The sequence below is a fragment of the Primulina tabacum genome, chromosome 5, assembly GCF_025594145.1.
Source record: "Primulina tabacum isolate GXHZ01 chromosome 5, ASM2559414v2, whole genome shotgun sequence".
NCBI classification, from domain to species: domain Eukaryota; kingdom Viridiplantae; phylum Streptophyta; class Magnoliopsida; order Lamiales; family Gesneriaceae; genus Primulina; species Primulina tabacum.
The window spans coordinates 5,024,144-5,238,948 of record NC_134554.1 but is presented as its reverse complement, the minus strand read 5'-3'; the positions used below and the strand labels follow the sequence as shown (position 1 = coordinate 5,238,948).

Below are 214,805 nucleotides of genomic sequence, written 5' to 3'. Positions count from 1 at the left end.
CAGAAATTTGTTGATTTTTTTAAATAAAAAACTTTTGTGAAGTTGATAAATTCAAACTATTTTTTTAGAACACAACAAATCCTGTGAGACGGTCTCACGTACCAATTTTTTGATACAAATATTCTATTTGGATTACCATAAAAATCAATATTTTTATGCCAAAAATATTGATTTATTTTATAAATATGGGCAAAGTTGACTCGTCACAAATAAATATATATGAAAATGTTTCACGAGAGACCTACCTTGGTACATATTTCTAATTATTTTTACACAATCTTGTAGATTTATTTTGCAAAGCTTTTATTAATATTTGTACAAAAATTAACATTGAATATCACTAAATTTTTTTAGAGTATATAAAAATAAAATCACCATGATATCATGTTTTGTCTTACTACACATATTTTTAATAAGTACAGAGATAGAGACCAAGGAAAACAAATTTTTTATTTATTTTAAGCCACCATTTGAAATAAAAGATAAAATAACGTAGTGATAAAAATAGAGAAATATAATTTAATTGGATTTAAATTATAAAAAAGTAGATGATAAGTAATATTGTGTGTGTTGATTATGTAAGCTTGGATTGTAATTTGTAATATCCATATAAATGAAATAACCTTGTCACCCCTTGCATAAAAAAATACATAATTATTTAGGTTTTATTATTATTTTCATCGAGAGGTGCACATATATTTCCCGGGAGGAAAGCTAAATCTTTTTTTTTTTTAATTAAAGGGAAAGCTAAATCTTTTTGAACCAATAAAAAGGAAAAAACTAGAGCTATAAACATAATTTAGATGACGTCTCTTGACAGTTTCACGAATCTTTATACGTAAGACGGGTCAATCCTACCGATATTCACAATAAAAAGTAATACCTGTAGCATAAGAAGTAATATTTTTTCATGGATGACCCAAATAAGATATATGTCTCACAAAATACGACCCGTGAGACGGTTTCATACAAGTTTTTGCGCATAATTTACTTAGAAATGTACATAAAATAATAACATCGTAGATATTCCTATGAAACTGAAAAATACAACTCAAACATTTTACATCACAAAAAAAAATAAAAATCAATCAAGCCCTTAATGTTTCCCGTTGCCAAATGTATGTAAATTAGACATTTTTTATAACAATCATTTTTTAATAGAAGTTTTTGAAGTTGAATCAGTCGATATTAAAATTAGGAAAAAAAATTTATACTGCAGTTGAAGATTTACAATTTTGGCCTTTTAGTATTCCATCTATCGATTCTGTCGCCCAATAGTGCCTTTATTTATACGTAACTCTGTTGATCACAATAGATTACAAATATAACTCGAACAAGAATCCATGTGAAAACTCAAATAGCTCTAATACATACTTTTTACCATGAAGAAACACCAAACATTCACATTATATTATATACAGAGATAGATTGTTCTTGAAAACAAAGATAAGATAAGATAAGATTGTTGTTGTTTCAGTCTTCCCCAGATCTGTCCTCGTTGATCTCCTCAAGAATCACAACAAGCGCAACGATGAAGGCGTAATCCACGTTAGGATACACAGTCACCCCGAACGTGTCTTTCCCAAGCAGGATACTTTGGGCGCTGTGTTTCCTGTGCATCTGCATCAATCCCATTTTCAAAATTTTTACTCAAAAATCACTCTCATATATACATATATGTAATCGATGTTGCATGTTGGGGCATCTTTTACCTGTGCGATGATGTTGGAGGAATTCCCAGTATATATGACGCAGGATCTCTCAAACCAGCTGCCTTCGATCCTGAAGTCACACAACTCCTCTTTGGGGTTGGAAGCCAAGAACACATCTAGCTTCGTCTTCATCTGCAAGAGCGAAGATTTCTTCACGCTGAAAAGAAGATCCTTCGAATCTGTGCTCTCTCCTCTAAAAACCACCCATCTTCTATGTGCCGATAGCATCTGAAACCATAAAACAAAAAAAAATTAGTAAAAGTTTCCCACGTACAGCACGAGAAATCAACGAGAAAGAATAAAAAAGCAACCTTTTGGTGAAAAGTGATGAGGGGGTTTCCGGCGAGATCGTACAAAACGCGGCGATCGCGGAGGCTGAAGAGTTTGCCTTTGACCCTGAACATTATGTTACCGTTTACATCGGTAACTCCGAAACTACCCTCCAACAGAGTCATCAGCTTCCGCACGATAGTCAGATCAACTGGATAGCCCGCGCAGAACTGCGGGCTGATCACCGCAATCCGCCCGTCATCATTAGTATATTTTAGTTGCTAATAAGAACAAGAATATTGGGACCGAACTTGCGGTGAGGACGGAGGTTAATATCTACCGACACACACACACACACACAATGACGATATATGTAGTGTATGTGTTCTTGATCGGTGCAAGTGACAATTTTTTTGGCTTTTAACATAATTTATAAGATTTGAAGTTAATTGGAAAATTAAACGATAAGGTTTCCATTTTTCGTTTACGTAATATAAATATAATTATTATTATAAATTAAAAAGGGATTTGATTTTTTCTTTCCTCGAATAAGGAAGGAAGGTGTCGAGATGGAAGTCGTAGGATCTGTTCCCGTGTCATCTTGATTAACAAATTGAAAAAGTCAAACTTATAAATGATGCGACTCATACTTGGACATCAACCATTATCAATAACATGTTCCACACGAAGCATAATCAAGTTTGAAACATGTTCTATTCCATGTACACATTGAAATCTTGACAAAGAAAATTCCTGTAATACTGAAATTTTAAAGAGGGATGACGCTTCCTAAGTACAAACCGCACCTTTTTCTTCAGGGTGGCAATGGTATTGCCTCCAGCATCAAGGAGGACATGGCGACTATGAAAACTCTAACAGTCTCTCTTTCACGTTAAACATAATATCACCTTTATCATTGGTGACCCCTAAAATTGCCTGCACTGATTGGCATGATCTTCTTCACAATCGTTAAATGGATCTCACCTGGAAAACAGAATATTGGGTCTAGTACCGCAGTCGAACTACCCATTTTCCTTCACAAATATTTAAAATTAAAATTCAGTTTAGGAGCTAGGCTTATGGATGTTTAATGTGCATTTTGATGGCATAACTGGAAGGTTCTTTTTTAGCATTGGAGGTTATGCTGCAAGCTTGCCTGATTTGATCAAGAAAAAGCTAACGCAAAACAGGGTCAAATAATTCTCTTTGTCATACGTAGTTGTTGATTTAGGGTAGGGCGTGGCCTATCCTTTGTCGGTTTAAAAATGGTAAATCAACATCAAATGCATATTACATACGTAATGATCTTAACCAAGTAACGTTATTCTGACCTTGATCATGTCTTTAGGGAGGGGTAAACTCTGATATTAATCAAGCCACGTCAATACTGTTTTTAGCTTGGAAGTTAAATTCAAGCCTGGTTACGTGATGTGGAAGCAAGTAATTGATTCGTTTGTACTTTACTTCATTTAGACTTAGATATAGACAGATAGCACATGTACTTTGTTTCTTGTAAACGAGTTCTCCTTCATCAATGAAAGAGTTAGCCAGGACGGGGCAGGACCATATTCAATGTTATGTTATCATCCTCAATTGGGAGGGAATAGGAGAACGTAGAAAATTATAAGTTACTCCGAAGAAGCTGTAGTCATGCTTTGTAACTCGAGGATTGTGACCGGAATGAGACATGACCATTGCTTGACATAGTCACCACCTTCAAATGCATCACTGCGTGCAAACCAACCGCAAGCAACTTGAGAATATGACATGAAATGCTCTCTCTGGACAATAACTATCTAATTTTATCACCATGAATTCATACATTACCGGCGATATTTTAAATGCTTCTTCTAATAATCTGAAATGTTAATAGTATTCATAATAAGGATTATGTCCACCAGACAAAATCGAGAAAGAACAAGACTGAAGGACCATATATTCAATTACATGGTTGCCTATAATTATTTTCTCTTAAAAGGAAAAATATGATCAACAAAACACACGTTCCTTGGGCTACTTGAAGCAAAAGCTTAACACGATATTTTTAAACGTATAGCATAATGTATTACATTATCAGATAAACCTGAATGATTTGCTCACAATACTTTCTCAATTCTGTGCAGGGGCATCATAGCGTAACTAAGACAATATAGAACTATTTTGTCACATTTCATCACTTCCCCGATGCTTCTTCAGGGGTTCTGGTAGTCATCTGATCAACAGCATGCACTGCGTCCTGAAGTTCTTCCCATATTGCTTTGTACACCATCCTCTGCCTATTCACAGCAGATTTACCCTCAAAAGCCGTAGAGATAACTTCAATGCTGCAAATATATGCCCAATCAAATTAGGGGACTCTAGCTTCCTGGCCAAAGTACGATGTACTAGCACGAGCACATGCATTCGATAGGAATAATTTGAAAAATGACCTCGGTCAAACTTATCTTTTGAAATCTGATCTCCGTCTACCAAAAATAAATTGTCCAATATGTTGAATTAGGTGTTTTTAGTTGATGAAGGTTTTTTTAAAAAAAGTTTGACTGAGTATCACCACGTCACCAGTAGCAATAGCAAGTTAACAATAAGAAGGGGAGGACAGAGATTGAAAGATCCTCACTTAGAACATGTTACCCAAGGTAATAGAGCGAAGGAAAAAACTAACCTAATATGGCGACCATCACCATAAGCATCCTTCACAATGACTGAATCTGCACTAAGCTGTTCCTTGATCTGGCAACAACCATGATAAAGACATTTTCAAACAGTATAAACATCACAGAAAGTAGATACATATAATTGTTTACCAATTACCAAGATCCAGCATGCAATTAGGACTAGAAGTGAATGCAATTTATGTATTCCTTTCCTGCTAACAATGTGCTATATCGTATTTGTGCGACATCTGACCCTGTACCATTCACAAAATCTCATCGTGCAATAAAGTTGGTTTTTCATAGAAGATAGCTATGGCTTAAAAACCCACTCCAGCTGCTCAGCAAGGCGAAACATGAAGTTTCATTATTTTCTTGAGAGGAAATGGGTAATATCTAATAGTTTTCAAACTTGTAGCCACAAAGAATCAACAAAAGAGAGAAGTTAAAGACAAAACAATCATTCTAGCGTACCTTTGCAACTGTTAACATTAATTTAATCACTTTGGCATTCACCACTCTTTCTCGAGAACTTAGACTTCATCTTTATTTGTGAAAAATTATTACATCAATGATCAATGTATCTAATAACTAGTCACCTATCTTTAACAGAAGAGAAAAGGTTATTTTTACCACACCCCCCCCCCCCCCCCCTCCCCTCTTTGTTTCATATGCTTCTTTATGGTGCACAATTAGAATAAAAAATCCACTCCTAGATATAAAAAAGGTCAAAGTAAAAAATACTCTAAAATCATTCAAACAACACATCTTCCCCTTTAACAGCTAGCGACACCATTTTCTCTTAGGTATTTGAGGAGACAACTGCATTTACAATGCTATGTATAGGCGACAGTCCACATGTTCCTAATGATTCTATTACACGTATGCTCTAACAATTACAAACAACCTGTTCAAATTGCATAAATCATCAAACCAGAAACGATTGCCTTTGTGGTCGGCTTTCATGAACCTCATCAAAGGACGAACTATCAATTAAGTTCAGAATAACAGGGAGTGGAGAACTAGGGCATCTGACTGTTATCTGTGTGCTACAAGCGAACTGCTTTTTTCTATATTTTGGTAGGTGTCTTGTTTCTGCTTTTTAAAAGTGGAAATCTTTACACGAGAATCAGGTAGATTGAAGCCAACTCTTTTGGGTAAATAATAACGCCAGTTTTTCCGACCCTCGTATCATCGGTGCAGGAAATGACGGTAAGTAACACAAAACGTAACACAGAATGCAGTGACGGACCTTCTTCTCCATTGATTCTATCAAAGGAGGCTCGATGGAAGCTGGATTGTCAGTTGCCTGGATACAGAAACTCCGACGGCAGTGCGTGATTCTGGTTGGTCTATCGAAGCACGAAAGATAAATCTCCGTCGGAAAAGATGAGCTACGGCTGGATAGATGATAGCTCCTCCTCGCTGACGAGGACGCCGTTACCCGCAGACATGAAAGTCTGCCAACCACCAGTAGAGCCGCCGAATTCGGCCGGATTAACAGCGCTCTTGTCGCCATATATATGGATATCACCGGTGGCTGAGAAGGAGGAGAATTTGATCTGCGATGTGATGACCTAATAAACGCCACTGCAGTAAACCCGACGTCGTATCTCGCTTCGATGGTGAATATTTTTTTCAAAAAGAAAAATTCATAAATGGAATTATATTATAAAGTTGATCATCTCGCTCACTGATTTATTTGATGAAAAATGCTTTGATATTATTTCATTTATTAGCAAAAATTAGTTAAGTAAATATTCACGTGATAGTATGAATTTGAAATTTATGGATTTTGATTAAAATTTTATTATTGACAATAAAATAATATATCAAAATTTAAATTTATACATTATTTATACATTAGTCACAAATAAAATGAATTTCAAATGACTTCATTATTAGGTGGGCTTGAAATCTATCATAATTAATATGAAAAATTATATAAACATGTAAATAATATATTTGAAGTTTATAGTGTTACTTATCTAAAATAATAAAAATAAATTCATCAATATAAACACAACTTAAACACAATCAATATATCAATATATATATATGACAAAAGCTAATGCGAGACGATCTCACGGATCATATTTTGTGAGACGAATATCTTATTTTTGTGATTTCATCGAGAGCTGTTGATAGTAATAATATTGCAACTCAAAATTTGTTAACAATGTATTATAAACAAAAAAATTTGTTAACTATACAACGATCTAAAATTTATGTTGTAATCAGTTTTTTTACCATAAAATTATTATTTTTCGATAAAATATATATTCTTTTGTCCAAATACAACCTGGAAATAATCTAATTAACATGAATGGGTTCAGCTGTAACATCTATACAATACGACACCTAAAACTCCCCAAAAAGGCAGCCACACAATCTTGAAATTTTTTTTTTCTCATATAAATAAAATAATCCCAATGAATCAGAAAGTTCATATGAAGAAACGGTTTTGGACTTTTGGGCTTCTTAACAACCATGTATAGAGATGGACCGCTCGGCCCAATAATATTTGTGTCCATTGATGTTTTACCTTTTGTTTTCTGCAAAGAATCTCGAGTTTTGCCATTTTTACATTTGTGAAACATATAGTATACTTTTTAATAATAATAACAAAAGTAAAAGATGTAGAATTTCCTAAAATTAAATGCCAACGCAATTTTCGAATTAGTTGAAAATCACATTACACCAACATGCGAGTATTTTAAGTTTTGACTCAAAAAAAGAAAAAAGAAGCAGAACTATGAAAAAAGCTATTTTTTAAAATAAAAAATGGAAACTCAAGGCACGTTTAATTAAATTTATGGTATACAACTTGCAGGCATAATCAAATATATTTGCCTCGGTAGGTATAATGGTAGAAAAATTAACGTGCAAATAAACAAAGCTTTAAAGTGAAGAGATCACGCGATTACAAAGTATGACCATATCAACACATTGTTATTATTAAAATAATAAACATATAATAATTTTGGTAACAAACATATATGTCCAAAAAAACAACTTTTTAGATTCGTGACATCCATATTCCTCCACAACTAGAGGACACGGGATTACAGTTTTAATGGAAACCATGTCCTTTAAACACACACATATATAATTGATTTTGATATGTTATTCATCTTTTATGTTTATCGCTGAGGTAACATTCACTAAATAAATATATAATTTTGATAAGTTTCATCACATTTACATATGAATGTGATATTCATAAAGATAAATATGGATGATGAACTATATATCAAAATTGTATGAGTAGGTCTCTTGTGAGACGGTTTCACGAATTTTTATCTGTGAGACGGGTCAATCTTACTGATATTCACAATAAAAAGTAATATTTTTCATAGATTATTCAAATAAGATATCCGTCTTACAAATACGACCCGTAAGATCGTCTCACACAAGTTTTTGCCAAATTGTATTTATATATTTTTCCTCATACCCACACTTTAGATATTATTAAATTATTGGTTATATTAGACGCTTTATACTCCAACTGTATAATAAATAGTTATATATATAAATACAAACTTATGGCTCATAACAATTTAGAAGTTGATACATTGAGAGATGATTACATAGATCTATATCAGTAAGATGAGTTAATTCGATCCATAAATAACATGAAAATTATTATTTTTAGCATAAAAATAATAATTTTCACGAGTAAGATTGAATCGGAGATCATTTTCATAAAATTGACTCGTGAGATAATTTAGATGAACGTGATAATTATTTTATATTCGACATCTACCAATACCGTTATAAATATAAAAATATTAAAAATTCCCAAAAAAACACTAAAAATCAATGATGCGTATCGAATAAAAAATTTATTATATTTTAATATAACATATTTAATTGACCTGAATCCAATGTGTTATTTTGCCAGACTGGATAGTTATTCAAAATCACAGTTGATCTCACAAGTAGGACGAAGCCTAATCCAATAATGCGAGGCCCGTGGGCCATGCCCTAATTTTTTTTTAAAAAAATCCCCAATTATTCCTCTGCATTTCCCAAAAATTCCGTCTGTATAAATAATTATAATTATAAATAATAAATAATAAAAATAATTATGTATTTAAATATAAACGATATGTATATAAGGTGAGTCAAGAGAAAGAAACTCGGCTCCCTCTCCTCTGCCATTCTCACATGCACATATCTACAAAGTGCATAAATGGTGAACAAACTGGAGTCCCTTCAATGTTTTGAATTCCGGTTAGGGTTTTAAGATAGAAAATGCCGATGACTAAGTACGAGATAAGGTCTGAGTACACTTTAGCTGATCCGCAGCTGTACGCTGCCGCCGATAAGGATGATCCGGAGGCATTGCTCGAAGGAGTGGCTATGTCTGGACTCGTAGGCCTCCTCCGCCAGCTGGGGGATCTCTCCGAGTGAGTTTTTTTTTAAATCTTAGCGTCGTGGTTTTGATGTTGTTTGGGTTTGAATTTTGCCTTTTTGTATTCAAATGTGGGGAAGCGAGAGTTCTCGAGGTTGAATTTGTGCTTGGGAGGAAGTATTTGGGTTGAGATCTATGTCAATTATCTATAGCCATGGTTTGCAACTTCGTTCTTTTTCTCTTCATTCTTTTGTTGTGGGTCCTTTTAAGTTTTGTTTCTTGGATTACAACCGATAAACTTTTCCCCCTGAATTTATTCAAATCTCTTAATGTGCTTGCAAGATTTTATGTTGGCAAATACTTTGCTAGAAATATCTTAACGAGAAAACTACTGTGTTTTTTTAATAATAATCTGGACATCCATCCTTTTTCATTTATTACAGATATGAAAGAAAAGGCGACCTTTGGGACCGACAATGGTTTCTCTACTATTATTTCAATGTGAAATTATCTTATCAGTTATACTAAAGCTAGTTGTTGTGTGTTTCCACATATCAATTCTCTCCTGCTTACATGAAACGAAGATACTTTTAGATTTTGTGTTTCCACTTACTTCAGACTGTTATCCATTTTTTTTAATAACAGTCTGCAGTCCATTTAGTGTATGTGGTAGTAGCATTTCTAACTTTCGTCATTTTTTTCCTTTCTTTTCTTTTTTATTTTTTGATGCAGATAGGAATAGGATAGAATTCTTTCTCGTGTCTTGGACCTTTTTACATTAATGGTGTTATTTCTTAATGTTAATAACCCACCATCAGTCAGACCAACTGATCTTCACCCCATAGTTCTCTTTGACATACAGTGAGAAATTCCTCTGATTTTGTTATCTCGCTTTTTTTTTTCTTCGAAGGTTTGCGGCGGTGATTTTTCAGTGACCTACATGACGAAGTGATGGCGACTTCTACAAGAGGACACAACTTATTATCTCGAGTCCAACAGATTGAGGCTGAGTTTCTGTCCATCGAGAAGGCATTTCTCTCCCACACCGATCATTCTTCATTCATGTACAATGCTGGTTAGAACAAAGTCTTATTCTGATTATATTTTGATTCATCCCTTGCCAGTAAACCTGGTTATTGGGGCTTCTTAGTTGCTTGTCAATGCCCTGATGATAATCATCACTTGGTTGTGTACTTCTGAGAAAATATAGGTTGTGTGGTTGTTCATTTGACTCTTCTTGTTGGGACTTACGCAATGAATGGATGAATCCAATGGGCGACCTGACTCGCAAGATCATTCTTTTGTTAATTATGGTTCATTGAGGTGGTGATCTCCAGAGCTGGCAGCTGAATTTCTGGCCTCATTCCATGGTTTCCCCTCTCTGAGCTCTCTGTGAGGGTGAATAAGAGAATTCCATCATCTAGCTTCTAGCTCTAGAGAGTTATATGAATTTTAGTTTTTAAAGGATTTGATTTTTTACAGACTCAGTCTTTTTCGCACCACTATCTTTTGCTCTAAGAGGCCTGAATATGCTTGTTGGATTTAACAATTATGGTTTAAATATCATGATGCAGGTGTTGATTGGCATTCTAATTTACAGATGGACCATAATATAGTGACACGGGGAAATTTACCTCGGTTTATAATGGATTCATATGAAGAATGCAGGGGTCCCCCTCGGTTATTTCTTTTAGACAGGTATGAGCTTTTGACCCTTTTAGATTGATTGACTAATGCGTCCAACCAAAATTACCATCTCATTGGTTTCAACTTTTAGATTTGATACCGGGGGAGCTGGGGCATGCCTGAAACGCTACACTGATCCATCATTTTTCAAAATAGAGACATCTTCCACTAAAATGAATGGTATAGATATTCAGAGGGAGAAGAAGCTCCGCAAAGCCAAGGTAATTCCTAAACAATCGATAGCAAGTTTTAGCATCAACACTGCTGAATTTGAACTCGGAGTTTCAACTCCCACTGACTTCTTTTGTCTTTCTAGTGGTAAATTTCATATGTTCCTTTTTTAATTAAAAATATAGCCCCCTGTAATATGTTACCTATACTCGGGTGAATTAAGCTGAAGGGCGAGGCGAGTTACTGAGTTAGTAATCAGCAAAAAATCGAAGTTTAATAAATAGTTCTTTTCTTCCAAAAAATTTTGTTTTGCCACCTCTTGTTCCAAATCATAGGTCGGTCCCTACACACTGTATTTTGACCTGGACATTCTGGAAACTCGCTATTCTTGGAAATAAAAATTTTGTCAGATTATTTTTCTTATGTTCAAAAGCCATACTTTCTTGTAGCTCATTAAAAGGTAGAGCTGTTCTATTCCTTCATTGGATTCAGGAATAGCAGATCGGAGCTCTTAGCTCGTAAGGTAGACCCTTACACTTATGCAGACACCTAATAGTATGGTAATCATCTACGGTAGCCTTCAGTGGAGAAGTACCATGTATGATGATTTCATAATATGTAGCATCATTAGGAATCTTCCTTCGTGCTCCCTGCTTCTCTTTTTCTTCAGTTTTACCAAACATTTCCTCCTACATCATTACAATTAACTGTCTATTACTTGCCTACATTCTTTGCACGACAAACAGAGATACTGTAGGAATGGAGGAACCCCGGAAGTTTTACCATCATCACATGCTAAGTGAGACAATTGCACCTGTTGCTGTCTTTTTTATTTTCCATTGCTGAACTTCAAATTTACATACGTTTTCATCTTAAAATTTTCAGGCTTCATCAACTTTTCATGGAGGATCATAATGGAAATGGTGAAAGAAGTCCTGCACGTCGTGTGAAATTAAAAAGGAGGCTGAATGGATTCCCTTTAGACCTAAAAACTGGGCAGAGGTATATGGAAAAATTATTAAAAATTCCTTCTCCAGAGCATAAAGTGCTTCGTGAAATCACCATGAATTCATCGTCCCTGAGGATATTACCAACAACTGATCATGATGACTCTAGTGTTGGAGTACTTCAATTTGGAATGAGTGCTGACAGAGACACCATGGAGAGGAAAAGTGGTCCTCCATCTCCACACAGAAAGGATATTATGCTGAAACCATCCACATCTGAGCAAGATGAGGTTTCACATGTGAAATCTTGAAGGAAGACAATTCATATCTTAGCATGGTAGAAGATAGTCTCCCATGCTCTTGTGATCGGGTAACTAGTAAAAATGATATGGTCAATGATGGAGAAAGTAAAGCAGATGAAAACTTAATTGGTTATCTAACTGATGATTTTGCCAGTGAGATAGACAATTTCATGGATGCACCGATAGCCATTGAGCCAGAACTTGATACAGACTCTGAATTGAGAGAGATGACTGATGTGACCTCTGGTATCGACATACAACTAACGACTTATGATGTCATTGCCACTGTGGAACGTCACTTTCATTCTACAGATTCTCGATCTACTGGAAACTCTATGTTGTCTGAAGATGATAATCATTCATCCGGAAAAGAGATTTCTAGTTTATCTACTTTGGACTTTCCAAATACTTTAGACGATAGCTCAAAATCTGAACATGATGTTGCTGCATGTACATCTGAAATTGAGATCATCAATGCATCATTTTGCCAGAAAACTGCAGATGAAGATTGTCCTGTGGCTCACCATACCAAATCTGCAGTTTCTGATGACATGTGCACTGGCGGACTTGCTATCACCACCAACAATCCTGGCTTTGTGCAGCAGACTTCCGATAGGACCCTTGCCAATTTGGATCCTACGTTAGAAGATTCTGATTCACAATACATTTTGGAAGAAATTATCTCAAGGGCACCTGAATCAGGTGAAAAGTTAAGTATTAAGGATGAAGAAGCCAAGTCAAATCTGGCCACTGATGCAACATGTTCTCCCAGCTTCACTGATTTCAGTTTGCAGTTGGAAAATAATTTCCTACTTTCCTCTTCAGGAGTTCATCTGGTGCATAAATCAATTGATGGGAATGCAACATGTACAAATCAGTGTCTTACCACATATAGTCCAGTTTTCGTGCCTGGGGGCGGCTCTGATCAGGAGGAACTGTCGGGACTTGAGCGTGATGAAAAGTCGTCCCTTACCAATAGCGAAAGTGAAGAAAGAAAATCTGGCCATAGATCCAGGATGTTCTTTCAGTCTCTCTGACTCCAAAACTCAATTAGGAGATAATTCCCCAAGTTCCTCTGCCGGAAGTGATATGGTACAGAGATCAAATAATGAGAATGAATCAAGCAATTCTACTATCTCCGATAATTCTTGTGATGCCACAGCAGTTGCCATATCTTCTGATACCCAAAAAACTGACAAATACAGTCGAGAGAACCTACATCTAGGCAATGACCTAGTTTTTGTGTTAAATAATCTAATTAGTCTTCCTTCAAATAAAGACAATGTGTCAGAAATGATTTCTATTTATAATCCAGTCGAGGATGAATCAAATCATGGAGATTTAGAGTTGCCTGAAAACTATATATTTGATTATCCTAATTTGGCTCATGATGGACATGGTTTTATGTTATCACTTCCAAAAGAAGAAAAATCAATTGATGAGTCAGATAATGTGGCCTTAAATGCTTTTGCTGATGCTTCTAGTTATTTTTCATCTATCATGGAGGCTTCTCTTGGTGAGGAACTAAAAAAAACATCCTTGGCAATGCTCAAACCGTTGATGCAGACGTGCATGGCCATGATAGATCGGTTCACAACCAGAATTGTTCACCGAGTATAGTGGCATCATATGTAAAATGCTCTCAAGATTGGCCAGGGACAGGTTTAGATACTCGTGACAGTGAAGTTGTTAATCTTGACAAGGAGACAACAGTAAATGAAACTCTGGCGGTTGAAACTCTCAAGTCTTGTGAAGTTCTGGGGTTAAAGGTCACAGGAATCAGAGATGATGCACCCTCCCATGATTTAGCAGGTCTAGAAAGTTTGTGTTCCAAGCAAGAGAATTTTGTAGGGCTGGCTGGAGCGACAGATATTGTAGAGAAGGGTGGAATCACCTCATGTAGGAGCTCCTATGCACAAGAAGCAACAAATATCTCTGTATCCCCAGAACTTACGCCATTGAGTGATAATAAAGCCTTGTTGAGAGAGCCTAATTCACGGACTGATGTATCAGGGATTGCAGTTGTGGCCTCTAGTGTGCTTTCAGTTTCTGATAATGTCAGCCAAAACGGTGTCTATTCACGTCTTAGTATCAATCAGTTGGTAGAAGATGGTATACCTTGTTTTGAGGATTCGAATCCCGATAAACTTGAGAATGGCAAGAATTGTCTCTTAGAAAGTCAAGGGGGATCTGGCTTGGTGGAGGAAGTGGGTCAAAGAGGTGGAGCCCCATCAGATTTGGATAGAGTCTTTTGCAACACTATCAGTTATAATGATCCAAAGTCTGAAGAATCAGATACCATTGTTAATCAGGATTTCAATTCAATAGTAAATGAACATAGCATGGATTTTTTCAATACTGACACAACCCAGTTTTCCTCAGAGAAAGTTGACTTAGATCTAGAACAGAAGCTGTGCCAAGAAAGGAAGCTTTTAAATTACAATGTTTGTTATGACAATATAATAGAAACAACACCACAAGAACAGGCCAGTGTTCTGCCTAATCAACTCGGGCAAGAGTTCATGGATTCTGGTGGAATAGATATAGGGTCTACACATGACCAGCATATACTAGAGCTCGATGATCATCAAGCAGCCAGTAATTCTGCTTCAAATTGGTCACTTGTTAACTGTCCTGATCAGCCTCTAATACCGGAGCTTCCAGCATCAAGCAACTATGAAGTTGATGTCTCTAAGCATTCAGATCATCCTTTAGGTTCCATGTTTCCACCTGGTAATTGTTTTTCAGAAGCAAATTCAATCAACCTGCAAGAAATTCCTCCTTTGCCACCTCTTCCTCCCGTTCAGTGGAGACTGGGAAATGTTCAGCATGCAGCTTCTACCGTACAGAGAGAGATTCAACAAGAGGAATTCTCTCAAGGGACCTCCATCCCTTCCACTTCCACCTGTGACGTTAGTTCATTCCATGGAGAATCGAAACGATCTTTGGTTCAATTTTCCCAAGACACAATATCAAATAAGGAGAAGGTAGAGCATGGTGCCTCAATTCAGGAGATTGATGACCTTTCTTCAAACACCGAAAATCAGAAGCAAGAGATCACCATATCATATTCGGAGATATTTGTTTTGACATATGTGGAAGATGTTACTCAAATTGCCCCAAACATTGCATCAAGCAAAAAGGAGGTTGACCACAGTTCCACTAATTCTAAGGCCAGTCTCTTGATGCATGAGACAGTTGACGATAAACGAAAGATAGAAAATGAGAAGCAGGAGCTCATCATTCCATCGTCAGTGATTGAATCTGCATCACCGGATGTGGAGGATGGAAATGCAAATGAAAGTCGAACAAGGAAATTGCCTCTACCTCAAAATCCTCTTATCGATACTGTTACTGCTCTTGATAATACCAAAGTAAGTATCTATAATTTTCTTGCTCTAAAAAAACAATAACGATTCTTTGAAGTTGATAGTTTTCAGTTTCAATTGTTTTGCAGCTAAGGAAAGTTTCCCCAGGAGTAAAAGCTGAGATTCAGAAAGCAGAGGAAAGAGATTCACTGTTGGAACAAATAAGGACCAAGGTGAGTGCACACTGATTGGCATGAATTTTACTATCTGTTGTTTAATTTTCAGAAGATGACTAAATATCATTTTCATTCGGACAGTCCTGCAATCTGAAACCTGCACTGGCAACAAAGCCTATTATTCGAGGTCCCAGAACTAATCTTAAAGTTGCTGCAATTTTGGAGAAGGCGAAGGCAATCCGACAGGTTTCTTGTTTTCTTTGAACTTTCATTTATGCTGTAATATTATGTAAATCAAGGTCTTATTAACGAACCTTGAGAACATCACAGGCCCTGGCTGACAGCGATGAAGACGACGAGGATAGTTGGAGTGATTCATGAAAAGCAGTCAAGAGATAGTGTTGCTAAAGCATTTTTGCTAGAGTTGATTTTATCCTGAGGTAACATGTGGGCATAAATATTGTTTTATACATGGAAAAAAACTTATAAATGCTCGGTTATTTAATTTGTGTAAATAGTCGAGGGCATACATTCTGTATGGTTGATGCCACAAATTTGAGTTGTAAAAGCTCGCCTTCTTCAGTTTTGCTCTTAGTTACCAGCATTTTAGCTTGTTTTCATATGATACAATATATTAAATATAAAAACTGTTGGAAACAAGTTTCCTCGGATGGAAATGGGAAATATTGAAAATTGATGCATGTGGATTCGAGGTTTATTGTTTTCATTGATGGTATAGAAACGGAAATATGGATTGAAAAAGAGGTGCCGGTAACTGCAATTCATCAAACACGTGAGTCTCCTCCCTCCGACCTCTACCTAGCCATCAATTTCTCACTTATGCCTGATTCCTACTCTCCTGCAAAGTACTTTGGAGAGTGCAATGCCTTAGTCATTTGACTAGAATTTCAGCAAGGATGCTGTAGCAGCAGATAGGCGTTGACATATGGGATAAACTTAAACTAAATGGACCTGATCAATATTTACATAAATCAGGATAAGTGTATTGAATTGGAGTCTGGTGATCAAAGCCCGTTGTTGTTTGGCCATCATTCTTTACCATGTAAATTAGTGTGGTATGGTACATACTCGTGGATGCAGGTGTTTTGTCCTAGCAAGCATCAGCTGTTTACTAGTCACGACTCTTCTCCACCTGTAGGGCTTCACTCCCAATGGACTTTGGCTGCCACACTTTTGGTATTTAAACTGAAGCTACCACAAATCAATTTATTTCCAACATTCGGAAGCTCGTGACGGTTAATTCTTCCCATTCCCAGGTACTTTCTTGTTTAATAATTTGTATATCAAGGTATTTTTGTGACCATCAATTGGAAGATAATGTGAGTCAGATTCCCTTGGTTTCAGTTGAAGATTTATAGGTGGTCGTTGTCTTGTAGATCCCAAGTGTTATCTGATACACAATAAAGGCGATTTTTTTGTACTCAAAATTTGAGGCGCCTCTTATTACCTTTTATTGTACAAATAATATGAATATATTTATGAGTCTAAAGCTTGTAAACGCTAGCTCATTATGGCCAATTTAATCATCCGAAAATGACATCTTATTAAGGGTGTCAAAATCAGACACGATCCATCAACCCGACACGATTCAACCCCAAAATAAGGTTTGGGTTTGAGATTTTCGGGTTCTGGTCAGATCGGGTTGAACCCGATAGCTGACCCGAAAAAAATGATCGGATTGGGTTGGGTTGAAAATTTAATTTTTTTTAAAAAAATATATAATTAATAAATATTGTCTACATTTTTTTATCTATTTTATGTCTGAAAAAATATTTATTTTATATTTATATCATAAAATTTCATAATTTAATATTTATTTTGAATATTTTTTATTTTTTAAATAATTGTTTATTTGATTTAGTAAATATACTTTATTTTTCTATTATTAGACTTTCAAATTTAAATCATATATATGAGGGAGATTTTGTTATTATGTGTTTAAATTAAAATATTATTATTATTATTTGAATTTTATTTAATTTTCTTTTTAAAAATTCAAAATCGGGTTATAACAGGGTTGATCGGGTTGATTTGGGTTCGGGTTCAGGTTCGGGTTGAGAGTTTTCGGGTTGGCTCGGGTTCGGGTTGGATTCGGGTTGATCAATTTTTGAATAATACTATTGCTCAACTCGATTCAATCCACCCGAATTGATACCCCTACATGTTATCAGAAAAGAAGGCTATGTCCCACATTGTTTCTTCGTTTTTTTTCTGTTGCTTAGTTATGTTATCTTATATTACACACGGTTTGAAAATCACTTAATTTTATCTATGTAAACAAGCCAAAATTTTTGAAATAATGGATTTGAAAATATATCAATCCAAGCACAACATTATTTTTTCATGTTGCATTGAACTTTTTTTATATTAGGCATTATCTAAATAAATAATTGTGACAATATGATGTTTTATGTTATAGATTTCATTAATAAATTACTAAATAAATTTATTTTAAAAAACTAAATAAATTGTAATTTTCGAATTAAAGTGTGTATGTTTACCCGAGTTGGGACCCAACAACGATACATACAAAAACATGTCGAGCATCAACTTTCTTGGTTATATCTCGTCAAATGTCAGAAACCCCAAAAAGTCAAAACTAATTAATGACGTGGACCTCATGTATGTATCATTATATACATACATAACGAGCATGCACGTCACCAGAATCATCTCCTACAGGCAGCCCTGTAGGTGGGTGTTTATTGTAATTTGCATGTGTAGGTAAATAATGTGTACTGTGTGTGAGGTGGGAATTGGGATGCCTACGTGAACTCGCCCGCAGGTGATCATAACTCTTGTCTGAGTCAGCCGCCAAGCGCCGGTCAAACCCACAAAACTTGACCAAAAAATGTAAACTTTCCACGGTCAAATTTTAATGTAAGCTTCTAAGAAACTCCTTTTGTGTTAGTACAATCTATTTATATTTATTTTCAGCATCGAAAATCTTTTATCCATTCAAAATCACAAGTTATATGGCTTCTTCTGGAGGCAGCTTGAACACCTGCCATCAACAGAGCTTCTCCAATTTCTCCGCCCAATATTTTACTTCTGATCTTGCTGCTGAATCTGCCATGAATCAAGAGAAATCTTCATTCAACTGGGTCAGTTCAGATTACCAAAAAAGCATAGAAATCCCGAAGTACAAATCGTTTCCGCCGTCTTCGTTGCCCGTATCCCCGCCTCCTGTTTCCCCTTCTTCTTATCTTTCCATCCCTCCAAGTTTGAGCCCTTCTATGCTGCTTGATTCTCCTGTTCTTTTCTCTTCTGCCAATGTAAGTTTGTTTCTTCAAAATTGAGTATTTCTCATCTCTTCTATGTATTGAGATTTACAATATGATTTCTTTGTTCAGGTTCTTCCTTCTCCAACCACCGGAGCTTTTGCTGCTAAGCTGGACCAGGATCAGGATCAGGATCAGGACACGAAGTTTCCTGATTTCTCTTTCCATTCCCTACTAACAAGGCCTTCTCATGATTCTACATCATCCATTTTTCGCTCGTCTAATTAACGGTATATCTACGTTCTTTGATCATATACTTTTTTTTTTTTTTTTGGGAAAAAAAATCTATTTGTAGAATGTTAGTCTGCATGCTTTGCCAAATCGCCGTGAAGTAGCTCTATATCTTAAAATTCATTATATCATATTCAACTTGTTAGGTTTGAATACGGCACTCTCTTGAAATTTCTTGGTAAAATCTTGTGAAATTGAATCAAGGGTTAGATTAGTAGATTATACAATAATAATCAGAAAGAAGCATGAAATTTCTTAGTCTTGGATGTGTGCTGTATTATATTCGAAACTATGTGATGCAATTTGACATGTCAACCAAGGGAAGCAATAGATAAATATATGTAGAGGTTGCATATTTAAAATGATGCTGACAAGTTAACAAACATTATCTAACAGGATTCATTCAGAAGCCAACAGCAAGAAAAGGGAACGTTTCATTCACTTGACAAGCAACCTGAATTTTCAACAGTAAAGTCTGCACTAAAATCAGAGCCACCCCAAATGCATAGTTTCAATTCTCAAGAAATTTCCACAATTCAGACCAGCTTGGAGAACACATTTGCCCCACAGCCTAATCAATTAATCCAATATGCTCAACCATCTCAGTATCTTAGGGAGCAGAAAAAATCCGACGATGGTTACAATTGGAGGAAATATGGACAAAAACAAGTCAAGGGAAGCGACAATCCTCGTAGTTACTACAAGTGTACATTTCCAAGCTGTCCCACGAAGAAGAAGGTGGAGAGAAATTTGGACGGTCATATTACTGAAATAGTGTACAAAGGGACTCACAGTCATCCGAAGCCTCAATCTACTCGGAGATCATCTTCTAACTCAGTTCAGAATCTTACTAACAATAATTATGGGATCCAAAATCAATCAAACTCGTTTCTTGAGAATGGTCTGACGGAATCTGTGGCAACCCCACCGGAGAATTCATCCGCTTCTTTTGGAGACGATGATTTTGACCAGGGATCCTCACTTAGTAATTCGAAAGATGACGATGGGAATGAACCAGAAGCCAAGAGATGGTGAGTGAGTTTAGGGTCTGATTTCTATAATTAGATGATGTCTCAAATCAATAACATGAAATAGAATCTTACATAATGTTGGTAATGTTATTTTTCAGGAAAGGGGAAAATGAGAATGAGGGGATATCAGCTGCTGGAAGTAGAACCGTTCGAGAGCCAAGAATCGTTGTTCAGACGACAAGTGATATCGACATTCTTGACGATGGTTACAGATGGAGGAAGTATGGACAGAAAGTGGTTAAGGGCAACCCAAATCCCAGGTAAAAATCTGGCTTTGTCCAAGTCTGCCAAGCAAATTGAGACAAATATATACATCTCCGATGTTTTATCTGATCGTTTTGATCATGTACATGGAAAACTTAATCACTTATATACTCACATTCCTGCAGGAGCTACTACAAATGCACATACAATGGTTGTCCGGTTAGGAAACATGTAGAGCGAGCATCCCATGATTTAAGGGCAGTGATCACGACATACGAAGGGAAGCACAACCATGATGTTCCTGCAGCACGCGGTAGTGGCAGCTACACTATGAGTAGACCACCACCAACAGCCACCAACAATACCCCAACAGCAATAAGACCCTCTGCTATCGGCACCCATTCTAATGGGACAAGCTACCCAAACCCAACGAGAATGCAAACAATGCAACACCAAACACCGTACACACTTCAAATGCTACACGACACCGATAGTTTTGGATTCTCGGGGATCGGAAACTCTACAGGTGCCTATGCCAATCAGATGCAACAGACAGAGAATTCCCAGTCGATAGCCAAGGAAGAACCTAGAGACGACTCATTTTTTGACTCATTTCTCTACTGAAGCATAGGCCTACTGAAGGTTAATCTTGTGGCATGCAAAACTTTTTGAAGCATCTGTTGTGGGACAGTCACTTGTGATAGCGTCAAGATTTAATTTTATGTTAAATATGTATATCTCACAACAGCATTTAGGTTCATTCTTTTCATTCGTATCAAGTCCTTTTAAGCTTAGAATAGTGTCCTGATAGTGACAGCACACGAAGAAAAGTAGAAAAAGCAAAAATATGTTATAGAGCTTGATGCTTTCAATTTTTGGTTTGTTTCTCAGCCAATAAATATTCAATTAAACTGACCCCTCTGCATTCCAAACACTGAGTTTCCTTCCTTGTGAATACCATGCACTTAAGTGCTTCTGATTGAAATTCCGTTTTCTGGTGTGCGTTTGAGATTCAGCTAGCCGATGCATGTACGTGGCTCCAGCTTTGAATAAAAATTTTCCCAGCATGGTATTAGTATGAGAGGAGTACATGTTATGGGCATGTGCTTGTTTCGAACTGGGAAGTCCTAGAATGGAGTGGTGAATTATGTATTTTTTTAATAGTGCTGGTGTGTTAAAATAGGCAGGGCAACGTTGTAGAAACTCAATGAGCAAAATGCAGTGGATTTAAAAAAAAAAAAAAACAGAAGAAACATTTTCCATTGATTATTGCAAATATCAATATTTACAGCATCTTGCAAAAACGATGGGATTCTGTCAATATATTCTAAATCCTTATTCTCTAACAAGCCAAGCCCCTATGCATATCTTGGACAAAAGCCGATTCTTTCTTCTATCCATCCTTGATTCTTGAACTTCAAGAGAGGCCAGAAAACAGTTAATTTCCACACACTCCATGCATATTTAAATACCAAAATACATTGGGCGCAACGCATACTCCTAATCTTACCGTCAAAATATCAACATCAAAAGGTAATTTTTTTTAGTCAAACCCTTTAAATTATCTAAGATTTTCATTTTGTGTTTTCGACACTCTAGCTCATATGTAAAATATGTGTCAAATTTATTCACAAATAGAACACAGATAATAAAAAATGAAGTGTGAATATCAAATCTCAATCAAATTTATTTTCTCATAATATACTTTCTCATAATAATATTTATGTCCATGATTTTTTAATCTCTCAAGGGCAAATTAATTTCCCCAACTTGACTTCCAACTCTCGGAAGAAATCACATATACCAAACGCCTTAATATTATCTCTTACATTATTGATTAAATTTTTTATGATGTGGCAAGTCACAAAAGTTACTTTTTAGTGTACATTGCATAAACTTTCAAATTAACATTATATTTTGCAAACCGTATTAATCAAGTAAATCACATGAAACAAATTCATGTGTGACAAGTTCGTACGAAAAAATATTGATAGAGAGATTGAACTTCTGACCATTAGATCAAACACACATTAACAATTAATTATCGTGTATTGATGTGATAATTTTTAAATATATTAAATTAGACACATAGCAATAATAATTAATGAAACATAGAATGTTATAATGAATTGTTTGGTATGATTTTTCGCCCCAACTCTTCGCACAAAGATTGTAGACGTAGTCAGTATGCAATAAATAAATTAGAGGGGGGACGGGATAGCCATATGTATATATAGGTGGTCCAATTTTTTTAAATGTATAATTTTGAAATAATATCATGTTAGTTTGTATAAATCAATTTAAAATATTAAAAGATTTTAAAATTTAAAATTACATGCGGTGCAAAATCATGTTTCTTGTTCCACCGCTGCATGCAAGGTTTCAGAAATTTTCGGAGCAGCAAAAACAAGATAAAAAAAAAAGGTCGAGCAGAAACTGACTCTAAATTGGTGTATTTTGTGAATACGAATGCAACAAACACCACGCACGCTTTTTCCTGCTAAAAGGGTAATTGTCTTGGAACAAAGAGAGAATGTGATTAGACACCACCCTGAGATCTCTTTTAGGGATATCTTTAAGATCAGTTACCTGAATGATAGAATTCACTCCACCGGACTTGAAATTGGTCAAAAGCTTGATCTCTCTCTCGAGAACCTGAACCCTCCTCCACCTCAAGAATTTCTTCAGCTTCTCATCATCTCCAAAGATCTTATCGTACATTTCCTTATCTTTGAAGATCCCATTAGCTTTGTAGCAAGCCGGATTCCCTTCCCTGTCGTATCCGTGCATGAAAGCCACAACTCCTTCCAGCTCTTTGAATGACCCCAAGTCGTCCTCCGAAATGTCGTCGGGCCCGAAATCATTCTCTAGTTTATGGTGCACCATTAAACCAAATTTCGTATCAATTTGAACTTGGGCTTAATGGGTAGGCCGTAAGCCTTAGCAACATTTGGGCCCGGTTTGCATCTGGATTGATTTATTGGGCTTTTTTTATATGCAATACAAACATGTTTAAAATTGTTGCACATGCATAATTTCTAGAAACTTTATTAGCATATGAAAATTTTCTAGATCCTTCACAAGAAATTAACTGAGTATACCTTATTTAAAATTTCCATAAGATTCTATTTCTCTAGTTGGGCTTGACCGAAAATCTTACCCCACAGAAAAGTGTATATACAATCATTTATTTAAACAAAAACCGGCTGTTTTGCATTACACAATTTAAGTATGGAAATTTCATTGCTCCGTTTTGATTTTTGAGTTCAAACTTCGAATTTTCTTGCATACCCACTCGATTGATTGTCTCCCTGACATTGAAAATGACCATTTCGACAAATTAGCTATTTTAGTCAAGAAACGTTTATCACACCGAATTAGACATCTATAATCATTTAGAGCACGTTGGGAAAAAATGCATGCCGAGTCTTTTAAAATAAATTTACGGCGTGAAACTTAAAACTAAATCTATATATCCATTCGTTCAAATTTAGGACGCAGGCATTTATTTTTATCATGTTTGTTAGACTAGATGTTGTTTTTAATCAGGAAGTAACTAAATTTGACAATTATCTCAAAGTTGTATAAAAAGAACAGATAAATAAAAACTGATCAGACATTCAACGCACGTGTATGTATTATATTGGGTTTTCAGGTCAGTTCGACCCATCCAATGATATACAAACTCATATGAGACGATTTCATAAGTCAATTTCATGACATTAATATTCTATTTGATTCATTCACGAAAAATTATATATTATTTTGGATTGACTCGTCTGACGAATAAAAATCCGTAAAATCGTATCAGATTAGACCTAATGAAATGAAATCTTACTATATAAATGGATTAATGGAATCTCATATTCTGTTTAATAATTATCCAATCAGAATAGAATTGATATTCTGATATTTGAGTTTTATCCACGGTAGGTCAACCTAATAGGTTCTTATTTTGGACTGTCTATAAATAATAACCTATATAATTAATTTTATGCTCGAAGGAGTAAATATCGGTTCATAATCCTCCCGAAAATTTCCAATTTTCATATAAATTTTCTTTATGCACGTTCCAATTCGCAAGTTTCAAACATGTTGTAATTGAAAAGCAGACATTTCATCCCACTTTTGGCCTAACCAAATACCATTACTTCGACATAATTAGGTCGGTTTTTGCCTTGGTAAGTTAATCGTTAGGAATGTTTGATTCCTCTTTAGATATTTTCGTTCATTAACCCAGTGACGGAGTCAGGAATCCGTTTCTACCCGAATTATAATTTTAAACTCTAAAATCCTTTAATATTTTAAATTGATCTACATGGACTAATATCAAATTTATCCAAAATTATAAAAAAAAAAAATTACATATAAATTTTTTAAAATTTTTTAGCCCGGCTGAAAAATGCAGGGGCGGACCTGAAGAGGAAGTTTATTATAGTTGAAATTTAAACCTTTCTCCGGTGCTGAAACCGGAAGTATCTGTACCGGCTTGCTAGGCGAGATCTCGTCTCAAACTTTGAACAGCGACAAATTCAGGAAAAAAATTAGCTCGTATGAATTGCATGTTTGTAAGGACAAGGCCGTCAAACTAGTCGTTACAAACGGGGGCCAATCAGTGTCTCCCAGGCCTTTTATTTCTTGATATATAAATGTAATTCCACCCGTATATGTAATGCATTCCACATATCTCGACAAATGAGGTGTGGGAAACTAACAACTTAAACATCAAGTGGGCCACAACTTGCGGAACATTTAGTTATATTCCCGTACACATTTTTGTGTATAAACAACGTGTTTGGGACGGTGTCGACTAGGCCTTTTTTCAAGAAAAAATAAAAATAAAAATCTCGGAGAGTATATTAAAATTAGAAACTTTGGAAATGATTTTTTTTAATAAGGCGTTTTGATGCTTAATTAGAATAATTATTTAAGTAAGATAATTTTGTTGTAATTAAAATTTATGGTGTTATATTATAATTTTTTTAGAATTAAGAGTGATGTAAGGACTGGACTTGGATAAGATTGAAGACAAAAATTTGTGAGAGACGGTCTTACGGGTCGTATTTTGTGAGACGGATCTCTTATTTGGGTCATCCATGAAAAAATATTATTTTTTATGCTAAGAGTATTACTTTTTATTTTCAATATCGGTAGGGTTGACTCGTCTCACAAATAAAGATTCGTGAGACCGTCTCACAAGATTGAAACAATCTTTCATACAACATGTACATTTCGATAAAAAAAAAATGGAATAGTTTTGTATGCCAATGACTTTAGTTAAGTAATTCAAATATAAAATATTGTACAAAAATTATAAAAAAGGATGATTTCGACAACTTAAGAAAAATAAACTAATACACTAGATTTCGAACTCTACCTTCAATCTTAATAATAAAATAAACTTGGAAACTAGCTTTTATTACTTAATATATTTTTAAATGAAACGTGACATTATGACTCGGACTACTTATTATTCGTTTTTGGAGAGTGACACACCATTATAACAAGTCTATAAATAGTTGGCATATACATACACATGTATGAAGTGAACATTAAATAATCAAAATGCCATGCCTTGATATCTCCACTAATGTTAACCTCCACGAAGACACCGAGTCCATGTTTTCCGAGCTCACAGAAGCTGTTTCTCAGATTGTCGGAATACCCAAAAACGTAAGTCCAACTATAATAATCTTTCTAATCAATTTCTACATGAACATATATATATATATACACACACGTACGTATGTACACAGTCATGTGTGATACATGAAAATATGGTATATATGTGCAGTTTGTGATGATTCTTGTGAAAGGGTCAGTAGCCATAACATTTGGAGGGAACAAAGAACCAGCTGCATTGGCTGAAATTGTATCCATGGGCGAGATCAATTCTCAGGTTAAAAGGAAGCTGATTGCCACCATCGGATCTATTTTACACGACAAGCTCTCCATTCCCAACACCAGGTTCGTGCTCAAGGTCTTCGATGGGCGAAAAGCGAATTCGAAACTGTGAGTGACTTGTTATGTTATCCGATGCAGTTTAGGATTGATGGATGTATGGTGGATGCGTTCCACATCGGTTTCATGTTGAAAGATACAACTATATATATATATATATACATATATATATATATATATAAATTAGTTTGATTTGATTTTATATAAATCCGAACCAAACCAATTTTATCGGTTTTACTAAATAGCTAACCACATCTAACTATTACAAATGAAAAAGAGTAGGTCTCTTTTGAAACGGTTTCACAATTTTTTATCTGTGAGATTGGTCAATTTTAAAAATATTCACAATAAATATGATCTGTGAGACCGTCTCACACAAGTTTTTGCTAATATAATGAAAAATCGTCGGTTATGTTTGGTTTGACTTTATTTGGATGATTGATTTCAAACTTCTTATATTTTTTTTTTTCAAATGAAGTATTTTGATTGTTTGTAAATATAATTTTCTAAACTAGCTATCATAAATAAAGGAATCTTAATATACACACAGATATTAAAAGTATTTAACAATAATGACATAACATAAAAAGTTTATATCCTCAAAGTTACTTGTTTTAGCTTCAAAAGAAAGTTAATAATCATCTCTTATAACCTATAATATCCATCGAAAAATAGCCAAAAGAAATAAATAGATTTAGAAATGAAATGAAACCAATTACAACAAATCAAGTTTTTATAATTAATTAAAATATGTTTTCAATAAATCCAATTATTTAGTTATCTAAATTTTAAATTCAACCCAATTTTTTTTATTTATTTGGTTTCGGAACCGATCCAAACAATAATGCATGAAAAACCAATCGAAACCATCAGTTTGAGTTGATTTTCTTAGTTTCGTTCGGTTCTGTTCACTCTTTAAAACAGATGCGATGCGACATATCATAACTTATAGCTTACTCGATACCAAGGTTATAGGAACGGACAGCGAAAATACCAGTTTTATTAATCTCAATCAGTTTCCGAAAATGAATGGCATACATTATCAAGCAAATTGGTAGGTGTAAAGAGTGCGTGAGTGGTTGAATTCTAGACATATGTTCTGTCCTATTGATGTGATAGATCTCCAATATATTCTAGGTGCAATAATTGTCCTCCCCTTCCCTTTCCATTTTTTGGATTATGCGCATTCATTGCACTACAAGGACATAAATTAAGGTTCGTCGGGTGATTAAGCACATCCATTGCTAGGTAGAAAGCTCAAATTGGCGAGATTATATTTTTTTCCCACTTTTTAAAGTTGATTCATTCCTCGAAAAGTTGTCAAATTAAATACCATGATTCATTGCGCTGATTCATATTTTTCAAAGTTAAAACTTATTTTATAAATAAGTGATACCCTCTTTATTTGAGTCTAATAAAAAAAAGTATGGTTTACATTCATGTTAATGATACATTATTAAACACTATTTTTTGTAAACACTCTAATAAGAGTATTTTACTTAAAAAAAAAAACTAGTGTTATATAATTATTCGTCAAATATTCTACCTTAAAAAATTATTTTTTTTTTACTTTTATTTTCAAAAGTTACTTCTTTTTTTTATTTTTTTGTCACTTTTTCGCAATATATATAAATTTACTCACTTCTGAGATCGATCTAGCGTAGACGAGATTCAAAGAAACCACCTAGAGAAAAATGTATGGACGGCCAATGGCAGTGAACCTTCAATAAATTTGTGATTAAATAATTAATTAAATGCATGAAGCTGTCCTGCATAAATCAATATATTAATCAATCCTTGTTGGATGATTGATAACTCGAAAACAAGAAAAAGAAGCAACTATTCATGGTAACGAATACATACACCAGGGAGTAAGTAGTACGTACAGTACAATTAAGACCATGAAACTCAGGATGGATAGCGCCGCAGAGATCTGTAATCAGACGAAACATGCACCATCCATGGCGCTATCCCTCCTGAGCTTTATGGTTTACTCATACAATTGCAGGATATTTCAAACTGCCACTGTTAAAATGTGCATATTCACACAACACACACACACACACATATATATACACAACACAAATAAAGCTTAATTATGATCACTGAAAGAAGTGATAGATATACATACATGTTAATATATACGAAATGGTGAGCGAGAGTGAGTGGAGATTTGGGTGGGTATTTATAGCAGCAAGAGTAACATGGGGTAACGGCACGGCAGAACAACGTGCGTCATCAATTTTCTCCAGTAGAGAGAGATGGAGAGAAGACGAAGAAGCTCCCTGTGTGTATTACAAGAAATCTTTGACTAAATTTTGTGGCCTGAATACGAGTACCTTGTATTTTTTTATGTCATGAAATCCATAGGCACGCTTTAGATCTATAGGTAGCATATGATTTTAATGCAGCCTGCCAGCTACGTACGTAACTTGTCATATTTTTCCAATATTATCTTTTTTTTTTAATTAATTTCACAGTTGGTGTCCTTTGAAAAGAATATATATACACTATAAATAAAGGAAATTAGAATGAAGATTCAATGGAAATTCCACATTTGCCGCTGGCTCATAGGGGTGCATGGGAAATTGTGCCGTTCGCATTAATAATTTAGCGGAATTATTATTATTACTGCGTACGTTTAAAGGTTAAAGTTAGAAAAGTCCAAAACACTGAAATATAAACGAGGAATGGTCACCTGAAAACGTCTTGATATTGTGCAGAAATAATTGATCAAGGCGTTGTACAATCGTGACATATATTTATGTACACTGTCCCATATTTCACAAATTTTGTCTCCTGAAAAATTGACAGTAGGCTCAAAATAGAACTATATGTTGCATTTTTTTTTTTTATGTAAATTGAAATACAATTTTTTTTGTAATTATTTGTAGATTTGAACTAGTTAATCGTCGCAATTAATAAGTTATCAAGTCTCAAATGTATGAATTTAGTAGTAACTTTTATAAATGTGATACGTACGTAGCAATTAATGAGGGCCGTTGTTGCAATGAACTCATTTTCCGATGATCTTTCTAGCCAGTGAGGGTTGACAATATGAATAAAGCATGTGGAGATGGTAAAGTTTTCTGAAAATTAATATAAAATGGCCTTGCAAGTTGCAACCCAGTGGCCAAAGTCTCGGATTAAGCTCTTGCACACACTCAACCAACTCGTGAAAGGATACCAGAAGAGGTGTAGAAAATTCTAGTGCGTTAAGAATGCAAAGATGATGAACATGTTGAATGTTGAATGAAACAAAGTGCAAGAGAAACCATGGTACCTTGGTGAGGTTAAGAAAAGAGTTTTTTCCTAATTGAATTTGCTTCTAAATTTATCTGAGATCTTTCATTTATCAGATCTTTCTGTTTCATATATCTTTTCTTGCTCCTCGTCCTTAGCCCACTCCTACAACTCGACCTCCCAACTCGGCTCACACCGAAAACGCAACTCGAACCTAATCCAACTTGAGTCGCGTTGTAATGTGCTAGACACCTCATCGGTGTATCATGACCCTTTGTTTTTGTTTCTTCGGTAACGGAAGGTTGATTTAACGCAAACTCCCCTGGGAAAAATGACCTTTCCAGCATGATTACATCCAATCTCTTTTTAATGATTTTTTGTAAAAAGAAATATAAATTTATAGTTTCAGCATTCAGATTAACTAATTGATCGAGCAAGTGGTTCCAATTTTGACCATCAGTTTCTTGGAAGTTAGTAAAGTATTGTAGGTGAATAAGTGAATTGGAAAAGGATTGAGCTTTTAGGCTGTCGTGAAATTAAGTCATTGCCGCACCGCACACACCACTTTTAGTCCATTTTATTTTCTTCTTTTTAAGATGCACGTAAAAAATTAATTTATACTTGTAATAAATTGAGCACAGACATATATATATATATATATATATATATACATATACATACATACATATATATGTTTGCTAAAAACCCCTAGCTAGCCCTGCAGGCTACGTACAGCCATACCAATATTAAATGCGATCGTCATTTAAAAAAAACCTGTGGATCCAATTCGATTATACATTCTCGTCACACAATCTAGCTAGTGTTCGATCTGTAAGTGGAGACTGCCGAAGATAGTAATTTCACGAAGGCATTTCTAGTCGGAGCCGTTTTGATTCATCATGTACTACGCCACTACTTGTTATAAGTTCCGTATTCCAACCGTAGGTACGAAAGATTTGCAAGCAAACGAAATTTAGGCTCGAAGATGATATCTGAAAATTATTTTTTGGCTTAGAAACTATTCTCGGCTGGATAGTTTTGAGTACATCAATGGAATTTTTTTTTATGGATGGATAGGATTCGAAGTTTTCCAGATTTTTTTCACGAGTTTCTACAAAATTTCCTTATTTTCTATCTTTCCGCAAAGGAACTTCCCTCAATTTTTCCAATATAAATCCTCGAAATCTCACGGTAAGCCTGACAACAATTCATCAAAATGGGTTTATATACTAGCATCAATGCATGTAATATGAACATAAAAATTATATTCTATTAACCAAACATCGCCTCATTTACACAAATTAAAATGCCTTAAATCCCGTGGTCAATTTCTAAGGTGTAAGGTTTCAGGATTTTTCATCATCACAAAAAACACTCTGCTTCAAAAGTTTTGAAATAGTAATTCATTCCAAACATCTGGCACCCCCGGCAAACACCAGTGTATACAATCTGAGAATGCTGCGGGATCTGCAGTCCTTTCCGGGCTTAATGGCTCCCAAAACTTACGGTATATGGTGGGGTGACCATCTTTTCTATACTCTGAGAGCTGAGTGATGTTGATGACAGATACTTTCGAACCCAACCTACTCAATACCTTTTCGACCATCCGCATTGTGGGCAAGTCCGACCCAGTGCCCCAGTACCTCTCATCGTATATAGGCTCTTTCTCATCGTAACAATTGCCTTCGCTTCCTGGATTCCAATCCTCCTTACTGTTGAGCAAAGGAAAGTTTAAGAAACAAATACAAATTTTAACAGAAAAATGAAAAGTTCATAAAGCACAATTCTCTATCAAAGAACTGCAGATTTGAGGAACTTTTTGTTTTTGAACCATCTCTTCCTTTGCAACTCATATAACTTTGCTACAAATCAGGGTGATTAGCTATGACATTTCAAACATTGTATATTCGAGTGTTTCAGAAACCACAAGGCTGTCAAGTTCAAAGTTATACAAAATAATGTTTAAAACATCTTTTTTGCCATGTCAAATCTAATTTTACTCAGGCAGCACACTTACGCGAAATGTGTAGGTGACATGGTCATGAAAAAGACCTTTTTCTCTAGGGGATCAATATGGGCGGATACCCAATCTGCCCAGGCATCCATGGCCATTTCCATACCTCCAAGGCCATCAATTTCTTCACAGACCATGTTTTCTTGATCACTCCATCTAATATATCAACGTTGACATGTGTGTCACGACAAAAATTTGCATAACAAATGATACTTTATTTTTTATTTTCTTAAATCTGTCTCGTGCATATTTGAGGTAGAATCCAAATTAGAAACTTACAGAAGCTTAACAGGGCCTTGCCTCCACCACAGATACGAATTAAATATAAGTATATCGGCATTCTGCCATCGTGATGAGTGCCTAAAAATTGAGTCTGGCCGCATTATTCTTTCATCAAGCCGGTGATCCACTGCATCATCAGAGTTAGATTCGGCGAGAAGAGGTGCCCAAAGAAACTCAACTGTCGCATTATAATTCTGTACAAGACATAAAAATTTGTAACAATTAAACAAAGGGTATTTCTGCTATCCGAACTTCATTTATAATGCTCGTGTTTAACAGTATAACATCTAATGTTATTGATTCAAAAGTTCCCTGGCATTTGCTTTTACGCCCATCATATATACAGCGATCTATGAAAGAAACTCCAGCCAGCAATATAATGTAAAGTTAGATGATACTGAATTCATTGATATTTCACTGGACCTATTCTCTCATTATCACTTCGAAACTGCAGTTTACCTCTGCTCTGAAAATAGTAAGTTCGGAATTCGGCGTGATAGACTGCTTATCCGCTGGAATTACAGACTGCAACAAACACAACAGTGATATCCATTGCCCTCTATTCAGTGAGTCCCCAACAAACATTAGTCTCTTACCCCTCAATTTCTCCCAAATTTCAGTGGCATTCCACCTATGTTTTCAACAACAAGAATTCACCGATGAATGAAAATCAAAACTCAGTCTTGCAAATAATTTGAAAGTACACAGGGTCCGTTTAGTATAAAAAAACAGGTCAAACAGACAGATCAACACAGAACATTTAAACTACCTCTTCAAATTGCAGTTTTGGGGTTGCCACCTCCAAAACTGGTAACCTGAATCAGGCCTCCCATGCTTGTGACAAGCCAACTGATCGGACATGTATGGACAATCAGATTCATTATATAAAGGATATGTTGTGTTATCAAATACCCATTTGCCGGAGAAAAGGTCGCAAGCCTCTGCCTGCGCCTCCTCCCTCCGACGGTTAGGCTCAGTCTTGTGTACGCCCCAAGCAGCTCTCCTCCCGCTGTACGTTTCTGTGGACCTGCATGTACTAAATTTATCCAAACCAACTGCAAATGCCACCCCGAATAACAATCATAAGTAACATAGATAATAAGCATCTGGGATTCATAAATCAATTCAACCCATGAAATTTTACAGACACTACAGCTTAGCGGTTTCAAAATCGAGCACAATGCAACAGAAAAAGGAAAATTTCCCGTCACCGTGGCAATCGATTTTGAACTCGGACACGATAAAGATAATATGTTTCAGAGATGCAGACAAGACCTGGCGGTTTCTTCGGAAAAGTAATGTTCCGTGCAGGCGTGGAATTGAAGAAAGAACCGTCTTTTACAACAGATCCTTGATTCCCATCTTCGGTATCAGTATGAGACTTATCCTGGTAAACTTGTCGAAAATTACACTCGTTATAGAGGATTGATAATGCTACGAATACAAAGAAGATAAGGGCGATAACGGGGAACTTCGATTTCTTCTTTTGCCATCTCTGCATTGCTCTTCTCTGTGCTTGCGCGAGAAGGAGGGGGACGAGCAAACTTCGTCGAGTGCTCCTGAATATTTGGGGAATTTCAAGAATCAAGGATTTTGAAACCGACTGTGACTCCTGCTGTAGAAGAAATTTGTGATAAATGGGAAGAGGAGCTTAATGATCATTACTTTATTTGTTAGTATCCATTATGACTATTTATACTGAAAATCTATTCTTTCCAATAATGAAAACCGAATCAATTATGCACATGCTTTTCATGTAATCCCACAGTAATGGCAACAGCAAAAACAAGTGGGAGGTGGCATGGGTCAAGATAGGAGTTGAAAATGGAAAATTGTCTGTGAATTGATTTGACTCTGTCCCACTTCTTTTCTTTTGATTTGATTCTGTCCTGATTAAAGTAGATAATAAATATAAATATTTTGGGCATTTATTAAATGGACGTCGATATGTCCGAGTGGTTAAGGAGACAGACTCGAAATCTGTTGGGCTTTGCCTGCGCAGGTTCGAATCCTGCTGTCGACGTTTTTTTTCCTTGTCGTTTTTGCCTTTTTCCTGTAACCAAATGAAACAAATTCCTCGATTTCCTTTCCTCTTCGTCAACTCTGCACCGTTCCACACCTTCCCTCTAAAGCTTAGTTTGAAAATCGGAAGAGAATAAAAAATAAAATTTTTGTTTTCCTTCCATTTCGACCCACGTGGCGGAGGGAATTTTTTTCCTAAATTTATGACACATTTTATTTTCTTTTTCTTCCTTTAAAATCTCCCAAACAACTAAAGTTTTTAAATTTTCTTTCATTTCTCTTCAAATCCCAACTTCCAAAATACGCCTAAATCATTGTCACTCTTTCTCACACGCAGACCTGGTTTTCATTTTTGGTAAGTTTTCTCTCATATGTTTTATTTTCGTGTTTTTGTTTTTAATTCAGCTCAACTGATTTGATATTTGAATGAAACACTTTGAATTCAAAGAGTTGAATGAGATTTGTGGATTAATTTATTTTGTGATTATTACAATGATTAACCAAAGTATATGGTTTAGAACGAGACCAGTGAACCAAATCGACCGTATGTCGTCAAAGTTGATGAGATCATTTTCACGGTTGCGCCTATTCTTCCATACTGAATAAATTTTCATTTCTCGATTTATTTATTTTTATAACAAATTAAATAAAATTTGTGATATGTATAAAAATTAAACATAGGCAGAAGTATATTTTTCTTGTTTTTGGCAATCAGGAGAAAACATTGCAAGTTTTTTGTCAATGTTTTCGGCAGTTTTAATTATTATAATTATTATCATCTTATTTCAATGGCTGAATGATATATCGAAGTAACGTAATGTCATTAATATTGTCATTGTATCAAAAGATTGCGTGAGATTAAATTTTACTTGTAGACAAAAACTTGTGTGAGATGGTCTCACGTATCATATTTTGTGAGACATATCTCTTATTTGAGTCATCCATGAAAAAATATTACTTTTTATTGTGAATATCGGCAGAATAGGCCCGACTTGACTCCCCTTCCCCAATCGTAACCGTGAAAATGATCTCATCAACTTTGACGACATACAATCGATTTGGTTCACTGGTCTCGTTCTAAACCATATAATTTGGTTCACTTTTATTTTTCAATTTATTTTTTAATTTATATATCAAAATTACAGTATAGTTTCTTATAATTATATTTTGATCATCATTTAAATATAAATTAAATGAATTATAAAAAATATTATATAAACACGCAACGCGTGCATCGGTGTACTAGTGTTTAAATCACGATATGCGGTTCATTTCCAATACTCTAGAATGACCTGGCAAATGCCAACATAATAACAAACCAATTACGACGCGTTCGTTGCTTTCTTTAAGTCAACATAATTCATTGAAAAAAAACGATTGATTAATGACGAAATTTATCTTCGTTAACTTTAGTGACGTTTATTCAATTTTTTTATTAATTTCAAATTAGTAATAGTTTTTATAAAATCGTCATTAAATTTACTGACGATTTATATACAAATTGTCGCTATAATTTAGCTATGAATATTTAAAACTATCGTCATTAAATAAGCCCTTATATATAACCATCGGTAAATATAGTGACTTTTTAAAATTGACTGCACTTAAATACTTAGCAACATTTTATGTATCGTTTCCGACTTTAATTGCGAATATATTTTTAAATTAAGTTTGCGATATTTTATCAAAAATTGTCACTAGTTTCCTATATATTTCCTCTTTCAACCTAATTATCGCAAATAATGACGATTTTAATCAAAATCTGTTTTAAATAGTGATAGGTTTTGTAAAAAACCACTGCCAATCAACCAAATATTAAATAAATATAAACAAGTTCGACGACATTGCTCTCAAAATCGTCGCAAAATTAGCAACAGTTTTTTAAAAATAGTTGCTAATTTTTAGCGACAATTGTTTTAGTTATGAAATTCAAAACCGTCTCTAAAATAGTCGTTAATTTAGATATTTATGATTTTGACAAAAGCGTGGTTATTGAATTTCTCTTTGTACCGAGTCCCAACTATTATTATTATTATTATTATTATTATTATCATATTATAAAAAATAATCTCTCTTGGGAATCTTTTGCTTTGGATCCCCAATAAATCTTGCCTGAACTTATATTCACCGCATTATGATAATTATTAGTTTTAGGAAGTGTTTATAAAAATATTTTTACACTCAAATATCCGTTAATAATTGAATTTATACATGATCGTTAGTCCTTAATTTAATTTAAGTAATGATAAATAATATTTGGCTCATATAAATAGAAAGATGATGAAAAAACTACTAATACATCATCCATACACAATCTTTGGTCGGTATAAATGAACAATTAAAAGGAAAATTATAATTTTTTGCCTTCATACGGTACTCACTGAAAATTTAGAATCCGGTTCTAGTAAGTGACGTTAGTTCGAATGAAGACTTCAAATTTACTCTAGGCATGAAATCACGAGAAAGAACGTTAGAAGAGGGTCGAAAGGGTGTTCCGGCGTAACCTCTCTAACGCTCAAATCAGAGACTGAGAATATAACGAGAGAACAACTAATTGTGCTGTTAAAAATCAAAATAGTGAATGATTGAATTGGACACTCGAACCTGGTATTTATAAGAGCGTACCTGGTCCGAAATAGGCTAGGGGTCCAAAATTTGGATTGGGCCCAATCTTGATGGGCCTAGTCATTATCACTATAATATATTATATTCAATTTTTTAAATAATTACACTATAAATTATCATATATAGATCTTATATCCGAAGTTCGAGCAACCTAGTATTTACAAAACGGCCGAATAGGATTATAAGAAATCATCACATGCTAAATTTCAACTTTGTACATTTAACCTGACCAACCTAGCTACACCAATGGATAATGTTTAATAATGGATAAATACGTACTTTTATACAGAAAAAGGCGACTAACCTAGCTGTATCCGTGGACACAATTTAACTACTATATATTATTATATTAAGTGAGTGACTTAACTGAATTTGGTTAGACTTTGTAACATAAAATTAAATTTATAGAAATTAAATTTACTTTAATATCTCTAGATTGCATTTGAATAGAAAGATTTGAAGCTATGAATTTCAAATCCACATATTTTAAACATTTGATTGTTTTGATGATGGATGTTGGGTGAATTTCAAATTATCACTTGCTATCTATGTATATATAATAGTAATTTATGATTGATTCGAATTACATTCAAATGAACGTCGTTTCAGATTTTTCGTTCAAATCTATTCTCAAATCAAATATCTCATCTAAAGAAAACATTTTTATTTGTTTTATTTATCATTTACCCGTGACTGTTTATATATGACATTATCTCTAATCGACCTGTTCCATTTCTTGAAATTTCAAATATTTCATTTTGATCCAAATTGTTATAATAATCACATTCCTAGACTCAGTTATTAAATCATCACCACTTTTTTGAAATTATCATCGCTTAGATAAAACATAAATAGATTAAATATTATCAATACAAATTTTTTTTTATCTCGCTATATTATATTTTGACAAAAACCAAATTTTACAAAATAAAAATAAGATTGTTAAATAACTCACGTATCACGTGTGCCGTGTACGTTAGTATTAACCAATACAATTGAGACATACCATCTTGATTTGTATGGACTTTTTATAAATGTATAATTAAACATTAAATTTGATCATATTTAAACACAATTTATTAAAAGGTACATATAAAGATAACAAAATTCAATTATGGGGCATATATATAGTTTGGGTGGTGATTATTGGTGTGGTCCAAATTTATTTTTTGCAATAATTTTTAATTATTGAAGAAAATATTTATCTTTAATTTCTAATTAACGTGACTATGTATTATTGAGAAATTGGGCCGAATAGACATCTGTAAATATATTTTTAAATTTGATTTATCACCAAAAGTTGCAACCACACATAAAAATTATCATTATAGAAATAATCATAAAAAATATTTGCGTGCTCATGAAAGGCACGTAGCTGACCTGAAATTGCAACGGACTGATGCCGCTGCAATAATAGCTCACACTTGACCATGTCGGGGTCAATACTTTGACCTTTCAACTCCATGTAACGAATTCTTTCCGGTCTGAATCCGTTATTTATACTCGTCTAGTTTATGTACATTATCGCCGCCGTCTCTCTACTCCATGGATCTATCTTCCCATTTATTGATTCTATGTTTAATAATCCTCTGCAACTCTTTCTTGATTTCTCAATCTCTGGAATTCGTCTACAGTGGATTCAATGCATCGGATGTTACTGTAGGTGGATCGGCTTCCATAGAGGCGAGTGGAGCTCTAAAACTCACGGACAAAGCACCAAATCTTATAGGCCATGCGTTTCATACCGATTCGATTTCCATGTTCAATAACAGCCCCAATGCTTCTTCATTCTCCACATGTTTTGTCTTCCAAATCCTGCCTGATTATGCGAGCCGTGGAGGCTTTGGGTTTGCCTTCACTTTGTCTCCAACCCCGGGATTTCCTGGCGCGGAGGGAGATCATTATCTGGGAATTTTCAACTCGACGAACGATATGAACTCGACAAACCATATCTTTCTTGTGGAATTCGACACGGTGAATGGGTACAATGAAGAGTCAGATACACATGGGAATCATGTCGGGATCAACGTTAATGGAATGAAACCAATAGCTGCCGATTCGGCGACCTACCTTAAGAACGGGACTAGAGCAGACCAGGAGGAGGTTATCTTGGAGAGTGGAGAGCCTATACAGGCTTGGATTGAGTATGATGGGTTAAAGAAAGTTTTGAATGTAACAGTTGCTCCTATAAATTCTTCCAAGCCAATAGAGCCTTTGTTGTCTGAACCCGTTGACTTGTCGAACGTCGTCAAAGATCAGATGTATGCTGGGTTTTCGGCTGCCACTGGAAAAAAATTTAGCGCTCATTACATCCTGGGATGGAGTTTCAAGCTAAATGGGACGGCTGATCCACTCGATATTGATAGGCTTCCTGTTGTGCCCAATGTGAAACCATCTTCAACATCTAACGATAAGTTGAAAAAAGCACTTATTGCGACCTTTTCAGTTATGATTTTCTTACTGTTGATAGCTTTAGGGAGCATACTTGTGTATAGGAGAGTGACGAAGTTTGAGCATTTGGAGGATTGGGAACGGGAATGTCCCCGTAGATTCCGTTACAGGGACCTTTACAAGGCAACTAAGGGGTTTAAAGAGAGTGAAATTATTGGAATTGGAGGGTTTGGTGCAGTGTTCCGAGGTGTTTTACATACCAATGGGACTGAGATTGCTGTGAAGAAGATCATGTCTAACAATTCGCTGCAAGGATTGAGGGAGTTTGCTGCAGAAATTGAGACTCTTGGAAGACTACGGCACAAGAATTTAGTGAATCTTCAGGGATGGTGTAAGCACAAGAAAGATCTTCTCATAGTTTACGACTACGTCCCAAATGGAAGCCTGGATTCTTTGTTGTACAATAACTCCAGGAATGGCAACATTTTCTTGAACTGGGAACAAAGATTCAATATCATCAAAGGCATAGCATCCGGACTATTGTACTTACACGAGGAGTGGGAACAGATTGTCATACATCGGGACGTGAAATCGAGTAACGTATTAATCGATGCAGAAATGAATGCAAGGCTGGGAGACTTCGGACTAGCAAGATTATACGATCACGGAAAAAACTCACACACGACAAACGTGGTGGGCACAATAGGTTACATTGCACCAGAGCTGACTCGAACGGGTAAGGCATCAGCGAGCACCGACGTTTTTGCTTTCGGGATTCTGCTTCTTGAGGTGGCTTGTGGGCGGGCACCGGTGGTGTGCGAAGCGGCACGAAACATGATATTGGTGGATTGGGTGGTGGAGTGTATGCAAGTAGGCAACATTTATGATGCGGTTGACGCTAGATTGGGGTCAAATTATGTTAATGAAGAGATGGAGATAATACTGGGACTTGGTCTTTTGTGCTCTCACCCGAAGGCAGAAGCAAGGCCTAACATGAGGCAAGTGCTGAGGTATCTGAATGGGGATGAAGTACTGCCAGTTTTCGACAAGTTAAGTTCAGCTGGTTCAAGGAGAGCCGATGAAATGACATCAAGATTCTTGAGCTTGGGACTGAGTGAGAGCATCATCACTACCATTTATAACGGTTCATTCCATCCTACATGTAGGGGCACTACCCCATGATAGAATCAAGGGTCCAAATTTAGCCATTAATACACGAGGTCCACTAATTTTTTTAAAATCACATATGTGTGTGCAATCCTTGTCCAGGCCAAACACTGTCCCCACATGTAGCATCGATCTAACCATTTATAACTCGTCTTCTTCTGTGGGGAGAACGTCTACTAGTTCTTTTCACAGTGGTAGATGATGATTTATTACCAGAATTATAGGATTTCATTGATAGGACATTTTAGGTATATGTAATTATTATTAATATCTCAAGTATGAAAGATACACTTGCATTTACAAATCTCAAGACAAGACTATTCTATTTTTTTTTATTAATTTTTTTTATACAGAAGAGTGGAAGATTATTCTATTTCAATCTCTCGTCTTAACATCAGTGTCGGAGCCAGGATAAACTATAACATCTTTTAATATTTTAAATTGATCTACCCGAACTAATATCAAATTTATTCAAAATTATACAAAAATTTACATATAAATTTTTTTAAAAAATTTGGGGTGTAACCTCTGTCCCTGCTTAACATGTTTTTTTTTTACTTCTATCAATAAAATGAGCAAGACTCTGTTTTCAGTCAATTTTATTAAGCTTCTTAGAAAATACCAACATGACTTTCAAAATCTCATAAACTTGGCATTATTTTTTACATGAACGACAATCAAACTTACATACATCATAAACTCATGACCACAGATTAACACACATCCAACAAATCAGTAGACATATTCCAGCGATTCTTCTCAAACTTCATGGACCTAATAAACTATTCCCCTTGCCAGATCAAGAAACGATGATATGGTCGACTTTTCAAAGTCCACATTAATGCAATTATGTTGGAATGAGTACTATGCGAGGTAATAGTTACGTGTATGATGAAAAGTTGGATGAATTAATTATTTATAAAATTTGATTTAAACGTTAGATTGTTGGCATTGTAATCAAAGTCTTACGTTATAACACGAAAAAACCATTTTTTTATAGGATAAAATTATATCAATTGATATGGGTCTTTTAGGTAAATTCAAAAACAAATTCACAAAAATTAAGACACACAATATTACGAAAATATGGAAGTTTCAGCATAAACAAGAATATTTAGGCTGCGTTTGATTTGGAGGATAAAATAATGAAATGATTAAGAGAGAAATGATAAAAACAATGATTGAAGTAGAAATATAATATATAATGATAAAATAATATTATGTTTGGTATGATGGATAAGAATGTGATAATTAATAATTTTTTGATGAATTGACAAAACTGTCATTCTAATCGTGTGTCGGTGGGGGCGGCGGTCGGCCGGAAGCGACGGTGGTGGTCGGCTGGAGGTGGCGGCGGTCAGCTGGAAGTGGCGGTCGGCCGGAGGAGGAGGCGGCGATCGGCCGGAAGTGGCGGCGGCGGTAAGGCCGGCGACGACAGTCGGCCGGCGGTGGTGGTCGGCAAGCGGCAGGGGTTGGCGGTGGGCGGTCGATGGAAGGAAATAATCATCCGTACCAAACATGTGATTAGATGATTAAAAAAAATAAACCCACCTAAACCCTACCAAACGCCCCTTAATGAACCAATTATCTCTTTCTTCGGAATAAAGACGGATAATATGAAATTCCATAATTAACTGTCCAAACCGAATCTTCTCTCCTAAGTTACCGTGTCATTATATGATTGGCTAATAATCAATGCCTAATTTACACGCTGCCGTACGTAATCTGAACTGAAGCTAAACGCCGTCTGTCCCGCGCTAGTGGAGCGAACATTCAAAGACCCCAAAACCCCTAACCACAGAACCTTCCTTGAAAATATATGGAAATTTCTTCACTCCCAGAAATTCTAATATATGATGGTGTATTCTGTTAATCAGAATTAGGATTTCGAAAATCTCACCATTTTCATCGATTTTGTTTTGGTTTTTGGAAGAAATCTAGTCTGTTCGTTTTCTGAATGGAAGAGTCACCGCCATTGCCGTTTCCCCATCGGACGTCTCCCCATCCACCATTTCCCCATCCATCATTTCCTCGACCATTTGATCTTCAACCTCCGTTTCCTCTGCCCCTATTTCCTCGACGGAGTCGGGATAACTCATCATCTCACAGAGATCTTTCGACGACGACTTTAAGTAATGGCTCCTCTAGGATCAGACTTGGTGTTTGGTCTGGCGTCGTTGTTGCGCTCCTTTTCTATTTTTTTGGTGAGTTTTTACCTTCTTGTGGCAGTTATGCAGCAGTAAGTGATACGTTTTGCCTAGGCTTCATAATATGTTACTACCACTTATATATGCAGAAGAAAATAATAAATTATGTGTGTGTTAGCTTAGGTGAGCACCAAGGTTACTGATATGCAGGTGTTACTAATCGCTTCTTCTGATGAATAAAGCGGAAAGAAGAGTTGGAATTCTCGGATTTGTTATTTCTTTATCTCTGTCTTAAGATACGTGAGAACTTTTTTGATTTATGAGTTTTGATGGGTTAGTTGAGTATAGAAAAAAATATTGATAAAATATCTTTGGTAAATTTTGTCTATTCAATCAATGTTCTGCATGTTGCTTACAAAGTCAGGACAGGAAACCATAATCATCATTCTATTTATCATGAATATTTGTTTATTTCTGATTTCAGCTTCTATGATTTTGATAATTGGGGTATATGCACCGGAGGATACGAGACTTGGTCCTTATTCATCAATACTGATCAATCCTAACCATCTTTTTGTTGAGTCTATAAAGGTAATTTGAGGTAGATTGTGCTTTTGCTTTTTCTTGGCTTACTATTTTATCGTTCTTTTTAATTATACGTGCCTTCATATCTGATTAGCAATGGCATAGCAGCCAAAAAACTGACGCTCTGTTCTATTCTAAGTTAACTTCAACTTTTACCAGGTGGAAGAACTTGAACCAGTTAAAGATCTAATGCTATACGGTTTTCATAAAAATCCCCCTCTGGATGATGTGATCAAGTGGACTGATAGTCACAAGGTTACTTTCCCTGCTAGTACTCACAAAGTAAGTTTAACAAAGTGATTTTATACTAAACGTAATTTAAGTACTTCTATTGTTGCTAGATACCAGATGTAATTTTTGATTACATCTCCACAAAAGTGGAATAAATGCAGATAATTGTTTTGCTTCAACTGCAGGAATGGATGTTTTATTTGAATGAAGGATCTAGAATAAATATTTTATATTCAGTGAACTCCCACCGTTCATCTCTTGTCCTAGTAATAGTGGAAGGTAATTATTATCTTTTCAAACATAAGTTCACTTTTTGAATATTTAGCCACCTGATAGCGTAATTTAGACAATGTCGAAAAAGAAAGAGGATAGAATTGTTCTCATTATGCTGATGGCTTCAGATAGAAGTTAGGGTTGCACAATGAGAGAGTGAAAGAAACAAGTCCTGTAGCATGTTCAAGCTTAGTTTACCTTTAGGTGGTTTTCTTTGTCCGCAGTTTTTATTTTTATATTATAAAAGAACTTGGATCGTGAGGCAAAAGGTCATCGAATTTGGTGTCTCTGATGATGTTAACCAATTAATAGCAGTGGTGAGTGCTTATCGGTTGCTATTCCGAACTTATTTTTGTAGTCTTTAGCTTTTGAAGTAGACGACGAGTCCTGGTGGAAGATGTCAATGATAGGAAAATGAGTGTTGTAAAAGGCTTTTGGAGGTATAGATAAATGCTCAAGTCCCAATAAGCAAAAACAAATACGTATAATTTAAGATTGTGTTTTATGTGCCGGATGCTCGACATTTTCTGTTGTGCTGGCATTTCATATCAGTTGTATATTTTAAATTTTTTTCTCGTTGCTCATGTTTCTATTTGCTATCCTGATCTTTTTTCTGTGATGTGAATCATCTCAGGGATTGAAGGACTAGATGCGTGGCTTGATAATCCATCATACCCAAACACAGCTTTATCATTGAATATCATTCACGGTAAGGTGAAATATAATTGGTGTGTTTGTCATTTTATTGCAACCCGCTCACTTTGTTCTCCTTAGGAAATGGCACATTTCAATATGAGATGCCCAAATCTTCTTCCTACTACATTGCAGTGGGCAACTTGAACTACGAAGTTGTAGAGGCAAGCATTTCGTAATAATGCATCCAAGTTATTACTTAACATAGCAAAGTTTTATTTATTTTTTGATTTTTTTAGCAGAAGTGTTGTTTACTGATGTTGGGTATGCTAAACAGATGGAATTGAAGATTGGAATTAAAGCTCTCTTATACAACACAACTGAAGCATATCACCAGTGCGATATTGCGGAGGGCCAATGTAATGTCAACCTCTTTTTCCTAAGTAAAAATGCTGCCCTTCTTACATCTCCTGGTCAAATATCTGTAAGTTTACTTGGTAGAAGTCGGTTTCTAGTGACAAATATATCGGCCATCTGCACCACTCAGAAGTACCGACTCACACTCTTGTTCATCACCTCTATGTTTCCTAGAAGTTAAAATGTATTATTCATCTGTCTCTAGGGACTGGCCAATGGTGACTGGAGCGTGAAAATTGTATATGGACCTCGATGGAGCGTTTATCTTGTTGGCATAGGTACTCTTTTTCCATGTTAATTCACGGATAGTATCTATACCTTTTAATTTCTTTTATGATTTCTTTAATTTCTTTTCTGTGCAGTTGTAGTGACTTTGTTTGTGCTACTCATCAATCACATTTTGAATATTTTCCGAAGCACCAACCAAGAAGATGAAATAGGTCCAGCGGGGCTCGTGGGATCCGAGAGAACCCCGTTGCTTGTGCAAAAGGATGACAACCGCTTGAGTCAGGGTTCTTCTTATGCCTCCGACTCTGACGATGAAGAGTATCTTGAACATGTGCAGGCTGGGGATACACACAATGGGAAGCCTATAAGAGACGATGAATACAACAGTAATGTTCGGCGGCTTTGTGCAATATGCTTTGATGATCCAAGGGATTGCTTCTTTATTCCATGTGGCCATTGTGTGGCTTGTTTTGGATGTGCGACGAGGTACCTTTATCAGCCCCAATGTTTTATATCATACTAGTTGGTTTTTGACCTTGCATCTTCATATAAGCTATGCTCATTGGCTAACATGTTTTCCTATTTTCCTTCCCAATTTGATCGGATTGAAATATATCTCACAAATTTGATGGGATACATTACTCCAGATGCTCATGGTATATTGGCCAAATTGTATTCGAACTTGTATTCTGAAGCTTTGGATATAATGGATAATAGGTTGTGAGAATATATTGATTTGATTAAAATATATAAAAATCACGTTCACAGTTGTTTTTTTATTAAAGCGAGGAACGTAATTATAAGAGAGGGGACTACTCCTAAGTTAATTATTACAAAATTTTGCATAAACTTTGCCCTGTAATACGAAGAAAGATACGTTCCATCGCGTTTTTAATAACAAATGTTTTTCTTTTGAGTAATTCTATCAAATATGAGAGAATATTACTGGACGTGACTATTAAACCTTCTGGATTCTGAACATAATCCCACTAACATGTATGGTTTAGATCAAGCTGCAGTAAGATCTAAGATTATGTTCCACCCATTATGGAGAAAGGTATTGTAATCAACACATAATCAGAACCCTTCCAATGAACTGTAATTCTATTGAACGAAAATGATCCAGAGTTGCCTCTGTACAATATTCCTCCACTATCCCTAGCTCTAGGCTTGTCTATACGTGAAAACTGACAACAAAAACCGGAATGCTAACTGACTCTCTCTCATGTTTTATTCTCATTTCCTTCACTGGCCTTTGTAACTCTTCAAGACTAAACGTTCTTGATAATGGGCCTGCCACTTTCTTCTAAGATCACTTCCTTTGACTTCGTAACAGTTGGTACGTGCCAGTTACCAATAATGTTTCAGTTTCTATAATTGAGGACGAGATGAAATCACCATAAACTAGCAATATGGTTTTTGCTTCCATAATGGGTGGTTGGTTAATTCGCTTAAAGGACAATAATTTGTGTTGTTTTCTGAGAATTCTTTTGTGTGGATATGGGAAAAAACTCGTGAAACATTTTGGTCTAGATAAATTTGTTCAAAACTTAATTTTTTTAGTAGCCAATATTAGAACCGAATTAAAAATAACTAAACATCAACTTATCTGAACTTCACAGGATAGTAGCGTCTTCTGGAAATTGCCCCATTTGCCGTAGACACACAAAAAAGGTGAGGAAGATCTACTCAGTTTGAGCAAAACTCCAAAGCTTTCTGCGATGTACTTACCTGGTTAGTATATTCCTTATAAACACACATTGTTTTCATCACAGACAACCTCATCAAGTAAAATGATTGAGAATGTATAAATCTCTACTGCTCGAAGAAAACTGCTCGTCTTGTCGTGAATGATTTTGTTGTATGTATATGTGATGAAACATTTCCTGAAGTTTAATCCACTTGCTTTTTGCTTTGGTAGTTTCTAATGTATTGATAAACATGGATGGATAGATGAGCTGAAAATATTGATTGTTACACGCATTTCATATATGCAAAAATTTTAGAATGTCTTGTGAGCTTTCTAATTTCGTTAATCAACTAGAGAAGAGATCAAGAACTTACACATGGCTAATAAATAATATGAAAAAATCGGTCCTCAAATTCCGATTGGATATGCCTCCATCCTCTAGGTAAGATTGTATTATGTCAATCACAGGTGGGAGCAACACAACCTCAATTGTCATTTCAATACGAATGCATGTCACATGTGCAATGCTTTAAAGGGCCAAAAAACTAAATGCGAAGGGTCCATGCTATTATGTTAGGGAGGGAGGCCCCCTACTCACCCTTGAACATTCTGCTATGCCTTCTGTGTGTTTAGCGTATATTTCTTGTTTTACCCACGACATTAAGGAGTTGGATTACTGTACGGGTCATTTAAATTAATAGCATACCCTCTATATTTATTTTTTAAAAAGGCATTCTCTAACTAAACAAATGATGCAGCCCGTTACACAATGGGGTCATTTGACCCTATTTTTTTACTCTATAATGCGTGCGGCTTTATGTGGCTTATAATTAGAATGATAGGATGGAGTTTTGGAGATGATGCAAGAAATACGCTTAATTTCAGCAAATTACTAGAACACCGTATACTTTTAGTAAATTGCGATTCATGGTATAGTCCGCATTGTTTTGTAGTTCGAGATTTATACTACTTTTGCACGCAGCGTTGTTTCATTAAGCAATATGGGTTGGGATGTAATTGAGTCGAACTGAACTCTACTCTTAAATGTTTGAGCTTGACTCGCTTATAATCGAACCGAGCTTGAGTTTTATTTAACGAATATATTCAAGGCTCTCGAGCTTATTCAAGCTTTTATCGAGCCTAAAAGAACTTAATAAATATGAATTATACATTTAAATCTTCATTAAATTCATTAAAAATAAATTATATATTTTGAGAAAAATATAAAATTCTTAATAAAATTTGTAAATTTATTATAATTATAATAAATAAAGTTAATAGATATTTTTATTTATTTCATAATATGAAAAAATAATAAATCAAATATTAAAATTATTATTTTTCATCTAAAAGATGACTCGTGAGTTTATCAACGAATATGTTCACAAACTAACGAGTCGAATATTATAAAACATGAATTTGATTCGTTTATATTAATAAATCTCATTAAAAGAACTCATACGAAATTTTTCTCGAATCAAATTTTACATATATCATAAACGATTTGGTTTATTTATATAATAAGTGTGGGGCAGCTTTGCTAGGGAAAATAATTATTCCATTTCGCTTCCTTATCCTTCGTCTGTACTGGTATTTATTTATTGTACACGATTTTCTTTAGGGTAATTGCTTTGATTGAGACCAGCCATAGCTGACTTCCCTTACTTTTCCACGCAAATCGCCAAATATGGGAATATATAATTCTTTTAAAAATATTAGATAATGTCGGTTGGAATTTTACCTTTCTTATTTACTCTATATAGCAACACTAGTTTTCTGTATAGGCATCGCGCGGTCACTTAATTTTTTTTTTTTATAAAAAAACTGTTAACCTCCTATAAGTTTAGAAACAAAAATCAGCGAACGGCGTACTGGTAAAAGAATAAAATATTTGTGGATCGTATTTTTGAAAAAAATATTACGGGGATTTTCAAAAGAGACGTGGGGATTACTTTTCACTTTCTGCTTTTAGAAAACAGGACCCAAAAAAATTTCTCTTCTTTTCTACTGACAGAATTAACAAGAATTAATGGTTTTTTTAGTTGCGCCTATATAAAGAAATTATAATATATTTATAACGATAAAATAAACTTGAATTTTTTTTTTAAGAAAATGGATACATATATTTTATCTTAGAAAAACACACAAAATTTCTAGTATATTTAGCTTAGGACGATCTTTTGTCCGCCTTGTCTCTACCCTATATCAATCATATTTCTTCTGACGTCAGCTAGACGGCCAATAAAAGGATGCCAACCCCAAAGCTCTATTTAATCGCCGACAATCATCTGCTATTTAGATATGATTAGTCGCCCGTCCTCGATTTTTTTTTGTGTTCAGTCTCTGGGTATTTTTTTAGTACCACATTTTCACATGAAATCTACCACATTTTGTATGACATAGTACCACAATTTTGTGGGTAAAGAGTGAACCCAAAAAAATGTTTTGATTGTGAATTTTTCACTAACTTCCCCATTAATTTTACTTGTCCACTCAAACCACATGATTATCAGATTATATTATTAACTTGCGGAAGCCATTTCTCCACCATACTCACATCTTTAATAAATATATATACAATAATTGTAATTGTAATAGAAGAAATATCTAGGGACGAAATCACAGTATAATCGGATCCTGGGTGGTGGAGTTGCTCCACCAGCTCGATGGACAGTTCATACCCATCCAACATATTATGGGATAGGCCCCATGTTTTGTCAGGGTCCCATTTCATTTAAAGCTATGATGGCTACGTATTATTCGTGTAGCATAGACTTTTCCCATTGTGCTTGGACTCCAAAGGGGAGTGACCTCGTAGTAAGTGATTCGATCACTCGCAAGGAAACTCGAAAAAAGATGTCCAAGCAAACATACAGAATCTGCTGCTGTTTCAGCAGGAGATTCAGGCTTAAAGAAGCTGAGGCCCCTGCAGAAATCAAAGCTTTATTCGAAAGCTATTCGGAGAATGGATCGATGAATGTTGATCATTTTCACAAGTTTTTGAAGGAAGTGCAGGGTGAAGACCACCTGACAAGTGAAGAAGCACAGTCTGTGATGGATTCTTTCTTTCATGAACACAAGCATCTCAACTTATTCCACCACAAAAATCTCAACCTTGATCACTTTTTCCGCTTTCTTCTGAGTGAAGTCAACTCTGCGCTCCCATATCCCTCCAAGGTATCCTCTTCCCTCTACGCTTTGATCCAAGAATTTGTGGTTATGAGTAATGAATGTTGTTTCTTGTTCGCAGGTATACCAGGACATGAATGCCCCTTTATCCCATTACTTTATTTTCACCGGCCACAACTCCTACCTTACCGGAAACCAGATCAGTAGTGACTGCAGCGAAGTGCCCATCATCGAAGCTCTGCGACGAGGCGTACGTGTTATTGAACTAGATATGTGGCCTAATTCCACCAAGGATAATGTAGATATACTTCATGGAGGGTAAATAGCACGGTATTCTTTCATAACCTCACCTACTAAACCATGATTAACTAAATAGTTTTGCTCTTAGACAGGACCCTTACATCTCCTGTTGAACTCATCAAATGCTTGAAAGCAATAAGTGAATTTGCCTTTGTTTCTTCGGAGTATCCTGTGATTTTGACTCTCGAAGATCACCTCACTCCAGATCTTCAGGCTAAAGTAGCAGAGGTCAGTTTTCACATCCTCCCTTTGTTCATCATACATTGTTGAAAAATATGATTCACTTGATTTGGATTTCAAAGAAAATGGTGGTTCCTGTCATCATGGTATATGCGAGTTTTCATTTTCCTCGCTGAATCATAAATCCAAACACAGAGTTAGTTTTTTTTATTTAGATGGTGACAACGACATTTGGGGACGTACTTGTGTGCTCTACGCCTGAAAGTTTGGAAGATTTCCCATCTCCAGAATCGTTGAAAAGGAAAATTGTCTTATCAACAAAACCACCAAAACAATATCTAGAAACCAAGAGCTCAATTAAAGAGGATAATGGCTCTATAAAAGAGCACAAATCATCGGAAGAATCAGCCTGGGGAAAGGAGATACCCGATTTCGTTGAGAGTTTCAACCTCGAGGAGGGTTCTGAGCATCAAGAAGAGGACGATGATAACCACGAGAATCTCAATTTTCAGCAAAATGCACCCCCCGAATACAAGCATTTGATTGCGATTCGTGCAGAGAAAATGAAGGATGGGCTCAAAGCATGGCTTCGAGTCAATTCTCAAAAGGCTCATCGTGTTAGTTTGAATGAAGAAAAGCTAGAAAAGGCTGTTGTAACTCATGGAACAAACATTGTCCGGTTAGCAAAAAATTTACGTCTTCTTTCTTATGTCAAACAGATTTACTGTCAGCATGCAGATTTTAAGGGATTCCGTGTTTCAGATTTAACCACAGAAACTTGATGAGAGTGTATCCAAAAGCAACAAGGATAGATTCATCGAATTTCAATCCTCTAGTAGGGTGGATGCATGGAGCTCAGATGGTTGCATTTAACATGCAGGTCTTTTCACTCTCTGCAACTTGTTGAAGTTATAAACTAAATTAATTGTGATCTTAAACTTGACAAGAATACTCAATTTTACATGACAGGGACATGGCAGGCCTCTTTGGTTGATGCAGGGGTTCTTCAAAGCAAATGGTGGGTGTGGTTATGTGAAAAAACCAGACCTTTTACTTGACGAAAACCACGTCTTCGACCCTAAAAAGAGATATCCTGTGAAGAAAATATTGAAGGTAGTTAGCATTTTCTAAATATTTCTTCTTCATCATCTAGTTTAATGTCCAGCTATTTCATTCATTGATGATTTCTTGAGTTCAGGTGAAAGTATACATGGGACAAGGCTGGAATCTTGATTTCAAACGCACACATTTCGATCTGTACTCTCCTCCAGACTTTTATGTCAGGGTAAGCTGTCTATATATTCTTCTATCATTGGTATTATCCAATTTATTGATATTTCAGTTGAGTAGGGACGATCAGAGGCGTGTACAATGAGGACTAGTGATTTCTGAATCTGCAGATTGGAATTGCTGGAGTTCCTGCGGACTCGACGATGAAGAAAACAAAAGCAATCGAAGATAACTGGATTCCGGTTTGGGATGAAGAGTTCGAGTTCCCACTGACAGTTCCAGAACTGGCATTGCTTAGAGTTGAAGTTCATGAATTTGACATGTCTGATAAAGATGATTTTGGAGGCCAAACATGCGTACCTGTTTCAGAGTTGAGAACAGGGATCCGAGCTTTGCCACTCCAAGATTATAAAGGAGACAAGTACAAGAATGTCAAATTACTCTTGAGATTCGATTTTACATGAAGTTTTGACAACACCAGTATTATACAAATAATATCAAGTGTATTGAGATCACGTGTATCCATAACTACTCAAGAATAATTGTTTGGATTCATCATGTATATGTATGCTAACACACAAGTTTACCTTCCAATAATTGTAAACGATGTCTCTTACTCTTTCTAAATCAAGTACATGCATTGAGTATCTCCCTATCATTACAAAATGGATGTAATGTTTTATTAAAGAATACAATATTATATATTGGTGGCCATAAATTCGAAGTATGATTACATTAAAAATTCTCATACTATGGTCATATTAAACTTTAATAATGTCAATGAAACATACCCATTATTATAGCTTTTATGAAATATTATTAACTTCGATGTAGACAAAGAAAGGGATTCTTAACTTCCAATCAAATGAACTCCCGCTTATGGATTGCTATATATATAATTGTGTGTGTTTATATATATTAATTTGTCTTAGTATGGATGATAGTTTTTCTTTTATACAATAGAGTAGGACGGACAATTACCTAACTATTGTCTACATGAGTGAGATTTGAACCTAAAAATCTCATACTTATTGAAAACTTCTCCTTTGTCCTTACCACCAGACCAAATTTTTTTTGACAGCATTGATGATAGTTTTTAAGTTGCCCATTCATGGAAAGAATTTTCTAATTCTTTTTCCATGTGTTTTTAAGGTGGTAACAATCAAATCGGCCCCTCGCTAGGCCCAAATGTGTGAACGAGTTATCATGTCGGGTCTAATACAGAATTTACTGGATCAGTTATATCAAATTGGGCTAACGGGATTTTGGGTCCATCAAAGCGAACAGAATTCGGACGCTGCTATTTTTCAGTTGACGCGACGCCTCCGATAAACGGTCACCGTTTCACCTGCTCATCCGTGTGCAAACCATGCACGCCCTATTTCGCTGCCCATAAATCTTGAAAACTGTTGAATTACTTCCTTTCGCCTCCAGCTGCAATGGTGGGCAAAAAGAAGGGTTCGATTTTGCGAGTTAAGATTTCGAGTCGAATAAATGCGGTAAAGTACGGCGGTTCCGGTGGCATTGCTTCGAAGCTCGACCAGCTGCGGCGGCTCCGAGAGGATCTGTCAGGCGCGGACTCTGTTTTGCTTGAAGAATTCCTCTCCCCTCTCCTTGACCTCCTTTTTGATAGTTCCAGCCCCGTTCGGAAATCCATCACTGAGTATGCACTTGTGTAATCCGACTATGTGGAATAACTCAATTAAGAGAGTTAATTGCTAAAGCAAATGTTTTCCATGTGTGTATGATAGTTTTGAAGGCCATGATCAAATTGCTAAATCAAATATTTTCCGTTGTTTACGACGAACTAACCGATGATATATCAATCTTTAGTGTCTACTGGCAATATATATTTTCCCTCATGACTGCCGGTTGTTATCTAATTGAAACCTTTATTCTACACGTTTTACAACTGCCTTCTAATTGAGCTTCATCAAGTTTCAGCTCTCTTTTATATAAAATAAATCTTGTGTTCAATCCAAGCTTGCTTGACGGTGAGGTAGTCGTGAACCTTAATCAGACGGAAAGCACTGCTGTTCATGAACAACCTCAATTCATTTCAAAGACGGAAATGTCTTTGAAAGGAAATGAATGTTCATGGAATATAACATCCCGAGAAATGTAAATTTCATTAGTGTTGAGATCGAGCAATTTGTAACCTTTATATCCAGGAGGATATCCAAGGAAAACCGACCGAATAGCACAAGCAACAAACTTAGTGCGGGTATGTGGGAGAGTAGAGCCAAAACAGAGGCAGCCGAAGACTTTTAAGTGGGAATAAACCGGGACCTTGTTATGAAGTAGTTCAAAAGGAGTCTTGTGAGATAGAAGGGGAGAAGGTGTCCGGTTGATGAGATATACAACAGTGAAGATACAATCACTCCAATATACCAGTGGAAGGTTAGATTGAAACACTAATGATCGCGCCACATTGTGGTTATGTTGATGTTTTCGCTCAACAACAGAATTTTGTTGTGGTCGGTCAACACATGCATGATATGCGACAATGCCTTTGGACTGAAAAAAATCAGTAAAACGTAATTCAGGAGCATTGCCCGCACGGACAGACTTGATTTGTTTCCCAAATTGGGTACGGATTAGATTACAAAATGTGGGGAATATATGCAAGACATCAGATTTGGCTTTAAGCATATACACCCAAGTAAACCGAGAATGATCGTCCACTATTGTAAGAAAAAACTTATACTCTTCAATACTAACTGGATGAAATGGACCCCAAATGTCAATATGAACAAGATCGAATATAGATGCACACATAGACTTATTTGATGGAAATGGTAATCTCTTTTGCTTGGAAAAGTGACAAACAAAGCATGGGTGTGAGATGTCATTTACAGGTGTACATTGTAGTTCATGTCCTATTACAGATAATCGAGTAAATGAAGGATGACCTAGTCTACAATGCCACAATTCAGTCTTATTGAAAGAAACGTTACAGATAGTAACCCATCCCAATCGTCTGCTTCATGCTTAAAGCCTGAATGTGACACAAAGATGAAGAAAATGAGACAGAACAATTCAAATTGGCTGTGATGGAACTAACTGAGAGTAAATTAAAACGGAATTGTGGGACAAAAAGGACATTATGCAACACCAAATGCAGTGATAAGCATACGGTTCCAATATGTGAAACAGGTATTGTGAGGCATTAGGCAATGTGACTGTGGAGCGAAAGCTGGTATAAGAGTGGAAAGAGGACAACGAACAACAAATATGATGTGTTGCTCCTGTGTCTAGTACCTAGCTGCTCTGTGACAGTAAACCAGAATCAAGGGACAAGGAATATATACCATTGAAGCATGAAACTGAAGGCTCATTGTGTTGTGGAGTCGTAATGGATCCAGGATGTGGATGAAGCTGAGAGCTTAAGATTGCAATAAGTTGCTTACATTGCTCTTGATTCAATGAAGTCTCACAAGGACTGGAAACTGAATCATTAGTAAGTCCCCGGGCTTGGTTGGCAGATGCGTTGCTTGGATATTGCTTGCTCTTGTACTTAGGATGACTAGGCAGATGCTTTGCTTGGATATTACTTGCTCTTGCATTCAGTTGTTTGTTTGTTAGTGCATTAACTTGATTGCCACTGTAGCATACTCAAGATGAAGGGGAAACACAGGCTACTGTGGATGATGGAAACGTTGCATATGATGGCCTAGATTTTTCTAGTCAACAAGCATCAGTATCTACTTCTGAATCTGCTTCTCGGGAAGATATTCCATCTGAAATTCAGACTGGTTATTCAGCCATAAAATCTGAAGTCACCGATGTCAAACTTCTGGAGGAAGAAATACCCGGTCTTTTTTGTCCACTCAAGATGGCAGAATTGATGAAAATTCATCCGCTCTTTTATCAACTTCTTCCAATTTAGAGGGTGCTAATAATGACAAAGTCGCTAATTTTGGTAGTTTTCCTGTAAAATTGGCCCAATCTTTGTCAACTGATAGGTCTGAGGAGCTTAGCCCTAAAGCAGCTGTAACAGATGCAACTAGCATCAATTCCTCAACGCCAACTTCTCTGGGCATGATAGCACAGCTGGTTTTCCCCAAGATAACAGCAACTGTCATTGGCCTTGTCGATGAACAAAAGGATCAGTTACAAGAGCTTGCGTTTTTGCGCATTATTGATGCTTATAAGCAAGTTACAGCGGCTGGAGGATGTCAACTGCGTGTTTGTAGTCTTGCACACTCAGGAATTGAGGTAAACCCCCATTGCATAGGTTGTTTTCTGAATCTTGTGATGATGTTTTCATGAAGGTTGTGTTACGATGACTTCGTTTAATGCAGTTTCCTTCAGAGTTAGATCCATGGAAGTTGCTAAAGATACATATATTTTCAGACTATGTAAAACATGAGGTAGTTTGAATTGAGTACTATTTGTTCTTCCTGGATCCAAGAAATCACGTTATCTTCTCCATCTTTATTTAACTGAATTGAAATCTATTTTCGTTTTTATGGTAAGTTCTTGTCGACTTCTTACACTCCCATAGGCTTATCGATAATGCTGCCCATTTTCTTCATTTTTTCTTCATTGGATGACCTCATATCTGAATATTTTGAGTTGTTCGAGATGTGTGACATGTAAGAATTCACCCCCACATGTTACTTTGTATGAACCTTAGCCTAGTGGCAATAACACTTTCCTTAAATGAGAGGCAGTGAGATCAGAATCAGTACTTAGGATCTTCCCCTCTTGGCTTGGTCAGAAATTATACATCATCTGATATTTAAAGCTGTAAGAAGTGTGAGACATCACTATAATTCATGTTTTGACGTCTGCAATGTTTGTTTGAGTTTTTTTTATTTGGATAGTCACTCTTGACTTTTTTCCTTCCGCAAAAGCATCACCTTGTGGTTTTTCTGTAGTAAATGTAGCTTACAACTCTTGTAAGTGGTCTTTCCTGAATTAGGATCCACCTGCAGCATATTACTAATTCATATCTGCCGTCTTCTAGTTGAGTTAATATGTGATTCCTGGAGATCTTGTGAGACTGGTTTAATAATTGCGATGCATATGAAATTGAATTTATCTATTATTTTACTGGATTTGCAATTCTTTGTTGCTTCATGGTTTTCACCATACTGATAATTTATGCATGTTTCCAGGGGCGCGAGATAACATTGCGTGTCCTCTACAGGCTATTTGGTGAGGCAGAAGAAGACCGTGACTTTTTTCTTCTACAACCGCCACATCAGTCTATGAAACTTTTCTTCTCCACGTGGTACATATCATGTCTCCTGTGTTCTGTTTTGTTACTTTTAAATGGATGGGGTATTGCACATTTGCACTTTTATGACATTGTCCTGTTTTTCCATGCAGTCGGAAACGCTAAGGGATTCTTTTCCCGCTTCGGACAAATCTCTAAATAGATTGCTTGGCGAAGTTCCTTATTTGCCAAATTAAATTTTTAAATTGTTGGAGTGCTTGTGTTCTCCTGGATGCAGTGCAGATGATAAAGAGTTACATGGTGGAGATCGAGTTACCCAGGGCCTCAGTATTGTATAGAGCCTGATTTTACTGAGACCTCCAATCCGAGATGCTACCCTCAAAATTGCTTTGAAGGTTTTCTTTTTACTATGTTTCACCATGCAACACTTTAGTCCCTGAAGGGACTGGTTGCTAGCCTCTATTTTCTATACTTTCTACTTTCAAAGTCTAGCATAGCCTTTTTAGATTTGGCTCGTCAAAATTGGCTGAGGGTGGTCTTCAAGAATTATTATCAAGAAACCATGTGAAACAGCAATGAAATGGTTATGAGGTTTCCTTATAGGTAAACTAGCCAAGTTGTATATGTGGATCACCTATTTTAGCATAGCATGCAACATTTTGTAGAGTCTGCCTGATCATCGACTTTGTAAGCACCAACCCCCTTCCAGAATACTATTGCGAGCCTGATTTCTCTCCCTTGAACGTGCTCCAGATTTCCAAATGAGGTTTTTTAGTTGCCTAGAGTATTTATTTTTGGATTGTAGTATTGTACATTCTTGCCCTGACCTTTTAGTTCTTATGGGCTTGCTTTCCTTACTAAAGGGTGATCTGTCTTTTTTTCCATGATATCTTCATAGAGTGCTGTTCATCATCTTGAAGAAGTGCGTATGAAGGCAATACGTCTGGTACTAAATAATTTACTTGCTCTTTTACTAATCTACTAGTTTTTTTCCCAAAACAACTACGACCTACTCATTTTTTGTTGTTTCAACTACTTAGGTGGCCAATAAACTTTATCCTTTATCATTCATATCTGAAAAAATTGAAGATTTTGCCGAGGAAATGTTGCTATCAGTTGTGAATGACAATCAAACAGTTGTTAAAAATGAGGCTGATGTTACACAATTGCTGATGGTAACTATCTCAAATTCAACATCATATCAGTAGTCAAGTGTTTACATCGCTTATATTCAAGTGCCTCAGTGTGCAAAGTTTGTAAAACTGGGGAATTGGAAGCAGTGTTATTTCTTGAACTTTATTTTTCGGGCAATGAGAAAGAAAAGAGGCATAATGGCATGATAAAGCATATGAAATCAACACAGTATTATTTAGCTTTATAAAGTAAAGTCTGTTCTTTCCCCTATAATCGAAGAATTCAAATTTCTGTCTGAGACTTTCTAAGCAAAGTCATTTACATATCTACTTATCCCAGAATTGTTTTTATCTTTTCAGCTACCTCCAGCGCAGCTAGAAAATGCGCTGAATAGAACGCCTGCCCTCAGGTTTCCTTTGGTTGCCCATGCAAACCAACCACACATAAGATCCTCACTTCCAAGGTTTTATCGTGTGTTGTGTGTGTGTGTTTGTGTGTACGAAGATATATATATATATATATATAGGTTGTCAAGCTGATTTTGTCTTTTTGTAGGGGGGTCAGATAGACCACCATGGATAATTTTTTCCCATTTCAGGTCCTCGCTGGTGGTTCTTGGCATTGCATCAGATGCTCAAACATCTAATCAGCCAAAAACAACTCAGAGTCCGACCGGAGAAAATGGGAATTCAGATAAGGGCGCAGTGACGGAATAGTAAAAGGAATTATCGACTTGACTGTTGTTTCTTCCCATCATTATGAAAGTAATGAAATAGTTTGCCAAAGAATATCGAAATAGGCAGCACTCGCATTGAAGTTTTGTTGAACTAGTTGACCAATTATTTGTTGAGTAAGTTGGAACCGCCTTTCGGTAACGAGGCTGAAATCATGATACATTTGGTGGGGGATTACTTCTTCCCAACAGTTTCACAGTCCACTGGATTGATAAAGTTTTAAGACATGTACCGTGTTTTTCTGTGTGAAGAAGATGCTTATGGAGAATGTTGTTATGTCGTGCGTCGACTGTTTCAGTGTACGTCCCAAGAGTAATTGGCGGCACGTGTTCTTGAAAGTTTATTTATGACATGTAATGATACAAATAAATTTAATGCATAGGTTTTTAAATTTAATTTCGGGCCCAACTGTTGCTTGTCTTTGTAAACGATGAATGGCCTGTCCGATGTATGTATACCCAAAGGACCATAAAGAAGTCATTCCATTTTCCTTGTGTATATACATACACACATAAATGACTTGGCTCACATTGGATCCTTGTGTCTTCTGTTTGTTATACTTAGGTAATTCGGTTAGGGGCAAAAGCATCGTCGATAAACAATTCTTATGTTGGGTGTGTTCGATGTCTAAACCTGAAAAAAGATTAAAAAAAAAGTGTTCGTAACTTTTTCCAAATTTGGATGCAAATGTCCATCGAGTGATCATATCATATTCATCGATAACGGGATAGTTAAACCTTGAATATTTTTTAATACAATAGAATTATTTTTCAAAATGGCCCTGCCTAATAAAAACTTAAAATCCATGACTAAAATTAAGGCCACAAGTCAGTAGTTGGGCTGCGTAGGCCCATCCGTGGCACCAAAAATATTTGTCGGAGTCCAATCCGTCGGCAAGACCAGTGGACACTCGATCGATCAGTATAGAGAGCAGGAGGTGACAGCGAGTGAGCAAAGCATGGGTGTGGACTACTACAAGATTCTTCAGGTGGACCGCAATGCCAAAGACGATGACCTCAAGAAAGCTTACCGCAAACTCGCCATGAAATGGCATCCCGATAAAAACCCTAACAACAAAAAAGATGCCGAAGCCAAATTCAAGCAAATCTCCGAAGCTTACGATGTATGTTTTCTAGGGCATCCACTCGCATTAAATGAACTAATTATTGTCTTTGTAATTCTTGGTTTTGTTTTGTGATTGCAGGTATTGAGCGATCCACAGAAGAGGGCAGTTTATGATCAGTACGGTGAGGAAGGATTGAAGGGACAGGTACCACCGCCTGGAGCTGGTGGAGGATTTTCAGGGGATGCAGGCGGACCGACCACTTTCCGTTTTAATCCCCGCCATGCAGACGACATTTTTTCTGAGTTTTTTGGGTTTTCTAGCCCGTTTGGCGGGGCAACGGACATGGGAGGCGGGTCACGGCTCCCTTCAGGTTTCCCTAAGCATATGGAGGATATATTTGCTTCATTTAGGAATACTACCGGTGGGGAAGGGGGCTCTGGTGGTGTGCCGCGCAAGGCTGCGTCTATTGAGAGGATGCTACCTTGTAGTTTGGAGGATTTATACAAAGGAACCTCCAAAAAGATGAAAATTTCGCGGGATGTTGCTGATGCCAGTGGGTAAGCTTGATAATTTTTAAGCTGTGACAGCGGATTTATTATTTTTGTTAATTATGTCTGGTAGGAGTTTAATTGGCTTTGGTTACGTTATCTCTGTAAGATTGGAAAAAAATTGTCGGTTTTCAAACGAAAATGTTTTTTTTCTAGCATAAAATTCTACAATTTATGAATTGCTGTTGGCTACAGATTTGAATTGATAGGTCAATTTATGGCTCAAAAAGTTTCAATTTTTTGTTGGTGTAAAGACGCCAACTATTAATTAAAAAAATCAGTTGATGAAGATTTCCCATTTTGGTAAATTTCATGTTTTTTTATCGTGTTAAGAGTTTAATTTGCTCACATTCAGGTGCTAAATCTTTTGTGCAGTTTTGGAACCACAGTCAGTTAATTTAGTTGAAATTTAAGTAAACTTAAAATAATAATTGTTTTCTTTAACTGATACTTTTACTTTTAATGCTGTAGCCATGCCATCTTTCAGTCTATAGGTTGCTGACTACGAAAATATGAAAATAAGACATCTGCAGACTGCATCTGGTCTCCTTTTGGATGGGCGGTTTTAAGTGTTCAGGCCCACCAGACTGCTAATGCTTGATTGTTTTAGTTAATAACTGGTAGAAACTTTGGTTTAACATTTATCCATGGCAGGCGAAAGTCCTAGGATTAGTAGTACTACTAGCGCGATATTAAAGATCGTTTTGTAATTGGGAATATTAATTTTAGGATGCTCACAGTCATGGTTTCTTTTGAATGTGCTGACAAGTTTGTCTTATATATTTCCAGTAGTGCATGGCTGATATTAAACTAGATGTTTGATCTATGGACCCCTCTTGATATATTTGTGTTTTCCCTTAAATCGAGGAAGCTGTAGAAGCATTACTCTATTCATTCTGGCTAATAAACATGGTGTTTGCTTCTGCCTGAAGATTGGTTTTCATCAATGTTCATAGCTTAGTATGTCAAGCTTGAATATCTGAATTAGCGTCTGAAGAATTTGTTGCCTACATTTTCCATCAATGGATTATCATGTGCCATGTAATGAAATAACTAAAAGTATTGAATATCCGCAAGCGTTATTTTAATTGTTCTTTTTCCAATCTGCTGTTAAAATTATTGCATGAACTCCATAATTGGTTCTAAATTTCAAACTAAATGCAAATTGTTGGGCTGAATAATATGCCATGCATGGTTGAGTGATGCAGAATGGAGATTGATCTGTTTTTATCGTGCTAATATAAGAACTTAAAATTTGTGTCGGGATGAATAAGGCATCACCAAATTTTTAAGAGTTGTGAAATAACGTTACTCCCACTTCCACTTTTCACTTATTGGGACATTTAGCAAATGTTTCCCCCACAATTAGATGTACCTATCCCTATCTTGGGCTCGCGAAGAATCAATTTTATGTGACGGCTATTTTTAGGTTTCTCAATTTAAATTTTCGGAAATATATGGTATTCCCATGGACATATTCTGACTTAAAATGTCATCTTTTAATTTAGGTTTTTGCAGTTTACTGCATATTGTTAGCGGCCCATACTTGTATCGAGTAAAAGGGCTTAAGGCCATATATTTCCTATAATCCTATAATTCTTCTGTTTGCAGGAGACCCTCTACCATGGAAGAAATTCTTACTATTGAGATTAGGCCGGGGTGGAAGAAGGGTACAAAGATAACTTTTCCGGAGAAAGGAAACGAGCAACGAGGTGTCATACCCTCTGACCTAGTATTCATCATTGATGAAAAGCCCCATGGCATGTTCAAGAGGGATGGTAATGATTTAATTTTCAGCCAAAAAATTTCTTTGGTTGAAGCTCTGACTGGTTATACCGCTCAAGTGACAACACTTGACGGACGGAACCTGACAATACCCATTAACAACATCATTAGTCCTACATATGAAGAAGTTGTGAAAGGAGAAGGGATGCCAATCCCGAAGGAACCTGGCAAAAAGGGGAACTTAAGAATCAAATTCAACATCAAGTTCCCAAGCAGGCTTACCTCAGAGCAGAAAAGTGGCATTAAACGATTATTTACATCCTCGTAAACTCTTGAGGTGGAGTACACTACCATGTGTAAGATCAAATCATTTTATTGGTTTGTCTTGTTCGTTGTTGGAAAGTATGTTGAGGGGTTGCATCAAAAACAGACATGTAGGCTTTACTCTCTATTTTTGTTAATGTTTATTTATGATCTAAGTGCTAACCTTCTTTTAGAAAATATATGTGTGATCCCTTTTACAATTGAGCTTGATGACAGTCAAAATGTCATGCGTGCTATACTACATCATACATCTACTTACTGCTTCAGTTCTCTCTTTGATGGTTATGTACGAGAAGTGCAGGTTCCCAGTTATCGAACTTCACAAATTTGTTGATTTTTGTTCGGTCCTAGGTTTCACATCAGACAAGCTTGTTGGTGGTGCACACAAGCAGGATCAGTAATGTCATGGTTGAATTTTGGAGAAATATTGTCTTGGAACGTGAGACCGAACGTGGGATGATATTGTTGACTTAGAGATATGCTGTGGTAATCTTTATGCTTTATCCTGGATGGAATGAGAAGTGTTCCGAACAAACTCTCGGGTCCAATTTTCTATGGTAATTTAACATCACGATTAAAAGTTTTTTGGCCCTCAATTGTTGGTTTACTTTGATAATTATGCTACTACACGAATACGATGAAGGGGGAATGGTTTATCCTATTCGGCTGGTTTTTCAACCCCATCGAGATATCAAATACTACATTGAATTGTGCGAGGCAACTAATTTATTTCATATAAAATTCAAATTTTGAAGTGAAATAACAAATTTTATTTAAAAAAAAAAATCTATTAAAATGGGAAATTATAATAGTTTAACAAAGCGGCATCGTCATCTTGTCTTTTGTTTCACAGTTCTCGCGTAGCATGCTAGCTCAACTGCAATTCCATGTCCATCCGTTTATGCTATTAATTGTGTGTTTGGGTTGATAGAAGGTTCTGAAAAACCGACGTAGCTTTGAACTTGCTAAGGTCTCAAATTGGGTATTTGAGTTTTCTTACATTTACGTGATTTGGATTTAATAGTATTCTTTTCTGATATTGAGACAAGTTTATAGATTCATGCGACACATCTGTTTGGTGCATGATAAAATTTCGCTTACAGTGTTATTTTGGCTCTTCAACACAAGTTGCCTTAAATGTCGGGAGGGTGTTCAGAGGTAGGCCAATGTTATAGCTCTGACACGGGACTCTTGAGTCTTGACCCATTGGCTGGCTATGTTTCATTCATTCATCTTCATCGCATTTGGTATTAAAGATCAGCAAAGCGACAGCACTCAAAATCGAAGTTATTGGTAAATCGCCATAAAAGACAGACCACAATTCATTTCATTGAGAGAGCAATAGCCCAAACAAAACTTAAGACAGACACCTAAATACAATGAGAAACCCTAAAAACCAACTGCTAACCTTATGGCTTCCAATTACTTAGCCGCCAAAGCCGTAAAGAGTTCGTCCTTGCCTCTTGAGGGCGTAAACGACATCCATCGCAGGTGACAGTCTTTCGGCGGGCGTGCTCGGTGTAAGTAACAGCGTCGCGGATGACATTCTCGAGGAAGATCTTGAGAACGCCACGGGTCTCCTCGTATATGAGCCCACTGATGCGCTTCACGCCACCACGGCGAGCCAGCCGCCGAATAGCCGGCTTGGTGATGCCCTGGATGTTATCTCGCAGAACCTTGCGATGACGCTTTGCTCCGCCCTTTCCCAAACCCTTGCCGCCCTTGCCTCTGCCTGACATTTTTTATGCTCTCTCGGTTTTACAGATGGATTTGATTTACAGCGGGGGTTCGACTTATATAGGGAGAGGTTCTACGCGAGAGTGAGTATGCGCCATCCATCGCCTTTTGTTTGTCGACGGTGCAAAAGAGAAATCCGGGTTTAGTTATTAAATGATTTATGAGCCGTCGATCCGTCGAAGCAACGGTGCAGAATACGATAATTTATGATCGAATGCATAGGTGCTTTTATTTTATTAAATCTTTTTTGATTGATCATAATATATTATTTCTCAAATTTAACGATGATATATTTGTATATTAGCACTCTTCAAAATAAAAAATATTTAAATATAAATTAATATTTATGGTTTATCTGCAAGTAGGTCTCTTGCGAGACGATCTCACAAATATTTATCTGTGAAACGATTTAACCCTACCGATATTCACAATAAAAAGTAATATTCTTAATATAAAAAATAATATTCTTAGCATACAAATAATATTCTTTTATGGATGATTCAAATAAGATATCTGTCTCACAAAATACGACCCGTAAGACCGTCTCACACAAGTTTTTGCTCATAGTCCTCAAGGGAAAAAAAAAAAAAAAAAAGGGAAAAATTTATTGTCCATGTCAAACCAACATATACTAATTATTCCTTCTAGCATCAGATTCAGAGATCGAATTATTATGATACTTGGGTTTACAAAGTACATAAGGTTGAACAAGATTACAGGAAGTTGCTCACACAGCTGATTCACTAAACCACCATTCAATCGATAATCTATTGTCCAAACTTCTAGTTGAGCAGCCCAGAAAGCTCACCCTTTTCATACATGGAGGTCAATATATCACAGCCACCGACCAATTCACCATCAACAAATATCTGAGGGAATGTTGGCCAGTTACTGTACTTCTTCAACGTCTCCCTCAACCCGTAATTATACTCATCATCCAGTACATCGATGCTTTCATAATCCACTCCTTGACTTTCAAGAATCGCCACCACCCTCTGTGAGAATCCACATAATGGGGCACTTCTTGATCCCTTGATGAATGCCACTACTTTGTTTTCTTTCACTAGTCTGTCAATAAGATCCTCGAGAGGTACTGTTAACTGGACATGACGCCCTGGTGTTAACCTTAGATCAGATTTCTTTTTGGGAGACTTCTTTACCCATGTTGAGTTTCCTGGTTCATTGCCTACTGGTACCTTACCTGTGGCAGCTATATGTTCTTCCATCCACGATTTCCATGCTTCGGTTAAAGAATTTTTATCAGGCCCCTCTACCAGCCCAACCTAAAAAAATATAACTGATTTCAATGTTCAACGGGAAACAATAAAAATGACAAAAACTTACAAAAAACACATTGATGCAAGATACTTCTATAGCTCCAATGTCATCCACATCTAAGCTTCCTATTTTTTCATCTGATTTTTTGTATCATCGTTCTCATTGTGTGCCATCAGCATAATTTCATCTGCTTCGCATCTTAAAATGAATTTTACTCCCTAGTACTTAAATTGGTTTTTTCCTCATTCAAGAAACATTTTATTCAAGCAATTCATATCATCTCTGTTAATGACTACAACAGATGCCAGCTTTTTTATTTTTTTTTACCTCTGTCGCTAATATGGGTGCTTTGCTAATTTATTAGTAGACGCGTACTTCTGTTGGTGCGCTATGCAATACGACATCACAAGAAGGTTAAGCATCGTACACACCAGATAATCATGAAAGAGAAGCGATTAACCATTTTAGGTACAAATGATTAAACAAGATTCCAATAGGTTGGCATAGCTACTCCTAAGATGTTTAATGTATTTGGCAGCCAAAAATGACTTCAAGCCAAACACCTCTGCAGATGGCAGTCTAGATCGATAAAAGGAACCCAAACCGATTTTTTAATAGTGCGATAAACAAGTGCATCACTTGGTTAGAAAAATTTTGAGTTGCTACAGATCAAATATGGTTTTGCAACCATTAAGCTCTTCTATACTAATTTTCTAAAATTGATTCGAAATCCAGCCAATACAGAACTCATCCGAAATCTAAGTCTATTTTTCAATCCAAAAACAACTCACTGAGAATAATTCCCCGCCTTCCTCTGCCAACACAATAAGCAACTCGATAAAGGGGGGAAAAAAGAAAAAGAATTCCTAGCAACCACTCATTTACGAAATAACATCACCAACAATTATAATCGAATCTAGACCTATAAAAGATACCTTGACGGAGCTGCACAGCTCAGGGACGGATTTCTTGTGTCCGAGAACACTGGCGGCGAGATTCCTTGTTATGCCGATGAATTGAATATCACCGCCACCGCTGTAAACAGCATACACACCGGAATCTGATGGGAGGATTCCCGTAATCGAATAATCCGACGGTATCGCCACCAAATCAGTCTCCGAGAGCTTCTTAAGAGCCGAAACGATTGCCCTGGGATTGCGGTTTCGAGAAAAAGTTTTGCGTCCAAGGGTTATTGAGGAGAACAATACGGCTGGTTTGGGAAGTGAATAGAAGGATATGGAGGGTGCATATCGGGAAGAAACATTGGAGAACAAGGGAAGATTGGAAGAAGGGGAGAGGTTGAGTGCCGCCATGGAATTGAATTGATATTTTGTGGAAATGGCCAATTATTACGAACAATCGCACGTAAATTTAAAAAACAAAACTGAAACAAAGATCTAGACAAAAATTAATAAGTTAAGTCTATTTTTCTTAAATTTAAAGCCGAAAATGTATGTGAGAGAGTTGAAAAGTCAAAATTCTACCAAAAAATAAACAACCAAATGTAGATGTATTTGTAAGCAACTGTCCTTACTTTAAAAACGTTTACGAGTGAAAAAAGTTTAATTTGGACGAGGCCATAATAACAGAAAAGCACAAGTGTGCCAGCGAGCATATTTTTGCTCTTCCCGGGTGTTCGAAATGATTGAATAAGACAGGTTCCCATCTCCGTCCAAACCCCTCCGAAAATCACCCAAAACTCTAAGCCTTAGCTATTCCCCAGTTACAATGGCTGATCGGAATGATCAGAAAAGGACCCTAACGATCCCGCCGTACATGAAAGCCGTGTCGGGTTCCCTGGGGGGAATAGTGGAGGCATCCTGCTTGCAACCGATCGACGTTATCAAAACCCGGCTCCAATTGGACAGCTCCGGTTCTTACAAAGGCATCATCCACTGCGGCACCACCATTGCGCGAAACGAGGGCTTTCGGGCCCTCTGGAAGGGATTGACGCCGTTTGCCACACATTTGACGCTCAAATACGCGCTGCGGATGGGGTCCAATGCGGTCCTGCAGGCTGCGTTTAAGGACTCTAATACGGGGAATCTGAGCCATCACGGTCGAATGGTGGCTGGATTCGGTGCTGGTGTGCTCGAAGCTCTTGTTATTGTCACTCCCTTTGAGGTTTGTTAGTTGTTTTTTTCTTTTTAAATTGTATGATCATTTTCTCTCTCTCTCTCTCACTTTTTTCTTGTGGTTACTGGTGGTAATTTAAGTGCAGAAAAGATATCGTTTTAGCTTAGCTGCTTTTTTAAGAAACACCAAGAATGAAATTCTGCCTTTCACATGGTGTTACGGTCACTATCAGTTGCAGCTTGGGAGATTCTGCCAGCTGGAAATGTCATGGCTGTGAATAATTGGATTATGCATTAAAAAAAAAGGCCAACTTTAGCGATTAAGATAATCCCTCAAATTGTTACTGTTTCTTGATTACAAGTTTGTAGTTAAAAGATAAGATCACATGTTTGCTTCTCATCTATTTTATCACAATCTAAAGTTCAGAGGAGTATGTGTTTTATGTGTTTGATTTTACCTATTTAATCCAACCGAAACATGATCTTAACTGCTGCAAATGTCAGGAACATGAGTTCCATTAGCATGGATCGGAACATGATCATGTATACAGTCCACAAAATATAGTTCCCATGTGCTGATGGCATTGATTTCAAGTTCTGAGTTAATATGGTTTAAAAGAGCAAAAGACATGGAGGATTGGATTGCTGATAACAATCAATTTCTATGCTTTCGCAGCTTCTTAAAACATCATGGTTATTTATCAAAAGCTTCTGTTTGCATCAGTTTTCTTTGCGAATTCCAGACCTCTCCTCGTTTGTTTTGTCTGTCTGGTTAAGCATGAAATTTTTGGCGCTTCAAAAATACTTTGTATGACTTATTGAGAAATAAGAATCTATAATAGTGGATGTACTTGGTATAATATCGCAACTGTCATAATACATGTGGGTACTGGATGTTGGGATGGATTACTGCAAATGAAATTGATCAATGCAGGTGGTGAAAATAAGACTGCAGCAGCAGAGAGGCTTGAGTCCTGAGCTCCTAATGTACAAGGGCCCTATTAATTGTGCTCGAATGATCATTCGTGAAGAGGGCCTGCTTGGTCTGTGGGCGGGAGCCACTCCAACTATCATGCGTAATGGAACAAACCAAGCTGCAATGTTCACAGCCAAGAATGCCTTTGATGGGATTTTGTGGAGAAAACATGAAGGTGACGGGAAGGTGCTCCTGCCTTGGCAGTCTATGATATCAGGATTTCTTGCAGGGACCGCTGGTCCTGTATGTACAGGTCCCTTTGATGTGGTAAAAACGAGGCTTATGGCTCAGAGCCGTTCTGGAGGCGAGTTAAAGTATAAAGGCTTGTTTCATGCTATCAAAACAATATATGCAGAGGAAGGGCTGCGTGCACTGTGGAGAGGATTATTGCCTCGGCTGATGAGAATCCCACCTGGTCAGGCAATAGTGTGGGCTGTGGCTGATCAAGTAACTGGCATTTATGAGAAGAGATACATACGTAATGCAACCTTGTAGCTCCAACCTTCCTCTTTTTTTGTTTCCCCTTTTTCTGAATATTTTTGTTACCTGTATGATGGGCCCATTCATGGGTATCAAAAATTTTTATTATTATTTTTTTTGTATCACGGAAGAATATCAGACAACTGTTTGCATCTGCAATTTGTAGCTGTCAAATAACCGGTTCGATATTTGTTCATTGCATCAACATTAGATTACTTGAAATGTCGTTTTTTTACCTTTTAATATGATATATTAAATGATCGAGCAAGGACTCCGAGGTTCAGGTCTTCAGGAATGCAAAATTTTGAATAATGTTTTTAGCAAAAAATTTAGATTTGTAGATAGGGATGTAAACGAACCAAACCGTTTGTGAGCTATTCGAAGCTCGATTCGATAAAAGCTCGTTTGAGCTCGTTTAATGAGGCTCGTTAAGATAAACAAACCAAACTCAAGTTTTACAGTATTCGGCTCGTTAGGCTCGTGAACATGTTCGTTGGTAAGTTCATGAGTAATCTTTTAGATGAAAAAATAATAGTTTTGATATTAGATTAATTGATTTTGCATATTATTTATGAAATATATAGAAAAATCTATTAAATTTATTTATTATAATAAATTTACAAATTTTAATAAGAATAATATATTTTTTCTTTAAATATATAATTTATTTTTAATTAATTTAATAAAAATTTAAATGTATAATTCATATTTATTAAGCTTGTTTAGGCTCGATAAAGGCTTGAATAAGCTCGTGAGTCATGCATATATTCGTTAAAATAAAGCTTGAGCTCGGCTCGATTATAAACAAACCAAGCTCAAACATTCAAGAGTTCGGCTCGGCTCGGCTCGACTCGATTAAATCGCTATTTGTAGACATCATATTCATATAATACAAGTTTACTATTTTAAAGAACATATATATTAAAAATAAATTCTTAAAAACTACAAATCCTTTGTAAAATAGCAATACTGTCTTTTTTAAGGTAAGTAGGAATGATCACGTGCGATGCACGTATGTGACTAATAATGAAAAATAAAGATTTAGATAATTTTTAAAATCGTTTGAAAAACATCTTGTTTATAAGTATTTATTAATCTAAATATATCAAAACACAATAAATAAAAATACATGATGACGATAATCAAATATATTTATTTATTTATATAACATTTTTCAATTCGTGTGATTATAATATAATGATAGCTCTATCAAATTAACAAATATATTTTTCATACAAATATTATTCACAATGGAAAACAATAAAAATAAAATTAATATAATAATGAATATTACTAAAACCAAATTCACAATATTTTTAAATGAAGTGCATATAGCGATTGTCAAATAAAATTATCTTAATTAACTAAATTATCATAATGATGTTAAAATAAAACCCCTAAGCTTGTTATTAAGTTAAATATCAATTTTGTTTTTGCTAACTTTTAACTCCTGGCGAATTTTGTTTAACTTTCTCCTTTTTTAAAATATATATTACACATAGTTAATTTATATCATAATAGATCATTTGAAAATTAATATAGATGATTAATAATTCCATGTTAAATAAAATTTTAAAATAATATCAATCAAATAAATATGTGTAGTAAAACACATATACGTAACATTCAGTTTAAAAATATCATATATAAAAAATTTAATTTCTAAAAAATTATAATAAATTAGCACTATAATTCATATTTATTATAAGGATTATCTTAATTTAAAAAATATAAGAACTATCTCATAAATTTAATACAAAAGTATAAAGTAATTTTCATTCTTTTTAATTTCTCATTAATTTCTTTTTCTATGAATACAGTTGAAATAACTCAAAATAATCAAATTATATTGCAAATAAAATATTAGAAAAATTTGTAAAAGAGCATATAGAATTTGCATGCTTTCAATATCCATTTTAATTGGAAAAAAACCATAAGAAAAATGACATTTTCTCGCATACATTTTATAACACTTGTAAAAAAGTGTAAGCTTGAGATATATATTGAGACATTAATTAATATCACAATTTATTAAATTAAAAATATAAAAAAGTATCATACTAATGTATTTGTAATATTTTTCGTCAATTTAACTAAAATAATGAAATATAGTTATTCTCATTTTCCATCTCAACTTTTAAATGAAACATTAATTAAGTAATGGTGTTTAAAAGTGTAACTAAGATAATTCACAAATCAAACTCATATATTTATATGTATATAGATCTGCTAACTTTTAATCCTTGCGGATTTTGTTTAACTTTCTCTATTTTTTTAAGAATACATATTATAGATAGTTAATTTTATATCAGAATGGATCATTTGTAAAACATTAATGAAATAATAACTAAGTAAATTAACAATTCAAACTCATATATCACCTTAATAAATAAATAAATAAAACATTAATAAAGTAATAGTGAATGAAAGGGTAACTAAATAAAATATTAATGATGTAATGATGAGTGAAAGAGTAACTAAGTAAATTCACAATTCAAACACACATATTTATAGATAGTATAGATATGATGAAAACGTAAATAACAATAACACAGTAGCAACATGCATCTACCTACTACGATCACTTTACTTTAAATTAAGTTTCTTTTAGCACAATCTTATGTAAAAGATATTTTTTTTAGCTTAATTTTTGTCGTAATCAACTAAATAAAATAAAGGACCCTGCAATACCTTATGCTGAAACTTTGAAAGTCTTTTTTTTTTTTTTGGGGGTTAATGCGTCTCAGTATTCTCTTAGACAAACTAACAATTAAAAAACCTTTTCACGATGTACGAGTCCCAAATAAACATTTTCTTTTCTTTTCCACGGAAACTGACCTAAATAGAATCTTGGTCAATTTGTTAATTTTGCAATTTTTTTTGTCATTATTATCTTGTAAATTTACTTATTGTTTTATTAATTATATTTGTTGCGGTGCACGTGATGGCGAGTAAGAAGTTTTAGGCAGATTTATGTGATGAAGCCAAGTGTCACGATGATCGGTGGCCTCCTCCTGAAACGCAAAATCGCCACACGCTTTGACCGAATACCGAACAATTTCAGCTCAAGGTTTTCCATAAACCTCCACCGCTCATGAAAAGCGTGGCCACCAAAACCTTGTAATACTTGGAACCAACCTCGGCCAAGGGATTTGTACAATTAAAACAATCATGCGTTGGTTTCTTATTTCTTCTTTATTTGGTGTGTGAATGACTAAAGTTATTCGTGAGTAGTTTTTAACTGATTGCATCAAAACTCGACTCGAGCTCCATTTTAGAAGATATATAATTTAAAAGTATTATTATTCGTATAAATACTAAATTTAAATCTTAAAATTAGACTACAAATATTTTCGAGAAGGAACTCAAATAAATTGATATTTTCACGAGTCGAGCTCGATCTTAAAATTGAATAAATGATACTCAAGTTCGACTATGCTGTACACTCTCTTTTGTCCCGTTTCCATACCCTTCTATAGGAAATAAATCACATGTGAGGGTCAACAATTTGGAGACATGGAAAAGCAAATAGGAACTTGTATCCTCAAGTAATCTCAAAATATCTTCATCTATCATTGCTAGTCATATTTGGAGTTCATTATGAAATATTAGCTATTGAAAACAATAAATATTTTAATTTTTAGTAGTAATTTATATATTTAATCGATCAAATCTCCTAAAAAAATATCATGTTCATATATATAGACATCAACACTTTGTATATTTGAATATCAATGTCATAAACTAACTTTTCCGCTTTTTTCTTAGCGTCTACATTTTAAAAGACAAAAAATACGCGTGAGAAATTAGATATGTCTTATTTGAGTCATTCATGAAAAAATATTACTTTGTATGCTAATATTATTACTTTTTATTATGAATATTGATAGGGTTGACTCATATCACGAATAAAGATTCGTGAGACCGTCTTACAAGAGATCTACTCTTTTTAAAATGTGTTGCAGATATATGCCTCATTTTAAAATAAATCTCATCCCGAAAAAATATATAATCGGCTAATTTGTTAATATTAAAATTTCACAAGTAGATATAATTTCAACTAAAATAAAATATTATTTACATGTAAATAAAACATAAAATGGTTAATTCCACTGATACAAAATATATTTATAATGAAAAGAAAATGATGGATATTAAAACTACATATATTTTAAAGAATTCTTCATTAAAAAGCAGAGCATTTATTTGATTATTAAGTTTTTTTTATATATATATATATAATAGAGTTAAAAAATTTGGTGTTTTTATAATTATAAATATATTAATAAAATGTAATGCTTTAAAAAACAAGCGTCTTCCACCTCTCCATTATACCGGAAAACCGCCCCTTGTTTAAGCATATCACATGTATATAAATTACTCACTCGAAGCGATTCATTTCACATTCCTCTTCTGATCACTTCAACTAAATTTGTCCGCAGTATCACTGCTAACTATGGATACGAAGATAGGCTCCTCGGATTTGTGTACTTCCGCCACGTGTACAGATGTTGGAGCACTGCCAGGTGTCGTTTCCGCCGTCCAGAGCCCCACCGTGCAGCCCTTCGACTCCGCCGAGGCTACTCTCGGTCGCCACTTAGCGCGCCGTCTCGTACAGGTCGGCGTGAAAGACGTCTTCTCGGTGCCCGGCGATTTTAATCTGACGTTGCTTGACCACCTATTAGCCGAACCGGGGCTCAATTTAGTTGGCTGCTGCAACGAGCTCAACGCTGGCTACGCAGCCGATGGATACGCCAGGGCTCGAGGAGTTGGTGCTTGTGCTGTGACTTTCACGGTCGGAGGTTTGAGTGTTCTCAACGCGATCGCCGGCGCGTACAGTGAGAATCTTCCGGTTATTTGTATTGTTGGCGGTCCCAATTCTAATGACTACGGTACTAACCGGATCCTACATCACACTATCGGGATACCGGATTTTAGCCAGGAACTCCGTTGCTTCCAAACTGTTACTTGTTATCAGGTATGATTTGTTTGTGTTTTTAGTTTCATATCTCAATTTTTTTTACGTGTACCGCCACATAATCTGTCACCATTTTTGCTAGTCAAGCTCTAGTTGATCAATTTATCGTTTTAGGTTTTTGATGCTTTAGTTATAATTGAATCCTGTATTATACAGTGTCGCAAATTTTGTTATAAAGGATCTGTTCATCTAATTGTTGGTTGATTTTAGGCGGCGGTGAACAATTTGGACGATGCGCATGAACTGATAGACACAGCGATATCGACAGCTTTAAAGGAGAGTAAGCCCGTGTATATTAGCGTCAGCTGTAATTTGTCGGCGATTCCACACCCCACCTTTCGACGCGAGCCTGTTCCTTTTTCACTCTCCCCCAGGTAAGCTTAAGTTTTATCCTCTAGGTTGTTCATTCCCGAGATACTTTTCTGTCTTCTTCTGTTTGTATAATACAGCGAGATAAATTTGAGACTCCAGAGTATGGGATTTTTCAGTAGCTTGACGTGCCAATTCATCATATATGCTTTTTCCTGTGTTTTGGATTCAATTTGTAATAATTTTACTTCTGCTGCATGTAGAACAAGTAATCAAGTAGGCCTGGAAGCTGCAGTTGAGGCTGCCGTAGAGTTCTTAAACAAGGCTGTAAAGCCAGTGATGGTTGGTGGACCAAAGCTGAGAGTTGCAAAGGCATGCAAAGCGTTTGTTGAATTGGCCGATGCTTGTCGTTATGCCCTTGCTGTGATGCCATCGGCTAAAGGACTTGTCCCGGAGCACCATCCCCATTTTATAGGCATCTACTGGGGTGCAGTGAGCACTGCTTTTTGTGCTGAAATTGTTGAATCTGCTGATGCATACCTGTTTGTTGGGCCAATATTCAACGACTACAGTTCAGTTGGTTACTCTCTGCTTCTTAAGAAAGAGAAGGCGATCATCGTGCAGCCTGATCGAGTGACCGTTGGAAATGGGCCTGCATTTGGATGTGTTCTGATGAAAGATTTCTTGACTGCCCTTGCAAAAAGGCTTAAGCCCAATCCAACAGCCTATGAGAATTACCATAGGATTTATGTTCCTGAGGGGCATCCTCTGAAAAGCGAACCGAAGGCGCCTTTGAGGGTTAACGTTCTGTTTCAACATATTCAAAACATCTTGTCAAGTGACACAGCTGTCATTGCTGAGACTGGTGACTCGTGGTTTAACTGCCTGAAACTAAAATTGCCACCAGGATGCGGGTGAGCTCTAGTGAATCAGTGATGGCATAGAATATAATGCAGTTCTGTGTAGTTTGTGATTGATAGTGACCACATGATATACAGCACTGTTTGAGTGGACTTTTTCCTTGCAGGTATGAATTCCAGATGCAGTATGGATCCATTGGTTGGTCAGTTGGTGCGACTCTTGGTTATTCCCAGGCTGTACCAGAGAAGCGAGTGCTTGCTTTCATTGGGGATGGGAGCTTTCAGGTGTGCCTGTTATCCATTTAGAGTTGTTAAAGCTGATGAAAGTATTCTTCTATATTATGACTGACTTCAGGCTAGAGTATTTTTTTTTATCTGTGAACAAACGAAGTCGGTCACTCTCACTGCTAACTTCTTGAATCACTTTTGTTGCCGCTACTAAATTCTTAAAACCTCCAGAGATTGTCTCTAACCCTTGCATTGGTTTAGTAGTTTTTGTTCCATGTTTGCGCTGATCATTTATGGGAAATAATCACTCTAATTTCTTCAAGTGCATATTGGTGAATGGCAGGTGACTGCTCAGGACGTGTCGACAATGATTCGATATGGTCAAAAGACTATTATCTTCCTTATAAACAATGGTGGTTACACCATTGAAGTAGAGATCCATGATGGGCCATATAATGTGATCAAGAACTGGAACTACACTGGCTTGGTTGACGCCATGCATAACAATGAAGGCAACTGCTGGACAACTAAGGTTAGTGGAGTTTGCTTTACGTCTTATGTATCCAATTTCTTTCCAGTCAAAAAATTTATTCTCTTATTACACTAAGGTACATTGTGAAGAAGAGCTTATTGAAGCAATTGACACTGCAACGCATGACAAGAAAGACAGCTTGTGCTTCATTGAAATTATCGTTCACAAGGATGATACGAGCAAAGAACTTCTGGAATGGGGTTCCAGGGTCTCTGCAGCAAATAGTCGCCATCCTAATCCTCAGTAGCTTACGTTGAAATCTGAAAAATGTAACGATTCCCTCATTTCTTAAGTTTCTATATCGAGTGTCAATCTATCTTATAAAGGGCTTTGCTGTGAATAACTGCGTGCATTTAATGAAGTAATTCTCATTTACTGATCGATTTCGTGCTCGACTTGCAATTATTACATGGATTGTTCGACTCGGACTGGTATTTCGAACCATTTGGACGTGAATGGTAACTGACAGAAAGTGTAGAAGATTCGAAAACGTGTGGCTAAATTGGTCCCAAAAGCAACCCATGTGGAACGTTCACTATTCTTGTAAATAACTTTTATTTAGAAAAGTAAGGCGTGAAAATAATATAAATAAATTTAATCAGTGAAGCTACTTAACAAATAAAAAATAAATCATTCATTCACCCATCAAAATTTCATACAATTATATGTCAAATTTAAGATAATAATATGTTAAAATGTGTATTATTATTTGCAAGATTAACATTAATAATAATAAAAAAACACAATTGAATTAGAAGATATATAAATTAAGAGTAAAATATCAACATAATATACACCCATCGGATTTTTGTCATATTTTTTAATAGTAAAATTTAGCCAAAAAAAAAAATCCCGGGCCCCCTTGGTACACGAGGCTTAGTGGAAGTATTGATTTGTTAAGATTGAAATTTAGATATAACTCAATCTCAAAAACTAGTTTAAGGAGGGAAGATTGTTCAAGTTCATATATACAACTCCGAGGTTATTTATCCAATCGATGTGTGACAATTAACACACCCCCCCTCACGTCCAGAAATGAACATCTCGAGCGTGGAGTTTAGGTCTAATTATAGGCAGTCCAACATATAACGTTGGAACCCTGGCTCTGATACTAGGTTAAGATTAGAACTTGGACCTAACTCAACCCCAAAAGCTAGCTCAAGGGTAGATTGTCCAAGTCCATATATATAACTCCTGGATTATTTATCCAACCGAACAATTAATATGATTCATCAAATCTATATCGATTATACATATTTAGATGAGACACTTGGACGGTTTTGATAAATTCAGTGAGAAAATACAAATAGTTATCGGTGGTGGGGACTGGAGAATTGCATGCGGATATGCCATTAGTTGCAACAAATGGACTTGCGACTTGTGTCATCTTGATTGGTGTCAAGCCAAGCGCACTCGCTAAATGGAGTATGGGTGTGGCGTTACGCGTTTTGGAAAAATATCTCTATAAAATGTATCGGCAAATTCTTTCATCTTTCACAGGAAGTAAGCATGGAATTTGGTTTGTTTTCTGGTCCTTCCTCGATGACACTAATATTTTCCATATTCAACCTATTTGTGATAACTGCGTCAGCTCAGTGTCTTCACGACCAGGAACATTTACTGCTTCAGTTGAAAACCAGTCTGACATACGATTCTTCACTTTCAACAAAAGTGGTGCAGTGGAATGAATCCACAGATTGCTGTCAATGGCGCGGGGTAAAGTGCGACCTTAATGGTCGTGTTACTGATCTTGATCTCAGCGGCGAATCTATATCCGCCGGAATTGACGACACTGCAGCTGGAGGCAGTCTTTTCAGGCTTGAATTCCTCCAGAGTTTGAATTTAGCTAAAAACTACCTGGGTTCGGTTAATTTGCCAACTGGGTTTGGAAAGCTGGAGGCTTTGAGTTATCTGAACCTAAGCGATACAGGCTTTTCTGGGCAGATTCCGCTGGAATTTTCGGGTCTGAAGAGACTAGATGTTCTTGATCTTTCGTCCTCCTTTTACTCATCTCTTCAACTGGGGAACCCGGATCTGGGAACATTTATTCAGAACTTCACGAAGGTGAGAGAACTTTATCTTGATGGGGTGAATATTTCAGCCACTGGGCACGCTTGGTGCAATGCTATTTCTTCTTCTCTGCCGGATTTAAGAGTCTTGAGCTTGTCTAATTGCTATCTTACAGGCCCTTTTGATTCTTCATTGGCAAAACTTAAGTCTCTTTCGGTTCTTCGTCTTGATGGGAACACTTTCTCTTCTGAGTTTCCCAAATTCTTTGCAGGTTTCCCGAATTTGAGGGTATTAACTCTAAGTTCTTGTAACTTGTGGGGACTTACTCCAGGTGAACTATTTCAGTTACCAAGTCTGCAGACAATTGACTTAAGTAATAATAGAGATCTTGAGGGTTCTCTACCTGAATTTCCATTGGATGCATCACTTCAGAATCTGTTGCTCGGCTACACAAAATTTTCAGGATATCTAACAGATTCTATTGGTGGTCTTCGAATGTTATCAAGTCTTGATCTTAGAAGTTGCAACTTTTCTGGTTCAGTTCCGAAGTCCATTACGAATCTTACTCGGATTGTTTATCTGGACTTGTCATTGAATCAGTTCATTGGTTCTGTTCCATCTTTCAGTCTGTGGAAGAATGTCACTGGGATAAACTTTCGCAGTAATAGATTAACGGGTGAAATTTTCGACTCCCTCTGGGATGGACTAGAAAATCTCAATTTCCTTGTCTTGAGTGAGAATCTGTTAAAAGGAAAAATTCCTGAGACACTGTTTTTCTTGCCATCACTTAAGTCATTAGATCTTTCCAACAATCAGTTTTCTGGTCAAATCGGAGATTCAGTTAATAGTTCTTCGTCGCTTGAAGTTCTTGAGCTGAATGCCAACTATTTAGAAGGTCCGGTACCTCACTTTCTGTTCGAACTCCAAAATCTTTCTAGTCTATCATTATCGTCAAACAAATTCAATGGGTCCGTTGATCTAACTGATTTTCGAAAACTTAAGAATCTGACGAGTCTTGAACTTTCTTACAACAACCTGTCAGTGCATGTAGGTGAAAACGCTTCCATGTCTTCGTTGTTCCCCAGATTAGGAACTCTGAGATTGGCATCTTGCAAGTTACAGAAAGTTCCATCTCTGAAGAATCATTCGTCGTTGATGATGTTGGATCTTTCGGATAACCAATTAGATGGGGAAATTCCTAACTGGATATGGGATATTGGATTTCTTCGTTTCGTTAATCTTTCTCATAATCGATTCAGGAGTATCCAAGGACCCTACACTCTTCGTGGGCTGGATTTCCTTGATCTGCATTCGAACATGCTTAGTGGGCAAATACCAGTTCCAACTCCCCCAGCTTACCGTGTGGACTTGTCGAGCAACAATTTTTCTTCTTTTATCCCAGTTGACATTGGTCATTCTCTTTCATATTCCCTTTCCTTCTCTGTTGCTAATAATAAAATAATTGGCGCAATACCTTCTTCACTGTGCAACGCCAGTCGCCTTCAAGTTCTTGATTTGTCTAACAACAGATTGATCGGCATAATTCCTTCTTGTTTATTTGGAAACAATCTTGGAGTGCTGAATATAAGTAGAAACCATTTCAGTGGTACCATACCTGATAGTTTTCCGGTTACTTGCGCTTTGGAGACACTAGATCTGAGTTGGAATATGCTAAAAGGCGAGGTTCCTAAATCTTTGACGAACTGCACAAATCTTGAAGTCCTAAATCTTGGCAACAACAACTTAACTGGCAGCTTTCCCTGCTGGTTAAAGAGACTACCTAGATTGCGCATACTTAATTTAAGTTTCAATGCATTTTATGGTAATAGTAGCTGCCTTGTAAACCGCACCTAGGACCAACTCCAAATAATTAACCTTGCTTTTAACAACTTTAATGGTGTTTTGCCTGCGAAGCCGTTCTCTAAGCTGAAGGCGATAATGGTCGAGAAAGGTGACACTCAAGCGAGATTTTCTATCACCAGGTCAAAATTACTATCAAGATTCTGAGATACTGTAAGGCTGTCCCCTTCTGAGTATAGCGTGTCTTGATGCTACAAAATCAGAATTTCAGACAGCAACATTAGAAGAGGATAAAAACCTTGTATATACTCGATACGTACATCTAAGTGCTTGTATTGGGGTTTATTGTGCGACTATGCGTCATCATTTGGGACGTTTCTGTACTCTAAAAACTTGAAGAGTTCTATAACAATCTTAATAAACACAATTTGTTGTTTTCTAGGGACTGTAAAATTGAGTGGTGATCAAAATCCTTGAGCTCATGTCATTTTTTCTCTTCTATTCTAAGTTTTCAATTTTCTATTTTTGTTGGGGGTTTTTAGTGGCAGAAATAAGAAAGAAACATCAACTGCAAGGCTAACTCAAAAGCCATATGCAGAGTATGGCTGATCTTTTTTTTCCCTTTTTCCTTTTTGTTCAGAAAACAGCAAAACAAACTAACAGTCTTTTCCCCTGCTGCTAAAGATTTTTAGACATCAAGGAATCTCCGGTTCACGATCTTGGTTTGTTTGGTCCATCCGATGGATGCACGCTCTGCATAGTGGGCAACTCGAGCGAGTCCTGAGCCACTTGTCCACGCAAACAGAGTGGAATCCATGGTGGCAAAGAGGCAGAACCTTAACCTTATCTCCCTCTGAAAACATGCTCAGACAGATGGCACACTCTGCTTCTGAGCTCGACCTGTTGCTTGATCCATATGCAAACATGGGCAAGCCACTTATGGTGGCAGAATCAAGCCCCGCCATGGCAGGCCTTGGCTGAGCAGGCGGTGTATTTGAGTTACCGGGTACGGGGCTGCCGAAATGGTGACTCCGGGCCCGTACATAAAGATAGTAAACAAAGAGGAAAGTGAAGAACAAGAAGAAAAACAATAATAATGCTCCAAGAAGTGGACTCTTACCATCAATCTGGTCCCTAACCTCCGTGAAACGAAGGGGCTCAAAATTATGGGATGCCATTGTATGATCAAAGTGAGATGGAGCTGGGAGTTTTACTACAGACACATGTGTTTGCTTTATTCTGTAAAGTGAAACGTGAAAGCTTGTCAGAATCACTTTTCCCATTTGTTTAGGCGGAGAAAGTTGCATCCACAGCTACCCTTTTCGGCTCTTTTAAGACCACGAATCTTGGCTAACTATGTGAAAGTTTTTAGGCATTTTTTCTCACCCATATATATTAATTAGGAATGATCACGTGCATCACGATGCACGTGGGTGATTAATAATGAAAAATATAATAACGAGATTTAGATAATTTTTAAAATCGTTTGAATAACATCTTGTTTATGAGTATTTATTAATCTAAATATATCAAAACACAATAAATAAAAATAAACCATGACGATAAATCAAATATATTCACTTATTTATATTACATTTTTCAATTTGCATGATTATAACATAATGACAGCTCTCTCAAATTAACAAAGATATTTTTTTATCCAAATATCATTCACAATAAAAAACAATATAAATAAAATTAAGAGAATAATAAATTTTAATAAAACCAAAATCACGATGTATTTAAATGGAGTGCATATAATGATTGTCAAATAAAATTCTCTTAATTAACTAAATTATCATAATGATGTTAAAATAAAACCTCTAAACTTGTTATTAAGTTAAATATCAATTGTGTTTTTGCTAACTTTTAACTCCTTGCAAATTTTGTTTAACTTTTTCCTTTTATAGAATAGATATTACACATCAACTCAAATATTTTTAAACGGTATAGTAGCTCAATCGTCATGATTCGATCGATGTATCCAACAAGGACAATTATTGCACTCCAATAATTACACTAATTGCAATATATGAGAATCGATCTCATGACTTTGACTCTTATATATACCAATTGTAAGATCATGCATTTGTCGATTTACCAAAAGTTATAACCGAGGTAACGATGCAACATTAGTTAAAATCGTAAAACAACTCAAACGTCACATTTGGATTGTTATACCTTGCATAAACAATTATTGCACCTAACAGATATGATATAGTTGTTATTTTACATTTTAGAAATCATTTTTCTAAATCAAATTTATTCTCACTAATAAAATAGTTTCATCGAACACAAAGTAGTTTTAATTAATAATAATAACTTAAACACAAATATTAATTGTTAGGGTGATCATTCTATGTCATCATTTATGCTTCATTAAGTTGCAATCATAGGAATAATGCACAATGAATTGGTAAACATAACTTAGTTAATTTAATAAGTGAGTAATATTAAATAACAATTTTGTTATTTTGAAATGTGAAAAATAGTTTTTATATATATAAATTCATCATGTATAATGATAAATAAATTAATATGTAGAAAAGAGAAAAAATTGTTTTTTATGTATGTAATTTCATCATATATAATTAGAAATTAATTAATAGGTTGAAAATAACAAACAAGATAACAAATCAATATATTATATATGATGATTTCGTAATATAATAATGCTAATATAACCATACTTTGTATTATATTTAGAACGCAATTGAAAATTGATAACAAAATATATAATAATAGAAACTTTAATCTTAAAAACATTATTATCTAAAATATTATCATAATACATAATAAATCATAAATGAAATCACTAAATTATTGAGTAATTATTTATTTAATTATTATTTAAATCAATTTATAAAATAAAAAAAGATAAGATATAAATATTAAATATTCATTAGTAACCATGAAGAAATACACTAATTTTAGTAACAAATTTTAGTTAGCAACAAAGAAAAATTATGGGTAAATTGATAAATTCAATATGCATTAATATCCAAAGACATTTAACATAGACAATAAATTATAAAAGAACCCATCAAAAAAATTATTGATTTAATTTGCTTCATTAAATGAACAAGGGTATATTGGAAAATTCACAATTAGAAGTCATATATTTATATGTATGTTAGATTAGATAATCATCACAGTAGGAGTTCATTTATTTGATCCTATCATATAATTCACCACTGAATATATTTAATACCCCGATAACACATCCCAAACACACGCTAATTTTATATCTTCGAAGAGTACTCAATATGTATCATCAAACTATATATCTAACTTAAATTTTATTGATTACCATGCTCGCGCGAAGAAGTTGAGTTGGTTTTTTTGGTCTCCAGTGTGAACGATGTAATAGCACACGGATGCTTCCGCCACCAATGATTATGATGGGCTTTGCGCGGAGACTCTCCGCACGATGAAGCTAGTTTTTTTAAAAAAATTGATGATAAATCATCTACATCTTCTTTATCCAAATTCTCTGATACATGAACCGCCAATTAGAGAGATGATGTGTAGGAATTGGACAAAATCATTAGTCTAGAAAAAAGGTGGTGGATTTGCTCAAAGCAATGAAAGAAGAAGAGATACAATACTATAAAAAAGTAGATGTGAAGACTGTTCTAGAAAAAAAAAAATTTGCAAAAAATTTGAGCAAAATATGGAAAGAAAGTGGGAAATGAGGTTGGGGGAGCAAAAACGAAAAGAGACTGAGCAAGAAATTCTGATCATGATAAAGATATCAACGATCCAAACCTGATTGAAGTTGAACGTGAATATTATATGAAGATGCAAGCAAAAATTTTTCGTAAATGATTCAGTTAGTAATTTATTTAGTTAAAATATCAAAATCATTAAATTTAATAAAAATTATTAAATATAATAAAAAAATTAATATTTCAATATCAATGAAATTATATAATGCCTAACACCAACATAAGATAAATTACCAAATTACCAACTTCATTAAACATATTTTTATGAATCACTCATAACATTCTTTGACCCATTACAAAAGTTTTTCTTTTCCCTTTTTCTTTTTTTACAATTAACTGTCAATGTAAAAATTATTGAAAAACAAAAACACTAAAAATTTTTGGAGCAAAAATTCCTATTTTCGGCACTGTGAAGGGTTCACTCAGTAATTGGGCTCAGAAGGTAGGTCTGACCCGAGGCCACCCAACACTTGCCATAGATCCAAATCTAGAAGTGAGCGAAAACTGAATCTAACCAAATCGATTATTTTAAAACTAAATAAATAATTTTTTTGGGACCAAAATAAGCCTTTTTTTTTCATGAAAGCCAAATAAACCGAATAAAAAACCAGTTATTCCACTCGGATAACTAAATTAACAAAATTTTAAGAAAATAAAAAAATAAAATAAAATCAAGAGACTTGATTTTTATGTCAACATCAAAAGCTTTTTCTTTAAGCTGAGCCAACATCAAAGTCCAACGGCCCAACACTATAAATAAATACAATGCTCCTATATAGAAAATGAACCCTTTTTTTTTTACAAATAAATCATTTTATTCCGTTTAAAATTAGTAAATCGAAACAACAAAATCAAATTTCCGAATCAACATAACCCAATTTCAGAATGATTTAATTCATTTGTTCGGTTCGATCGAAATTTTGCTTACTCCTTCACCGAAATTCATTGTATTGTTATTTACGTTGACAGGTTGATTAGAAGCTAAAAATGATCAAAAACATCAGAGTTTCGGGTACACTCCGATAAATGGTTCTCTATTCCGATGTCGTCTTCGTCTTCCTGACATTTTGTAATGTCATTATAAAATGTTAATGCTGACTCCAAAAGTGTCGTGAACTAGAGATTTATAGACAACCTTGAATGTCTGAAATATAATATTTTAATGATACTTTTAAATGTCTCATTATTATGAAATTAAGGACAAGTTTAAATGTCCTTAAAATAATTTATATTGATAATTATAAATGTCTTCAAATTTAGGTCCATGGTCGGTTTTTGTATGCGACACACCGGAAATCGGAGAAAAATTAAGCACGACTGCAATGACCAGCGGTTCATACTTGACCTAACATAATAAAGCAACAACGGTAGATGTGAAATCTCAAGTGTGGTTTAAGTTCGTAAATTCTCATGACACGATTTTTACATAATTGAGACACCATAAATCGGTTATGGAAGGAAAAATACAAATAGGGCAGGAATTCAAGGGCTAGGGTTTGGAGGAGAAGTTTCGAGTTATCCTTAGCGTCCTATCTCAATCATGCATCTAAGTATGAATATTTAATGATAGATACGATGTTCACTAAAAAAATCAATTAACCTCGTATGTAAATGTCTACCTTTAAATGCATCAGTGGAGTAAATAATCTAAGGTTAGCATCTCATTTCCAGATTTGGAGGAGAAGTCTTGAAGGTCGAGTAAGCAATCAGATGCAAATATTTTGGGGAATAATAAGAATTTTTAAAATTAAGATCCTTTTAATTTTAGTTTTCTAATGTAATCGATAACTCATTCCGAATTAATGAATTGAATTCAGTTTGATTGCGCAACTAATTATTAATTAACCCTCTAAATTAATTTTTTTCCTGAAAACTTAAGTGTCCCACCCTATAGTTAGTGAATTTGTTTAATCGCTCCCAGTTTTGCTCTCCTCCGTTGATCCGTCCCTCAGTGCGAGAGGATCGATCTTGTTCATGTTCAAATATCGCCGAATGGGTTTAGTGTACATGCATTACAAGTGAAATTAAACCATATGTCATTTAATATGAGTCAACTATTTCCATACTAAAGTTCCATTCAAACAACAGTGCAAGAAAATTTTCAATTGTTTTATGTATAAAACAATTGAAATTTATTCCCAGTGAAGCAGCAAACATCAGGCCAGGTTGTCTCGTTCGTAATATCTTCCAACATTATTTCAAGTCACAAAATATATAATGAGAAAAAGCATATCACTGGAGCAAGTACCTCAAGATCTCACTTAGAATTGTCAAATTCATAGAGTCAGATCCAGAGTACTTACCCTTCTTCTATTTTCACTACTGAAATTTTCATTCATCTTCTTAAACTTTGAATATGATGAAGTAGGGTACAAGGATAGCGACAAGTTGCTTTCCTCTTCTTGCTGCCTGCTTAGCTGCTCATGGTTTCTTGATACTAGCCCGAGCGTTAAATTCAAACCGAGTTCACAATCCAAGGCCTTTCTCTTTAATGTCACATCCCTCTCGATGCTCGTGTTTTGGTCTATTTTTGAAAGGTTACTTTTCTCATGATCATAATCTGATGAAATCCTTTGCTCGAGAGCTTTCTGTTCTGTGAACTGAATGGACATAAGCCCAAGAGGGTTAGATTGGTTCAGCCAGGTTTCTTGCTTGTGCGGTGATCCAAATTCACGTTTTGTTTCGTTGGATCTCATATCGGATCTTTCATTGTAAGAGGCAAGTTTGGTGTAAAGATCAAAATTTTCTGATCTATAATAGTGGCTGCTCAACATCCTTTCATAAAATCCTGTTCTGTCCATCCATCTCGCTTCGCCATTCTGAAAAACATCTCCATATCTGGGACATTATTTGAAATATCATAAATTATTGAAGAGATACTTGATGAAACTTAATCAAGACAAGAACGAGATTGATTATATATATATATATAGAGCTTGCCTTTGGTTGAAGTTTGGGAGAAGAGGTAGCTGGCTTAGATTGTATATATTCCGATCTACACCTTCTACAAAAAGCCCGTGATTGCTCATCCCTGTAAAAATGGAGAATTAGTTGCGTATGATATACCAATTGGATCCCCTCTTACATATAATATATAGATACTAGCAGCCAGTATCGAGTAAGTTGAAGTGGGGGATACCTTGGTAATTGGGCTCCTCAAACTTCTTGCTTCTGTGCATCTGTAAATAGACAACTAACTCTCAAGAAAGGGAAATTTAGTCCACCAATATAAAAAAAAGCTATGTTCTTACCTGTAAATGGCTCTTAACATGAGCAATGTTTAGTCCTTTCATGTTCATCAACTGAAGCACTAATTTTGGCGTTGCTCCTGCAACCAGAACCACAACAGCAAACAAGGAATTAATTGAAAAGGTAACAATAAGCATATATGATCACAAAGTTGGAAACTTACTCTCTGGGCCTCCTAATCTTTCCACCGCTTGTAGAAATCGCACATGAAGATCAGGCGTCCACCGCAGCCTAGGGATCTTAGACCGAACATAAGGCCTTACGGATGACTTCTTTGAGCTTTCCTCAACCCAGCTATTGCTGGAGCTACCTCCATTAATTTTCCTCTCACTATAGTTTTCATCATCGTTTTTTACCCTATCGTGCACACATTCTGTTTCACCACTTTCTTCCATTTACTCTCTATCTCTTCTTCTGCAATCGAACTATACCAAGTCGCAGTGTTAAAGCTAGGGTTTCACTTGCAGAGAAAAGGAATGGATTTCACTTCATCATCAATAGAGATCACAAGCTAAAGATATAGGATCCGTGTCGCCCCGGAACAAAATTAAAACCTGCTTATATATTTGCTACTTTTCATCGAATATATGAACAAGAAAGCCCTAGCGAGCTAGACCGTGAGAGGAAGAAGAAAGACCTTTCTCTTTCCCCCTCAGTTAAACAATTAGAACATATCAAAAGGAAATCTTTATGTATCTTATTAGTCAACGTTCATATGCATGCTGGCTATATACTACATGTATATGCATTCAAACTTTTCAATGTTTAAAAGTTTCTTCGTGATAAAAAAAATCACTATAATTTCATATGCATGTGTTTTAGAAAAAAATTAATGATTGTTTTTTCATCTTTAAATATATCTTAAGTTTATGTTCTTTTACTAAATTTGGTTCTAACAAAAAAATCATATGACTATTGCTTATATTTTATATAAAAAAATTAAACTAAAAACAAACAAATTTTCTACAAACATGTGTCTATATGTAGTTGAATAGGTTTTATTTGTTTTAATGCATAACAAGTTGCAGTTTTCCAAGACTTCAACATACAGAAGTTTGTGGACTAGTTCAATCTCCAAATAATGGTAAAAGTAGCTGGTAATTGGAATGATATTGTAAGCAAGTTCAAAGTTTTTTTAAAAGATAATTTTGTAATGTTTGTCTGTTTTACTTGGAGAAACAAATCTTGGGACCATCCACTATTTTTATATTCCATCATTATCAAGAAAATTATTCCCCCTAGCTATATTTATTTATTTTCTGTTTAATTTTCATAACCACTGCTACAAAAATTCTGAGGTTTACCTTTCATTTTAATCAAATTAATCTTGAATTGTCGGACCAATTAAATAACATTTATTTTGTGTTTAAATATTGTACTTAATGTACCCCCATCTGGAAATCATGTCCAAGTTTAGCCGTATTATAGATTCCCATGTGATATTTTAGTCGAGTAAATACAAATATGCCTTTGAAAGTCTATTCTGATATAATGTGCCTAACCACCGACCCTTTTTGGTATAAGTTCGGAATAATTCAATTTATTTTGTCTAGATATAAAATAAAATCCACCCCACAATATGTATTGAAATTAATTTGAATGCCCTTCTATAAATTTGACATAACCACATAAAATTTGTATCGGGATAATGAAGTTCATCGTTTAATTTGGTTCGAAATTGAGAGAGCATATGTATGAAAAATGCGCCATATCCTAAGAAAATGTGTGTAATAATTATAACCTTGGATTCAAGATAAATTACTTAAAGTACTCTAGCGTTGGCTCTTCTTTATTTCGGTGTTCATGTAGAAGATTTAATAGAAATCAAGAAAAAAAAAACTGCATGCTTGCAGCTGCCTTTACGTCGGGAATCACGGGTGGGTTTTGTTCCTTAGCTGGAACATTGGACCTATCTTCTTTAATTCTCCATAGTTTTATTACAATAAATCCATCCAAATATTTCAAATCGGGGTTATGAGAAATAATATTATTTGATCATAAATCAAAAAAGTTTTACCAAGCTCGATTTTTCTTTTTTGGTAAAATGTAATATAAGTTGTTTGATTCCGACGGTCAGATCATGTCATATTATGACATTGTATATAGTAGTAAACCCTGTCTAAATGTCCAATTGTGAATTTACTGACATTTCAAAGATAGAGATGTATCGGGAAACAATCAACGAAACTGGAAAGAGTCTGCAGTGCCCAATTATATACATATCACATCTCCCAACCGAAGAAGCCATTTTCAAATTTAGACTTTTAAAGTTGGTGACCTACTATTAATATAATCCATTTAATATATATATATATCACTCTGGAAGTTGTAAAATTATATTGAATGATCCCTCCTTTCCACCAATTTTTCATGGGGATCTTATGTGTCCGGCCGTAATAAAGAATCCGGGGATTGTCCTAACGAGATAGAGTACTAATTGAGACTTGAGAGGTGGAAAAAAAATTGGCTTTTAATTCCTCCCACGTGCATGGGCTACGCATTCCGGCCTTGACTATTCTAGGCGAGGAAAGGGCACGCAATTTATTCGGATTTGCAATCTTTGATTAAAAAAAAACTAATAAATCAAAGTATTCCTCACGGGGTTCTTGATTTTTCTGACAATATTAATCAAATATTGATGGGTTTTAGTTAAAAGTTGCAAATCAATCACCCTCGTGCAACGTTTTCCCTGTCATGAAAAAACATATATCTGATGTATTCTTAAATACATGGGGGAATATATATGGAGGTGCGATTTATTATTATCATTTTTCGCGATTTGTGATACTATTACGTGATTATAAGTCGCCACTCTTGTTTTGTGTCAAGCTTCTTAAATATAGTAATTGCTTCTTCTTTGCCATGGTTGTTTTCTTATTGTATAAGATACATAGTCATATATATACATATATAATACATATGTACACATACGAAAAATAGTAGGAGAGTTTGGGTAAAACCCTAAAATTACTATTAAACAAGAACTCCAAGAAATACCAGGGACGAAGAGCTGGGATTTGCTTTGCGTAACAGTGGTTTTATTTCGTTCAATTAATTAAAAGCAAGTCTCAATATATACATAATTTAAGCCAACGAATCAGTTCGCATAAGCACAGATCAAATATCCAGACCACAAAAAATGTATTTAATTTATTTGCACACATAATGTAAACGAAGTAAACTTTCTCTTTTTTTTTTTAATGAATATTGAACTACTCGTGAAAAAAAGAGTCGCACACAAGTGTCCAAGCTGTTAAGTCAACCCTCGAATAAGACTTGTGTGTTTTCTGTCTAAGGATAATATAATTATCAAATTAAGGTTAATTAATGTATGTAACATAGGAATTTGTGCGTCTGCCTATTAATGCGGATCTACGATCATTTCAGAATGAGTATGTCTGTCGTTTTATGATTCCCCAATCAATATAATACTGTTCTCCGATTTTTTAATGTCAGAGCCCCTAACTAGCTAGCTAGCCAGCCATTTATAGAGATTCAATTTTATATTAATAATTGTTGTTGGTTGGGAAAATATATTTTGAAATAAGGAGAACTATTTTGTGGAACAAATTTTGACTAATTTTTCAATCTAAAATTTAATTCAAGTCATGTGAGGGGTATTTTGTTATCTAACTCTGATCAACCATTATTTTTTTTTAAAAAAAACGAACATCTGTCGTATATTTAAAATACTCTTGAGGATGTCTTTTTTAAATTAAAAGAATAGTTTAACTTATCAAATTTCCTAAATATCTCGTCATATTATCTTGTGTTCTTTCCACGGATATAAGATTTTATAATCCATCGTAATTGAACTTTTGATATACTAACGGATTGAAGTATGAACAAGAAGAATATTGTTGACAAGAAGTCCGACCATATCGATCCCAGCTGTCGTTTATGATTCCTGATTGTGTTCCATGGATGGTGAGGAGTTGGTCCGATATGAGGAAGGAATGATTATTATAATTAATAATTACTTTTTACTAATGTAAAGATATTTTCTAATTCTAATCCAAACAAGGTTCATATTTTTTAAAGAAAAGAATATTACTTACTATTAATGCTTGGGCGATCCATTTGTGACGTGATTTAAAATGCTTCATAGTGATTGTAATGTACTTTTACAAGTTAAAAGAACTGAGCTAGTTATTCTTCAAAAAATGATAACGAAAATAAAATAATTGTTATAGGAATTCATTATCCAGTCGGATTCGAGAAACTGACATCGTTGATAAATTATAAAATTGTTGTTTAAAAAACAAGTAAAAAGTAAATTGGTACGTGAATTATTGGATAAAGGACAAATTTGTACACGAAATTTTTTAATTGATCATTTTGACCGAATCCCGGCGAATTTTGAGTGAATAAAAGGATATAATTATTATTTTATAAATAAAAATAAATCCAAAATACTTTATTTTAAAACCTTTAATTAGCCATTCAAAGTTTCCACTGTCTTGCGCTTAAATAATTTTTAACCTTTTGATTTGTTGGTCAAAAAACATGTGGCACAATACGCCGGGGTTGTATCGGTCCGTACCTCGAAAGGTTTTTCACATAAAAAATATTTTAAAATTTTAAATTAATTTTCAACTCAAATATAATTTTTTTATTAAAATTAAAATATTCATTAAATTTTTCACGCAATTAAAATTTTAAATTTTTAATCACAGTCAATATGTACTTGAATATATTTTAAAAATTACATAATTCTAAAAGTATGTGTATATAAATAAATTTTTTAGCTAAATAAAAAATATATTATTTATTTCTATATTATCAATACATTATTGAAAATTAATCAGATAATAATCTTTTCAAAGAAAGGTATAATCTATTTAATATACGTATATAATATGATAAAAACCATGTAGAAATCAAAATCGTAACTGAATTATTTTTTACTTCTAAAATATAATATACAAATATCCTAGTTTAAAATAATAAAACTAAATGTTGGGGGTCAATAATTGTTCATATTGAGTAGAGAAATCGAAATGAGCTGTTGAATGATTTAAAAAATTTGAGTTGCATCATTATCACCAACTCTAGCTTTTGGTAAATCGGTAAACGCTCGATTCTGCAATGACTATAAGAGCCGAAGTCACATGTTCGATTATCATTTATTGCAAGTAGTGCAATTATTGAGAGAATTGTTAGAATTCATTAATTATAATTATTGGATAGAGTAATTAAAACAAGACGTTTGAGCTGTGGTACGATTTAAAATATTTAAGTTGACCGTTGTCACCAACTCTAACTTTTGACAAAATGACAAGCTCTAACTAAATGTGTATTTTTTTAAATGATAAATGGCAAAATGCTTTTTTTATATATTAAAATTTCATGGGAAATTAAGCACACACAATGCATGTATGATACTATACAATAATATTTAGTGACTAAGGATCTCAATGTTTATTAATTAATATTGATGTACAGATATGCATTATCCAATTGACAGGCCCAAAACATACAAGGCTGGATAAAAATATGTGAGCCCAATTATATCCATTAATGGGCTCCGAGGCGTAGTGTCTCCTGCAAAATGGACATTGCTCTTTTCTCTCCGTCTGCGCTTTTCGCCGATTCCGACGGCGACGGTACTGGCGCAGGTACGTCATCTTCCAATTTGAATCATGGATTCGCTCACAGCTTTAAGTATATATGTTTTCACTCCTATTAGTTGTAAATATTCCGAGTTTTATTGGTGTTTTTCTGCAGAAGAGGGAAACATTGAGATCAACCAGAACTTCGAGGAGAGAAGGCACGGATTTCCTGGAATGGTCTCTAAGTTACTTGATTATCATATTATTCTGCGTATTTGAGTTTAAGAAATATTTGTTTTTCACTGTTTTTTTTTTAAAAAAAATCCGGAAGCTTATGTTTGCAAAAGGACGAGTTTATCCAACGACTCGGAAGTTTTGAAGTTGTAACGTGAGAGTGATAGGTTATTGTTTGTTTCTGATTTATTTCTTTTTCTATGAGATCGATCATTGATTATGAAAGGATGATTCTGAGAGGTATATTTTGTAACTGTGTTGGAGTATGATTACTGATAGCCAACTGTGAATTACTTGGGATTCATATGTATGATGGATACGATATGTTTTGGTAGGCGGAACATGTAGCCATGAATGATGTTTCTTGCTGGAGCACTTCAAAGTTCAAAAAAATGACTTTTTGGGGGCAAACTTTGGTTCTATCAATATCAATTGTTTGTAGGCTTTATTCCATTGCTTTCCTATAGCTGTGAATTACTTGGGATTCATATGTATGATGGATACGATATGTTTTGGTAGGCGGGACATGTAGCCATGATGTTTCTTGCTGGAGCACTTCAAAGTTCCAAAAAATGACTTTTTGGGGGCAAACTTTGGTTCTATCAATTGTTTGTAGGCTTTATTCCATTGCTTTCCTATAGGACCACCTGACATGATTATTATGATATATGTGAATCGCACCCTTTAAGCTTTTGTATGCTTTGGCGTGCATGCAGGAATTGCTTATCCGGGAATTTTCTTTTCACCAATTAAATGCTAATCTACTCTGGCCTGGCACATTTGCATTTATCGAATGGTTGGTTCATCACAGATCATGGATGGACGGACGGAAAGTAATCGAATTGGGAAGGTGTTATATCACTTTGTGTAGCACTCTTTGTGAGACCTTGTGTCTCTTTTCAAATTTTCACCTTTTTCAGCGTAGAATTCTTAATATTATCATTTTCGTATGACGCGTGTAAGTTGAAAGCTTTCCAGGATTAAATCTGTCACATCTACTATCTGTTTAGGTGTTTGTGGATGTATAGCAATCTCGTATTCTCTCTTGTTTGTGCTCAAGAATATGAAATGAGTGTGGCAATGCTCTTTTCCCCATTACTGATGTTTATAGCTTGATATTATTGCAGTGGAACTGGAGCTTTGGCCATCTTTTTGCACAAATCATTTCAAGTCGACATTACAACCTCAGGATTATGACGATGCTGAAATTGAAGAGAACATAGCTTATAATTGCCAGATAAATGGGGTTACTCCTGTCCTTCCTCACATGAGACGTAAGTTCATTTGCATTATGCTGCGTGAAACTGAAATTTATGTTAGTATAACTACTTTGATGCAGATGGAAAATAATCGGTAGATCCATGCATTGTTTTCAGATTCTTGGGGTGACGTGTTCCAAATTTCCGACCCAAAATGGGACCTAATTATAGCAAGCGATATTTTATTATGTAAGTGAAGACTCTAGCATAGGTTACTATAAAATGTGAAAATGTTTTTTCTGCATTCATGAAAGATCATTCTTCTTCCTTAAAGAAGCTGACCTATTTTCAACACTTGCTTCCCTTACCCCTTATTCGTTATCGCAGACGTGAAGCAATATCCGAACCTTATAAAGTCCTTGTCTTTTCTCCTTAAATCATACAAGCCAATAGCCGTCAATGCCATTTCTTCAAGCGGTGATGGTAAGAATGGGAAGTTTCCTTTTCTTTCGATAGTTTATCACTGCAACAATTGATAAACTTACCCATGTTCGTGTACGTCCTTCTCAAGATGCTTGCCTGCTTCCCCGACCTGCATTTTTATTGAGTTGGAGACGCAGAATAGGGAAAGAGGACGAGTCTCTGTTCTTCAGGGGCTGTGACAAAGCAGGTCTTGCAGTCGATCATCTGGGTTCTCGTGTGTATTGCATTACGCCGAAAGATATAACTGCCAATCATTCAACTTGAGTATCTCGTAGGTATCACTGCCAAGTCTTTAGTGCAAACAAGTGCATCTTCAAATCTGCTGCATTCCATGTATGATCTTCATTAATTTAGACGCTTACCTGAATTCGTGTATGTGTTAATACAGGCATTTTCTTCTGGACCCGTCGCATCTTGATTCATGTTTTGGCCGGTACTAAATTGCCATTTATCAGAGGATTTTGTAATGAATTTGAATTGATTAATTTAGGTAAGTATGCATTTCTTTGCCCGAGCCGAACTTTTGACAATCACAGCATGAGAAAATTTTATTTGGACGCCGAGAATATCTAAAATTAAAAAATTAATCAACATTCTGCCACTACATTGTTGTAAAATATGAGAAGCTCTTGCTGACTTTTTTTAGTGAAGTTCTTTTGGTTTTTCCCAAAATGATCTTACTGTCTTTTGACTCTCATTTGATTTTTATTTATGAAAAGGAGGGGGAATCAGTAAAAAATTATGGAGGTATTAAAAAAATTATCATTCTTTTTCGTAATCAATTTAATTGTTTCTTTCTAATATATTCTTTTAAATTAAAATATTAAAAGTAAAATTTTGTTTTCTGCATGAACTCACATAAATTCTATTATATGATTTTTTTGCGCGCGTGAATTGCTAATTTTTATTAACATTAATAATTATGATGATTGTGACATAATGTTGTGTACTAAATTGTAGTTAAAATATTAGTTTGGAAAAGAGCAATTTATAACATGAAGCTTTAACATCCCATATCCTGATCAATTAAATTTCGTAAAAACATATGATAGCACTTCGCTATTATGTCGCACATCTACTGTTTTTTTTATGTGAGCACAGATGATATAACATTCATTAAGTGAATGTCTAAATTTTTTATGTTTTATCATATATAATAGATGAGTGTCTCCTGATCGTTGCTAACATAGATAAGTGTCTCACATATCAAAATTAATAGAGGCAGAGTATTTCATATTTTATATATATTAGTAAAAGATGTACATGTGTTACATGTATTATAATCATTATTTTTAATTTGATCAAATAATATTAAACAATTAATACGAAATTATTTTCAATTTAGAAGAGTTGTTCGATTTAAAAACAAAAAATTTGTTTAGAATTTTTTTTATGTAAAATATGAAGTGATTTGAGAAAATTTTTAATATGATAAAAATAATTATAAAATTAAATATTTTAGTGTTTTTTAAAATAATTAATATCATTATCACATATCTAATATAATAATATATATATTCACACGCTTTGCGTCTCGCGCTTGCGCATGTTACGCTTATTAATTAAAGAAAGAAAATGGCAAAAATAATAATAATAGCACTAAATAGTAAACACAGTCACGTGACCTGACTTAAAAAAATAATTTTTTATATAAAATATATTATTTTTTATGAGAAGTATGTACGTCAACTGCACACATGCAAATGCTCTAATAAAAATAATTATGCCTGAAAACCTTGGTCTGTCTGCCTTGTATTCTATTCCCCTTGTTCTTCTTTGCTGCCCGCACTCCACACCTTATCTCCAAGAAGGGCGAAATGAATGACAGCGGAACCAAACTAGTATGGCGGGCGTTCCGGGTCTTCACCCGAACAGTTATACGGAGCGGGACCAGTGGAAGGATGGCCCGCTTACTGGCCGCTGTGGCAACACGGCCAACAATTTTGCTTGTATTTCGGTGGCAGAAAAGAGAGTCGAAAAGGAATTTTCGCCTTCTTTATCTCAGCTTCTGAACCACCCGTTGGCTTTGGTAGCGTTGTTTCCAAAGACGCCGCACTTTTCGCTACCGGGGCTATTTCGGGTGCCGCATCTAAGAGACTAAGACGGTCACCGCACCGCTCAACCGTATTAAGCTACTCATGCAGGTGACTTTATCTATACTTCTTGGATAAAACTTTGTAACTTTGGTGGTTTCTGTGAAATCCTCATGCTTTACTTTTGCTTTCACCGTTGAGTTTCTTGTGAAATTCGGTCGTCACGTATGTAACATACATAGAAAAGCTGGCTGCCAGTTGAAGAAACTTCAATGTTCTTATATATAAGAATGTATCTAGTTGAATAGCTTTTAGAAGATAAAAAGTAAGGTGATGTATTTGAATATCCTTGTGCTTAATATTCTTGCATTCGATATATTTGTTCCCCGTTAACACCATTTTACGTATCTTTGCAGACACACGGTCTCAGAGTTTTGCAAGAACCTGCAAAGAAGGGAATCGGATTTATCGAGGTTTCTACATGATATCTCTCTTCCCTGTTATTCTAGTTATCTCAGTAACATGGTTCCAGAATTCCCGTTTTGTCCACTTTCTTTATTTATTTGAAACTATATCTGATAGCACCGTTGTTCAATTTTTGTTGCCCAAAGTTTCTTTCATTTATTTATTCATCATTCATTATCATATGTTTTAGAGTTGTGAAGCTCTATGAAAATACTCAGTCTGCTGAATTTAATTTAAGTCTGATAAACACACCGATACAGTTTCTAGATACTCCTATCCAAACTCTACAGTCCACAACATGCAAATTATTTCTTAACTTCATTGTGTAACATCTCTTCATTTAATTTCCATACCTTTTCTGTTCACCTGGTCTGAGGGTGGTGAGCAGATGATATCCTTCTCTTACATATGGTTTAGGAGCCTGATTTCACTTAATAAATGGTTGGATTTTTCCTTTTATTTCCATCATGTTTTCGTAGACTCAAGTTTATCCAGCACTACTTTGTGGTTCATACCTCATCCTTTTCAACCTTTTCTATCTGCGCTTCTGTAATCAGGTTCTGAAAATAAAATTTGATGTGATGCTCCGTTCGTTTATCGTTTCTTCTAATAATTTCTATCTATATTGTTGAACGTTCTCTTATCATGTGGCAACCAGCTTCTGAATGTGTATTTTAGGCCTTCACATTGATTGGGAAGGAAGAAGGCTTAAAAGGGTGCTGGAAAGGAAACCTAACCCAGGTTTGATGTTCCATTACTTTTATAAATAATTCTAACACGCTTCTCCCTCCCACCTTTTTTGAGTTGGATTTTTAGTTTTCAAACTTAAGTTAAAAGCAGTTTTCTTACTTGTAAATGCTTTAGGTGGTACGAGTTACTCCTTATATGCAGCACAGCTTTTTGCCTATGAAACTTACAAGGTAGTGGTGCAACAATCTTCTGAAGGAAACATTGAGTCGAGCTTATTTGGGATTGAGTTGATCAACTGTTGTTTTATTGTATTTCAGAAACTATTTAGTGGAAAGGAAGGGGAACTCTCTGTCATTGGAAGGTTAGCAGCAGGTGCTTGTGCTGGCGTGACTTCAACTTTGGTGAGTTGAAAAAATGGATCGACTTGAAATATAATGCATCAGATTGATTTAATTAGAGTATTTTTCCTCAACTGCCCAAGAGAATGGTTAGGGTATGGAAGTCTCTTGGAGTAAAAAAGCCAAAAGACAATAACAATTTGGTACATGTGTGGAGAATAAAATTTTAATTGGAAATCCACAAGTTTATAAAGATGCTCCCCACTCTCCCTCTCTCCCTCTCAAACACACACAGGCACACATGTTTCTCACAGGTGGCTGTTTTCTTTCAACATGTGTTCTTGTCTCAATCATCTTTGTCCAGGTCACTTCCCCGTTAGATGTCCTAAGGTTGAGGTTAGCTGTTGAACCCGACTATAAAACAATGACAGAGGTAAACTTGTTATTCGATAAGTTTTTCTATTCAGACAGCTCCCACTGTGTTATGACTGATTCCAACCTTTTGTTTTGAAGGTTTCACTAAACATGATTAGAGAGGAAGGATTTGCATCCTTTTATAACGGTCTAGGGCCTTCTCTTATTGGAATTGAAGAATTTGTGTTTTTGACTTGTCAGCTAATTGTTTCAGTTCTCAAGTTTTATTTCTGTTTAGGCAGAATACTTTTAATACATTTAGCCTTAAACCTCATTCTCTCTTGAACGCCAGGGTCAAGAAGGCACTGCCAGATAATATCAAAAGAGGACTAAAATATCCCTGGCAACAGCACTGGTTTCAGCCACCATAGCCAGTCATATGTTATCCTTTGGACACAGTTAGGCTGCAAATGCAAATGAAGGGTTCTCCTTTCCAGACAATTTTTTATACCTTCCCATACACTTTGATAAATGCAAATAAGTTGAAGATATCACCCTTGCTTTGATAAAGCACTGTGACATTTTTTGTTGAGCGATAAAGCTAATGTTTCTTATGGAAGCGCACATTAGTAGATGTGAGTCTTTTGTTCATTCATGACCAACAGGCGTGCTTTCGTTAGTTTAAAGTTAGTTGATAGTGGATCAAAACAATTTTCTGAGTGGGAAAATGAAAATTTCCTGAATATATAAAAACAGATATTCTCATATCCATTCTATTTTTATCTGATATTGGGCATGAGAATGAAAATTTTGGAAAAACAGTTGATTTTGGCCTTTCGTGAATCTGTGTTTGATTTATGATTCGTTAAAAGCACTGGTAGCAAAGATGTGCTCTTAACCCAACAGGTCATTTTTGTGGAGTGAAAAGCTGTATACTGACGATCATGAGGTATTCTTGGAGATGCATTGAATATCTAAGATGGTGTGATACCCTTGTGTTTCCCACGGCTTGATTATGCTAACGTCTCCATGAATGTCAATTTAGATCAGGCATTGTGGCTCATGATGGTTTATTCGGGCTATACGGAGGTTTCTTGCCGAATGCATTAAAGACTTTACTTAACAGCAGGTTCATCTCTTTACATTCAGTTGTCCTGAATTGAATTGCAGCTATCTCTATAGTTATTCCTTTCTTTTCTTCAATTTTTATGGGGTCGTTCATAGCGGCTATCACTGTAGATTATGCTTCCCTTGGATGGCATCATTTCCTCTGTTCAAGAACTTGGCCTGCTGTCGGTTCTTGAGACATAACCACGTGTTTCCTGTATGTGTTGGAAGTTTTAAATTTCATTTAAATTGCCGTGACAGCATAAAGCTTACTACATTCGACACCGCCAAACGTCTAATTGCAGCGAAGAGATACAAAAATTTATGGAGTAGAACGGCAAGAAACAAGATTGAAGTTGTAAACATTGCTGTTGATTCTTTGGCCATGCTTACGTACACTTGGCATGTAAGCATTTATGTCTTCAAAAATCTGATTTTGGCACCCTGGATTTTATTTTGTTAAACAACCAGCGGAAATATCTAGAGAGAGAGGTGATTTTTTTGATAATTTATCTGCGCATCTTTTTTGTTAATTTGATGATACAATGCATTGAGGCTCTGTGTGTTCTCCAGGTTTTGTATTTAGTTGACTTCTACCTATTACTACGTACGTTACGGTGCGATTCAAATCTGTTGACAAATTCCATTCTCACAAGTGCAATGAAATACATACACTATACATAAGTTACATTGTTCATACTCGTCCATTTTCGCATTCCAAATCATACATATCCAGAATCCCAATCAGTGATCCGCCTTGAGTCTTATTTTTTGTGTTGCAAATCTCACTCTTCATCCTCTTCATCCTCCTCATCCTACACAAAAGCAACTATTCATAACATTTAGCTGGATGCTAGCTTCTAGAAAACAGCACCTTAATACAATATTCAACCATATGTTGAGTTTTTAATCATGTTGCTTTCAGAATATCATAATGGCTTCAGTCCAAAACTTAGTGAAATTACGTACGTGGTCACTCTCGTCGTCGTCGTCATCATCGTGAACTTCCGATCCAGACCTCTCAGATCCTTCGTCGCCCTGATCAGCAGAACTCTCCTGCCAATTTTATGAATGAAAAACATTTAAGCATGCAGCTATAAACATCCTAGCATAAAATGTAATATCTTATGGAAGATAAGTTTTTTTTAAAAAAAGCACCTGCTTTTTGTTGTAGGCATTCATTAGTTTTTCATACTCGGCCTTCTTCTTCGCAGCTTTGGCTTCATAAGGAGCTTTTTCCTGAGAATGTATTTGCAATAAATGATAAAATTAATACTGTAGCTTCATGCAAATCAACAGATCAGCATGCCAGATAAATTAACCCAAGAATCATACTCAGTTTAATGTTCATTTCATAGCGAACGTATAAATCATTTGTGCGTATAATTACCCCACAATCAAAAGCTTCACATGTACTCTTGAATAATTCGAATTTTGAATTTTTCCGGCATATCAAATATGCAATAAATAAAGTTTCTAATATGCAATAAATAGAGTTTCTAGCACTTACAGCTGCACCCAAGGATTTCCACTTCTCTCCTCCAGCTTTCCCTACCTAAAATATGTAAAACATATCCGAAAGCACGCTTTGTCAAAAACTCAACCTGCAAAAGACATGGCAACCAAAAATGGGAGTATAGACAACATACAGCCGAGACAGCCTTGACATTAGGATTTTCCTTTTTGAAAGTCTTTCTAAACTCTTCACTGCAATAAAACCATTAAATAACCAACCACATAGCCCATGTAGAATACAAAATCTGAAAAATGGAATATTATGAAGCTCATGCTTTCCGCTGCACAAAAAATAAGTAATAATGGTGGTTTGTACAGGAACACAAAGAAAGCACTAGGGGGCCTCTTGGGCTTGTTAGGGTCTTTCTTGGCCTTTGCTGCCTTTGGTTTACTTGGCTTCGCAGCGACCTTCCTTTTCCCAATCTTTCTGAAACAAACAACATGCTATAAATGAATACAGTTCATCTAATACAACACTGTATTAAGTTCCAAAATATGAAATCAAGGCCAACCTATCATCCACCGGTTTCAATGCTTCTTTTGTGTCCTTTTTTGCAGCCCCTTTACTCCTGCCGCCAGTCTTCATTTCAACAAGGTAAACGTTTACCTAGACACATACACCAATACACCGTCAACCACAACTATGTTTACACCCACAAACTAGACAACTTATGTTCAACCAGCAGAGACCATAGTATCCCATATAACAACACCAAGAACATAAACAAGTCACCAGACACTTTTTGGTGCAGGCAGCAAAATATAAAATAAAGCCATTGCTTATGCTCATCAACAAAGTCAACGCAGCGGGCACACAATCGCAGCGAAACTTCAACTGCTTAACAAAATCTAGATAAGCAATATAAAGGTTTGAATCAAAATAATTATTGGCTTCTGCAACAAAAAAGTCACTTTAACAAAACAAAAAAGGGAGAAATAAAGTGAGGAAAAAGAAAAAGAAACACAACCCAAAATCACAAACTGATTTTCCAAACTATAACATACAAAACGTCTCCACCCTTTATCATGTTTAACATACGGCACACGAACGATCAAAGCCATGAATTAAAATTGAAGTGAAAAAGAAAAAAAAAAGTAATAAATATTCCAAGAATAATCATATTTCATACAGAATTAAGGACCTTAACACCAAGAAAACACTGCCACAAGTTCTTTGTATGAATTTTAGCTAAGAAAAAATATAAAAACAGATAATTATTACAAAAGAGATAAGCATACCAAGAAGATAACAAGAGATCGGTGCTCAACGAGTCTAGAGGAGAAAAATAGAATTTTAGAATCGAGGGACCAGAGTGAGAACAAATCCAATCGAGTCACCGGAATAGCCGGTTATTGGAATTTCTTTTTCTTACTACTTGTTGGCCCATCGGCCAAACTAGTCCGTTATCATTTATCCTCCATCAGTTATCACCGACATTATTTTATTTTATTTTTTAATTTCATTTTTTGGATATAGATACATCTTATTTTATTTCGATTTTTGGATATAGGACCTATCTTATATTTCTCCAACAAAAACTTATGTGAAACGGTTTCACAAATCGTATTTTGTGAGACGGATCTCTTATTTGGATCATCCATGAAAAATATTACTTTTTATACTAAGAGCATTACTTTTTATATAGTGAATATCGGTACGGTTGATCCGTCTCACAGATAAAAATTCGTGAAACTGTCTCACAAGAGACATACGTTTTTTTGTCCTAAGGTGTTGAAATTTGGATATTAGAAGTATAAATAAGTTGAGTTTGAAACATATATGGCCTCGAGAAACTCACTTACTCAACTCACAAGAAATTGAATTATCAATCCAATTGAACTGAATATCATATTATATCAATAAATTATTAAGACAACTCCTGAAAATAAATTAATTTGGACTCGAATTGAATAAATATGAAAAATAATGTTGACTAAAATCTAATAAAGCACAATTTATAATATCGTGTGAAATGGAATACGAGTAATTGCAAACTACATTTATTTCAAGAATTCGATGTCACGAATAAATACTCAAGTTTTATTACTTATTAAGAGGAGCGGTTGAAATCAATAATCGAGAATCTGAATTCACAAATAGAAAGATTTTATCATACTTTGTGGGGCACTGTCCCATGAGAAGATCAAAGGTCCAATTTTAATCACGCATATGTGGGGGTCCATCAATTTTTTTAAAATCAATGGTCCAGATCTTGTGGAGGCACTGCCCCCAGGTAGCATCGACACTACCTCGCAAATACGAATAGACTGGTAGTTGAGTTGAGCGGAACCTCCCTTGATTCTTGAATTATTAAAGCTAGCTAGTAGAACATCCGCCTCACCCATATTACAACATTTTAATTAAAACTATAGGTGCCTTACATATGGGAAATATGATGAATATTTATTTTTTAAAAAAATTTAAACCGAGAAAATTTTAAATAGACTTTTCGTTATTATTTGGTTTAGCCAATACTTAATTGGCTAAGTATCATTTTCGTTCTCTACCTCAAAATTATCGTGACAATAAATGGATACCTTTTTTCTTCTAAATTTTTAGGGGTAAATCTGAAATAGATATATGATAATTAGCAACATACACACCCAATGTTTTATATAAAAAAAAGTCTGGATCGAGATAGTTTTCTTGTTTCAATGTGTGTAGTTTAACTGTGAAAACGGGTGGGTCGTTCGGGTATCGCAATTTTTACAAGATACATTGAAATTCACTATACAACATGGGGAGCCCAGTAGTTTAAGAGAAAAACCCAAAGGTATCAAAAATGGTCGTGTGGAGGGGATCGCTCAGGTGGGTGGCCCAGTTGTTGAGTGGGCCCTTGCCGGTGGCGGCGGCTTGCACGGCGAATCCCAAGAAACCCACCATGGCGAGGCGGGCATGCTTGATCTCAGCCAGCTGAAGGGTCGCCTTCTTTTCCGGGTCCGCTGCTAAGCCCAGCGGGTCGAAGTATGAACCACCCGGGTAAAGCCTCTTCTCCGGGTCAAGCTCACCGTTCCTCTGGAACTCGATGTACCCGATCACCAACAACTCGATCCAGATCAACGTGCTCATTGAGAATGGAAGTGCCTGCCCGAGGTATGATGATCCCTCCACCAGCTCAACCTGTAGACATCGTTTTGAGTCGATAAATCATCAAATCATTCGAAAATTTTCCGTGTAAAAAATCTTGGTATCGATGCATGAATATACTACCTTTCCTGCGTCTTGCCAGGTAATGCCAGTGAGCCACTCGACAGTCAGGGCTCCGAGAGTCGCCAACATGGCCCACCTGCCATGGATGAGCTCACATTCCCTGAATCTCTGCAGTCCAAAAACCTCGCTGTAAGGTTGGAATGGCGTGGACTTCACGTCGTCAGCCTCAGTTCTGCTTCCGATAATATCCCCGGGGTTGTTCTTTGCCAGGTTCTGGTCGAGTGAGTCCAAATCAAACTGCAAGTACTCAGCCGGCTTGCCCAAACCGAACGGGTCAAAGCCGTAGTCACCGATGAGGGTACCGTCGAGATAATCCGGAGCCTTGACCCCGGGATACCACAACGGTCGGTCGGTAACGGGCTTTGATGCTGATTTCTTGGGAGCTTTCTTCTTCCCGAAACCAAAACGTGCCTGGACGCAGCCTGGGCCAGAGTGAACGTCCGGTATACGGGTCCCTATGAAGGATGATGTGGCGGAGGCCATGGTGAAGGACTAACGAGATTTGAGCGTGTGGCAATGAAGTAGTACGTGGTATTTGGTTGGGTTATAGAGCACAAGTGTGAGTGATGGAGATATAGGGCGGAGGGATGGTGGCCGTTGGATTGAGGGAGTGAATCCATCTGAGGGTTGTGGGAGGGTCGGCCTTATCTTCTTCTTATCCGGTTTATTGAGTAAATTATTGGACGACTGGTTTGTTGCAGTTAGGAATTAGGGTTTTTCCCTTCGAATACATTTTTTTCTTTTCAATTTTTTTTCTTTGAATTAAAATTTTATTATTTATAAAAAAAACACTATGTTATCATATCATATTATATCTCAAAATGTAATATTCTAAGATTTAACATAAATATGAGTAATATTATTTTTTCTCCGAAGTGAAATTTCCTATAACCTCAACAAAAGAAATTCCCCACATTTAATATGTTGTATCACAATTCAAATTTTTTTTTTAAAAAAAGCACCATATAAATGGTGGTGTGATAATTTGGAAGAAATAAACCGCACCACATAATTGTGAAAGTTCGATTTTTTTTTTATCACTTGTTATATAATAGTATATCAATCATTTTACATTTAGCATAAACAAAAAAAAGCGTGTTACACATTCTTCCATTAACCTTTGCACAACAATAAAGAATATCGAACAATTTTAAGAATTAAAAAATTGTAACTAACTTAGACATGGATATATTTTAATATGTCATTTCAAGTGTTGATCGTTTTATTCTTGATTGTATATTCATTTTAGGTCATCTCTACCAAAAAATCTATTTTGTTGCAAATTTTTACACTAAAAAATGTAATTTTGTACCAAATATATCATCCATCTCCAACACATTTACTTCAAATCTTACGTCAAAAAAGATATTCTCAAAAGATTCTTTTTATTTTACATATATTAATTATTTTTTTATTTAATATATTTTTAATTTATGACTAATATTTATATTATAATCAATATTATATTATTAATAAATTTAAATAATAATATTTAAGTTTATAATTTAATTATATAATATAAATTAAATTATATATAATATGAATTAATATACGAAAATTACAAAAATCAATAATTACATATTTACTTGTAAAATTAATGAATAATTATAATTACTTTTTTATGTTTAAATATATAATTTTTAAATTAATAAAATAAGTCTTAAATTATTATTTATACATTACTAATAATTATTAAAAACAAATAATTTTATTTTGAAAATAAAAAGAAAATTGTTGCACCAAATTTGGTGCTGGGATGCAAAAAAAAAAAAAAAAAAAAAGGACGCTAAAATGGCGTGAAATTTAGCGTCCTCTTCGGTGTGAAAAATGATGCGTTAAGAAGATTTTTCCCTTGTAGGATTTTGTAGATCAAGTTCTCATTTATTTGAAAGTTGGAATTTTGAAAGGTTTGTTTCTTCTCCAAACTATCTGGTTTTATTTCTTGGTTATTATTTTATTTAATTTTTTTTTTAAATAAGTCGACCACATTTTTTATTTGGAAAAAACACATACTACGCTATTATTGCTTATTAGTTATTTTATCTTTAGGCCAAAATATTTTCCTAACGCCTCCTTCTTAAGCTCGTTTGGATCATCGGCCTTCCTATATATGGCGTAGCCTTCTTTGGGGTCGTGAATTACTCGAGAAGGGGACGCGGTGGCGTATTGGATCCGGCTGGAGTGTTCCTGCGTTTCATGATCCATGCAGGGCTCGCCCATTATCTTTCTCACCTATTACTACTCTAACACTGCTCAATACTAAATTTCGGGTTAGTGATTTAACTTCAGACTCGGGGAATTGGAACTGGCCGAAGATTGAGGATGTACTTTGGCAGATTGATCACGATGAACTCCGACGAATCCCGGTAAGTGCTGTGACTGGTGATGATGTTATCATTTGGAATTACAATAAAAATGGCATTTACTCTGTCATTTAGCTATGAATCATTAGGTGGAGAGCAGTCGAGGGAAGTTTGGGGATAGTACATTCTTATTTCCAAAATTATGGCATTTGAAAATTCCAGAGTAAGGTGAAAATATTCCATGTGGAAGGCCATTCATGATGGAATTAGAAGCCACGCAGCAGAAGCATACGCAAAAGGTAAAATAAATTTAAAAATTATACTGAAACAGCAAGCGACATAACTATACATTCTTTATTCTAAACTAGTTACTCTGCACACGCGATGCGTGTGTGTCGCGTGTGTGTACAACATTTTTTATCATTATCGATGGACTAAAGTGAAATTTGACAAATTATGGAGGGACTAAATTGATATTTGAATGGTTGAAATAAAAAAAAATGTGTGTTGAAATTAAAAAAAAACAAACAAAAGTGTAATATTAATATCATATAATGATAAAATTGGAAAAAAAAAATTGATGTCTTCTCTAGATAGTTATTATCATGTCTTCACACTTAATAATATAATATAGAATATAGTATAGATAGATCAGAGAATATATATTATTACATACATGAGGAAAATAAAGTCACTGCCATTCACACGAATCAGAATATATAAATATTTGCGATAATGTTGAAAATTAGAGGAAATTGCTGGCCAATTAATAAACTGAATGTTTTATTTTTACAAATAGTCAATAAAATGAATAGAAGAAGGCCATTTAAAAAAAAAACACACACACACACATAATAGGACTTTTTAAAAAAATTAGCAAAAAACACACAAATAAAAAAATATTAATTAATGAATAATAGCACCTTAATAATTGATAAATAAACACCATTTATTTTGTTTAGTTTTTTTCCCGGATAGGGCATGAGAGATTTTTATCAAACTACAATTTATATAAGAGGAACTCAAACTAAGACCAATCGATTTTTGGGGTCATCAACTCATCGTATTAATGATTCTTGACCCTACATGCTTAGTTATATAAAGTTGTTCGAATATTTGGAACGTAAATTTTACGTGTAATTTAATTATGGATAGTCCAACACTTAACGATGTAATTTGTGTAATTGAAATTTACAAGTGGGCAGTGAAAATTACAAGTTGTTCAACTGTAACTAATCCAACACATAATGTTAGAATTTGGATCAAAACAAAATATATATCTGATAATATATTAAAATTGAAATTTAGACCTGATTAAGCCAAAACAAGATTTTAATGTAATCATGTTTCCCAACATATTAAAATTCTTCAATCTCCTCTCCAAGCAACGCACGCACACTATAATAAATACGTATCCATGATTCTCATCACATCAATTCGCTTGGGCCTTTTTTCCTTTAACCGCTGCACTTTTGAGTAGGTGAGATCAACATCAATCTTCTTCATCTGGCCTCCTCCAATGTATTTTCATGGAAAATTCTACTTTATTGAATAATGCTCTTGCGTTTTGCGCACTTTTCGGGTATTTTACCGTCTTTCGTAGTGATTTGTTGCTGGGGATTACCTGTATTTTCATCTTCTTTTTTTCAAAGGAAGAATTGATTGTTGCTGAGAAGAGAGGATTCTTACAATGGGGAGGGTATTTCTGATTTACCTTGAAGGGAATTTGTATAGTTGCAAGCACTGTCAATCCCATCTTGGTCTCGCCAAAGACATAATCTCGAAGGTATATCTGTTTCACTCTTTAATAGTATTTTTGTCTGGCAATGTAGGTAGATTTATGATTATGTTTGCTGATTTGTTTTCGATTAATGGGTGTCTGAAGTTGGGATTGGTCATTTACATGGTAATGAGGTTCGGTAAACAGATGTTTAGCCTAAGGGACTTAGATTTGCCTGCCATTTATGGGATGATTTTATTTGAATTATATAACTATGCAATGAAGTACTGTATTCAAGGCAAGAAGAGTTTGAGGCGTCATTACATTTTGCAAATTTGCATTAACTTGCTGAAAAAAGGATTCAATATAATTAACTTTTAGTATACATTATTATGTTTAAATTAAATGTAAAAACAGGGTGAAGTGTTTCATTGAATCGGTTCATTATGGTTCTCTTTGAACATTTCACCTCACGATTAATCATAATTGATTGCTGTATGCATACACGTGTACGTCTTTGTTTATTCAATCAGATTGCTTGTATAACGTCCGTCTTTACTTTTTTTTTTGTTCATCTCTCACTCATTAATCCCCATGTGTGCCTAGGAAAACATTTTTCACCCACACGTAGTGGTTTATTGGATATATGCTTTAGAAGTGAGCTTGAAGTGATGACAGCTTGGGATATATGTATAGTTTCACCACAAAGGTGATGGAAAAAAGCTAGTGGACTTGAATTCATTACTCTTAAGCAAACACGCTTTAGAAAGAAAAATTGCCATTTAGGGAATGGAACATTATTTATAGGTATATTTGAATGGAGATATGCATGAGGAAGTAATAACTTTTGGTTGTTCTTCCCTACTTTGTCGAAGCCAGTTTTCTTCCTTTCTTAGTCTCATCCTCACTCTTAGATTCAGGTGCAGCTTGCGCATGGTATCATGGTGCATCATTTTCAAATTATGCACTGCATAAAGTTTGATCATCTTAATCAGATGATCTGAGACAGCTTATTTCTGTAACTATAAAGTCTTTGAGGTATCTTTTGTTAAAACAACATGTTCCTCAGGGGCACGCTTTCAAAACTTTCTTATGTAATTTTCGCTAATAAGCCCCGCAGAGTTGCTAGAAGTCAAACAATGAGCTAATTTTTTTATTCTTATAATGCGGTGTGAAGAGAAGCATGGATATTTTGCTTTACTCAATTCGTATTACTCTGTACAACTGACTAATATAATTTGTTAAATTGTGTCATACTATGTTACGGTGCTAACCAATAAAAGAGCCAAATTTACATGTTCAAAAAACGTGTATGGCTTTTAAATGTACCCATTTGTTGCTCTTCGGAGTTTATTGGACACAATGTTCATTTTTAAGGATAATCATTTCTTTATTCCCAGTTATTTAGTTATATTCATATATATGTAAGTTCCCAGGCCTGGGAAATCAATGCCACCTAACTTGTTGCTAACTAGACCGGCTATTACACATCAAAAGCCTGGAGTTACCTAACTTAACTGACATCGATTGTCACTTAATTAACTATTTGTTATTTACAGCCGAACAATAACCATTTCCAGACTGTTGATGCATAATACTTTAATTGGTCTTCAGTTCCATTTTTATCTGGAGTTATAATCATTTAGTTTTCTTTACTTCATATATTTAAGAAACGCTGCAGGGAAGCTTCACTTTTGAGTTTAATATTGCTTTCCCTTTTGGCCATTCGAATATATACACTTGAAATTGATTTATTGTTCAATGGATTTACGCTTTCATTTAAACATTTCCTACTTAGCATCGATTATGGATTTCAAACATGTGGATCCTGACCCTTCATTTCTTTCTGTGTTTTTAGTCTTTCCACTGCAGGCATGGGAAGGCTTACCTCTTTGATAAAGTGTAAGAGGTCCTCGATTCTTATTTTCTATTGAGTTTTGGAATGGGTCATTGCAGAGTCAACTTGTATTTTTGCCTTGGTAAAAGCAAGAGTATTGAGCAAGAAGGATCATATCCACCAGTATCTTGTTTCTTTACTTCTGAAAGTCCAAATTTTTTCGTGATCATATTTTTTTTATGGGAACTGTTATATACTTCATCTAGAATTCTTGAGAGGACATTTTTCTGATAGTTGAAACTATACTTTTCTCTTCTGCTCATTCGGCAAAATGTAGCTGATGCCATCTCCTTATTGATAGTGTTAATGTTACTGTTGGGGAGAAAGAAGATAGGCTGATGATGACTGGCATGCACACTGTTGTTGACATATTTTGCGTGGGATGTGGCTCCATTGTGGGCTGGAAATATGTGAGAAGATCTCTTTCTAAATCCTTGGATATTTCTTGCCATGCGTGCGCCATGAATTCTCAGATATTTCTTGTTTTTAATCACAGGAAGCTGCTCAAGACAAGAACCAAAGGTACAAAGAAGGAAAGTTTATCCTCGAAAGGTATGTATGCAAATAATTACATGTATAAATTTCATACTGGCCTTCTGGTTGTTTGATAGTTTTGTGGTTGTGCAGGTTTAAGGTGTTGGGACCGGATGGAAGTGAGTATGTGTTCTCTGAAGAAGTCCATATGGCTGGTGGTGATGCCGATGATACGTAGCTGATTTCTAGAATTTGTACATCCTCTCTTCCTATATATTGAGTTAGATAACCAGTTTTACCATCTCTATAGCTTGATTAAAATATTCCCTGGGAGAGTAAAGATTACATCTAGATTTTTTGAAGAAAAAAAGGAGGGGTTATTTTAGTAAGCTGAGTTAGTAGCATGTCAAAAAGCTTTTTAAAAAATTAGTGTTTGTTTGGATAAACACTTAAAAATGTGTTTGTAGTGTTTTGAAAGTGAAAAAATTAAAATGGAAATGTTTTTTTTTTTTTTTAAAAAGTGTTGTTTAAGTTTAATTTTTTAAGAATAGGTGATAGGTATATTTTGATGTTTTTTTTTTAAAAAAAAAGGGTCAAAACGCAGGTCAAACGGGTCAAGTTTGCAAATTGGTCAATTTATCAAACCTCAGAAACCCTAACTTTTTAATAACATTCAGGCCCGCCAAGTAGAAAGCCCACCAACGAGTTCTCCGATAATTAAATACAATTTATTGAAATGAATTTCCTAGAGAAGAAATTAGTTTTTTTTTTTCTTTAATTTATAAAAAAGAGAATGTGAGATATGAGTTTAATTGTTTGGAAATTAAATGTTATTTTTTAATAGTATATATATTAGTCTGAGAAAATTAACTGGTTTTTTTGTTTATAATTTTAGTTTAAATTATGATTATTTTGGTAGTGCTTCTTCCTTTCCAATTATGTATTCCTGAATCCTGAGAGATTATTGTGATAACAAATAAACTAAATGTAAGGATTATGTTTTAAGAATTTTTTTTAAAATAGTTTTAAATTAAATGTTTATACTGAAATATGTTTCAAATTCTCCCTAAATATCGCATAGAAAACTGGTAATGTCCGTGTGTCTGTTTTTAAAAGAAATTCTTTTTATATTTTCATCAAGTTATCGTGACACTTCGAATGAAGAAATACAATCATATATCCTAATTTTTTCGTTAAAAAAAAATGTTTATATTTTCACTCATTATTACATAACATTAGTTACTCATATTCTTCTATTGAAAAAGACATGTTTAAGGTATCCACTAGTCAGTGATATGAGATAAATAATAATTTTTAATAATAAAATATATAAAAATGATAGTTAATATTATGTTTGATTAATTTTATTAAATTTGAGATATTGTGATATTACTATTTTGTCTTTTTGAAAATATTAACAAAATATTTATAATATTATTTATTTAGGGCAATATTGTAATTTCAATTTAACGATTTGATTAATGTGAGATAAATGATTAACAATTTGATTGATGTAAGATAGATTATTGTTAGATAGATAAATAATATGGTTCATCAAACATTGAGATTAGATTGGATAAAAATGTGAATAAATAATATAGCGAATCAAACGGTATCAGTGTAAACAAACCAAAACAAGATAAATATGAAAAAAATTAATACTCATTTTTTTTCTCGAATTGTATATATTCAAGTCCGATTTAAAACTAAAAAATTTAATATTTTGCTCTCGAATTGGGAAACACTCGAAAATAAAATACTAACATTATTTATGTAATATATAATTATAATTATAATTATAATAATAAAATATTAAAATTAATAAATTATTTACGAATTATCGAATAAAATTATTTGAGCTCATATTCGACTAAAAAATTCAAACATTTTGAACGTTGGCTTAACTTTATTTTAAATAGAAATCAAATATTTATGGACGAAAAATTCGATCCGACTCAGTCAGTTTTCCGAACCATCATGGCGAATGTTGAATTCGTTTTCAAATGTACATTTAAACGACATCATAATGAAATGTAGCCTGTCGGATGATCCATATAAAAACCTGGTAATTAAGTGTTGCAAAATGGAGATAAAATAAGCTCTCTGTTTGTGTAGTTTCTTTTCTCGGGGGTTGTGATTTGCCAGTGATAATAATTAACTCTGTCAGTCCATTTTCAGTAAAACTAGAAAGAATAATTTACAAGTCATGTATGACGACATCGATTCAAGCTTGGATAGTTTTGTTCTTGCAATGCCCCCACCCCCTTCCAGAAAACAAAGTTCATTAAAATCTAAAACCCAGCGTGCCGTGTCCCTTTGTGAAAGGAATCAAACCAAACTGCTCCTTGCTTCATCAACTTATCTCCCATCTCGGGTCCATGTCTTTTTTAATCCACAGTCGGCCCTCCTGAAATTGGGATTACATGCAAATTTTGTTTTGATGACAAAGGCTGTGAGTTTTCATATTTCCTTTCCTCTGCGTGCGCATCTGTATGGTGCTGCTTGTTTTCATATTTCTTTTCCTCTGCGTGCGCATCTGTATGGTGCTCCACCGTTGATAAAGTGGTAGCTTTGGCAAGTATAGGGTGTAGTTGTTGGTGGGTTGAGGGTGCTTTCGAGTTTGAGTTTTGTTGGACAAGTTAAAGTTAAGAGTTCCTTTCAAGAATTTGCTTAAAATTTGATCCCTTATTTATCATTTACTTTGTGTCACGTGGGTGGCTTAATTGGTGAATGGATACTTCTCACGCTGTCTGTCTTTCATTCACATGAAATGGCATCAGATTCTTCTTTTGTGCTGAAGAAAATTTCGTTTCTTTTTGTTTATAGGAAAATTAGGCATCAAGGTTTCTAGATTCTGCATCTTGGATGCATGGTGGTGTTCCAATATGGAAACAGATTTTTGTTAGAGAATAAACTTTTTTACTTTTCCAGGTTTTATTTGCATGTTTAAAGTTCCAAAAAACTGTTAAAGTTAGAAAATTTTGATTTCTTAGAGTTGTCCCCTACTATAATGTGACTACTAAAAATGCAGTCATCCGTTCAGTTTAGGCTACATAACAGAGATCTTGGGATGGTTGTGAGTGCAATAGATGAAGATCTGACTGTTTTCTTGGAAACGAAGAGGGGTGAAAAGGATAGAGATGATAATGTTCTTGCACTGGAATTTGACGAGTTTGATGACTCTTCAGGTACTTCTATCTTGGTTTAATTTCTAATTCCTTCGTTTGTTTCTTCTTGATGATCGAATTTTTATGGTCTGATTTTGAGGCGCTTCACCAGATCGGCTGACTCCAAACAGATTACGGTCTGAGAAGATTCATAGCAGAGCTGATGATAGTTTCCTCAAGCTGGAAACAGAAAGAGTTGGTTGTGACTGGTAATGGTGGCATGATCAATTAATATTCTGGCTTTACGACACATCTTGCGTAATTTGGTTTTTGTAATTTATTAGCTTCGTTGAATTTTCATAAATTTCTCGTGTCCAAGAGATATTTTCGAATGCCTTAAATGCGTACCAAGTTGGATTATCTAAAATAACGGCATGGTATTCATATGTTGTACTCCAACACTTGTTTCCGATAGTCTGTGATGAGTCAAATTGTTTAGCTGTCATCTAGTTTTGTCCGATCTTTTTTCTCAGGCTTCCTATGGAACTAGATACCTCTTCACTCCCTTTGGTAAAGGAAATCGTTCTAGATTCTGTGGCGACTCAGACCAAGAGCTCAAATGGTGGAGCCATTTTTCTGAAATCTGAGGCAAGCAGTGTTCAGTGTTTGAAGATATTAGCATTTTAGTGTTTCTCTTCGTGACTTTCAAGTGGGCTTGGTGGTTTTTCTGGCTAAATGGTGGTTTTCAAACTTCCCTCTTATTCGTTTTAGCACTTTTTTTTTCTGCAGCCGGCCAACTCTCCTGTAGAATCTGCTTCACTGAGTAAGAAGTTGATTCCTCTGGCTACGGCTTTGCATACGGCAAATAGAATTCCTTTATCATCAGGTGGTCGAAAAGCAACTCCTAGAAGTGCAACACCAACTGGGAAAACATCCTTGCCCGCAAAGTCCAAGTCTTTTCATCCTTCAACTACTACCTTGAAAGTGACAAAACTTGTTGCAGCTCAAGGGAGATCAGTCACTCCTGCAAGACTTGCATCAATCAGTTCAAAGTCCTCAACAAGGTCTGCAACACCAACTCTGGAACCATCCAGCCAAGCAATGACATCTAGTGCATCTGCTAAAGATGAATTTTCTCCAGGAAGAAAAACAGACCCAGCAGTATCACAGGGAACATCTGCATCTCTAAAGACTAAGCCATCGAAACCATCAGTGATGCGTACTTCATCTCATGATACTCCTCAAAGTTCAAAGACATTGATGCCCAAAAAGGCGGCTTCTGCCTCGAAGGGAAGGCCAAGTCTACCTAATACTATATCACTCAATTCAAATTCAAGACAAAAGGCATGCTCACCTTCCAGAGAACGAGCCCCAAATGGATCCCACCATAAAAGTGAGAGCATGTTGCTAACAAGAAATCGAAGCAGGCATACAACTGGTTTGGATGAAGTGAATCCTGTATTGATGGGTTCAAAAATGGTTGAAAGGGTAGTGAACATGAGGAAACTAGCTCCTCCTAAGCAAGCTGAATATTCATCTCAAGATTATGCCCAAAAAAGTTTACGTGAAGGTTCAGGATTTGGAAGATCACTCTCAAAGAAGTCCCTAGACATGGCTATAAGGCATATGGTATGCATATTGGACTTGCTTTCTTTCACAATGTTACCATGATGCAAAGGCAACATATTTTAACCAGAATAAACTGCGTTTTATCATCTGACAATCAATTATCTTTCGACAGGATATTAGACGGAGCATTCCAATCTCTCACCCTTCAGCAACAGTTGATTTAACAACTCTAGTAGGCACCGAATCTTGTTCTTGTATGGACAGTACAGTTGATGCTACGGAATCAACTCACTCTTACAACAAGTAGATATTGATTGATTACTGAAATCCACAATGAGACTGAAAAGGTAAGCTCATGTAATCTTATTGCAGTTGGGCATGGTTTTTTTTCATACGATCCTATGCAATATCAGGTACTATTTTCTTTACTTTGTAGAAAACATACTAAATTGTGTGTGTCATGCTTCTCGTGACTTGATTATTCTCTCAAGGTGTACTGATTTTGCTATCATTCAGTCGTCTTTTATCCTTTTTATGTTTGATTACATACATACATACATACATATGTATGGTTGTGTCTATTTTTTATTTAATATATTTACTTGTACGGAAACATCTCGTATAGTGATCGAAAGTGTAGTACCTACGTGTAATCTGGGAGGAACTTAAGAACAAGTTCATGTGGAAATTTCGAGTTTAAATTTGATGTTAGACTAGCATATCTTACTAATGTATGATTAATATGGCTTGAATTCGAAATTGAAGAATGACTTTATCCATTATTATGAGCATTGTTGAGTTGCAGTGTAGAAGGTATTAATAAATCTTTGCTAAATAAAAAAGTAAAGAACATACACTACAAGACTACAAGAAAAACACGGATTAGAGACTGACAAATCGGTCTCTATTCGGTCTCTAAAGCAAAATAGAGACCGATTAGTTACTGATTCGGTTGGTATCAATAACATTGGTCGCTAAATATGAGAGACCGGTACGATTAATCGGTCTCTAAATTAGCGACCACATTTACTTTATCGGTCTCTAAAATAGAGACCGAATGATTATATGCGGTTTCTACTTTAGATATCGACTAATAAAGTTAGTCTCTAACATAGAGACCGATAAAGTAATTCGGTCGCTATATTAGAGACCGATAAAACACAATCAGTCTCTAAGTAGAGATCGAATTTATGAAATCAGTCTCTAATTAACATCAATACAATTATTTCAATCCACAACTTATCAAAACCAAAATCAATATAAATATTTATACCAACTATTAAAGTGTCAAATATCCAAAACAAATGTTCATTAATTCTACAAAATGTTCAACCACTTCCAAACATTTCCAAGTCAATCTAATCGAAACTCAAACTTTAATTACTGGGACGGTGTCTAAGGAGCTTGAGTCTGATCAGAATCTATAATGGGTGAAGAAAATTCTGGAAAAGCAGAAGGACGGTCTATTGTTTGAGAAAACACCTTACGAGCCATAAATTCACGCATCTTTTCCTCCAATTGAGTAACTCGAGTCTTCAAATCTGCATTCTCTGCCCTCAACTCTTGTATATCAACACATGAGCTACTTGGACGAACCCTTCCAGTAGAAGCAGACATCGCATGAGGAAAGACAACTTTTGCTTGTGAGCTAAGTCCATAAATGCATCTTTTCTTCATCCCTCTAACAACCTCGTATGGGTGATGGAAGGCTATTGGAATAAGTTTTTGCATGAATACATGACAATCATAACTCTTCATTCCAAATATTTTCAATTTGTTCATATCCACACATCGAGCCATATTTGAGGCATACGAGGTTGTTAAAGGGATGAAGAAAAGATGCATTTATGGACTTGACTCACAAGCAAAAGTTGATTTTCCTCATGTGATGTCTGCTTCTACTAGAAGGGTTCATCCAAGTAGCTCATGTTGAGGGCAGAGAATGCAGATTTGAAGACTCGAGTTACTGAATTGGAGAAAAAGATGCGTTAATTTATGGCTCGTATGGTATGTTCTCAAACACTAGACCGTCCTGCTTTTTCAGACTTTTCTTCACCCATTATAGATTCTGATGAGACTCAAGCTCCTTAGACACCGTCCCAGTAACTAAAGTTTGAGTTTCGATTAGATTGACTTGGAAGTGGATTGAATATTTTGTTAGAATTAATGGATATTTGACACTTTAATAGTTGGTATAAATATTTGTATTGATTTTGGTGTTGTGGATTGAAATAGTTGTATTGATGTTAATATTTTCTTGTGCTTTTTGGAGGGTATATATTTATTGATTTCGCATATTGTGTTGTGTCTGGTTGTGTTTTATCTAAATTAGAGACTGATTTCATAAATTCGGTCTCTACTTAGAGACTGATTTTGTTTTATCGGTCGTTATACTTTATCGGCCTCTATATTAGAGACTAACTTTATTAGTCGGTATCTAAAATAGAAACCGCATATGATCATTCGGTTTCTATTTTAGAGATCGATAAAATAAATGTGGTCGCTAATTTAGAAACCGATTAATCGTACCGATCTCTTATATTTAGCGACCAAGGTTGTTGATACCAACCAAATCAGTCGCTAATAAGTCTCTATTTTGCTTTAGAGACCGATTTGTCGATCTCTCATCCGTGTTTTTCTTGTAGTGATAGTATTTCAAGAGTCTTCTGCAATTTTCAATCGTCAGAATAATAATCTTAACTTAAAATTATGTCGTAGTTTTTCATATTAAGTTAGAAAATATTGAAAGGGTTATTTGGAATTTTTTTAATATATTTAAGAAATAATAATATCTAATATTCGATAGATAGTGGTATCATTATATTCGATAGATAGTGAGCCAGACGTGACAGAGGAGGCAGCAGTATGGATTGATATGGTTGCCACGTTCATTTTTTATATATTTTCCTGTCAAGTTTGTACATAATAGTATTTAGTTATTGACTAAAATAGAAAGATTTTATTTGTGAAACGGATCAATCCTACCGATATTCATAATAAAAAGTAATATTCTTTGCATTAAAAAGTAATATTTTTTCATGATCTCCGTCCCATATAAGTTGTTGCTAATAAAATATATATATTTCCCTTAAAAGTTTCTCAGCTTTTTTAAGGTTTTAATTAATTAATTTCGCGATATGATAAATTTGACTAAAAAAATCAAACAAAATTGTGGATAGATTGGAGTTTTGCAAAAAAAAAAAAAATTATTATTTATGAATTGTTAATATATAATTTATTATTAATCAAGAATCAATCCATGATAATGTAGCGCCATACCATGTAATAACGACGCACCCATTGCAAGTTATTAAAAAGGAATAATAAGTATTATATGGACTTAATTAATTAGCCTATGCTTTGAGAAGCAAAGGAATATAATCATCACAATTCAGCACACTGCCTTATCTAATATTTTATTAAAAATTATATTAAAAAAATATTAAACAAAAAGTAAAAAGAAAAAAAGCACACATCACGTGTAGGGAAAGTATTGATACCTCCCCATGTATACTTCGATTTGAGGAGAGAACAACAAGGCACATGCACATTTATTAAATTTGGCTCGATCCATATAACACAGTCACGCCATCGATCAAGAGTGCGATGGCACCGGAGTTTGATGCACCGGTGTCGGTGGCTTGCACTGATAACACTTGGCGAAGAGACCAAACGTATAGACTTGCCTCGCAAAATTAGTAACGCTTGCCCATCCTCCTAACCCAAATCCAACTACAAATACCCAAATTACCACAAAAAAATTCAAAGCATACATGGCTGCCCAACTCGGCAAGAAGAACGGAGGCTTCTCTGCAGCATTCTGCAATAATTGAAGGAAAATAAAATGAAAAAACAAATCTTTGCAACAAATTTGAACTTAGATTCGTCAATGATAAAAACCCATTTTAATTAACGAATTTTATGTCCGATGGTTAAAAAAAATCTTTTCATTTCCATGGAAAATGAAACCAATTTTTAAGTAGAAAGGAGGCAAACTAGAAGACAGTAACTAAAGGACATATTACACATCAAGATTGTCCGTAACTAAATTGAAAAAGACAGCCCACCTAGATCCTTATATCTAGGCAAACTTGTCAAATCCAGAAAATGAATGCCAACATCTGAGGGTTTTTAGTATATAAACGTCTTTTTTTTATCCTACAGTGATTTGGGATTTTTTTTTGGAAACAGTCGTAAACATGTAAAATTACCAGCAAAATTTACTGCTGGTGTAAAGAGTGGAGACATTATAAAGTTACCTTGCGAGCTTCGGCTCTCACGTAGGTGATCATATGTGCTACAGCTGGGATAATGTAGACCGTGAAACTCACTAAAAGTGCGCCAACTGCAGAGTTAATTGGGCCAAAAAATGGGAAGATAATGGCGAAGAACCATATTGGTACCACTACTGGCAATCTTACAAGTGCCCTTAAACATATGCTCCTTGTATCATGCATCCCAATCACCTTCTCCCACACAAAGTAAAGCGGCGTACACGCGAATCCAAATGTAATGAACTGCACTTCAAACATTTTTTTTTAGTAAATTAAAATAATAAGTTCAAATGCACACAGCGTGAAATTTGACCATACCTGATGAATGAGCATAAGGATAACTGCAGCGTCGCGCCAACCAGACTTGGGGAGCAGCGCGAATGCGTTGGCGTGATTGAGGAGTTGATCACCAAAGGCCCAATAGACACAGGAAGCCGATGGTAAGGTAAGTGTGAAAACATAAAGTGTAGCCATTAAGTAGATATACTTAAATTTCCGAGGTTTCCACATTGCGTGCATGAGTTCCCTGCAGTAGAGCAAAACTTAAATCAGATTGAGGCCCTTCAATCAACTTGTTTAACCATATCATTTGCTTGCTTACCACACTGTACAACTGGCAAACCAATAACTCAGAAATTGCAAAGGGTGAGAAAGTAAAGAAATTACGCCAAGAGTGGGGGCATGTTCTGGCAGAAACTTTTACTAAATGGACTCTGATGATGTTACTAATGTTTACGTCGCCTTTTTCTCTTGTAAACAAAGCACAAGTAATTTCATGATTTCGTTTGCTTTTACTAACCCCAAGGGGCCGGCAAAAGCTGCAAAGAGAAGATGAGATGGAGAAGAAGATAATATTTTTCTGAAACATACTGTTTAAATAATTGAGGAGCAAACGAAAGAAAAAATATATAAAAGAAATTTAAAAGCTTCTCACACTGTGACAGCATGACCACCGAACGTGTACAGTATGTTGGTAGCTCCGGTGAAGTACAGCACTAGCTTCTTTGGACCCGAGTGCTGAACACCTTCAACCTATCAACACTTCCAAATCATGCACTTTTTTTTACACATTTAAGATGGAAAAATACATAAAATTACTTTTTTTTAACATACGTTAATTAGTAGCACTGTAGTTTGATAACTTTTTTTACCTGGCCATGTACAAGGGCCGCAATAGTCAAGTACCAAGCGGAATAAGTAGTCATTCCAAGTCCTATAAAGGACCAAATTCGGTAGTTGTGAAAGGAGGGAATGAAAACAGTGGTGGCGCAACAAGCTCCAAAGATATAAGTCCATGTCCTCTTATCCAGATGGTCATTTACGTAGTATATGTTGCTGTAAATTAAACGTAAAGTTTGTTTTTTTAATCAAGAATCGATCTTTTTTTGACATACTTCACTTTCAAGATTACATCTTTTTTAAAACATGTTAAGATAAAAAAAAATAAAATAAAAATTATCACCTCGCACAGGCTATGAGTTGGATGACGGATCCAAACAGAAGAAAAGTGCAGTTGAAGGCTAAACCCACGGCTTTCCCGATTGGGCCAAGTAATCCATCCAGCACTTCGTACCACTGGATTTAGGATATGATGAGTAAAATTTTTAATATATGAATTTCCAGTCATTTCAATCGAGAAATTAGCAAACCTGAATGACATGGTTTTTGAAGCTGACGCCTTCTTTTTCCTTTCTGCTTCGATACTCAATGTATAAAACACTGATAAGATACGCAGTCCAGCTGCCCATAAGGCCGTAGAACACTTGAAACACAACTCCAGAGAGCATTCCGAGTTGAGAAAATGAGTATGGTAGCGTCAGCAGCACTTGCGCAACCTGCAGTAAAAATAATTGAAAATTACTCATGGAGATGACGGGATAAAAAAGATCAAAATTTTACAGTGTTTGTGAACTTAAAAGAATCCCATTCGGAATCTCATTAAATTTTGAAAAGTTGATGGTAAAGTAATGTCGATATACGTACTTGATTGGAAGCACAACTGAACCAGGCATCCCAGGCGGAGCCACCGTGCCAGAGTAAGTTTTTGACGCTGAAAATGGGCTGGTCTTCCACTTTCTCCTCCTCCTTGCCGCCGTCTTCATGCTCAGTCTCACTAAAGGTGGAGACAATAGCTTCCTCTGCTTGCTTCTGGGACGACATTTGATTACTTTCTCTGTAAATAGGGACTTGAAAAATCTGTGGCAGATCTGAAAAACACGCACAAAAAAGACACTCAATGAGACAAAAGAGCTGCACACCCTCACACTCCTCCCCAGAAAACGAAAGCCAACAAAAACTCACCAGATTCCAAATCTACAAAAAGGAGAAAAGAAAAAAAAAATCCGAAACTAACAGAAAGAACTACGACGGAAGGAAAAAAACCCCAAAATTCACTTTCCGTAATACCTTGTGAGACGAGTCTTTTCCTTGAACACCGATCTTATATATAGTAAGGAAAAGCACTCCCTTGATTGAACCAACTCCAAATACGTGACCCTTCAACTCTTTTTCAGTTCAATATGAATGGGATGAAAAATCAGAAAAGCGGAAGGCGAGGTTTCTTGAAGACAGATAGTTCACTGTTTCTTCACTCCAGGACATATCATCAGAAAGAGCTAAACATAGAAAGTTAGCAAACAGCAACAGACACTTTCATTTATTGCTATCTCACGATCTCCCCCTTGTTAAATTATCAGGGACAAAACTAAATGCGCTTCAAAAAACTTTCTGCGGCGGCGGCGAGGTAGTGCCTCAAAAAGAAGCAAAGTTAAGTGTATAAGCGCTGCAAAGCAGAGAAAAAAAATGAAGCGCAGCCTAGCAAGTGGCGGGCATGGAAATGGGAAAAGGAGACTTTCTGCTGCTATTAAATATTATTACATGAAACTGAACATTAATTATTTCCGCTCACACTTATTTCATTCTTTTTAAAAAAAAAAAATACTTCGTCATCTTCACTATATTCTACAAATTCAATTCTGATCCGATTCTCAGGTTTCGTTTGGCCAAATGGAATTCAAGGGATTTTTGGGTCTCTCTGCTTAGTTCTCATTTCCCCGAGGACCCGGTTACAATATTTATAAAACCGAGAATTTAAACAAGTGTTGCAATTCGCATATTTTATATTCTTTAAGTTATTGAAACAAGTACATATATACGTTGAATTCGCAACTTATTGTATCTCAATCACGCTGGCGAATCCATAACCAAGAAAATTTACTAGTCAGTTTTGCCCATTTTGGTGAGCATAAGAAATATTAGGATCCCATTACCTAAAAGATTAGTTAAATCGCCAGGTTTAGTACAGTTTTGGGGTCCAAACAAGGTCTTACAAATCTTGATAGTCTGATATCGTTAAAACAAAGGGATCGATCCTGGTGAGATCGGTCTTTAACCCAACTGGTCTCATCATTGATTTTCTCTTGTATTGACTCAAATTCTAGTTTCACTCCCCCATATAAGGTGACAAAAAAAGGGCTCCTGTTTATATCGAAAGCGAGTCCAGTACTGGTGTTGACTAAATAGCAAAGTTAATGGTAATGTGCACGCACACATTGGTGTCCCGAGAAAGAAGAAATTAGTGGGATAATATATAGAATGGTATTAGTGGATGGAGAAATGATTAATGGCAAGGATTTCATGGTAGGTGGATATCACCAAATCTCAGATTTGTGTTCCATAATAGGTGCGCCCCTTCATGTGGGATGCGACTCTCCACTTATTCTTGAATTGAATATCATGACTCCCACCATCACATTGCCGTGACCTAGTTGATCCTACCATAACTTTTGATGATAATCGCACACGTACGTTAGTATCTTTTTGGATATTTTAATTTACAGGTTTTAAAAGTTTTTACATAAATTTTGAATATTTATTTAACTTTTATTTGTTTACCACCTAGTCACACAAAAAAACTCAATTGTTCAGTAAGGTAGGATTTGAACAGTTTGGTTACCTACACTAATGAAGAAAGAAGCAATTATTGACGCAATCAGTATATATTAGAACTGAGGTCACACGTTAAAATTCAGTTTAGTTATGGAAGGGCCGTGAACAGTAATTCCATGTGTTGAAATATTCACGGAAACGTCGCTATTCTAGTTGTTGTTTACATGATTTTTTTAAAACAAAAAACAAAAATTGATCGGTTGTATCGTTGGCACCATTCTCTTGATTTTCTTGATAGAAGAAACAGTTTTGGATCATGGAAAAACGCCAAGGAAAGGCGTGGAGTAGTGAATGAAGTGAAGACTTGTAACTCGAATCCTAAAACCCTAAATTTGTATCCCATGTTTGTTTATAGCTAGACATATGAAAATATAATTCTTGATATCGTGCATGTCACTGCGCAGTACCAAGCAAAATCCTTTCCACCAGCTGGAAGAATATTAGACCATATATGCATGATTCCGAGCATGCTTCAAATTCTAAAATATCCATCCAAATGTGCTTATTCTCACCCTTTGCACCATGTAGAAAACACCATATGCATTTCCATAGGACTTGATTTCTGAATACAATTTCTACATGCAGTTCGAATCCAAAATCTTAAATTAATTATTCGGATAATTTCATAAAGCAAGTTTTAAATATTTAGATGCGCTAATTAATTAACTAAGGATCTTTCTTTATTCGTTTCTGTGGTTGAGTGGGATTGATAATCATTCAGTCCAAAGTACACAATTATCGTGAAAGTTCAATTTGATCTCCTTCACTTTTTAGATGATCATCTTTAGTTACCACTCCATTCATCATAATTCGTTTGGATTGTTTAATTTAATCTATTCCAACTATTTGGGTATCAAATATTCTTAATTTAAATTATTTCATAAAATTTAGAGTAAATTAAATACAAATAAACTGTATAAGACAATTATTACATGCATATATATAAAAATGTAATTCTTGTTCACTCCTATTGAATTATGCTCTCTTCAGTCTACTATACATCCTAGCTAGACGAAAATAAAATGTAATTAATTGGAGATATATAGTTCTTGTTTTTAATAAATTATTATGAATTAAAGAAATAAATAAATAATATATTACAGAAGGAATCGAAACAAGCACACAGAAAAGGTGTTTGCGTTTGGTTGAAGAATAATATATTAGGAAGCAATTATTTTATATGGGTGATAGATGACCAGTCTGATAAAGTAATGAATTCGGATAAAGCGACGGTGAATTTGGACCCGCCAATGAAATGGACCTTCCAAAAGGATCCGAATATTATTTGTTAATTACCGTTAATTCCAGGAAGGATTAATTGTTGTGTTACAAGTTGATCGCACTAGCTTTTATATTTTGATGCAAGGGAAGTTGATCATCTTCCTCCCCAAACTAATTTGATCTTCTCTAACACGAGGATCCCAATTTTATGCTAGCTCGATTTCGGTAGAGCTAGTACACTTGATTAATCCGTTAGGGTTAGAACATGATCTAAAATATTTTCGTATTTGATTAGATTAATACGCGATATAAAATTTTTAGAGGTTCTATTTTGTAGATCTCAAAATTGTTAAATACATATCATATCATCGATTTATCGGATAAATAATATATTTCTACACTGAATACATCAAATTTTAGTATATATTATGTTAATTGTATCTTAAACAGCTTAATCTCTGATTGAGGATGTGAATTGTTTGACATGACAAAAGATGGTAGAATATGATTCAATACGAGGATCCTCTTGTTGGTCTTCAATAGGAAGATAAGAATGTCCCTAAAATCAATGAGAGTGTCGCCTATTTGATTTAATTCATTCCAACTTTGAAAATTTTCATAAAATTTAACTTAAGAATTCATCACGATAGCATCAGCATGATCTTAGCCTTGAAAACAATATCGTAAAGTAATTCATTTGTTTTTTTTAAGGTAAAGCGATTTATTTTTTGAGTAGGTGTATTGTGAGACGGTCTCACGAATCTTTATCTGTGAGACGGGTCAACCCTACCGATATTCACAATAAAAAGTAATACTCTTAGTATAAAAATTAATATTTTTTCATGGATGACCCAAATAAGATATCTGTGAGACGAGTCAACCCTACCGATATTTGAGTAGGTCTATTGTGAGACGGTCTCACACAAATTTTTGCCTTATTTTTTTTTTTGCGTTCAACGGGTAATTATTAATTTATTTGTTGGATCTAATCAATTGTTTCGTAAAATTTTAAATTAATTTATATTCCTTTCCGATCCCCAAGTTTGTTACTGAATGCTTCTTGGGAATAATTACGTTATACTTTCTTTTTTTCAATTATGGAAAAATTTGCTCAAAATAGGAGTCAGTTGGCAATTGGCATATTTTTTGGCGATGAAACAAACATGCAATTCTTTTACCTGCTTTTATTTAATTAAACTGGAATATAAATGGTGTAGTGAAGCTGGCCTGAGTTCATGAGCAATTATTTTCCCACAAATTTTAATATTTGAACGTAAAGCACAATCAAATAGATATTTTCTAGTTCAAATTTGACTCAGAACTCGAGCTCGACTCGATCGAGCTACGTTCGATGGAAAACAGATCGACCAGTCGACTCCCCCTTACTATCTCCTATATATCTCTGTCCAATTGTACCAATTACAATATTAAAGAGAGAACGACTTTAGACCAATGCCAGCCATATATGATCTATATATACACTTTCATTTAAACTCGAAAATATATTAAATATGAATTCATGCAGTTGCACTGTACCCTCATCAATAAGTCCCGTCGGAAACCATCGTTGTCTGATTTTATTTTATTTTTTATTTTTAAATAAAACGACCAAATGGCTAGAAACAAGTTCATATATCAGAACAATTCGATTCTATCCAAATATTTCAATTTATTTATTTCAAGATTTGCCTGCATCTTTGTCGGAGCAGGTAACCATATTCATTCAATTAATTAAACACGAGTGTGTGGCCGTATTCGAATCACGCGTAATAAATTCATAATCATCCAAAAACAAAGATTAAATTTTTTTTTTTTAGAGAATCCCCCAATAATAATACTTATTATTATTAGGAAATTATGGGTGATATATGTGTATTAGGTTATGATTACTAGGGGAAGAGATGGCCTACACTCAACTGATGATCTATTTCTCATTGTTTTGCTTGATTATTAATGGCTTAAATATATAATAAAATTTCCAGACATAAACGCTTCATTGATCCTAAATTTTTCGTTTGTTCAAGAAATTTACTACAGTACCACATTGAAATATTCTTTTACTGGTTGCAAGAAAATAATTCTGAATTATTATCCGGGTATTCAAACCGATCGCGGTTACCATGTGCCTTATTGATCATTCAATGCACATAATTATTTTTTAAAAAAATATTGTAGAAATTAAATCTGATCCTTAATTAGATATTTAATATTTAATTATGGCTAATCATATGTATGTATGAAAAGAGATAACAGCTTAGCATGTGAGATCATCTGTCACATTATTTGTCTTAATCAAACGACTATTGAGTTAACCATATTATCATATATGTAAACATACACACGTACACACATATATATAGGGGTGGGTACGGTACGGTATACCGTACCGAAAATATCGTTATGGAATTTTTTCATGCCGATACCGATACCGAAATTTCGGTATACCGCACATTCGGTATACCGAAAATTTTGTCGTCGTTATACCGGTATACCAACATTTTTTCGGTATACCGAACTTAAATTTTAAAAAAATAATAATAAAAATTATTTTCGGTATTTCGGTATATACCGAAATACCGAAAAAAAAATATTTCATACCGATACCGAACGGTATACTGATTTTTTCGGTAAGTTCGGTATTTTTTTCGGTACGATTTTTCGGTATTTCGCTATTTTTTCCCACCCTTACATATATATACATATATATCTCTGTGTGTGTTGAGTTGGGGATGAGTTGGCTATAATTGAATCTCGAACATGAGATCGTCTTTTATACAAAAACTCTTGTGAGACGGTCTCATGAATCAATTTTGTGATACAGATCTTTTATTTGAGTCTCACATTAAAAAATATTACTTTTATTGTAAATATGAGCAAAATTGATTCGTCTCACGAATAAAAATTCACGAGACTTTCTCAAAAAAAACCTACTCAAAATTTGAGATTTTGACATGAGACAGATTGTGGGTCATATATTAACTAGATGTATATACTAAATTATCTAACAAAATTCATCACATAATTAAATGTTACTTTATAATATTATTCATTTTTATTTAGATATAATATCACATATATCTCTCATCATTCACTTTAATATCCTTATTATATATCACTTATTAAAATGCAAAATTAATTTTTTATTATTATAAAAAAAACTCATTCTTAAAAATATAATAATATTGTAACGACTAATGATGAGATCATAGGCATCTTAGCAACTAAAATTTTGAATTTGCCTACGCTCTCAAGCATAGGTAATTATTGCATCATAATTGAAATTTGTCAGAGTTAATGTAGGACCGAGTGCTTACCGCTTTACGAAAAGCTATAGCTAGGTAGTAATGGTGCAACTCAAATCTTTTAAACCGCACAGCAGCTCAAGCATCACGGTTCGATCGCTCTACCAACCAGGGACAATTATTGCACCCAACATTCTCCCTCCCAATAATTGCACTCCTCCTTGCAATCAATGGGAATCGAACCCGTGACCTTGGTTCTGATACCAATTGTAGGACCGAGTGCTTTACCGCTTTACCAAAAGCTATATCTAGTAGTAATGGTGCAACTCAAATCTTTTAAATCGCACAGCAACTCAAGCACCACGGTTCGATCAGTTCTACCAAGTAGGGACAATTATTGCACTCAACAGTTAATGATGGGGTCAACATGGGATCCGTGCCATAATACCATGATTTAGAATTATCAACTATGATCCCATTTTAATTTTGAGCTGGAACGAGTTGGCATCTACAATGTAAATTATTTTGAATTTTTGTTATTTAATATTGCACACTCTCGCATGCTATATTTCAAATTATTAATTGTCCATCCGCATCCATATCAAATTGACGAAATTTAACTTTTTTTTATGTTCTAATTTTTTTAAAATTTTATCATGTAGCTAGTCTCTTTGCGATTTATCATCTATATTGTCAAATTTTAGTTTTAGTATTATATCTTTAAATTTTTTAACAATTTTAATCTTTTTTCATAAAAAAAACTTTAAAAGATAAATATAAAAAAACAAAAATACAGTTTTTCCTATGTAAGCATAAAATACGCCTAAAATTTTGCATGTGGTTAGATGTCCTTTAATTTTCAGCACATTATTGTATAATGCATATTTTCTATAATACAAATGATTAGTATGCTGTTGTTTCGAGGATATGTCTCTTATGACTGATCAACCAGATTTATATACGTAATGAAAAATAATACTCTTAACATAAAAAATAATATTTTTTATTTTGTCGACTCAAATAAAAGATCTGTATAATAAATTGACTAGTAAAATGATAACATAGGATTTTTGTAGTTGTTCCGAAATAAGTGTAAATTAAATATTATTGAACAAATATATCTCAATTTCATATTTTACGGTTAACCACATGTTACAAAGAAATTTATTTGACAAGCTTTGAATAATATAGTATAAGAGTATGTCTCATGGTCTCACGAATTTTTATCTGTGAGACGAATCAACTCTATCGATATTCACAATAAAAAGTAATATTCTTAACATAAAAGTATACTTTTCATGGATGATCCAAATAAGAGATCTGTCTCACAAAATACGATCCGTGAGACGGTCTCACACAAATTTTTGTTATAATATAATATTTTATTTCTAGAGAGGCCCCAATAAATATGTCCGCGGGGCTGATGAATCCAGCTATAACTATAAAATATTCTATTGATTTGAACAAAAATAAATAAATATAACAAAATTTTAAAAATTGAATCGCATTCATGAATGAGGGGCTTCAACAACACGCTTCTGGTATGCATTAGATATGGCCCAAAAGATCTGTGGTTGAAAAGTTTTCGTGGGCCCCAACAAGATATGGCTCTGAATTGGATTCGATATTCCCAACCCAACAAATGAAACTTCTCTGTCAGCCCAAACGCGTGTTCATTTAATGTCAAAGCTGTAATGGGCCAGCCCATTTCATTTAATGGACACATTTTTGTTTCTTACTCCCACCCTCCTCGTCGCCACAAAAAATCGCAGGAAATAAAATATGGTTTGAAGAACCGAAATTCATGGATAGAACAAGCCTTTATAAATATTTATTTATACCCATTTTTCCTCATAAAAATTAAAATTGAATACAATTTTATTTTTTACAAATACATAAATTAAATTTCTTAAAACTTCTAAATTGGTCCTAAAATAAAAATAAAATCCTAGAAAAAATTTCATAATCGGAATATGAATAGAGAGACAAGTGATTAAACGTGAATTAATAACGAGTAGTAATGAAAGAGACCAGGGGTGGTTTGTTATCGGGACGACAGCAATACAACAGACATGTGTCCATGGGGAGTCCTCGTGCGTGCATGTCACGTGTTGACTAGTCTTTTGTGAGACGGTCTCATAAATCTTTATCCATGAGACAGGTTAACCATATCGATATTCACAATCAAAAGTAATACTTTTAGCATAAAAATCAATATTTTTTCAGTAAATGACATAAATAAGATATTCGTCTCACAAAATACGACCCGTGAGACCGTCTCACCAAAGTTTTTGACAATCTTCTAACATATATATCATTTTTTAAATCATTTAGACTCACTAGTCGAAAAAAATATATAATGATAATAATCATCATAAAATATGTAATAATATATATATACATAATGAAACACATTTCTTTTTTTTTTTTAGTTTGGAGAGTCGATTTTTATAATCAGGTCTCGAACTCGATAACTCTGTCTCATGTTATTAGATATTATAATTTAGGAATTTTCTTGGATTGGTTTGGAGTGAGACATGCTACGATCTCTGTTTGGTCAAGTTGAGGATTATTTATGACTTTTGAGCCATTTTAAAGCTCGGCCACAAGCTACAGTTGTAAAGTTTTGATTTTTTTCCCGCTGTAATGTCACTCAAAATGTTTGCAAGCAGGTCCCATTAAATATTAGTATTAAATACAATAATAATATTACGTAATTTCAATTAATGCCGAAGTAGATTAAATGATCTTATTATATTATTATACATATAATAAAACACGCACGTACGTATGCATATGCATGCTTGGCTTTTAAACATCAGCACCCACCATGTCTAATATCTTATTTGTGTACAGGTAATATTTATGTAAAATAATTATATGTTTAAAACATAATTCGTGATTTTAAACTTTTAATCAATTTAATTTTCTTTATTTTTGTCTTTACTCTTTTTTTAAGGATGATGGGTTTTTTTTAAAAAAATAAAAACATTTGGGAGAGCTTTTTGTGTTTTAATTCATTTTATTATTTATAATATTTATTTAAAAACAATATTCTTTCTTTCTTTTTTATAATAATATCTTCTTACTGTTCAGATGGCCGATTGATTTTCTATTTGAGTTGTGTTTAGTCTTGAGTCTGAGTTTTGTATGGTATGAGCTAGGATGGAGACATGTTTCCACTTGACTACTGATGTTTCATGTTCATGTTTTTTTTCTCTCTTTAACATATCTTCTTTACTTACTTTTAGGAGTTTATTAATTTTTCTCTTAACTCGTAAATCATGCGCGATTAAGGTTAGATTAGCCTGTTGTTTAATTGGATTAAGAATGGGGAGGCTGAAGGAAAATCTATAAAAGTTGGGTATTAAGGTTTTTAAAAAATAATAGAAAATGGATAACAGTAATATAAAGAAGTGTTGAATTATTTAAAACAAATTAATGTATATTAATATACAATTGATCATGTTACTTATGGAAATTTTATTAACAATGTCAGTTACAGTTGTATTTTCAGATAAAAGTTTGTTCAAGTTCAAGATAATGAAAATTTATCTCCAATCAACTATATCGTATGAAAGAATGATCAATAGATTTGTTATAAAGTTCTCGATTGAGAAAAAATAGTCGAACGAAGCACTTCTTTTTATACTATTTCGGAAACCCAAGAACTCAATCGTACGGATAAAAATAGTCCAACATGTAGATTATGAAAATTTAATTAATATTTTCTTTTGTCAAAACTGCAAAACTTTAATATAAAGCGAGTATTTAAAAGATCTTTGTAAACTTATTTGATTATATTACACAAAATGATATAATTGTTATGTTCTTAAAAACAATATTTATGTAATACAAGATTAAATAAGCAAAATAAAATCGTAATTAAAAGCATGTGTACGATTATTTAATAGTATCATATTTAAATGATCAATCAAACCTTTTGAACAAGCTACATGAAAATTTCAAATCCCATTAATACAGATTTTATGTTAAAGAGAACAAAAGATACAAATGCATGAAAAATCTATTTCATGACAATTTAGTTTTATATCAGAAGAACAAATGATACCATAATGCAAAGACCGTGCATAAAACAGAGTAACCTACAAAGATATTAGTTTGCAAAGATCCACATCTGAATCCATTCTCCCAGTTACATTGAGAATGACACATGAGAACTAAAATTCTGCTAAGCAACCAATCCCGTAATCTAGATGACTGAATGATAACATTCTCAAACAGTCACAGCCAAAGAAACACGAGACTTTCCCATTATTCCTGATCAATGCACTGAATCCAATTTGGAAACATGGTAGGTTACACAAGAAATGCGGCAAATACAACATTGGATCAAAAGAATTCCAAACCAGTGGAGACCTCCGATCAGTACAAACGCAGGACACTTCTCGCAGCTGAGTGAGAATTATTCGGATTGAGGTCCATTCCCTCTCTTCGTCCAATCCCCATTGGTGGTAAGTAAATCCTCAACGGCTCATTACCAGTACGGTCCAGAGAAAACCTCCCACTCCTACTCTTTTCCAACACATTTCCATATCCATTTTGAATACTGGATTTCCTAAAACTTTCCAATGGTGCATGATGAAAGAGATTAGAATTCCTCCAACTCACAGTGCTATTGCTCCTAAACACTTTTCTCTCGAGTCCACCTCTCCCATCTGCATTCCCTTCCCTATTCAACTCCCTCCAAGACTCAGAAAATGATCGCTCAAACCCATTAGTTCCACAATATCTCTGCTCATCGCCAAACTTGTTCCCGCCACCATGCTGGTTTATTAAGCCCCATATCCTCCTACTCCACCGCCTAGTCTTTTACGACTCTTTTCTTGCTGCCTTCCCTACACCACGGAATCACCATCTCTAAGCCCACTCGTCAATTCAAAAGATTCGGAACAATCATCCCTGAAAGAACTTGAATTAGAATCCCTCAAATCTCTCCCCCCAGTCAATATTTTTGGCCCGCGGCGGTAATCCACACATGCAGGCAAAACCTTACTATCAATCTCGGCAACCACAGGATGATCCAACTTCCTCATCGAACTAGACATATCAAGACTCTTCCTTCTCTTCGAAAAAGAATCCGAATTACAACCATGGTTCGCCGGAACGGTAGTTGTAACGGTTGTGGTGCTTGAAACGGCAACTACCGTTCTAGTTCCAATATTATGTCGCGGAAAGATTGCGGAACACTTGTATAAATAATTTTAATAAATTCAAAAAATTAGTTAAAAAATTTAAGTATAAATTACAATATACTAAAATATAAAATACACGAAGTTATTACAAATTAATATATCAATACAAAACTATTTTACAATAACAGCGCAATAAGAAATATAAACTAAAAATTATAACTAACCAAAGCTAATACCATGAGAAGTGACGCACATGAGCGAAATCATTGTTATATTCTCTATTAGTATCCCGTTGATTAAATTGATTTCGAACATTTGGATATTGACGGAATTGTCCATAAAGATATTGATTAGATTGAGATGAAGACAAGATCATTAGAATGAGATGATTGATTTTGTAATAGTGTTTCGTCACGACGATTGTAGTATCTGAATCCACGATACCCACTAGAACTATAAGTTGTACTTGAAGATATATACTCGGGACCATGACGTTCAACACCACGTCATATAAATGATGAAAATTCATTGTATCTATCACCAATATATTGAGACAACCCATAATCAAATCCACGATGTCTAATTCCATGTGTACCAGATGTTGAAAAATCAAATGATCTATCAAAAGAATCGTGTCTAGAATTATAATTACCATGATATCCATATCCACCTGATTGATATCCAGTCTGATCATATCCAACATGTTGAGAGTCCTAATTGTAACTCATCGATCCATAATTATCTCTCATTTGAATTTGTCGATTTCCCCCCAATCCAAGACATCTTATATGTTCTTCGACACCCATGTATAGTTGAGAAGAATCAACTGAATATTCTTTATCACTGACACTAGAGAATTCTGATAAACTTTCTCGATCGCTACCGTTCCGTTCCACCGTTAAAACGCTGCTAAAACGTTCGAGAACAACGCTACAAAGCAATCACCGATTTGCCCTGGAACTTTGGAACGGTCGGTTCCGTCCGTTCCGGCGAACAATGGTTACAACCTCATCCTCAGTAGTGCAGTTCACTGTTATCGATGGTGGTTCTTCCATCAGAATTGTCATATCAGAGCGCTGTACATGTGCGTCTGGGGAATCTTCCATCAAAGAAACCATAGACGCCACCATCCTTGGAAAAATCCTACCGAGCAAATGCCCATCCCATGAGGCTGGAGGTTCATCAAATGAATACCTCAAATCTTCAAAGCTGATTCTGCCTGCATCAAGTGAAAACGTAGGATCCGTGTCACAGGACCTCCTCCCGAACCCATAGTCCGCAACCTCGGACTGAGTCTCTGATCTGAACTGCTTCGAAATTGGTTTCTCCACAGGTAATGTAGGTAAGTTTTTGCCATTATTCTGCCGTTTGATCTTCTGCTTCCGCCTCCAGTTGTGCCATTTCTTCCTAAAAACGGAGGCAGCAGCCCAAAATCCTCTCCCAGGACTCTTCTTTTCCCGAGTGCCAATATTTAGATTATCCTTCCTAAGATAAAAAACTATAACTCATATTCAAAAAGTCTGCTCCGACAATCTCGGAATTGATCACATTCCTTTCACTATTATTTCTTAGATTCTCCATACGGGAATCTGGAACTGGAGTATTTTCATCTTATCACCCTCCTCATCCACAAAACCAGCTTCTATATTTTCACGATCTTTGACACACTGCTCGTTTTCGGGTTCCTCCAAAACATGCTTATTCGCTATGCATGACTCATATAGGTTGGTATTCTGGCTACGCTACGCGTGGTTTCGAGAGGTGGAAGCAGAGGGTATCGTTTTATCATCGTCATCAAGTGTGAAGAGTGATGAAAGAGTGTTTCTCCCCCTAACGTCGCAAGATTTTCTCTGGGGTTCGAAAGAGAGGCCTAAAGATTCTTTCTTGGAGGCTGAGAATGACTTACTACGACGTAGTTGGGGCAAAACAGACGTGGGCTTGGAAAGTTTCGAAGGAGGTGGGGGAGAGAAAAAGTTAACGTTAGCGGGCTTTGATGAAGAGGAGGTGAAGAGAGATTTAATGGCGGCTGCAGCGGAGGCGGAGGAGGGGCGGCGAGAAGACGAGGGAGTTTTGGGAGATGATTTATCTAGTATCGTGAGGCGCTCGCAGAGACAAGATGGACAAAATCCCGAGAATTGCTCATCGGGGTGGCGGTCACAGCTAAAGGAGGAACGAGGAGGTTGTGGCGGCGGCGCCATGGGGTCGGCGAAGGTGAGAAAGAAGTTCATATCCATTTAAAACGGTAGTGAGCACCGCGGCAGGTGCTTATGCAAACACAATTCAATGCAGCAAAATAGTGCGGAAGAAGACTCGACAGTGAAATTACATTCTCCATTTGTCTGGATTGGGAGCTTTGGATTTTTAAAGATTCTTTGTCGAAAGGAAAAAAGAAAAAGCAAGATATCACGCCATCACCTGTGTCTGTGTGCGCCATTCTTAGATCGCTTTCTCTGCTCCAATTTATTTGCTTTTGCTTTCTCCGTTTGGGGTTTCTTTTTGTTTTGTGCTCTCTTTCTTCCGTCTCTTTTGCATTTCCAGTTTCATCATTCATCCTGCCCTTTCCCTTTCACTTTCACTTTACTCTTTAATTTATCATTGGTTTTTTTAAATTTTCTGCTTCCACACGGCCCAAAATATTGCGCTATTAATATCATACATTTCTAACTCTTTTTTTAGGAGATCTTACGTGTGAAACGGATCAATTTTATCGATATTCACACTAAAAAATAATACTCTTAAGATATCTGTCTCACAAAATACGACGACTCATAAGACCGTCTCACATAAATTTTTATTTTTTTTGATTCGCTAGTCAATTTATTATTTATTATTATTATTAAATTTGAATATATCATAGTAACGAACATCTGTATATTTGACACCAATTTTTTTTTACAGTTTTACCATTTCATAATATTTGACAACTAACTTGAGTTTTTAAATAATATTTGTACATCTCAAGGCTTTTTCAAGATTTTTTTTTCAATTTATCTAAAATTCAAACTATTTAAATAAATTTTATTAACACTAGTTAGATGTAAAAAATCGGAGTTGAAGCACCCGTACTCCATAATCTATTACTCTACACTCTGAAGTCTGAAATTAAGGACTGCTGAATCAATACAACTCGTGCACATTATGCATACGTCGTTCTACAGGCCTGGCTAGAAAGTATCAAGGACCATTCTTCACCTGTAATTCCAACATCTTACATATTAATTCAATGTCGGTTTAGTGTTTTTTAAGGTATAATTCATTTCAGTTGACACGGTTTGGGTTTATTGGACATTAGAACTGGGAGGACATCAGTCGGTGTGTCTCTTTTGATTTTATCACATTTCATGAGTACCTTATCAATATTTTAATTTTTTTTCCCAAACATAAAAACGGAGATTCGATTGCAAATATATAAAATTATAAATGATAACTTTTGAATGACCTATGTATCCTTGGATCTTAAAATATGAAGTCAAAGGGTACATTTACTATATAAATCGAATTAATGATAGCGATTATGAATTTTTACGTCATGAAAAAAATTACATTTACTGTTTCAACATTATTTTTTTATAATAATCGAAATATTATTTGAAATTGCTTTGTTGTAGTTCTCATTATTTAGAAGTCACGGTTATTCACTTATATACTACCATAAATTGATAATTACAGGAAGGAATTATCCATGAAATGATGAGAATGATAAACAAAATAAAACAAAAATCAGAATTTTCCTTTTTGTTCATGGACGTGTTTCATGCCTGTTTTTGTTCGTTTTATATTTAATAGCAACAAAAAAACTACATGATTAAAGATTTGAGACAAATCTCTCCAATACTGTGTGGGCCAAATGTTGCCTAACTTGAGAGGGATTAAGAGCGAAACATTATTTTGTTTTTTTAACATCTTCAAGCAGCAGCACAGACACACATTATAATTTAATTACTACTCATACTCTACGAGAAACAACTTGAATCGTGCTTACTATAATATAGCTTTTAGCAAATGAATTAAGTAATCATGAAATCAATAGCACGCGTGTACTACAATTTTTTGTGGGAGTTAGTACATAATAAAATAATGTTGTCGAATATAATTATTGTTAATAATCACAGAAAATGGGGCATCTAAATCTTATCCTCTGTATGTGCATGTTTCTAATTGGAGGCTTTCATGTTTCTTCGATTTTCAAACGAATTAGGCAGTACCATTAAATATTTCAATAAGAGTTGACTATGGTGTTTAGAAGATAATTTAGTATAAATAATGAAAGTTGCAATAGATAATTGAAAGGTAGAAATAAAGAAGGAATCCAAAGATAAATTGGACCTTAGAATTGATTTTTTATCCCACATAAAAAAAAAAAAAGTTGGTCGAAAAACATAGCACTGTGTTGAGTAATATCATAATAAAAGCCTTCATTTTGGACCCAAAATGTCATCCAAGCCTAGAAAGGGAAAAGCACGTGAAATAATATTCATAGTATTTTTCTGAAAAAAAAATTTGATGATAATACTTTTGCACAGGTAACACTGAAGTCTCTTTTAATACACAATTAATTAAATAATATAAATACTGAAAAGCAAAAGCGGTACATGGACAAACCCAATAATTTTTATGATCTCCAAAAAATGATTCTAAGGTTGAGTGAAGGAATGAATCCCAAAATATAATTTTTAGGCAAACAAATTGTGGGAATTTACAAATATTCCAAACAGTTTTTTAGCTTATCATTATGCACGCACCTAGAGTTATCACATTATCATACGAAATGATTCGAAGTAAGCAAGCAAAAAGCTTTTTCCGAAGTTTTTTACATCAGAATTGCATGAAAATCATCACAAATAGTTAATTTCTTAGTGAGAGATCTGAGGAAAAGTAAAGATGAGCCATGGCCATTTATTTCTCTTACACTTATCCTTTTTTTTACATCATACGACGGAGGGGGGAAAGAATGTGTCCACCACATGTGAAGATTAAAAACTTGTTATCTTTTTTGTTATAATTTGATGCTAGATTGAAATATTTTTCTGAAGATGTTAAATGATGAATAGACCCAATAAGACCTTCATAGGCTGGTTGGTTAATAGTTGCACACTGGAAGATTTAAAAAAATGCAAACTTTAAGCCCATCAAAGATACAAGAAGCCAAGTTGGTCCAACGATACTGATTGCAGTAGTTTGAAACTCACTGTTAGTTTTAGCTTACATTCTGTTTTTGGGCAACAACAAAATAGCATGATTGTTGAGCTCTGCATTTCTCGCATGAAAACCATGGCACAACATTTGCTTAATATCACTAGATAATTCCTAAGATTCGGATAAAGCTGAAGAACTGACCTGAGATTTTTAATCAGATAAGTTGCTGGCAGGCTGAAGTAACTTGGCTATTGCCTCAACTTTTCTTGCTATTGATGGAATTCTAACAGCCGCTTGATCAGTACATGACAGAAACTTCATGTCCGTTAATTTTTCCTTCCCAATATTGAAGTTTGCTAATTTGGAAAATGAACGAAGTGCATTCTCAGCTGCAGATTCCAAATCTTGCAAGGCATTTTCACATAAACTAACGGTTTCAACTTCGTCGAGTTCGAGTTCACCAGCATCACATTTTTCCTCTTTGATACCTATGACATTTGTTTTCAGTGGGATTTCAGAACCTGTAATCCTAGCAGGAATTTCGACAGGATCAGTTTGAGGGATATCACTTATTAGCCTCAATGTGGTGGGTGATCGATTTCCTGAATCCTGTAGACATGTTATAAATTTCAGAATGGTGTATCAGTTATCCGCCATGAGAGTATATATGTTGCATTGATGGAGTGATATAAAAGCCAATACACAATTAAACGGAGTGCATTTCATGGCACTACAATAAACTGGAAAGATTAATTTTAGGTCCCAACAAGATACAAAGTTCTCGACAATAGAACAGAGAATAATTCCTTCATTACCAATATATTCGCCTGTTTCCCGGAATCTGGCATGTGAAATCCATGAAGCAATGACGTTGAAGGATTCGATGCAATAAAATTTGTAGTAGGCTCTTTGGTATCTAACATGTATCCACGAGCTGGATCCCAGGCCTGCTTGTCAGCAGATATCTTTCTGCCTTCAAGAAGATCCCTTCGCACAAGAAATCGGGAAAAGTAGCTACTCGAGGACTTCCTTCTGTCTGTCTGAAAGAGAATTCTGATGCTTATGGCTACTCATTATAACTCAGGGGGTAGAAAAGGAAAGTATCTTTCGTTAGAAATTTTGCAAACCTTCATTTGTGCGGACAAGCTCCCAAAATTCACTTCAAAGAAGTCATTTTCTCGAGAATATGCCACGGAGGTAACAGCATCTGTATCAGCTTTCATCACTTGAAGGTTTTCTGAAGTTTTGGGGGTGTCATCTGTGTGGCAAAAATATGGCTTGATAGTACCCAAATCTTTATTCTCCTCAAAAGGGGCATCCTTTGTAAGTGAGAGCTTCATGCGCTTGCTAGCTTGAGTTGTAGCCATAACTTGATCTTGGGCTGCATTAAGGTGGCTGTCAGATCAAATTATAAACTCCATCTATCTACTCGTTAAATTGCTTGAACGGACTTCTTTCATACCAAGTAATTAGTGTTAGTTTACCAGAATATCTGGTTTTAACAAAGCAAATTTATGAATGACCGTAACACACGAATAGCAGAGTCTTACATGTGATGTTTGTGGAAGTTCCAGACACAATCACACCCTTAATTGCATCACTACTTTCAGGTGAATCTAACAACCCCATACACACTGTATGAATGGTTAACCAGCGAGCATCCATTCCATGTCTGCTCAAGTCACACATATAAATGTAAGAGACACAAGAATAGCATAAACCTAATCAAAAGTGCGGCTCACCTTATAGTTTGTTGAGGACTCGGAGATCCTTGGCTGCTATCTGTCTCTGATGAACTTGTGGACAAGGTCCCAGGAAAATTCTTCCCACCTTTTCTGGATGGACTTATTGATTCAAAACATGTAGAATCTTGTAATAAATTGCTCTCAACCAAGGAAGCAAGCTTTTGTGGTCCAATCTAAAAGCACAGGGGATTATAATTGACTAACTATTAAATGGCTATAAAATTCAAAACCATAGTTAACCTGCACTTTATGGAAAGCTAAATTTTGTGTATGGTACTTATATGACACTATTTCATAAAGCTTCGATAGTGGGCTATCTTTTGGAGCCTAGCTGAAATTGTACCATTAAGACAAAGCCATGAGCCAATGTTGTCTTAAAAAAACCAGCCAAAGACTATCTTTAAGCAAACAAAATTTGGGGAAAACTTGAAACTCTGGTGTGCCATCAGCCATTCCATGATTTACCTTGGACGAATTGGAATCTATGTCTGCAGATATAGAATTTTTAATTATAACTTTAGATCGTGCCCATTTCGGAAGTCGAGATATGCTGAATCTAAAAGCTGCACTTTCAGGGCTAATACTTGGCTCAAAAAACAGTTCCTCGCAATTTTGGTTCTGATTTTCATTTGCAGGGGTTTCTTCACTGTAGGTTTCCAACTTGTCATCCACTCGATATGATTTGATATGATTCATGGCCATTGACTGATTGATGTTTTCTAGCGAATACTGAAAAAGTAACTCATTCGTTCTTTGCAGCATCCTTGATGTTAGAAGCGCTGGGAGCCTCCAAACAAATATACAACCATCAGCTGCAACCTGAAGTCACCGGCAAGTCAACAACAAACTCAAAACATCTGGATGTGGACTACAGAATAAATACAGTTGGCGAACCAGAAAAGGCTGTACAACTTCTGTTCTTTATCAGAGATGAAAGTTTCCTCATGTTTCTGCATGAGTATTTTAAAGCAATAATAATCTTCTTGCATCACACTCTTCATTCGAGGACCAAAGTAATTAAGCAAGTTGGCCACTGGATGAAAACTAGTCACAAACTGAAAGCGCGGAACAGTTGACCATGTTCCCATGAGCCATTACAGTTTTATCAACCCATGATGCCAAGGGCAAATAAATTTAGTTGACATATGGAGAATAAATAAGAACAAGTTACTCCTTTAATAAAATAAATATATCTTACTAAGGAACAATTTAACAGGAAAATTTAACTGAAGAAATAGAACTTGAAAAGCTATTTGATTTATGCTTTTGGAAACATTTAACCTTTTTCAGAAAGATTCAGCTACGTTAAATCATGCATCTTTGTTAATCTCTAAGCATGAGTGAGTTCTTTTATAAAAAGTTGATTTGCAAACCATTAGATAATCGCTATAATAGAACAAAAATCGAAGCTAAAAAGACTTACGGAAACAAGATGCTTGCAGTCAGATAAAAAGATAATGCCTGTTATGAGATCACCATGTCCTGTTGCACGTGCTACCATCTCCCCAGTTATATAGTCGTATATGCAGATACACCCATACGAATAAGAGCAAGCCAAATAACTGCAGCTTCCATCAGTAGTTACCTGCAAAAATAGTATAAGGTCTCTTGATGAAAATATCCCACTCTTGTGGTTCATATTGGTGTACCTTTATTGGATCCCCAATGTCTTCAATTTGTTTAAACGACTTAACAAGACCTCCAGATTGGATATTAAAAGCTCTTACTTTCTTATCCTGTCAGAGTGTCATGGTGATCATCACAGAAAGCAAAATATAAGACATTTTGAATGGTAAGAATTCATTAACGTGGATTATATCCACATAATCAATGCTGATTACAAAGCCGATCATGAAATCTTTCACCATTAAAACTGAGAGTGTGTGCCACGTTACCTGTCCCACAGTAAGAGCGACCTTCATCTGAGAATCTACATCCATATCATAAATAGTTGAACTAGTTGAAATTCTGTGGCAGAGAGAAATATCATAATCCATATTACTCACGGATACATTATGAAGAACAAGGGACCTACAAGAGAAAACGAAATGTCATTTGATTAGGTGTAGGCAGAAGCTTCACCACTTATCAATTATATCATGTGCCACAGCTCAGGGTAGACATGACATACTTTAAAATAATACATAAATATGTCTTCTATGTTCCCTAAGGTTGCGCTTGATTCTTGAATTTGATTTGGAGAAACGGATTTTATATGGGAATGATTTGAGTAAAAGACGTTCATTTTGGGTATATTTGAAATATATCCCAATTACTATTAGAATTGTTTAACTCGACACGGAGATGAATTAAAATTCACTTGAATTTTGTCCATCCAAATAAGTCGAGGAATATAAAATCATTGATAGATTTCAAATTTATCAATCCAACCACAACCAAAATTTTAATAACAACGTGATCTGAAAGAACTCACCTATCAGCACCACAACTCAGAATTTGGGAACCATCAGATGCTACCTTTACTGCAGTAACGGCAGATGAATGGCATTCAATACTCCCAATAAGATTAAAATTCCTGATTTAAGAGAAGGAGAATGAGATCATAATCAGAATGAATGCAACATGCCATTTTTTTACAAAATAAACCTGTCAACATCGTATAGATGGATTGTTCCATCTCGTGCCCCAGAGGCAAGGAATACTCGACTTTCTGAATCTTCTATTGGAACAATGCTTTTCCAGCTTTCCAAATTAAAGCTCAAAGAAATGATTTCCGTGTCATGAGCATCCTACAGAAAAACCAAAAGATGATCGGAGCAATAAGATATTTGAAGGACAAAAGGTAATGCAGGGTAAAGGGACTGTAGTGCTTTTATAACCCCCTTCTTTGTTTTCAAATGAATAAAATTGACACTTAAGGCTACTTTAATACCTGAATGAAGGTATAATCATAAGTGTATAAATTAAAGACGTGTAAATTTCCTCGGGAATCACCAGCTGCCAGGTGCTTTCCAGTCTGAACTAACTGCCATTGAACGAAACCTCTGGAGAGGGGGCACCGAATGCCACAGAATCACGTTCAAAAATTCCAGCACTCACTGCAACTGAAGTTGTGAGAAAGAGCATATCCCTGTAAATTTTATGATCTAGTAGAACTCAGAACAATTCCATCTAAAATTATCTAAAAAATTGCTACTTACCCAAGCATGTGGTTTCCATGGAGACATCTTCTGTGTCAATAGGCAAACTGTTTTTTGACAAGGCAGGTTGCAGTGCAAGATCCCACAACCTAATAGTACCGTCAGTCTAGCATGTTGCAAAAAATAATCCACCAGAGCATCCTTTAACAGCACATGAGAGAGAAGGAACATGCATATTTTCGCATGGAACATTTTTTATTCCCCATATGCATTCGCTGTGTGAGACTAGAACACAACACCTAGTAGCCTGAGCAAGATACTTTGGTGTTACTGCGATTGAAATCACTAGCATAGGTACAAAACATTGGCTTCATGAATTATGTATTGGCAAATTATCTGCGACAAATGCAAGCAGAGCTATATTAATCTTGCAAAGTACCTTGTGTACATCGCGGATATCCCATATGTAAAGGCTATGGTCATCATAAATTACCACTGCAAGATAAAACATCAATTGGAAGGCGGTTAAAAAATTTATCCCTCATTCAAGAAAAGTTAGCACTTGCCAAGCTTATCCAAGGTTGAAAATTGACAAGCAATGGCATCTGGAAGTTTGAGCCGATTTTGGAGCTCAACTTCTTCAATATCTGTTTTGCAGTCCGCAACATTTGACCCTCTGCATCTTCTGGCTTCAGTGTAACAAAGGCTGCCAGCATATTTAAGAGGATTGTTGCTAAATAATTTCACAACTCCATTGTTGCATCCGCAGGCAATGAAACTGTAGGATGTCGACAGTGTAAAACATTTCTCAACCTGATATTTGGGGAGAAAATGAATACATGGCATGGAAAGTAAACAGAATTTAACATAAGTAATTCGGACAAAACTCGTTGTTATAGATTTCCAGTTAGTATTTGATATATAAAATGAACCAACGATAAAATATCACATAAATGAAATGTTCCATAGCATGACACATGGACAAATGCCGTTTTTATGAAAAACGATAGACATCAATAGTATAAGTCATGAGTTGTCCCCTGAAAACCACATAGCAGAAATGTTGTGCTTTGACAGCCAACTCCTACCAATTTTATTCCGTGACTGCATGCACACCGGCTAAATTAATTGCAGGAAAAAAGTGTTTTGCAAGAAGAGCGCTACAAATTAAACAATGAAACTTGATCACTATGGCCACAGCAGAGTATATTGAATCAATTCTTTCAGGTCATTCTGTTGCACAGGACTAGTTATAATAAGACGTCATGTAATTAGTTATTATCTTATCCTTTGATAAAACTACTTATACTACTACACTTTGGATTATGAAAACGGAGTGTCATTAAATGGCATCAGAGAGCTTCTAATAGACAAGGTTTTTTCCGTTAAATGATTATTTATATCGACAGCTTTTGAATTCTAAAAAAATGATAGGTGGATAAAACTACTTTAGTTGATATCAAATTTAAGTACACTAACTAGTGACAAGACCTTACTACCTGTAATTCCACAGATTTGATGATTGGTGAACCAAGGATAAATGCTGCATAAAATTCCTACGAACAAAAGAGGAAGGAATAATTACAGCTAGAAAGAATGATAATCTAGGTGGACGTGTTATCTACATAGTGGACTGTAAGCACACTTATTTACCTTTATTTGTTAAAACATAGACAGGTAGTTCACCAGCCTGAATATGATTTATAGAGCTATGACTGGTCTTGCAGGGAGATGCAACAGCAACAAATGGCCCATCCTTGCAATGACCAAGATCAAGTTTCTTATGCATGGTCAACGTCGCAGATCTAATACTTGCACGAGATCGTGCAGACCAGCCAATTTTCCAGTACTTCAAGTCCTTCTCTTCAGCAGTGAGGAAGAATTTTGCATCTGATGAAAAGGCAATGGATGTAACAGTAGAAGAAAGAGAAGATTCTTTTACTTTTGCGACTAAAGTGTTTCTCTGCAAATCCCAGAGACAGATACATCCTTCACGAGAAAATCCAGCAGAGACTAAGTGTTTACCTGTAGAAATAAAATACGGGATGAGAAAAGATAAGAACGATGAGTTTGTGGAGGATATCTGGAAAAATCCATTCAATTTGCAACGACTTGACTGATGACTAACCATCAGATGAAAGAGCCATGCATGCCACGCCATACTGATGGCCTTTTAGTTCACATGAAAGAGATAAGGTCGTGAGATCCCATATTAGCACTGCAGGTTGGTGACCTGACTGCAACAACAAGCAAGTGAAAGTATGGAGCATTACCAGTGAACTTCTTGGCTTGTTGCAATTTGCAAAGGGACATCAATCATATTCCATCCTAACCAATTGGCCACTGATTATCCACCAATGTACTTGACAATGAAACTTTATTCTGAAATAGTTTGAACTCATCATGCCGGTTTTCAGGCTTAAACTAATTTTCTCTGTCTTTGACATATAATTTGTGAGGTTCTGGATGGTAGTCCATCAAACAAATTGTGGGATAGATTTAAGAATTTTTCTCAAATAGTATCACTTGTTAAGTAAGCACATCGTAGCATCTTACATTCACCAAGTGTTTACATGATTCACTTGTTTTCACAAACTTGCCTCTTACCACAGACATTAGAAAACCGTTCTCAACAAATATGCACTTGATAGAATCCTAAAAAGAAACAATACCATTATTGTTGACTGACTAAGTAAATTCGTCGAATATACATTTTTTATGTTAACTCAAAATTCTACAGCATAATAACATATTCAGGCCCAATTTTATCACCAAGCAATGTAGCTCAGTCAACTTCTACATTCAGAGCTGTCAATTGCACAGCCGTGGCGTTGTAAATTTACGCGTCCAGACAAAGGTCGAGTAAGCATACCTCTCCAGCTGCAACAACACTTGCATCATTGGATAAAGCGACACAGCTCAACGGTTTTGGCTTTCGATTAGACACCATGAGGTGCGATTGAGCTCCAGAATCAAGATCATACAGGACCACAACACAACCTGCGACGTAGGCGAATTTTGAACTCGAAACGCTCGATGCCAGACCGTTCCCATTTTTGACAGTTAATCCAATAACTTCCTCCAGAAACAACTGCACACATCGGTGAAATAAAACAAAAAACCTTCAGAGAAACATCCAAATTGAGAAACAAATAAGAGATTTGGGGCATTCGAACAGAACAAACATTCGGAGGCGTGTGCGGCTTCTTAAACTTTCGATTTCGTTTCGCGTTCATGTCACTGATTCAACTCAAAAAGCCTAGCTGCACGTTTTAATATGCATATGCGGGGAGCGAGATGACGCGGGAAATCAGTGCGAATTAAATATTGACTCGTGTACGTTACGAATTTTCGAAGCTAAATATTATGATTTTAGAAAAGTGATTATATTCATAATTGTGGAAGATTGAGAAAAATAAAATATAATGATTACTTAGTGCTCTCTTTTTTAGAGGCTGCAACCACTTTTAAGTATTTGAAATAATGAGATTTCAAAACAAAATTGATAGTTGATAAGGTTTGATCTGAAATCTTTACGAAATTAAAGAAATTTAATGAGATTTGATCTATTGATAACTATTTTTAATATATTTCTCAAAAAATTTACATCATTTTTTTCAAACTTAATAATGTAAAATAAATTCACACAATTTATTATATATTTTGAGAAATTATGTAAAAAATCAAATACAATATTTGTATACTTTAAAAATTCTATAAGTTATTAAAAATATTTTTTTTATTTTAAAAGTCTAATTTATTGAACTTTGGTTAAACCTCTACGCTGAACTTTATTTTTTTTAGAATTCTTAAAAAAGTAGTTAATAACTATATGGTATTTTCTTGTTATTTTTTAAAAATAATTTTCTTCTGTTTAGTGATTAAAAATATATAGTTATTTAAATAAAGATTATTAATAAACAATATATTTAAAACAAATAAATGATATATAATTTTATGCTAAATAATTTGTTGAATTCAATTATTAAATAATATTATTAACTTTTTGCCAAACACAAATGAGATTTTGATTTAGATTTACGATCCAATTGTAAATACAAATCAAAATTTCAATTTTTTATCTAAACATATTACAAAAAACACGCATATAATTTTTCACATGAACTCATACTTTATAAATGTAAATGAAAAAACATATGTGGTCCTTGTAGCCATTTGATTCACTTTTGGGTCATTAATCATACGATAGTATTATCACCTACAGTGCGGGGATGAAGAAGTAAGCCGCTTAGAAACATAGAAATAGAAATAGAGATCGGGCTTGCAGCCCAGTGGTCTCACCCGTCAGTTTAGCTGGCACCTCTCTCCGGGTTCGATCTCCCTCCTCTCGTGTGTTGTAATAAAAAAAAGCATAGAAATAAGTCAACGTGAAGACTAGCGAACAAGAAAACCGAACAATAAATAAAACATACTGGTTATTTATACATGCACATACATGGGCCCAAGGTATCACATGAACACAACGAAATAAGTGTATGACAAAATGTTACGTAGGTGGAAGCTATCTCTCAAATATGCAGGACAAAATGTTATATCACGGGAACTATCTTTTGAACTTATAGAAATCATCTTTAAATTTTCAAAATTGATAGACGGTGACGAAGACGAGATGATAAAAAATGTTTGATCTCTCCAGCAACTCGTTAGACATTTAATGCAAAGTTTGAGATCTATTATTATTTATTAAAAATTTCTCCAATCGAGACAAAAATAATGTCATGATTTATTTTGTTTGTATTTTTCTTTAATGTAATTCAAAATTGATGTCTACTCCTCGCTTTTTAGTTCATAATTTCAAATTTGTAGTTTTGTTCTTATTAATTTTTTGTAATCATGTTGTGATCGTAATTTAAATATAATCAATTCAAATTATAAAAATAATCAGTATTTATAAATGCATATTGATATATATTTAAAATAAAATAAGATTTAGTATTTATAAATGCTTATTGATATATTTTAAAATAAAAAAATAAGCTCGCAATTTCGAGCCAAACTTCACAAACAATGGCCCATTCTCAATTACAAAACATAGGTAAAATGGTTTAATTCGAAAACCACGAGTGGGTGATGTATAGCTTTGTCTCGAGCTTGAAGAAAATAAGAACGAGATTTAGCTTCATATAGTTAACTGAAAAATCTCACAAAAAACTGTGAACGATGGTCCATTCAATAGTACCTTTTCCACACAGTCGCTATCCTCTCCGGTATTCAAACCTTTAGCTTATCATTTACAATTTTCCTTAAAATAAGTATATTTTGAAATAGACTTTTTTCTATCTGATAAAAACTTTTACATTTTTCATTTCCGATAAAATATGTTATATTTGTCGGGGGAAAAAATTAAATGAGATGGGGTCAAATGTGACATATTTTGAATGGGCTGAATAAAAAAAAGAAACGTGGGTTAGCCGCAGGAAACTTTGAAGAGATTCACGTTTTTAACGCGTATTTACACTGACAAGGGGCTCTATAAATAGAGCTCCCCTCTTCATTCTGATATCATCCCTTCTTCGAGTTTTCTCTCATCCTATTAGTTCTATAATATTTGTGAGGTGTTTGTTTTCATGTATTAAGAGAGTGTGTGTTTCTCTTTGGAAACATAGTGAGTGAGTTGTACATCATAAAATATTATAGTGGAATCTTTTCATCTTGCCCGTTGTTTTTACCCTAATAATTTTTAGGGGTTTTTCACGTAAATCTCTGTGTCCAGTTTATTCTTTATTTTCAGGTTTTATTATCTCAAATTCCGCACGTGGGACCAACAATATTTTGATTTTGTATTTTTAATATCTGTTTCTGCTATTTTATAGATAAAAATATAATTTTTTTTATAATATTATTTTTTTACGAATAAGTTTCAGATTCGTGTTGTATTTGGTTTTGTGAAGATTAATATGTTCGAGTTCATCTGTTGCAGTCGCTCCTAAAAAAAAAAAATATCTAATACAGTGCCACACGCCTTCTTATTAAGAAGGCACGTGCTTTTTTCCTCAATCCCTCCTCTCTCATCCAACTGGAATTGTGCTCTAAACCCTAAAAAAGTACATAAACATTTGTTCTAGGGTTTTACAGACAGAACTAGAGAAAATGGACAGCTACTCGGGAGGTGGAGGGGCCAGCAATGGGGGGATGTTGTACCACGAGGTACAAGAGTCGAAGCTATGCGCAGTGCACTGCGTTAACACGGTTTTGCAGGGACCTTTCTTCTCAGAGTTCGATTTGGCGGCGGTCGCTTCCGATCTCGATCGAACCGAGCGGCAGATGATGCTCGGTTCTGTCACCGGAGATTTTTTCCCAGACCTCTCGCACAACGTTTCTCTCGATGGAGACTTCAGTATCCAGGTTTTCATCCTCTTAACTTTTTTTTTTTGAAGAATCGAATTATTTGACCGGGAGTATGACTTGTTTGTTTTGGGTATTGAGAAGTGAGAAGTCATATTTGCTCTTTTTCCTTGCCATCTCATGCCATGTTTGGTTTGATGATAGTTTTCATGGATTATGTAATGTTTTTTCCTTGGCGACTTGTCGAGACTGTCAGATTTTGTTATTGCTTTTGGTATAACTTTATTACTATGAAATACTCTTTGGAATCAACATTTTTGGTTGCCTTGTGGTTTATAGATGCTCATTTTGGAGTTGTTTGTTGTAGGCTGTCATTGTTGGTCAGATTCTTTGAAACTACTTGGCTTAATCATTTTACCAAATTTTTAAGCAATTAAATTATTTCGGTTGCAGGTAGTGGAAAAAGCTTTGGAGGTGTGGGGTTTGGAAGTCATTCCCCTGGACAATCCTGTGGCTGAGCCAGCCCAAATAGACCCAGAAATGGAAAATGCATTTATATGCCACTTGCAAGACCATTGGTTTTGCATCAGAAAAGCGAATGAAGAGTGGTACAATTTTGACAGTCTCTACCCAGCACCCGAGCATCTCTCAAAGTTTTACCTTTCAGCCTACCTAGACTCTTTGAAGGGCTTTGGCTGGAGTATTTTCCTTGTGAGGGGGAATTTTCCGAAAGAGTGTCCCATCTCATCCTCTGAAGCTTCTAATTGTTATGGGCAGTGGCTGTTGCCCGAAGATGCGGAGAGGATCACCAAGTCATGCAACTCGACCACGAGAACCCATCAAAGTGCTGCTCAACAGCTTTCTGATCACTACATCAAACATGATGAAGCAGAAATGCTACAAGATGATGAAGTTGAGGATTTGAAAGCTGCAATAGCTACGAGTTTGATGAATTCTCCAACAGCGATTGAAACACGACCTGCTCCCGCAGAAAGTGAAAATAAAAACAGCGGTGCAGAACAGGCGTGAGAGGAAGTGTTTGTGGTGAAACAATTGCTTCTTGGTTGCGTTGTACATTTTTATTCGTACAATAAACTACAAAGAAAAACTATTACCAGGATGATGATTATAACTGGGTGATTTTTACCATGCATATATATATATTTTTCTAAATAAGATGCAGCCAATTTAATATTTATTTTATGTGACTGGTTTTGGAGATGACATACATGGATTGTTAAAAAAAAAATAAAAAAAATTACATGATGTAATGTTAGACTTGAAGTTCTTTTCTTTTCCCTTTGCTGCCACTTTTGGAAGGTCCTTTACTGTGCTTTTAGTGCTTCCATCTCATTTTCTCCAAAATGAAAGCACAAGTCATGGAGCACCCGCTTTCTATCGTTTCAGTTCTAGGCGAAAAGAGACCTTGCTCTCTAGATTATAAACAAAAAGTCTCCTGTATTACATCCCATGTCCAAGCTGAATTCCCGTCCACTGGAGTATGTTCTGCTTTATTTTGGCTGCGAGAGACCAGAAGCTGGTAATAGAGGCGGTGATGCAAGAGGTGAGGTTTGTGCTGCCAGTTGTTCAGGAAACAGTTGTATTGTCATCGTAGACCTTGAAGATGGTTGATCTCTAAATTGGGTATGCTGGCTTTCGTCGTCGCGATCATGAAGAAACCAGCCTAGCTGAAAAAGGAGAAGATATGTGCCCTGGGGTTGCACGAAAAGTAGGATAATTTCCTTCTTGTTTCTTGTTTGAATGACTGGAAGCATGAATCTTGTTAATATGCGACTCAAATTCAGTTATTCCTAAAAGGACTTGAGACAGCAAGGGATTGCACATATGAAGACTCCAGTCCTTTTGACTGTTTGAATATTCAGAATACGTGCATCACAACTGCGTACCAGGAAGAAACAAACATCGTAATAACATGCACCAACTAACCTTAAATTTCAAACAACGTTAGTGATGAAGACCATGAAGCAGGCACTTTCGAGCCATGCTCGAAAAATTACTGCTTACTTCAAATGTCTTTGCCCATACAAGTGAACAGTTTTCACTTTAGACATATTTGTTGAGCATGAAAATTAGACAATCTTTCATAACGCCTGAGTCATTGAAACGGATTAGTACAGCATTGTTGCACATTTCCCTCGGAGACCAAAAATTATGCAGATCAACTATATCATGCCAAGAGAGTTGGCAGACAATGAGACAAAGAACTGAAATAAGGCTTACATGAACCAAAGAGAATCCCTCCTAGCACAGTCCAAATAGAGGGCATGCTCACAGGGGCTCTGCAATAACATAGGAGATCACAAACCTGAGGCCTAATGATTTTATAAGAGATTATTATCCTTGTACTCACAAAACAAAACAAAGATGTCATGAAATTAAATAAAATAACTAGCGTTGAAATTAAACCCTTTAGAAAAGAGCCACCACTAGCGACTGTCATTGCCTTCCTAAATGATACCAAAAGCTGGGAGTAAACAAGTATATGACATAAAGTGTCACATGAGAAATTGGTGAGAGTGGTGAAACAAGAGTAAAGCACAAGATGTTTAGAAGCACAATCGATACTGAAAATTCTTCCGAATACATGTGCATTCTATATTTGTCATGCAAAAGTCGCTGCCAGACGAAAAGTGCCAATGCATGAAGGCAAACAGGTGGGACATGGTATGATTTTGTTCCAGTTCTCATGTAGTTCCTACACCAGCTACTATTTGATTAAAGATGATTAATAACATGTATGCAGCGACAATTGCTACACTTTCTGAAGTACTGCAAACATCAGAATATGTTTTGCAATTGTGCAAAACTTAATCTCTAACAAAAAGAGCCTGCCAAGGAATTCTGAAGCTTAGAATCCTTGAGAACAGAGAACTCAAAAACACATGGGAGGGAAGGATATTAACTGTAATACATACCAGGCGCCCATAGATGGCAATGGGGAAGTAACAACTGAGGCAAAAATGAACCCGTCGCCAAGCTGGGGACGATCTGCGGTCAACTATCTTGGTTACGGCATTGACACTTGCTGAGCCAAGGCCCTTGGCAACAGGAAGATCAGCCGAGACTAGATGATCAGGGCAGGCGACTGTTACAGCGTCAGCAAGCACAGGCTTTCTACTAGCATCACTTCCCCTGCCTGGCATGCTAAACCGAATCTTAAGCATCCTTCCCAGCAAAACATCATCTGATCTTAGAAATAAATGAAAACCATAAACTACAATATCGAATCACAAGAAATAATATTCGAAAGTTGTGTAAACCAAGCAATGGAATAACTATTTGCATTTTGCCATATATCAATCTAATCGGCGAGCTTTATGAAAAGTTCCCACGGACACGCATGAAATAAAAACTGCATGAACCCATTTACAGTCTTATTGACTTTTTTTTTTCTTTTTGGGAAAACTCTTAAGTTCCGTGAATTCATTTTTCTCTGCGGCCAAACTATCTCGGTATGACTCATTTTTAAATGGTAATATACTTTTAAACAAGTTAATTTTTAAATTACCATACTACTCTTATTCAACAAAATTAATTACATTTATATTTAATATATTTGTTAAATTATCATTGCAAAAACACACACGTTTTCTATACAAAGTAAACTTAATACAAGTGCACCATTGTTTTAAAAAAAAAATCTATATTAACTAAATCATTATTACAAACTAAGACAATAATTGCATAAATTTTCAATATAATTGTTCATAATTTTATATAAAAATATAACTTAAAACTTCTAATAGAACGTGAGCGGTGAGTCAATTCACAAAAATTCAAATGAGTAAAGCAAAGGTTGCTTCATCTAATTTTCTTGAACAATTTTTAATATTGTTGGGTCCCAAAACAAGAGTTTTGTTCCTTCTCCTGATAAGCCAAGCGAGCCAGCTATGTTCAGAAAATGGGTCCAGCGTGTAGACCCCATGCCCGTGGAAGATAAACAATCCTCGTATTTTCTTCCTCGTTAAGCCAAATTCGCATATAAAAAACAGCGTTATTAATTTAATATCCACGTTATTTTCTTGATTATTAAAAGTCAAATCGCAAAATCAAGAAATGGAGCAGCCATTGTTATCCGCGGGTAAAGTTTCCATTCCCTGTTTCGTCTTTGTAGTAAAGCTTAATTTTCACAATCTTAATTTATTGTTGATGCAGAAAAAAGTGGGAGTGCGGGACGGGTTTCGTATGAGCACGTGGGAAGAGCTGGCGCCGTTATTCCTACGGCTTCGATGCCCGGAACTGAACTAAGCGTTGATGAAATTCGATCCGCCGCCTCTTTTTCTGATGTGTATCCGCCGTCTCTTCATGATTCCTTGGTGGGATCCCCCGCGCCTCCCCAGCTCTACCCTAACGGTAAATATTTGTCACACAATTTAGGGACGGTTAATCATTTAGCTGAGTATTATTACTGTAGATTTGAGAAATTGGGTTTCAACATAAAATTTCGATTAAAAATTTATATCCTTGAAAATTCAAGTGTTGAAAACTGCAACTGGAGTTTGATCGTGGACTTGCGTTTCCATATCTTCTAAGTTAAGAGCAGACCCTTTTCATGTACTGTTAATCCAGCACAACTGAAACATGAATTTCACACTCCTGAAATTACAGTTATTTAAACATCAATCTCTCCTAAGAAACAAGCTTCCACGATTTGTTTGCATTGCTATAAATTATTGTTCCATACAATGGATTGGTGGATTTTCCGTCTTGGATGAGGCATGACATCGTTAAGCTGAGCAATCTAAAATTTCATGTTGATTTTCTTTTGTACTATATATTTGATTATCATCTCTTTTTGACATATCATATGGGTCTGCCAAATTGACAGTAGAACAAACCATTGGTTACCCTCAAGATGCATATTACGGGCATTTAAGAGATAATGCTGCCAATATACAAAGGTCAGTTTGAATGTGCAACCTGCTGAAGGAGTTCATTTTTATTTTTTGTGAGTCGTATAATTTAACTGTTCTACTGTTGGAATTTCATTTCCAAAGTCTGTATTTCACATTTAAGGTACAAAGCAAAGCATGTTCTATACTTTTCCCTTCACCACAAGTTAAAAGAGAAAGGAGGTAAGTGATTCACCGATTTCAATCCTCAGGTGCCGCCTTAAAAATTCGGTTCCTTGTTGAATGGAATTTGTGCTTACATCTGATTTATATGGAAGGTGATGAAGAGGAAAGATCTGGTAAAATACTGTACAGATCACGGGTGGTTATTTTTGTAGACAGGTTCTCTGTAATTAACTTTATTTAGCAGTCAAGGAAGAAAATTTGGTGGGACCTAAATGTTTCTCAATGAATGGAACTGTTAGTATTTTTACTCTTCAACATCAATAGATTAAATTTGATGACTGACAATCGAAAAGCACTGGTATTTTGAGGCAAATTCATCTTTGCTACTCTTGACTTTTACTTGGGATATTACATATGATTCAATTCATGCTCTGAATTGCTTTGCCAATGGCTGCCCTTTGCTTATAGGACTTTATTATTTTCTGAAGTATTTAAAATTTTCCACGGCTTGTTATTGTCATAAATAGCCACTTTATGATTGAGGTTCACTGAAAACACAGGCCTGTGTTGGATGAGGTGGAAATTCGAGAGCTACTGATCGATCATGTTGGTCATCGTTGCTGCTGGGGAAGCCGTCCTGCTCGAACATGGAAGATTCACGCAATAGAAAATTGTAATGTTTATGTGGGAACTATTGAAAGTTTTATTGAGGAGAGGGATGTGAAAACTGAAAAAGAACCATACCTTGGTGATGAAATTGATGGAAAAGATAAGGGACATGAGCTTGGAGTGTGGGAAGTGGATTTAAGGTCCGAGTTCCCGGTACTTTTTACACCTCATAAAGAAACACGGACCATCATTCCTCATTCGGAATCAATTGAAAAATGCTCAGGTACGGGAGAGGAACAAAGAACTGGCCCATATAGTTTGCAAGATATATTTGGATGTTTTTAGTTAATACCAACCCCAATTTTTGCTGCCTATCTGATTTTTGAATTGTTTGTTGATATTTTAAACTAAAAAATGTGCAAGTTTGTTCTTGATTTACGTGTTCATCTGTGTAGAATGCACCGGAAGAGGGGATATTGTGTGCCCCTCTTGCAATGCAGATCAAGATCCTGGTTTCTACAAGGAGAATCAGATGTCGCAGTGTCCTACTTGTTATGGCAGAGGTTTGATAGCTCATAAAGATGGATCGGATACAATGTGAGACTTTTTCAGGATCTTAATTTTTTCCTTTCTGGATTGGAACAAGTAATCTAAGATAACATTTGAGAATTTCCCACCCATCTGCAGATGTCTGAAATGTAATGGGAAGGGGATGATTCCATGTGTGACTTGTGGATCTCGTGGATTGATCAAATGTGAGATGTGCAGAGGTGGTGGTTCTGTTCTGAAACGCCAATTGGCTATCATTAAATGGTACATATGCTGACTATACCAATATGTTCTCCATCCTTTAACGTTGTCTTGATCAAATCGCCAAATGCAGTGTTTTCTTTTGCTTCTCTTCTCCTATCGTGTATCAAAACAGATTCTCCTATCAATTAACCATCATTCTCAATTATTTCATGTGCGATTATTCCTCAAAATGATCACACATCAAGTGTTGATGTAAAATATATTTGGGTTTGTAGGAAAACGTTTGAAGCGAAAAAAGTAAGTGCAGCGAGTGGAGCAGCATCAGTTCCAGATGACGTCTTCCACAGAGCAAAAGGTGTCCAGTTGTGCAACACCCAAGCTTATCAGTGCACCCCTGCCTTTTTTGCCGACTCGTATTTCCTCAACAAGTTTTCTTCCGAGGTTATAAGTGAAAGGGTTCCTGTACCTCCAACCGCAAGGGTGATTTGTGAAAGGCACATAATTTCGGTTGTGCCAGTAACTCGAGTGACCATGACTAATCGCGGTTCTTTTTTCAGTTTCTACATTATTGGAACTAGCAGGGAAGTGTACCTGAAGGACTCCTATCCTTCAAGATTCTGCTGGGGGATTTGCCCTTGCTTGGAATGGTTGAAGTTGTAGTTCTATGGGTGGTGAAATCGAGATTTGTATTTGTGATACGCGATAATGAGATTTTGGTTGTCCTCGTGGGCACATCATACTCACGTTATATTTGGAGGATATAGTTCTATAAATATAAATTGGTCATGGTGAACTTCAATCTGTATTATGCAAGGGCTTGTCTGGCACGATGGTTTGTACTAGTAGTGATACGGCTTCATCAGAGATGTTCAATAATGATGCACGTAGGTATGTTGATCACGGTTGGTTCTTGGTTCTAGTGAATGATTTTTATGATGAAAGGTGAAATCGAAATCAAACCAACTCTTCGGATTTCTATTCTAAGTTTCGGGTTCTGAACGGTTCCGGTTTGAATCGTTTTGTTATAATAAAAAATTTTATTTAAAATTTAAAGGCAAAAGAAAAATAATGATAAAAAATGTGGAAGAAATTAATTATTCAGCAATTATCTTATAAAATATTTTGATGACATGAATATGCTACCGTTGTTATTTTTATGCGCATTGATTAAACTTCTGGATTAACGCAATAATTTTTCGATTGTTGTTTCAGTTTCACGCGGTTCTGGTTTTTTATTTTTTAAAAACAGGAACTAAACCCGTGAACCGTAAAGTCTTAAGTCAATGATTCCAATTTTGGAAGTCGGTCTTGTAGAATTGGTTCCAATCACGTGTCCACGGTTTCCTGGTAACCATGTTCAGATACGCACACATGCAATACATCATGCGGTTTATGGCCGTGGAATCAATTAAATGGATCCTCACGTGACACTTCATTTTTTCAAACATGGCAACAATAGTGAACTTAAATATAACATCTTTTCTAATCTAATATATTTATTTTCGTACCGTTATTTTATTTTCAGAGGGCTGTGCGTTTTTGCCGTTGCGTCTAAATCTTTTCAGATATTTTGCCACATTTAAAAGATGTTATATTTAAGTTCACTAATTTTTCCATTTTTAAAAATTAAGTGACACATGAGTGCTTGGCATCCTCTTAACTCTTCAACGAAAATAAACCCCAACAACATTTCGAACCTCTAAAATAAAAGGAAAGCTGTTGAGATTCAGTGAAGACAAATAACTTGTTCAATTAAATCGTCAGGAAAAGAAAAACAGGTGTAATAAAATTGTGTCGAATAACAAAATTTTCCAAACTTGAAACAGCAAGTAAAAGCTCTGTCATCTTGACGACTTGGCCTTGGTGTTGCTCTATCCCCAAGCTAGAATCAGCCAGAGCTAGATCATTGCAAAAGTAGAGAAAATATAACATCAGCAAGAACTCAACCTTAATTGGGGAAAAAAAGCACTTCTAAAAGCCAAATTATACACGAAGCAAAAACCAGCTGAAAATTGCACAAGAGCACACGGAAACTGAGAATGTCAAATATACTCCGCCACTCTAATCCTGCATCACTGAGAGCTCTCTATATTTTAGGGTCCTTCCAAAAAAATTGTTTTGCTTCGAACAATCCAATGTCACGGGAATCATTTATTCATCAACTAAATATCATTAAATTTACCTAGCATAACTTTTCACCACCCAATAAAGAAATAAATCTTACTACCGCACCGCTAGGTTGACATTTCTTATGCTTTGAACTTTTCATTCGTCAAAAACTTCACTAGGATCATATCATACACAATCCCAAATCAAACAAGTATCCAAGACTAAAATACCACCAGCGTTAGATTAGTGAGATCAGTTGACTGCACTAAATACGATGAAATCACCTCAAAGATAATACTTATATTTTGCCTCTCTCAATTTAAGGATCAGCGCAACAACACAATCAGATGAATGAGAACAACATTCACTAAAACAGCATATCAGACTATTGTGCATCAAAAAGAGGCACTTAACAATAAGTTTGAGTGATCACCTCATATATTGCTTGGATACATGAATACCCTCACCCTAGAACCCTGTTGTAGAAGCAAACAACAGCCAAATCATGATTCCATTCAAGATAAACTTTTCCATTACAACTCAAATAAACAGAAGTAATACCATGGATTTTGGTGGAAGATTAGACTTGAATTTAGCACGAACCACCCCGCTGTTGCCGTGAGGACGTGCGACCTTGCCCCAAATGCAACGGTAGTGAGAACCATTCTTCTTGACCTTGGCTTTGTAAATGTATGCCATCCGCTTCCCGAGGTACCATGCCACCTCCTCTTGCGTGTTCACTCCTTCTATCTGTATCAACGACGTGTTTGGGTACTGGTTCGACTTCGACCTATCATCAATTTCGCCATTTTACTTGCAATCAAATCGATTTTCAAGAAATTAAACAAACATGCTTTAAGATAACACAAAAATAAAAAATTCAGGTTTTCTTACCTTTTGTACCCAAGAATAGTACCGCGAACGTAAAGCCTGTCAAAAAATCAACTAATGAATAGAAAATGCTAAATTGAAACAAAAACACACCGAATTGGATATGCAAAGAAATAGACTGGACGTGAAAATAATAGATGCGGAAACTGCACCTCACGCGCTCGCCTTGCCGACCCTTCACCATTGCAGCGGAAATAATGCTCGTGTTGGCGATGGCTGTAAGTATTAGAAGTGGCAGAAACCCTAGTAGCAGAGGTAGGAGGGTGAATATAAGAAAACTAGGCCTCTGAAATGGGTTGGGCTGGTCCAGTTACGTTCTTATAGAGGCCCAGCCTAGACCCACTTATCTTTCCAATTGAAGATCAACATTTTCAAGTGAGTTGAAGAAAATAAATGGAACATGCCAAAAAAATAGGCATAGCTAACTTTATCATTGCCAAGTAGGTTAACATGTTTTCTCTATTTTTTTTTAAACTAATAGGCATAGATATATTAAGATGGTATTGACAAAACTCGATCAAGGGCAAGGCATGAAAGCCGAATCAAATATTTTATTTCATGTTTATTAAAATCATACGATACCTTAAAATTGTCTTTAGATAAATTAATTTTACATTTATATTTTATTATTTACAATAAAAGAATTAATCAAATATTAAATCGATATCTTACTGTTTTATACATTATTAATGCAAAGTAAAATAAATTTCAAAAGATATCATAATTAGATAAACTTGAAATGCATCACAATTAACGTGAAATGTTATATAAACATGTAAGAAGTAGATTTAAAATTTATGATATTATTTTTATAACAAATAAAAAAAAACATTTGAAATCCATGAGTTTAAAATAAATCAATCCAAACGTAAGTTAAGTAAATATGTGTAACAGTAACTACTTCAGAACTCCCCATTCCACAATAATACAATTATAGTTTTACTTTTACAAGATGCGTAGCATCGATTTACAGCCACCAGTAAATCATTGATGAAATATAAACCTTGACAATCAGCTAAAAGCGGTCCACGGCATTCTCGGACACACACATAGATATTCATCTACTTGCCATTTTCGAGAACACAAGAATCATAAGTAGCCTAATGCTAAAGACAGATTTGAGGTTTGGTTTCTAGTCAGGCTACCACATTGACGGCACATAGACCTGTTCCTTAAGATTCTGGGTTGCACTTTCTGTGGGAAAACCTCGAACAGCACCGATTGTCCACTGTGATATGATGCCTGCTGAAATAGCAAATCGAAGCTGCCTATCCAATACATCTTGATTTTCATACATATCGGGTTGTGTCGTTAGCTTCCTCATGATTCCTGCCACAACAGCATCACCAGAACCTGTCCTGTCACAAGTATACGGTGTAATAAGTACATCTTCTGTTCCCACCACCACACCATCAAAAGATGGCGTGTAATAATGTAAACGAAGTGTCCCATCTGTCACAAACAAAAATTTCAGTTTATCATGCCACAATGGCTTGATTTCTTCTGGAGTATAGTGGTAATAGTCTCTACGGTTCTTGGTTTGCTCATAACTCTCGGCATAGTACTGAGGCCTATAGTTTCTCCTTTTCTCATGATATTCTTCATCTAAAAGGAACTCCAATTCTTGCTTTGACAGCTCAATAATATCCGCTCTTTCCCAGGCTCCCTTGATCATTTCCCTCGTCTCATCACGTGACTTCCATAATGGTAAAGGCAAATTCAAGTCAAAAAATATAAGGCCACCAAATTTTTTTGACCATGCCATTGCTTTGAAAAGGGTAGAACGCATTGAATGTGATAGCAGAACCTCTGAGTTAAAATGAAAAATTCTAGCCTGGAAAATCAAGTGAACCATATTAATTTCGCTAAAAAAGGCAAGCTAGAACAAAATGATCCAAATCAATCCAAAACTAGTCAAGTAGCTAATCTAGGAGTTATATTCCAAGTCCAACCTTTTGAATGCCTATTCATGATTCATATGAAAAACAATAACACAAAATACTATTTGAAATGATGTAATTGCAACTTCAGAAAGCGAAAACTCTGGCCCTTTAAAACACAAAAGTACTCATTCACGGTACAGAGCACAATAACAAATTTTCAACAATTTAGTCATTATTCACCATATTTACTTTGTCCAACCCATAACCAAGCCATCACAGATAAAATAGCAATAAAAACATCCCATTTAACAACAAATTGGCAGCCTATCACTGTCTTTTCAAGAATAACCTACAGACCTGAAGTTAAACACTATATCAATACATTTGATCACCGAGACTGATGATAAACAAAAGCATATCAACTTTTTTAGCACATCATATCCACAAAAATTATGGTTCAATCAAGACATAAATCGTTTCCGATAAATAAATAAGGACATAAATCAAACTCCAACCTTACAAAAGGTAAAACGTTTATATTCACATTATCTACCTCTTTAAGCACAGAAAGATTCAGCTCTGAGCTAAGCATCAAATCCTCTGCACACTCCTTCACCTTCTCTACCTTCATTTTCCCATCATGGAATTTAATCTTCATATATGTACAAGCAGTTTTTGCATTAGCATCAAACTTCACCCCCCTGGTTTGCACCTTCTCCTTATTCATCATCAGCACTAATTCCTCACCAAGCTCGTCATTTCCAACCTTCCCAATAAAGGCAGCCCTCCCACCAAGCCTCACGTGTGAAACGGCCACGTTAGAAGGAGGACCACCTGGGGTCCGAGCAAACTCTGGTGGATCCCACTGCAGCATTTTCCATTGAGAGTAAATGTCCGGATGCATTTGCTGAGGCGCCACTCTAACAGTTGGCACAAACTCCCACTTTGCTGCCCCAAAGCAGCATATTAATGGCGGGTCTTCGTATGGAAAATCAATACCATCATCGTAATCATACAGCTCATCGTCATTTACGTCGCCTTCAGTTATCACTGCAGCTTCCTTTTCAACATCAGATTTTGATAATTCAGCAGTTTTCCGAGGCCGTTTTGCTCTTTCCGTTGATGAAGGTGGCGTAATATCAGTAGAGGAGGATTTCTTGCGGCCTCTACGAGTGGGTTTCGGCTGATCCCCGGCGGAGGAAGTATCCTTTGCAGAAGATGCAGGTGGTAATAATTTGCGGTAATTGCCAGGATTGAGACTGAAAATGGGGTATATGGTGGAAAATTTGACGTGAGTCGGCAATCTTGAAGCTAAAGAATGAGAATGATGTTGAAGAAATGGTGGTGGAAGCAATTGAAGTGTTGCCATTTGGGGTTTTAATTTCAGTTAGGGTTTATCCATTCCCCAGCCTTTTGAATTTCCAACCGGAATGGGTGTAAGTGGATATTGGTTTTGTCGACGAGCCGTTAATATTGACCCAGTTATTGGGCTGAACAGGTAATTGGGCTTTTCAGTCATTAAACAAATAGGCCCAATTTGCAACAATTAATCTAGGGTTTTTTTTTCATCATCCGTTCTTAAACCTCCACACATTCAAAATTCAAGTCGACACCAGTCAACATTGCTTCGCTCCGACTTCCATCTGTTTCGAATGCAATTTTTTTCTTTGTAAAATATTTCTTTTGTCATACTCGGGTTGGATCGATGATGCAATGAAGTTCAAATCTGCGTTATCTGTCTGATATTTTCCCATCGGAATTGAAGATAAAAATACCGTCTGAGATCCTGTCATGTACATTTTTTTAAAAAAAGTTGATTGTTTAAACGCTGTTAATTTAATGTGTCTACTGGGTTTTCCTTTTTGGGAATAGAGGATGAGCATCAAGGATGAGCTTGAATTAAATTGTTATCCTTGCACTATGATTTTCTGTGAAGAAAACTCACGGGCAAATATATTATGTCTGAGATGCTTTCCTCCGTTTCTTTGTTTTGAAATCTTCCTTCATAGGTTTGTTTATTTATTGCTAATCATTGGATCTGTGATGTTGACAAAATACACGCTGTCTGTCTGCTATTTCTTTCGGGGAATTGATGATAAATCACATGCTTTTCTGAGATCCTGAATGTATTCCTTTTTTTTTTCTCATTTTTGTTTTATGCATTGTCCCATAATGCTGGTTGTTCTCTGCGATTTTGAATGAATATATTCAATGTTTACATTAGAACTGCTAAGAGTATAAGTTTATTAATTATAGTGAATCCCGTCCCATTAACTATAAATGGCTTCAACCATCTGGTGCTTTGGAATTAGTATTTTGGGACAAAATTTGCACTTGGAATTTACATCCTGACATTTAAATGATATTGTTCTTTGACATGTTTTTCCTTTCTTGTATATTTCATGTGCTATTGCCTATTTCTTATTAGTAATTTATTATGATGTCAATAGTTGGCCAAGATTAATTTTGAGATTCAATTTTGTTGGATTTTTTTCTCACAAATTCTTTGAAGACTGCAACTTTATCGAATAGCTCATGGTTGTGTTGAGTTTGGTGATGTTTTTATTCATGGTTATTCATGTATGCTTAGCCCTTACCTAGATCCAAGGATCTGTACGAAATCTGTTTGTTAGAGCATGCCAGCATGTTGTAACCCCTCCGAACCCCATCCTCATTTGCTGCAGCTATTAGAATCTCTGGCTTTTCCCATGGATTAAAGGAGTGTGGTAGCGACAAAATGGAACTACTATACTCTTTATCTTCCAATGGTGCCATCTGCATATGAATTGTGGTAGTTTGTGTGTACAGCTTGTACTTTAGATATCATTCTTTGTACTACTTGGTGTTTGTACTCGAATGATTGTACCTAGATTGGCTACCTACTCCTACCCCCAGGTTATCGGATACACTATGTCGAAGTCTCTGAGGGCTAAATGCTTGCATCTGTTTTGGCCTAGTGATGTGAAACAAGCACAAGAGATTGAGGAGAGACGTGGCTTCCTCTCCCAGTTCCATGCGTATATTCTTATGGTTTGTATATTAGAAGATCCAGTGTACTTTTGTATTATTTTATTGAGTATCATCATCTTCTGTGCATATTTTAAATCGTGCATCATTTTCTTCTCATGTAAGCCCGATATTGTACATATTTTTTTGGTGAATTTTAATTTTAACGTTAAATTGTAATATCAATTGATTTCCTCGTAGTGAGAATGAGAAAGATTTATATCAACTCACTCACAAGGTAATGGCATATTCAATAAGAATTTAACATGTGCGTACACCGCGGCTATATAATGTAACTTAAAGAAAGAAATAAAAGATGTTCTAACTATCTATCGCGTGATTTTGATAAGTTTTAGATCAAATTTATCTAAACCATCTAGATATGTTAAAATATTTACATCTTCCTCAAATTAAAATGTAAAATAATTATTAGATATAGAGAAACACATTCCTTACATTGCCTGTTACAACTAGTTAGATAAATTTTAACGTTATCAAAATTATATTTCCCTTTTAATTCAGGACCTCTCTACTTTCTAAGAATAAGTCCCGAACTTACAAATGTTTAAGATAAAAAAATGTTAATGCATCCCAACGACCAACCACCCAAACTTCAATTGACCTTATCCTAATTTGTTTATTACATAGTTTATCAAACGACCTAATTTGTTTATCTCTATGTCTACCATTCAAGTAATCCTGCCACAAAAAAATGGCAAACCTCGAAGAAAGGAAATAAACGATCATGAGGCTAATTATAGCGTCTCAAACCCTTCTCAAAATAAACTCTGTCGCAAATAAAAACACATCAACTCTGAGAAATTAAATGACCTATATAATTCCATCAGCCAAAGTTGAGGCTGTGTTTTAGTGATCAGAACATAGGCAAACTACAATGGAATGATTGATCACTAAACTACAGAACCGCAGACATAAAGCAGAGAATTTACAAACAAAAAGAACTCAACTATTCTGCGAGTCAAGCATCTACTTCTCACCATCTTGGGTGGATTTGTCTACAACACGGCCGAGCTTTTTCTGCTCAAGTTTCTCGGGTTGAACAGCTAAGTCCTCCGGTGTCACAGGCCGCCTACTGCCTAAGATAGCAAACACAAATAACACAAAAAAGGCACCAACTGCTCCACATCCACCGCCGAAGATTAGTGCAGCGAGTATTTTCATAGCACAATCCCTTGTTGTTTTGTGAGCTTTCGTCTCTTCTCCCTTCTCCATGTATGTCTCGGGATTCATCGGTTCTGAATGCATCCAATGGGGCATAGTTCTCGAAACAAAGCTCCATGAATATATATTACACTTTTGAGACGAATTCCGGCTCGATGAGCTTAATCCCAGAAGAATATCCTCATTTTTCCACATTCTTGACAAGTCGATATGATGAGAAAGCAGAGGATCAACTGGCTTATTGCCTCCCGATCTTCCCAATCTCACCTCTAATATTTTAGAACTTGCTTCATAATCAATCCAAGATTGTAACTTTTCTCCACTATTTAACTCCAATTTGATGGATGAAACATTGCTAACTTTCACAGACACAAGACTACCAACATCAATCCCAACATGGTTATTGTTCAAATCACCACACTTCTCATCCTTAAACGTATCAAATTCAACTCCAAGAAACTTCATTTTTTTCTCCTCAAACATTCCCATTGAGCCACCATTAAAGACATTCAAAGGAAACCCAGTTGGAACCATGATAAAAGCCAATCCATCCCCATTTCCTCCAGACATGGAAAACTCAAAATAAACTGAAAAGGACACCATTTTTCTAGGGGTATATCCCTCAACAAGATTAATGGGTTTTCTACAAATCATTCTCCCTGCACTAAAAGCACCTGAACCGGAAAGTTGAACCGACCTACTACCATTAACAGCCTCAGCGTCACCATACAGAGCAATCAGTCGAGAAAATTTGGCATCTGGACCAAAACTTTTTACATCAAATGATTTATTTTGCTCTGTCGGAAAGGCTTTCAAGCAAAAATCCAAGAAGAAGAAAGCCAACCAGAACCTTGACGAAGAAAATGAGGTCATTTCCTATTAGATTCTTCAGATAAGTCTCTTTATCACCCTTTTTCCCTCAGATTTTACCTGTTGTCCTATGAACAATCCATGAAAATAAAAGTAAAATATCACTGAAATTGTTTATGAAATTTTCAGGCCGGGATTTAAGAGCATAGAAAAAAGTACGGGGAAATGGGCAATCGAAGAAGGCGTGGTGCGAGGAATGGCGAGAAAGTCGTTAAAATTAATACGTGCATATTGTTTCTGCTGTACTTCGATTTGCTTTCTTGTGTATGGTTGCTGATCGAGGGAATATAAAATGGGTTTTGGATATGTCCTTTGTTTTCTGAATTTTAACTATTTATGTTTTTTATTTTTTAAAAATAAAAATAAAAGTATAAAACCACTGTCAATATCTTCCTAATATTTCATATTTTCGACTTTTTTTTTGTGGCTAAGTAGAATTTACGATAAAACAAGAAGAAACAGTGAGCTTTATAGATTAAAAAAAAATTCAAAAGTTGAAATGGGCAGGAAAAGCACAAGATTCCTTGTTGGAAGATTGCCCATGTCGTTGAACAGCTAGTGTTTGGTGTTTACCCAACAATAGACATAAGCGGGAAACTTTGCGAAGAGAAAGCAGCTGGACATGTGGACCTTTTGCTCCCAACGAAGACAAACAGCGTAAAATTTCCTTTTTCTTTCTACGTATTCTACATTACTCAATTCGAAATTACTTATTAAGGTCAGTCTATAATTGTATCAAGAGTCACATTTTTCTTATTTTTAATACAACATGTTTGTTTGATAATTTTAGTTCAAAATAAAAATATTTGGGATACATAATACGATCAATTGAACATATTGTATTAAAACATAAGAAGAAGTATTATATCGGATGTAACATAGACTCGATCTACTTATTAGAGCTGGCTTCAAAATAGTTGGAACTCAGAGATGTAATAAAAGGGTGGATCCAATATTTATATCGATGATACTAGTTTTACTTCATTTTGACTTTGGGTCACTGCCATTCTTGTGTTCAAGGGACAAAAGAATGTGATTGGGGTGGTGGGACTGTACTCTTCGTTATTGGGTCAAAATCAAAATGGGATTTTCGGTATATGTCTGTATTAGTGATTTTTTTTTTTTTTTAAAAAATGTATTTGGTGTATTCACTTCAAATACAGCTCCGGGTATAGGTTTTAATGCATTAATTTTTGTGTTGCCTGAATAGTTGATCAGGAAGTGGACCAGCTGTGGCAATTCTCGTGATACCTCGGGAAAATCAGTGGAATTTTTTTGGTCCCCCACGTATTATAATCACGATAATAGAATTATGATATTACCTTTTGCAGCACGACATCTCATCGAATTTTAGAATTATGATATTACCTTATGTTAATATAAATCAAATTAGATACAAAATTTTTTTATTAAACTAAAAAAAAGATTTTCAAAAAAAATTAAAAAATTTTATACAAACAAACTATGCGTGCAACGTGACAATAGTACATCGTAATATACCATTTGCAAGTGTAGATTAAAAGCGTCGAAAAAAAGGTTGGGGATTTAGAAAGAAAGATATTGATGCATTCGGAGTAACTAGGCTGTGGAAGTTGGGCCTTTTGGGCTCATGAGAGGCCCTAATCCATCGAAGCCTATCCATGAGGTAAGACAAAAAGAACATGAACAATATTATTATACAGAAGAGTATGTCTCTTGTGGGACGATATCACGAATCTTTATCTGTAAGAAGGGTTGATCTTACCGACATTCACAATAAAAAGTAATACTCTTAGCATAAAAAGTAATATTTTTTCATGAATAACCCAAATAAGAGATCCGTCTCACAAAATACAATCCATAAAATCAGTCTCACACAAGTTTTTGTCTATATTAAAATACACTCTTTCTAATATTATTAAATGTGAAGGTGTAAATTTTATATTATATAATCTTTTTTTGTTATTAAATATTCCATTGTAATTGATTTATATATATATAGAGCGAGCATTAAAAATATATCATGTTGTAATTGACTTAGGGCACCCACATTGGTTGGTTAATGGGTGTTAATAACACCCATTAATTTTCGCCCACCAATGTGGACGCAAGAATTAATAATCTTGGCTGACATGGCAGCCAAGAAATTCATCAGAATGAACGGCGTTATTTCGAAATTTGTGACGGTTTTTCGTAAACCATCGCAACTTTGCGACGGTTTTTCGTAAACCGTCGCAAAGTGAAAAGCGTCTGTTTTTTTTTAAAAAAAGGTCGCTATTTGCGACTGTTTTTTAACACCCGTTGCTATGTGCGACGGTTTTTCAAAAACCGTCGCTAATTATCACCAACGGCTATTTTCAAACGGCAAAATTATGCACCAACGGCTATATTCGAAATTACTCACTATATATACTAATCAATTTCTACAAATTCATCCCACACCATTTATCTTTTCATATTTTTAAGCCAAATAGGTGACAATAGTCAGAACTCACAAAATCGACCTCGATTTGTTTCTTCTACACAATATCCACCACAATTTCCAAATTGGCCGTTTGTTTCAAATTTCCAAGGTTATGAAAATCCTTCGAATCATCCAAATTACACCTCCCGAGCTCCGTATCCACCGCCTACACCTGAATATTGGCAAAGTATAGGCAACCCAGATTTCATGCCGCCTTATTTTTATGGATTATATAATCCACAATCCACCAATATGCCAATCGAAAACGAGCCGCCAACTCCTACGTTTGTCCCAGAGACTCAGTTGTCCGACCGTGAAACACGAGTTGATCTCGAAAATATGCAAAATGCTGATGTGGATGTTGAGGGTACGAAGAAGCGAATAATATGGAAAAGGAGGAAGACGAGCTACTAGCGAGATCGTATGTCGCAATGAGTGATGACCCAGTCATCGACAATGATCAGAAGGGGAATGATTTATGGAGACGTGTTGCGGACTACTACAATGACAATCGTCCCGCTGGTTCATCTCGGAGAGCTTTAAACGTGATTCGATCTCATTGGCACAATACCGTCCAAAAAAAGGTAAATCGCTTCAACGCAAATTATAATAGTGTTTACAATACTTATCGAAGCGGCCATAGTGATGAAGACATATTGCGGTTTGCATATGAAAAATATCGTGATGCAAATAATGGAGTTGCATTTAATCTGGAGCATGTGTGGAGAATCATGAAAACACGTCCACTGTTCACTCCACAGTCCGATAATCACTTGGTTGGTACAAAGAAAGCGAGAATCTCAGAGTCGGGGGCTAGCAACACCTCATCGAACAAAGATGCGAGTATTGATTTAGATATAAATGAAGAAGAGATTCGTCCAATTGGTCAAAAAGCCGCAAAAAGAAAAGGTAAAAACAAAGCAAAATCATCGATGGAGGATTTGACAACCAGATACGACAGTTTGTTCGAAAGTTTTACTCAGTATACAGACATAAAGAAGAACGAATCTGAATGGAAACAAAAAGAACTTGCAATAGAGTAGATGAAAGCAAAAGCGGCTTTGAACAAATCTGAAGCTAAAAAGAGCAAATATTTGCTTAAGGAATACGAAATCCTTTCGAAAGACACTTCACAAATGACGCCGGAGCAGCTTATAGTTCATGAACATCTATCTGTGTGACCAAATTAGAGAGAAATGGAATATGTAATTTTCGATTGATGTAATTCTCTTTTCAATTATCGTAATTCGTTTTCTTTGTATTTTGTGTTTTTTTTAAAGATATTGTGTTGAATAATATTTTAAATAAAAGAGTCCAACTTTTTTTTCATTTATTAATAATATTTTAATGAATATTGGAATTAAGTTATTTTTAAAATAATAATACTATTTATTTTTAGTAATATTTGTTGTAAAATTTTAAAAATATTAGAAAGATATTGAAATATTAAAAATAAAAAAAATGAGTAAGTGGACAGTAGGACCCATAAATAATGAAAGTTGAAATTAAATGAATGTGGGTGTGTGTTAATAATGAGGAAGTGTTAATGTAATGAATATGTGGCTCGTGGACCCCATCATTTTTGATGAGATGGAGAGTTATTAACATGGATTAATTCCGACGGATGCGGATACCCTTATACGCATGATGATGGATGAGTGGAAAAAACAAAGCATATCATGTTGTAGCCACTGTTGTAATTGACTTATACGCATGATGATGGATGAACTAAATAATCTTTTTTTTAAAAAAAGGTAAAAAAAAAAAAACCTAAATAAATTATAAAAGTTACAAATCGAAATTTGACCATCAAGAAAATGATAATTGCAGTGTAATAAAAGATAGGAGCTCTCGAGACCAGTGAAGGAAGATGAATCCAAAGAAAGGAAACAGCCATTGAAAGTTGATACACTTCTCTGGTTTGTACATGTAATCACACTCACAGATCTCTCTCGCAAACACACACTGACACACAGATCACTTTATACATACACTTAACAAACATGTCATGAACTGGTAACTAGTGTATTCTTTCCTTGTTCAATAATTATTGTTCTTTCTCCTTCTTAAATACTTCTCATTTCTCAGCAGTTCCGCACATCACATGACAGCTGAAACACTCTGCATTTCCTCAGATTCATTGGGTTCTTGGAAGGGAGTTCATGAATTCCCAAGGAGAGAGATCGAATCTCGTTGGTACGGTTGTTTAAAGATTCAATCTTGGAGGCGTTGATGCGGTACTTAAGTCTCTTAAGATACTCTTATGCTACTGGGTCTGCAAAATGACTACTTTCGAAATGTCCCACTTGGATTTGGAATGCGGCCGCCGGAGCGGCGGTGGAGCCAGTGCAAGAGGCGGAGGGTCGGAGGAAGAAGAGGGTGGTAGCATGTGTTTCTCCGACGCTGATGAAGATTCTTGCAACTCCAAATTCTATTCAACTGCAGACGGTGAAGGGTCGTACGATGATTTTAGCATTGCGTGTGGATCAGAACCTGGTGAGATTCCGAATGAAGATGATGGTATGGAGAATGGGAGAAGTTCTGATTGTTCGGTAATTGTAGAAAATGGTGGAGTTGAGGAAATTAAGGTGCATTTGGGAATGGTTGAGAGAGATTGTAGAATTTGCCATTTGAGCTTAGTGAGCAGCAGCCCTGGCTCTGGGGTTGCCATTGAGTTGGGGTGTTCTTGTAAGGATGATTTGGCTGCCGCTCATAAAAATTGCGCTGCAACTTGGTTCAAAATCAAAGGAAACACGTGAGTAATCAAATCCCATTGACGGAATTTGTTTTTTCTTTGCTTTTTTATTTTGTAGATGTCTCTCCACGTTTCGTAGATTCTTGAAAAGAACCTGTGAGATACTTTCTTGTATTTCCTTGTAGAAATTTGCATCTCGAATTCGAATCGTATATATTTTCTTTATCATCCTACTCATTTTCAGGACCTGCGAAATATGTAATTCATTTATTTTCTTTATCATCCCACTCATTTTCAGGACCTGCGAAATATGCAATTCAGTAGCTTGCAACGTCGTTGGGTTGAACGAGATTGAGGCAGCTGCAAATGAGAACAGTGGTTCAGTCTCGGCAAGCATGGCCTCGGCAGCTCCAGCACCACCACCTGCCGGTGCTATAGAAACACGGAGTTGCTTAAACGGTCACCGGTTCTTGAATTTTCTTCTCGCTTGTATGGTATTCGCATTTGTCATTTCTTGGCTCTTCCACTTTAACATTCCATCGTAGCATTAGATATTGTTCAAGATATGTAACCGTGATATGATTTTAGAATAATATTTGATAAATACGTGCCATGATGTTTATATATATTTCTTCCTCCCCTCCTGTATGCCGTGACAAAAAATTTGATTAAAAAATTATGATTTATAGTAAATGGGTTAAAATCACTTTTAAGTGCTCCGAGAAAGATAGTAAAAATGGTCTACAGCTATCTACACACTCGTGCTTTGGTTTACAAATCAATCTTCTTTTTGTCACAACTTTCCTCGAAAAGATGATTGTTTTGAAACCGTGGCCCACGTTTGGTTTGAAAAGTTTGAGCTACGCGAAATAAAATATATTATCCAGATAAATCGCGTATGTTCGATAACAATCGAGGCATTGCATCTTTGTGCAACTGAAATCAACTAAATAGATGTCATGTGACCATGTCTTCACATTAGATAGTAAATTTTGCATTTGATGTATTAGCCCATACCGTATAGCACATATATGCATAGCAAAAAACTGTACGAAAAACCATATTAAGCGTGAAATACGAGTAAAATGCACTTAATTCAACCTAAAACAATGCAAAAATGCGGCCGAGTCGCCAGTTTTCGTGTTGTTAAGAACTTTAGATGTTTCCAGCTTAAAAGGGTCCTCTTTCATCTGCTATACAGAACTAGGATGACACGGGAGCCTACTCCAGGAAAAATCTTAAATTCAATGGATATAGCCACAGTTAAGAATGAATAAAAATGATACGAAATGCATTTCATAGAAAAATTAATCTCTTCCTGAATTTGTGATTCACATTCCATGAAAGATATGTTCCACACTATCTATCATCTGGCAAGGTGAAGGTAGGACATTGGTGCATGTCACTCTGTAATTGCAATCTATAATTGCAATGAAAGAGGATAATACATGTAAGAGACGGGAAAAACAAATGAATACAAAGGTGTCTCCATGATTCATTAGCATTTCACAAGCTTGGAATTGAGAGCACGATCTAAACCACATAAGAACACAGGATGGAGATGAAGAGATGTGATTGTCACGTAATAAAAGAATTCCTAAACCGTTATTAGACGAGGCAGAGAGGCAAGCTTTGAACCCTGTATCATTGAAAACACGGTGTCTGCCATTAAGCGTGTACAGCTCATCAAGAAATCGAGAAGATATAACAATTATGCCAAAGATGCGCAAACATAAGAAAATGTCATTTACTTGCCACAATGAATGGATCGAATCAAGACCTTGATTCAAGATTCAGGGGGGGAGGCTATGAGTGATTATGCATGACCAGATATATGTACAAGGATACTAAGGATAATGACATAAGCAAGTCCTAACGGTTTTCCTTGATATTAACTCTGAGAAAAAGGTCTAGTTCCAAAAAAATATAATAGTGGCTTTGATCACTTGAATATATATCTAGATTATGTGATCCCTTGTTTCCTTCTTTATATTCTTCCAACTGGTGAATGGAGAGGGAGACGGCATGCGGCGTATTACACAGGGACTTGACATGATAATGTGGTTGTGGTTGTGGTTGTGATCTTTGGTTTACAGGTTCCAATAATGGCTTCTAGAATGTGTCCCGGAATATTTGGGTCCAAAATTTCAGAAAATTTTTGACATGTTAAAATTGCTACACATGTGGCGAATGCCTCTAACAAAGAAATTGAGCAATCCAACTCAAGTGAGTAAAATCCATTGCTGAATGCTTCCAAGTTGAAAGCAGGTTTGCTGTTTTGCTCTCTGTCCTGAAATAGCATAATACCGATAATCATCAATTAGTATTTGAAATATAGGGAAATTAGTAACCTGAAGCATTAAAACGGCACCTGAACAAAAAGGCTAACACGATCCACGGTGGAACAAGAAATTGATGATTCAAGAATCTTGCAGCCTTTTTTGTTATGGTTGGTTAGGACTCTTAGCTTGCAACCGACATCCCACCCTCCACAATCACAAGATCCACCAGATCTCCACCGACTAATTAAAGAAGATGGCGCACCTTTATTCGGCATTCCATGGACACCATCAGGAAGGATGACTACTGCACTGTTAGTGTTCTCATCTTGGTACGATTTTTTGTTGTCATTTAACTCTTTGTCATTAAGCTTTTGACGTGAGTTTTGCAAAACAACCGCTGCCATCTCCTTTCCAGGTAAAAATTCAGGTTCTTTATTATCAACCTGCTCTTTGTCAACACCATATAGCACACATTCTCTCACAGCACATCCATCAGAATTCTTAGCACATGATTTAGGAAGATGAATGCTTGAAACATTCATCTGGCCAAGAATATTACATCCTAGTTCGCAACTTTTACTCTTCGATCCTTGAATCCAACTCATGTTCTTTTTTCTTACCTCATGAATAGAATAGAATGTATATGCCACGCTGTGATCACTTTTTCCAAACGCTGGCAACTTCTTCACAACGGCAGCAAGCATGCATTTGCTGCTATTCTCGACTACAAGTTCAAAGAAAGGGAGACCATTCTTCAACGAGAGCTGCAGAAGACTCTTCGAAGTAGTTCCATTTAGTGGCTGAACAATACTGGTAGGTTGAGATTCTTTTTTCTTTAGCAATGGGTCTAGCAACCTCCTCAAAGGGCTTGACCTACCCTTACCACTTGAATTCGTCTTTTCTTTATCAATGCTATCTGCGCCAGTGGTAACTTCCATCACTGGACCAGATCTGACGGCAGTATGTGTAGAAGATAGTTGTGGAACTGCAAAGCTCTCCTTAAAACTAGAACTCCTCATTTTTCCAAGTCCAAAGCTGAACCGAGTAGGGGACGGATGTCTTCCTTTAACAGTAGGCTGCTTAGCATCTGGTCTTTTTGGAGCCTCAACTAAAAGTGATTGTTTCGCAGTTTTTTCATGTGTGATTATCAAACCTTTAGCTTCAGATGGAATTGGGATTACGAGTTCAGAAAATTCTCCAGATTCCCGAGGAGAGAAGCAATTAGAAAATCTGTTTCCTATTGCTTCAGCCAATTGTCCATCAAGAGACATCCTTGGTTCTGAAAATTGAGAACTTTCTGAGCAACTCCTCTTTGGAAAATGTTTGGACACTAAGAGAAAATTTTGCAGCTCCTCCGGGAAACCCATATGACTATAGTCCACTCCATTATCCAAATTCTTTTCACTCGTTTTACACTGTGCATTGATTGTATCATTTGAAGCGAGTGACATATTATGTTTTCCCTGCTCTGAGGATCCAGGTTTCCTTTCAGGGACGTTTTCTTTCTTCATATCCTTCATCTTGACTTGGTTCAAATTAGGTTGCGAACAACAACTGTCACAACTCTCTACTTTTTGATGAAATTTTCGGGGCCTATCAAGAGTGCTCTGTTGGACACCTTGAAATTCTTGGCTAGGCGTTTCCAGGTTTCCCAGCTGTCTGATGCCTTCAAAAGAATTCTGTTCCTTACAATATGTGTCTTTTCTTTCCATGTTTAATGAATTGAGATGTGATCTTTGTGATGGAAGTGGTTTTCTCTGTGGTGAACCAAAACACGAACTGGTATTCAAACCCAGTGATGAGGGTTGCTTTCTAAGATTGGGACTCATTTTAGGTGGTCCAGTTGCCATACAAATAGAACCTGTGCTAGATGATGAATTTTTCTTGTAAACTCTTACAGGCATGCGTTCGTTGTACTTCCATTTCTCCAAACTTTTCCAGTCAAGAACACCAAAATTTAGTGCCTTCTCTTGAATATTTTTCTCTTTCCCCACTTGCTGCAGAAAGCAAGGCACGTTCGACATGTGCTTGACAAGCTCATCATCATTGTACACCTTATTTCCAAGCATTGACTTTCGGTTATTCTCTAAAGATTTAAATTTGATCACATGCTCGGTGCTTTTGGTTTGAGCAAATTTACTATTTGGATCAAGAAATGGCCGACTAAATTTATGCTTGACCTCCGGTGTGTCTTGAAAATGTGAATCTTTTTCCTTCAAGCATGATGAAATCCTTCTGTTAACGGCGATTATAGATTGTTCACGCGTCAAACTTCTCTGCTCTAAGATTTGTGCCATTCGTATAAATATCTCTACTCTTCAAGGACTTCGTTTCCTGACATGATAAACCATATTACATCTCCACCGAGTTCCTGACATTCCTTTCTGAAACTTGCAATCTTACCAGTGGTGTAAGAATGATTGCTGAGAAAGTGAAAACATTCTTAGTGTAGAGCAGTATAAAGCATAATCTATGCTAAACAAAAGTGATAAGATTTCCCTATGGTCAAAGCCTTCAAGTTTCATGTACACTCGCCCATTTTCAAAATTAACATAATGAAACAAGCAAATACAACATGCCATTTTCATAATCTAGAAGTGAATCAACAAAGACCAAAATCTGTAATTTGTTTCTCGGATATGCTCTACACTATGTAGAAAATTCCTTGTTATTTTGATGAAAAATCACAGGGAATACGTTTTTTGACATTACTAACAGAGGAACATTGTTATTTAGAAAAAAACACCCACAAAAAGATATACATTTGAGATGCCCGTACGCACAAGAGGAGAATTTAAATGATTATAGCTATAAAAACAATCTTCGCTTTCTGTATAAAAGTATTCCAACCACAGTAAGCAAGCTCAAAACCTAACTGGCAGGGATCTTTTGTAAGTTACCATTTCTTTAACTTAGATTTGGAAACGGAAGAAAAGGGGAGCCGACAATTTACGTTTCATCAACAAACGTCAGCATCTAGGTAACATATAACTAAAGCTCAGCAGAGAATGGAATCAACTATATAATTGCACACCCACTTGATTTTATGATTATTTGAAGTACGGTGTTTAATAAAACAACCACCGACATTACCCACTTGATTTCACGAGCGCTTCAGAAAGCAAGAATCTTTAAAGATTTGTATAACCTTGAGAAGAAATTTACGAGTCTCACATTATATATTGGGGTAGCAATTTAAGTAGTATCCCAAAATATAACTCAACAACCAAGTAGCCAAGCATTTCGTGTCTAGAAAAAGAAAATCAAAGATCCAAACAGGCAGAACCTCAAGAACAGCAAAAAAGCACCAGACTGACCATGCATCGAAGCTACAATCGAGAACAAGAACTGACAATAACTTCAACAAAATCAAGAAGTACCAGTAAAACTAGTCTCAAAATCCTACCACCATGAACATCAATTTCCGTAACCAAGATTTCAACATAAAGTGTTTCCGCACCCATACTCAAGTTGAAAACAAAAAACCCATCAATCTTTCGTTAAAAACGGGGAGAAAATACATATAAATTACTTCGGAATAAATAAATGGGACTTGTACCGTAAGCAAAGATAGGAATATCAGCGTCGGAAAAGCAAGAACTCTTCTTGCAACTGCACGAAGTTATAGAAAGAAAAAAGCGTGCTGTGCAGAGATCACAATGTACAAATTATACGTACAAAGAGAAATAACAATCCCCGCGAAATGATGACTCGCTGCAGCCAACATGAGAGAAGGAGAAATGGTAACTGTATAATTATATAATCACAGAACTTGTTAATAAATCCACAAATACATTCAAATCTGTACTATTTTATTAACTTTGAGATTTTTAGAGTAACAAAGTGTGTCATGGTCTGTTTTAATAATTATTTATATTTATAAAATGTTAAAATTTTAACATAAGTTATATATAGTTCAGTGGATAGAATCATTGTTTCCTATGGTTTAAGTCATATGTTCAATTTTCTCTGAGGTCATTTTTTTATTTTTTTATTTTTCGATTTATTTTTTAATTTATATATCAAAATTACATTGTAGTCCCTTGCTATTTCTTATAATTATATTTGATCCTCATTTTTTATTCTTTTATTTTTCAATTTATTTTTTAATATATACATCAAAATTACATTGTAGTCCATCGCTATTTCTTATAATTAATTTTGATCCACATTTAAATATAAATCAAATAAATTATAAAAAAAAAATTATATAGATACGCAACTTAGTTATTATAATTGATAAGGAACTAAAAAACCATCGGCCATTTGTAGATTTTTAAATCCATATAAATAAATACACACACTGTGTCGATCGAGCACGAATGAGATAATCTGACGGTTATAAATGAGGTGGCAGTAGACGGGTGGTCAAAATCAACTGGTTAGGTGGTGCTGATCCTAGAATTTTATGTGGGCCGTGGGGCCCAACAATTATATGCTCGTAGGCCCATCTCCAGTAGCCAGATTCTCTCTTGAATTTATGGATTATATATCAAACAGAAAACGCGTCTCCCATACCATTTAGTTAACTTAATCATAATACCCTTCTTTAAAAAAAATATATATATCTCTATTTATTTTGCAAATTTTAGTCTGCAGACTTGGGGGTAAAAAATCATGTGTACTCAATTATTGCAGCAAAAATTTAATACATGTTGCTATTATAATTATATATTTAATGGTAGCCATATATTGCATTAATTATGCTTATATTAACACACCCCATTAAAGATAGTTTATATTGTCATGCCCACAATATGTTCTATTAAAAATTATTTTATATTTGTTCTCGATTTACAAAAATAATTAACTTAAATTGTTATATAAGCTTACTGTGAGATTTTATAAAATATTTAAACTTTTATTTTCAATCAATATGAGATAAAGAGTATCACATATATGCCATGTATTGTCGTTTGTTTATGCCATTTTCGTATACATATTAAAAACAAGTAATTGTTGCTTTTCAAATTCCATTTTATTTGATATTGATCTGTTTATCTAAGTTTGGTCCTTTGATTAGGGCAATTAGCCTTCTCTCATTGCCATAGTTCTAGTTTGAATCCCTTTATATAGCGAAACATCTCTTTTCTGCTTCCAAACTGATGTAGTCAAAAATTGTAATTATCCGAATTACTCTGCTGGTGCGTAAACGGGTCCAAGTAGCTGGTGGATAGAAATTTTTGTGGGTTATCACCTGAGTCACAAACAAACGTCAGAGGCGCCGGGGTTTGCCCGGCGTAGACACTCCGACGCTCAAATCAAAAAATAATTCAAAGATGTTAATCGAAAGCTAAAAAGTTTAAGCATAAAATCATCCCCCTTGAATAATGAGAATCCTCTCCTATTTATAGATTTTTTTGGAGTATATAGTGGGCTTGGGCTTTTATAATTAATAATTTGGGCTTCAATAATAAATTGAATAATTAAATTAAGTCATTACCCATCACAGACAAAACCTTTATGTCTCGTGCTTAAACAAATCTTAGCTCATACGATCAAATACTAATCTTGAATCTCGATAATAAAGTTGGATCAAGTTTCATTTTTGATACAGGAAAATTTCGATTTATTTGGAAGGAAAACATGAAGTTTTCTCGTCTTTGTGCATGTTATAACCCCACTCGGGGTGGCCTTTTTTGGACTTTTTAATATCCCCAGTGTTGACAAATAAACCTCACACGTTATTGCATGTGCAAACACAGTTGGAGATTGATTCTTGATTGCTCCCATTTTGAATTATTTATTATTCGTGTTCATATTGGATTTCAAGTTAACTATACAAAGGGGTTATTAAATTTAGGCAATGAAGATTAATTGTTTACTAAAAGTGGATATCAGTAATCCAATTATCAGAAGTTATTTTTGTAGGTAATGTAAACGAAATTTAAATAGTTCAAAGTCAAGGATACTTAATGATACACCAACTTTCATTAATTACATTATCTTTTGTCATCATTTCCATGAATAGTAGTATATATCAAACTCTTTAATATGACAAAAGATGAAAACTCTTTAATATAATAAATTATTTTAGCAAATTACATTTTATGGTTCCAAATACACAATGAATGGAATTTATCATAAAGAAAGACCACAACGCACAAAGTAAAGACGGGCGTGTCTCTACCTGGAAAAAGCAAAATTGGTCCAAAGGTCATCAATTGTGGGGGGCAAAATTTGTAGCACGCCAGCTTGTTGCATGAAATGTGGCAATTATCACTCTGCTTTTTTAGGTTTGTTGTTATTATTTGTACATACATATTCCAAACTTCCTATGATGCATTCGTGTCTCATCACAACTTTTACTTTACTAGCAAAGTTTGTGGGCGATCTCTCGTTTGTTTGCGATAGAATTTTGGGCAAAAAGTTGAGGTACTCGATGTGTAGGCTACTTTGCTTTATAATGAAGGATGGGTATATTTATTATAAGGTTCATTCTCGTTTGCTTCAAGTGGAATATATGTTTTTCAAAAATTCTAAATGAAATTTTTCTTTACAAAATCAGATAGTGATTGGGGTTTTGTAAAATAACGTATTACGTGGTGGTGATTTTTAAAATGCCCATAATAAGCTTTTACTAGCTATATTTATCACGAACTTTCTTCTTGTATCTTTTTTTTAGACGTGACTTTCTTCTTATATTTATGACGTAAGATTTTCATAAACATAAAAATATGAAATATTTACGTCATTTAAGTTTCGGCCTATATTTGGTCCAAACATCTATTGTCAATCCGCCCATACATGAAGTTGATCATATTTTTTGTTGTAAAACTAATCTTATATCCATTTAATAACTTTTTTTTACGGTGAGACGGGTCAACCGATTTTTACTTAAAGTGAAAAGTAATTTTTTAAACATAAAAAATAATATTTTTTCATGAATTAAATCGGATTGGAGAACTTTATCACAAAATTAGTCTGTGAGATCATTTAACATGAGTTTTTGTTTTCGTAGTTTGATTGTGAAAAAACAAAAAGGTGACTAATATGCTGGCCTTTTATTGAAGCACAAGAAATGTGAACGTATTTGACATGATTATAAAAGAACTAGCTATGAATTTTATTTGCCGGAAAAATGCTCCGGTCTCACTGTCGAGTCCGTGCCCTGTAATCTTCGAGCTTGACGCAGCTTGATGAGTCCCCCACTGACCTCCAAAACTAAAATCCGTGCTGTACGTGCAGACAGCTTTAGCAATGTAGCTGTGGTGTTTCCTCGTCGTCCGGTGTACGTGCAGACAGCTTTAGCAATGTAGTTGTGGTGTTTCCTCGTCGTCCGGTGTTGAAGGGGTTTGGTCATGGCCCGTGGCCAGTAATAACGGTGGGGCATTTCTTTGGGCCATAAGTTTGGTAATGGGCTTTTATCGCATGATGCTATTGATGGGCTTGAGATGATAATGAATGAAATTTTAGGCCCAATCTGTATACGATTCGAGAAAGAGAGAGACCGGCATGAAAATATACTTTTGACGGATAATCGTCGTAGATACAATTTGGATTGAAATGCATAGTTTTGATAACTTTATGGATTTATTGTTACATTTGTATGTTTAAGTGTTATATAATCTATTAATTGATTTGATATGTTTAAAATTTTAATAAAAACTAAAAATATTTTTGTACTTTTAATCTCGTACTAAACATGCTTACATTTTATTGTATGCTTTGTCAGGCTTTGAAGAACTTTCCTAATTAGAGTCTAAGACGAGCAGTCCAAATTTCACGAACATAAAAATACATTTAAAAACAAATATAATATACTTCAAATTCTTGTGTGTGTACAATTTATATTATATTAAAAGAAACACTTAATATAAATATGAACCAGTAATAAAAAGAGAATAAGAAGCATTAGCGAGTTGGGATTCTAAGAAATTTCTCCTCCCTATTTAACTAGACCTCTCTGATAAAAAATATTATTATTTCCCGACAAAATACTTGCAATAATTCCCTTCAAAGACCAACTAGAGATGAATACCCGTCCCCTTTTCCTCCATCTCTGCCCAGCGGCATTCCTAAGTTTCTTCCTTTTCATTACTTATCCAACTAAGTCCATATGTAAATATATTTTGAGTTCACCGGGTCACGCTCCTACGCCTGCAATCAAGTCAAACATTTTTCCAATGCAAATTAGATCCTTGATTTGCGCCTCTTTCACGGTGCATGGAAGAGTGTTTTTTATGAATCATTTTTAAACATTCGAAAATTGTAACTCAATATAAGTTAACACATGCAAACGTCATTTTTACATTGGAACAAACTCATATCCCCGCATCCAATTTTCATTCACTCACAGTGGAATACTTATTATCACACACAACCCAATAATATATATATGGTTATCCAACATGGTGTACTTATACAAATTGGTTATTGGTCCACCAATATTTTCGTTTCCAGTCTTGGATGAAGGGCAATGGATAATCATTACACATTGTAAAAGAGCAATCGAGTATGCATTAGATATATGGTAAATCTTGTTTTATTTTATCCATAATTTTTTTATTTTATCAAGTATTCTTACTGAAATGCGATTGATTATATCAAATATTATTACTGAAATGCACTTAACCAGTGACATTCCACCAAGCACTGCACATCTTTATTCGCATTCTAGTGCCATCCATCAGCAGATAGCAGGCAGGCAGGCAGGCAGGCATATCCTTAAAACTCGTACCTGTGGTCCTATAATATCACCTGATTCCCGGACAAGATTCACCCTTTATTTGGAAATGGTACTTGATTCATAAAAAATGAATCTTGTGAACTAACGTAAAGCTGACATTGTACAACAAAATGCTACGCTCCGGCCGTCATGAGATATGGAGCGTTCAGTGTCATGAGATATGGAGTGTTCTCATGAGCGTTTCTAATCTACAGGTTATCGCTTCTGTAAATGCATCCTTCGTCCCTACCCTATCCAGTATCACTACCAAACCATACCACGTTCCCCAAATGATTCAGGCAACATTCTTATTCTTATGACTCACTGTTTTTGTGGTTGGGATTTTCCCAAGAGGAAGATATTTAGTTGGAAATTAGAATTTGGACAACGCATTCCAAGTTACGTGCATAAAAACACAACTTTGTCACTTATCAAACGTTCCGATACCAAATAGGACCCAACCTACGAAACAATGGTCAAAAATTACCGTACTCGAAACATTAATACTGGAATATTTACCAGTCTCCGACAGAGCGTTGAAAGACCGGGACACCCTTTAGAAGCATAGCTTTACATACTCGGTAAAGGATACGGAACACCGGAAGACATAGTTATAGCCATCGGATTGGTGTAAGGCCCACAAAATGTTATAGGCCGGATTGCCCACGGGGTGTTGCAAATCAGGTGGAGCATATCGCACACAATACCTTGAATGGAGAAGCAAAAGTTCATAACAAGATACAGCAGTTAAATTGGCTCGAAAAGCATCAAGTTACATATCATTTACATTATATAGCACAAATAAAAAAGATACTAGATACAATTACATAGGATAATAATAGTATGCCTAAGCAACACAAATGGAGGCAACAAATGCCAGTCCTTAGCTAAGGTTACTTTTTGTTAAACTGCTATGCTGCTGTCGATGCCCTGCGTTTGTATCTTCCTACGAAGAAATGGGAAAAAAAAAAAGATTTATAACCAGATAATAAGCTAAAAAAACTGTTGATGATTTTCGAACAAACTAAATTGATTCACAATCTACATCAGAAGCCCTATAGTCAGCCTGTACCTAAGTATATGTGAATTCACTTGTAATGGAGACGAGCTCCTAGTAATAAAGAGAACCTGCCGAAATAAAATAAAATATCAGAGCAAAATCGTGATTATTGCATGACCAGATATATGTACAAGGATACTAAGGATAATGACATAAGCAAGTCCTAACGGTTTTCCTTGATATTAACTCTGAGAAAAAGGTCTAGTTCCAAAAAAATATAATAGTGGCTTTGATCACTTGAATATATATCTAGATTATGTGATCCCTTGTTTCCTTCTTTATATTCTTCCAACTGGTGAATGGAGAGGGAGACGGCATGCGGCGTATTTCACAGGGACTTGTCATGATAATGTGGTTGTGGTTGTGGTTGTGATCTTTGGTTTACAGGTTCCAATAATGGCTTCTAGAATGTGTCCCGGAATATTTGGGTCCAAAATTTCAGAAAATTTTTGACATGTTAAAATTGCTACACATGTGGCGAATGCCTCTAACAAAGAAATTATCGTTGCGGTACCATACATAATTTAACAACGATGGATAACTTACCCTGCCACCAGTTTCCTCTTGAAGCACCATCTGAGTCATCTTCTCCTCCATCTTTATTGAACTGAAAAATATGCTAAGGCGTCATTAGTTCCAGTCCATTTGACAGATCCAGATTTACAAAACATGAAAACTGGATATAAAATGTTAGTAGATGTTGTTCGATGTTTGAAGCGTGGAATAAAAGTTTTATGAACCAGCGATGACATATATATATATATATATATGTGTGTGTGTGTGTGTGTGTGTGTGTGTGAGGTTGATATGCAAATACCCCAGAAAAGGGAAAAAGATCATAGTAATTTAAGAAACATATTTAATACAATATATATATCTCATAAATAAAGGTTTTATACAAATGATGATGGAGAAGTCTCCTAAAAGAGGCCACATAATTGTCCAACTTGCTACGAAAACTATTAATTTGATGTTCCTTCGAATGGACTTCAAGCCTACTCACAGTGGTGAACACAGTGCTCTGGGCAGTCTGAGGTCGAGAATAAATGTCTTGGCCACCATAGTAAATCGACGAGCTATAATGACAAGGATGCACATTTTCCACCGGATAAAACGAACCCGTATCCTTGCCTTCCGGCTTCTGGAAGTTGCCTTCACCATTTACAGCATTACCAAGCGTCACTGAAGAATTACATCCAAGATTAAAAATTCAACCGTTTCAGCAGCATTCATGCAATATGTCAAATACTCTTCAGTTGAATTTAGCAGGGCCAAAAAGAATCTAATTACAACTACTAGACATATGTTGACTACAACTAAATATTCGACAATATTTTGTATGGATGGACGAAATGCATTTGGTATTCTAACGGTTAACTTATAATTCATTAAAAAAATCATCTTATGCCTAACGCAAATACATTGAATCGGCCGTAGAAAGATGGGAGCATAAAAATAAAACAATCACACGTTTTCTGTTGAAGAGTTTTAATCTTCCAGAAATGAGGATCTTGATTGGAACATACCTGAAACAGCAGTCTTGCTAGTCCAACTCTGACTTCCAGGATCGTGCTTCTTCTCTTTCTCTGGCGTGCACAGAGAATCATTGCATATTGTCTGAAGCCATTATAAAAAAATTAAGAACAGATCTCAGTCACAAGCACCAATTTGGAAAATTCTACCATATTAGGTGAGATACGCGTTTTTCTCATTGAAAATGCATCGGACAAGTATAATTAACGACTTTATTATAGATTGCATACACGGTAGCACATGAATGAATGTCACCTGCCATAAAAAGATCAGTCCTCTACGAAGATCGCATTAAATTCTTGGCAATTAAACGCGCGATTAATTCAAGGCTTTAACAATCATCATCACACATTGAGATTTATTGCAATAAAAGGCAAAAGCTTGATTAATGCAGTAAAAACTTTCGATTCTGCTCCCTCAGAGTAAGAAAAAGATGATATATATATAATTTCATCACATCCCTTCATGTTATCTAACATGAAAACTGAACTTAGTTGCCAACAAAGTTTCTTAGACATCCTGATAACCAGCACAAGTGTTGAAACAACGTACCTATTTATCTTTCACCAAACTAGAAAAGCTTCGAACAGCCGACACCTCAATTCCAAATGTTTTTATACTAACAGTCCTACCGGACCAAACAACCATTTTTACCGAATCAGGAAATCCAATTACCTAAAACGCAAGAACCCAAATATTTATTGCAAATTATTATCATTTTTTTAAAGAAAAGTCTGTACTACCTTAGCGGGTTGCCCAAAAATTGACCCGAAAATCCCAGAAGATGAAGCGGCAACATCAGAATCCTTGGACCCGAAAAGGTCAGAGGTGAATGAAGAACCCGATTTCTTCCGTCCGTCCATTTTCCCTCTCTAAAATCTCTCCGTCTCTTTCGCTATCAAATATGCAGAACGAGAGTCTTGGGTTGAAACAGAGCCCTTTGTGTGTGTATATAAAGAAAACCAACCGTCAAAAAGACCCGTGATCGAACGTAACCGCAGAATATTTCCCACAAACAAACAGAATCCTCGGAAGTAAAAAAGCGAAATCAAATGGGAAAAACGGAAAAAAGAAAAGAAACAGAGTAATTTACAGAACAAGACCACGTGAATGAATTATCTCTGACGTCCGTATGGATTATCTCTGACGTAGATACACATGCATATTTATATCCCGGAGAGGAAACACAAATCGAAGTCCTAATCCCATAATATTATTATCATAATCAAATATAGATTCTACACATATATACATACAAGAGTATCGTGTGTATCTTCTTGGCCGACGATCTCTCATTCTTTCTCACACTTACATTGGCTTTTCTTTTTCCCCTTAATTTTACCTCAAAATTAATTTTTTTCTTGAAAAAAAACAAATCTTTTCTCTCTCATGTTATATATGTGACCCTGTTAATTACCAACCAATATCTACCTAATTTTTCGGAAAGAAATAAAAATAATTTGTTATCGGTGGTTGTTTCTGTTATACGGCGTGATTTGGTGAGTGAGGCAGCATAACAGAGAAATGCCACGTGGTAGAAAGGGAATTATGTGTAGGCCCAAGATTTCGATCTCCATCCTTTCACTGCCACGAATACCTTAGTGGATAATAACAACCTCTTTTCTAGTACTGTCACTTTCTTTGAGTACCAAAACCCTAAGTTTGATTTTTGCCCTTCTCTCACATTTATTGAATTCAAATCAAACCCAATTTGGTAACTTGTTTGGAGGGTGACCACAAAAAACAGAACCCACACTATCTTAACGTAATGAATAAATAAATAAATATATATATATATATATATATATATACACATGGAAATGAATAAAATGTAATATTAATATTAATTGTATTGTGTTTATTTATAGTGTTTATTTCGTTTAATTTTTAATAATTTGTGTAGACGGAGTTTGTTTGAACAAAATATAATACGATTTGAAATATCAAATATAACAAATGTTTTTGACCCTACATATATAATCTTGATTCTTATCCATATCTAATGTTGTCTTCCAAACAAAGCTAACTAACAGTCACGTAGTATGTGCAGAATCTGAGACCATTTATTTGTTTGATAGTTTATGTTTCGGCGAGAAGGTCATCTTATCTTTCTATCCTGTCGGCCGGCCCAAACTCGAGTCGGTCGGTCTTCTTCGTCCTACCTTATCAATTAACCAATCAATGTTAATACAGGAACGTCTTTTCAATTTTAATTCGATCATTAATTAATGATTATCGTTCAATAAAAAAATTCAAGTTTTTGTATGTATTGATAAAATATATTAATTATTGGATAAGTATCTCAATCTCCAGTCAAAATTTGACGTAGATAGGTTCATGAATGGTATGAACAACTATTTTTTGGAAAAAGAAAAACCGCCATTTAAATCATTCCCGTGCATCAAATATGGAGTAAATATTCTTCAATATATATCTTTCACCCGTCGTGTTTTTAAAACCGGATCTACAAGTTCGACCGAGAACTGCTCATGAGTCTAGTCCAAAACAATCTTATGAATCGTTTTTATGGTGAAACAGGTTAAAACCCGTCAAGACCCGGTCAGACCGATTCACCAGTTATAAATTTTACGTTAAAGTATATGAATCGACCCTTCATAAATAAGGTCGATCTAGGGATGGTAAACCCCTCTTCAGGGGATTAGGGTGGCGGATTTTTAAGTATATACATGTATTTTGAGTTTTTATGAATATATTTGATTGAAAGAGCTTGATCAACAAAAACAAGAATTTTTTATTCATCTAATTCCATTTTAATCCTCGACTATGATATAATGAAAATTTGCAGCAGCGACACGAAAGTGAATAAATAATATATAAAGAATAAAACATGTATCTTTGGTAATTGTCATCATCTTGATCAGTAATTAAGTTAACGTTCTTTAACCCTGAAATTTCGAACAATAATATCACTAAATAATCATTAGATGTAGAATTAGAATGTCTTTAATTTTATTTTTTTTCCCTTTTATTTGTTTCATGCTCTTAATCAAATGGTCACAAGCTTAGAGGAACAATATAAAATAATATATCCGAGGCTTTAATTTGGGGCTGCCAAGTGTACCTAACGCAGTCCAAAACAGAATGTTCCTTGCAACTGAGAGAGGATAAGAACCTTATCCTTGAAGAAAAGATTGCTTTTGGTTTGATCTCTCATGCAACCAGACAATGTGTTTGGTTTGATAAGTATAAAATTAAAATTCCGACTTCACGGCCAAAGACTAATTAACTAAATATATAATTTGGATAAATTTAAGAATTAAATTCTCATTCTCTAATATAATCATATATATATTAAAGATTAAATTATGAAGTCATATTTCCTGATATAATAATATAAACTCTTTTATAAAAGTTAAGCTAGAGATTAGAGTAAAAAAAATGGAAGATTTATATACATACATAGACGCAGTACACCATAATAATTCATAGAGAGAAATAGAATGAAATTAGTGTTTTTGGAAGAGGTTCCACCATCCAATGGATAGGATTCAAATAAAGAGTATGTATCTTGTGAGACGGTCTCACGAATCTTTATCTGCGAGACGAGTCAACCCTACCGATATTTTTAATAGAAGTAATACTCTTAGTATAAAAAATAATATTTTTTCATGGATAACCCAAATAAGAGATCCGTCTCACAAAATACGACCTGTGAGACCGTCTCACACAAGTTTTTGCCTCAAATTAAAGGATTGACAATACAAGGGATTGGTCATGTTCCTACAAATTATATTGGGTCTAGATTCGATCGGAAACATTAGCTAGGCAAGTATAAACAATGCAATGTCTCGTGTCATTGCAAAAATTATAAATTCTTCTTTGAATATTATTTATAGAAGAAAAATTATCATATAAAAATCATATTTCTGAATCCACAAACGAATGCTTTCATTATTTCCTTCTTTCTCCACATGGAGTGTCACATTCTTATCCCACTAATTGAAGACAGTAACGGATGAAAGAGATCAAGGATAGAAGTATTCCATCCATGAATCTATTCTTCAGACATTTTCTGTAAATTACTTGCTGATCATTTCATGTTGGACTTATTAATCGAGTCGCAATAAAGATTGTGATGACGATTATTATAAAAAAAATATTTGACGTGTTATTTTTCGATCTTTTAATAATTTTCAGTTATTCAATGTTTGATTTTTGGATATATATATATATATATGTCGCACAAACGATCCAATGAGTCATGTTCAATGTATGGCAACGAAAGAGACCTCAAGAATTTTCAACTTGGTTCCAAAAAGGTACAGAAGTTGGAAAATGCAAATTATATAAGTTTGCATTAACGAGTGAAAAGCGTCTTCGGGAAATACAATAGTTATCATATCAAACTAATCCACGTACGTAACTCTATTTTATACAAAAGTTATTATATAATAATTATTATCAATGATTAACCGATTATATATATATATATATATATACAAAAGTTGTTTTCATCGTCATCATCAATAATGATTAACAGATTATACACCAAAAAGTATAATATAATATAAGTAGGTATGTGTGTGCACTATATTATGGTTCAGTTCATGACACCAATAATTGGTTTTATGGTATGGCCAACAATTTTCAAAAGTGTAGTAATATTTTTGGTCAATTTTCATAATTACGACATACTTTTATTTTAATATAAATCAAAATAATTATAAAAACTTGTTTGAATATAAAAGAAATAAAAATAGTATATATATCCATACTAATAAAAAAAGAGTAGATTTCTTGTGAGACGGTCTCACAAGTTTTTATCTGGGAGACGAATCAACCATACCGATATTCACAATAAAAAGTAATACTTTTAGCATAAAAAATAATATTTTTGATGGATGACCCAAATAAGAGATCCGTCTCACATATTACGACTCGTGAGACCGTCTCACACAAGTTTTTATCTGAAAAAAGTATTTTTAGACTACACTAATTTTCTTTTTTGAAATATATGGACCACACCTAATTAGATGTTGAAAAGTTGTCTCATTCACATAATTAATAAAATAAAATAAAAATCTATAATATGTTAAATTTGACGAAAAGTATTCATATGTTCTTAATCACATGTCCAATTTGCCGCGTGTCTCAATGATCTTTTCTTTTCTGTTGTTGTTGTTGTTTTTTTTTTTTTTTAAATTGATTTGTTTTTTTCTTTTACTATTTTCTCAATTTGTTCATGAAGTAACTGCCTAAATCCCCGCTTCCGGCGTTGTTTTATTTATTTAAAAAAATTGTGGAACGACCCAAATAAATTCTTCATATATTATTTTGTGCTCCAGATGGATTATATATTTTTTCAATTTTTACATATATGTTCAAAATGATTTTTTTATTTATTTTAATATAGTTTTTATATATATTTTTTGTTATTATTATTATTTTTATGTTATTAAGATGAGTTAAAAGCAATAACAACCTACTTCGCTACTCTAACTAAAACTTGAGTTGCCTGACCGCTTCGCAAAAAGAAAACTACAGGTTTAAAAAAGCCTGAGATAAGCTTTTGCAATTATATACTACCAATCCAAATATAAGCCATGAGTCGTCGATTACTAGGCCCAATGCTACGAGTGTGAAATGGCCTTTGATGACTACTATGGGCTTCTTCTGGAACAGCTTTGGTTGGCCCAATTCGCTACTTCCGACTAAGGGTAAAATTGTAAATTCAGTAAAATCGAGTTAACCGACCGATGCTCTTGTTACTTATCGCTCATCAGTACTCATCTCCTCGAAAAATTCGATTTTTGGTAAGGCCTGATTAACTATATCCATTTTGTCCCTTGATATGAATAACGGTGTTGGTTGAAAATCACGATTAATATGTTGCAAATTGGGGTTTTATTAATTTTTGTTGGATAATATGAGTATTTTTAGTTTTGTTTGATTTGCATATGCGAGTCTCACCCTTATGAGAGAATCCTGGAAGAAGTTTCATATAGACCTCTTCATTGAGACCACCTTATAGGAATGCATTGTTGACATCAAGTTGGTGTAAAGACCAACTTTTTATGGCAGCAATGGAAAGGAGAAGACGAAAAGTGACTAGTTTGGCTACTGGTGCGAAATTATCGTGATAGTCGATACCTTCTATTTGAGTGTAGCCTTTGGCAACTAGACGAGCTTTATATCTTTCAATAGAACCATCTGATCGATATTTTATTTTGTAAACCCATTTACAACCAATATGTGATTTATTATTCGGAAGTGAACATAAAGACCAAGTATTGTTGGATTCAAGAGCTTGAATTTCTTTGGCCATGGCATCACGCCATTCGACATATTTCATGGCTTGAGAAAAAGATTTTGGTTCATTGTTTTTAACAAGATTAGTGAGAAATACACGATGAGAATGATTCATATGAGTTAAAGAAAAATAATTTGCAAGCGGAAAATCGGTCGAGAGAGAAATATGATTGCAAATGTAATCTTTCAAATGGGTGGGTGGACGTCGGATTCTATGATGATGATTATTGGTTATAGGAGAAGAATCCGCTGGAAGGGAATTGGTAGAGTTATTAAGCGGAGAAGATGTTGGAATGTCCACTGAAGAAACATTGGAGTGATCAACTACATTATGATGAATTGGATTGCTAGAAGAAACATTAGGAGATGTATTAATCGACTGTATGTTATAATCAAAAGATTCATTATCATCGATTGGGGTGATGGAGATTGAATTTTTTGATGAAGGAGAAGGGAGATCATGATACGGGAAAGTTGATTCATGGAATACGACATCGCGAGAAACGTATATTTGACGAGTCTGAAAATCATATATACGATACCCAGTTTGACCATATGGATAACCAACAAAGATTCCAGGCCTGGCCCTCTCATCAAATTTATGGCGAATATTCATATTTTTTGCAAAACATAAGCATCCAAAAACACGGAGAAATGAGTATGATGGAACATTCCCAAGTAAGACTTGATGAGGTGATTTATAGTGAAGGACTGTATTTGGAAGTTTGTTAATGATGAAAGCAGCTGTGAGAATACAGTCACCCCAAAAAAAATATAGGCAAGTTTGCTTGAAATCGTAAGGCGCGGGCGACATCAAGTAAATGTCGATGCTTACGTTCGACAATGCCATTTTGTTGGGGGGTTCCAACACAACTACGTTGGTGAATAATACCATTATCATGAAACCAAGTGCGCATTTGGACGGAAAGAAATTCAGAACCATTGTCTGAGCGAATAGTTTGAAGTTGAGGAAGGAAAATTCCCCCATTACCAGAATTGATGCGAGAAAGCTTCTTATGGAATTGACGATTAATTTGATTAAAAAAATGAATCAACATATTAAATGTTTCAGATTTATGTTTTAATAAATAAATCCAAGTGCATCGTGAATAATCATCAACGATAGTAAGAAAAAAACGAGATCCATTATGAGAAGGTATAGAAAAAGGTCCCCAAATGTCAACATGAATTAATTCAAAACAATGAGAAGAACAAGACGTACTTCGAGGAAAGGGAAGTCGTGATTGTTTAGCACGCGGGCAAACGTCACAAATAAATTCTTTATTAGAAAAAATATTTGGAGAATTCTTAACAATAAAATCAAAACGAGACCTAGATGGATGACCCAGACGAGAATGCCATAGGTCAAATTTATTACAGTGCTTGAAAGAAAAAGCAGAATTTAAAATTAAGTCTGCATCTAAATAGAAGAGGCCATTACGAGCAGTACCCCGGCCAATCGTCTTCTTCGTTGCTCGGTCCTGAAATATATATGAAGAAGAAGAAAAAATTGCATCACAATTTGTTGACTTGGTTAATTGTGAGATAGAGAGTAAGTTGAATTTAAATGATGGAATGTGAAAAACATTCGTGAGAGTTAGTGATGACGAACAAGTAACAATGCCTATGTGTGTCACAGGCGCTTGAGAACCATCAGGTAATTGAACCGATAAAACGTTATTGACTTTACGATATAAAGAAAAAAAAGAAAGAGATGTACATATATGATTAGAGGCACCCGAATCAATAATCCAACAAGAAGGTAAACAAGTAAGAGCTGTACCTGCCAAGTGGACCGATGAACCTCCAGATTCGTCCTTGGCGAGAAGTGCAAGAAGTTTATTGTATTTCAGATTATAGTCTTTTTACATATATGCGTGATCAGATTTCTATTTTCATTCTCGTATATGTCGATGACATTATTATCACGCGAAACAATGATGATGCAATTTCTGATATCAAGAATTTTCTTGCTCAATCTTTCTCCATTAAAGACCTTGGTAATCTTAAGTATTTTTTAGGTATTGAAGTGTCCCGTTCTAAACAAGGGATTTTTTTGTGTCAAGGAAAATATATTCTTGATATCTTATCTGATTCTGGAATGATAAAATGCTTCTAGCATTTTGGTTTCTTAGGGTTTTTTAAAACCGTGAAAAGTTATATGAGCATGAGGTGCTTTAGAGTTCGGTTTGATTTTTCTCAACATTTTCGGTTGGTTCGTTTATATATACAAAAATCAGACCAATTTGGTTCGGTTATTTGCCGAATCGACCGAATGCTAACAATTTCAACTTTTTTTTATATTTATATCATCAAACACTCGTCGAATAAGAATAAAATATTAAATTTGTTTATACAATGACTTTTCCAGTAATATATTAGTTCGTATGAAAAAAATAAATTTATATATTTGGGATGAATTCAGTATTTTCAATAGACACGTGCATTTTACTCATGAGTAATGCTATATATGTAATCAAATTTGTAGAATAATTCTTACAACACAAAAAATTTAATACAAAAATTTCATTTATCAAAATCTCATGACAAATTCAATACAAAACCTCATGAAATAATAACAAAATTTGACGATATTTTAGTTGTACCTTTAACATTATCTTTTAGTCATATCATCCCTCCACCATTAGTGGAACATGTCTCCCTATATATCCTTTCCGTGACGATCCAGTTTGATAGTAATGAAATGGTTCCGGATTCCATCAACTAAAACAAATTAATTACTGTCTTCAAAATTATTTCATTTATTTCACAAAATGTTCAATGTATAATCAAATACTGATACTCAAATTCTAAGATAAACCCAGAGAAAAGCGTCTGTTTTGTTTATTAATGAATTTAGATATTATAAAGAAGAAGACAATCAATCTCATATTTCCAATGATATTCCATTGAGCTACAACTTTTTCGTTAGATATTTTAGTTTTAAATATAGAAACGAAAAATATATTTATTCTATTTCACACAGCTAGAGAAAACATATTCGGAAGCCACAACCCAAGCATATGTACGAAAAAGGGTACTTAATCAATGCAACTTCCATGGCAGACACCTGAGATTGGAGCAAATCCCACTCCATGAATCTCTACATTTACCATCAATATCTCCATCGCAACAATCGCAAACAATTCCAAGATTTGCAAAAACTTTAGAGTAACCTATATCAATCAATATACATATAATCATCTCACAAAGTTAATAAATAAGAGCAAATTGCACCGACCCTTTTTTGAAAAGTTTAAAATACATAAACCCCCTAAAAAAATATTACCATGCTGCTACATCTTTTTATTTTTTTAAAAAAATCAAACACATTTCACCCTTATATTATAAATGTTCAAACACATTTACCCCAATTAGTAGGGAGTTTTATGTCTGATTTTTAAAAAAACGGTGTATAGAATGCTATTAATTTGACTGATTAATAATAATATATAAGAAACCAGGTGTAACTTTGAAGCATATTTTGCGAGACGGAAAATTTATAAGACAAAGATTAATCCTTACTTTGTTGAGGTTGGAATATTGGTGGTGGCCTAGCTTCAACCATATTAGTATCTTGAAAGTTAAAGCCGATCAGTGATGTTATTACAAACATCAGCAAATAAAGAGATGGCCTGAATAAAGCCATTACTTGTAATGAATATCAGGGTTTTTTTTGAAAACAAAAAGAGAGATTTTGTGACTAAATATATGTAATTTCCTCTATGGGAATCATGCAGGTATATATACATTATTTTATGGTTTTGGACTTGGACGTGGAGATATGTGGTCTTTTCAATTTGCTTTGAAGGAATGCCGAACTTCTAGAGATTGATCCTATGTCTGTAGTCAAAATATTCCTATTCTTCTAGATGGAAGCTTCTTTCTTCGATGGTCATTGAAAAGTATCATGCATAATTAATTTGATCATAAATTACAAGTTATGATAGGGAATTGAAAATTTATGTCGATATCAGTGGTTACCCACAAAAAATTAAATATCAATATCGAGATTTCTGCTTATAATATAGCAAAACAAGATTATATATAGCTAGATTCAGCATATATTTATTTTTGAGTTGACTTTCTTTATAAAATTTCCAAGCAATGTTATTGATGAATCAGTTCAAAATCAATGGGTTTTTTTTTCTAAAAAAAATTCACCGGCAGTCTTTTTAAAACTCAATGACATTGTTGTAATTACTTGTTTTTCTATTCGATTGAGTTAGAATTTTTTTTTTGGAACTGTGTATTTCTTCAATTCATGTGTTTGACATGTACAATTAGATTCTTTAGTTACAGAAAAACAAGTATGAAAATGTAGAGATTAAAATATTTTTATATTTTAAAATAAATAAATAACTTATTTCAAAGTAATAATATACTTCCTTAAAAAATTATCCAAAATCGGAATATTATATTTGATTGTCTGGTCTAAGATTGTATTTGGGTGAATGGATTTAAAATCTATAGATTTCGATTATATTTTTATTAATAACAACAGATAAAATATTAAATTCATGCTTTACATATTAACAAATTAGTTACGCAAACTTGAAAGGATTTCAAATGCTTACATATAAAAATGGAATGAATGAATTTAGAGATTATGGTCTTATTTTTCTAAAACTAAAAAAATACATTTGAATATATTTGAAATCCGTGGATTTGAAATCTATAGATCCAAACACGATCTAAGTGGGGTGTATTCAATTCAAAGTTTTGATGATTTTTAATAACTTTTTCAAATGATAGACTTTTATATATTTTTATTTAATTTTACAGAAGTTCGCAGATTTATAAACATATTTAAGTGGATTCATGTAGACTTTTTTGTAAGATTTTTATAGACTTCTGTGAATTTTTTTTATGAAATTTTATAAATTTTGTACTTAATTATAACATATTATTATTTTTATTAATTTCTTTGAACCAATAATTAATTGACATATATAACATATTCAGTTTGAAATAATTTTTCATTATTTATATTAATAAATAAATTTACTTATTTAAAATCAAATTATTTAATCTTTACATGTGTATATATGTGAGTTTGTATGCATGTTTGTAAATTTTTTAAAATACATCAATTGATTAATCTGTAACCTTGTTTTTGAATTGATAATATACATGCGAAAAAAATATTATTTAACATTGTGTGGATATAATTTTGTATAAAAATATCATAGCTTACATATTAACTGAAAATGCTAAAAAGAATTTAAAAAATCATGGTTGTTGCGAGACTATTCAATTATAAGAATTAAGCGACATTTTTTGGACAATCTTTTATTATTATTGAATATTACATTAATTTGTAAATATTCTAAATTAAAAATCACAGATAAACTCTAGAATTCAAAATTTCCTATAATATTAAAATAAAAAATTATTAAATGAACAATAAGTCAAAAAACAAAAAAATTTGAAATGGAAATATGAAAATATATATTGAGATATAATTCGAAAATTTGAGAGAGTGGTTGAGATATATAAGAGGAGAGAAGATAAAAAGAGAGGTGATGTGAAGTGACATAGAAAGAAATAAATAGCTTATGTATGATTTCGAAGTTTTAAAAATCTATCCAAATCTTTGGTTGAACCAAATACAATTTTTGACAATTTATAGTTGTACCTTAGTCTTTAATATTTGTATGTTAATGAATTCTATGAAATTATTAAAAGTCTATTGAAAATTTGAATACCTATAAACTTTTTATAGAGTTTTAAAAAGTCAATGTTGAATAACACTTGACTTTTTAAAACTATAAGAAAGTCTATTTTGAATATCATTTGACTTCTATAGAATATGTAAAAATCTTAATTGAATACATCTAGACTTTTAAAATCTTACAAAAGTCATTAAAAGTAAATAAATCTTCTACATTGAATACATCTTCCTAAAAGTTCTTTTTCTTTTTTCCAAAATGCCGTATGAGAAGTACTATTATTGAAAACGATTATAGTTGATTGCGTGGTCTAAGTTCATTTTCCTATGCGATTTTAGAAATGCACAGAATACTCTGGATTCCATTTTTTTAGCCGATTTCATACTAGTTTAAAACTCAAGACACAGCTGTGTTAAATCTAAGCTGGTTTCATGAATAGATGGTAAAACACAGACTTTGCAGTGAATTGTAGTAGCATGTATGTCAAACTATCATGAAGAATTTACAGAAGAAATTCCAAGATTCAAGGCCAAATGAATTTATCTCATATTAGGCCTTAGGCGTGGTCGAACTTCTGGATTTATGCTTCTTCCTCCGCGTCCCCTCGCCCTTCCCATATTGCTGTTTAGGACAAAAAAGACAACAATTAGATGTTATAAATTGTCCTAACATCACACAAGAGTACGTCCTAACATATTTGAACATATAAACGAGTGATGTATTCAAGTGCAAACTGCATGCAGAAGTGATAAGAACTCAAGAATTCAGTCCAATAAGCATTTATTATCTATTTAGGAACAAGATTTAATTAGCTATACTTTAAAAAAAAAAAAACAGATGAGCAGACAGAGAAAAGAGAGAACTAACGTTAGAGTTCGAAGAGGAGGAGGGTGCCAAATTTCTCCCGAATATCTTGGATAAGGTTCTGCATATATGCAAAGAAATTCACAACACAGCTTATTTTTTATTTTTATAAAAACTACACATGATATCATCATCAAGTTAAAGACAATATATGCACCATATTCTAGCATGGTCCCAGCTGCAGGACGACCAATGAAACACCATGGATTTGGTAGCCAGGTGAATCTAAATTGCACGTAGTGAGAAAAATTATTAGCAGTATGTAACTTCAATTAAAGAGCATGAAAACAATAAAGTATAATGGTATATCAAGATTCACAGACTTATCTAAAATAGATACGGTTGGATTTGAGAGCAAAAATTATCCTACAATCGCGACTATTATAGCTATGACTTACACTGGAAGTGGTCTGAGACACTGAGGGCATGGATATGGAATCTGGTATCCAAGGCTTATGTTATTTGTAGTACTGCAAACAAAGTTACCCAAGAAACTCAAAAACCTTCTCCACCGAGGAAAAAAATAAATGCGAATGTCCCCTTAGATTCAAGAAAGAACAACTGTTAAACTGACACAGATTGAAAGATCGATACCTAAAGACCGTGGGTTGACTCGGAGAGTTAGCGGTAGATACTGAAGAACCATTCAATTTACTCAAGAGTTCCTTATTAACATCGGCTACTAACTTGGCCAAATTCTTGAATTGTGAGCCATAACTTGTGCCCCCGTCATTCTCAACATACTCCATAGTACTAGAAACCATGGCCATTGTTTGATTATTACATATATATACACATACACGCTAAAACGAAAAAAGAAATGCACGGCTTACTCGACTTCAAGATGATGGAGTTCTTCGGAATCCCCTTCTTTCAGCACGTCAACAAACAACTTTTTATTAAGCACAAGGCCCTTCATCAGCACTCTCTTACAACCTTGTTGAGGATGAGAATAGACGAAGGCGTAATAGTCTTCGACTTCGTTCCAATTCTCCATCCCAACTTCATCTAGAAACATTTAAATAACATACAAATAATCAAAATCTATAGGCCGGTGAAAATATCCCCACAGTAAGTAGTTTTTATTTAGTAAAATTCGTTCATCCTACCCCATCAGGCCCTTGTGTGCGTTTGGAGGAGTAGCCTCAATACATTGGAACAAGAAAATAAACGAATTCTCGGTAACAAGTGCGAAAAACAACGCAGACTCGGCGATGTAACATGCAATTTGAAGTCAGTTTCTTGAAATGTAGCGATTGGTAGCTAGTAAAAATATTACCAGCGACTGGGCAGGAAGAAAGGACGCCGTCCTCGAATGCGGGGAGACCTGTTAAGTGAAGAATATAGCCTGCGGCCATAAAGGCCGCGTGTACCGCAAACGCCGCCTTGTCCTGGCAGTTTCGGAAACTGGGGCGAGCTGCCCGTATAACTAACATAACCGACTGCTTAGAAGCCATGCTCGTGGAATTTGGTCAACTTTTCCAAACATTACGACCGTGGTGGTTTAATATCGAAGCGATATCCGAAACTTTGATGGGCTATAAATCGGGGCGAACCTTCAAACGCAATATTTGACCCACTTTTGGCCCATAACAAAATAGTTGGACCAAATAGTTAGATAATAAAATATTTTTGTTTGTTTGCAAAAGGTCCTGTTTGCAAGAGTTCGTAACAAAATAGTTAGATAATAAAATATTGGCGAAAACTTGTATGAGACAATTTTATATGTCGTATTTTGTGAGACGGATTTCTTATTTGGATCATTCATAAAAAAATATTATTTTTTATGCTAAGAGTATTACTTGTTATTGTGAATATCGGTAGAATTGACCCGTCTCACAGATAAAAATTCGTAAGACCATATCATAAGAGACCTACTCTAAAATATTTTTTCTCCCCATATGGTCTTGATAGTGTTAAATATTATTTTTTTAGCTAACCTCACATCAATCATTAAATTTAGGCTGTATAAGCTGAGAAGCATGTTTTTGTTTGTTTGCAAAAGCTCCTGTTTCGAACCTCATGTTTTTGGATAAATAATAAAAAAAAACACCATAGAAACAGAAAATAAGTCCGCCTTGTTTCTATTTGTTGTTTTTACTTTTACTACTTTTTTGACCATTCATATTTTAATTTTATAAAAAAATTATTATCTTTAACATATTTTAGTTGCTTCATATCCAATGATGTTTCATTTTTTTACTTTATTTAGTGATCCATATTCACATAAATTACTTTTGAATATTTATTTATTCGTATTATCTATTTGAAAATGCGATATGAAAATCTTTATTTATTAATATTTTTAAAGGATATCTTTATTTATTTCTAATTAGTTGTATATTTCAAAATAATTTAGTATGTGGTTGTTAAACCAAAGAAGGAAAATTAGAAGCCCATTTATCCAGGACATAATTTATGTTCCACTTAGTGCTCTAAACTGTTTACATTTTGATTGAACAAACCTCGTTTGTACTAATTATTAAAAACTAAACACATCAAACATTATTTATAAATAAAATACAATCCGTGGGCATTTATCTACCCTAGATGGGGCAAAAAGCATTCAGAAGTGATAAAAGGACGGTTAAAATGAAATCATATTTTTCTTTCTAAAAAATTTCAAAATAATATTTTTATGTCCATGAAAACATAGCAGAGATGTCAATCTTCCGTACCACATTGTAGCTCGACCAAGATTTGTTAGGAGAGTTAAAACTTCTTACCACAAGACCACCACTACCCAAATTTGAATCATACTCTCCTATGTGCTTATGTATGTCTTCTTCACGTGCATAACAATCAATATACAGAACCAGAAATGGCTATCTGGAGTAAGATAATCTGATGATATAGAAACGTCAATTCTCAATTAAATTGCAAACCGCGTTACTCGAACACAATATAATTTAACTGCATTTCTCGTGCCATAACAAGACATAAGAAATACTGTTTATAACCAAAAAGCGAAAAAGAGAAAAGGAAACCAAAAATAAGAGAACGTGGTGAGATATTCCCATGTAACAGGAAAAATCACTCAGTCAAAGCCTCAGGGTCGAACAAGAGGCCCATCACGCTGGAATTAGCATTACATAATCATATCAGAAGCTTCTCGATGGCATCCTGCATTAGGCAACATCAATTAACAAAATCATCATATTGATGGTCTATGACCAAACAAAAAATGACCATCAACTAATGCAAGTGTTGAAAATTATCACATCAATAATGTACGAATAAACAAGAAAAAAAATGTTGGAGCCACCCACAAATTACCTTCAATTGCTGTATTTGAGATTTCAACTGGCTTCCTTCGTTGCTCGTCACTGAACAAGCAATTACTGGTCTGGTAACTCCACATGCCCGACCAAGAGCTTGCTTTGATGGAACAAAGACATAAGGCACATTCTGCACTCAATGGAAAAAAATCAGACAACTTGTTTAGCCTCTGAAATAACCATTCAACACAACCCAAAATATCGAACTCGGAGCAAAACTTACAAGTGTATTTTTTGTACTCAAACAACCCCAAGTAACTGATACCTCTTGCTAATTAAGTTTTGAAAGTTCCATGTAGTTAGTTATTTCATTTAAACGATTAAGCAAGACAACCTATGTGACGGCTGCAGAATGAAATATTTTTTAACTTTGTCCATCAGTATTGAATTCAACTCATTAAAACAGACCTGCGAACACTTTAAAAGCAAAGCACTGCACCATGATCCTTCAGTTTTAAGGCCAATTGCATGGTTTTGGAAATGACTACTACGTTTGAGAGATTGTCCACACAAAAGACTAGTCTTTTTCCTCTGCCTCCATAGGAGAATGGTAGTTGTCAAATAAACTAGGAAGGCCCAATTAGAAAAGTTACCTTATCTTCAGCAAGAAGCGGAAGGTGAAGCAGAATTTCGAGAGGCTCAGTGTCAGCTGCCATAACAACGAACTCGGAAATTCCTCTGTTGAGAGTCTTAGTTGCTGCAACAATCCATCATCGACATTATATCAATAAACAGAGCAATGAAAAACAACAGACAACCTCTTGGGGCATATAGAGTTTCGCGAAGGGTCCTTATGATACTTAAAAGTTTTTAGATGGATTTAGTGTAAAATTTGGTTATTTTCCTCCCGATGGAGAAGGCCGGTCGTACTTCAGAAAAGAATTTTTTTGCAGAAACACAGAAAGTGTGAAAATTTTCACCTTCGTTAGCGCCCTTCTTAAGTTGTTTGTAATTCGCAGCTTGTTGAACGAGGTCCATGATTGTGATGGTCAGCTGGGCATCTGCTAATGGATATGCTTTTGGATTCACAGCTTCTCCAGTCTGTACACAAACGTATAACAAATCAATGTTTAAGATTTCAAAAAAGTTGACAACGAATATTAAGTAAAGAAGTTAGGACAAAATCAAAATCAAAAACTCTGGAAATGTGAGAGAAATCGCAGAGAATTACCATTATTGCTGAGTCTTCCAAAGGGGAGGTTGCAGGTAGACACAGCTGCACCTAAGAAATTAGGGTTTGTGAGGGGGCCTAACAAGTGGATGAAATTATTAGGATTTAAATAGAGAGGAAACTAAATTGAAATAGCGGACTCAAAATTTCAAGAGCCCATTTTAGAAATAGCAATTAGAGCCCAAAATTTGAAAACCCAGCCTAGCTTATAGGCCCATATTAAAAGTCCAAGCCCAAACTCATAGAGGAGGTTTCTTTCAGAAGTTTTGCAGTAGTTTACCGGAGAATGTCGATTCGTCATGTCTCTGGCTCGATTTCAACACCGCTGCAATCTCTCTCATCTTGTTTTTAAGGAATAATGTTGTACCATGTTCGAAAATCATCGAGCTCCTATAATAGAGTGTGGAGTGTAAGCTAAAATCATTGCTCCAATGTACCAAAAATATGGATTTCTGCATTATGCTTCAAGAAGAAGTCCTTTTGTAACGTAATTCATGATTCTCCACTGTCTCCATATTAGTCAAGAACCAAAAATAATTTATTCTACTGAGTTCCAAAAAACTTAGAAAATAAAATTTGCGGAATAGGAAATTAAGACATTATGGAACTTTTAAGCAAGAACCAGGCCAATAAATTAAAAAAAATATGATGAAAACCTGCTTATTTTCTTGCTGCAAGATGTCATTTTTACCCATAAAATTATCGACAATCATCATTTCAATGAAATTTCTGAAAACATTTAGAGAATAAAAGAAGGGGCTACCAGTGTTTCATGTGCATATGCAGTAACTTAAAAGAAGCCCTTTGGATATTTCCTTTGCAGCCATCGAGTTCAGCGAAAGTTGAGTTATTTTGGAATAGCAACAAGTTTAATCATATACCTCACAAAAGTGATTCATCAAGACGTGAAAACAGCGGAAAAATGTGTCAACTATTGGTCTGGTGTAACAACTATGATGCCTTTACTCGGAGGATTTTTAGCCAAGGCTTACCTTTGTCGATTTTACACAGTTCTAGCCTCATCCATTTTCCATCTTCTGGTAACATGTTCTTCTTTTCCTTCTAAAACTGTCGGAGCAAAGTCTTGAAACACCTGATTTTCATTCAAAGAAACCAAACCATATATAATATTGCCACTTTTGATGTAAAAGCAGGGGTTGCTTCTGTTGACGATGTCTCGAATAGTCCCGGATTTGCAGCTACGTGGAACGGGATATTGCAGGAATTCTTGAAGAATCCATAATCTGTTATTCTTCCTAGCAATATATTTTATCTCGATAGGCACTGGAAGGCATAAGCCAGCACTGGGGAGCTTTGGAGCTGACCAGTTTGATGATGATCGTCCTGAAGAAAGAAGGAAGAAAATGTCTTTCTTTAATTGGTGGAACATTGTCCTTTGTTGTGGTCTCCTATTAGGTGTAACATTGATAGTTTACATCCAAGATCACATGAGATATGCTGCAGCTGATATAATTCTTACATCTGTTTTGGTTTCCTCTACTGCTATATTTTGTACAGGAAGGCCATTTTATCGTTTTAGAAAGCCGTCTGGAAGTCCCTCTACACCAATGCTGCAAGTACTTGTAGCAGCTCTCGGCAAGAGAAATCTTGCGTATCCATCAGAACCTGATCAACAGTACGAAGTTCCTAAATCAGAAAAGACACAAACTTCTTTTTCACACCAAAAAGCTCAAGTAAGATATCTTGTTCCAAAATCAATGAATTTAATAACGGGAGTACGTTACTGAGTATACATGATCATAATCTTAACCAGGTTTCTCGATAGAGCTGCAATAATTGAAAACGTGTAAAATCCAGCAGAGAGTGAGATAAAACCATGGAGACTCGCAACTGTAACCAAAGTAGAGGAAATGAAGCTCATAGTCAACATGATCTCGATTTGGTTCACTACTCGTATCTGTGTGGCGCAAGCTGCTACATTCTTAGTCAAACAAGGTACAACATTGAATCGCAAAGTCATACACAATTTTAAGATCCCACCACTCTCGATATATTTGATCAACATGTTAATAAAAAAGGTGTCGCTCTCTTGTGGATGTGAACCACGTAAAGGATTTTGTACGTGTTTGGTTTATGATTCTTGCTTTCTTGATTGATCTGATATTGTGTGCAAGTCTTATTGTTTCTTGCTACTGTCCGAAGTGCATTATAGCTACCAGCATTCGGTGGATTTCTTAACGATAACCGTGGTAATCTGTAAGAGGATCCCCAAGAATTTCACCATTCGAAAGTTCAACAGGGCTTCATCAAACATAGCCTTGCAACCGTAATTTCAGTCGCTCGGATCTACCACTTCGAACCACCCAGGAGGAGGGCACACACACGTAGGTTCCGGTGCATAAACACATGGCATTTATCCCACACAGGCCTCTTACGTTACAAGGTTGTATAAGAGCTTGCCATGTTACATCCCACAAGCCAGTCGAATTAGCCATGCTATAAACTCTTAAATTCCGATCATAATACATTGTCAGCCTCCTTTTTACCCCATTACCCATGTCAGAAGCATTGAACTGTAGATCACTTGACAAAAACCTGCCCATATCATCTAAAACAGCGCCTTCTGCTTCCGTTGTAGTTAGTTTTACCATTTGCGTAAATAGTATTGTCAGGATTTTGGCCAATATGACAACTACACTTAAATTGAATTTACTAAGAGTAGCATCTTGGCATAATGGTAAGAATGAGACTCTTTAAAATTTTCATGGTCTTGAGTTTAAATCTCCGATTTAATATGGATATGACTCATTTCTTATTTTATATAAAAAAGAATCAATTTATAGACCGTTTGGATTGAAAAATTATAGAAGAAAAATGTTTTTTTCTAAAAAATATATTTATAATTTTATATTTATATATGTTTGGATCCTTTTTAGTGTTTTAAAAAAACACTTAATTAAAGTTAAAATATATTCTCTTCAAAAGCCCAAATTGTGAGCTTTTAGAGTGCTTTTATGAATTTAAAAAGTATTTTTTCAAATTTATTTATCCAAATACAAGAATAACACAAGTTTTATTTAAAAAATTGCTTTGCTTAAAAAACCTTTTTTTAAGCAAGCAAAATCATACTAAATTTCCTGCAAATTACACTAGGATAAAACATTCCATTGACCCGATTTTTGCTCGCAAATTGCATAATATCATCAATAATATATTTACATATGATCCCATCAATAATATAATAGCGGGACTTACTCTACAAACAAACACGCCAAATTAAGTTTCTCGGACCATAAAATTTAGAGTTCTCTTACAAGTTAAAATGTTGTTTTCAGCACTTTTCGTGAGAGTATAATCCAAGAAAGCACTCGATAAAATACGAAAAACATCAGCATAATCCCGACATTAATCCACCTCGTATCCGTGTCCAGTTCTCTACTCTTCAACACATCTCTGCCTGTGAGCAAACAATCCAACTGATGATCTCGATTCCCTGTCCCGATGTTTGTCAAGAAACACGTGTTTCTTTTACTCCAATACTCATTAACAATCAGAGAATCCAAAGGGTAACGATAAAGGGAAACATAGTACATAAACAGCCAATACTTTGGAATGAACTCTTTGGGAATAAAATATCCAGAAAACAGAAAAAATGCACCAAGAACGGTGCCGATTAAAGAATTACCAGATATAAAATCCGGCGAAACAACACTTAGAAACAGCACAAGAGAGCTTGCCATCAGGACAATAAGCCAAACGGTGAACGTGAAAAAGGCGAAAGCAGAAGCAGAAGGATTCAATCCCACAATCCAGTACAAGGGAACAGAAAACAGAATTGCAACTAAGAACAAAAAAGGGGAGAAAACTATTGTGTTGGCTATCAAGTATGATGAGATTTCGTAAGCACCCCGGGATGCTTCTTTCATTAAAACACGCTGTTCTTGAAGGTAAATGGGTAAAGCTTCTATTGTGGAAGAAAGGAGAAAGCTGAGACTAAATGCGAAAAGGCCCAATATTTCTGCGACCCCTCCCCCTTCATTTTTCCTCACTTTTATATACACACTGCCCAAGCCAAATCCCCCGACAAGCGCTTGCATTGTGCGTGCCAACAGCAGTTGCTTTGTTCGGTAAATGATCTTCCAAAACCTAAGACAGAGGGTCGATATTTCTAACCACCGCGAAAAAAGAGACTCAGAGACAGTTTGTTCATTGGATAGTTTTAGTTGCAGCGTTGAAAAAGTGGGACGTTGTACAACTCTCTCTACTTGAGATGGAAGATGTTTTGAGCATGATTCCTCGAGATTGGAGATGATTTCCATGGAGAATTCGAGAGGGTTTATCTGTGGTGGGATTTTGTATCCTAATCGTCTAATGGCTTGTTCAAGTGACTTAAGGGAGCCGTTATGCACGACAGAACCATGAGAAAGAATCAAGAAATTAGGAATGAATTGCAAAATCCTGTAGCTTGGTTGATGAATGGCCAAGATTATGGTTCTTTGTTTGAACCTAGCCATCGAAGAAAGCAGCTCAATTACTTGAAGTGCGGAGCTGCTGTCGAGCCCTGAAGTCGGCTCATCCAGCAGTAATACAGGTGGATCATGGATCATGTCCACACCAATGGACACTCTTTTCCTCTCCCCACCTGAAATCCCTCTATTTTCTTCATCTCCAACAAAACTATCTGCAACGTGCATCAGCCCCAGTTCTTCCATTAGTCCAACGACCCTCTCATTTCTCATTCGGACACTCATTTCTTTGAGCCTAAACTTGGCGCTGAAAACAAGTGTTTCTTTGACCGTGAGAAGAGGAAGCAGAGTATCCTCTTGTGCTACAAATCCAAATATTTTTCTCAGCTGGACTTGGCTCGTTATCGCATGATCGTTGAGTGTAATGCTGTTGGGATCAAAATCAATGTTGTTCACTCTGCCTGAAACTATTCTTAACAGTGTAGACTTACCAGTGCCACTGGGGCCGACAATGGCTAGGATCTCAGAGCTTCTAGCTGTGAAAGAGACAGATTTAAGGATATGGAGAGTCTCCTCCTTCCTCACACTGCGAAACAGAATACTAGAAATTGATGCATCTCTTGTTATAGCGTAGGATAGATTGGTTACATTGAGTGTGTAGGCCATTGTGGGCTGGAGGTGTTGTAGTGGGGAGTGGTTACAGGAGGAAGATTGACTTGCGGAATCTCCTGGTGATTCAGATGTTGAGAAGAGTACCACAGAGTCATCTTCAAGGCTCGACCTTGTTGCTTGAAAGCATGCCGCCATTTTCAGTGCAGTCAAGGTTTTGGATACTGTCGGTCTATGTGATGGGAGTCTGGATCTATAAGAAAGAAGCGGTTGAACTAACCTTGCCGATTGGTGAAAAAGCTTCCTATTATGGGTGAACAAGAAAAAGTAGGCTTTTTAGCAAACTTAGGTGAGACCAAAGGAATTTATTTATTTAAATAAAACTAACCCATTAAATAGATTCTAGGTTAGAAGATTTAGCGAATATCGACCAAAGCTTTGCCATCTCAGGAGTCCGAAACATTTCAGCGAATGTTGCTACCAGCTTTAACCCAATATCACGAATTTTTCATTCTGCACCATATATTTCTAAGAAGCACCATATTTAAAAGTCTACATCTTGCATACTGTGAATTACACGTGAATATTAACAACATTTACTTCACACGTAAAATAATTCATCTAACGGACCAAAGAATAACTGTACAAGATATAATTACAAAATAAACAAAAATCATGTATCATCACCAGTTTCCGATAGGGATGGCTGATTCTCGGACTTGAAAAGTGCCAGTTTTTGAGACATTGAAATGCTATATCTGTAATTGAGGACATTAATGTAACTTCGTATACGATATCGATCTGTGTTTGTGAGAGAAAATGGAGGATTCAGGATGAGGCAAGGTGCTTCTACCAGAAGACATACAAGTAAATCCACTGCTTTTGAATAGATAACCACAGCATTCTCTATATTGCCCATATACTCTTCCACCTGCAAAACACGCACAGTGAAAATGATTTTGATTCTTGTCATGAATGTGTTTCGAAATACCTTGAAGGAAAAGTTTCAAATCTCCGGAGAATTATTTTTCTTATGCAAGGAAGACAAAATAGAACTTACTGCTCCACGTTTGCCCAATGAAAGGGCAGACTGATAAATGAGCTCCATTGCATCTGGCATCTCCATAATACCTGAAATAAAGAAAGGTTCGTAGATGTCACTGCACAATATACAACCATAGAAGCAATTGCATTTTAACATATGCATGTAGAAATATGAAACTTTCTTATTCGTGATAAAAAGTGTGCTGATTCTAGTAAGTATTAATCTCAACTGTCAACGTGACATGTCCAGCTGCATGTCCATAAAAAATTGTGCAATCTTACTCTTTCACTTCCATTTCGCATTACTTTTCTTTCTAATATTTATATTTTTTATTTTTGGTACAAGTAAGGCATTCCTTTTTTCAAGAGTCCTTGTAGTACTTGTAAATGTGTGTTGGCATAATTGCCGTACCAGGATTTACAACTTCTGCAAGTTCCTCGGCAATCCGAAGTTCCCCAAGAAATGCTTGCTCTATCTGAAAACGGATATCATCAGGCATGTCACTGTTATTCATATCGAGACACTCTTGCCTATCTGGACAATGCCGCATCTTAGAGATGTCTTTGATTTTTGTAGTCTCTTTGGTTGGACTTGCCTTCAATAGCAGAAGCTGCATGAGTAAGACAAACGTCCAATGCTTGCTTCCATATGGCAAGAATGACAAGCTGAATTGAAAACGCTTCCAATTTCTTCCCTTCCCCAATCTGAAAAAGACCATGGCAGTATCAAGTAGGATATAAATAATATTAGGAAACCAAGAACCTGTTAATTCAGTTGAGCTTTCGAAAAGATAAAGACAGCAAGCCAAAAAAATGGAATCTCAAAAGTTTGATAGTGCATGCTGGACATCAACATGGGATTCACACGGTTTGGAAAAGGAATCTCAAACTTCGACCGTTCACGCAGTGCACATAATAGAGATTCATACCAACTGAGTGCCATAGGAGTAAATCCTAGCTTTATCACCCAAGGGCATGAACAAGAACGAAATTCCACCAAACAAAGATATATAATAAGAAATATAAACCATGCTAACATTGGCAGGTGCCCAAGACACATTGGCCAATAGGTTTGTTAATTCGAACATTATATTGAGAATTACAAACTTTCTTACCAGACTACCCCTATAAATAGATTATCTAGCTGAATGCAGTGACTAATTTCAACAGCTAAACAAGTCAGCGCATCATTATTAGTACTAACATACGATGGGTGTAAGTACAACCTTCAGCTAACTAATCAATTGTTCTAATGGTAAAAGACATACAGTATTCCACCATATTTGGGGTCCAAAGTTATGCAGCTAGTGAAGCAATTCGCATCATGTAATGTTGTACCCATTTATTTGGGATAAAAAATAATAAGAAACAATCCACAGTGAACTGAGGCATAGTCAAGGGGCCAAGAAAATTCCACTAAGTTTTAGCAATGATTTGATTTTGAAAGACCAGGAATCGTTTTAAAGAAGATTAGAGAATGTAGTACAACAAAGTTAACCAGGATTAAGGTATATATATTCTGATAAAATGTTAATATAGAATAAAAAAGAGCTGAGACGAACCTCAAAGTAATGTTGCTAATGTGGAAAGCCCATGAAACCAGAAATGACCAAAATTTTCTTTACAATCATACTACGAAATATAAGCCTAAAAGAGAAATTAGAAGAACAAAATGATGGAGCATCAAAGAAGGAATCAACGTATCCTAAATGTTACCTTCTTATTTACTAACTCAGAGATGGCAGTTGCACAACGTTTCAATGACTTGATCCTAGTTGTGCAATGAGTTGATGGCTGCTCTGAAGTGTCTGCTACATCCATTGAGCCTTGTGAAGTCCCAGCAGTAGACATCCGATTGTCAAGATTTCTAATGTACCCAGCTCTACCAATTTCTGTAGCATTTATTGGCACTGGAGCACTTGTTGAGGAAGTCACGTTTCTAGATTCAGGAGATGGACACTCAGTTTTAAATGGTAGCTGAGTTGGCTTGGAAGCACGTCCTGAAAACGATAGGTCCATCGGAGGGTCCGACACAAATACATAATCCCAGTCAATTGACTCCAGTGAATCCATGACTGTTCAGTCCATTCAAATTAGATCACGACAATAAACATGTGCTAGCAAGACAAACGCCCATCTAAATACAAAAATGAAAGAAGAGGCACCTTTTGGATGGTTATCTAGTAATCCAAGATCTAGAGATTCTTTCAAGTTTCCTTCTGAAAGTCGTTGGCTGCCAGGACTGGAACCCGAAATTGCTGTTTGTTGTGGGACGCTACTATACTTAGAAAGTGAATCAAGATTAGAAATTTCCCTCTGATCAGCTTTTAAATTGAGAGAAAATCCATGCATGGGTTTTACGGAAGATCTCCTCGTAAAAGATGGACTTTGACCAGGGCCACTGGAATCGCCATCTAAACTGAATGGCAAGCAATCTTCCAGTGTGTTTTCTTCTGTATTCCACTCAGGAAGAGGGAATCCCGCAGTTACTCTTAGTGGTTGACTATTCCTGCACAACAAAGGAAGAGCATTGTTTTTAAACAACAAAACAGCTTCTATTTCAGTATAATGAAATTGCTGTTCACCTGATCGATTGATCAGTCTCCCTTTGAGAAAGATAGGGATGGTTGAAAAATTCTTCAAACGTCAATCGCTCCACTGTGTCGAAAGTAGCAAACATTATTTTTATGAGAGAACGTATGGCTTAAATTAAAGCAATTCAGAAGCTACTTATTTGATGCGACACAAGAATAGCACCTGGATTACGCCTCAGCAGTTTCCTGCACAAATCAATGCAGTGAGGATTCAAAGTCCTTGCCTCAGGGGGAAATCGCAATTCAGTTGATTTTATGATGTTCTGGAGCAGCTGAAAATGCATAATATTTTTAACAATGAGGAATAACTTTTCACCAGAAAAACTCTGCTACAAAACACTTAGATAAATTATGACATTGTATAATAACGTCAAGACAAATTCACCTGTATCTGATTACTTCCTGTAAAAGGGGTTTTCCCAGTGGCAAGTTGAAATAGAATTGCACCAACACTCCAGAGATCTGCCTGCATTATTAGCCCATACTTTGCTATGAATTCAGATGATGAGTAACTAATTAATCAGCAAAGAATGGATCTCACCTTGGCATCATACTTCTGAAGCTGCATTATTTCTGGAGCCATGTACAAAGGCGAACCGCACAAGGTTTCCGCAAGACCTCTAGGTTGAAGAGATCTGGCAGAATAAAACAAAATTGACAATTGAAAACTTAAAGTTCTCGCAAACAATTGTTGCATTATAACCCATGCCAATAAAGCAAGCAAAAGAACTTTAAGCAAATCAAACTTTAAACAAGAGAGCAATAACATGTGTTGTAGAGACGGATCTGAAAAAAATTAGAAGAAAAATTGAAGGCTGAAATCACCCTAAACATAATACATTTAAAATTGAGCCAAAAAATACCGTCTAATCCATGTGGTATTATATAAGACAATGGTACCACACTTATTTAAATCTATAATCAATCAACTGCATAAATAGGGATTGTGCAGCTTATGGTCCACATTCATCGTGGATAAACCAAGATTTGGAATATAGTTAAGGCCTGGGGAGCATTCTTCATTGGGGTAGAATGATTTTGGTTATGAGATACACAACATTAAAAAAAAAAAATCATAGAGTTGTGTTATCAGAAACCTAGACTGGATTATGGTCTAAATAAATATGCTTGACCAAAAAACTTACATGTCCAAGGACCTACAACGCAGAACCAGAATATGATTGAAGTTGTGTAAGTATTTTTGAAAAGCTAAAACGCATGTGGTACAAATCATTGGCACATACAGAAGCAAGAATATCTGAGCATAACCCTTACATACAAGGAGAGAACAAAATTTTAAGTTTTTAACCACGCATATGTAACACTGACTTCCAGAAAATGTCAGAACCAGGTTCATGCTGTGAACAAAATTAATTATGTTGCAGCCAGCGAATATACCTTGCAAAGCCAAAATCAGCAATCTTCAAGACACTGTTGTCTTCATTTGTGGACAGGAGGAGATTCTGTCCCAGGAATGTAATGCAAATGGAATGTGTCAATTCAATATGAGCATTTGGCTCTACAGCAATTATAAATATCGAACTCAGTGTGAAGATGGTGCAAATACTACCAGAAGTATGCTAGCAATAACTAAAGCTTTTACTTGAAACAATAGAAAACGATGACAGAACAGAAGATTTTCTAATGAACAACACAGGCCACAAAAAGGGGCCAGAAAATTGTATGACTTCAATCAAGTGACTTAAACATCCAGGAGACGCCACATCTTGATCGAAACATAAATAAATCTCTGTAATGAGGAAACCTAATAAAACTTATGCACGGAGAAATTGAAGTGCTCCACGGAAAACTATAGGATAACAACAAATGTAATCACTTTCCAGAAGCTGATATTTGAATTCTGAAAATATAAAGGTTAATGATTACCATAATTAATAAATGCGCAAGGACGCTAAGACACGTAGATATCATAGATCCTGGGAGCAAATAGCTAGGTTGAGGGTGCAATTAATTAAAGTGAAGTTAATGATATGCTACAAACTAAATATCTAAAGAGAGTTTAATCACGTATAATTCAACATCAACTTTACAAGATATGAAAAGAAAATAAAAAATTAGTCGTTACCTATAATCGTAAATGTATTACCATTGCCATGTATTTTAGTTTTATTTTATAATCCCTACATTTGAACTCCGCTGATAAAAAGTCTTGGGCCTCAAAAGCTCACAAAGATGGGGCTTTAACATTAAAGCACGTGTATCATTGAAGGATTGAACCTGAGCTTGAGTCTAAGTGCAAAGGTTAAGCCTCGCTGAACCTTGTGCTTAGACACAGACCTCGTGGGGTTTGTATAAGCATGTTAATTACTATCTCATGAAAAGAATATTTCTTTGGGACCTCTTTGAATCCATATAAACCATCAAAAGCTTAATCTATTTGCAGAAAAAGCTTTCCGGTAGTGAGATCTAACAAGCACCCTTCACATGATGAAAACTAGTGTAAAACAATTCTTCCCATATTAAACAACTGCTCATTGAAAATTTTGATAATAACATAACTATGAAGCGCAAATTCTTCTCAATAACGACATTTTATCACAAATCTCATTGCAGGGAGAACGAGAGTGCAAGCAGCAGGGGTACAAGTGGAAAACTAGGGACAAAAAGCTTTAACTTTGATAACTTTAATGGAACGCGAGTAAAGAAAGAGAGAAATGAAAATACGAAAATGAGGCCATGATCCATAACAAGGGAACAATTAGTTATTAACACAATGAATTAGATGTTCGGTACAAGAGCTCACTATATTTTAGAGACAAAAAGGGCATCAATATATAAAGGACGTGAGAGTGACATTCGAATAAAACCTTACCTGTGGTTTTAGATCCCGATGTATGAGGTTGAAATCACGAAGAACTTTCAAGCCCTCCGCTGTGGCATGTTGTACACAATTTAGTATATGAATTATCCAACAACTGGAACAGACAAAAATGCAGAAGAGATACCTAGTTGCTGCATAAAGTGTTTTGCAGCTGCTTCAGGGATCCTTCCATGGCGTCTTTGAATAAACATCGAAAGGTCTCCTCCTTTGCAGTACTCCAAAATAATATACATCTTTCCGGATTCCTAAAAGCATACATGATAACACCTCTGATCCGAAACAAGTACATACCATGCTATAAACTATAACAGGAAAAAAAGAAGAAGAAAAGAATAAGGTAACTTCATGGTTCCTGGAAGCTTTATTAGACCAATCACCAGATGCATGATCCATAAGAGTTACTTTATATCTATGCCATGCACAAAATGAGGTACTCGATTTTGATCCCGAAATAAAGTTATGCTTGACAAACTTCACAAAATACCAAAAGCCATTGTCGTACAATCTTAAGGTACTCGAGAAAGCTAGATTTCTCATAACAAAAAATGACCCACAAGGTAGTGGCTAAAAAATGCAGAAAATTAAGGCAATGGAATTTTTCTTGTAGTGCGGGAGCCTCCAACTGCCTATCTACAATCACGCAATAATGACAAAATAAACAAATCACATGAAAGCATAAATATGCAACGTGGGAAACAACATTTGCCCATTTCAACTTGCCGTTGATGGCATAAGGCCAACATCAATTGTTATTTACCTTCCAGCAGAAAATTTGAACCTCTTAAAATCTATAAATAACATCGTTTCTTTCCTTGTTTAATCTCTAAATCAAGATAACTATTGTATTCGCACAACAAAGCAGTACAACATAAGAAGAAACGTAAGCAACCTAATGACATGATTAAAGCTAAAAATTATCCTATAATTAACTGCTTTGTTTCGGTAACTTGCTTTTTTGTCCCCGTAGTGGTTACGGCAAGACTACTCTGCGCAGTTCATTATCCTAACATGCCCAAAACCGACCGCATTACTTATACAAAAACAAGAAACACATCAATCTCGAAATTAATCGCCCAACATCCGGAAAACTGGAAAGAAAATTAAAAAGGAAATAACTAACTCTCCAAATTTAATTCATCTCCTTGCGAAAAAATTGTTTCAAGGAAAGGAAACGACGATTGGCACGTACCTCGATCATGTCGTGTAAGTGAATGATATTAGGGTGATTAATCCTCTTAAGGATGAAAATCTCGGACTTGAGGCTCTCTTGAAGTTTGGAATTCAATCTAGCGGTGACGATTTCTTTAATCGCGACTTCAGTTCCGTGCACCCGGTGGTGAGCGTGCCAAACCGTCGAGAACGAACCCGCACCTATTTGATTCCCCAGCTGGTAATCCCCCACCGAGTAAAAGCTCACAGCGCCACCCCTCTCCGATTGAGCCATTGGAATTAGCGATTGCCCAAACACGCGCCCCCCTCGGTCAAATGAGCTTAGAACAAGAAGAAAAATAGCATCTACAAGTTGGAGAATGATTCGATTCAGGAGCGGAATCTTCACTGTTTTGGGGATTTGTAGGGCTTTTTCTATCTTCGATTCGAATAACTGCGATTGTGAAGAAGAAGGCGATGGCAATTGACTTATTAAGGGTCACTCCAATAGTGAATGTTTCCAATTAAGCTGAATATAGTCATATTTAGAAAGTTCTCTTAAAAAATTTACTATTAAAATTTATTAGTAAGTTAGGAAGGTGGCCTTGTGATAAAAATAATATTTTTGATAAAAAAAATATTAATATATTTATATTAATTAAATTGAGTTTGATATATATCTCACAAAATTGAATTTGAAATATAATATATTTGTGAGATCGTACATTTAAATATTTATATTTATTATTTCATTTCATTTCATTTTGGTTATGATTTTGAATGTTACATTATTTGTATATATTTAATTCTGAATATTATCTGTCATACCAAATAAATATATTTTTTTATATAATATTATAATTTTCAACTTTTTTAAAAAGTGTTGTGTGAATTTTGATATCAATTTTTAATACATTGTTATTTTTATTATTATTATTATTATTATTATTATTATCTTAATTAGATCTTCAAAATAAATTTTTTTAGCATGTTCTAAAAAATAATTAAAATTTTCAATCAAAATTTATTCATCTAATAAATAACAAAATTTTGAATTTTAAAAAAATATATACTTAATTTTAAAATTTTGATATATAAAAATATATGATTTTTATATATTTTTTTAGTAAAAATTTTAATCAATCAAGGTAAAAAAAAAATTAATGTAACAACAGAATATTTATATCCTCAATTAAGCATTATTTTAAATTATATAAATATTTTTATAGTAATATTTAAAATTTAAATATATTCATTATATTATATCAATAATTTTAATAATTATTCAAGCGTTAATACTTACTCATTTTAATAATTAATTATATAAATTAACATTTTGTTCATTGCATAGGGAAAATATGAATTAATCTATATAAAAATAGAGTTTTTTGTTGTATTTATAAAGTTCTCGCAAAAAAATTGCTATAAAA

The 214,805-nt window shown here is 35.0% G+C and overlaps 37 protein-coding genes, 4 non-coding genes and 3 pseudogenes across 55 annotated transcripts; 24 read left to right on the top strand and 20 right to left on the bottom strand.

Moving 5' to 3' along the window:
* Nucleotides 1–1,282: 1,282 nt before the first annotated feature.
* On the bottom strand, nt 1,283–2,376 carry LOC142545812 (protein LURP-one-related 15-like). Its single transcript, XM_075653199.1, has 3 exons — nt 2,024–2,376; nt 1,713–1,940; nt 1,283–1,620 (listed from the first exon to the last, which is right to left on the bottom strand). The coding sequence occupies exons 1-3, from the start codon at nt 2,165–2,167 to the stop codon at nt 1,474–1,476; spliced, it is 519 nt and encodes a 172-aa protein (XP_075509314.1). The 5' UTR covers nt 2,168–2,376; the 3' UTR covers nt 1,283–1,473.
* A 1,620-nt stretch (nt 2,377–3,996) lies between these two features.
* Nucleotides 3,997–6,270, bottom strand: LOC142545813 (protein BOLA4, chloroplastic/mitochondrial). Its single transcript, XM_075653200.1, has 3 exons — nt 5,886–6,270; nt 4,645–4,712; nt 3,997–4,306 (listed from the first exon to the last, which is right to left on the bottom strand). Exons 1-3 carry the CDS (start codon nt 6,150–6,152, stop codon nt 4,156–4,158), a joined length of 486 nt encoding a protein of 161 aa, XP_075509315.1. The 5' UTR covers nt 6,153–6,270; the 3' UTR covers nt 3,997–4,155.
* Nucleotides 6,271–8,579: 2,309 nt separating this feature from the next.
* On the top strand, nt 8,580–16,281 carry LOC142547558 (protein SCAR2-like). The gene is given in 13 exon segments (XM_075655915.1): nt 8,580–9,045; nt 9,901–9,922; nt 9,924–10,065; nt 10,565–10,688; nt 10,768–10,897; nt 11,594–11,646; nt 11,733–12,091; nt 12,094–13,127; nt 13,195–13,495; nt 13,618–15,470; nt 15,554–15,637; nt 15,722–15,826; nt 15,911–16,281. Coding segments are annotated over 13 exon segments (4,413 nt in total). The 5' UTR covers nt 8,580–8,890; the 3' UTR covers nt 15,962–16,281.
* Nucleotides 16,282–18,542: 2,261 nt separating this feature from the next.
* LOC142545811 (putative WRKY transcription factor 33) lies at nt 18,543–21,263 on the top strand. The gene is made up of 5 exons (XM_075653198.1): nt 18,543–18,876; nt 18,955–19,105; nt 19,610–20,144; nt 20,243–20,404; nt 20,534–21,263. The coding sequence occupies exons 1-5, from the start codon at nt 18,577–18,579 to the stop codon at nt 20,970–20,972; spliced, it is 1,587 nt and encodes a 528-aa protein (XP_075509313.1). The 5' UTR covers nt 18,543–18,576; the 3' UTR covers nt 20,973–21,263.
* Nucleotides 21,264–25,895: 4,632 nt separating this feature from the next.
* Nucleotides 25,896–26,471, top strand: LOC142544635 (uncharacterized). The gene is made up of 2 exons (XM_075651668.1): nt 25,896–26,021; nt 26,143–26,471. Exons 1-2 carry the CDS (start codon nt 25,914–25,916, stop codon nt 26,362–26,364), a joined length of 330 nt encoding a protein of 109 aa, XP_075507783.1. The 5' UTR covers nt 25,896–25,913; the 3' UTR covers nt 26,365–26,471.
* A 4,331-nt stretch (nt 26,472–30,802) lies between these two features.
* On the bottom strand, nt 30,803–33,613 carry LOC142545810 (protein trichome birefringence-like 35). The gene is made up of 6 exons (XM_075653197.1): nt 33,124–33,613; nt 32,618–32,903; nt 32,308–32,479; nt 31,846–32,042; nt 31,570–31,722; nt 30,803–31,264 (listed from the first exon to the last, which is right to left on the bottom strand). Exons 1-6 carry the CDS (start codon nt 33,347–33,349, stop codon nt 30,934–30,936), a joined length of 1,365 nt encoding a protein of 454 aa, XP_075509312.1. The 5' UTR covers nt 33,350–33,613; the 3' UTR covers nt 30,803–30,933.
* Nucleotides 33,614–33,789: 176 nt separating this feature from the next.
* On the top strand, nt 33,790–33,871 carry TRNAS-CGA (transfer RNA serine (anticodon CGA)). The gene has a single exon. It is a non-coding gene; the product is annotated as a tRNA-Ser (tRNA).
* Nucleotides 33,872–37,848: 3,977 nt separating this feature from the next.
* LOC142545809 (lectin-domain containing receptor kinase VI.3-like) lies at nt 37,849–40,390 on the top strand. The gene is made up of 2 exons (XM_075653196.1): nt 37,849–40,037; nt 40,201–40,390. The coding sequence occupies exons 1-2, from the start codon at nt 38,041–38,043 to the stop codon at nt 40,253–40,255; spliced, it is 2,052 nt and encodes a 683-aa protein (XP_075509311.1). The 5' UTR covers nt 37,849–38,040; the 3' UTR covers nt 40,256–40,390.
* A 1,402-nt stretch (nt 40,391–41,792) lies between these two features.
* Nucleotides 41,793–46,490, top strand: LOC142545808 (E3 ubiquitin-protein ligase APD2-like). Its single transcript, XM_075653194.1, has 10 exons — nt 41,793–42,257; nt 42,685–42,791; nt 42,945–43,067; nt 43,202–43,295; nt 43,924–43,998; nt 44,064–44,146; nt 44,260–44,406; nt 44,545–44,617; nt 44,702–45,053; nt 46,190–46,490. The coding sequence occupies exons 1-10, from the start codon at nt 42,011–42,013 to the stop codon at nt 46,263–46,265; spliced, it is 1,377 nt and encodes a 458-aa protein (XP_075509309.1). The 5' UTR covers nt 41,793–42,010; the 3' UTR covers nt 46,266–46,490.
* A 2,461-nt stretch (nt 46,491–48,951) lies between these two features.
* On the top strand, nt 48,952–51,727 carry LOC142545807 (phosphoinositide phospholipase C 2-like). Its single transcript, XM_075653193.1, has 8 exons — nt 48,952–49,434; nt 49,508–49,704; nt 49,779–49,914; nt 50,082–50,545; nt 50,629–50,746; nt 50,836–50,979; nt 51,065–51,151; nt 51,267–51,727. The coding sequence occupies exons 1-8, from the start codon at nt 48,967–48,969 to the stop codon at nt 51,558–51,560; spliced, it is 1,908 nt and encodes a 635-aa protein (XP_075509308.1). The 5' UTR covers nt 48,952–48,966; the 3' UTR covers nt 51,561–51,727.
* Nucleotides 51,728–52,310: 583 nt separating this feature from the next.
* Nucleotides 52,311–58,684, top strand: LOC142545805 (uncharacterized). 2 transcript variants are annotated; one of them, XM_075653191.1, is made up of 8 exons: nt 52,311–55,314; nt 55,401–55,469; nt 56,220–56,335; nt 56,434–56,676; nt 57,180–57,227; nt 57,322–57,456; nt 57,775–57,878; nt 58,014–58,684. In XM_075653191.1, exons 1-4 carry the CDS (start codon nt 55,138–55,140, stop codon nt 56,444–56,446), a joined length of 375 nt encoding a protein of 124 aa, XP_075509306.1. In that variant the 5' UTR covers nt 52,311–55,137; the 3' UTR covers nt 56,447–56,676; nt 57,180–57,227; nt 57,322–57,456; nt 57,775–57,878; nt 58,014–58,684. The 2 variants fall into 2 exon arrangements, with proteins under 2 accessions (XP_075509306.1, XP_075509307.1); XM_075653192.1 differs by lacking the exon at nt 55,401–55,469 and having other exon boundaries at nt 52,322–52,759.
* Nucleotides 58,685–58,996: 312 nt separating this feature from the next.
* On the top strand, nt 58,997–61,967 carry LOC142545803 (uncharacterized). Its single transcript, XM_075653189.1, has 3 exons — nt 58,997–59,272; nt 59,354–59,772; nt 61,375–61,967. The coding sequence occupies exons 1-3, from the start codon at nt 59,108–59,110 to the stop codon at nt 61,814–61,816; spliced, it is 1,026 nt and encodes a 341-aa protein (XP_075509304.1). The 5' UTR covers nt 58,997–59,107; the 3' UTR covers nt 61,817–61,967.
* Nucleotides 61,968–63,083: 1,116 nt separating this feature from the next.
* LOC142545804 (histone H4-like) lies at nt 63,084–63,715 on the bottom strand. Its single transcript, XM_075653190.1, is given in 2 exon segments — nt 63,084–63,301; nt 63,303–63,715. Coding segments are annotated over 2 exon segments (312 nt in total). The 5' UTR covers nt 63,552–63,715; the 3' UTR covers nt 63,084–63,238.
* A 450-nt stretch (nt 63,716–64,165) lies between these two features.
* Nucleotides 64,166–66,192, bottom strand: LOC142545802 (bifunctional monothiol glutaredoxin-S16, chloroplastic). Its single transcript, XM_075653188.1, has 2 exons — nt 65,763–66,192; nt 64,166–64,832 (listed from the first exon to the last, which is right to left on the bottom strand). The coding sequence occupies exons 1-2, from the start codon at nt 66,138–66,140 to the stop codon at nt 64,332–64,334; spliced, it is 879 nt and encodes a 292-aa protein (XP_075509303.1). The 5' UTR covers nt 66,141–66,192; the 3' UTR covers nt 64,166–64,331.
* A 185-nt stretch (nt 66,193–66,377) lies between these two features.
* On the top strand, nt 66,378–68,555 carry LOC142545801 (mitochondrial succinate-fumarate transporter 1-like). Its single transcript, XM_075653187.1, has 2 exons — nt 66,378–66,951; nt 67,837–68,555. The coding sequence occupies exons 1-2, from the start codon at nt 66,556–66,558 to the stop codon at nt 68,371–68,373; spliced, it is 933 nt and encodes a 310-aa protein (XP_075509302.1). The 5' UTR covers nt 66,378–66,555; the 3' UTR covers nt 68,374–68,555.
* A 4,134-nt stretch (nt 68,556–72,689) lies between these two features.
* Nucleotides 72,690–75,646, top strand: LOC142545800 (pyruvate decarboxylase 1). Its single transcript, XM_075653186.1, has 6 exons — nt 72,690–73,336; nt 73,547–73,710; nt 73,909–74,559; nt 74,673–74,790; nt 75,077–75,265; nt 75,342–75,646. Exons 1-6 carry the CDS (start codon nt 72,815–72,817, stop codon nt 75,510–75,512), a joined length of 1,815 nt encoding a protein of 604 aa, XP_075509301.1. The 5' UTR covers nt 72,690–72,814; the 3' UTR covers nt 75,513–75,646.
* A 936-nt stretch (nt 75,647–76,582) lies between these two features.
* LOC142545799 (receptor-like protein 6) lies at nt 76,583–79,514 on the top strand. Its single transcript, XM_075653185.1, has one exon. It carries the CDS (start codon nt 76,775–76,777, stop codon nt 79,127–79,129), a length of 2,355 nt encoding a protein of 784 aa, XP_075509300.1. The 5' UTR covers nt 76,583–76,774; the 3' UTR covers nt 79,130–79,514.
* Nucleotides 79,515–84,920: 5,406 nt separating this feature from the next.
* Nucleotides 84,921–86,760, bottom strand: LOC142544633 (uncharacterized). The gene is made up of 5 exons (XM_075651666.1): nt 86,216–86,760; nt 86,055–86,131; nt 85,943–85,982; nt 85,744–85,834; nt 84,921–85,641 (listed from the first exon to the last, which is right to left on the bottom strand). Exons 1-5 carry the CDS (start codon nt 86,445–86,447, stop codon nt 85,080–85,082), a joined length of 1,002 nt encoding a protein of 333 aa, XP_075507781.1. The 5' UTR covers nt 86,448–86,760; the 3' UTR covers nt 84,921–85,079.
* A 4,774-nt stretch (nt 86,761–91,534) lies between these two features.
* LOC142545798 (uncharacterized) lies at nt 91,535–94,034 on the top strand. The gene is given in 8 exon segments (XM_075653183.1): nt 91,535–91,670; nt 91,780–91,841; nt 92,555–92,688; nt 92,966–93,026; nt 93,028–93,112; nt 93,215–93,286; nt 93,425–93,520; nt 93,609–94,034. Coding segments are annotated over 8 exon segments (753 nt in total). The 5' UTR covers nt 91,535–91,603; the 3' UTR covers nt 93,785–94,034.
* Nucleotides 94,035–95,106: 1,072 nt separating this feature from the next.
* On the top strand, nt 95,107–97,746 carry LOC142545796 (putative envelope ADP,ATP carrier protein, chloroplastic; annotated as a pseudogene).
* Nucleotides 97,747–99,138: 1,392 nt separating this feature from the next.
* LOC142545797 (DNA-binding protein MNB1B-like) lies at nt 99,139–101,058 on the bottom strand. 2 transcript variants are annotated; one of them, XM_075653181.1, is made up of 8 exons: nt 100,756–101,058; nt 100,535–100,629; nt 100,339–100,449; nt 100,157–100,214; nt 100,018–100,062; nt 99,666–99,746; nt 99,477–99,563; nt 99,139–99,336 (listed from the first exon to the last, which is right to left on the bottom strand). In XM_075653181.1, exons 1-8 carry the CDS (start codon nt 100,810–100,812, stop codon nt 99,202–99,204), a joined length of 669 nt encoding a protein of 222 aa, XP_075509296.1. In that variant the 5' UTR covers nt 100,813–101,058; the 3' UTR covers nt 99,139–99,201. The 2 variants fall into 2 exon arrangements, with proteins under 2 accessions (XP_075509296.1, XP_075509297.1); XM_075653182.1 differs by having other exon boundaries at nt 99,139–99,322; nt 100,756–100,827.
* Nucleotides 101,059–102,610: 1,552 nt separating this feature from the next.
* Nucleotides 102,611–103,761, bottom strand: LOC142545794 (chlorophyll a-b binding protein CP29.1, chloroplastic-like). Its single transcript, XM_075653180.1, has 2 exons — nt 103,234–103,761; nt 102,611–103,143 (listed from the first exon to the last, which is right to left on the bottom strand). The coding sequence occupies exons 1-2, from the start codon at nt 103,714–103,716 to the stop codon at nt 102,778–102,780; spliced, it is 849 nt and encodes a 282-aa protein (XP_075509295.1). The 5' UTR covers nt 103,717–103,761; the 3' UTR covers nt 102,611–102,777.
* A 3,147-nt stretch (nt 103,762–106,908) lies between these two features.
* Nucleotides 106,909–110,137, top strand: LOC142544632 (protein yippee-like). Of its 2 annotated transcripts, none has more exons than XM_075651665.1 (6): nt 106,909–107,016; nt 107,193–107,322; nt 109,115–109,158; nt 109,455–109,563; nt 109,650–109,705; nt 109,781–110,137. In XM_075651665.1, the coding sequence occupies exons 2-6, from the start codon at nt 107,227–107,229 to the stop codon at nt 109,863–109,865; spliced, it is 390 nt and encodes a 129-aa protein (XP_075507780.1). In that variant the 5' UTR covers nt 106,909–107,016; nt 107,193–107,226; the 3' UTR covers nt 109,866–110,137. The 2 variants fall into 2 exon arrangements, with proteins under 2 accessions (XP_075507780.1, XP_075507779.1); XM_075651664.1 differs by having other exon boundaries at nt 107,189–107,322.
* A 1,610-nt stretch (nt 110,138–111,747) lies between these two features.
* Nucleotides 111,748–114,811, top strand: LOC142545793 (uncharacterized). Of its 9 annotated transcripts, none has more exons than XM_075653172.1 (6): nt 111,748–112,079; nt 112,671–112,815; nt 112,895–113,003; nt 113,268–113,382; nt 113,524–114,363; nt 114,476–114,811. In XM_075653172.1, exons 1-6 carry the CDS (start codon nt 111,834–111,836, stop codon nt 114,608–114,610), a joined length of 1,590 nt encoding a protein of 529 aa, XP_075509287.1. In that variant the 5' UTR covers nt 111,748–111,833; the 3' UTR covers nt 114,611–114,811. The 9 variants fall into 9 exon arrangements, with proteins under 9 accessions (XP_075509287.1, XP_075509285.1, XP_075509288.1 ...); XM_075653170.1 differs by having other exon boundaries at nt 112,659–112,815; XM_075653173.1 differs by having other exon boundaries at nt 111,749–112,079; nt 112,659–112,815; nt 112,907–113,003.
* A 2,816-nt stretch (nt 114,812–117,627) lies between these two features.
* On the bottom strand, nt 117,628–121,633 carry LOC142545792 (auxin transporter-like protein 2). Its single transcript, XM_075653169.1, has 9 exons — nt 120,984–121,633; nt 120,561–120,784; nt 120,227–120,412; nt 120,040–120,152; nt 119,729–119,912; nt 119,512–119,609; nt 118,896–119,103; nt 118,563–118,820; nt 117,628–118,123 (listed from the first exon to the last, which is right to left on the bottom strand). The coding sequence occupies exons 2-9, from the start codon at nt 120,735–120,737 to the stop codon at nt 117,899–117,901; spliced, it is 1,449 nt and encodes a 482-aa protein (XP_075509284.1). The 5' UTR covers nt 120,738–120,784; nt 120,984–121,633; the 3' UTR covers nt 117,628–117,898.
* Nucleotides 121,634–131,010: 9,377 nt separating this feature from the next.
* On the bottom strand, nt 131,011–134,744 carry LOC142547531 (protein OCTOPUS-like; annotated as a pseudogene).
* Nucleotides 134,745–137,138: 2,394 nt separating this feature from the next.
* On the bottom strand, nt 137,139–145,445 carry LOC142547506 (uncharacterized). Its single transcript, XM_075655839.1, is given in 20 exon segments — nt 137,139–137,889; nt 138,096–138,320; nt 138,408–138,661; nt 138,831–138,952; nt 139,023–139,198; nt 139,491–139,844; nt 140,449–140,610; nt 140,675–140,761; nt 140,921–141,056; nt 141,460–141,561; nt 141,633–141,775; nt 141,919–142,061; nt 142,187–142,433; nt 142,566–142,621; nt 142,693–142,939; nt 143,626–143,682; nt 143,787–144,151; nt 144,255–144,363; nt 144,999–145,217; nt 145,303–145,445. Coding segments are annotated over 20 exon segments (3,663 nt in total). The 5' UTR covers nt 145,363–145,445; the 3' UTR covers nt 137,139–137,490.
* Nucleotides 145,446–148,044: 2,599 nt separating this feature from the next.
* LOC142545791 (ataxin-3 homolog) lies at nt 148,045–149,630 on the top strand. Its single transcript, XM_075653168.1, has 2 exons — nt 148,045–148,492; nt 148,886–149,630. Exons 1-2 carry the CDS (start codon nt 148,238–148,240, stop codon nt 149,459–149,461), a joined length of 831 nt encoding a protein of 276 aa, XP_075509283.1. The 5' UTR covers nt 148,045–148,237; the 3' UTR covers nt 149,462–149,630.
* Nucleotides 149,631–152,330: 2,700 nt separating this feature from the next.
* LOC142545789 (uncharacterized) lies at nt 152,331–155,733 on the top strand. Its single transcript, XM_075653167.1, has 7 exons — nt 152,331–152,534; nt 152,609–152,806; nt 153,282–153,354; nt 154,032–154,363; nt 154,536–154,677; nt 154,768–154,893; nt 155,109–155,733. Exons 1-7 carry the CDS (start codon nt 152,510–152,512, stop codon nt 155,491–155,493), a joined length of 1,281 nt encoding a protein of 426 aa, XP_075509282.1. The 5' UTR covers nt 152,331–152,509; the 3' UTR covers nt 155,494–155,733.
* An 830-nt stretch (nt 155,734–156,563) lies between these two features.
* On the bottom strand, nt 156,564–158,134 carry LOC142545788 (large ribosomal subunit protein eL33y-like). Of its 2 annotated transcripts, none has more exons than XM_075653166.1 (5): nt 157,986–158,134; nt 157,837–157,872; nt 157,504–157,732; nt 157,376–157,418; nt 156,564–156,739 (listed from the first exon to the last, which is right to left on the bottom strand). In XM_075653166.1, exons 1-4 carry the CDS (start codon nt 158,015–158,017, stop codon nt 157,377–157,379), a joined length of 339 nt encoding a protein of 112 aa, XP_075509281.1. In that variant the 5' UTR covers nt 158,018–158,134; the 3' UTR covers nt 156,564–156,739; nt 157,376. The 2 variants fall into 2 exon arrangements, with proteins under 2 accessions (XP_075509281.1, XP_075509280.1); XM_075653165.1 differs by having other exon boundaries at nt 156,564–156,731; nt 157,986–158,133.
* Nucleotides 158,135–158,706: 572 nt separating this feature from the next.
* LOC142545787 (fructokinase-like 1, chloroplastic) lies at nt 158,707–161,168 on the bottom strand. Its single transcript, XM_075653164.1, has 2 exons — nt 160,270–161,168; nt 158,707–159,667 (listed from the first exon to the last, which is right to left on the bottom strand). Exons 1-2 carry the CDS (start codon nt 161,083–161,085, stop codon nt 158,975–158,977), a joined length of 1,509 nt encoding a protein of 502 aa, XP_075509279.1. The 5' UTR covers nt 161,086–161,168; the 3' UTR covers nt 158,707–158,974.
* A 244-nt stretch (nt 161,169–161,412) lies between these two features.
* LOC142547917 (small nucleolar RNA snoR27) lies at nt 161,413–161,506 on the top strand. The gene has a single exon (XR_012820812.1). It is a non-coding gene; the product is annotated as a small nucleolar RNA snoR27 (small nucleolar RNA).
* Nucleotides 161,507–161,592: 86 nt separating this feature from the next.
* On the top strand, nt 161,593–161,689 carry LOC142547916 (small nucleolar RNA snoR26). The gene has a single exon (XR_012820811.1). It is a non-coding gene; the product is annotated as a small nucleolar RNA snoR26 (small nucleolar RNA).
* Nucleotides 161,690–161,747: 58 nt separating this feature from the next.
* Nucleotides 161,748–161,840, top strand: LOC142547918 (small nucleolar RNA snoR27). Its single transcript, XR_012820813.1, has one exon. It is a non-coding gene; the product is annotated as a small nucleolar RNA snoR27 (small nucleolar RNA).
* A 1,647-nt stretch (nt 161,841–163,487) lies between these two features.
* LOC142545786 (lectin-like protein At1g53060) lies at nt 163,488–165,098 on the bottom strand. The gene is made up of 2 exons (XM_075653163.1): nt 164,934–165,098; nt 163,488–164,842 (listed from the first exon to the last, which is right to left on the bottom strand). The coding sequence occupies exon 2, from the start codon at nt 164,775–164,777 to the stop codon at nt 163,710–163,712; it is 1,068 nt and encodes a 355-aa protein (XP_075509278.1). The 5' UTR covers nt 164,778–164,842; nt 164,934–165,098; the 3' UTR covers nt 163,488–163,709.
* A 2,505-nt stretch (nt 165,099–167,603) lies between these two features.
* LOC142547476 (glutathione S-transferase T3-like) lies at nt 167,604–168,260 on the top strand. The gene has a single exon (XM_075655795.1). It carries the CDS (start codon nt 167,604–167,606, stop codon nt 168,258–168,260), a length of 657 nt encoding a protein of 218 aa, XP_075511910.1.
* A 1,239-nt stretch (nt 168,261–169,499) lies between these two features.
* Nucleotides 169,500–170,534, top strand: LOC142544631 (uncharacterized). Its single transcript, XM_075651663.1, has 2 exons — nt 169,500–169,972; nt 170,211–170,534. Exons 1-2 carry the CDS (start codon nt 169,500–169,502, stop codon nt 170,455–170,457), a joined length of 720 nt encoding a protein of 239 aa, XP_075507778.1. The 3' UTR covers nt 170,458–170,534.
* A 1,028-nt stretch (nt 170,535–171,562) lies between these two features.
* LOC142545785 (uncharacterized) lies at nt 171,563–175,990 on the bottom strand. 2 transcript variants are annotated; one of them, XM_075653161.1, is made up of 3 exons: nt 175,754–175,990; nt 172,284–174,617; nt 171,563–172,202 (listed from the first exon to the last, which is right to left on the bottom strand). In XM_075653161.1, exons 2-3 carry the CDS (start codon nt 174,489–174,491, stop codon nt 171,948–171,950), a joined length of 2,463 nt encoding a protein of 820 aa, XP_075509276.1. In that variant the 5' UTR covers nt 174,492–174,617; nt 175,754–175,990; the 3' UTR covers nt 171,563–171,947. The 2 variants fall into 2 exon arrangements, with proteins under 2 accessions (XP_075509276.1, XP_075509277.1); XM_075653162.1 differs by lacking the exon at nt 175,754–175,990 and adding an exon at nt 175,601–175,722.
* A 5,599-nt stretch (nt 175,991–181,589) lies between these two features.
* Nucleotides 181,590–184,873, bottom strand: LOC142545784 (uncharacterized). 2 transcript variants are annotated; one of them, XM_075653160.1, is made up of 6 exons: nt 184,199–184,873; nt 183,449–183,539; nt 182,926–183,104; nt 182,469–182,529; nt 181,935–181,990; nt 181,590–181,804 (listed from the first exon to the last, which is right to left on the bottom strand). In XM_075653160.1, exons 1-5 carry the CDS (start codon nt 184,316–184,318, stop codon nt 181,974–181,976), a joined length of 468 nt encoding a protein of 155 aa, XP_075509275.1. In that variant the 5' UTR covers nt 184,319–184,873; the 3' UTR covers nt 181,590–181,804; nt 181,935–181,973. The 2 variants fall into 2 exon arrangements, with proteins under 2 accessions (XP_075509275.1, XP_075509273.1); XM_075653158.1 differs by having other exon boundaries at nt 181,590–181,808; nt 184,199–184,870.
* Nucleotides 184,874–196,342: 11,469 nt separating this feature from the next.
* Nucleotides 196,343–197,725, bottom strand: LOC142547453 (putative proteasome inhibitor). Its single transcript, XM_075655759.1, has 6 exons — nt 197,541–197,725; nt 197,095–197,269; nt 196,856–197,014; nt 196,660–196,731; nt 196,419–196,486; nt 196,343–196,353 (listed from the first exon to the last, which is right to left on the bottom strand). The coding sequence occupies exons 1-6, from the start codon at nt 197,716–197,718 to the stop codon at nt 196,343–196,345; spliced, it is 663 nt and encodes a 220-aa protein (XP_075511874.1). The 5' UTR covers nt 197,719–197,725.
* Nucleotides 197,726–199,109: 1,384 nt separating this feature from the next.
* Nucleotides 199,110–200,854, bottom strand: LOC142544630 (uncharacterized). Its single transcript, XM_075651662.1, has 5 exons — nt 200,711–200,854; nt 200,460–200,580; nt 200,133–200,236; nt 199,538–199,669; nt 199,110–199,384 (listed from the first exon to the last, which is right to left on the bottom strand). Exons 1-5 carry the CDS (start codon nt 200,711–200,713, stop codon nt 199,358–199,360), a joined length of 387 nt encoding a protein of 128 aa, XP_075507777.1. The 5' UTR covers nt 200,714–200,854; the 3' UTR covers nt 199,110–199,357.
* A 287-nt stretch (nt 200,855–201,141) lies between these two features.
* Nucleotides 201,142–203,026, top strand: LOC142547448 (protein NRT1/ PTR FAMILY 5.6-like; annotated as a pseudogene).
* Nucleotides 203,027–203,821: 795 nt separating this feature from the next.
* LOC142544629 (ABC transporter G family member 23-like) lies at nt 203,822–206,078 on the bottom strand. Its single transcript, XM_075651661.1, has one exon. The coding sequence runs from the start codon at nt 205,942–205,944 to the stop codon at nt 203,989–203,991; it is 1,956 nt and encodes a 651-aa protein (XP_075507776.1). The 5' UTR covers nt 205,945–206,078; the 3' UTR covers nt 203,822–203,988.
* Nucleotides 206,079–206,237: 159 nt separating this feature from the next.
* Nucleotides 206,238–213,887, bottom strand: LOC142545783 (serine/threonine-protein kinase ATG1c-like). Its single transcript, XM_075653157.1, is given in 14 exon segments — nt 206,238–206,677; nt 206,807–206,877; nt 207,203–207,383; nt 207,385–207,495; nt 208,507–208,865; nt 208,956–209,299; nt 209,376–209,448; nt 209,548–209,656; nt 209,770–209,850; nt 209,926–210,019; nt 210,783–210,847; nt 212,218–212,276; nt 212,351–212,471; nt 213,416–213,887. Coding segments are annotated over 14 exon segments (2,181 nt in total). The 5' UTR covers nt 213,671–213,887; the 3' UTR covers nt 206,238–206,419.
* Between the last annotated feature and the right edge of the window lie 918 nt (nt 213,888–214,805).

Bases quoted from the DNA above. Each gene is read 5' to 3' on its own strand.
- LOC142545803 (XM_075653189.1), top strand. From the start codon at position 59,108: ATGGGTGTGGACTACTACAAGATTCTTCAGGTGGACCGCAATGCCAAA. The intron at 59,273-59,353 runs GTATGTTTTCTA...TTGTGATTGCAG, and splicing joins AAATCTCCGAAGCTTACGAT to GTATTGAGCGATCCACAGAA. The intron at 59,773-61,374 runs GTAAGCTTGATA...TTCTGTTTGCAG, and splicing joins GATGTTGCTGATGCCAGTGG to GAGACCCTCTACCATGGAAG.
- LOC142545786 (XM_075653163.1), bottom strand. From the start codon at position 164,777: ATGACCTCATTTTCTTCGTCAAGGTTCTGGTTGGCTTTCTTCTTCTTG.
- LOC142545789 (XM_075653167.1), top strand. From the start codon at position 152,510: ATGGAGCAGCCATTGTTATCCGCGG. The intron at 154,678-154,767 runs GTGAGACTTTTT...ACCCATCTGCAG, and splicing joins AAAGATGGATCGGATACAAT to ATGTCTGAAATGTAATGGGA. The intron at 154,894-155,108 runs GTACATATGCTG...TTGGGTTTGTAG, and splicing joins CAATTGGCTATCATTAAATG to GAAAACGTTTGAAGCGAAAA.
- LOC142545792 (XM_075653169.1), bottom strand. From the start codon at position 120,737: ATGTCGTCCCAGAAGCAAGCAGAGGAAGCTATTGTCTCCACCTTTAGT. The intron at 120,413-120,560 runs GTACGTATATCG...TTTTTACTGCAG, and splicing joins TCAGTTGTGCTTCCAATCAA to GTTGCGCAAGTGCTGCTGAC. The intron at 120,153-120,226 runs GTTTGCTAATTT...TCCTAAATCCAG, and splicing joins TCAAAAACCATGTCATTCAG to TGGTACGAAGTGCTGGATGG.
- LOC142545788 (XM_075653166.1), bottom strand. From the start codon at position 158,017: ATGGTGAAGGGTCGGCAAGGCGAGCGCGTGAG. The intron at 157,873-157,985 runs GTGCAGTTTCCG...ATTTTTTGACAG, and splicing joins CGGCAAGGCGAGCGCGTGAG to GCTTTACGTTCGCGGTACTA. The intron at 157,419-157,503 runs GTATTACTTCTG...CTTCTACAACAG, and splicing joins ATCTTCCACCAAAATCCATG to GGTTCTAGGGTGAGGGTATT.
- LOC142545810 (XM_075653197.1), bottom strand. From the start codon at position 33,349: ATGCAGAGATGGCAAAAGAAGAAATCGAAGTTCCCCGTTATCGCCCTT. The intron at 32,904-33,123 runs GTCTTGTCTGCA...TGGCATTTGCAG, and splicing joins TTTTCCGAAGAAACCGCCAG to TTGGTTTGGATAAATTTAGT. The intron at 32,043-32,307 runs GTAAACTGCAGT...TGTCTTGTACAG, and splicing joins TTACTATTTTCAGAGCAGAG to AATTATAATGCGACAGTTGA.
- LOC142545807 (XM_075653193.1), top strand. From the start codon at position 48,967: ATGTTTTGTCAGGGTCCCATTTCATTTAAAGCTATGATGGCTACGTAT. The intron at 49,915-50,081 runs GTCAGTTTTCAC...TTTTTTATTTAG, and splicing joins TTCAGGCTAAAGTAGCAGAG to ATGGTGACAACGACATTTGG. The intron at 50,546-50,628 runs GTTAGCAAAAAA...TCCGTGTTTCAG, and splicing joins CATGGAACAAACATTGTCCG to ATTTAACCACAGAAACTTGA.
- LOC142545791 (XM_075653168.1), top strand. From the start codon at position 148,238: ATGGACAGCTACTCGGGAGGTGGAGGGGCCAGCAATGGGGGGATGTTG. The intron at 148,493-148,885 runs GTTTTCATCCTC...TTTCGGTTGCAG, and splicing joins ATGGAGACTTCAGTATCCAG to GTAGTGGAAAAAGCTTTGGA.
- LOC142545812 (XM_075653199.1), bottom strand. From the start codon at position 2,167: ATGACTCTGTTGGAGGGTAGTTTCGGAGTTACCGATGTAAACGGTAAC. The intron at 1,941-2,023 runs GTTGCTTTTTTA...TTATGGTTTCAG, and splicing joins TCATCACTTTTCACCAAAAG to ATGCTATCGGCACATAGAAG. The intron at 1,621-1,712 runs GTAAAAGATGCC...GGATTGATGCAG, and splicing joins CCTCCAACATCATCGCACAG to ATGCACAGGAAACACAGCGC.
- LOC142545805 (XM_075653191.1), top strand. From the start codon at position 55,138: ATGATAGCACAGCTGGTTTTCCCCAAGATAACAGCAACTGTCATTGGC. The intron at 55,315-55,400 runs GTAAACCCCCAT...CGTTTAATGCAG, and splicing joins TTGCACACTCAGGAATTGAG to TTTCCTTCAGAGTTAGATCC. The intron at 55,470-56,219 runs GTAGTTTGAATT...GCATGTTTCCAG, and splicing joins CAGACTATGTAAAACATGAG to GGGCGCGAGATAACATTGCG.
- LOC142544629 (XM_075651661.1), bottom strand. From the start codon at position 205,944: ATGGCGGCATGCTTTCAAGCAACAAGGTCGAGCCTTGAAGATGACTCT.
- LOC142544632 (XM_075651665.1), top strand. From the start codon at position 107,227: ATGGGGAGGGTATTTCTGATTTACCTTGAAGGGAATTTGTATAGTTGC. The intron at 109,564-109,649 runs GTGAGAAGATCT...TTTTAATCACAG, and splicing joins CCATTGTGGGCTGGAAATAT to GAAGCTGCTCAAGACAAGAA. The intron at 109,706-109,780 runs GTATGTATGCAA...GTGGTTGTGCAG, and splicing joins GGAAAGTTTATCCTCGAAAG to GTTTAAGGTGTTGGGACCGG.
- LOC142545793 (XM_075653170.1), top strand. From the start codon at position 111,834: ATGTATGACGACATCGATTCAAGCTTGGATAGTTTTGTTCTTGCAATG. The intron at 113,004-113,267 runs GTAATGGTGGCA...CTTTTTTCTCAG, and splicing joins GAAAGAGTTGGTTGTGACTG to GCTTCCTATGGAACTAGATA. The intron at 114,364-114,475 runs GTATGCATATTG...ATCTTTCGACAG, and splicing joins ACATGGCTATAAGGCATATG to GATATTAGACGGAGCATTCC.
- LOC142545811 (XM_075653198.1), top strand. From the start codon at position 18,577: ATGGCTTCTTCTGGAGGCAGCTTGAACACCTGCCATCAACAGAGCTTC. The intron at 20,145-20,242 runs GTGAGTGAGTTT...GTTATTTTTCAG, and splicing joins GAACCAGAAGCCAAGAGATG to GAAAGGGGAAAATGAGAATG. The intron at 20,405-20,533 runs GTAAAAATCTGG...ACATTCCTGCAG, and splicing joins AAGGGCAACCCAAATCCCAG to GAGCTACTACAAATGCACAT.
- LOC142545813 (XM_075653200.1), bottom strand. From the start codon at position 6,152: ATGGCGACAAGAGCGCTGTTAATCCGGCCGAATTCGGCGGCTCTACTG. The intron at 4,713-5,885 runs GTCCGTCACTGC...GGTTGTTGCCAG, and splicing joins TAGAATCAATGGAGAAGAAG to ATCAAGGAACAGCTTAGTGC. The intron at 4,307-4,644 runs GTTAGTTTTTTC...ATATATTTGCAG, and splicing joins GGTGATGGTCGCCATATTAG to CATTGAAGTTATCTCTACGG.
- LOC142544635 (XM_075651668.1), top strand. From the start codon at position 25,914: ATGCCATGCCTTGATATCTCCACTAATGTTAACCTCCACGAAGACACC. The intron at 26,022-26,142 runs GTAAGTCCAACT...ATATATGTGCAG, and splicing joins TTGTCGGAATACCCAAAAAC to TTTGTGATGATTCTTGTGAA.
- LOC142545802 (XM_075653188.1), bottom strand. From the start codon at position 66,140: ATGGCGGCACTCAACCTCTCCCCTTCTTCCAATCTTCCCTTGTTCTCC. The intron at 64,833-65,762 runs GTATCTTTTATA...ATATTTTTTTAG, and splicing joins AGCTGTGCAGCTCCGTCAAG to GTTGGGCTGGTAGAGGGGCC.
- LOC142545809 (XM_075653196.1), top strand. From the start codon at position 38,041: ATGGATCTATCTTCCCATTTATTGATTCTATGTTTAATAATCCTCTGC. The intron at 40,038-40,200 runs CCATCCTACATG...AACCATTTATAA, and splicing joins ACCATTTATAACGGTTCATT to CTCGTCTTCTTCTGTGGGGA.
- LOC142545794 (XM_075653180.1), bottom strand. From the start codon at position 103,716: ATGGCCTCCGCCACATCATCCTTCATAGGGACCCGTATACCGGACGTT. The intron at 103,144-103,233 runs GTAGTATATTCA...CGATGTCTACAG, and splicing joins CCTGGCAAGACGCAGGAAAG to GTTGAGCTGGTGGAGGGATC.
- LOC142545800 (XM_075653186.1), top strand. From the start codon at position 72,815: ATGGATACGAAGATAGGCTCCTCGGATTTGTGTACTTCCGCCACGTGT. The intron at 74,560-74,672 runs GTGAGCTCTAGT...TTTTCCTTGCAG, and splicing joins AAATTGCCACCAGGATGCGG to GTATGAATTCCAGATGCAGT. The intron at 75,266-75,341 runs GTTAGTGGAGTT...TATTACACTAAG, and splicing joins GCAACTGCTGGACAACTAAG to GTACATTGTGAAGAAGAGCT.
- LOC142545787 (XM_075653164.1), bottom strand. From the start codon at position 161,085: ATGGCAACACTTCAATTGCTTCCACCACCATTTCTTCAACATCATTCT. The intron at 159,668-160,269 runs GTAGATAATGTG...TTGATTTTCCAG, and splicing joins ATCTTTCTGTGCTTAAAGAG to GCTAGAATTTTTCATTTTAA.
- LOC142544630 (XM_075651662.1), bottom strand. The intron at 199,670-200,132 runs GTAACTTTTCTA...CATTGAGTGCAG, and splicing joins CGCTTCTTGCTGAAGATAAG to AATGTGCCTTATGTCTTTGT. The intron at 199,385-199,537 runs GTAATTTGTGGG...TGCCTAATGCAG, and splicing joins CTCAAATACAGCAATTGAAG to GATGCCATCGAGAAGCTTCT.
- LOC142545808 (XM_075653194.1), top strand. From the start codon at position 42,011: ATGGAAGAGTCACCGCCATTGCCGTTTCCCCATCGGACGTCTCCCCAT. The intron at 44,147-44,259 runs GCAAGCATTTCG...TATGCTAAACAG, and splicing joins TGAACTACGAAGTTGTAGAG to ATGGAATTGAAGATTGGAAT. The intron at 45,054-46,189 runs GTACCTTTATCA...TGAACTTCACAG, and splicing joins TGTTTTGGATGTGCGACGAG to GATAGTAGCGTCTTCTGGAA.
- LOC142545801 (XM_075653187.1), top strand. From the start codon at position 66,556: ATGGCTGATCGGAATGATCAGAAAAGGACCCTAACGATCCCGCCGTAC. The intron at 66,952-67,836 runs GTTTGTTAGTTG...TGATCAATGCAG, and splicing joins TTATTGTCACTCCCTTTGAG to GTGGTGAAAATAAGACTGCA.
- LOC142547453 (XM_075655759.1), bottom strand. From the start codon at position 197,718: ATGGCTTCTAAGCAGTCGGTTATGTTAGTTATACGGGCAGCTCGCCCC. The intron at 197,270-197,540 runs GTAATATTTTTA...AAATGTTTCTAG, and splicing joins TTCTTCCTGCCCAGTCGCTG to ATGAAGTTGGGATGGAGAAT. The intron at 197,015-197,094 runs GTAAGCCGTGCA...CATGGTTTCTAG, and splicing joins CTCCATCATCTTGAAGTCGA to TACTATGGAGTATGTTGAGA.
- LOC142545799 (XM_075653185.1), top strand. From the start codon at position 76,775: ATGGAATTTGGTTTGTTTTCTGGTCCTTCCTCGATGACACTAATATTT.
- LOC142545785 (XM_075653161.1), bottom strand. From the start codon at position 174,491: ATGGCACAAATCTTAGAGCAGAGAAGTTTGACGCGTGAACAATCTATA. The intron at 172,203-172,283 runs GTGCCGTTTTAA...ATGCTATTTCAG, and splicing joins GTGTTAGCCTTTTTGTTCAG to GACAGAGAGCAAAACAGCAA.
- LOC142544633 (XM_075651666.1), bottom strand. From the start codon at position 86,447: ATGGAAGAAAGTGGTGAAACAGAATGTGTGCACGATAGGGTAAAAAAC. The intron at 86,132-86,215 runs GTAAGTTTCCAA...TTCTGGTTGCAG, and splicing joins AAGATTAGGAGGCCCAGAGA to GAGCAACGCCAAAATTAGTG. The intron at 85,983-86,054 runs GTAAGAACATAG...GTCTATTTACAG, and splicing joins ATGTTAAGAGCCATTTACAG to ATGCACAGAAGCAAGAAGTT.
- LOC142547476 (XM_075655795.1), top strand. From the start codon at position 167,604: ATGGAAAAGGAGGAAGACGAGCTACTAGCGAGATCGTATGTCGCAATG.
- LOC142545797 (XM_075653181.1), bottom strand. From the start codon at position 100,812: ATGAGCATAAGCAATGGCTTTATTTTATATTTTGCTGCCTGCACCAAA. The intron at 100,215-100,338 runs GTACAAACCACC...GTTTTATTGCAG, and splicing joins AGTGCTTTCTTTGTGTTCCT to TGAAGAGTTTAGAAAGACTT. The intron at 99,337-99,476 runs GTACGTAATTTC...TGTTATGAATAG, and splicing joins ACGACGACGAGAGTGACCAC to TTGCTTTTGTGTAGGATGAG.
- LOC142545784 (XM_075653160.1), bottom strand. From the start codon at position 184,318: ATGGACGGACGGAAGAAATCGGGTTCTTCATTCACCTCTGACCTTTTC. The intron at 183,105-183,448 runs GTATGTTCCAAT...GTAATTCTTCAG, and splicing joins TAGCAAGACTGCTGTTTCAG to TGACGCTTGGTAATGCTGTA. The intron at 182,530-182,925 runs GTGAGTAGGCTT...CATATTTTTCAG, and splicing joins AGAGCACTGTGTTCACCACT to TTCAATAAAGATGGAGGAGA.
- LOC142544631 (XM_075651663.1), top strand. From the start codon at position 169,500: ATGACTACTTTCGAAATGTCCCACTTGGATTTGGAATGCGGCCGCCGG. The intron at 169,973-170,210 runs GTGAGTAATCAA...ACTCATTTTCAG, and splicing joins TTCAAAATCAAAGGAAACAC to GACCTGCGAAATATGCAATT.